Here is a 288,358-nt window from a genome sequence, read left to right as displayed (position 1 = left end):
TGAAATCCCCCTCCCTTTACTTTGGGGATTTAGAGCCGCCGCTAAAAGAGCAACTTGCCTTCACATCTTCTTTCTTCTCTCCCTCCTCCTCTGGGCATAAACGGTGAAAGCTGTCTGACCAAGGATCTCTAAGTCCTTAACAGTTGGGGTTTCTAGCTTTTGCAATTTATGTCTGGAGCACTTTGGCCTACAAAAATTATTTTTAACAATACATCGTTGGCTGGGATATTAGGATAAAGGTCAGTAAACCATGGGAATCCATCTTTCAAATGGTTTAAAAAATCAGTGGGGGATTTGTTGGGATTTTGAAGGATCTGATGAACGCAGTGAAAGTTCACTTTTTTAAATAAAATTTTTATTTTCAAACAAAAATAAACATGCAAAACATATAGCATAAAAAACCTCTTCAACTACATACAGTGTGTTACTTGGTTATAAAATCTTTCTCTGTCCTTTCCATAGTCATCACTTGAGCTTTATCAAAAATCACTTATTGTCAATCAAATATCTTTGTATACATTATTATTGTACTTCATTTGTTTAATTATCACTATTGTTTCACCATTTTAAACAAGGTATTCTAAATATGTATCCATTTATATTATGATGATTCATTAGATCATCTTCAATATATCCATTAATGAAGAATTTTTTTGTATCCTATTCTAAATCATTCTATTATTTTAGCATTAATAACATTCTCTAATAATTTTCAATTCCATGTTTCTTCCATTATTAGTATCATCAATCTAATATACATTTATACAAATTATTATAATTGTTAAACTTCCATTAAGCATAGCTATTATTAAATTCTTTTTATATGAGGCATATTAAATTTGAAGTAAATTTATATTATGGCATTTCATTACATCATCCTGAAATCATCCAATGATATTACATCTTTATATTCTCTTGTATATACAATGATTTATCTTTTATAAAAAGGCTTTTCAACATCATCTCCATCATCCTCACTTACAGTTTATATAAAATGTAATATTATCAATCTAGTATATATAAATGCTTTATTATCATTATTGATCATTTATTTGACTATAGCTATTATTACTTTATCTTATACATAATACTCAAAGTTTAACTACATTTAACTAAATTTTATTGTGACATTTCATTTCATCATCCTGTATCCTTCCAGAAATAGTGTAGTCCAATATCTCTTGCCATTTATATATCTGTATTCTAAGTGTTTTCTTGATAAGTCTTATGTGGACTTCTCTTGACAACTTATTGTTCATTGAATATCTTAAAAGAATTCGATACCCTCCATCTGTTCCTTTCATCTGCTTGATTTTTGTTATCACTGGTGCTTCTGCCAAAATTACTCTGTCTCTGCCAAATTTTCTCCCCTATCTTCATCTATGTTTTGACATCTGAGATAGAGTTCCAGTTCATTGATCTCTCCTTTCCGTATTCCACACTTATCATTTTCCTCCACACTTGTCAATGTCAACAATTTTCTTATCACTTTCATATGTCTCTGCAATTTTTTGAACTCTGTCCTCAAATTTCATCATTTGTTTATAAGTATTCTCAACTCTTCCCTCCGTACTTTCTGGATTTTGATATTTTGTATTTTGATCTATAAATTCAAGACTCTTTTCAATTCTCTCTGTAGTTACTAAGAGTTTTTGAATTTTTAACATAATTTTTTGCAATGTTAGTTCCTTTTCTTCTTCATATAATGTCATTTTTCCAAGTTATAGACACTGCCACTAAAACGTCCAAGGCTTTTGCTAGGTTTCAAACAAATTCAGTGAAGTTTTTTCCATTTACCTTTCAGTAAACCAAGCCAATAGCTTTGTAATATCAGATGTTGCCAAGCCTCTAGCCACTAGAGGGCAGTGTTACATCTTTTCCCTCTGTTTTAGGCTCTCTTTTCTAAACTCCGAACTCCAGAAAGGGTTTTTCTCCGGAAAGAGGGAAAAAAATTGTTTAAAGTTTATGATCTAGCTGAGCCTTGCGAGGAAAGTGGCTTTTAATCCACAAACACAAAAAATGGGAAGAGTATAGAGGAAGAAGGGGAAAAAAAGACCAGTCCAGTTTAAAAGTAAGAAACATTTGTAAAAAGTCCGTCCATAAAAAACAAACAAAATTAAAGTGAAAAAGATAACATGATAGTTTTAAACCAGGGTAAATTTGTCACTTGTTTCCTTCTGTCTTCAATTTTATTTTAACTCTGAGTCTTTTGGGTTTTCTCTTCTCTAATAATAAAGATTTTTCTCACCATTTTGACACACTGTCTCTCCTGTGCTGCTTTCGTTTCAGGGGCTTGTCCCAACCTTCTGTAGCCATATTGGCTGCTTCTCTTGTAGCCAGCAAAAAGAGCTTTTTCCTGGATCAATCAGGGGCTTTGCGATGCCCCTGAGATCAGCAGGACATGCCCTTCACTATCACCATTCCTTCAGAATGGTTTAGATCCAAAAGTATCGTCCAGCAACAGAGATATTGACAGCAATCCTGGAACCTCAAGATTGCATGTTGTGTCGTTGTGACGTCAAGCCCCGCCTTTTGAAAGTTCACTGTTTTTAGAACACCCAGTTTTAGTCCTTTTTTTTAAATGAAGTTTTTTATTTTTTGTTACATATTTAATTTCTTTTATAAACAGAGTGTTGCCCGAATTTTCCCCCTTAATGTCTTCTTATATGCATAATTCATTTTACATCATATTTCTATTTCCAATTTCAGCTAGTAATTTTCTTTCCATATTTTCCATCTTAGGTTTAATTTCTTCTTAATAAACAATATCATTATTTGCCCCTCTAAATTAATCAAATTAATATATCATTTCCATCCTTAATTCTATTTTACTATAGATAACATATATCCTCAGATTTAATTTTTTAATAAACATTTCACTTAGTTAATTATCTACAATTAATAGTAGTAATCTATTTTCCTCACATCATATCAACTATATGCCATTAACAATATTAACATATTTCATTTTAATCTACTGGTAAATCCTTTCCCTTCTTTCCTCCTTATCTAACCATTGTCTCTTGGTCTCTCTGAAACTTCACTTCTTTTATATTCTCTTCTTTCCACCATTCACCTAGCTTTTTCTTTTTCTTATTTTTGTAATTTCTATATTTTTTCTTCCCACTCTTTTTTCTCCCTTTTGATTTGATTGTTCTAATAACTTTCCCCAAGTTTTTCCCAATCTTTCCCCACTATTTTCACCTTAACTGCTTAATTTTTCTTTTGGGGAGGGGCATTTCTCCTTGTCTACTTTTAGTGTAGCACTATACATCCCAGTCAGTGGTGGGATATGACTGGATGTACCGATGCCTACTGGGAGCACTAGGTACCGTCCCGGTACAGTGCTCAGGAGGGCCCATCCGCTCATGCTCCCTACCTGTATTTGAGCTTTTGGGGCTTCTGCGCATGCACAGGGAGCATACGGCACCTGCGCGATGCTCCGCCAAGCAGCTGGAGCATCGCTGAGGCATCGTGGAGCTTTCAGGCGGTAACGCATGTGCATGCTGCACGCACGTGCTGCACCCAGTCATTTGGATGCCTGGCCCCGTTGCACCGTACCAGTTGCACCAGGATCCAGAACCCACCACTGATCCCAGTGTAGTCATCTATATATCTTTCTTTTTCAGTCCCTCTTTCTTCTGTAGTATCTTCTTGTTCTTCATTTGGTCTCTTTTCTATGTCCTTTTCTCCTCCACCCTGATCTAAGTGCTCCTTCTGAATTTCTATTTTTTCTTTACCCTTTAGTGTTTCACATGCATTTTTTAACATGTCATGTAATTCATCCTACATCCATAGTTCCATAATGCCTGCTTCGCTAATTTAACAAATTGTTAAAGATTTTTCTGTTATAGCACCTTTATTTAAACTTTTAAGCCCATTAACCTTTATTTCTGCCTTCCAATGTATAAAGTCCAGTCCCAACTTTAGTCCAATCCAATCCACTTTTCAGTATTTTCCGATAGTAAGTCAAATGCACAATACTGTTGCAAAAACAAGTCCACCACGTCAAAGGATCTTCCAGTTATCTGTTACTGTAGTCAAGGTCAAAATCTGCAGCTGTTCTTTTCTTTGTTATTCCTCTATTAAGTCTTGTAGTATTCTTTTCACACCACTAGATGTCTCCCTTTCCACAGTACAGTCTGATCAGCTGGCTGTCAGAAGCTGTCAAAAGTTCACTTTAATTCTCAAAAAATAGAAAAAAGGTAGAAAAAGAAAGAAAGGAATTCTTCCCCCCCCCCCTGAATTCTCTGGTTGATTTAAATTGGAATTTCCAATTCCAATTTTGGGAATGAAAATTTTCTAGAGCTTTCCGTGTTAATCTCCACTTTGTCCTTTTCCCTCCATTTAAATCCTTTTCATTTAAAGCTTACTAATTAGCCACTAGCTCCGCTATGAGTCTCTTTTGTAGTTCAAATTTAAAATTCCTTTATCTTTGGGTTGGTCACTCTCTCACCTAAGTCCAATGCCATGCTCCAACACTGCTCCTGCTCAAACAGGTTGGTCCAGTTGCCCCAACTTTGAAGCAGTCATTTAAATATGGCTGCTGCCTCCCCTGTCAGTTTGGAGAACTTTATCTCTGACCTGTCGAGGAACTGCTGGTTCCTCTTGGCTGTACAAGGTTCCTTCTTTTACCCCATTCCTTCGGAACGATTCTGAACCTAAAAGCCCCCTGGCAGCGGTTTGTCTGGCAGTTTTCGCAGAGCTTGTCAGAGCTCCACTATTTCCCAACCAGTCTCGTCACAACACTTCCAGCTTCTCCCCAGTTTTAGTCCTTGAAGGATAGAATCCCTGGCTCTCTAGAGGATGAGGGCATCCTGATCTCATAGCTGGGGCTAAAAAGAACCAGTTATTCAGGCCATAAGGCTTGGGCATCTTGATTATTTTGGATGCCATGTTGTTTAGCAGCTTTATAGTGTACTGTAGTGGCCTTGAGAACTTGTTGTTTTTCCTCTGTGGACAGGAATGCCAACAGGAGAGTAAAAATGTCAGGCATATTAGTTCTATGAGTAGCCATCACACATTGAACAAACTCCCCATAGCTTGGGTGGGGGGGAAACTCCCTGTAAGGGGGAAAGTCCTGTTTTCCAATTGAAAAGATCATTGGTGGTAAAGGGTGTATGGACAAACACCAGTCCATCTTTCATAGGAACTTGTCAAAGGGAAGCTAGGACTAAGGGACCCGGTTAAGGGTTTCCCTGTGCAGGTACGTAAGTCTGTCCAGTTCTGGTGTGAGGAGGAGTTAAAGCTGTCAGTTCAACATCCCAGGTAGCTCAAGCCGTCAGTTCTGGATACAAAGCTTGAGCTGCCTGGGATGTTGAATTTTGCGGATTAGGCTGGGACAGCTGCGATGTTGTTTGACACACTTGAGCTTGTGGATCAAGCTGAGGGGATGTTGAACATGCTTGATCCTGCAAGGCAGACTGTGCTGCTGTTAGAGGCCCCTGGGCCGTTAAAGGCACAGCATTTATATCAAGGGAAAGGGGAGTACTATAACATGGTGAGGTTAACTCCTCTGTCAGTTTGGGGAGCTTTTTCCCTTTTTTGAAAGTGGTATGGGGGCAAATTTTAGAAGAGGGTCTGGGAGTTAGCCCACACACTTTCTGAATGTCTGGGCAACAAAGGAGATTGGAGAATAAACTCATGTAGAGCTCCTCTTCAATTCACCCATTAGTGGCCAGAAAATCAGCAAATTTGTTGACAAAATCTAAATCAAAGCTGCCTTCTGGAGGCCAGGTTCCTATCTTAAGGCTAATAGAGTAGGTTGGCCAGACAGATGTGCAGAATGTCAACTCCTAAAGTTGCCATAGTAAGGAAAGGGGAGAAGCACATTCCACACATATTTTCAGCTAGAGTCAGGTCTCAGATTACCACAGCAGACCTGGGAGAGATGCACCTCATTGAGGAATGTGATTTATGACACAGATTGAGGGGAGGGGAGGAACAGGGGTAAAGTTCAGCTATAACTCAAATAAGGCTAAGATCTGACTGCAAAAAATGGTATTGCCAAAATGTTCCTAATAAATGACTGGTTTTCTTTTGAAATTTGACTTGTGAATCAATTAGGGCATTTTTTTGAAACCTGACACAGAGGGTTTTTAGCTTCCTTTTTTAAAGAACAACCTTTTTCTCTGCAATAGGCTTTACTATGTCCTAATGGGTTAGCACGCAGTCCAGAGGGGAATGGTATCAATTGTGTGGATATTGTAATTAAACTTTTAATTTAAAAGGAGCACATAAAATTGAGCAGTGGTGCTCAACTCACCCCCCTCCAAAGGAAATAAGAACCCTTGCCAAAATTGATTTGACTATTCACTTGTTTAGTTTCATAATATTGTAGGTAAAATACTGGGAACAATTAGGAGAGGATGTTAAAAACATAAATATTAGGCATTATTTCTGCTTTACTACTAAAATTGTTTCTTCACAGATTTATAGAAATTCTATTTTTATATATATTGTAAGTTCAGTATCTTAATTAATCTCCCCACTCCCTCATTAAAATATATTAACAATATTTTTGTTATATCTATTTCAAGTTTATACTGGTGCATATTTTCAGTATTATAGTTTTTAGAACTCTAATGATGTATCAATATTTTTTTCTCTTGACTAAAAAGTTTAGTGTATAGAGTATGCACCAGTAAAAACAAACTGTATACATGACTATTTGAATTCCAGGTCATGTAATGTATAATTTAATTGGCAGCCTGCATAGTAAAGATCCCATGCTGAATTACTTATTGGAATTGATAATTTATCATATATCAACTATATTCCTTTCTAACCTTGTGATTAATATGCTTTCCTGGAAGAAAGAGCAAATGAAGTTATGAAGGTATTGTTCCACAGCAATAACTTCTAGTCTGCTGTGTCATAATCATGGTTCTAATGTAGAACTAGAAGATGGCTTTTATTTTTGTATTGTTTAACAATAGTAATTCTAATATTCAGATTTAAATGGGAAAATGTATGTAGATTACATTTATTACATCATTTCGGTGTTGGGTAGTTAATAAACTTGTATATTAGCACAATGAGTTTTTTCCTTTAAAAATATTCATTAAATTTAAGTACGTTTACTGTTCATTTACTGTATATGCACAGATGCAGCTACTACCTGTATAACCTAATGTTTTCAGTCTCAAATCTCTATCTGTGTGGCTAGAATATTGATACAATTACTTGTGCATATGTCATGTAAATTTCACTGATCCTTGCATATATAAATATCTATAAACCCATATGCAAGCAAAAAAAAAAGATTCTGAAGAATGTGGTGCTTTTTATGTTTTGTACTTCAGTTTTTCTTAAGTATTTTTATCTTTTAATGTAATATAACATATTATTTAATTCCCAAAATATTCCCTACTATAAATAGATCATATCTGTATAACTTGAAATTATAAAACAAATTAAAATACAATGCTTAAAGATATTGAATGGAGTCTTTATTATTCCATGCTTATTGCTTCATTTTGTGGTGGCATAGTGGTTAATCTAAAAACAGAATTATAATGTATTTAGCAGTTTCTGATATCCTTGGAAATCTTTATATCTTGCCTGTTGCTAAAGTTTTGCTGTTTCCGGCTTTTAGCAATAACAGTAGCAGAATTTATACTATATAGCTGGTGGTGCCAAAAATTTTAATTTTTCAATTGAAATATTAAAAAATACTACTTTTTAAATCAAAATTTGAAAAAGGTTTGAAGAATTCTTATTGTTACTGTGTTTAAATTCAGAGTCTAATTATTTCAGCTACATGTGCATTTAAGCTAGACAGCTATAGCTCATGCAATTACAAGGTAAATATGTTTTCTTCCAGCATGAAAAATTCAAACTACTGCCTTCCTTCATACACTGCTTATAAAAATTATGACTACTCAGAACCAGGAAGGCACAATGAACAGCCCGGTCTTTGTGGTCTAAGTAATTTGGGAAATACGTGTTTCATGAATTCAGCAATTCAAGTAAGTGTTTCATGTCAAATAAGATTTTACTTCATTATATAAAGAGCTTTTAAAATGGAGACTGCTAGTAGAATGGGTACTTTTGGTCCTGCAGTATTATCAGAATTTCATATTTACATTGATTTATGTGCTTATTAAATCCACATAAATTATTAAGAAGCAAATAGTTATAGAATCTTGCTTGGCTATGACTTGATTCCTTGATATTTATTTATTGTTTTTCTATAATTTCTATCATACCCACTAATCAAAAACTGTTTAAAAACAGAGCCAAAGACCAGGAGCATAAGAAAATAAACAGAGTGGACAACCTTTAAAAACAAAATACTTATGAAGGAAAGTAAAGCTGATAGCTATATTGCATCTGTTATATTTCATTTGGTGCATGTAGTTGAGTCTCAATTCAAATGTTTTCACCCCAGCCTTTATCTTGGTTGGAATTGATATGAAGAGACAGATGTGCATTAGTTGTATATTTTCCCATAACTTCAAATAACCTAGGCCATCAGTTTCATGGGTAACATGAAGAATACAATAGAACTTTATACAGGTAGTCCTTGATTTACGCCCGCAATAGGACCCCCAAAATTTGTCATTAAATGATGTCATTAAGTGGGGTATCACATGATGACCAGACTCAATTTTATGACCGTTTTGCTGCGGTTAAGTTCAGGGGTGGGTTTCTACTGGCATTACTGCCAGTTCGGTGCGCAGTAACCTATAAATAGGTCTGCGCATGTCCAGAACATTTTAAAAAGTCAAAAAAAGATGTTGCCACTGTTTAATGTCTGAAACTCAGCCACGAGCTGAACTGAAAAGCAATCACTTACTCCACTACTTTAATCAGATATTGATAAGAAATCTCTAATTGCCTTCTGGGTCCATGTTTTGTGGTGGTTGTTACTGTTATTATTAGTTTCTCTGAAGAAACTGATACCACCTTTTTTCTGAAAAGAGATGAACTTTCATGTGTAATCAAACCCTTATTGGATATTATATAGCATCTTGATAAAGGTCAAATATCGTTTTAATCAACTTAGTTATCTAATAAGAATAGTCTGGGTGATTTTCTTTTATTGAGACTGCATAATTGTGGAATCCAAATTGTAATTATTGTGAACAGTTTTACAGTATATCAACATAATCTTTTTGTCACATATGGACATATAATTTTATATCATCTTTGCCTCTAATCTAAATTTGGTAGCCTTTAAAATACTTAATATTTCTATCCTGAGAAAGTGGAAAAATTCACTACTCTGCATTATTTCAATAAAATGGGTTTAATAACTAGTTCTTATCTGAATTCAGTTGAACAGCACAAGTTATTTCTCCAGCTGCATTCCAATCATCAACACAAACAGAGCAGCACCATTCCATATAGAAATATTCCACAGTCTCTGTTTTCTGTTATATTAATCAGTCTAGCATGAGGAACTTGATGACCTGCATTATATTATTGTTTTGATTGGAACTGGGGCCTAACAGTAAACCACAAATTATCCATTTCTGCATTAATTTAAAATAATCTCAAAATAGTCTTCCCATTCTTACAGGGGAGAAAAACTATGGTAGGTATCTCAATAGGCGTCATTTAGTCGTGAGAGAGGCTAGATATTAATTCCTCATTGTTTAATTAACATTCTTTTCAGTCAAGAAAACTGAATGAAGCATGTGTTTATAACTAGTAATGTTTTCAGACCCAAAATCCTAAGGACTAGGAAAAGCAAAAAGACTTGATAAGGAAATATGAAAACTGAAGATGACATTGAGAGGTTCCATTACTATGCATTATACAAAAGTGCTTACTTTTATTCACATTTATTTTTAGTGTCTCAGCAATACACCTCCACTCACAGAATATTTTCTTAATGATAAATATCAAGAGGAGCTAAACTATGACAATCCATTAGGAATGAGAGGTGAAATTGCAAAATCTTATGCAGAGCTCATCAAGCAGATGTGGTCAGGAAAATACAGCTATGTCACTCCAAGAGCTTTTAAGGTATGCGCTAACATAGTTGGATCCTAGAATGCTTAATTTGCTTTCAGTTATATGATTCTTCAAAACAATAAAAGTATTAAAAATTAAAAATGTACATATATTAATAAAATAGGCCCTTGAAAACCACACCTGCTTGTTTTTGTTGTTTGTTTTGATGGGAGATTCCTATAAATTGCAGCAATGATTCCTTTGCTTTTCCTCAATCTTATTTCACAGTATTACAATTATGCATTTAAAATCCATGAAATTAAAATACATTTTCCTTGATTTAACAAAAATGCCTTTGCAATGTCACATGACTCCACTATAAAAAATATTCCCCAGACACAGGTAGGACGATTTGCACCCCAGTTTTCAGGATATCAGCAACAAGATTGCCAAGAATTGCTGGCATTTCTTCTAGATGGTTTGCATGAGGATTTGAATCGTATTAGAAAAAAGCCTTATATTCAGCTAAAAGATGCTGATGGAAGACCAGATAAGGTAATGTACCTTTTAGATAATAAGCCTACATGATCTGGACAAATGTTATAAATGCAAAAATGTATCTAAATAATCTAGACAATTCAATTCACATCTGTTGCACTGTAATGGTATGTTGGAATGACCTTGGTGAGAGCCATAGCCAGGAAAACAGTCAGATGAAAGGCAGCTTATCCACAAAAGGAATGTGGACATGGCAAACATCTCTGAAGAGACTTTTACTAGTTTCTTAGGTTGTAAAGTCAATGTGAGAGAAATGTACTTTTATACCTGCACAATTGTTTTCAGCTTTGTGAGATAGTCCAGACAGGAAGCATGAATTAATTCTATGGTAAGGTTACATTAGGAGAATCTTGCATACCTGAAAATACCTTTGAATATAGATCATCCTGGAGAGGGTCTGTCTATATGGTTGCTAGACGTTAACACTGACTTCTAGATGATAAAACCAGAACTGCCCAATAAACTGAGCACAGGTGAAAAGCATGATGTCATGCCTGGTGTGCACGGATTTCAGCTTTCTGGTCTGAAGAGTTCCCATTCATATTTTTGAGCAAAGAAATTTCTGTTCTGTATACAGAATTTCATCATTGAAACTGTTAAAGAAAAGTTGGGGGGGGGCGACTTATGTTAATGCTAGATCTTAATTATTAAAGTGCTTGTTAGCACTTTGTTATTAACATGCTATGAGAAAACCTGGCTTGAAATATGGCATCAAATTATTTAAATAATATTTCATTTAACTTACCAGCTTGGGGAAAGACAGGAGAAGGACAATTAAAAGAAGCCAAATACCAGAAAGTGTACCACAGTCCTTTGAACATACTAGATTCTCTATTCCTGTCACCATATGCAATTCTCCCATTCTAGGTGCTTTTTTTTCACACAATCAACATAAAATAGACAGCTCCTTTCCCTACTTCTCCCTCCCCTCCCCTTTTGGCATTGCTCTATATATCTCCTTTTCAATTGCTATTTTCCTATCTCATTCCTATCATATCTACTTGCTATCTACTTTCTTGCCAGTTCTCTCTCTCTCTTCTGTCTGCTCATCATTAAACAATCCTAATTTGCCCCACTGCTACTCACAGACTGTTTTCTCACCATTCAGTGGCAAGAAGTTGCAGGTTGCTAGAAATGCTTCAGAACCAAGCACTTATTTATAATTGCTCATTATTTTTATGTTCCAAGAAATTGTCAGTGGAGTAAGATGATTGATAAATGAAAGCCACCATTTTTTCCATTTAAAAAAGAGAAAAAAATATATATGACCAATATGCTTTATGAGAACTGGGGAGATGTCCATGAATGCTTTCAGATCCTATATTTAGGGAATTAACTATCTCAAATTGGCATTGCATAGATACTGTGGTTAAAGATTCTTACTTTTGATTCTATTTCTTGGCCTTGAACAGTTGGTCCTATTACATATTTGAATAGAATTTTATGCCCAATGGAGACTTTAGAAATTGTCATCAACTTTGAGATAATCTGGCATTCATAATGAATATAATATAAAGAGGCTAATACAGTATATGAAGATACTAAATGTTTATCTTTCCCCAAAATTACCCAGTTACGTTTTCTTACTGTAATCTACTGGATAACACTGTTAGGTAGTATATGGTACTTATAGGTATGTGCAAGATGTTAATTTCATTTAAATATTTAATGCTTCATATAACTTACTTGTACTATTTTAATTTCGTCTTAATTTAGGTGGTTGCTGAAGAAGCTTGGGAGAACCATTTGAAACGAAATGACTCCATCATTGTAGATATATTTCATGGACTTTTTAAATCAACCCTAGTTTGTCCAGAATGTGCCAAGATCTCTGTAACATTCGATCCCTTTTGTTATTTAACTCTTCCTCTACCTATGAAAAAAGAACGCAGTTTGGAAGTTTATTTAGTTAGACTTGATCCACTTTGTAAACCCATGCAGGTATATATGCCATGTTTTACAGCAATAGTTTCTTTAATATGTTAATTGAAATAGAGTTTTATTTATTTTTATGAATTTTAAGTCATATTTTCAATTTGATATTGTGGTCCTTTCTCTTAACTATGCATATAATTTGTAACTTTGTATAATTTATAGTACCATCATAAAGACGGAAATTATTCACCCCTTGAATCATAATATTTGCTGTTATTATTACTACAGCAATATAACACAATAAGATAGTAATTTGTTATGAATACTAGAACTATTATAAGACAAAAATGTATAATATAAAGCATTTTGATTTTTCAACATGATTGATATTAAATAATATACTTTACAAATATAATTTTCATTTCCATTTTCTCATAATTTAATCATATTTCTAGTTAATGAATGCAAGAGCCATGTTGGTAGATCTTGTTCTGTTAAGAAAATAGCCGCCTCTCCACTCAGATTACAGAAATGATGGGAAGAAAAAAGAAGGTTGGGCTTCTATTAGTTAAAGGTCCCAATCAGCAGCTATTAGTTAAAGGTCCCAATCTTTTTATCTTTTTATCATAATTTAAGAAAATGTATCTGTTTTAACATTCTCATTATGTTATCTGTTCAAAAAATCTGTTTGACTGGACAACTGTATTATTACATTAGATTTGGTACCTGACAGAAGTTAAGGAACAGCATTATACTCAAGCTGCCATTCTCAAGAATCTTTGTATTTTTAAATGAGGTTGTATTCCTAAAAGAATTGGCAGAATATGTTACAAGGCTTCCTTTAACAGTGATGAAGTGGAAAGACCAACCATTTTGTCCCAGTTTCTATGTCACTCCAAATCATAAGCTTGCAGCTGAGTTTATGCATTCCTCAAAAGGAAATAAAATACATCATTATTTTTTCCAGTTTGTGGTACACTGGAACTCAGTGTTATATAGAGATTCTGGCAAATTTTGAAAGCATTTGTTCCTGCAAAATGCAGCTTACAATTTCTGCGAAAAAATCCTGTTGTGTATTAGGAAGGCAACCAGAATAGTGCAAATTCAATGCAATATTTTTCTTTCTTTATTCAGATCTGTTTATTTTATTAAATTGATTTGTTTGGAAAATAATATCTTAAAGGTTCAGCAAACAATAATAACATACAGTATTGGGGTGAGAAATACTAGATTAGTTAATAGATGATAATGATTCATTCTAAATTATATATATAATGGAGGAATATTATGATACGTTACTGTAGCTTGAAAAACAGTAGTATGAATTGTAGGCTGATGGCTTTGAGATTCAGATATGAACGTTTGTTTGAATGCTGCAAGAGGAATAGGCTGTATACTTTTCATGGTAGGCAATTGGATTTTATCACCAAGTTGTTCATTAATAGATTCCCTTTCCACTACCAAATATTTCCTATTAAGCCACTGTCATAGCTAGTAATTCCTTTCCTTTAAAGATGGACTAGCGACTTTTATTCATATATGTTTACAGCTCATTCAAAAATTAACTCCCTAACTATATTTCTTTTCAAAAGCTCTTTTTCATATAGAATTTTCTTATGTTACTTCAGTAGTAAATATTGGTTATTATATCCAGTTATCTTCTTTGTGTTTTAAGAATAACAATATTGTATTTTATTTTCTAGTACAAAGTAGTAGTACCAAAAATTGGAAATATACAGGATCTCTGCATCGCATTATCAACTTTGTCAGGTGTTGCTGCAGATAAGGTATGATAATTCTTAGGTGATTGTACATCTAACTAAATATTATCTATACATCTAAACAAATATAAAATAAATTGTGTTTCTTTTTTAGATGATCGTTACTGATATATATAATCATAGGTTTCATAGAATATTTACAATGGATGAAAATCTAACCAGTATTATGGAGCGTGATGACATTTATGTGTAAGTTCAAATGTATAGTCAAAATATTTTTCTCATAAACTGTATGTGATTTAGTTGAATTATATAAAATGTATCCTAATTTAAAATGAGTATTTTGTGTTTTTGTTTGATTCCATTTTTGTTTCTTTAGATTTGAAATTGCCATCAACAGAACTGAAGATACAGAGCAAGTTGTAATTCCAGTTTGTTTAAGGGAAAAGTTTCGCCATAGTGGTTATAGCCATCATAGTGGTTCAACACATTTTGGACAACCTTTTCTTATAGCAGTGCCTAGAAATAACACAGAAGATAAACTGTATAATCTTCTGCTATTAAGAATGTGGTAAGTGTAAAAGAGAAATTCTATAGTATATTTAACTTTACATTGGAAACATTTGCACATCACAAATGTAGATCTTCTAGCAAAAGGTAAAAGACTTTAAACTGCTTTTTCTGATTCCATGGTTAATCTTAAAAGGAAGGATCAGCAATGTCTGCATTTATTCACCTATTTGGATCGGGAGGCACTTCAAACGGTTACTCACACCCTTGTCACCTCAAGGCTGGATTATTGCAATGCGCTCTACATGGGGCTACCCTTGAAAAGCATTCGGAGACTGCAGTTAGTCTAGAATGCGGCTGCGCGAGCAATATTGGATGCACCGAGGTACACCCACGTTACACCTGTCCTCCGCGAGCTGCACTGGCTACCAATTGGTCTCTGGACGCAATTCAAGGTGTTGGTTATCACCTTTAAAGCCCTACATGACTTAGGGCCAGAGTACCTTCGAGACTGCCTACTGCCACATACCTCCCAGCGGCCAGTAAGATCCCACAGATTGGGCCTCCTTCAGATGCCGTCAGCTACACAGTGTCGGTTGGAGAGCCCCCGGAGGAGAGCCTTCTCTGTGGCTGCTCCGACTCTTTGGAATCAGCTACCCCCAGAGATCTGGACCATACCCACTCTCATGGCCTTCAGGAAAGCTGTAAAAACTTGGCTGTTCCGGCAGGCCTGGGGCTGTTGACCTCACTGTTGAGGTCCAGCCCCGACTAGAATGAATATATGAGGTGTTGCTATTTTAAACCGTTTTCTTTTGTTATGTGTTCGTTATGTGTCTTTTTTTCTCTCTCTTATTTTTGTAAGCTGTCCAGAGTCCTTCGGGATTGGGCGGCATATAAATGTGGTTAATTAAATAGTTTGAAGATCATACAAGGACTTCTAAATATTTAAAATAAATTATCCTTGACTATCTGTAAATATTGCAAGATAACTTATAACATAAAAATAGAGCAATTTTTATCAAGTAATGTTTTTATCGAGTAATGCTGCTGCAGCACAACAACAAAATACAATTATAGCACTACTCGATTTCCAAACTTTTTATGGTTAATTTATTGCATTATATAAATGTTTTTAAAAAGTATAGTAACAAGAAGGTTGGTATAATAATTGATTTGTGCATTTCAGTCGATATGTGAAAACCTCTGCTGAAACAGAAGACACTGAAGCATCTCTCCAGTGCTGCAAGAACAATAGCATCAATGGTAATGGTCCAAATGGAATTCATGAAGAAGGATCTCCAAGTAAGGCTTCAATTTAAAAAGCTGCTCTAATATACACTCTAATATAGTGTTGTCTTCCTTTAAAGCTTATTTTGCCTTGTCAACTGCCTTTCTTGGTTATCCTTAATCCATAATCCTTATTAACATTCTCATAAATGTAGAAAAAGGACGCTCCCTAATATTTATAAAGCTAAAAAGTACAGACATTAAGTGAGTTTTTTTGTTGTTATACCCTCAAATCTTATTTCATATACTGTTTATTATAATTCACAGTTCGTGTGTTCTGTGTCAAAAGTATGTTATTAAAAGAGGTTAATACTTACATGTCTCATGAGATTACTCTGTTCTCTTTTAAAATAAATGTATTTTATATGGAGAAATTATGAAAGAAAGTGGCTTTGTAATAACAGTCCTCTTCCATCTAATAGAATGGTGCCATTTATATTTATTTTTGTTTCATTAACATGCTATACAATTATAATTATTGGGCTTAAAATAATATGGGCAACACTTAATAAAATTTATGTAAAGTCCTAGCAGAAAGATTGAATAAAATTTTAAAGAATCAGAGTTACATTTTTAATAGTCCTTTGTAATAGCCTATATAGTCAAATAAGTTGGAAATTGCTTAAAATAGTTTAATACAGAATATACGTAGATTCTTAAATTTTCTCTTATTATTCTGAAATATTTGAGTTTTTAGACTATTTACCTCTTCTCAATAGCCAATGATAATTGATTAGAATTCATATTATTTATTATTCTTAATAACATTCCTTTGGCTTAATAAATCATCCAAATGTAAGGTAAATCAGGTAGGCTTTACCTGTCCTGATTTCTCAATGTGAATATATATACAGTTCTGTTAATCTAGTTTTATGCATGTGTTTTAACTTGTAGCACAAACAATATGTAAATTTGTGTTTCAGAATTTTACATTAGAAAGAGATAGTCATACTTTAACTCTTTAATTATGCCTTGATTTTACAATCCACATATGCTAAAGTTAAAGATATTCATTGTATCATTATGTCTTCTATCACAGGTGAAATGGAAACTGATGAACAAGATGATGAATCTAGCCAGGATCAAGAACTACCATCTGAAAATGAAAACAGTCAGTCGGAAGATTCTGTGGGAGGTGATAATGATTCTGAAAATGGATTATGTACAGAGGATTCCTGTAAGGATCAAGTTATAGGGCACAAAAAACGATTGTTCACATTCCAATTCAACAGCTTAGGCAATACAGACATCAATTATGTCAAAGATGATACCAGGCATATACGATTTGATGACAGACAACTTCGACTAGATGGTAAGTTTTATACTGGAATAAAATGTATTTTTGTAAATGTGACGATTATTATTTGGTCAATGAATAAATAATATTTGTCATCTTTTAGGGCAAATCCTCACAAGAACATATACAATGAAAATGATAAATAGAATATATATTTTTAAAAAGCATTAAATATATTGCTGGAATATAGAATCTTAACTTTCACACTACTGTATATCCCCTACCAAAAAACCACAATACACTTCCCAAGGTTTGCTTGTTGTTGGCTTTTTTACTTTTTCAATCAGAATTTCCCAATACACCTTTCCAGACACATTTACCAAACAAATCCCTTTAATTTTTGTATTTATTCTTACCATTTTCCACTTTTATAGAACAATAATTACATTCTTCCAAATGACAGATTGTTCAGATTCCCATTTAACAAGTTGAAAGTGACTCCGTAAACAAACCATATCCATGTTTTAATATTTTTTCACATACAACATATATATCTGTAGATTATTTTTCAATGTTTTCTCCCAGTTTTATAAATTCCTTCTTACCGATATTTTCTTGGACTCCAACATTTGTAGATTAGTTGTAATTCCATACGTATCACTATCATTCCCATTCAGATCTCTAAACTACTCCTCCTAGCCTGTTTTCACTTCAGATTCATCCCAATCATTTAATATTTTTAAAATGTCTTTATTCTGCTGTTATTTAAATATTTTTAACTATATCCCAAACAATTTCAACTGGCAGGGTCCAGATAGAGAACTTTCTTTTCCATTACCCCCACTCTATGGAGCGCACTCTCCCCAGAGGTGAGATGGGCCCCCACTCTCCTGACCTTCCAGAAAGGCGTGAAAACATGGCTCTGCTGCCTGCTTAAGACCCACAGAGAAGCATGCAGCCATGGAGCTGGTTAGTGCTTGAAATCCTAACCCTACCTTTTAATTAATTTTTTAACATTCCTTGCCTCTTTTAAATTTTGTATACTGTTTTTGTGCTTTTAATATTTTATTTGTATGCTGCTCAGAATCCCTCTGTGAGAAAAATGGGCAATTACTAAATATGAAAAATATTTTTTTTTCATCATTTTTTTCTGCATTTTCTGCCCCTTTAAACTTTAAATCTTCCTTATTTTAGTTTAGTGATGGCTAACTTTTTCATTGCTGCATGCTGAAAGTGCATGCGCGCGTACTCATAATGCAATGCATGTGCGATGCATCCTCCCGCGCATGCATGCTATTCCCCCTGTGCATGGGCGTGCATCTCCCACATGCCCCATGCCCCCCACGCATACATGGCAGACACCCGAAAACCAACTGGCCAGCAGGAGGCACGCACACATGCATGGTAGCTGGGGCGATGGCTCACATGCCCGCAGAGGGGGCTCTGTGTGCCACCTGTGGTTCACGTGCTATAGGTTCGCTATCATGGCTCTATTTGATGTCTTTTCTTCACCTCCATTTTTTTTCTATATACACATTGTAAAATGTCTTTCATACTTTTTTGCAGTAATTGTTACGTTCTATGCATCTTTTCCTCCCCTACAGATATATATCCATTGCTTTTCCAGTAGGTATGAAATAGACTGCTGCTTAAACCATGTAATCAAAACAAATCACTCTTTATTCACTAATTGCCATTATTAGTCATTTGTCTATATCTGAATAGCTGTCATGTTTTGTTTCTCTCTCATTTTTTTTATTTTACTCAAATTTATACTAAAATGGTCCTGAAAAACCTCAAGCAGTGTACAAAAACAAGTGGCAACAAAGATACCACAAAACAACAAAACATACAAATTATAGTAAAACCTATATTATTAATAGGTTAAAAATTATATATTAATAAAAGGTTCATCTCCTAAAGTTAGCAAACCTTCACAATCCTATCCAAAAGGCCTTCCAGAGTAGCCAAGTTTTTATAAAAAGTTCTAGAAAGCGCTAAGAGAGAGAGACATTTCCCTCAAGGACTTTTTGTGAAAATGGGAGTCCCCACAGAAAAAGTTTCCACTCAGATTCTTTCCTTTTGAAATTCTTAGTTGGTGGGGCCGTCAGGACATCTTTTCTGTTCATTTCTATAGAGAAGGAATTGAACTCAGTAGACTTTTCATCTACAACAGGTGATTATTATAGTGATAGTAAAGTAATTTAAAAAGAGAGAGCCATTTGTGCTACCTGATGTTTCTGAGTGGTGTTCAAGTTGAGCTCCCTGCAAAACTCACAGTGTCCCAGTCGAAGATGACACAGGCATGAATGACTATTTAAAGTATACAACCCACACCCCCGTATGTAATGGCTCCTCTCCTAACTTGAGAAAGTAAAGACTCTTGAAATGGATTGTTTCAAAAGAAACCTTTAATCAAGCAGGATGGAAACCATTAGAAGCAAAGCAGCATCTGAAAACCTTTAGGCCATGCAAATGGGATTAAGCTGATAATGACCCCTCCCCTTTGACCAATACACAAGTGTGAAGATGCGTCCTTAACTCTTCTGCCCTGGGAGTCAATAAAGCACACGTTCCCATGGCTATCTCTAGTTAGACATCAAAGTTATATATCCCACATGGCTACCATAAACATCCCTCCAGAGATGTTGGGACCTTCAGTCTCCCGGTGACAGGAAACCAGTTGTAAAGTTGTAAAACTCAGTTGTTTCAGATGTAGCTAATGATTTAACTCCGAGGCCTCCTCCCAATTGAATGGCAGTATCACTTTTAGGGATCTGACACCCCCATTCTTAGTATGATTACAGTTGCACCTTGTCAAAGACCTTGGTATCCACAGCCATTTCTGTGAATCCAAAAGAACCCCAAATTAAGAGGGTGCTATCCACAGAGGAACATACTGTATTAGGAGTCAAGATTCAGAAAATGCCTTAATAAATAACTCATTCCATTTTGGTTGGGTTGAGTCTGAGCTTATTTTCCCACATCTAGTCCCTTTTTAATTTATTTGTTTGTTTATATGTTGTCTTTTATTATTTTTACAAATAAAAGGCTGCAAACATAGCCAACATAACTTCCTCCTCCTATTTTTTCCCACAACAACAACCCTGTAAAGTGAGTTAGACTGAGAAAGAGTGACTAGCCCAAGGTTACCTACCTGGTTTTTATGGCAAAGGTGGGATTTGAACTCAAGGTCTTTTGCTTTCTAGGCTGGTACCATAACCACTGGACCAAACTTACAGACATTGGGTCACGATTTGTGCCTTTTGCTCCATTTGCCCCAAAGTAGATATATGCAGATAACTATAACATGTATATAGATGATACCTCACCCTGAACTACAGGATTATTTTTTTTGTAAAACGTTTTTTTTATTTTTCCTTTCAAATTCATTCTTAGATATACATGGGATGATTTTTTTTTGAATGGCTTAATATAGGTGTTAAATAGAATAGGGCAATCATAATGGAGCCCTGGTCGGCCATATTTCTTTACTGCAATAGCCATCAGCTAAACCCCCCATTCAAAAAGTAAGAAAATTATCATAATATGGTGACTCCTCAAAGAGCATCCCAAAGGATATTGTGGTTGATAGTATCAAAAGTTGCAGAGTGATCCAGAAATAAAATGGATTTTTACAGTTCCACTGTCTACCCACCACAAGTTAACCATGATATTCTGTTCCCAAGGCTTCTGCTTCTCGATTTCTCTGCAGCTGTCATCAAGCCTTTGCAACCTTCCTCACAGTAGTGCACAGAACAGCCCGTTCCAGATGATCCTATCTGGACTGAAACATATATTCCAAGCAGATTATTTGTGGTCGGGTAGGGAAAAACATAAGCACACTGGTGGGGAAGGTGGAAAAAGAAAGGTACTCAAAATATCGACAGACAGGTTAGAGAGTGGAGAACGAGGAAGAAGGCACATCAGTCTTACCTTATTCGTCCTCTAAGACCCATCTGTATTTTGTTTCAACCGAACAAGATGCTAAAACATGTTTTATATATATGTGTTCAAAAAAATATTGTCATGTTTGGGCACTTTTTAGTATAAAATTATAATAACTTTTGGTAGTTGATTTCCATGGCACTGCAAAATAAATTCATATATTTTTTATTTAAAAGTGGAAAATAAATAGATATGGTTATGATTTTCTAAAGTTCAGAGTTGTAATTTAATATTATATATTAACAATTGGAAGTGTAATCTTTCCTTAGTTGAAATTAATGCATAATTTCAAATGTTTGTATTATCTTTTTCCTTTTAGAAAGATCTTTTTTGGCTTTGGATTGGGATCCTGAATTCAAGAAGAGATACTTTGATGAAAATGCTGCTGAGGTACGTGATATTTAATAAAGAGAAAAAAAGTTGTTACACTACTTAAATATTTATCACTTTGTTTGAAAGCGGTAGACTAGAGTAATCAATTTGATCCTTCCAAATTATGTGTAGTCAGTTTACCATGGAAGAAAACATATATTTATTAGAAAAATTGGATACATTCAGGAAGGAAGGACAGTATCTACTGTCAGCTGACTGCCAATTTTGTAAAAATGACATGTTTTATCGAAGAGTTTACCAGTAGAATAGTTGCTGTTTTCAAATCAGATTCATTTTCCCTAGGCCAAGATAGGGCCAAGATGTAGAAGAGATCACCTGAGACAAATGAAAGTCTGCTTGATCAGTCTTGGGTTTAACATTAAAAAAATTCATCTGCATGCTTTGCTGTCATGATAAACTCCCTTCCTGAAAAAATTGTATAAAATGGAGTTTTCCTCCTTTCACCCTATTTCATAACTTATCCAAATTTCCCTCCACAAAATTAGATGAAACTGAAACATAACAAAATAACACTTTCACTCATGAATAATGTCTTTTTTTTCAAAGACTTCCAAATAGATTAAAACTAGCAAAGTTCTACTTTCCAATTTGGCATATTTTTCCATATTAGTAAACATATACCCCCCCCTTTTTTTTTTTACAGAAAGACAAAAATCACTAAAATGAATTTTGTTTCATTTGTTCTTTTAACTCAAGAAATACTTCTCTTTAGGATTTTGAAAAACATGAAAGTGTGGAATATAGACCTCCCAAAAAACCATTTGTGAAGTTAAAAGATTGCATTGAGTTATTTACAACTAAGGAAAAGTTGGGTGCTGAAGATCCATGGTAAGAGCAAAATTTACTGAAATTTCTATCCTGAAATGATTATGGAATTTTCTAATAGTTTACTAATAGTTTTTAAGCTTAGTAAATATTGTATAATAGTGTGTGTGATGTTTTGTTCCAAAGAGCAGAGATGTTTCAGATATGGTGTGGATGTGTTTACAGTACGTGTTAATAGCGTCCTAAAGAGTCACCTTTTTTCCAAGCTGCAAGAGCTATAGTTATTTAACCAGACCTATATTTACTGAAGAGTAATTGTTATGTAGTATTGTACATAACTCACTTCCTTTTTCTCTTTTTTCATAACTTGTGTAGAAAAAAATACTAACAAAATCCCAAATTTATAATTCTACCAAATTAGAAATTAACATATTGGCAGTAATAAATTAGGTCAAAGAAAGGACTATATATTGCAGTAACTTGTAGAGAGGTTACAACTCATTTCAACATACTTATCCTATGAATCCCAAGCCGATGTACCTGTACACTAATACAGGAAATTCTCCAACGTTGGTGGAGACAGCAGCCATGCGTAGGTTAATTTAGCCAGTAAACAATGGACTGAGTCTACCAAAGTGATGTCATAGCTTCTGGGGAGTGTCCTCCCACTTTTTTAGACTCAGCAGATTGGGACTTGCTGTGCTGATTGCTATCTGTGCTTCAAAAAATTAAGAAAAAACTTGTTAAATTGGCTATTTCAAATTAAATTTCCTAAATTCGCTTCCCCTGCTAATAATTGACTTCCACAAGGCAGGGGATTGCATTGTGGACTTCCAGCTCCCTCTTGGAGCTCTGGGCTTCGCAGCTCTTCATGGCTGAGGGAAAAAAGAACCACGAGGAGCCTAATTTTTCCCTCAGCACTTATCGGGCGTCGTTGCTGCCGGGCACTGGCCGTTGGAGGCTACCGCCCATCAGGCAGCCCTTCCAGCCTTCTGGACTGGCTTTCTGGCCATTGCTGCCGCCGCTAGATCAGCTGCAGCCTCCACCACCACTGCAGCATCGTGGACCCAGCCAAGGCTTCCAGCAGCATCCTCTGCCTCCGCGGCTTCTCTCTCGGCCATGCTGCTTTCTGGGTCATAAGCTTTCTGCCTCAGCGGCCATTTTGTATTGGCGGGAAACCTCTGATGGCCATTTTAAGGATCACAGTGAGTACTGGCCATGTCTGTCTCACCAGATCAAGACCCACAGGCTCCTCTGGACAACCAGGCCTCAATTCCCCAGGCTGATCTCCCCCCCCCCCCAACCAGGGCTTCCAAATGCAGGGCCGCTTACTTTGGGTATCCTGACAGAGGAAGGGGGCGTAGCTCAACAGCCCCCCCCCCCCCGGAAGGCCAGGGAGAAGACTAAACATTTGGAACCCCATCCCTTCCAGGTTCAAAGGCGGGTTGAGGTTAGCCCTCCTCCAGATCTTTCTTCAGACTCTGAGGAGGAACCCTCTCCTGCAGCTTCCATCATTCAAACTGAGGAAGCCATTGGTGCAGATGCCTAGGTTTACAGTGGGGAGGAATCAGACGGAGATAGGAGTCTCACTCCTGAAGGTGAGGTGTTCTCCCATCTTTCTGGTGCTAAACCCTTCAGGGCCCCGCCCTATACACCTGAGATGGCAGCCATCATTTCAGATGCCATTGAACAGGGCATTGCTGCGGGACTAAAGCACAAATCTTCATCTTCTTCTCATTCCACTCCTCGCAGGTCTTCCTCCTCCAGTTCCAGGCATAGGGAAGGTGACCCTTTTACCTCCGCTTCTTGGAGGAGTGTCCGACCAGAGATTTGGACCTGTCTAAAGATGAGGGTCTCCCTCCCGACCCCCTTTCATTTGTTGGTCTATTTAAACCAGCTGTTTTTCATTCTCTTCTATTCAAGGCAAGAAAGCTCAGGGCATCCCAGCCCCGAAGACTCCTCAGGGGGCGGAAGCGGACAAGACAGACACCACGGATCCTCTCTTCACTCAACCTTCACTAGAGAAGAAAGTGATACCCTCCCCCAGATTATTCATCAATGTGCTCCAGAACCAGAGGCTGTCTCCAGGTACAGGTCCTCTCCCTTCCACATTGGACAAGCGGCTGTACAACGTGGGTCCCGACCTCGCCAAAGCTCTCGATGTACCCTCTATTGATTTACCTGTGTTGACTTTGTCCTCTCCTAATGCGGCTTCAGCTGCTCCTGAGGAGACGCTTCGCCTGGAGGATAAAAGAATCGAACAGACTCTTGTCAAGGTCCATCAAGCTGCGGCGTGGGCTGTTTGAGCTGCAACCTCCTCCTCATTCTTTAGCCCCTCTGCCCTTCTGTGGCTCAGGCAGCTTCAGGAAAGGATTCCTCCTAGAGATTCCAGGGCTCGCAGAGACATTAATAAACTAAAGGCGACCCTGGAGTACACAGCAGATTCAAGATGCACTCACTTCGGACAATTCTGGAGAGTGTGTGCAGGAACGATCTCCTTACCTCAATGGACCTCACGGAGGCTTATCTCTACATCCCCATTCTCAAACGTCACAGGCAGTTCCTGAGATTCATTTACGCTGGCAACCACTTTCAGTATCGGGCCCTCCCTTTCGGGCTGTCCTCAGCACCAAGGGTGTTCACCAAGCTACTGTCAGTGGTCGCAGATCACCTTCGAGCCTATCCCATACGGATATTGTGCTACCTGGACGAGTTGAGTTGAGTTTGAGTTTATTGGTCTTGTATGCCGCCCACTCCCGAAGGACTCCGGGCGGCTTACAATAAACAAGGGAAGGGGATAAATAAACAAAAAAACACTTTAAAATACACAACAGTCACAGTTTCCATGGGGCTGGATATTTCGACATTCTTTTACTGTCCAGGTCGCACAATCAGGCTCTTCAGGACCTTCACACTTCCATCGGAGTACTGCAGGATCTGCATAAACCATCAAAAGAGCCACCTAGTCCCCACCTTCTGATTGGTCCATCTGGGAGCCCTAATAGATTCAGTTCAGGGGAAGGTCTCCCTATCCTTAGAGCGGCAAGCGAGTCTTAGGGAGCTAGCCAAGGAGGTACGGAGGAAACATCTGGTTCCACTGCTTCTATTATCCCAGCTACTCGGAAAGATGGTCTCATGCTTCTCCATCATTCCGTGGGCACGGCTTCACAGACGATGCCTTCAGTGGTTCCTATTGCCGTACCAGAAGACCAAACAGCAATTGTTCCCTAGTGAAAGTCAGGTTGACCCTAGAGGTGCTCCAGTCTCTGGATTGGTGGATCTCTCCAGCCATCTCTCAGGGGTCCCTCTTCAGGAAGCCCCCTCGTATCGTAATCACGATGGACGCAAGTCTATTAGGGTGGGGCACTCATCTTTGAGATCAGGTGGTCCAGTTCCAACCTCGCTCACAGTATGAACATGCTGGAGCTGAGGGCAATCCATCTGGCCCTCCTCCACTTCCAATCACTGGTAAGCAACTCCCATGTGCTGATCTGGATGCCAAGGCGCATGTCAGCCGCCAAGGAGGGACAAGAGCCGTCTCATTCATGGACTCTGCCTTTCATCTGGGGATCTGGGTGAAAGGCAACCTTCTCTCTCTCCAGGCTGAACACATGTCTGGCACCGACAACATGAGGGCAGACTGGTTGAGCCGCACTACGATCAACCTTGCAGAATGGAGTCTGAACCCTCACATTTTCAGGCAGCTGACCATGAGGTACGGGGCTCCAGTCCTGGATCTTTTCGCCACAAGAACCAACAAGCAGCTACCCATGTACTTTTCTCGATACACGACACCAGGTGCGGAGGGGCGGACACTCTGAGGTGCAGGTGACTGTGAGGTCTCCTGTACGTCTTCCATCCCTTCCCCCTGATTCAGAGGGTGATTCGCAAAGTGCTGGAAGAAGAGGCAGACGTCATCCTAATCACCCCTCATTGGCCGCGCCGACCCTAGTATGCGGACCTAGTCCATCTATCGGTGGGTCCAGCATGGCGTCTTTCCAAGATCAGATCCCTTCTACATCAGGGATCCATTCATCATCCTGACCTTCTCTGGCTCAACCAACCGCTTCGAGCCTGAGTGGGCAGATCTGAAAGCGGCTGACCTTTCCAACAATGTAATCCGGACTATTCAGGCATCTCGTTGCCCTTCCACAACTAAAATTTACAAATCCACGTGGCAGGCATTCTCAGTGTGGTGTTCTGCTAGAGGGTTTGTCGCCCTCGAGGCTTCGATAGCTCACATCTTGGAATTCTTGCAACAAGGACTTGACAAAGGGCTCTTGCCCAACACGCTTCGGCGCCAGGTGGCAGCTCTCTCTTCCGTACTCTCTCTGCACCGAGATGAGCCTCTCTCTTTGCACCCTCATGTCCGTCACTTCCTTAGGGGCGCATATAACCTTTGCCCCCCGGTCGCTCATCGGTTTCCTTCATGGTACCTAGCCAGGGTCCTGGACTTCCTCACAGAACCTCCATTTGAACCTCTCAAATCCGCCTCACTACAAAACCTCATTCTGAAATTGGTCTTTCTCATGGCCGTCACATCGGTGAGGCGGGTCTCGGAGTTGGCTGCCCTGTCCATCAGATCTGATCTATGTGTGTTCCATCTGGACCGAGTGGCCCTCTGCCTCGACCCCTCCTTTATCCCAAAGGTAAATTCGGCCTTTCACTACTCTCAGGATTTGACTCTTCCAAACTTCTGCCCTAACCCTGCGCACAGACTCGAGCGCAAGTGGCACATGCTGGATGTGCGTACTGAAGCTCTTTTTGATCATTTTTTCCCAATAACAAAGGGCTTAAGGCCTCTTCGTTCATGATAGGGCGCTGGATCAGATCTGCCGTCTGAAAGGCTTACTTGGCTCATCAACTTACATCTCCGTCCAACATCAGCGCTCATTCAACGTGGAGTGCAGCAACCTCAGCGACGTGGACCACACAAGCCTTGGTGGAAGAAATCTGCAGGGTGGCTACCTGGACAACACCTACCCCTTTTATCCGCCACTACAAGGTGGATTGATATGCTTCTGCAGATGCAGCATTCGGCAGGCGGGTGCTACAACAGGTGTTCTCTTCTCCAGACTCATAGGCCATTCGCACTCCCTCCCGGGGACACTCCAAGCTTTGGTACGTCCCACGCGTGGCTGCTGTCTCTACCAACGTTGGAGAATGGGGTGTTGGTTCTTACCTGATACGCCCCTTCTCTAGGCAGATGGAGACAGCAGCCATGCGTGGGACATACCAAAGCTTGGAGTGTCCCTGGGAGGGAGTGCGAGTGGGGCCTTTCTGATGCGGGCCTATGTCTGGACCATTTGGTGTGAAAGATTTGGAGCAGGGAACGACAGAAAGCAATCTAATGCAGCACAGCAGTCTACTTATTCTCCTTCATCAAGAAAGCGGGAGGACACTCCCCAGAGGCTATGACATCACTTTGGTAGACTCAGTCCATTGGTTACTGGCTAAGTTAACCCACACATGGCTGCTGTCTCCACCTGCCTAGAGAAGGGGCGTATCAGGTAAGAACCAACGGCCCATTTTACCTGTAAACTTTATGGCGCCAAATACTACTCTGTAATTTATGGGAATAAATGACAAATATATATTCATATGGGTGTATACATATAGCTATCTCTTGTTGTGGGATCTCCAAATGGGTTATTTTATCCTCCCACAATGACAGTAATGAAAGCATTTGTATATGAGGCTATAGGTTACCATTGTTTTTCTCACAATAAAATTCAAAACAATATGTCTCTTGGGGTGTGTTTGTGTATAAAATAAAATATGTATAAAATCTAATTATAATTATAAATGAAAGTAATCATGTGATCATAAATGGTAGTATATCATTTTGGAATAGGAATGCTCCAATTACTGCACAATTGTCCTCATCCCTCATGCTAGCAAGATTCCCCTTAAGATAATACAATATCTGGTGCCAACAATGAACAGATGTTCTGGTTGACTTCAGGAATTGTGGCACTTGCAAATATTGCAACTCTATGCTGGTTAATGGGAAAAATCTCAATATTTAAAGAACATCTATATCTGCTTTATTGACTACAAGAAAACCTTTAATTGTATCAATAATTAAAGCTGCGAAGATCCCTGGAAGATTTGGGGGTGCCAACAGACATGCTCAGGTTGGTAAGGGTGCTGTACACAAATCAGGAAGCCACTGTGCAAATACCATATGGAGACCCTGGTTGGTTCAAGATACAGAAAGGCGGGTGGCAATGTTGCATTCTTTCACCTTTTTGTTCAATCTGTATGCTGCAGTGATGATGAGGAAGCAGGAACTTTCAGAATCATAAATCAGAATAAAGATTGGAGGAAAAAACATCAACAATTTTGATATGCTGATGATGTATTTGAAATATCTGATCAAAAAAGATTAAAGAAGAAAGTGACAGATTGGCCGCTTCAGAAAGATCAAGCTCAGGACCATTCTGATGAATTGAAATATAAAATTAACAATTGATGTTAAAACGATCAAATGCAACTTCCTCAATTAACTATACCCTCATCTATGTCCTTTTTCCCACTGCCAGGTCAGGGTCCCCCCCCCCCCCCCGCTCAGTAGAACCCCAATCAGATGAGCTAATGCATGTGGGGGCAAACCCCACTCTGAAATTCGGGACTGGCAAAAGCTGGTGCAAGTGCTGCCATACTATCTATGAGAGAAGTTGCTGACAGGAGTATTTCAGTTGCCCTCACCATGCATGGGGGAAAGGTCAGATTGGAGTGGTTTTTAATGGCTGCCCCCTCCCTGAGGCCTGCCTGCTTTTTGCCTTCTCCTTTCTGCCCTGGAGTAAGGCTAGGCTGGGGCTTCCCTGGCATTTTGCCCTTCATAGGGTAAGAGGCACTGCTTCACACAATACTCTGAGAGCTTCTTGAGCATTTGGCACTTCCCCGGGCACAGCACCTTTTTGCTGCACTGCTGGGTCAGCCTACATTCCATGACCACTTTTTCCCCCTGCCTTCCTACACTCACATAAGACAGCAGCACTTTGCACACAGCCTGTGCCAGTCTCCTCACACTCTTGAGGCACTCCCACACTGGGACTTATTTGCTTAACAACCCATGAGATTGCTTAACAACTGTAATCAGGAATACAGTGTGTTGTGTTCATTGACTGAACCGGTCATGTGATATCTTGCTTAATGACCACTCAACATTTGAGATTCAGGTCCAAATTGTGAACATAAGTTGAGGACTATCTGTAGTGCACACTATTCTTTCCCCACAGCTAGCTACAGTTGTTAGAATAAGACAATGAAAAAACTAGACAAGAGGAAAATTGACTCACTTGAGCTATAGTATTGGATAAGACATTCCTTGGACAGCAAAGATGACAAAGAAGCAAGTTCTGAAACATATCATACCAGACGTATTGCATCTCTGGAAAGCAAAATCACAAAACTTTGTGAGATAAACACAAGATGTGGCACTTCTGGCTAGCATTCAGTACCTGTGTATCAGGCAATTCCTTTATTCCTCCTCACATAAGCAACCTGGCCTCTGCCCTCCTTACTCCCGCCAGCTACCCCACCCACCTCTGGGTTGCAGATGGAAAGCACCTCATGTTAAGCTTGGCAGACAGATCCCTCCCTCCTATATCTCTTGCCCGAGAGCAGTAAACTCCAGTCCCCCGAGTTGCCCTTTTTTGTAGATGAGCTTAAAGACTAGAAGGAAAAAGATCTGTATTTGAACAACAAGTTTTTTTTACTATTTGCATAATAGGATTGATAGTATATTTCCACAAGTTTCAGGGAAAACAGAAAAATTATATTTCTAAGGTTTTAATTTGTAACAAGCATTTAATAAATTAAGCATAGTAAGAAAAGTTTATCTTCATATTGTTCTTGCCACATACTTTACTTAATTGTAAAATAAGTCTAACAAGATTTTTTGGTCTCTCTAGGTATTGCCCAAACTGTAAAGAACATCAGCAAGCTACCAAGAAACTAGATTTGTGGTCACTACCGCCAGTACTGGTGGTGCATCTAAAACGTTTTTCTTATAGCAGATACATGAGAGATAAATTGGATACATTGGTTGACTTCCCAATAAAGTGAGAACCATATCAATAATGGATAGCTTTTGTGTTACTGTAGATATCGTGGTATACTTTTACAAACATTTATTCTCATATTTACAGGAATATATATTAGGTATTTATAATATTAGATAATGAATCAGATACTAGTTTTTAGGTTGGTCATGGCCTTATTTTCTTTTGTCCTGATCATGGCCATTTAGCCCGAATGCTCATCACTGCTTCATTGATGCCAGCTATGAAAGCCAACACCAGTATAATATATTCTATAATATTTATTATTCTGGCGAATATACATAGTGATGTAAATAAATTATAGAAATGTGATTGTTACATTTGGAACTTAACAATACTTTAGGTTATAGTTGCCTGAAAATGAACCTACGTATCTGATTAAAATTAAAATAAGAGGAAAGCGATAAGGCATAGGCCATTGGGTATGTTATATTGATATGCCGGAGAATAATTTTGGTTTTCTGAAACATAGTTTACAGACTATAAGTTCATTATTATATAGACAAAATTAGTACACTTTAATTTGAATAGTATAGATGTTGCCTTTTTCATCCAAAAAACTGCTTGCTCTCCAGTGTTTTAATTAAATGTTAATATATTTCCCTGCATTAAGTAATCACGCGATGTTAATTCCATATGTAGACAAAACTTTGATCATCCATATATATGTATAGAATTATTAATTTATTTCCAATTATGTTTCAGCTTTATGAGGTAGATCAGAGTAAGAAATCTTTCTTACCTGAAAGAAAAATGCTTCTGAACAAAATCTGAACATGCTTATGAATTAAGCTTGTTTGATTGAAGCAGCATAGAAATAGCTGGCAGAATGAATGAACACACACGCACGCACACAGCAAATAAAGAATCACTTTATTTAGTACATTTATATTCTGTTTCCTTCAAGAAATACAAAGCAAATGCATATGTTCTTTCCTTGTATAAGTATGTTTACGTATGGCATGAGATTGGTTGTCACTAAGTGAACTTCAACATTTTAACTTGGCCTTTTACAAGACAATTGTGACACAATAAATTATTTTAGAAACCATATCTGTTGATAAACTATTGTAGTTTTTTTTACAAAATCTTCACTCCTAGATTTTTAGTGTGATTCATTTATTGCTTTGCATTAGAATCTAAAACAAGGGCTTCACTGACTTTATTAAAGAAAATCATAATTACTAATATACAATTTTTCAAAACAAATCTCATTTGATCTTTTCTTTAAAATAGTGATTTGGATATGTCCGAATTCCTAATTAATCCAAATGCTGGACCGTGTCGCTATAATTTGATTGCAGTGTCAAATCACTATGGAGGCATGGGAGGAGGGCATTGTAAGTAATGTATTTTATATGTATGACTTTATCTTTATTATGGCTGTATTCAGCATTCTGGGTAAAATGATTTTTCTTATTCTAGATACTGCTTTTGCAAAAAATAAAGATGATGGGAAGTGGTACTACTTTGATGATAGCAGTGTGTCAACTGCATCCGAAGAACAAATTGTGGCAAGTATCAGTTTCCAGAAAACGATAGCATTATTGCACAGAAACAAGATCCGAGACTGACTTGCTTATATAAGCTATTAAAAGTAATATTTACCATGCTATAAAACTAATAATAATAATAATAATAATAATAATAATAATAATAATAATAATAATAAACTTTATGCATTGTATCTTGTCAATTTCATCCAAAAAATCCTGAAAGTTCATTCCTGGAAGTAAGGCCTCCTGTGATGGCAAACCTATGCCACACGTCAAACATGATATGCCACAATACCAGCATTAACACCCAACCACTATTCTTGTTAGCATGCCCTATTCTTGTGTAATTTTTGGAGGCTGTGAAATCCTCATGAAAATGTGGTGTGCTGTCATGCATCCTCTGGACACTAGAAATTTCATGAGTGGGTATGTTCTTGAACTGTTTCCAGGGCCTCTGAAAATCACAGAACAGGTTGTGCTATTCTGTGGTTTTCAGAGGCTGCAGAAGCTGTAGAAGAGCATTCTCCAAAGCCACTTTAAGAACAAAAGCCTTGTGCAACCTGGAGCTAGCTCAAATGAAAGAGAACACTGCCTGAAGGTAAGCAGTGTGTGGCGGTTCCTGTGGATACACAAAATTGGACTATATTTTTTTTAATGAATATGTAAAGAATTGTTCCTCTTTTGAGGGGGCTTCGGTGACATACCAGAAGAGTCAAATTAGGCATTTTCTAAATTTTTGACACACCAAGCCCAAAAGTCTTGCCATCACTGTCCTAGTAGGTTTGAGAAGTATCAATTTTTGTAACTGATGGGAAGGATCAGTAGCACTGCATGTAACATGTTCCAAAATGTTCTGCCTTTTAAATGCTTCTCGGCTAGCTCCACCATAGCTAGTTTTTTTAAAAACAAATATGTAAAAATCAATCTTTGCTAAGACTTGATGTTTCCCAAGTGTTATTTTTAATTTTTAATTTGCAGATTTAGGAAAAAAGAATTGCTTTTCAATTGCTCTTAGCTTATATATATTTAAGATTATTCATTGCCTCAAGTTAGCTTAATAACTTCATCTCCCTGCCCTGCTTAGTTCTATGTGATCAAATTTGATTGATTGGATAGCATATTGAATGTCAGATAAAAGTGAAACAGCATTGTTTTCCATAAATAAAATTCATTGACAGTCATAAAAATTTCCAATATACTTTATGAATAGAAATAAGTATAATCTTTATAAGGATTGCTATTTAACAGAAAACGTTAAACCTCAGAGTGGCTGAACAAATTTCATCTTAATCTTGTTTTCCTGATATACCACATTTTTCGGAGTATAAGACGCACCAAAGTTTTAAAGAGGCAAATTTTTTTAAAAAGTTTTTGCACCCTGCAGACCTCCCAAAAATGGAGGCTTGTAGAGTGCTCCTGGGGGGTGGGGCGCCCCAAAAATGAGCAAAAAAATGGCCCATTATTTTGCAAAAACTGGCTCTTTTTGTCAAAAAAAGGGCATGCATAGCCTTTAGGAGGCTTATAGAGTGCTCCTGGGGGGGGGGGGATTGAGCAAAGAAATGGCCCGTTTTTTGTTCTTTCTGCGTTCCCCAGCCCCCAGGAGCACTCTGCAAAGCTCCTAAAGGCTCTGCACAGTCATTTTGGTGAAGGGTGCAGGGTTTCGGGAGGCAAAAAATGCTGTATTCAGTCTATAAGACACACCCAGATTTTCAGCCATATTTTTTTTTGAGGAAAAAAGATGTGTCTTATACTCCGAAAAATACTTCCCGATAATTTTCTTTATTCATTTCTGTCATGGTCAGTTTTCATTCATGCCTTGTAATGGGCTACTTCTGCATGTATTATCCATGTGCAAACATCTGATCATTACTAAAGCCCCAGGAATTAAATACGATTATCAGTATAACTATTTGCCAAAGATAGAGCCTAGTTATTTATGTATCAAAGGAATAGAATGAATTGTATTGTCCTTAATTTGAATATATTTTACTATAATAAAATTGAAAATTAAGTAATTAAAATGGATAGTTTAACTTTGATAATTAACATTTTCCCTTTGTTTTGCAGTCCAAAGCAGCTTATGTGCTCTTCTATCAGAGACAAGACACAATCAGTGGAACTGGTTTTTTTCCTCTTGATCGGGAAACTAAACAAGGTGCTTCTGCTGCTACAGGCATTCCATTAGAGAGTGATGAAGACAGTAATGAGAATGACAATGATATAGAGAATGAAAATTGTATGCACACTAATTAATCAAAGAACTAGAAGCCATACAGAGAAGAACTTCCTGATGGGAGCTCTCGATTTAAAAAAATGAAATTATCCACCAAATTAAAAATAAAATCTGAGATGGGAAATTTCAGATGACAGAATGTAAATCCTTTTTACATTTTAACTTGTGCAGTACCTGAAGTGAAACACAATGAAAACATTAGAATTTGTCTCTAATATCTTTGCAATCTTGTATTTACAAGCTATATAGGAAATCAAAATAAATCCCTTTACAATTTCTGCTGCAATCTGGATGAATTAGTTTCTTTGTTTTGGATGCAAATTAATATTGACAATTTGTGGATTTGTTCTTTTGTCTCAATACCCCAAGAATATTACCGCAAAACCTCCGTTTTTCAATGGATATGTCCTTAAACCAGTAACAAAAACATTGACTAATATAGTCAACTCAATGCAGCAACATTCTTGGAATGTCAGATTTTCAAGTTTCTCCCTCAAATGTTTATTAAAAAGAAACTTAATCATGATAAAATGACTTGGAAAAGGTGTTTTAACCTTTTGTAATAAAAGTAATCTTCCAGAATATTATGTTCATCTTACGGCTGCTGTGGAACAGGTTCTGGATTTCATGCTGCATTAAGGAATTGAATTTTTCAATTAAATGTAAGTATCCCTCATTGCTTGTTGGATCTACTTTGTAAACATAATCCCTGTTATCTTGTTTATAAGATGTGCGTAACTTTAATCTGGTGTCAGTCCAAAAATTTTGACTGTGCTGTAAGTCCCTCTTTCTCCCAATTTTTAGTAGTTTGACAGTTTGCAAACTACATACAGTGTAATAGATTCCAATTTTTAATAGTATACTGTATTCATAGTAATGACTGTGCATCAAGCTTAGATGACTTTTCCATATAACTTGCCTTCAAATTTGTTAATGGGCAACTGGTTCAAAGGTAGGTCTGCTAATTTTTCATGTGCATTCTTGGTGGATTCACCATAGCCTTACATCTTATCTCAAAAGATAACTTTACTTAATATAGAAGAATTGGCATTTGCATGTTCAAGAGTCAGAACCTGTACAATAAGTAGATAAAGTATACATACCTTGAATTGGGTTTTAATCGTGTTGAAGGGATGCCAAAAATAAGTGTGACTGTTTGAAATGTTTTTGTTTGCCGCTTTCCCTTTGATAGTTGAAGTATTGTTAATACATACACAATACTATCTTTGATAGAAACTCTCTTAAGTGTGGAGGCACACTTCACATATCTACTACCTAAGGTCCCACCATTGTTAAAGCAAAAAGTATGATCTTCACTTGAACTAAGCAAATACAATAGGTTATAAATTGTGTATTGTAAACAAAGTTCACTCTGTGAGTGCACATTTTGGTAAATTATTTATTTATGTTAGCATTTAAAAGTTTTAAATAGCATTTCACCAGGATAAAATTAGGTTTGTGGACATGGCTTTGCTTTATACTTTGATATTAAAAGCTGGTGTTTAATCCTGGTATTTTAAAGCTGCTTTTTTCAATGTAAGCTAGCCTCCTGCATGACAGAGGTTATAAATTGTCTGCACTTGAGTTCACTTGGGTTTACATTTGAAATGCGCATGTTTTATTTATAAAAATTTCAATAAAGCTATTCAACGCCTTATTTAGTTTTCTTGATTTTTTTCCAAACCTTTGATAATGGCTGTGTGGTTATAGAAACAACACATTTCATTTAATAGTGAATATGCCATCATTGAATCAAATACAAATATTGGGCACAGCCAAATTTTCAGCCATCTTGAAGATCTGAACATCGTTGTTCTGAAAATGGGTCTTTTTTGAATTGTACAGTAGCATGAATGAGTGAAACCAGAGACAATTCTTCTCATATTTACACTGAACTGATTAAAATACTATCAGCAATATGTATAGGACTGACATTTGAATTGTACGCATCTCAGAAATGCCTTATCATTATTTTATTTGACATCTTTCACATAATGCATTGCTTTATAAAATTGGTTGGACAATTATATAATTTACACTTGTATTTTCCAAGCAGCTGATTTAGAAAATTATACATAATATATGTTCATGTGTAATAACTAAGTTCACGGCCTGCTTAGACCTGGTTTGCTTAACTATGATTGTTAAAACTATAGTTGTGTTTGCATATTAAGTGGGTTTGGCATAAGACCAAAACCAAACCTTATCATGTATTAGAGTGATTTATAAATCAAGGCAATATACAATCTTGCTATGCTAAATTAAACCCCACTTTACTTAACCTCTGTCCCTCCTGATTGGTGAAGACCACCTGGGGAATGATAGGCAGTTGGTCCAAATGGTAGTTTGCCTGCCTTGAAGGTGGTAGTGTACCCCTCCTCAAGTCAATGCTGGACCCAACTTCAGAAAAAGTTGAGGTGATCAGGCTGTGCCTTTAGTGGATTCTGGAGAAATGAGATTATATTGATAACATTTCAGGCAAGTTTCAGATTGAGGCAGACTATTGGGATACTGATCACACTTTTTGATGACTTCTAGCAGAGCCATGGGAGGAGGGATGCTCTGTTTCTCCAGGATCTCTCAAAATCTTTGCATACCATTGATTTGTGGGACCTTTGATTCCCAAGAGGGATTAGAGATTGTGAGATCTTTGAGTCCCAAAAGGGATTAGGAATGGGGATACTGTGTTTTGTGATTCTTTTATAATCCGCTTCAGTCAAAGCTGACAGGAAGAGAATGTTTGTGGCCAAACCCCCTGAAATGTAGGATACCACAGTACTTGGGAGTCCTCAATCCTTCTGAATAATATATCCATGAGACTGCTAAATTTCATCATCTCTAGCAGCATCAGTACTGCACATGCATCTTAGGCTGACCAAGTAAAGTTATCAAGTACATGTCCCAATGTCTGGATGTGATGAAAATTTGGATCGGGTAAAATCAACTCGGGTTCAACCCTAGCGAGACTGGCTAATTTCATCTTTAATCCTGAGTAGGGTCGCACCTCTCTATTTAGGACTGGTACACAATTTATGATTTTTCTGTTACCTGCAATCCTGCTTCAAAGATCAAGTGGAAATCGTGACCAGGAAAATCTTGTACATCAGTTGCGCCCACTCCTGGACCAGGAGATCCTACAGAAAGTCACTCATTCCTGGATCACTGCACCTGTGGATAACTGGAGTGAACTCTATATGGGGCTGCCCTTAAAGACCATTTAGAAGGTGCAGTGCTCAGAATACAGCACCATGGGCAGTACTGGCTACACTCATGTAATGCTTCTGATTCATGACTTGTACTGACTGCCAATTAGCTTCTGATTGAAATTCAAAGGTTGGTTGCCAGCTATAAATTCATCTATGGCAGAGTGTCATTATAAAGGGTGGGCAGGCACTATGGAGACTATCCTTTAGACAGACACTCTGTCTAGACTGTCCTTTAGACAGACACTCTGTCTAAAGGACAGTCTCCATAGTGCCTGCCCACCCTTTACAATTGGAAAGAATTGATATGCATCAAATTAATTAATCAGACATTGTCATCTGATGAGATGCCGGCTACTTGGAACAGCACTCCGATTCCCAACCCTAGATATGTGCATGGCCCCTGCCTTGTCTTTGAACAGTCCTTTAAAAAGGGAATACATATACAGTGGTACCTAAATATTACTCCTTAACTGGTTCTGAGAGGCATGAGTACTAAACACAATGAGTACCAAACAAAATTTTCCCATAAGGAATAATGTAGTGAGTCACAAGGTAGCTGACATCAACAAGTTCTAGTTTGTGGGTTGAGTACCAAGCAAATGATAAGTACTGAGACAAAATTTTCATGTCTAAATGTGTTGAATACCAAATTCAAATGAGTTTCAAAGCAGTTATCAAGGTACTACTGTATTCAATCATGCTTTACTTCTCTGCCCACTTCATTAACCTGCCTTCACTATTTTTGTACTGTTTCTACAATGTTTCCCCTAAAATAAGACAGGGTCTTGTTTTCTTTTGACCCCCCCCCTCCAAATATGGCCTTGGCCTTATTATCGGGGGAGCTTATTGTTTTGGGGATAAAGGAGGTAGCGAATGTGGTCACCTCATGGCTGTTCATCCCTGAGGCTATGCCTGCATCCTCCCATCCCCATGCCAGGTTCTTTAGGAACCCGCTTACAAGAGCAGCCCGGCAACCCCACTCTCCAGCCGGACAGTGCCACTCACCGACCCAGCAGTATCCCAAAGGCGCCAAGCTTCACGAGTGCCTGTTTCCCCCCTGGCTCCCGCAGCTTGTTTTCAGAATACCGCTGGGTCAGTGAGTGGCACTCTGCCCACCTGGAGAGGGGGGGGGGGTTGCCGGTGGCTGCTTTTTTGCAAGTGGGCTCCCGAAGAGAGCAGCGCAACACAGCAGTCATGAGGTGACCACACTCACAAGCAGCCACTCGGCAATCCAGTGAGTGGTGCTCTGCCCGGCTGGAGAGGGGGGTTGTATGAGCATCTGTTCCACCCCCTGCTCGTGTGTCTACTAGCCTCACCACGACCTGGGCCAGCTCTTCCTGCAGTGCCAGGATGCCACCGCCATCCGAGCACTGAGGATGGCTTCTTCTGCAGCTTCCAAACCCTGGAAGTCTGCTGCCCAGTCTTCTGGCAGCCGGGGCAGAGAGTCTTCCAGCAGTGACCACTCTGGGAGTGTGCTTCCCGCTCTGGTTGTGGGCCAGCTGCCGGAAGACTCTCTGCCCCAGCTGCTGGAAGACTCTGTGGTATCTCGAAGGTACCAAGCCAGAGGAGCCAGGGGGGAACAGGCGCTCTCATGGCTTGGTACCTTTGCGATACCGCTAGGTCAGTGAGTGGCACTCTGCCCGGCTTGAGAGGGGAGTTGCCGGGCAACTGCTCATGAGTGTGGTCACCTCTTGGCTACTGTGTTGCATTGCTGCTATTTCGCCCCTGTAGCTGTTCCTGTATCCTCCCGTCCCCATGCCAGGCTCTTTGGGAACCCGCTCGCAAGAGAGCAGCTACCGAGCAACCCCTCTCTCCAGCCAGCCAGAACACCACTCATCGACCCAGCGGTATCCCAAATCCGCCATGCCGCAACAGCGCCTGTTCCTTCCCGGCTCCCGTGGCTTGGCACTTTCAGGATACCGCTGGGTTACTGAATGGCACTCTGCCTGGCTGGAGCGGGGGTTGTCCAAGGAGCCTATTTTTGGGGAATGGTGTATATTTTTGCCCACCCCAAAATCTGGCATGGCCTTATTTTCAGGACATGTCATATTTTCGGGAAAATATGGTAGTGTTGTACATCAGCAGAACTATGGTTTAGTTAAATACACAGATATATATGCATGTTCAGGTAAACCTACCTACAAATGTATCTAAAGTTAACAGCCAACAGTATTATGATTATAGATGTAATAGCATTTTTCACCCCAATTTTAGTTGGCTCACTTCCCTCTGAGAAAGGTTTAAGGACCAGAAATCTTCTCTGCGTGGGCATTGTCAAATCCAGGCTAGACAGTATAGAAGGGTGGGATAGTTTGTAGTAGCAAGGCTATATCTGCAGGCTTTTCTCAGGCATCTCTCAACCTTCTTCTGGAACCACTATCTTTACTTTCTTCAGAACAGCCTTTAAGGTCAGCCTTTAAATGTATAAATGCCATTGGTAATTGGTAGACTAAAGGACATATAGAAATGTAACTAAACCAAACAGATTCCAGAGAACATTGTGCAAGTTCAAGATTTAATTAAATTAACATTCTGCCTTTTGCTCAATACAGGTAATATATAATCATCCTGGCCCAAAACCATCCACTGAGATTCTGTAACAGGGTGGAGTTAAAGATTGGTCTCTCCAGTGCCAATCATAGTGTCAGTATATCCCTTTTAGGATCTTTGGCCTGCCACACTCTCTCTTATTTCATTATGCTGTTTCATTAGTGTAGTAGTTGGGAGGGGGGAATAGAAAGGAGTAGAATTGTGGAATGTGTTGTTGTCATTCTTTTCTAGAAGCCCAAGGTCATCTTTTGTCTCCGCACCTCTGCATATGACCGGAACCAGCTGGGTGGAGATGCCAGAAGAAGATTGGACCATGTGATGGATTTGTGGGTGTGGGGACAAGATCATGAACTTTCAATTGGGTGGGAATCCAATGTAACTTCCAGAATTGGAATTTCGCAGATGTTCTAAGATGTCTGGCTTATTAAATTGGAACTTTAAGGATCATTTTGCCTTGGACTCTGATTTAATTCTGCATAATACTTGGAACGCTGACACATAGCCTTACACTGACTTGCATACTGAAATTTAAGAAATTCAAACTCTTAATTTTTAAGAGTTGTTATTTTTGTGACAATAAATAAATTTTGAGGTGCACAACTCCTTACATTTAATTTTTCTAAACTTGTTTGGTAACTCAATTTATCTTCAGTTCAATACTGTACATTAGCACAACCTTGACTGATTGGTATCAATTACTAGCTAACCCATGCTCCTGTCAGGCCTGCATTTATATTCCTTTTAGAATTTTGGCCTGCCACACTTTCTCTTATTTCATTATGCTGTTTCTTAAGTACAGTCAATGGGAGGGGGGATTAGAAGGAGTAGGATTTTGGAATGTATTGTTTTTCATTCTTTGCTAGAAGCCAAGGTCATCCTTTGTCTCCACATTTTCACACCTGACCGGAAGAAGCTGGGCATGGACGCCAGTGTGGAAGAAGGAGATTGGACCATGTGATGGACTGTGGGTGTGGGGATAAGATCATGAACTTTTAATTGGGTGGGATTCTGATGTAACTTCCAGAGTTGAAATCCCCACAGCTATGTGCCAACATGCCTGCTTTATTAAATTGGAACTTTAATCATAGTTTTGCCTTCGACTCTGATTTAATTCTACATGGTATTTGGAATGCTGACATCATTCCAACTCTCTCTTCAAAATAATCACCAGCACCCCTCCCTCGCGGGGCGGCTGGTGAGGTTTGCTGTTTCTCCAACTCTGAACTACACCGGTCAGCGTAAAACATCAGCGAACAATTAGGAGAAAGCCTTTTGAGATATACGAAGCTGAGATGAGACGTTCCTCTGCAAATCTGCAAAGGTAAAAGCAGTTTCCCTTTTAAAAATGTATTGCCATTGGCAAGAAGCCCAGCCTGTGGGGGATACAAAGAAGTGGAATGGAGGCGCTTATTTTCAACGCGGAGAATAGAAAGCATGAAGACCTGATGAATGGAGATTCCAACCACCCTCATGCAGTCAGCTCCGATAGAGATCCCAGACCACCCAGACAACTAAATGTGAGTGCAGACTCCCCCTCCTTCCCCCCCAGCCAAGGCTTGGAAAAAATCCTGGAGTGGAGATTTTGATTCCTTCCAAATGAGCCAATGCCATGCAACTGAGTTGAAGACAGAATTCCTAGCAAGGTGGGATTTTCAACCCAGCCAGCAAGAAGGGATTTGGCAAACATCCTTCACTTGCCAGCTATCACTAAATTGGATTTTCTTCCCAGAGTATGGATGGTTAAGATGCCAGTGGGCACCTCCAGGACCATCAACATGGGAAAGTCCCCCAAGCCAGCAGAGGGGCCCTTGGGCCAGAAATCCTCCAAGTCAGCAGAGGGGCCCTTGGGCCAGAAATCCTCCAAGCCAGCAGAGAGGCCATTGGCAAATAAAACCCCCTAACCAGCCATCATTGAGTGAACTGCAACCTGTGAATCAGGCACCCTCGGGATGGGTCTTAATCCCAGGTCATGGATGGAAGGGATTCCAATTTGTACCTGCCCTTCCTCAGCAGATGGCACCATGGCAGACAACTGGGTAGTGGCCAACCGAGGGATTGACCTCCCCACCGGTTCCAGTCTCCCCTGCAACGCCCCAAAAGGTTCTTGCCCAACCTTCCTACAGAGAAAGGTTCTCAACAATGGAAGAAGGGATTACCAAGGGGTTAGCTACAGAATGGATGGTGGAAAAATGTGATGAGGCGGTTCCTAAATTTAGAGATGTAACTAGGTCCCTTTCCTCGTGGTGCCCAACAAAATGCCACCTTTGCTGTCAACCTGGCCACAAAGCATCAGAGTGCTTGGCTCCAGCCCCATTGCCACAAATGTGCGCACCAACCACTATGGCGGAAAAGAGAAGGCCCCAGATGCCACCACAAAAGAGTCATCTGGCCAAACAACCTCTAGAAGAGTATCCCGAACTTAAGGTGACAGAGTCCTACCAAGGGGGAGGAAAAGGGTCAACAACCTCTAGAAGAGGACTCCCAACTTAAGGTGATGAAGAGTCCTACCAAGGGGGAGGCCTCGGAGGAGGAAAAGGCCCAACAACCTCTAGAAGAGGACCCCCAACTTAAGGTGATGAAGAGTCCTACCAAGGGGGAGGCCTCAGAGGAAGAAAAGGGTCAACAACTTCTAGAAGAGGATCCCCAACTTAAGATGACGAAGAGTCCTACCAAGGGGGAGGCCTCGGAGGAGGGAAAAAGCAAACACGCTCTGGAAGAGGATCCCCAACTTAAGGTGACAAAGAGTCCTACCAAGGGGGAGGCCTCGGAGGAGGAAATTGCTGAAGATGACCCAATGGTGAATGCACCTTCCAAGTCAACCTCCAAGTGCCTAAGACGGGGTTGGAGGGGGAAGTTGAAGCAGTTGTGAGCACCAGTTGCACTCGATGCTTAATCAGCACGTCGATTGTCAAGCAACTAGGCATAAGCACAAGACCTCTAGCCTGTCCCATTCGGGGTGAGCAGGTAGATGGAACGCTAATGGGAGGGTTAGGGTTAGGGTTAGGGTCCAACCCACACTAGTAACTGAACTGGTGAAGTTACAAGTGGGCCGCCACTGCGAGCTTCTCAGATTCATTGTTGCTTCAGAGATGCCGAAGAAAATAATCTTGGGGCTTGCATGGCTTGACAAGTGGAAACCTACGATAAAGTGGGAAGACGGTGGTAGGAAATTGATGATTGTAGATGAGCCAATACCACCTTTGGAGAAAAAGGGCCAGCCAGGGATGATTGAATCCATGAGCCCAGAACCTGCAGCAGAGACAAAAACCCCAGCTGTCCAACAAGTACCCAAAAAATTGTTGGGGGATGTTTTGTCGAGAAAACCGCAGCATGACAGTAATGGAAGCCAGGATAAGCTGATGACAGCTATGAAATTGGTGCTCCCAACAGACCAGTCTAGACTGCTACGAGTGGCCAGCCCTAACAGACCATGGGAAGAGGTCGCAATGGACTTCATCATGCAACTCCCAGACAGCAGTGGAAACAGAGTAATCTGGACAGTTATGGACTTGGTTTCTAAGCAGGCGCACTTCGTCGCTTGCTCAGAGTTGCCGTCCGCAAAGAAATTAGTGAAAATGGTTTATTGCCTGCATGGATTGCCCAAGAGGATCATTTCAGACCGCAGAGTCCAGTTAACAGCCAAGTTCTGGAGCCAGGTCCTGAGATCCATCAGGTCCACACAAGAACTGAGCTCAGAGGTTCTTCCCAGCATGAACTTCGCAGCAGAGATAGCCAGTGTGGTAGTGGAACAATGCATCTGGTGTTTTGTGGACTATCAGCAAGACAACTGGTCAGACTTACTACTTTCGCCGAAGTGGCATACAACAATGCAAGTCACAGCAGCACTGGATTTACTCCTTTCCAGATTACCAGTGGCATGGAATTTGTTCCCATGCCTGAGCTGCCTAGAGAACCTCCCTCCTCCATGTCTTTAAATGAATGGATGGACATACTAAAGAAAGGTTGGGAGAATACGAAGAAGGCTCTAGCAGATGCAGCAGAAGCCTACCAGAAGCAAGCTGAGAACCATCGCTCGCTCCAGTACCCCTTTCATGTGGGGGACAAAGTTTTTGTGTCTACCAAATACTTAAGATTAGGAATGCCTAACAAGGAATTTGGTCCAAAATTTCTAGGTCCATTCCCTATAGTGATGATAGTTAACCCATTTACAGTTCAGCTCAGTCTACCCAGAAGTCTAGGGAAATTTGGCCTGGAATTTCATTGTAGCTTGTTGAAACCAGTAAATGGTAACTTCCAGAGTTGGAATCCCCACAGCACTATGCCAACATGACTGCTTTATTAAATTGGAACTTTAATCATAGTTTTGCCTTCGACTCTGATTTAATTCTACATGCTATTTGGAATGCTGACAGCTCCACTATGAAACTTTGGGATCAGGCTTGTTAAATCGACACTTACAGCTTGAATATTAATGAGTAGTTACTATCAGCCTCTCCTCTCCCCTTCTCTCTCTCAGGCTTGCCCTACAGAAGTCTCCCTTATCCTATCCTATCCCCTTCTCTTGCTCAGGTCTGCCCCACAGAAACGTCTCCTATCCTATCCCCTTCTCTCCCTCAAGCTTGCCCCACAGAATCTTCCCCTATTCTATCCCTTTCTCTCCCTCAGCCTTGCCCTACGGGAGTCTTCCCTATCCTATCCCCTTCTCTCCCTCAAGCTTGCCCCACAGAATCCTCCCCTATTCCATCTACTTCTCTCCCTCAGACTTGCCCCACAGAATCCTCCCCTACACTATCCCCTTCTCTCCCTCAGGCTTACCACACAAAAGCCTATCCTATCCTATCCTATCCCATTCTCTCCCTCAAGCTTGCTCTACAGAATCCTCCCCTATCCTACCCCTTCTGTCCCTCAGCCTTGCCCCACAGAAGCCTATCCTATCCCCTTTCTCTCCCTCAGTCTTGCCCCAGAGAAATGTCTCCTCCTATCCCCTTCTCTCCCTCAGGTTTGCCCCACAGAAGCCAATCCTACCCTATCCCCTTCTCTTCCTCAGTCTTGCCCCACAGAAATGTTTTCTATCCTATGCCATTCTCTCCCTCAGGCTTGCCCTAAAGAAGCCTCCCCTATCCTATCCCCTTCTCTCCCTCAGCCTTGCCTTACAGAGGTTTATCCTATCCTATACCCTTCTCTCCCTCAGCCTTGCCTTACAGAGGTTTATCCTATCCTATACCCTTCTCTCCCTCAGCCTTGCCTTACAGAGGTCTATCCTATCCTATACCCTTCTCTCCCTCAGATTCCTCTCCAAACTCCCAGCCAGCAGGCTGGATGAGTCACGCGCTGGCCATGCCCATATCCAAGGGTTATTTTCAGGTTGGGAGGGGGAATAGAATGTGTAACTCCTTAGCATCAGAGCGTGTTAATAATAATATAGGAAATACTACTGATCTGATGGTCATTTTGAAAAATCCTTTCTAAGCAAGCACCTAGAAACCAAGAGGAACATATGTGCCACATTGCAAGTTTGTAAGCTTTATGGTTCTGGAGCTTTTGTGATGTGGTGTGAGTGGTTTTCGCTTTTATGTATATAGATTACAGGAAATTATAATACTAACAAAGACCCCTTCACACGTTAAATATTATGGAATAATGGATTCTTTTCATACACATATGGAAAATAAGTAATAACTCCATAGTAATTTGAATAAACATAACAGTATATAATGAAAGAAAATAGTTTCAATCAATTTTTAGAAAAATAAATCTTACAACATAGATTGACTGATTGTGTGCCATTGAATCATTTTCAACTCCTAGCAATTACATAGATATATATTGCAATATAAAAGCTATAATTAAAAAGTTACTATTTACACTTAGTAAACTAGAAATGGGGAAAAAATGAAATGCCAGTCATAAGATCTCATTAGTCCTAAATGCCATAGTTATTAAAGAAAATATACTGAAGCTATTGGTAATATTCAGCTAAGTATTATGTAACAGTAATTTAATTAATGTAACTATGTGCATTAAATACAAATAACACAGATGGAACTGCAATCTGGCTTTAGTCATATTTCAAGGAAGTATGCCTCCAGTCTGGAAGTATAAAAAGATGAATCATGTTACAAGAAAAAGATGTTATATGCAAATCATAATCTTATTTTAAACACTAAGAATCATATAAGTAAGAAGTGTGACTTCATATTGATTGGATGTTGCTTTGTCCGGCAGTCCTCAATTTATGACATTTGAGACAAGAGTTTTGGTCATAAGTCATGGTCGCATAGATGCCCATATGTCCACTTTGCTCAATGGAGTGTAGTAAATAGTATTGAGATTTTTTTTTAGCAGCTTTGTTTTCTCATGCTTTTCTTTAGCTTACTATTTCTTATTCCCTATCTTACAAAATGCTTATCCCAAAAGGGAATAACTTCAATAACTAAAGCAATTAAAGCAATATCAAAGAGCCTCACAATTCATTTCAAAACAGAACTTATATGTGGAATAAAATCAAGAGCTATTGGGTCATTCCATGTCAAGTGGTCTGATTTCAGAAAAAATGCCCTGCTCGACCATCGTGGATTTTGATGAAATTTTATGTAAACATGCACACATGTCCCCAATGAACATTGGTAAAGTGTTACGTGTGCCAATGCAATACTTGGGGAGATATAGTCATTTATGTGACCCTCATACCGCAGGTTTCTACCGTATGACTCTGAGGTTCCAGCAACTTTGAGACATAATATCTCCGGCAATACTTTGTCGAGAGAAACAAAACTTGGCCATCTTATACAACTGTTTGTGCTCTGTTAAACAAAATAATAAAAACATTCTCATGAGCGATCTCCATCTAGATAATTTGGAGCAAATTTGGCCAAAAATATTGCGGTTCGCAAAAAAAGGTTAAAGTTTGGCTTTTTATCTCTGGAAGAAATCAGACCACTTGACATGGAATGACCCTATTACTTAATCTATATAATATATTCCCATCAGCATTACCTTTAGTTTCTTGAATTTGCATTCTTACCTCAACATAATGTAAGATTCAATTACAGGCCATGTGACAGGATATGATAATTAAAATATTTTAGAAGCTAAGACTTTTAAGCATGTGAATAGCTGTACTAAACACAAAACAATTTAATCATGTGCATAAACCTAAATTTAATTATGTGACTGTTTTGCTGTTATGCTATTAAAGTCATCTATATCACATGATACCCTTGACAGTCCTCTTTTTTAATGGAGCAATACTTTGAATTGAATATGGAAGGTGAGTTACCTAATTTTTCCATTCAATGATGTACCTTAACAAGATTCAAGGCTGTATTCCAATCATACCACCCCAACAACACTGAAAATGATGGAACTTAGAAATCCACATTTGGAGAGCCACAGTTTTTTCACATCTGCTCTAAAATAAATAGCAGTAGTCTAGCAAAATCCTTTAAAGTTTTGTACTGAGTTCCAATTTACATAGAGGAATTGGCAGAATAAAATAGTTTAACTGTATTTCCCTGACTGATCATTTAGGAAGAAAGGGGATTTTAGCACATATTGCGCATTTGTCAAGAAAATACAAGTAACTCAATCTCTAATACAATAAACATTTTCATACAGGAAATACTGCTTCTCCAGGGAAGCAGATTTTACAAGTTCAAACAGAATTTAGTCTTTAAAAAAGAAATTCAGCCAAGGAAAAGCTTTTTGTATCACCAAGAAGTCATTGTTTTGCTTTTTAAATAGTTGTAGGATACAGGTTGCAGGATAATGTACAACATATGCATTTTCATATAGTGACATTTATTAATCTCCAGAAGCAATTTCCATTCTAAACAAGGAAATCATCCACAGACCACTAGATCTCTGCCCAGAGGTAATGCAAAAAAGAATAGTTTAGATTAGAACTATGATGGCATGTACATTATTATACTGCATGAAATAGCTCAGGGGTCTCCAACCTTGGCAACTTTAAGACTTGTGGACTTCAACTCCCAGAATTCCTCAGCCACCGGTTGGAGACCCCTGAAATAGGTGAAATAAATATAAGAGGAAGGATCAAAGTCCACAGTGCTAGCAGGAACAAATCTAATTAAATGAAAGTCGAGCAATAGGCAAGGAGATCTACTTCCAAAGTGCAATAAAGAGCAATTGTTTGTTGACCCTATTCGTTAGCTGGCAATCTTAGATACCCTGTACTTACCCAAAAGCAAGACGGCTGAACTACAATTATAATATACTTTTGGCGTCTTATCTTTAACAGAGCAAACTGAAAAACAGTTGCGGACGCTGTAACGGAAGAAAACACCGGATATTTCATTTGTGTCGGGACTGGGTCTTGTCACCAATGAAGCCCCCATATTGGCCATCCCCCTACCGAGGAATCAAAAGTCGCGAGACTCCCAGATCACGGAGGGAAGCCGACTCCGATGGCAGCTCGCCCAGTGCTCCCCCCACCCGCCTCCTTCTCCCCTCCCCTCCCCGAGGCTCCGCCTGCGGAAGCGGGGCTGACGTGTGCAGCGCTTGGCATTCTGGGAGCTGAGTGGACGTGGACGGGGACGCGGTAGGACCGGCCCCTGCGGGGGGGGGGGGGAGGAGGAGGAGGCGGCAACGATACTTCTTCCCTCCAGGATTGACTGACTCGGGGACGCCCTTCGAAGGACGGGGGAGACTGGCTCGGCCGGCTGATCATTGCGGGCCTTCCCTCGTTGCCCCCGCTGCTGTGCTGATCCCCCGCCAGAGCCATGGCCGGAACCAGCAGCCCCGAAGCCGTGAAGAAACTGCTGGAAAATATGCAGGGCGACCTGCGGGCCTTGAGCCTCGAGTGCCGCAAGAAATTCCCTCCCGTCAAAGAGGTGAGCGGGGGCTGTTTCTGTCCTGTACGACGCTTCCTTTGGGCGCCTGTGTGAGATGGTGTCGGCTTCTCTTTCTCTTTTGTCCCGGAGGGATTCTCTCGAAATCGTCGGGTAGTTTTTTCTCCCTGTGTAAACTGAAAACAGTTGGATTGAGAGGCGTGGATGTCTTTGCCACAGTTGTCAGATTGCATCGCTTCCTTCATACTGCCCGCGCTCTCGGTTGCCTGGCTTCTTCCGATTAATTTCTTTCCTGTCTCTCCTGTATTGAATGTAGGATACTGTTCTATCAACTCCTTCACGTTATCTTTTCCATACCTCCGCTCAAAATAGTCTCTCAACATATGATAATACATTGTACCTAATTTGGCTGTCTTTTTATAAGGTAATTTTCAGTTCAAATTCTTGTTTGAAGATGACCTGATAATAGGAGTGTTGTCATAATCAAAGGAGACTTCAGTTTTAAATATGCGGTACTTGTACTATTACTATTTTTTCCATATACAGGTAATCCTCAAATTAGAACCACAGTTGAGGCCAAAATTTATGTTGCTAAGTAACAAGAAAAGAAACAATTGTTAAGTGAGCTTTGGCCATTTTACTATCTTTCTTGCCACAGTTATTAAATGAGTCATTGCAGTTGTGACATTAGTATCACAGTTGTTAAGTGAATCTGACTTCCCCATTGACTTTGCTTGTCAGAAGGTTGTAAAAAACCCCGGGACACTGCAACTGTCAAAAATATGAATTGTTTGCCAAGCATCTGAGATTTGATTGTGATCATAGGGATGTTGCAATAGCTGTATGTGTGGAAAAAAGTCATGTCACTTTTTTTTCAGTGCTGTTGTAACTTTTAAATGAGCTGTTGTAAATTGAGGATTACCTGTATAGATAAATAGGTGTCTGTTGTACTCATCTCTATATACCATAATATTAACTCTCTCACTTGGCCAGCAGTGCTGGCATGAGAAGTAGGGTAATCTACCACAGATAGATTTTCAAACTTTGATGAGATTTCAGATTTGTAAGATGTATCCACAATAGTTACTGGTAAGTTTGTATATGTCATTTACATATCATTCTCTTCCTTGCCTGACATGTTAGGATAGAATAGTCATTGATCAATTAAGGATTGAATAATATCAGTATGTAATTAACAAATGTTTTAATACTGCCAGTATACATTGTCAGAATTTTAACTTATTTAGGATGCAGTCTTGTTGCACCATCCCAGCAGCCATATTATTCAGATTCCCTTTCTTCAAAGAGAAAATGAGTTTAAATCTAGAGAGAGAATATGAATGCTTTGTGTGAAATCATACTTAAAGAGTACAATAAAGATTGTTAGATGAATAGCAACTATATCTGAATCAGCCCCATCTGGCAATTGTTATTTATACCTTATTTGCATCATGTTCAAACTATTATGATATCCGCTGTTGATGCCTACCTACCCTTTATGAATATCTAAAAGCTTCAATTGCCAGAAGACAGCAGTTATGCTGTGAAATTGTATAGCATTGTGATTTTAACTGTCTCCATTTTTAAAGATCCCAAGCACTGAAGTTAAAACTTTATAGCCTAACATTTAGGTAATGAAAGAGCTTCTTTTTTTATTGAGTTCGGATCAACAAAGTCCCACCTTTGGCAAGTATTAACTCTCATGTGTTGTAGCAATACTAAGCAAAATAAGTGTACATTTGTTGTAAGAGTCCACTAAACATTTCAAGGCTTACTATGATAGAACCTAAAACAACCCCTTGGTTCCTCAATTTTCACCCTGGAACCACATAAATGAGTGGAGTATAGTCTATGCGGAATGATATTTTACCATTCAGGAATATTAGCCAAGGAAATTACTATGTTATCAAATAAAGAGTTCCCTACTAATTGTTTCTGCCCATCCTACCCAATCAGGCAGAAAGAGCCTGCTTTGGGTACTTTTGGCAAGGGAGTGTTGGCTGGCAGTGCCCAGAAGGAGAACCTTTTCTACCATGGCAACTGTCCTATGGAACATCATCACGCCTGAGATTAGATTGCCCTGTTACTGTAAGACTTTCATAAGACCTTGAAAACTTGCTCTTGGGCCTAAGCCTGATAGCCCTCATCTCCTGGCTGTGAGGATGATGAGTTAGATAATGTTTGGCTGCTATGTGTTTTATTTTTATTTTACAACTAGCTGTACCCGGCCACGCGTTGCTGTGGCCCAGTCTGGGCATAGTGGGGCGGCAGGTGGTTTTTGCCGTTGGTCAGGACTCGGGGCTGCTGGGCCGAGCGAGGCTGGTTGGGGGAGATGGCACCGGGGCTGTCAGCCTTGTGGAAGTTGTTGAGCATCTCGGAGGAAGAGCTGCGCTCGGGCTCCCCCAAGTCGGTGGCCCAGGAGAGTGAGACATCCAGGATCTCGGAGGAGGAGAAGTCCTCAGTGTGCCGCCTCACGGGGCACCCAGGGGCCACCCTAGCCCCGCTGCACCTCAGGCTTACGACGACGCCCCATCGGAGCCGCCTTGGTGAGGCCGTAGCTGGCTCACTGTGAGGGGGGGTGGAGAGAGCGCCCAGCTGGCTGGGCTGAGGAGACCCTCTGCCTCCTCTGAAGCTCCACTGGGCTGGCTGGGGGGAGGCCGGCTTAAGGGTGGGGGGTGGCAGCCAAGGGATGGTGCATGTGACGCCCCGCCTCATATAGCAAAGGCCCGGCGGGAGGGGAGGGGGAGGCCGAAGGGCTTCGGCTGCCCTTGGCAGAAATGGCTGAAGCTCATCAGAGGAGGGGCGGAAAGGGTGCGGCCGCAGCCCAGTCACACATATAAAGGGACCGTCGGGACGAAGCTGGAGAGGGGCCGAAGTGTTCCGAATATACTGTACTCACTAAATGAACGCTATGGTAAACGACACAGCTCAATTCTAACACAATGTCACACGAAATAATTAAATCAAAATGAAAATAAATCAAAATCTATGAAAATTCAATATAACAATGCAATCGGAAACATTGAAATGAAATCATGAAATATTTAGTATAGCGTGTGTTGCTTTTACGTCCACCAGATGATGCTGGAAACATTGAAATGGAATCATGAAATATTAAGTATAGCATGTGTTGCTTTTACGTCCACCAGATGGTGCTGGTTTTCAAAAAAGCATGTTTTTACAAAAAAACATGTTTTTACCTGTCACAGGTGTGACATCTATATAATAAATGTATATAAAAACATTCGCGTATTCGAATGCAACGTTGTATCAAAATTTCAAAGCAATCGGTAAATAGGTTTCGGAGATTAGCGATTTTGAACAAACAACCATTACATTTTTATTTATATAGATTGTGTATTCTATATTCTATTCACCTACTCACATAAAAGTGAAATGTGAGGAGATATAAATTAAATTAAATAAACAAATAAATTGTATTTTTACGCATGACTTGGCTAAGACAAATAGGCACATTTCAGCAAAGAAGCAACAGTATATTTATTTCAATAGTAGAGCCTTTGAACAATATAAGAATAGCAAAAATATATTTATCTGACTGATGAGATTTTTTGTAAAGCATGTTTGCATGCTGACACTTTTTACATTAGATAATCTGCTTGCAAATTATTATTATGCAAACAAGATATCATTTTTTTTAACTTGGTAGCCTGACAGCCCAACTTTGTAGCCACTCTATCTATAAGGAGATGTAATAGAGTACACGTTTATATTCAACAATTTGCTTAAAGCACTATGGACATATCAATGGATTTTTAATTATTAAACCTGCAGTAAAAGATTTTTCTGTCAGGCAGATTATTATTTTTTTAATTTCCTCAGATTCTGAACACTTGTTTAACTGAATATCAACTCACTCTCAGACGCCTTGCTTTAGCTGGCTCCACCCAGTGCCAACAGGAATAGAACCCATGCTTGCTATTATACTGCCTAATGAAATTCCATATTTCCATGGCTTGAGGCGTTGTTTCATTGTCACACTCAAAGCAGTATGGAATGAATCTTGTTGGTTTTGCATAAAAATTGTATATATAAAGGATTATCAAATTGTTTACTGTTTTCCCATCTAACTCTTCTCAATTCTCTGCATTTTCAAAAACATTTTTTTTACTTTGTTCACAGTCATAAATGATGTAGATATATTATTGGGAGTGTGTGTGTGTGTGTGTGTGTGTGTTCTCTGCATTTGTATGACAATCATCAAGAAAAATATTCAGGGGTGTTTTTAAAGGAATAACCATCTTCTTCAAATTGTGATTGGCATCTTTGCATACTTCCTTTTCTAATCACTTATGGAAATTGCTTGTAATTGCTTTTCAGCTATTAGGAATCTTTGGATTAATAAACTTTACAGCACTCTGTGAATTTCCTTCAATCCTTAGCAAAATAACTTTTAATTACAAGTTTAAGTTTGTTTTTAAATGGAATAAATAGCAAAATTTATAAAAGATTGAAATTTTGATTTTAGAAAGTTATAGGTGGACTAAAGGTCCAGATAAATTTGAAATAAGATTCTGGAATTAATTATAAAGAATCCTTCCTGTGGGAAAATGCTTTTGTTTTGATTTTTAAAAAAAATTAAAAAATTGGATGTCAGCTGTCCAACTAGTGAAATCCAAAACAAGGAAACACTATTGGGAAATTTTAATTCCCAAAAGTAAAATTTTATTGGACATACCATATTGGTAGTGAAGAAACAAAACCAGCTGTGGTTTTCCCTTGAAATTGCTTGTCTAATTAAACAATAGCTTCCTCTTCTCTCCACTCTTGGGTGATCACATTATCTAATTATTAGACATCCTTTTGTTATGGGAACAATCCATCTCTTTCTAAAGCACCTGCAGTGGTGACCTTAATGGTTTCCTTGCTCTCAGGATCTCCACATACATTCTCAGCATTCCATGTCCCCCTCTCTCCCCCCAGTTCAGTGGCAAGTTGAAAAGCATTAGGGTTTGAAAGAAGCATAGTGATTCAGTCTTGACATTGTATTCTACAGGGAACTAAAGTTTTTTAATTAAAGGAAAAGAACATTTAAACTCGACTTCCAATTGCAGAATGAAGCAGGATATTCTAATAGGCTTATTGAAGAATAGTATCTGGGTCTATTCCTAGACTGTCTCTAAAGAATATTATAGAAGAGCAAAAGTTCTGTCTGATTGAAAGTGAGTTGAAATGGATTTACAAATGACAGACTAGTAGAATGACATAGAAAAAGTTGTAACACTAGACATAGAAAGAAACACTGGAAGGTGTTTTAAAAGAGATTTTAAATAATAAAACGAGAATGAGTTAGATAAATTTACTATATTGGATTTACAAATTTACAAAATAAACTTATTTAAGTTTTGAAGAATCTTGTGAGAAAGAACAGAAAAATTAAATAAAGTTCTATGACATTATTTGAAGGCATGAAAGATTAAGATTGTTAAAAGGAAGAAATATAAAGTTGGTTTATTTGGTAAAAAATAAAATTTTAAAAAGTTAAAATAGATAACATGTCTACTAATGGATTTTGCTGATGAGGCCTGGAATGGCAATGCTTTATGGATTTGTTTACAAATAAAATAAGGAAAAAGATCAACTATTGTATTTTAAGTGAAAGTGATAAGTTAATGAATTTTTTACTTGTGGTGAGGAAGGTAGGCATCATTTTTATATGTTTTACTATGTTCTTATTATTTTTTCTCTTTTTTCTTTTTCTGTACCTTTTCCTTTTATTCTTCTTTTTCAGTTTGGTTTTTACTGTTATGATCTTTAATAAAATTGCTATTAAAAATATGGACAGCTCAATCAATAGTTTATTTTACAAATCATCTTTTTAAAAGAGCCTTCTTAAAATTGTCATGTGTTTTTTGAAAAGGACTAGATCTATTTTCTTTGTCTTCCTTTTCCTACAGAAACATTAATTTTCTGGAAAATGTATGTATTTAGAAGTTATTCCAATCTGATCTTTTGTTGCCTTTTAAAGATGAATGTTTAGGCGAGAGGAAAAGATGGGTCTCAAGAGATTGTTACCTTCTCATTTTCTGCAAAATAGTTCCATAACTTTGCCAAGAGTATTTTGTGAACCACCAACAGAAATTAATTTAAGGGCAACTGCTATTATTTACATAATGGTAATAGGAAATGGACTATCTCCATAGTTAGGCCACTTAGTATGATTTCACTTCATTTCAGTGTCACCCAACTCCAGATCAACTCTGTGCAGCTCACAGTTTTCTTTTATATGCAAAGAATCAGAGAATTTTTTTAAAAAAAAAATCTATTGATTTTGCCACTGGTTGATTATTCTTAACGAATTGGGATTGTTAAAATTCAAAATATCCTTTAAACAAAGTCACAAAGTGAAACAAAATTCTTCTGGCTATATTGATTCAAGTTTTCAGATATGTAATTATGCAAATTATTCTTGAACTTAATTTGAGTTTTTTAAAGTCTGTTTTTTTAGTTTTTCAACCCTGTACTCCATTATCATAAATGATTCCACTACATTTGGAACTACTTTGAATAAATATGCATAGGAATCTAGTACTATATTGCTTTGATAATCCATTTTATATATTCAATTTTTTGATAGAATGAATTGGAAGTAAAGTTAAATAACATTATGTTCTAATTTAATTTTCTATTCATTCTATCAAAAAATTGAGCAAAATGTATTTCACCATGGGTCCATCAGGCTGGTCTTATAGTCATTGTGTCATGGCTGCAAATCGGCTTGCTTTCCAATTCCCACTCACAGCCAGATATTTATCAGTGGTGGAAGGGATGTGGGAAGGCAATAGGAGGGGGTAAAGGAATGCAAGAATGCCGGCTCAAAGCCTGGGACAATGCCAGCCTCCCAAAGTCATTTGCTGGGAATGTCTGCCAGAATGAAGAGCCTGTTCTCCAAAGAAAAAGAAAGCTAGTGATTGGCCAGTGAATGATAACTGTGGGCAGGTCAAGGGAGAATGGAAAAGTTAATTATGCTTTTTGCATGTGAAAATATCAGAGTTGGCTTCACTTTTCTTCTGTAATCATTTAAGCTCATGCAAAGTATACTCTTGATTAAACAATAGCCCAGAAGTCTTTCTTTGCTAGCTAAATGAATAGAACAGTTAACACACGAAACTGCTAAAAAATGCCCATGAGCCACTAATTAGAAAAGCGAAAGCTGAAGGTTTGAGAAAAGCCCAGGCAGGGAGTGGGCAAATCCGTCCATTTCTATTGAATATTGTGATCTTGCTGAGGTGTTCAGCGAAAAGGAGTTTGACGTGCTTTGTCTCCACCGCCCCACAGACTGTGCCATCAAGATTGTCACCGGGGTCAAACTGTCAAAACCTAAGCTGTACTCGATGACACCTAGAAAAATGGAGGAACTCTGAGCATTCATTGACAAAAACTTATCCAGGGGTTTTATTCAACTTGCAAAGTCATGCATGGCAGCCCCCATGCTCTTCAGAGAGAAAAAAGAGGATATGGGTGGACTATTAGGATATGGGTGGACTATTGCAAATTAAATATCATTTGCATGGAAAACAGGTACTCCCTTACCTTGCCAAAGGGAGGATTTTTACAAAATTGGTCTTAAGGGAAGCATATTATCAAGTGAGAATCAAGAAAGGCAATGAGTGGAAAATGGCATTTATTTGTCTGTTGGATTGTTACCAGTTTAGAGTATTCCCTTCCACACTACAGAGGCCCCCAGTCATCTTTATGTAGTTGATAAATGAGATCCTGTACAAGCATTTGTACAAAGAGATTTGGGGTATTTATATGACATTTTGATTTACACCAAAAGATGGAAGAATATGTGAAGTTAATCAGAGCGATACTTGGAAAGCTCTGAAAAGCCCAGCTTTACGTAAAACTATCCAAATGTGGACAAAACTGGACTAACCAGGGTACCAAATTTCACAGGGCAGTGTAGAGATGGATCCTGGAAAGATGCACGTAGTCTTAGATTGGGAAGCACCTCAGACAAGGAAACAACTGCAGAGTTTCCTCGGCGTTGCCAACTTTTACCAGCAATTTATCCCTGAATTTGCTCAAATTACCCTGCCAATCACTAACTTTTTAAAAACTAAGGAAGCCACCAAACCCAAGCCAAGTCAGCCCTTGAAGCTGGAGGATTGTGGCGATACCTACTGTTATTTAATTATCTACTTTATGATTACTGGAGACTCAACTGTGTGAATAAGGAAAACCCTTAAGTAAAGCTGATTTTTGGAAAGCTTCCTAGACTATCTAAATGAATAATCCTGGAATATAAATAACTATGAGTATTGTACTTTCTGAGGAGCAACATTAGGCTTGAATATATTGTTTTTGGACTATTGAGTAAGAGCGGGACTTACTAAAATAAGACAAGATGCTCCCTCAGGGGGAAATAAGAGAAATTTCAAAAGAAATAATATTAATGTTCCAGAGCATTAAGGACACTGACAAAGAATTACAGGAGATAAAGAACCTATTGCATGGCATAAACGGGAAAATAGAAAATACCCTGCAACTGATAATGAATGAAGACCAAAAATTCCAGGAAAGAGAGACAACAGAAAAAATGGAGGAAAACACAGAACAGAAAAATTAGCAAATAAAGCAAGAAGATGAGAAGGAGAAGATAATAAAGATAATAATGACTGGTGAAATAAACCAAGGGGAAAGTACTTTAAGAGATTTAAAAATAGAATTGGAGAAGTAGGAAAATACTTTTCAAAGGAAGATAGGGGCCTGGGTAGATACTCTGGAGGTCGGGCAGCATAGGAGGATAGAGATGAGAGAAATGTTTAGATTGAACAGTGAAGATACAGATATAGATAGAGACAAGGATCCAAGAAAGGAGTATGGGAGTCAAGCAAAAAAGCGAATAAGAATTGAAGTATTAAAACGGGCAAGAGATGGTGGATAGAAAGGAATTTTTTAAATGTAATGATATCCTGATTAAAAGCTAGAATAGAGGTAGAAATAAGAATACACACGCTTATATAAAGTTATAAATAGCTAGATTGAAAGATTAGAAGTTGAAAGATGATATTAAGTATGTTTAAATAATATGGTGATTGACACAAGAGTGGCGCATTGAAACATTGAATAATTAAATAATAAAGGACTATATCTTAATATAAGCATGTGTATTAACACTAACATTAGCAATTTTGGCCTGACTAGAAGCCAGAATAGAGGCAGAAATAAGGGAAATATTAGCACACATATTTTTATACAATAGAATAAAAGCAATTACTAGAGGGAAAGATTAGAGGTTGAAAGGTGGCATTACTATGTAAATCAAATAATATTGTGATTGACATTAAAATGGAACATTGAAATATTGAATAACTACTTTAAAACAAACATGTACTGTATATTAATATTAGGATTTCATGTTTAATTAATGTAACAAATATTATTAATATAATTATTGCCACTTGTCCCAAAATGAATGATACTTAGATGCTGTACTATTCATGTTTTGTTGTTGAAGTATATTTTAAAAATGAAAATCCAAAAAAGTAGGCGGGGGGGAAGCTGATAAGAAAAGAATGCTCCAAAAGGAGAATAGGGCAAAAGGTGCACCTTTCCACCAAGATTTTGCAGTCAAGGCAACTCTGCAAGAAGTTGGGGCCCAAGTTTGTGGGACCTTTTCCCATCATCCAGATCATAAATCCAGTGACAGTAGAGTTAAAGTTATCAAAGAATTTTAGGTGCCTCCATCAAGTGTTCCATTGTAGTTTACTGAAGCCATTTGCATTTACAACCTGACAAAGCCATCTATCTCATTTGGGTAGAGGGAGAAAAATATTTTGAGGTGAAAGACATTCTTGACTCTCAGGTCCGTAGGAGAAAGTTACAGTATTTAATCTTATAGAAAGGGTTTACCCAGCAGAGGCAGAATGGGTGGAAGCGACACACATCCATGTCCCTAGATGCACCTGGAGGTTCTATGCCAGTATCCACGCAAGCCAAGGTGACTTTTGTACAGTAGTGGTTTTCTTGTGTAATTAATTATGTATATCTGTTTGTTATATTTCAGGACTCGTCCTTCTTTTTGGAGGGGCAGCATGTCATGTCTGGCAGATCAGCTTGCTTTGCAACTTCTACTCTGAGCCAAACATTTAGCAACAATGGGAGGGATGCAGGGGAGGAAGTTTAAAGGAATGCCAGGAATGCCGACTCAAAGCCTAGGACACTGCCAGCCTCCCAATTTTGTTTGCTGGGAATGTCTGCTAGAATGAAAAGCCTGTTCTCCAAACAAAAAATGAAAATGATTGGACAGTGAATAATAACTATGGGCAGGCCAAGGGAGAAAAGAAAAGTTAATTATGCTTTTTGCACGTAAAAATATCAGAATAGGCTTCGCTTTTCTTCTGTAACTATTTAAGCTCCAGTAAAGTGTACTCTTGATGAAACAATGACCCAGGAGTCTTTCTTTGCTAGCTAAATGAATAGGACAGCTGACACATTGCTGTACTTTAAAAAAAAAAAACTTCTTGGGTGATAGCCAAAATGTATCGTAGGAAAGAGCCTTGTTTTATATTTATTCCAGACTCCTAGGATGACATACCTAACAAAATAATTCTTAAAATCTGCATTCACTTTAGCTTTGTCATATCATAAATATGTGTCTCCTAAATCTCATGGTCCTCCATGTCTAACAGCCTCTTGTTCTTTAAAATTATCCAGTTCTTTATTCTGGGCAGTTGATACTCTTAACCTAAGTTGTGCATGCACGTATACTCTCCCACTGCTTGCCTTTATGAATTAAACTGCATGTTAAACATACGTGATTATAATTGGTTGATATGGAATTTGCTTAAAAAGAAAATATAAACAAAGGTTCTTTGCTTGGAAGATTTGTTTTTCAAACAATTCATATACTTTCCAAAAAATAAAAATAAGATGAGATATATTTTCACAATTAGTGAGAAACGGCATATAATATGTACAACACACCTTAGTTAAGTAAAATTTAATTATGCTAGGAGTATGTATACGCTTTTGGATGCAATTCATGCAACAGTAAAAATAACATTTTAAGGTGCTATTAAACAAATAATTACTTATGTAAAGTGTAAAATAAGCAATGATTTCTTAATTATTTTTCCACAGGCTGCTGAGTCAGGAATAATAAAAGTAAAAACAATAGCAGCACGACACACTGACATCCTAGCAGGTAATTATTTGCAAACAGAACAAATAAAAACATTTGTTTTATTAAAAAGTTATGAGTCAAATCCATTATGTTTGATGTGAAATTAAGTGTCATTATTTTTAGAATTTGGAAGTAACAGTTTTAATCTTTTAACTCCGTTGAAGCTAAAATGTAGTTTACTGAAGTGATTTGAATTTGAATTTGAATTTTATTTCATTTATATGCCGCCCTTTTCCCCGAAGGGGACTCAGGGCGGCTCACAATCCAAGTCAAGGGAAGGGGTACAAATAAAGAATAAAAAGACGAACAGAACAATACACAATTTAAAAGCACACAACAACCATACCATTCAAAGGGGGGGGGGGGGCAAAACTCTTTAACTCCTGTCGGAACAGCCAGGTTTTAACGGCTTTGCGGAAGGCCTGGAGGGTGGTGAGGGTTCGAATCCCCACGGGGAGCTCATTCCAGAGGGTCGGAGCAGCCACAGAGAAGGCTCTCCTCCGGGTGGTCGCCAGTCAGCATTGGCCGGCGGATGGAATTTGGAGGAGGCCTAATCTATGGGATCTAATCGGTCTATTGGAGGTAATTGGCAGCAGGCGGTCTCTCAAGTACCCAGGTCCAATACCATGAAGGGCTTTATAAGTGACGACTAGCGCCTTGAAGCATATCCGAAGACCGATAGGCAGCCAGTGCAGCTCAATACAGTAAAACTGTATTGATACCCTATTTCCTAATACAAAAGGAACTTATCTTTAGTGCTACATAATTTAGTAGTTTTTTTAAAATAGGATGAGTGTTTTATGTAAATAGATAAGGTAACTTTAATAGAATGAGTCATTAAGAGTTAAGGGGAATTCTATTGTATTATTGTTATTGATCATCAGCCAAATGTTCAGACTGGGTTTGGCATTTTTGCCTACCTATTGAGTAATCAATATAAGTAGATCTGGATGTTTGATGGGATTACAGACATCGTCGCAGGATGGAAGCTGTTCCGAGTAAATTCGCCTTTTGCAATTGACAGATGGCGAATTTGTCAATACCAGGCATGTTGAAGTGGTGCTCTAGTTGTTTTGGGATTGCACCCATGGCACCTATTACTATTGCTACTACCTTTGCTTGCCTTTGCCATAGTCATTCTATTTCTATTTGTAGAACTTTGTATTTGTTTTTGTTGTTGTTATTATTACTTGGGTCTATGTTGATCTATTACTATATCTTGAGCTAATAAGCATGAAATGTTGGAACAGTACTGTAGAATCTTGACATTACAGCTCATCAAAAGTGATATATATCCTAATCAAGTTTCAAAGAACAATTTGTTTTTTTAATATGGAAAAAATAATGTGCAAAGAGTAAATTAACCTAGAATGGCAATATTTGCTTACTGTATGAGACTTTAATCCAAATGTTCTGCATGTTTGCCTATCAACAAAAAAATGATTGGCTGTAATTTAGCACTAATGCTAAATGATTATTTGATTATTGATTATTTGATAATTGTACTGAGGATTTAATAGCTGCCAGCTGATGTAAGTTTGTAAACTGTAATCTGTGAATTGATGCAATGGGAATGATTCAGCAATACAGGGATTGTCTATTTAAGACTGATGGGGTCCACACGTCATTTACCCCTTTAAGATGTGTGTATATAGGTGGTCATTAGAGGGCATTTCTCTCTCTCTCGTATATCATTTCTCTCCTCGTATCCATAGCTCAGTGGTAAGGGATTTATCTATCATGTGCATGTCTGTTATAAATTATAAATTTATAAATTATAAATTGTCTAAAGGCTCTGTGTGCTGTGTACGGTGTTGTGCTCCTGAGTTTATCTCATAATAATAGTCACGCTGCCAAAACTCTTGATAGGATATGGCCCCAGTCCAGAGAGAGGGCCAGAGTAACTAGAGAGCTTAGAGAAAGGAATAACCCAGTGTGAGCTTGCACCAGAGTAAGTGGTTTAAATCATGGTTAGCAGGCAGCATGGCCTCTGTCGGCATAATGGGAGGAGGTTTCCTGGTGTCTCAGCTGAATGACCCAATTACCTCTTCTGGAATGTGAACATGGGGATGTGTTGTGACTCAGCGGTTCTGCCGAGAGGTTGTTCGGGATACCAAATTCAGTGTTGTGACTCAGCAATTCTGCTGACAGTTTTTTCGGGATACAAAATTCAGTATGCAGCTGGGGCTTGTGGGAGGAGGTTTGGAGATAAAAGGAGAGATGCTGCCACGCCCCAGTCGCTGGAGTCAACGTTCCTTTGTGTGTTCCATGTCTGGTACAATATTGCTTGCTTATTACTCGTGATTATGCCTGTTACATTTGGATAAATGCTTTGGTGTTTTCATGTAAATCTGATCCGTGGAGATGGTGGAAGAAGGGCAACGTTTATAAGAGCTTTTGTTTTGAATTCTTAGATTTTTAAAAGGTTTTTATTTTGCATTTTCATTTTCATACACTCACATATATACTGTGCATAGCCGGCGCCATACAACATTAAACAATAATAGCATCAATTCCTCTTGTCAACAGTACCCCCCAAAAATAGAGACCCAATATACCTCTTCCACTCTCCATACACCTCTTTCTTCCACCCCCTCCACCTTTCTATCTTCCCTCCATCATCCCCCTCTACCCTACTTCCCCTCCCCCTCTACCACTCTTCTCTTCCGATTCACTCCCTCCCTTCCTTCTCACCCCCCTCCCATCCTCTCTCCCGTCCCTCTCTACCCATCTTTCTTCTATCCCACTCCTCCTCCCCTTGGTGTATTTCCACTATATGTCATTGTACTTAACTTATCCTATTTTTACAGAGAAATTTTTAAAAAAACAGTATACATGTGAAATCGCATTACATTGAAATCTAACACATCGTATCTAACCTAGTATATATCCCTCCCTCCCCCACCCTCCCCCCAATCCCCATCTCCCTCCCCCCCCCGACTTCCCAGAGCCCGTACATATTATAGATTTTTAACAAACACAGTCTAAAATATATTGAGAAGAAAAGAATAAGAAATTAATAACATCTCTACATTGAGCTTAGCTCCTTCTTGCTAAACTAGATTTGAACAATTTAAATCATTCCTGATCTTAAGCATAGACTATCTGGAATTTCTTAGTCCCGTATTTATTTTGTATATAGTCAATCCATTTTTTCCAGTCTTGTTTATATCTCTCATTTGAATGATCCTTAAGATATGCCGTTATTTTAGCCATCTCGGCTAAATTTGTAACTTTCAATATCCATTCTTGAGTTATAGGCAAGTCTTCCTTCTTCCAGTGTTGCGCCACCAACAATCTTGCTGCCGTTATCAAGTGCAGAATCAGGTTAGTCTCTGCCACTGTAAAGTCAGTACTTACACCTAGTAAAAATAACTGAGGAGTAAACTTTATTCTTCTTTTAAAGATATTTTGCGTAATCCATATTTTTATCCAAAATGCCTTAACCTTTTGGCAGGTCCACCATATATGAAAATATGTAGCATCGAGACAACCACACCTCCAACATTTAGGCTGTACATTCGGATACGTAGAAGCCAACTTTTTAGGATCTAAATGCCATCTATAGAACATCTTGTAAAAATTTTCTCTCAGATTTTGAGCTTGTGTAAATTTCACATTTCTTACCCAGATTCTTTCCCATGTATCCAACATTATTGGTTCTTCAATATTTCGAGCCCATTTTATCATACAATCTTTAACTAATTCTGTTTCCGAATCCATCTGTATTAATACATTATATATCCTCTTTATGTGCATTAAGCTTTGATCTCTTATTTGTTTAAACAGATTATCCTCAACTTGGATAAAACCAATTTTTTGATCTATTTTCCACCTGGCCTGTAATTGCCCATACTGGAACCATGTTTGAACTACCTTCTCCTCTTTTAATACCTCTAAAGATTTTAGTTGTAGTACCCCCCCTTTCCAAAATGAGAAGCTGTCTGTAAGTAATTCTATCCTGTTTTTGTGCTATATTCATATTTTCAATTGCATGTCTAGGAATTGCCCACATGGGTATCTTGTCATTTAATTTATATTGGTATTTTTTCCAGACCTGCAGTAAAGCATTTCTTAAAATATGACTTTTAAAATTCTTGTCCAATTTTTTGTTGAATAACAGGTAAGCAGGCCAACCATATACCATATATCGTGTCCCTCAATATTCAATATTCTATCATTAGTTAAATGAGTCCAATCACTAATTGCAGATAGTGCCACTACATCATAATATAGTTTTAGGTTAGGTAATTTCAAGCCTCCTCTCTTGCGTACATCTTGCATTATTTTCAGCTTTACCCTCGGCTTCTTTCCTGCCCATACAAATTTGTTGATACCCTTCTGCCATTCTAAAAGATTCACATCTTTTTTAAGTATAGGTAACATTTGGAAAAGAAAGAAAAATTTTGGTAAGATGTTCATTTTCACTGCCGCTATTCTACCCAGCAAAGATAAGTGCAATTTCTCCCACTTTTTCATCTCTATCTGTATACTATGCCAAAGTGGTTCATAAGTATACTTATATAGTTTCCCATTTGAAGTTAAAATATTAACTCCAAGATATTTAACTTTTTTGACTACCTCACATCCTATCATTCCTCCTAATTCTTCCTTTTGTTTAGTATTCATATTTATAGCTAGTATTTTTGTTTTTCCTAAATTTATTTTAAAACCAAATACTTGACCATATTGATAAATCGTATTCATTAAAACCATACTGGATTCCTGCGGTTGTTCCAATATTATGACCAGATCATCCGCAAAAGCGCGCACTCTGTATTCTTGCTGCCTAATCTTAATCCCTTTTAGACCATCCAAGCCCCGTATTTTATTCAACAATACTTCCAAAGTTATAATAAACAATAGTGGGAACAAAGGGCAGCCCTGTCTTGTACCTTTTCCAATTTGAAAAGTGTCTGTTAAACTTCCATTGACTATGATTTGTGCTGTTTGCTGTTGGTATATTGCTTTAATTGACTGTAAAAAGCTATCTCCTACCTGCATTTTTTGCAATATCTTCAACAGAAATTGCCAATTAACTCGATCAAAGGCTTTCTCAGCGTCCAAAAATATTAATGCAGCATGAATTTGGTTGTTCTTTCCCAGATATTCTAATGCATTAATAATTAATCTAACATTACTTTTCATCTGTCTCCCCTGTATAAAACCTGTTTGGTCAGTGTGTATCAATTGTTGAATAACCATCATTAACCTATTTGCTAGTATTTTAGTAAAAATTTTATAATCTACATTAAGTAATGAGATAGGTCTATAATTTTTTGGTTGGGTAGTATCTTGATCTTCTTTGGGTATCAAAGATATAAACGCTGTCTTCCAAGATGGAGGCACCTTGCCTTCCGTTTGAATCTTATTAAATAATTCTCTAAGAGGTTCTACCATTGCTAACTGTAAATTTTTATAGTAAACTGCTGTCAAACCATCTGTACCTGGTGCCTTCCCTAACTTTAACTGCTTAATTACCTGTAAAATTTCCCCCGAGGTTATTGGTTAATTCAATTTTTGCCTGTGCTCTTCTCTAACTGAGGGTATTTTCTCTTTATCTAAATATTTGTCTATATCTAAACCATTAATTTTATCCCCTTTATACAATTCTGTAAAAAATTCCCGAAATGCCTTTTGAATCTCATCCTGTTGAAACACCTCCTTCCCTCTGTAAGTCATTTTAGATATATTTCGAGTTTTCCTTTTTTCCCCTAATCTGATAAGGTAACCATCTGCCAGGTTTGTTTATGTTACAAAAGGTATTGTGTTTTGCATATAATAAATTAGTGGCTACATGGTCAGAGATCAACATATCAAATTGAGATTTTAATATGGTTATTGCTTCCTTAACCTTTGTATCGCCTGGATTCATTGTTAACTCCAACTCTTTCCTCTTAATTTCCTCTTCCAATTCTGTTCGTTTTAGCCCTTGTTTGTATCTATGTGTTTTATTTATATTCATCAGCACTCCTCTCATATACGCTTTGCTTGCATCCCATACAAATTCCATAGGTGTACTCTTATTCATATTAAAAACAAAGTATTCAGATAACAATTTTTTACAATCATTAATATACTTTTCATATCTAAATAAGTTTTCATTCAATTTCCAAGACCTTCTTGCTTGCACTGCCGTTCCCAATTCCATCCAAACTGGGTTATGATCCGAAAGGACCCTAGCCGCAATCTTTGTCTTCTTCACCCTAGAAAGCAAGTCATTAGTGATTAATATAAAATCAATCCTTGAAAGGGATTGATGTCTGTCAGAAAAGAAAGTGAAATCATATTCCTCTGTGTTTCTTTCTCGCCAGATATCTCTCAGTTCAAAGTCGTCCATCATGTCAAAAAAAGGTTTGGGTAACTTTGCTCGGATCTTGGTATTTGGGCGAGAAGTCTTCTTATCTCTTTTAGTGTCTATCACGCCATTCCAATCACCCAATAATATACAAGACCTATAGTCCCACTGTACTAATTTAGCATGAAGATTTCTATAGAATCCGTCTTGCTGTTGATTAGGAGCATAAATTCCCGAAGGTAATGTCTTTTTCCCTTCTAAGATTAAATCTAACGCGATATATCTTCCAAAGAGATCTGCTTCAATTAATTCAGCTTTGATATCTTTTCTTAAGTATACAACTATACCATTTTTCTTTTCCATAGCAGAAGCTACAAAATGTTGACCAAGTTTTGAGTTAATCAGATATTTTTAATCAGTTGATTTAATATGAGTTTCTTGCAAATAAATTATATCATTCTTAAACTGTTTAAGATAGTGAAATATTTTCTTTCTCCTGCACACTGCTTAGAGAGTCCAAGTATGGGTATTATCACAGTCTGCTTGCCGTGGACTGAGAAGTCTTTTCCCTGGCCACGCCTCCTTGCGTGGCCACGTCTCTCCAGAAAAAATTCTCAGTCCAGCCCGATCGGATTGTTTCTTTGTGAGCTCCAGGTTTTTTTGAATTATTTTTTACCTAACTTGGACTCTCTAACTGTCTTTTCCCTTTAATTCTTCTCTTTTTTCGTCTCCTTTCATTTCTCTTATGGTAGCAGCATGGATTGCTGCTTTAAAGCCTCGTGCGAGGCTGGGAGGCAGACGGCTGGTGGGGGGGTGCTTCCAAGCCGCGCGCCTGCAGCCGGCTTCGGAGGCACGCCGCTTGTTATCTAAAGAGCGCAGCGGGCGGCAGAGGCCTTCAGGGAGCGCAGCAGGGCTGCTTTTTGGTCATTTTTATTGTTTTCTCGAGGTTTTTTCGCCCTTGGCCCTAGAAAACGTAGAGGCCTGCCGCAGAGACGATCGGGGCCTGCGGAGCAGCCGCACGTGCTCACGATCGTTCTCCTCACGCTGTTGCGGCGGCCATTGTAAGGCTGGGAGTTTCGCGCCCTTTTAAGGCTTTGGCTCCGCTTCAGCCCCGTCTCACTAGGCTACCGCTGGATGGTTGTGGGGTCAGCTCTTCCCATCCCTCAATTGCTCCCAGACCATCCTCATCGTTACTCTAGTGGCACTGGCTTCTGGGCTCCAGACCTGAGCCTCAGCACAGGTAGGCCCCTGGCCTGCAGATTGGCAATAAATTTTAAAACTGGAGAGGCTTTTTTTCCCTCCTCATTGCTGGCTTTGGGTGGCCCCTGCTCGAGCCTAGTTGAATGTTAACTTATTAAGCTACACATTCTGTATCCTCCTCACTCTCTGCTCTGCTGATGCATTATTTCTCTTATCATTGTGCAGCCAATTGCCTGATCAACCTGTGTGTTTCCTCATGGATTCTTCTGTCTCAGGTTCCCTTGCTGGTAGACAGGGTCCCCCGCAGGTTCCGAGCGTGAGTTCTCCCCAAGCTATGGAGGATGGTTCAGGCAGGGCGCGGGTGGTCAGTCAGGGTAAACCCCCTAAGACCCACTCTATGGCCGAGGCCAGGTACGCTGAGAGGCGCCAGAGGGCCCTTGACAAGCAATTTGAGAAAGCCAGGCGCCTGGCGGAGAAAGATGCTTTCTCCTCTACCCCTGGGGTTCCCTTGGCTCCTCCCCCCCCAGAGGGGATCCCGCAGCTATGTTGGCCGAGGAGGTTGAGTCGCAGGACCTATCCCCCGGCAGATCCTTGGCCCCTTCCTCACTCTCACCTTCCTAGTCCTATGACCAAGAGCAGGAATCGGTGGCTCATCCTATTGCCATCCCTCAGGATATTTCCCTTCCCATTCAGGGAGATCAAGCGGATCCGGACATGGGTTCGGATTCTGACTCTGAGGCTGAGCTTTCTCCTAGCATGCAGAGGATGATGGACAGGGCCATTGCTAGGGCTGTGGAGGCTGCCATGCGTAAGCGTGAACGCCCAGTATCAGGTCTCCCTAAGTCCACCGTTACCGAGCCGCCTCCGCCAAAGCGGGTGCGCCATCCCTCTCTTGAATCCTCCGTGACCAGACCTCGGCTCCTGAGGATCCAATCTAGGATCTCTTTCAATTGTCAGATGACGATGACGATCTCACATCTGATGCCCCATCCTTCTCGGGGCTTTTCAAGCCTTCACTTTTTAAATCTATTTTACAGAAGGTGAAAGTGGCCACTGGTGAAGGGATAAAACCCACCCCAGCTCCTCCTGCCACTGGGGCCGCCCCGGCGAACCCCAATGCGGCGATGTTTAAACTCCCTCCTTCTCACCAACAGCTTGTACCGGTCCCTGAACTATTCCTTGATTTAATTCAGCGCCAGTGGGATCAGCCGGCCACTTCTTCCTCCCCCAGTGGGGTGGACAAACAGTTGTATACCATGGAGCCGGCTCTGGAGAACCTTCTGGTACTCCCGGAAGTAGACCCCCCCCATCACTGCTCTCACTTCCAACACGCCCCTTCCCGCAGATCTCCTTGAAGGTCTCAAGGCGGAAGACAAAAAGGTGGAAAAGGCCGGTCACAAGATTCACCTAATGACGGCCTGGGCCATTAGAGCGGCTTCATCCGCCTCCTTCTTCAATAGGGCAGTCGTGATCTGGCTGAGGGAGCTCCTGCGTAAACTTCCTCTGGAAGACGGACGTCTTCATCAGGACGTGTCCAAGACCATTGCGGCCGCCCAGTACGCCGTGGACGCCTCTCTTAACGCCACCAAGTTTCCGTCCAGGGCCTTGGCTGCGAATGTAACCTCTCGTAGACTTATTTGGCTCCGCCATTGGCAGGCGGACCAAAAACATAAGTGGAAGTTGGCCGCAGCGCCCTTCAAGGGTGCCAAATTATTTGGGGAAGTGCTAAATAAATTCCTTATCGAATCCAAGGATAAGAGGAAGGTCTTATCCTCTACTGCTAAGAAGCAGGATCGCAAGCCCTTTCGCTTTCGCAGGAAGCAGTCCTTTCGTGCCTCAGAGCCCTCCACCTCCACCGCCTTCAACCCCGCCAACTCGGGTCAATCAGGGGAGAGGGCGCAGGAGAGGTCCTCCTTTCGCGACAGGGGGGGGCAGCAATTCGGGTTCCGCAAGTTTAACCGCGGTGGGGCCTCTAACAGGCCTTTTCGCAAGTCAAAGTAACTTCCCGATGTCATCTCCCATAGGGGGGCGCCTCCAGCTGTTTGCCTCTCATTGGGCCCGGACAGCGGAGGATGCCTGGGTACTTCAGACCATCAGGGAGGGACTCTCTCTGGAATTTATTCCCCCCCCCCAGGAATTTCATCAGGTGTCCTACCCCTTCCTGTCCTGTAAAGAGGGAGCGGATGGACCAGGAGGTTCTTCACCTCCTGGAGATAAACGCCATAGAGCAGGTGCCCCCCGGGCAGGAGGAGAAGGGTTATTACACCATTCTCTTTCTCGTCCCCAAGAGCTCGGGGGGGTGGAGGGCCATCTTGGACCTCAAGAACCTCAATCGGTTCATCGCCTATCGGAGGTTCAAGATGCAGTCCCTCCAATCCATCCTGGCGGGGATCCGCCAGGGGGACTTCCTGACCTCAATAGATTTGAAGGAGGCATACCTTCATATTCCCATTTGCCTGCAGCACAGGAGATTCCTGCGCTTTTTCTACGCCGGCCGACACTTCCAATACACTTCCAATACCTTCCATTTGGCCTGTCGTCGGCCCCCAGGACCTTCACGAAGGTTCTGGCAGTGGTGGCTGCGCACCTCCGGTGCAGACCCATATGGCTCCAATGCTACCTGGATGACATCCTCATTCAATCGTCGTCCAGGCAGCAGGCCGTGCGGGACCTGCGCATAACCATGAGAGCCCTTAGAAACCATGGGTTCTCCCTAAATCTGGAAAAGAGCCATCTTTCCCCCTCCACCAGAATCAACCACCTGGGGGCAGTGATAGATTCTTCCTGTTGCAGGGTCTTCCTCTCCCCAGACGGGGTAGTGGCCCTCCGTTCTCTAACACACCAGGTGATCCGTGCAAGGCAGTCTCAGGTGATTCTTCTATCTCAGCTGTTAGGGAAGATGATCTCCTGCCTGTCGATCGTTCCTTGGGCTGCACTCAAGAACTCTGCAGTGGCTGCTTCTACCCCACCAGAGGGCCAACAGGAGCAACTCGAACATGTTGATCACCGTTCCTCCGCCCGTGAAGAGGTCTCTCCAATGGTGGGCATCACGGGCAATACGCAAGGGCCACCTCTTCAAGGAACCCGACCGGGTGGTCGTCACCACCGACGCCAGTCTCTCCGGCTGGGGAGCGCACCTGGGCCATCTCGTGGTTCAGGGGAAGTGGTCCGCATCGGAATACTGCTGCAGCATCAATCTACTGGAGCTGAGAGCAGCGAGGTTAGCCCTCCATCACTTCCACCGGGAAGTTCGTCGACGGCACGTCCTGCTGATGACAGACAACGTGGCCACCAAGGCGCACATCAACCGCCAGGGTGGCACCCGGTCAAAACGCCTGATGACGAAAGCGGAAGCCCTAGGCCGCTGGGCGGAGCGCCATCTGGAGTCCATCCGCTCAGACCACATCTCGGGTGTAGACAACACCCGCGCGGACTGGCTCAGCAGGAAAACCATTGACCCTGCCGAGTGGCAACTCAATCCCGTCCTCTTCCGCCGTCTGACCGTCAAGTTCGGCCTACCCCAGATGGACCTGTTTGCCTCAAAAGAGAACGCTCAGCTGTCAAGGTTCCTCTCCCGCTTCCAGACTCAGGGGGCAGAAGGGACGGATGCTTTGCGGTGCCACTGGCCCCCGGGCCTGTTATATGCCTTTCCTCCGCTTCCACTTCTACCCCAAGTAATCTCCAAGATCATGGAGGATGAAGCGGAGGTGATTCTCGTGGCCCCTCATTGGCCCCGGAGATCGTGGTTCGCTGATCTGGTCAGCCTGTCGGTGTCTCCTCCGTGGCGCTTTCCTTCGGATCTGGTCTCCCTTCGCCAGGGGGCAGTCATACATCCTGACCCCCAGTGGTTGCAGTTGGCCGCCTGGCACTTGAAGGGGACCTGTTGAGGAGCGAAGATTTTTCGGACGAGGTAATACGTACCATTCAAGCTGCTCATCGTCCTTCCACGACGAGGATTTAAGACGCCACGTGGGTCTCCTTTGCCAGGTGGTGCGAGGAACGACTTTTGGACCCGGTCAGGGCGCCCGTGAAGCGCGTTTTGGATTTTCTGCAGGGGGGACTGGACAGAGGCTTGTCCCCCAACACTCTGCGTCGCCAGGTGGCTGCCTTGGCGACGGTTTGGGCTGGGGACTCTTCGCTAACCCTAGGCAAGGTTCCCAAGGTGCGCATCTTTTTAAAAGGCGCCTCAAATCTACACCCACCCACCGTCCACCGTTATCCTTCCTGGCAGCTGTCCGTAGTACTCCAGGCACTCACCACACCACCCTTCGAGCATCTCAGCTCTATTTCTCTTCGCCATCTGACGCTGAAGACAGCCTTTTTGATTGCTATCACCTCGGCACGTTGCATCTCCGAGCTGGTGGCCCTGTCGATGCGTCAAGACCTCTGCATCGTCCATCCCGACAGGGTCATTTTGCAGCTTGATCCTTCCTTCATCCCGAAGGTCAATTCTCTCTTTCATAGAGCACAGGAGGTCATCCTCCCTAGTTTCTGTCCCCGCCCTTCCCATCCTCGGGAGCGCTCGTAGCATACCTTGGACGTTAGGAGAGCCCTGAAGGCCTACCTTCATCGAACATCGGAGTTTCGGCAGTCCGAGGCCTTGTTCATTTCCTTTCAGCCTGGCTCTCTGGGCAAGAAGGTCTCCTCTTCCACTGTGGGGCGCTGGCTCAGGGCATACATAGCCTCCGCTTATGAAAGTCAGGCCAGGACGGTCCCTCGAAACATCACGGCCCACTCAACAAGAAGCGCCACCATCTCCGCAGCCTGGGCTGCCCAGGCCTCAATCGAAGAGATCTGTCGGGTGGCGGCATGGTCTTCACCTTCTCCGTTCGTCAGGGACTACAAGCTGGATGCCTTCGCCTCCGCTGAGGCAGCCTTCGGCAGGAGGGTGTTACAGGCGGTGGTTCAGACGGATGAGACCCGGGACAGTTCTTCTACCCGCCTTGGTGGACAGTAACTTGGGTATGTCCCATACTTGGACTCTCTAAGCAGTGTGCAGGAGAAAGACCATTGGTTCTTACCTGAAGGGTCCTTCTCTGCACACTGCGGGAGAGTCCAACCCACCCGGCTGTCCCGGGGGTGATAGTGCCATCATCTAGTGACTCAGAATTGTGACTTGTGTGTCCTCTGGACTTGATCTTGTCTCTTAGCAGGACATCTTCACGGATTTGTACTCTACCTTATTGTGACATCCTCACGGACTTGATACTTCCATTTTTTCTGGAGAGACGTGGCCACGCAAGGAGGCGTGGCCAGGAACAGACTTCTCAGTCCAGGGCAAGCAGACTGTGATAATACCCATACTTGGACTCTCCCGCAGTGTGCAGAGAAGGACCCTTCAGGTAAGAACCAATGGTCTTTCTCTTCTGTGGAGAATTCAGTCCATTGACATTCCATGTTAAAATCTTAGTTGTCATCATTGGTTGCCTGAAGCTTTTTTAGAGCCTCCTGCATGGCCTGTTTAACCTTTGGCCTAGCTCCTCCCACGGCTTCTGAACTTGTTGCTGTAACTCCTTGATCGATGGCCGGTGATTGTTGAGGTTGTTGCCTTTTAGCTTGTTTCTCCATTCGTCTGGTAGTCATACGTTTAGGTCTTTGTTCCATAACCCCTTGCCCTTCTACGGGGGAGAGATGGTCCATCTTATCCGGTAGTTGTGTGGTTTGCTGTCTGTCTTGTCCTTCTTGTGATCTTTCTCCGGATCCAGGTGGTGCAGGGTGTCCCACCTTCAAAATATTGTGATAAAAATCTCGAGCTTTCCATACAGAGTTAAGACGATATCTTTGCCTGTCAAATGTAAGTATAATACCAAATGGTGCGTCCCATCTGTACTGTATCTGACGGTTTCTGAGTTCTTTCACTAAAAAAGCATAGTCTCTCCTGGCTCTTAGCATTTGAGGTGGTATTTCTTTCAAAACAGTCAAATCCTGGCCCCCAATTTGGAGCCTAGTGTTATAAGACTCTTGTAGTATCGTGTTTCTGAGCTCTCTTGTAGTAAAATATATAACTATGTCTCGGGGGAGCTGCTTCTGTTTTGCCACCCAAGAATTAACGCGATAAGCTTTATCGATGTGCCAGTCAAAGTTAGACCCCGGTCTTCCCACCAGACAATCAAAAGCTTCTGAAAGAATCTGTTTCAAGTTCTCCTGTTTATCCTCACACAACCCCCTTACTCTTAATGCCAGCTCCATCTGCCTGTACTGTATTATAATAATTTCTTTTTCAGCGTTTTCAACTTTTTGTTGCACCACCTCAGTTTTCGATGTCAAATTGGTATTAGCTTTGTTAAGATCCTCTAGACTGTCTTCAATTCCAGAAACATGTTCTGTTAGTACAGTTACAAGTCCCAGCATCTCATCTTTAATTTTTGCAACCCTGGCGTCAATTTTACCATACAAGTCCTCCTTAAGTTCTTTTATCTTCTTTTATCTCCTCTTTAAAATCTCTAAGTCTATCTTCAACTTTGATTGTCAAACTGTTAAAAGTTTCAAAAAAAAATTCTTTCGTTAGCAAATCTCCAGTAGGAGGCATAGAGGGTGGAGGCTGCGACTTTGTACCAGGTATTGGGGAGGTACTTCTGGGGGCTGGACGGGGTTTCAGACCAGGATTTAGTTTTGAGACCATTCCAAGTTTTATCTTTAAGCAATTAATCAAACTCTACTGGCCCGCTATGCAGCTATGGAAAGAGGTATTAAATCACCCCTTTATTAGCTCCGTAGGACTTTTCAGAAGGTTTCAGAAAATAAACATTGTAACGAGGCAGCTCAGCATATTCATCGCCATTTTAGACTTCTCTATATTAGAAATATATATTAGCAAAATTGATAAAAGAGAGTCTTGTAGAATCTTGTAGAAGTGAAACTAATTAGTAAAAATCTGCTGGCCGGCTATAAGGCAGAGTGATGAGTCACTCCTTTCCTTTGAAGTTTTATAGCTGTTCTTTACAAGAAGATTAAGAAGGTGAGCGTTGTTACGGAGAATTCACCGTCGCCATTTTAAAAGCTTTTTTTTTTTAACAAGCCAAATTAACGAAGGAAGATCTTGTAAAAATGAAGCTAAGATTTAAATAAACAAATGAAGTTCTCAAGTACAGGCTCTGCTTGTATTAAAATCAGATAGTTCAGATGTTGTTCTAAGTGGGAGGATCTTACTTTGTGCTGCTGCGAAAAGCAGCTGGAGATTCCGGCACAGAGATGATTCTGCCTCGGCTGGCCCCCCTCTCTTCGCAGACATAAAAGCTGCAAAGAACAAATAGTCACTTGCCCAGCTGGATCTCTCTCCTTCCCTTCTTGCCTGAAGGATAAGGTATCTGTCAGATGTCTAAACAGATAACGCGAACAGGAACTCGGGAGCAGCTCTGTTAAGCTGCTACCATCAGCAAGGTCCCGCCCAGGAAGTCTGTTTTGAATTCTTATCAGAGATTTATGTTTATGGTATTTCTGGGCTCGAAGACAGTTTGAACTGAAAACTGATAAAGAAAAGCCTTCCTTTTAAGTTGCCTGCCTGCATTTGTTAACAAGCTGTCAAGGGGGGGTCAGAACAGATTGACTCCAGCCAAGACAAGCCTTAATCTCAGTAATTATGGAGCAACTCATGGCGGAAAGTAGATTAATGGCACAGCAAATAACAATGTTGTCGGACCAAATTCAGCAGTTGCAGAGAGCTGCAACCCACCCACCCCCCAGCCAAGGCGGAAGTGCCCAATAGCCATGCCAGATAAATATGATGGAAGTTTGGCAATGTTTACAGCATTTTTGGGACAATGCCAGCTGTTTATTAGCCTGAGAGCGGAGGACTTTCCCACTGACCGGACAAAGGTGGGATTCATGATCAGTTTGCTTTCAGGCATGGCTGCCCGGTGGGCCACGCCCTTGTTAGTGCAACAGAGCCCTCTGCTGGATGACTTCCAGGGCTTCTGCCAGCATTTCAAACGGATGTTTGAAGATCCGATCAAAGGGGAAACAGCTGCCAGAAGTTTGAAACCACTGCAGAAGGGAACTGGGTCATTGCAGGAATATGTGTCTGAATTCAGGCTAAGTAGCCAAGATTCCACATGGAATGAACCTGCTTTAATGGACACGTTCCAAGATGGATTGTCTGAGGCCTTGCAGGATGAACTGGCGAGGGTGGACAGGCCACCGACGTTGGACGCGTTGGTCCACCTGTGCCTCCGGATAGACGCCTGGCTGCAGAGGCGAAGGCCTCGCCGGGTATTCCAGGAAACCACCAGCATGCCAGTTCAGCAAGAGACTGCAGTGGACTGGGAGGAGCCAATGGAGTTGGGTGCTGTCCGACCTCGGGTGTCACGGACAGAGATGGACAGAAGACGTGGGGAGGGGTTGTGTTTTTACTGCAGGGATCTTGGACACTTGGCAGGGAGCTGCCCCAAGAAGAACAGGAGGGTTGCGCAGACTACAGCCGTCCCTCAGCAACGCGTGATCAAGTCGGACAATCAGCACGTTGGTGTGGCCAAGATACCCTGTTTGCACAAGATAGCGTGCGTTCGGGGTGTGTGGAGTCCCAGGGCGGATGCCCTGCCGAGTAAAATAAAAAACTCCGATCCCGCGAACTCGCTTCCACCTCCGACTGTTCTACCCGTTGCAACCTGCACTGCCGTTTGTCATCCTGTGAGCATGTAGTCTTTGGTATGGGATGCGCAGTGGGGTGACGAATGGATGGAGCGACAAAAGGCGGAAGTGAGGCTGGCGTTCCCATGGACTTTGGAAGGGGACCTTTTGAAGTGTCAGGGCTGGTTCTATGTTCCCGCAGGGCACATCCATCGACAGGTGCTCTCGCAGATTCATTGCGCATCTGCATCAAGACATTGGGGGTTTGTTCGGACGTTGCGCCTGGCCTCCCGTCAATTTTGGTGGCCCCATCTGAAAGGTGACGTACGGAGGTGCGTGCAGTCATGTGCCCAGTGTCATTGGGCCAGGTCTACAAAGAGAACTCCGCCGAGATTCCAGTCTTTGTCGACTACGGTTCCCGCAGCATTGGACTTTGTCTCTGAGTTCCCAGTGGGGTGCCGGGGTCTTGAACCGTGTTCTGGAGGGGCCGTCATCAACCCTTCTGGGCTGCACCCCGAACATTGAAACCGGGGAAAGGGCTCTGCGGGAGGGGATTGCGTGGTGGCTCAGCCAAAGTCGGTAGAGGTGCCAACAACCTCCAACAGAAAGGGGGCTGGTGGGTCGGCCTTGCAGAACGTGGAGGACCCTAGACAAGGAGTTAAGGTTCGGCCGAAGTCGGTAGAGCTGCCATCAACCTCTGACAGAAAGGGGGTTGGTGGGTCGGCCTTGCAGAAGGTGGAGGACCCTAGACAGGTTGTTACGGTTCGGCCAAAGTTGGTAGAGCTGCCGTCAACCTCTGACGGAAAGGGGGTTGGTGGGTCAGCCTTGCAGAGGGTGGAGGACCCTAGACAGGGAGTGAAGGCTCGGCCGCAGTCGGTAGATCTGCCATCAACCTCCAACGGTAGGAGGGGTGGTGAGTCGGGCTTGTGGAGGGTGGATGTCCCTGGATGGGGTATCGACGCCAGGAAGGGCGGAAGGAAACATGGTGGCCACTGGATACCGAAAGAGTTCCGATTCAAGGGGGCTATGCCTCCAGAGGTTTGGGATTCATGAAAAAGGCACCAAGGGAAATGGGTGCGGGTCATCTTGGGGACACGTCATCCCGACCATTGGACCCCGGGGAAAGGGCCCTGCGGTGGGGGATACTGTTGTGACTCAGCAATTCTGCTGAGAGTTTTTTCGAGATACAAGATTTAGTATGCAGCTGGAGCTTGTGGGAGGAGGTTTGGAGATAAAAGGAGAGATGCTGCCACGCCCCAGTCGCTGGAGTCAACGTTCCTTTGTGTGTTCCGTGTCTGGTACAATATTGCTTGCTTATTACTCGTGATTATGCCTGTTACATTTGGATAAATGTTTTGGTGTTTTCATGTAAATCTGATCCATGGAGACGGTGGAAGAAGGGCAGCATTTGTAAGAGCTTTTGTTTTGAATTCTTATCAGAGATTTATGTTTATGTTATTTCTGGGCTCGAAGCCAGTTTGAACTGAAAACTGATAAAGAAAAGCCTTCCTTTTAAGTTGCCTGCCTGCGTTTGTTAACGAGCTGCCAAGGGGGAGTCAGAACAGAGATGTATATCCGTAAGGAGGAGTTCTGTACAATTGTTACTAATCCACCAGCAGTCCTGGATTACGGTGACCAGAGGTGTAATGAGAAAGCATTAGCCAGCATAATCTTGCTTTAGAAGACAGTTAGCTGCTACACATGAGAAATCTCCAGTCTGCTAAAGATTTCTGGGAGGCGTTGCATAGTGTGTATGTGAGAGAGACTACTAGCAGTAAGGTGTTGCTAACTAGGAAACTGTATAAGGCACAGCTCAAGCTGGGAGAGTGTATGTCCACACATTTGCAGACTGTTAGAAGGACATTCCTTGAGTTGGAAGAAAGGGGAATGACTTTTACAAGATGTATGTGGTTCTTAGTTTCTTGGACAATTCATGGGATGTTCTTGTGACTAATCTACAGTCCATGCAAGTACAGGACTTAACCATTTCATATTTAACTGGTCGGTTTTTGGAGGAGGAGCAGAAACGGCTAGAGAGGAAAGGGAGGAGAGAGCTTTCAGCACTGACCAACATCTGCAACAGTCCAGGATGCCAGCAGAGCAAATTAGAGAATTCATTTTGTGAAGAGATGCTACACGTGTGGTTCTACTGAGCATTTTCAGAGATGCTGTCCTGAGAGGAGGAACCAGAGGAGCAGCAAGACAAGGGTGTGGATCTAAGCAGCAAATGTGGAACAGTTCTCCAGGGTCATATTCCCTGGCAGCATCAACAACTGAACACACCAGGAACACGTGGTTGTTGGACAATGGGGCGAGCCAGCATATTGTTAACGATCCACATGTGTTTTCTGGTTTGAAACCAGCAAGGCAAACGTGGATTAGTCTGGGTAATAGACAGAGAACTGCTGTAAAAGGGGAAGATAATGTGTATGTACCAGAAATATATGCTACATTGTACAACGTGTTATATGTACCTATTTTAGAGCACAATTTATTGAGTATATCCATGTTAGACAGACAGGGTTACGAAATAGTATTTGCTGGGGGACTATAGACCATTAAGAAAAACAGACTGGGTACTTGAGAGACCGCCTACTGCCAATTACCTCCACTAGGCCGATACGATCGCATAGAGTAGGCCTCCTCCAAATTCCATCAGCCGGCCAATGTCGGCTGGCAACTACCCGGAGGAGAGCCTTCTCGGTGGCTGCTCCGACCCTCTGGAACAAACTCCCCGTGGAGATTCGTACCTCACCACCCTCCAGACCTTCCGCGTAGCCCTTAAGTCCTGGCTGTCCAACAAGCCTGGGGCTAAAGATTTCAACCCACTCAAATTGTATGACTGTTGTGTTTTTAATGATGTATCGTTTTTATGTCTGTGACTTGTTTGTCCTCCCTCCCCTTGAGTTGTGAGCCGCCCTGAGTCCCCCCAGGGAAAAGAGCGGCATACAAATAAAGCATCTCCATCTCAATCTCTCAATCTCTCAGACAGGTAGGTGCACAAGGGGTTAAAAAGGATGGTCTGTATGTTCTGGGAATGCAAGAAAACAATTGTGCATGTGTACTTAAGAATACTCCTACACATGACAATTGTATACACTTATTACAAAGAAGACTGGAAGTTTTAACATATAGAAAAAGATGCCAGACCCAGCTAGGTGGCAAAAGTCAAAGCAGTGCAAGAGGTATTTAGAGTGTGCTGTTTGTGAGGAGACACATTACATACAGGGTGTATCCTGTGAGTAGGAAAAACACAAGGCAAGCAAACAATGTTATACCTAGGAGACCTGAATGGTGCAAGAAAGTTATACCTCTTGGGCTGGAAGAAGGCGGGGCTTAGCAGTGAGAAGACGGACTTTCAGGCAGTTCCTGAGAGGACCATCTATACCGGGTCATTTTGGACGATTCGTTTCGAATCTAAGCTGTCCCGGAGAGACAGTGACATGGTGGGAACTCCAGTGGTCCCAGAGATGTTCGCAAAATCTCTGGGAACCTAAGGAAAGCCCTCCTAATCCAGTGATTTCCGGATCAGCCGATGCTGACTACAACTGCAAAAGCCCAGAGAGAGAGTGGATATAAGCATGTCGTTTGGTGTGAGTTTTAAATATTTTTTTCTTGTTGGAAAGAGAACATTCTAAATTTGGAAACTTAGTTTAAAATAAGGCTGACTAGTGAGAAAAGCAGCGGGGATAAATGTTGCCATTTGAAGTTTATTTTTCTGTTCCTTTTTTTTTATCTTTGGAAGCCGGGCTGGACTTTCCTGTAATTTAAATCGGCCTCTTCTGTTCCTCCTTTTTGTTGTTGATATTTTTAACTTTGAATCTAATGGGGACACTGAATCTTAAACTTAAAGTGCCTTGAAGATCTTTTTTTTTTCTGTTTTCTTCATTCCCTTTTAGCCTTTTTGATGTATTTTAACAATTAGTAATTAACAAACGCCACGGACAGGCTAAAGCAAGCTATAACTACAAATTACAAGCTAACACTGCCATCTTGTGGACTTGAACTTTGTTATCAAAATCCCCCTGTAAGGCATTTGATTTACGTATTTACGCAGCTGGAATCTTGCTAGACAAAACAGCAGAGCTGAGAGTGACCTTGGAAAGACTTTTATCTTAGGGGGGGGGAAAAGAGTCCAAAAAAAAATCATTTGTTTTAGCTTGTTGGCATTCTTTCATCTCTCAACACCATTTTCACACCATCTGCTGTGGAGACATCGACACTGATTTTTTCTTTTTGATCATCACTATTGACTTTTTGATCTTTTACTTTTTTTTCTGTTTGATTATTCTTTTTAACCTTTGGATCTTTTTTTTTTTTGACCCCTGACTATTTACATTTTTTCTGCTTTTCTTTTTCCCACTTGTAGCTGAAGCACCTCTCCTCCTTTTTTGGAGGGGGGGGTGTCTCCTTTTGTTTTTACCATTTTACATACATACATACATACATACATACATATATATATATATTACATATATATTGACGGTAAATATCATTTGAAGATGTAGAGGTTAAAACACTTGTAACCAAACGACATGCTGCCATGTGATGATGGTTTCTTTCTTTCTTTCTTTCTTTCTTTTTTCTTTTCTTTTTCTTTTCTTTTCTTTTTTGGACTTTTTTGTCTTTTTTGGCTTCCCCTCCTTCCCCCCCCTTTTTTAAACCCTAGCTTATTGTGGTGTTTATTAAATATACAACAGAGAGATATGGGATGTATAAACTTAGTAGGGATGCACCTGTGATCAAATGACATATTGTATGTGATGATGGGTTCCCCCCCTTTTTTTTCTTCTCCTTTTCCCATTGTTTTTTTTCTATTGTCATGTGATGTTGTCTATGTAATAAAAAAAATTAAAAAAAAAAAGAAAGTTATACCTCTTGAGCGGTTCACTGCAAGTGAGGTTAGAGTAGGTGGTATCATAATGACCCTGTAATCACCAAGAGATTTGGTCATTGCCTAGGAACGAGATAAATGGGGGAAGCCGAAGTTAAAGAGAAAGACAGCTAGGCAGATAAACTAAACTGAAGAGATTGAGCTAAGTGTAAAGACTATGTCAAAGCGTTTGGATTATCAGATGTATAGCTTTAACGGGAGGAGTATCAGGTACTGAGGATTTAATAGCTGTCAGCTGATGTAAGGTTGTAAACTGTAATCTAAATAGATTGCAATGAGAATGATTCAGCAATACAGGGATTGTCTATTTAAGACTGATGGGGTCCACAAAAGTCATTTACTCCCTTTAAATGTGTCTATATATACAGCTGTGTGAAAACGTTGTGTAAGCTTTACGGTTTACAGTGTAAGCTTTACGGTTTACAGTTTATGACATTTTTTGAATAGGCCATTGATTTTATGATATTTTATACTAATGCTATGAAAGTATGTATATTTAAATAAATACTGGTGGTTTTTAAGTGAAAAGCATGAGCTTTTTGCAATTTGGTGCTGTTTTGGATGGGAATTGTGAATTTTCTTGCATGCTTACAATGCATGCTTACAATGACTATGAACACAGATTAATTGATGCATACCCAGTGGCATATGTGTTGCAATTACTAAGCCAATGCTAGTGTTTTGTTAACATTTTATTGTTTGTAGCCCTGGAAAAGAAAACCGTGTTTAGGGTAACCAACATGGTTACTAATATGAAATTGGCCAACTCTTATTGCTTATCACCAGGCGGCATCACTTTCGGCATAGACTATATAAGCCTTTGCACGTCATCTTTGGTGACAATGTGGTGCCAGGCTGCAATATGGATTCAGTCAGCTCCTGCTTGGTCGTTGGATGTTTCTTGCTTATTTCGTAACCAATTTTGGCCCGCAAGTTCTCAGTTGGGTTCAATCCGGGCTCTGAGCTGGCCAATCCAGGAGTTGAACACCATGCTTCTTCATCCACTGCTGGACGGACTTGGCTCGATGGACAAGGAGCATTGTCATCCTGGAAGTAAAAGTCCTTCCCTACAAGTTGCTGAACTGAAGGAAGCATGGTCTTTTCCAGGACTTCAACATACTGCTTGGAATTCATAATTCCCTGCACGATTTGTATCCGATCAATACCAGAAGCAGCGATACAATCCCAGATAATCATGTGCAATGGATGCTTCCTGATAGATTCAGGCAGTACGGCCTAAATTCTTCAGCTGGAAATCTTCTGACATACTTATTACACGATTCCCAGTCAAGTAGAAATTGCTCTCGTCACTGAAGATGATCTTCAGTGGTCCACTTGGCATAGTTCTTGGCCCACGCACGTCGACGAGAGTGGTGAACGTCTGTGAGTAAAGGTTTACTTTGAGCCCTGCAGCCTTTGAGCCCTCTGGCAAGCAGTCTGCGATGCACTGTGCTTGTGCACACTTTTACATCCATGTTTCACCCTAAATTCTTGTAATCTGAGGTGAGGTGAGCTTCTTGTCAGTCATCAAAATGCATTGCAGAGCCCGAACTTGCTGTTTTGTTGACTTTCTTGGTCTTCCAGAGTGGAACCTGTCATCAACTGAGCCAGTTATTTGGTATTATTCAACTACTTTGCTCACTGTGGTGCAATGGCATTTCCACTCTCTTGGCTATTTCTGTACGGAGTAACCCTCTTCATGAAGCACAATGATGCAATGCCACTGCTCAGTACTGGTGAAAGCAAAGGCCTTCATCCTTGCCCGCAGCCAGAGCTAAATTAAATTTCTCGATGCTTTTCATGCCTATTTAAGTCAGAGTATGACAAACATTGATTGGCTCATAGATTTAGCCTCTGTGCATTTTGATTGGTCAGCCAAAGCTCGCTGCTGATTGGCTACTTTTGATCCTACATTCTCAAAAATTCAAGTTGTGTTTGTTTTAGCACATAAACTCACTCAAAACCTTAAAAAGACTTTGGTTATATTAATAAAAATTATGCATCTCAATCCAACTACAATTTTTTTTATCAAAGTACTAATTTTGCGTGGTTTCTATGAGTGAAAAGTTGATTAAACATGTAAATACAGCTTAAAACTGAAAAGCGTACAGGACTTTTTCACACAGCTGTACGTGGTCATTAGAGGGTGTTTCTCTCTCTCGTCGTGTATCTCATTCCTCTCCTTGTGTCCGTAACTGAGTGGTAAGGGATGTATGTCTGTATATATTGTATATAAACCGCTATTATTATCTAAAGGTCTGTGTGCTGTGTTGTTCTTCTGGGTTTATCTCATAAGAATATCACGTTGCCAAAAACTCTGACAATAATGATTATTTTTAATGTACTATGGTATGCAAAGTTTAAATGAAAATTGAAGGTATGTTTTAATAAACATTGAAATAGCAGGTGTAAGTTATGCATTTGAAACTGCATTTTCAGCAAAGAGTTTCATCATAATTGACCATTTTTATCATGTGGACTATTATCTAATAAACCAGATCTTTTATCTTATTTATTGTTCTAAAACTAAACATAAGAACTACTTTAGAGATGATGTTTTTCAAAAATAAAATGATAATGCGTTAGCAATAAAATTATTTATTATACATTGTACTATAAGTTCATGTCAGAATATCCTTTTGTAGAAAAATCAAGATGGATGGATATAGATATAGATACACACATACACACATACACATTTGTATGTGTGTGTATGATTAGTTAACTTTTGAAGAATTGTGTAAAATCATGTATAAAAATATATTTCAGTTGTAACTTTTTTCCTACTTTCACAATGTTTAACATCCATTAATAGGTACGCTATCTCGGGGACAGCTGTATAGCAATATGATATTTCTCAAGTATGAGAAGATATATTAAAATAATTTGATATCTGGGTTATATTTGCAGCTTCATTATAGGTGTTGACTTATTACTGTTTTCTACTATTTAATTTAGTTATTTAATTGGGTGATTAATTATAGCATAAGTAAATAGAGTACTAATCTAAATGTGTTATCAGATGTCATTTTTATCATAAATATATCTTTAGTATTCTTGATTTGGGTTTTCTTATTTGCTTGCTTGCTTGTGTTTTCTCTCTCAATTTCAAAGCTTTGAAAGAGAATAGCTCAGAAGTGGTTCAGCCTTTTCTAATGGGCTGTGGAACAAAAGAACCAAAGATCACTCAGCTGTGTCTAGCTGCTATCCAGAGGCTCATGTCTCATGAAGTTGTTTCAGAGGTAAGGTTAAGGTAACCAGACTGATTTTATACAGTGGAAATTTTTCATGGTATTTAATGTATTATTTAGTTGTGAGCAACCAGCTTTATTTTCTTATCAGATAGATGAGTTTGTTTTGAAATTAAAATTGGAGAGTACAACTATATCTGCTGGTGGGAGCTGCATGATAAGAAATATAAGAAATTGTACTAGGTTGCATGTTTTATCTATATACTGATTGAAGCTATTATTGATGCTAATATAACAGAAGCCATAATTTTGAAACACAAAGAAGTAGGAAAAGATATGCAAGGCTGTTGGGAATTTTCTGTCAAGACCAGCATTGTACTAAGATTATGATTTTTTAAAATACTACTAAGGTTGAAAGCTTTAAAATCATTTATTTAAACCTATTTATAAGATCTTTGAAAAGTATTAAATAAAAGTTAATAATGATTTAAATTTAAGAAAATGTTTCTCTTTAACTTATAAATGTACATACTTGGGGAACAATCTATTATAACAATAGCAGTTAAACTATATACCACTTCATAGTGCTTTACAGCCGTCTCCAAGCAGTTTACATAGTCAGCATATTGGCCCCAACAATCTGGGTTCTCAGTTTATGAACCTCAGAAGGATGGAAGGCTGAGTCAACCTTGAGCTGGTGAGAATTAAACTGCCAAAATGCAGGCAGCCAGCAGGCAGCAGAAATAGCCTGGAGTACTGCCTTCTAACCACTGCATCACCACAGTTCATAATATTAAATAGTATTCAAGATTAAGCATACTGTATTTTATATTCTTAGAAATTAATTTAATGATTCTAATTAGATCTGGAAACTCCATCATTAAGCCATGTAGTCATAAGAAAACAAACAAACAAACCCACCACATGACTGCATTGTTTAATGATGGCAGTTTCAGCAGTCCCAGTTGCTGTCGTTGAGTAAGGACTATGTGAATCATTAAGCAAGAACCTCATGTGACTATAATTTCATGCCAGCTTCTGCATTGACTGTTTGTCAGAAGCTAGCAGGGAAGATTGCAATTCTCCAGTAGGTGGAGACATCATCCAGGCATGGGTAGACTCCGTCAGGATCCAATACAACTGGGTCTACAAGTATTAAAGCCATGCCCATGAAGCTCCTCCCCAGAAATAGACTCAGTCGATCCTTAATTAGCTGTGCCTCCCTATTTCTCCTTGCTGATTTTCCTTTAAATTCTCTACAAAATCCTCTAAACCTCTTCAAACTTCTAAATTTGGCTTCCTCCCAAATCGTTCTCTATCAGGCCTTTGGCTCTCTAAGCATTCCTGCCTTTCTGAGGCTTTTGCCTCCCTCTGGTTTGGCTGCCTCAGCAGCTTACAGCCACGTGGCTAGCCTATGAGGTTTGCCTCAGGCTCTTTGAGTGCCGCTCGTTGCTGCCCGCGCTGTCCGAAGGAGTTCCAGCCTCTTGCTGCTGGCCGTGCTGCTGAAAAAACGCCCAAGCCTTTCAAAAGGCATTCTGCCGCAGCCGGATGCCTCAGGAACGATCGCTGCAGCTGCACACGCTGGAGAAGCCTTCTCTAATCGCGAAGGCCACAGAAATCTCATTCCGAGCCCCCACAGCCTCCTCCTTCAGCCCCTGTGGCCTCTTCTCGCGCTGGCATGCTTGACAGGCAGCAAAACTGCTGGGCGACAGGCTGCTTAGTGGGCTCACCACCTTAGCCCTTTCTCAGGCCCGGTCTACTTTCTGAGGCAGTTATTTTGAGCGTGAAAAAAAGCACCGGCCATTTGTTTGGGCGGGAAGCCTGCTGCAATCGCTTTACAACATCTCTTCAGCTAAAGGAGTAATCTTGAGTATGGCAAGTAACGGACCCTTTCCAAGGGGGGTGGGATTTGCCCAGTTCTGTTGCCCCCATCAGCTCCAGTCACCTCTGAGCCTAAGGGCAAAAAGAGAGGCCATTCAAAGCCTTCTTCTACCAGTCCTACCAGGCCTCTAAGCCTGCTCTCCCTCAGGAGACCCAGGAAACCCCCTCTCCTGGTGCACCTACTGACAAGGCCCTGATCCTGCGCCACAAAAGGCCACTTCTAAGACCAATCATTGCTGTACTACTGTCCCTCTGCCCAGGGTTTCTCCTCCATTAATTTCAACCCTATGGAGGACCTCTCCACTGATACTGATGGGGATGTCTCCCCCCCAGCTTCTCCTTTGAACCCGGAGGATGGGATTGGATTTCAAGGGGACTCAGATTCTGAAAGGAATGGCAGCATCACCCCCAACATTGATGTGGGTTCCCCTGTCCCCAGGGCTGTCACCATCAATCCTGATGATATGGCTGACATCATAGCAGCTGCCATTGAGCGGGGCATCGCTGCAGGCCTTCAGCATCCTGCTGCTGCCACTCCTCATTGCTCCTCTTCCAACAGACCTAAGAAGGGTCGTTCCAACCAGGCCCAAGGGGCGGCTTCTGCAAGCATCTTTCAGCCACTCGCTGTGGATACTGAGGAACAGGTCTCCCGTGATTCTGATCTGTCAGGATGAGGCTTGACCCCTGCTCCTTCTGCCTTATTGGGTCTTTTTAAGCCTGCCTTATTTCGTTCCCTCTTATTCAAGGCCAAGAAAGTCTCTGGTATCCCGGCCTGTTTGAGGACCTGTCATAACTACTAATTCAGTGCCCTTCGAGGTTTGAATGGTAGCTATACAACTGATCATTAAGCAAGGATCATCTGTAGAAACCTCACCTAACATTATCCTTAAGTACACATGAAAATATCAAAAATAAAATAGGAAGCAAAATATCTAGAGATTTAAAAAACTAATACCAATTTAAAAAGTGAGCCTCTGTATATAGGCATTTACAGTAATTGTATGTCTCATTTCTTCCAAGGTTGCTGCTGGAAATGTTATTAATATGCTTTGGCAACTTATGGAAAATAGCCTTGAGGAACTTAAGCTGCTTCAACTGTTCTTGTATTACTAACAACCAATACCGTTGTCCCACGATGAAGTGCTTTCTAAGGTAATGATTTTGTGCTCGTCCAGAATTAATTAATGACAAAATGACATCAAATAATTTATCCGTATCAGAATGACTGGGTCCCTGAATTTCTCTGGCCATCTTTTTTTTTTTTTTTTTTATTAAATGTTTTTTTAGTTTTAGTTTAAAGCTGATACAACATCTTCTTAATATATCAATCAATTACAGATAATACAGAAAAAAAACAAAGACAACAATCAGAAAAACAAAACACAGGTATCTATTATGAAAAAAATAGGAAGTATATCAACTGGTTACAACATGTTCTGGTGCTTCTCTTCGATTGACTTCCATTAATTCAAATATCTTAACTCGAATATTTGCCATATCAACATCATTATACCTCCGGTTTATTATTATAATTATTTAACATCCTCCATCCTTAGTTATACTAAGGAATTAGTCCATAACACATGCTGGCAGTTCATTTACTTATTTGTAAAGTCCTCTATATATATATATAATATATGTCTCTGGCCATCTTTTATGTACAATCACAGCAAGGGAAATCAACAGACTAAATTTCATTCTATTATAGATTTTTATGCTACTGCTGCAATCTTATTTAAAAGGTTTCGCATCTTTCTTTTTCTACTCTCTAAAGTCTTATATGAACCTATTACTAACCAATTGCATGAATATTTTAGTCATGAGAAAAAGCAATCCATAACTGTAAATGTTTAACATACCTGCCTTAGCTACTTTCTTTCCTTAAATAAAAGATATGGTTTCTGGATTGTTGTTGTTATAACCATGGCAAAGTTTTAAAAATCTTGAAATCCATTTCAGGCATAATTTGCCTGATTCGGAGTCCCTCTCAGATGTAATTCAGAAAGTAACAGCTTTATAAGACTTTCCTAATGCAATGCCTTTGAGAGCTTTTGCACAGTAACTCCAGAACTCTATGCAGCATGCATATCTAATGTCTAATATCTGAGCAATGTTTGCTAGGCATGCTAGCTTGGGTTGCAACAATCCAATGATCACTAACACAGCCACACACAAACTTTAAGTATAAATTCCCTCTAATAGCTGCCCATATTTTTGCAGCCCAAGTATGATATACTCATGTCTGCATAGGAAAGGGGTAGGTAAACCAGGCAGCAAATGATAATTAGAGTGCATTTGGATTTATTTTGATATCTTAAAGCCATATTCAATTTATTTCTGTTTTTCCTAGGATTAGGCTCTATAGTAGAAAGCCTACTTAATTGTCTCTTCATAAGCAAATTTTTCCCCATAGTCTAGCATCCATATTTCCTTCCTTATTGTATATTTTCTAATAAAATAATTGCCAGTGTTTAGTGCCAGTTTGTGTCTTTTTTATAAAAAGCATAACTGGATGTATACATGTATTTTACCTATACCTTTTACTCCCCTTGCTGCTGGGGCACAGGACATACCGTGGTTCCCTCCCAAAATTACGACATGTCCTGAAAATAAGACCATGCCATATTTTTCCTGTAGGCAAAAATATACGCCCATCCCCATAATAAGCCCCCTGACACCCTCCCTCCAGCCAGGCAGAGCGCCACTTACCAACCTAGCGATATCCCAAGGCGCAAAGCTGTAGGAGCTGGGGGGGGAGGGGAGGGGCAAGGTGCTCACATTGCTTGACGCCTTTGGGATACCGCTAGGTTGGTGGGTGGCGCTGTGCCCAGCTGGAGCGGGAGGTTGCCAGGTGGCTGCTCTCATGAGCAGCCACCTGGCAGCGCCCTTTCCAGCCGGCAGAGTGCCACTCACCAACCCAGTAATATCCCAAAGGTGCTAAGCCACATGGCGCTCTGCCTGGCTGGAAAGACAGGTTGCGCAAGCACTTGTTCTTGCCTCCAACTTGTGCGCCTCCCTGCCTCACCATGCCCAACTCTCCCTGCAGGGGCTGGGCCAGGTTCGCCACTGCCACCCCCTGCTGCCGGCCGCCACGCCATCTCCAAGCATACCAGCTTCCAAACTCCGGAGATCCGCTGTCAAGTCTTCCGGCAGCAGCCGCTCTGGGACTACCTTCTATGGTTGTGGGCTGGCTGTTGGAAGACTCTGGTATAGAGTCTTCCAACAGTTTGCCCCTGAGCCTGTGCCCGGCTCTTCGGGCACCTGCTCGCAAGAGAGCAGCCACCCGGCAACCCCAAACCAATACCCACCCCCGATAATAGAAGGCCCAAGCAAAAATTTGGGGGGGTCAAAAGACAATAAGACCCCTGTCTTATTTTCCAAGAAACATGGTATTGATATCTGGTTCAACTTGTGAATTTTATAGGGGTGAGAAGAGGGGTGTCTTTTAAAGTTTTCACTGAGGGCATTTCTTCTTCCACAATGAGGAGAGTAGGGTAGAATGGAGACAGAAGCAGGGAGCCTTCCTAAGGTGAAGAAGATCATTATAATGCACATAATACCAATGTTATCTTTAACATAGTTTTCTGGAATTAGTTCAGAAAAACATTTCATTTTATTTTATTTATTAAACATGTTGACTCATCATCTTACAGCATTAAATTATAAGTACAAGAATTATGACATTTCTCTCTAGTAATGAGAATGTTTTTCTGTTGAATATGAGAATGTTTTAATTTTTACTGTTTAGGGCAATTGTTCTTTTTTTTCGATTACACTTTACAAAAGATAATATCACCAATAATACTGCAGCAGCCACAGTCCGCAGGTAGTTACTGTTGTTTTGAAAGAGTGGTTGCCGAAGATGAACTGGTATAAAGGTGCGTATGTCTTGTAATATAGTATATTCAATTTTGTCTTAGGCATATGCTAAACTTTTCTTTGAAAGCAATTATTAGAACTCTAGTAAAGATAGTGACAGAGAAGATGATCTAGGATCAGAGAGAAGTGCATCCAGTCTGTTTCTTAGTTTTACAAAAATAAAGATACTTTAATTTTGCATACATGCATACTGCACATACCCATGCATTTATATAGTTAACTCATTGCTTAGCAGTTGTCATACAGAAACTTCAGTTTGCAATTAGTTGGCGGATTCATGTCTTGATTACTGTATATCTCGAGTATAAGCCTAGTTTTTCAGCCCACTTTTGGGCTGAAAAAAGCCGCCTCGGCTTATACTCGAGTCAGTGAAAAAAATTGCCCGAAATGGAGGAGAAAAAGGGGCGGGGCCATGCCGCTGGGTGACACTCGTGAATGGCCCAGTGCCCCTGTGAGTTTCCCCTCCCTCTGTGTCAGTTTGCCGCGCAGCGCGCACCGCACCATCCCCCCTCCTCACGTTCTAATGTAATGCAGGCTGTCTGACGAGTCCCCTTCCTCCCCCTCCTGCCGCTCTGCAACGATGTCCCACCTCCTCCTTGTTATGGCAAGCAGCCACATAGCGATGTCCCGCCTCCTCTGGTACAGTGATCCAATGATAGGAATCACTGTGCCGTGTGTCTAGGAGGCGGGACATCGCTCCCCCGCGGCTGCATGGGACATCATCATCACAGCGGGACATCAGCATCATGATGTGAGTGAAGTATTTCATTGAATACACCGCTAGTTTACTGTTTTTCTTTGAATAAATATTCAAAAACATTATTGGTATCTATTTTTATTTTTGAAATTTACCGGTACTGCTGCATTCCACCACCCTAGGCTTATACTCGAGTCAATAACTTTTCCAGTTTTTTGTGGTAAAATTAGGTGCCTCGCTTATATTCGGTCGCCTATACTCGAGTATAGTACGGTACTGATTTTTTGCTAGATATGTATACTTTTCCTACTTAGCAGGAGAACAAGCAACCATAAGAAGAGATAGACCACAGCTTCTTGCAAAACATTTAATTTATGAATCAATGTAGGGAGAAGAATGTAGTATTGTTCAGTTTTCATAATCCAACTATTCACTTTATATTTCTGAATTGCATCTATATTTAATATAGGTTTTGTTGAGAGCCAGTAGGAAATCAAGGAAATAGTAACAGAAGATCTGTAAGCACCTTGAAACCATGTGCTAAAGATGCATATATGCTTTTTCAGGTATTGACACTTCATTTTTTTAATTTAGTTTTTTTTTCTGTTGCCTGTTTTATGTAAATTGGTCTCCACAAAAATTATATAGCTAATTGGAGATGAATTGGTTGTGATGAAATATAATCACAATAAATAAATAAATCAATGCAACAAATACAATAAATAAATCAATGCAATAAATCCCAAAGCAATATCATTTATCCCAATGCTAATTTATGTGAGAAAGTCTCAGCCTAGGGCAAATCACTTTTTAAAAAAATCTTACTAATACACTTGCAAGGACTAGTCCAAAGCAGTCAGGATTCAACACTGATATGAAGCACACATGCATACAATTTCCAGTACTTAGGTCTGGTAAAAGGTATTTTATAATTCATGAAAATATTGATAGCTATTATGTTCCTTTATTTCCGTACCAATGAAAATAAATTCACTATGGTTATCAATTTCTGGTACAAATCTTTCTTAGGTTAGTGGTTATGGAGTAGTCAAGAACATACATTATCAAACTCTCTTTTCCTCTGTCCAATATTCATATCCCAATATAATAAAATGATAATATTTATTGAAATAACTGTAGAGAATAAAACTATTTTTTCTCTCCTCTAGAAGATAGATACTGGATGGGAAAATTAAATTAACCCTTTAGCCCTAAAACATCTTCCTATATTGTAGAATTTCAGCATTAGTTAAGATAAACAGACTTATTATTTGTTTAAATTGAGAACATATTCAGAACTCATTATACTCGGGAAATGTGCCTTATTTAAAGATACTTATCAAATTGAAACTGTTTTATAAAACCAATTTAACATGCTAAAAATTGGATATATAAATAAAAAGTCTTAAATAGACAGAATGTTCTTGTCTAAGTTGGAAAAGAAACAATCAATGGTTTATATCATTAGAGCAAAAAAATACAATTTAATAAAGGCAATTTTATTGCATTTATATGGGATAATTTTAGTCATTTTGGCACTATTGACATCTTTAGGCTGATATAACTACTCTCTTTTATTTACCCGATTTCAGGGAAACTAATTTATGACATTTGAATTGGTAATGAATTATTAACCCATGGCTTCCAGTTATTTACATGGTGATTATAAGATATGGAAAGGCAGATTATATGCTTTATAATCAGCATGAATATTTTACAGAATTATCCATAGGCTCAGAATTATTATTGGCAGATGTCATAATAAGTAAATTTGTTTAGTCCTATCAGGTCCACCATCATATCCTGCCATTCTGTTTGAAGGAGATGACATGCTTTGGATGCTTCCACTTTTGCCTGGATGCTTGGGAATTAGGGAGGGGAGTTGTTTTTGGAGCAGGACTCCCTCCCAGCCAGTTTCAGCTGAGAATTGACCTGTTTAATCTGCCTAGCACGTCAGCATATCTCAAAATATCCTCTGCATTACCTGACTGCCGGTGGTCTGGTCAGGGGGGTTGGTTTTGGGGAAACGTAAGAATTGATTTATGTTTTGTGTGTGATCTTCAGATTCAACATGACTTTACTGCAACCACTTTCTCTCAGTAAAATTCTTTTGATTCAATTCAACAGATTCAGGAGTTTTACTGTCCTGAGGGACCAACTGGGGCAGGTCCTTACATAGTCATTCTTTCCTCTTTAAAAAGAGCAGAACTTTATAGTTTTTCCAGACTGATTGTAGTGACAAAGATACAGGTAATTGTTTGTTTGTTGTTGTTTGTTTTAGGATCTTTGTCAACGAGTTAATGCTGATGCCCCTTACTGGCTTGTAGGTATGACAGAAATGACTCGAACATTTGGTTTGGAGCTACTTGAATCAGTCCTCAATGATTTCCCACAAGTATTTTTACAGGTAACTTTTTATTTATTAGTTGTAGAAAGAAGCTGATAAGATTTCTGATATGCAAGTTTAACTAGCTATGTTTAGACTTAGAAATAGGAGTAGGCTGGAAAAGATATTATGCTGTTAGAAAGTATCTGTTAACATTCAAATATTGGCAGTCTTAATCATATTTAGATAATCTAGAAGGATCAAACAAAATTAAACAGTCATAACTTAATATCATTTAATTTCATTTCCCCCCATTTTACCTATAACATTTTTATCAACTCAGAATTGGTTAGATAAGATCATATGTGTTTTGATATACCTATGCTTCTGAAGGTTAAAAAATATTGAAACATATGTACTTATGGCTGTTTTAGAATGTTAATATCAACATAGCATTCCTAAGATTACTAGTGGTTTTTTCTACTAAAATGTACCATTTTAACGTTCTTTTTACTTTCAGCATCAAGAATTTAGTTTCCTGCTGAAAGAAAGAGTTTGTCCACTAGTGATTAAGCTCTTCTCACCAAATATCAAATTCAGACAAGGCTCTGGAACTTCATCTTCACCTGCACCAGTGGAAAAGCCTTATTTTCCTATTTGTATGCGCCTTTTAAGAGTTGTTTCTGTATTAATCAAACAGTTCTATACTTTGTTGGTAAGAATGCAATTTTAATATTATTGTTCAAATAATGTATTTTAAATATCTTGTGCACCAAAATGTGATACATGCTATTTCTGTTCTTTATACTTAAGTCATCCTGGGTCATTTTCAGTTCAGCTCTATGCAAATCTATTCAGAAGTACATTTCAGAGGGTTATGTTGTAGACCATTCTATGTACAAATTAGAATAAAACTTTATGAAAAATTACTCAATTATTTTTTAATTGTTTAGAAATGAGTTTTCTTAATCCTGCTTCCCATTAAAACTGAGGTTGTAGCTAAGTTAACATGTAAGTAACAGTAACCTATTGCACACATTAATCTAAATTAGAATTATTGTCTCTTAACACAGTGGGTTTTTTTGTTTAGGTAACCGAATGTGAAATCTTTCTGTCATTGCTTGTAAAGTTTCTGGATTCAGATAACCTCAGTGGTTAAGAGCTGTTGCAGCAGAATCCATACACAGACTTTGTGTGCAACCACAACTGCTAAGGTAGAGGCTTTTCTTGAACTGATGAAACAAATTAAGTGATTTTTAAAAAATAAAATACTTAAATATTTAGTGATATTCTTAGAATTCTTGCTGGGTGTGCCAGAAAATATTACGATGCCCAGATATTAAAATCTATTTTGAATTATTGAATTAAAAGCTCTGCTGTAAAACATGAGGTATTTTTCCTAATTTTAATAAACATAAGGACAATTATTCTAAAGTATAGAGTCACAAATTGTTTATTCAGTAGATGTTTGAAAATAAAAGTAATAATTGTTGTACTCATATTTTTACCAGGTCATTTTGTCAATCTTATGATATGAAGCAGCATTCTACCAAAGTATTCCGTGACATAGTGAATGCTTTGGGATCATTTTTCAATCACTGTTTCTTGTACCAAGTACAGGAAGTGCCTCAGCTACAATAGCCAAACTGGTAAATGGAATGGAATGTTTTAAATGGTTTATTCAAGGACCATCTTATTTCAGTATATATTAGTTTTATTATTATTAGATTCTGCTATAACTTTTTTACTTATATGATTGTTCATTTACATTTTTGCATAAATAATTCATATTTGATAAAAGGGTAGTCTATGATCTTAGAATATGCTTTAACCTTTTTAGAACTCTGAAGAACTGTGATAGCTTATATCAGGGGTGTAAAAACTCAATTTTATTGAGGGCTGTATCAGGGTTGTGTTGGCCTTGGGAGGATGTGGGGCACGGCCAGTGGCATGGCCAGTTCATCATCACTCATGTCAGGGCTGGGGGGGGGAATCCATTGTCTTCAGTAGAGGAAGGCAAGAGCAGGGTGGAGCGCAAACCCTTGTCTACCAGAGGAGCCTCACCATCCCTCTCAAGGCCACATGGAGGATCCCCAGTGAGGCTGCCTGGAGCCCTGGGCAGTGAGGGCAAGTGCCCAACCCAGCCCTTGAGCTCCCTAGACACCAGGACCCCACAGCCCAGCCCAGTCTTGCTTCCCCAAGGGGGTGCCTACTTGTGCTAGCTGCCTCCTCAAGGCTACTTCTGCTATGCTCACTCTCCTTGGCCAGGTTGCTCATGGCGTGTGCAGGAGGGCAAAGTGTGTGGGTCAGGAAGGCCCACTCCCTCTCTTACCAAAGCATCCTCAGCTATAGGATGGGAGACCACCAGGAGAGGAGGGGGCAAGGGGATGGCAAAAGGGTAGCAGGGCTGCTGGTGGCCAAGTGCTAAGGTAGGACTTCACTCAGACCTTCCTCCCTCTCATAATCTTCCTTCCCTCCTTCCGCTTCCTCCTTCCCCTCTTCATCCTCCTCCTCCTAGAGCCGAGGTGGCACAGTGGTTAAATGCAGCATTGCAGGCTACTTCAGCTGACTGCAGTTCTGCAGTTCGGCTGTTCAAATCTCACCGGCTCAGGGTTGACTCAGCCTTCCATCCTTCCGAGGTGGGTAAAATGAGGACCCGGATTGTTGTTGGGGGCAATATGCTGACTCTGTAAACCGCTTAGAGAGGGCTGAAAGCCCTATGAAGCAGTATATAGTCTAACTGCTATTGCTCTTGCTATTGCTCTCCCCTTCCTCCTCCTATCCCTACCCTTTTCCCTCCTTCCTTCCTCCCCCTCCTCCTCTTGTCACTCCCATCTCCTTTCTTCATCCACACTCAGGAAGGATGAGAGAAGGGGGAGAGATTGGCAGCGCTGCCGATGGCTGTGCTCCTAGCAGCTGTGGCTTTCCCACACGGGGGCTGGAGTGTGATCAACCTTAGATCTGACCCATGTGGCCAACCTGGAACCAGCGAGCCCCCCACCCACCCGCTGCGTCAGCAAAAGGGTGTCTCATGAGTGGCAAGGCCAGCCCGGCAAGCGGAGCATGGAAGCAGGTGGCAGCCATCTGGGCCAGAACACGGGCCTTGTATTTGACATGTCTGGCTTATATCAATAATTAAAGTTTTCACTGTTAAAGCTATTGTCTAATTCAGTTCTGGGTCATGTCAGTATTATCTACATATTGTAGGACTATAAGAAGTGAAGATTGAATCATTAGTATTTAAAGTTTCTCAGGCTTTTATTTGACTGCATAACACAATATATCACATTATTTTTTCTTATGTGTTTGTATAGGAGGCAATGGTCCTGGTGGTACAACCTCAGCACAATCTAATCCTGGAATATTAGGTATAGGTGGAGGTGGGACTGTGTTACCTGCTTTGAATATAGAGGTACTTGGATACCTATCCTCAACATATCTGCACAGGGTAGTGCTAAAGCTACCTAGTAAGTGAAATAATTTATTTCTCTGTTTTTATAAATTTGTTTAATTCATATTTTCAAAACTGCAGAGTAAAATCCTCCATTCCCTCAGCACAGACATATGCTATTTAGAGTAATCAAAATTGGTAGTAATGGTGTTATAATCCCATTATTTTTCTAAAAAGTCTTAATAAAAAAATCATTCACTAAGTTTGTGTAAGGTGACACCAGTTAGAATTATATGTAAATTTTATACAAGAATGGAGAATGCTGTAATCTCCTCATCTCCCAAACATCATCTCCCTGAGCTGAGATTAGCAAGTCTTTTGGAAAACCTTAAAAATGTGGTTCTTCGTGAATCCTGGGGAACCTATGGCGAGCTTTCAGAATGGTTGAATAAGGTTAAATGATTGTTGTCTTCCTGTTGTCTTTTATGGTGCTTTTATGCTCTCCATGGTATCAATGGGAGAGTCCAGGATGGGTTTATTCTAGCCTGCTAGCTCGTTGACTGAATTGAAAGTCTGAAGACACGCCTCCTTGGTAACGGTCCTCAGGCTTTCAATGTTGGAATCAGGCAACTGCGCAAAGCTGCATTTGCAGAAGCGGTACGCAGCACTTGAAATCATCCCCTCTCCCCCACTCCAGCCCCTTCCTGTCCACAGAGTCGGGAGGTTGGGGACCACTGGTCTAGAGAATTTCCCTTTCCCTAAATCATCCAGCTTAAAAAGTAATGATTTAACCAGTTTTATTTTTAGCTATCTTATTGACCCAGGTTAATATGTTTTAGTTCTCTTTTGAATATGGACTTGAATGCTGGTCTTTTGCAGTAATGTAAATCTATTCACAAATCAGCAGTTCCATATGATTGATTTTGGATGGATTTCTTCATATTTTAGTTTAGAAATGTTGGATAAAGTTGAGCCACCAACAATTCCCGAAGGCTATGCTATGTCAGTAGCATTTCATTGTTTGCTGGATCTTGTCCGTGGCATTACTAATATGATTGAAGAAGAATTGGGACATACTGAAATAGACAGTCAAATATCAACAGTCGATGCACAGACCTCACCGACAGCATCTTTGTACCGCCAGGATTTTCATTCAGCATCTGAACAAACTGACAAAGATACAGGTATATGATGATGTCCAAAATTTGGTTGATAAGAGGAAGAGGCATTAAGGAGCTGATAGGATGTGTTTCTTGAATGAGCTACGCTTTCTATTCAGATGAAACTTGTTGATTTAAAATATATTTAATAGTTTTTAAATATACAAAGCTAGTTCTTTAGAATTTGTTTATTGAATGTTTCAGTGCTATTGAAATAGTCAATTAGTTTTGCCCTATAATCTGGCGTGTATTATTTTACTAAAAAATCCAATTCTAGTACTTCCGACAGCCATATTTAAACATTTTAGATTGTTTATTACAAGTTTGAATTAAAGATGTAATGGAATATGGGACTAACCTTGGGAGACAGGAGAAGGAGACACAGTCTAGACAATGGTCAGATAATAGGCAGCTTAACCTGCAGAAGAAAGGGACCTGGCAAGCATCTCACAAAGATTTTCTCTAGTTTCTTTGACTGTAGATGTGAGCAAGGAGAAACGTACTTTCAGATTTACAGGATTTTATTATTTTCAACTTATAATAAAGTTGCAATAGTATTTTTGGGTATACTTCTTACCTGCACTACCTCATAAGATGATAATTGGTAAAATATTTCCTCTAAAGCACTTTATTGCTGATTGAAAATATGAAAATTGAAAATTATTTTGGAATTGTATGTATTATCCTTGCATCAACAAATTACTCTTCATTGTAGTTACTCTTCACTATATGAATAAAATGCAGGCAATCCCAATTTACAATGGCTATTGGAACTGGAATTGTCATTGCTAAACAACACAGTTATAAAGCATGACATCCTGTAATTATATCACTTCGTGATGGCAGTTCCAACAGTCCCATCTGAGCAAGGATCCTGTGGATCTTTAAGTAAGCACTTTGCATGACCATGATTTGTGACTTCCTGCCAGCTCCCCATTGACTTTTCTTGTTGATAATTGACAAAGGATGTTGGAAATGTGATCATATGACTGTGGGGACAATGTACATTAAGTGAAAACCAAAATGCACCAAGAAATGTATCTTCTGTAATTGATTTGCTAAGTATTATTTTATAGTATTGTAAACTTGTTTTCTTTAAGATCACAGAGTTGTTTGGGAAGAAATGGTGAATGCATGTTGGTGTGGTCTTCTTGCTGCACTGTCTTTACTTCTGGATGCTAGGTATTGAATTGTTTTTAAATAGTTTCATTTTAAAAACTATGCTTTCTTACAGGCAAGCTAAGACTTCATGTAGAAAATTGCATGTCAACTAAGTATCATATTTCTGGAGACCTAAGAGACAAAATTATAGAAAAATATTTATGGCCAAAAAACTATAAAGAATTGGATATCATTGCAATTTAACTGATTAGATAAGCAAGACTAAGCTTTTCTCTTCTATTCTTCTAGAGAAAACATATCTATTTAACATTAAAATACTGTATCATAAATATGGTCACATGAGATTTATCATTTTTGATACCAGGTACATGCTAGCAATAGCAAATAGCAATAGACTTTTATACTACTTCACAGTGCTTTATAGCCCCAACAATATGGGTCCTCATTTTATCGACTTGGAAAGATGGAAGGCTGAGTCAACCTGGTGACGCTCAGAATCGAACTCCTGGAGTGAGCAGTGAGTTAGCCTGCAGTATTGCATTCTAACTGCTGCACCACCACCTGATAATATAACAATTGCTTGAAATATATAAATTATAACATTATATAAATTATAACAAAGATCTCCACTAACTTTCATCAACTTTCACATTTTCCTAGCTAGAATTATTACTTCTGAGAATTCTGTGAGATTGAATTGAATTAATTGGAACTAATTTAAAGGTTTGTGTTACTTTAGTGTAATACAAAGCTGTATTGTACTTTATTTTTGTAACACCAATATGCAAAATGATGTTTCAGAAGATTCTGCAACATGTACATCTTCAAACATGTCCATTTGAAAGATATTATAAGCACCTATTATTATGTTATTTTTAGTTTTTAAACAAACACAAACAGACAGAACTTAAAACATAAAACATTTCCATTACAAAATTATAGAAAGTGTGTCAGTTAGTAACAAATTTCTATGAATCTCTTCCATAGTCATCACTTACAATTCATATCAAATCACATATTTTAAATCAAATATATTTATGATATATTACTATTATTGTACCCCCACCTTCATTTGACTATGATTTACATCCTTTTATATGAAATATTCTAAATTTAAAGTAAAATTCTATAATGGCATTCATTAATCCTCCTAAAATCATCCAATAACATTACATCTTTATAACATGTTCTAAATAAAAATTACGTTTAATAACAAAACTTTTAAACCTCTTCTCACAGTCTCCATTTGTAGTTTATATAAAATTTCATATTATCAAACATATATATATATATATATATATATATATATATATATATATATCTATATATGTTTTTTTTATTTGTGCTGATAAATAAATAAAGGGAGACTAGTATAAATCTATTTCAAGCTATTTAGCTCTCATCAGCTAGCCATACCCTTACTGGGATTTGAACCTGGGCTATATTGCATACTAGGCATACTAGGCAGAGATCTTAGCCATTAGGCCACAGGCTCTTATCCGTTATCAGCGAAGCCAGGGTGAAAGGTATCTATTAGATTTTTACAACCCCTGGTAAGCCCCAATTATGGGATATATATATATTATAATAACATATATATAACTATATATATAACACACACACACACACACAGGTTATTTGACTATAACTATTCACTCATTTATACATAATACTCTAAATTAACTAAGTTTAAACTTAATTTTTATTATATGCTTTCATTACATCAACCTGAATCTTTCCAGTAATGGTGCAGTCTTATGTCTCTTGCCATTTGTAGCATTAGTATTCTGATTACATTAGTATTCTGATTACTTTCTTGGTAAGTCTTGTATGATCCTCCTTTGCAACTTGTTGTTCATTTCGTCTCTTCTGAGAACTCGAAAACCTCCATCTGCTCCTTCCATCAGCTTGACTTTGGTTATCACTGGTGCTTCTGTAAAGATTTTCTCCTTGCCTCCATCAATTTTTCTCTCTTTTCTTCTTCTATACTTTGAAATCTGAGGTAGAGTTCCAGTCCATCTATCTCCCCTTTCCATATTCCGCTCTTGCCATTTCCAACCATGCTCAGTTTACTGTCAGTATCCACAATTTTCTTATCTCTTTGCTTATTTTTTTCTTCAATTTTTACAACTCTGTCCTCCACTTTCTTGATTTGATAAACATCCTCAATTTTTTCAATCAATTTTTCTGTTTTGCATTCTATATTCTCCAATCTCTTCTCAATTTTTTCTGTTACTACTAGTATTTTTTGGATTCCAAACATAATTATTTGTAATGTTAAAATTTCTTTTTCCTGTTGCGCCATTCTTTCAACATAAACACTGCCACTATAACATTCAAGGCTTTTTGGTAAATGTCAGCTAGTTCATTATAATCTTTCAAGTCAAGGCATTTATCTTCTCCAGCTGGTGATAGAACCTGTGTAAAACAACCTATGCTCTCCTGCTATCACTCTCAGTAAACAAAACTGAAAAAGCCTTGAAATACAAATGATCAAAAGAGGAAAAAGAAATAACAATGTTTCCCCACCTCCAGCCTAAGTACAGTGTTACTTTTTTTCCATCTGTTATTACAGCCTCTTTATATGCCTCTTATATCTTCTTTATGTTCCAAACTTAGGGGGGGGGGAATCTTAAATGGAGATAGAAAACAATCCAATCAAGCATTGTAAAAAGAAAAGAAAATGTGTAATCCAAAGGTATAAAAAAAGAATAAAAAGTAGTAGAAGAAAAACTAATCCATTCAGTTTAAAAAATAGGGAACATTTGTAAAATTTCCATAAAAAGAAAATTAAAAAAGATAACACACTAAGTTTAATGTAGTTTAATTTCGCCGCTTACTCTCTTCTGCCTTTTAATTTAGCTTTGATTTTTTTTGGGGGGGGGTAGTCTCTTTTCTAATAATAAAATTTCTCATCAATTTGACACACTTTCTCTTTCCGCTTTCTTTCCGTTCCAGAGCTGTCCCAACTTCAGCAGCTTCAAAGGCTGCGTTTCTGTCGTCAGAAATAAGAGCTTCTCCTGGATCAATCAGGGACTTTGCAGTGTCCCTGAGATCAGCAGGACTTACTCTTTTCTATCACTGTCTTTACGGGACGGTTTAGGTCCAAAAGGACCATCCAGCGGCAGAAATATTGACTGTCTAACACTGTGTCGTCGCGACATCAGCTCCTCCCTCTTCCAATAAACTCATATTATTAAAGGGCTCTATTTTAAATTTGTTTTTTGTCTTCAGAATTTTTCTAATAATTATCTTGCATGTCTTATACCATGTTTAATTGTTACATAAATATTTCCCTTCTATGTTGTGTGCACATTAGGCAAGTTGTATTTTAGAGGATTAATTTTATTATTGAACAACTACAGTGCTATCAGTCAATCCAAAACGTTAATAAACCTCAAAGCTGAATATTTAAGAAAGTGAAAGTCAGGTTTTGGCTTTCTTAGAAGAATACCTATATGTGCACAATTATTGGGCAACTATTAGTGTACAGAATTATGCAACCAAATGAAAAATTTTCCCATTCCCATTTTCACTTTTTTATTTGCATCTGTTAAAGTGAGAATAAACAAACAACTAAAATATACAAATAAGCATTTCTGACATAAAAAAATATCAGTAACCAATATAGCCGCTATTCTTTTCAATAATAGTCATAAGTCTTCCATTCATGGACTCTGTCAGTTTCTTGATCTGCTGACAATCAGCTTTTTGTGGAGCACAACCACAGCCTCCCAGACATTATTCAGAGAGGCGTGCCATGAATCTCCCATTTAAGAAGGGCCCACAAGTTCTCAATAGGATTTAGGTCAGGTGAGAAAGGGAGCCATTCTTTCATCTTTAAGGCCTTTACTGGTTAGGTATGCAGTGGAGTATTTCGATGCATGCGATGGAGCATTGTCCTGCATAAAAATCATGGTCTTCTTGAAAGATGCAGACTTTTTTCTGTATCTCTGCTTGATGAAAGTGTCTTCTAAACCTGGCAGTAGGTTTGGGAGTTGATTTTGAGTCCACCTTCAACCTGAAAAGGTCCAACTAGCTCATCTTTAAATAATACCAGCTCATACTGGGACCCCAACTCCACATTGCTGGCATCTGAGTCGAAGTGGAGTTCTGTGCCTGTTATTGATCCAGCTACAGGCTGTTGTGGTCCACTGGCAGCCTGCGGAGCTGGCAGCAGAGTCAGACAGCGAGGGGATTGGGGAGGAACATAGGCTAGGCTTGACTCTGCTTTGTGTGGCCTTGCCAAGCTAATTGCCAATTAAGCCTTTGGCAGCGTTTCAAGGAAGATAAACATGGGTGCTTATCAGCCTTATCCTGAAAGTCTTTGGTGCCTACTATAGGACTCTTTACAACTATTTGGAACTCATTACGGTCTGTGAATGAACATAATTCACAGCCTTTGGAATAAAAAGAGGGTTTTTAGGGACTAAGCATGTGCTTTTTACTGTATCAGGAAGCCTAGATCAGAACACAGGCCCATCTGGTCTGTCAAAAGTCACTCTCATCTCATCAGTCCATAAAATCTTCGAAAAATCTGACTTCAGGTATTTTTCGCCCAGTCTTGCTGTTTCAACTTATGTTGTTCAGTGATGCTTGAGCCATATCTCTGAGCACTGAACACCTTGTACTTCTGGGCACTCCAGGTAGGTTGCAGTTCTGGAATATGACAGCACTGGAGGATAATTGATTTTTGGTAGCTTCATGTTTGATTCTTCTCAAATCTTTGGCAGTTAATGTACATCTTTTTTTCTCAACACATTCCTGTGACCCTGTTGACAATTTGCAACAAAACGTTTGATGGTTCTGTGATCACGCCCCAATATCTTAGCAATTTCAAGTGTGCTGCGTACCCCTGAAAGACTTTTTGAGAATTTTCACTTTCAGAGTGAGTTAAACCTCTTTTTGGACCCATTTTTGTCTGAGGAAAAGAAGCTGCCTAATTATTCACCCTTGATACAGGGTGTTGATCGCCTTAGGTTACACTCTCCTTCATTACACAAAATACAATCACTGATAGGCTTATATCTACTAAGCATTCAAGTTATACAGCTTGGAGGTGGAAAATATAAATAAAAATGAATATATGGTTAAAATACTCACTTGCCTAATAATTGTGCACAGTGTGTATTATTTTTATTTCCAATGGAACAATATGGTTATTTATGCTTTGAATTGAATTGAATTGAATTTATTGCATTTATATGCCACCCTTTTCCCCGAAGGGGACTCAGGGCGGCTCACATCCAAGTCAGGGAAGGGGATACAGATAAGGGATAAAAAAGACGAACAAAACAATACACAATTTAAAAACACACAACAACCATACCATTCGAGGGGGGTGGGGCAAAAGCTCTTTAGCCCCAGGCCTGTCGGAACAGCCAGGTTTTAAGGGCTTTGCGGAAGGCCTGGAGGGTGGTGAGGGTTTCGAATCTCCACGGGGAGCTCGCTTTGTTTTTAATCAAAATTATTTTTAATATGTAGGGATTGTGTTAATAATTTTGTACTATTTCAGCACCGATGAAGCTGCCACAGAAAATATTCTAAAAGCAGAACTAATTATGGCTGCATTGTGTGGAAAACTAAGTCTTGTAACATCAAGAGATGCCTTTATTACTGCTATTTGCAAGGTTCTTTGCCTCCTCACTATGCCTGACAGTACTGAATACTACTAGTGCTGCCCTTTCCAGTAAATGTAAGGATATTATTTAGTCTTATTTTACATCATCTGAATGTAAAAATGCTCTCCAATTTTGAAAGAATGCACTTTTTTTTGTTAGCCACAGGTACTTGTCAGAATATCATGTCGATCTGTCTTCTCACTTCTGTAAGAAATGAAATATATAATATAATATAATTATAGGTATAGTATAGTGTATAGTGTATAGTACAGTACAGTACAGTATAGTATAGTTATATATGGCCAGATTCTGAAAGCCCACCAGTCTTTTTCTTCACTGGTTGAATGTTATTAATAGTCCATATAAATTACAAACTTCCATGTGCCAAATGAATATTCTCATTGCTGTTTTGGATGCATAGTATAATTTTAGATGTAAAGGCTACATTAAAATGTCTCCATTAGTAGCAAACTGATTTTTTAAGGATTTTTAAATTTTTATTACTAGTAGTTTGTTATAAACTATTAGTAATATATTTAATAAACATATTTATATGTATGTATATAGGTGTATTTGAATTAAAATATATATTTTATGAAAGTTCTTATCTAAATATTATTTTGCTTTCCAGCATATTCTATTCAAGGTCAAAATGTGCAAATGATCAGTCCCTCAAGTGAAATCTCATCAGCAAGTTGTAGCAGTGGGGCAACCACTGGCTCTGCAACCACAGGGAACAGTAATGGTAAAATATAATTCGCAAACATTTCTTTTTTGCTTCATTATTATCTATCTCTTTTTTCTCATTTCCCCCATCACTATTAGCCATGCCAAACTCAGTAACCTACATATATTAACTGGAAAGCTTCCTAATGTCTTGTTAAAGCTGAATGCTAATGATTATTTTAGGTCTTTTTTGTACAAATGTAATTGTATCCAGGGGTGTGTGTATGTGTGTGTATAGACAGAGAGTATGTAGATTTGCACATTGTTTAAACATCTGAACATTAGATTGCCCAAATTTAATTGTACCATTATTCGCAATCTTTGTTTTCCCCATGGGAGTGACATAGTTTAGTAGAATATTACACTTTTTAAAAGGATGGGTGTTCTATTATAGCATGGTGAAAAGAACAGAGCAGAAAAGTACAAACTGAGAGCCAAGAGGAAGCTAATGCTAATTACCATTATACTTAAGTGATGCTTTCACTGAGGAACAGTATAGATTGCTAACATAGATCACATTTTAATCTCTCCTGTCTAAAGTCATATAGCATATTTGATCTATATTCATGATATTAAGTCACCAAATTGTTTAATCCAATGGTACATGAAGCAGGCATTGTGATTTATTCAGTAACTGTGATTAAATATATCATGGTTTAATACATTAAACATGTTACATACATGAGCCAAATTTTCATACCATATTCTAGTTATAAAAAGTTCATTGTCAAAGTAACCTGCAATTATTTTCAGAGTCATCATTTACAGCTTTTGCTTGAATGACACCTATTCACCCTACCTATGTAAGAGAAAGCAAAATACCCAAGAAACACCTTTGCAGCTGGAGACCAAATCTTCCTGAGCTTTCTTCTGTCTTCATGGCACCATTCTAGTTGCATGGCTATTGTAGAATGTAATCTGATTTTGAAATGATTTAAAATTAAATGATGGCTTGTACATTTAGACTTCCTTTGTGTTTGTCAACTGTTCTTCCTCTCTATCATTTTTCTGCAAGCTTTATTTGTTTTATATTTCATATTTCTTAACCGCCCATCTCCCTCTGAGAGGGCTCTGGCGATGATTTCCCTCTTAGTTTTCATTTTTCACCAAACTGCTAAGAGGACAACCATCCAGCAGAAGCAAAATTTGCATCAGCTCTTCTCTCTTCCTTTCCTACCTGTTCCCACGCATGCAGAGAAGGGGGAAATCATCTACTCACCTGCATACTCAGGTATCCTGCCAGCCACCATTTTGGATGAGGATTAGGGAACCACTGTACAGGTCTTGGTGTTCCATTGTCACAGTGGGTTACTGATTTGGCTCATCTCTGCCCTGATAAAACAAGAAGTTCTTTAAACATATAAGCTATTCTTATCTATCTCATGTTTGGTGAGCTGTCTTGTACGTAATTGAAATGAAGTTCATAGTATTTTACATTCTTTTCCATGAAAAAAAAAAGCTTCTCAGTATACTTTTAAGAATTCTTCAAGGATAAGTCACTGCCCTTTTACTTTTTCTTGCCTTTAGGAAGAATCTTATCTTGACAGAAGGATTCTTTATAAAAGCTTTACAATAGCTTTCCATTAATCGGTAACTAGGTTACTGTGTCTGCTCCTTTTATATCAGCTGCTACCTATCAACTGCTCTAGATATGGGGTTCCTTTTACTTGTATCTTTCTATTATAATCCCTTTAACTAATTAAGATATTTAATATTGTACATTATTATTCTATCTTGATGGCTTCTGCTTTGTTCCTGTGATGCATGAACTACATCTTTTCATGTTTCATTTAATGTCATCTCATTCTCAATTGCAGTTGTGAATTTATGGTCTGACTATCTGATCTAATCTATATATTTAAAGTCACAACCCCTGGTATGCCCAAATATGGGAGGAAGTTCACTGCTTCCATTCTCTGTCCATCGGCTCGTCATAAGAGACCATCCGGACAGAAACCCAATATTTTTACTGTTGCCTTTGTTACATTTGTGTTGTATTTGTGCTGATAAATAAATAAAGGGAGACTAGTATAGATCTATTTCAAGCTATTTAGCTCTCATCAGCTAGCCATACCCTATCCCAGTAAGGGTATGGTTAGCTGATGAGAGCTAAATAGCTTGAAATAGACCTATACTAGTCTCCCTTTATTTATTTATCAGCACAAATACAACATTATATATATATGTGTGTATGTGTGTGTGTGTATGTATGTATGTATGTATGTGTATATATATATGTGTGTGTGTGTGTGTGTGTGTGTGTGTGTGTGTGTATATATATATATATATATATATATATATATATATATATATATATATATATATATATATATTCTGTATATGTTTCAAATACTAATTGCAGGAGAACACTACAGGTTGTCCTCGCTTTATGACTGTTCATTCAGCAACCATTCAAAATGACAGTTCTGAAAGAAGGAATTTGTGACTATGTCCAAAGCCATTGCAGAGCTCCTATGGTCACATGAGTGCGATCTGGGTTCTTGGCAACTCATTCTTACTTACAATGGTTTGCCAATGCAAATGTGATCGTCATTTGAAATCTTCCCTGCTAGCTTCTTCAGAGAGCCCAAAGGGAAGTCAGTAAAGAAGGCTACAAGCCGCTGCCGCCTGCTGACAGGACTTTCTCTGGCTTAAAAAGATCCATGGGGACCCATTCTCAAAGAGAATGGAAGAATTATGGGCCAAATTGATTTTACCCTGCGCAGGACAGAATTCCTCCACCAAGCAGCCCAGTCACTCTCAGAGATGAAAAAGTCTGTGTGGAAAAGACCTTAAATACTGTTGTATCAAAAGAAGCATGTCTATTTTGGGTTCTCTCTTTTCTGCTTCGGTTTTATGTGTACCAGCTTGTACTAATATTTGTTTGTAAAGTAAAATATTTGAATATTTGATCAAATTAAACCGCTTCCCTCTGCCATAAGGATTTAAGGATTATGTCAGATGTTGTCACTGAAATTCACTGTAAAATATCCCTTACCCATAAGCCTCAGTTATAGAGAAATCTAAGAGTAAATTGGTATATAGCGAGTATTTTTGGAATGATTATATTTTTCATTAATATTGTTAAAACAGTTTTTCACTTATAAAACACTTTTAGCTTACATCTATAAAATGCTAACTGTTTTAAAAAAAATTTTTTTTAGCTTACATCTAAGAATATACAGTGCATGAGGACGTTACTTAGCTTGGCTCATTGTCATGGAGCCGTCCTTGGTACATCATGGCAACTTGTCTTAGCTACACTCCAGGTGAATTTAAAATTTTTAATAAAAATAGATGTATCATTTTCAGTGGTTGAGCAGTGAAATTTCTACTATGCTAAAAATCAGATCTATTCAATTTCCCAGACTGCTATTGTTATATGTCAAATCACCTTGACTTTGGGTATCCAAATATGATCATCCCACCATGTAGGAAACCACATGTTCTAATCACCTATCAACAGCATGGATATACTGGTTATACAGAGCTATAATGATCTTTTGCTATTTTGTCTAAGCTTTTAAATTGTGATAAGAACTTCACACACTTTGTCACAGAAGAACATGCTTACGTTCTTAAATATTTTACAAATGTATTTCAAAGTTGAGTTTTTGTTTTGTTTTTTGACATTTTAGCATCTTGTATGGATTCTTGGTTTGAAACCAGGCATTGGAGGTGCTTTAAAGCCTGGAAGAGCTGTAGAAGGACCTAGCACAGTAAGATATATATATTACTTTATTGAATAGAACAGTGACAATGTTTTTACTATACATTTACCAATCTTGCAATTATTTCTTTTAGGTTCTAACTACAGCTGTTATGACTGATTTGCCAGTTATCTCGAACATTCTTTCGAGACTTTTTGAAAGTTCACAGTAAGAAAATGTCTTTGTAAACAATTTTTTAAATACACAGTTCTAAAACTCTGTCTCTATCTATTATATCTCTTTTTATCATTTTAACCAGTTTTATTTGTTGCAGACAGCTCCACTTTGGGGTTCTTTTTTCTTATTCATTTTGAAATAGTTTTAATACTTGATTTCTCTCCTTCATTCCTTTCCCACAGATATCTGGATGATGTTTCATTACATCATTTAATAAATGCACTTTGTTCATTGTCTCTGGAAGCCATGGATATGGCCTATGGAAATAATAAGGTACAATATGTTTAAGTTTCTTATATAAATTAACCAGCTTCATTCAGTTAAATTTACATATTATTTACATGAACATGAATTATATAAACATGATTTATATTAATTATCTCATATGGTCCTTATAGCCCCAAAATCAATTTGCTATTAATTATGTGTCATCAAATTGGTGTTGACTTTTATCAACCACATAGTTTTTCTATGTGATCATCTGTCCCTAATCTGGTCCTTCAGGTTTTCGAACAGTGCAACCATCCCCACTGAGGCCTTCCATCTTGCTGCTGGTCAGCCTCTTCTCTTTCCCAGCATTATAGCCTTCTCTAGAGAGCTAAATCTTTGTATAATGTGTCAAAGTAGGATAATTTGATCCTGGTGATTTGTGCTTTGGGATAAAACTTTTGAGGTGATTTATGTGATTATTCATTGTTTTCTTGGTTGGCCATGGTATTCTCATGAATCTTCTTCAACACCGAAGTTCAAAAGCATCAGTACTTTTTCTATTTTGCTGCTTCAAAGCCAAACTTTTGTTTCCATACAGCATCACATGGAGTACCATGGCTTGCATTATTCTGATCTTTATAAGTGTAGGTATATAACAGCATCTGAACAAGGTCTTCACGATTGCTTTACTAAGTGCTAGTCCATTATGTATATCTTGACTGTTTTTTCATGTTGATGGTGGATCCCAAAAGACTGAAACTGTTTACCACTTCAGTATCTTCATTGTCAGTTTTAAGGCTCTTGTTGTACATGTTGTCATGAGGTTGATCTTTATATTTAATTCTAGTCCCAATTTTCACTGTGTTCTTTCACTTTTTTTCACAGCATGTTGATCCTATGCATTTTTGGCTATCAGAGTAGTGCCATCTGCATAGTACAGGTTATATTTATATATTATATATTCATAAACATTATTTATATGCCTCTCATCTTACAGAATGTAACTTTGGGTGGCATACAATAAAACCATAAAATAGCAATGGTAAAATAGAATGCCATTAAAAACATTAAAAACCCTAAGGAAGAACATTAGACATGGAGATATGGAAACCACCATTCCCTTGAGTCTATAGGCTTGTTGACACTGCCAAATTTTGCAGGATTTCGGGAAGGATGGAATGAAAATGGTAGATCCCATTATAGGGAAGAAATGATGTTCTTTTCCATGGCAGAAAAGGCCCATTGCAAAGGAGATGTAACTTCTTTGTAGATAGAACCCACAACTACCGGTATAGATGTTTCTTCTCCAGTTTTTAAAGCACACTCTATTTCTTCAAATGTATCTTCCCTTAATATATATTTCAGCAAATTGTTTAAATATAAAAGTGGAAAATATACAATCTTGTCTGAGTAGTTTGCCAACCTGAAGACAATCAATTTCACCATATACATGTTCAGTCCATATTATGACTTCCTTTGTATATGGGTTTTACAAGATGACAAAGCAGTTTTCTGGGATTCCCATTTTTCTAAGCATATTCCACAGCCTGACATGATGAACAAGATCAGTGGCTTTTCTATGAAGCATATAGTGACTTTTCTTGGTATTCTTTGGCTTTCTCAATTATTCAGCATGCATTAGTAATAAAACAGATTTTATGTAACATTACATATTAATGAACTTACATACCCATTTTAGTCTTTTGCCCCTATACTCAACTCTTGGTATTCCTTAATTAAGTACAATTGTTCATAATTATACATTTAGTTCAAATATAGAAGCAATTGTAAACAGAATGGGAAAAGTTAATAAATTAAAGCTGGAAATTGATTTATAATCCTAGTTTGTTACACAATTTGTAACCACTGTCTTTGTGGCAGAAAAGGAAAAAATAAAGACCACAGGAAACCTTTTGTGCAAAACTTAATTTATTAAACTAAGTTCTGATCAGTGAATTCCAAAAATATGCATGTATGTATGTATATGTATGTAGGCTTACAACCATACAGTTCATATGGTCCAACACCAAGTCACAGAATTTAAAAATACAGCACACCATTAATGCATGCATAAGTAAATATATATAGTGCATACATATATAAAAAGAAGAAACTATAAAGTTAACATTTCATTGAAGGCACCAAGGGTATAAATAAAAAATATATATACTGCCTATGAATTGTATGGGTATTGGGCATTTAATAAGAATACTTCAATCTCCTCATCGTGAGGGGATTTATCAAACTAAAAAGCAAATGAATTGATGTGTGTATAGTAGATACTTTAAAAGTTTGTGTGAAACTGATCCAGCCTATATACTCTAAAAAATATATATTTGAACTTCATATGGATAGTTGATATACAGTATGGATTTTATCATATTGGATAAAGGATTATAATTCACAACTAAAAATTAAACTTCTATATCAACAAACCTTGAAGAGAACACTTTACATCACTGTTCTTCAGTATAGTAACTTAATGTTTGATCTGGTGAATGAAATCATTTTAAATACCATTTGCATTTAGGAACCATCATTGTTCGCTGTTGCTAAATTGTTAGAAACAGGACTGGTTAACATGCATAGGATTGAAATTATGTGGAGACCACTGACTGGTCATCTTTTAGAGGTAATGAATCATTTTACAATCTTCTATCAGTTTTTATGTTTGAAAAATCTTAGTATTTTCTCCTTTTAATTAAGACTAATTAAAGCATAGGAATAAGAAACAAGTAATGCTTAATATTAGTTTCTTTCCTGTTTCTATTCTGTTTTGTTCCCCATTAACTGTAGAGTCATGGAATTAGAAAGGCTAATTAGACTATTGAATCCTCCAATTCCCTGCTTAATGTGTACTGTGTGAATTCTGTACCTGTGTGGGTTGGGAAAGTATCAGATGAGGAGAAAGTCACGTTTTTCCCACATGACCACCATAATTGTTTCAGAGAATGCACCCTCTCTTATATAGTCATAACTTATAAATAAATAAACCATAAAGTTTTGTACTAGCAGATAAAACAATTGATGTATTCATTGTAGGTTTTTTGGCAGCACTATGGAACGATAAAATTTTCTTCTTCTTTAAAATAAGGAACAAAACAAAATGGTTTTTTTCTAACATTCTAATCTAGCTTAAAAACCTGAGATTTTTTTTTTGTCATCTCCCATCCAAATATTAACCAGGTGGGTTTTTTAAATATTGGTGTATTAAATAGCTTGTTAATATGTGCCTTTATTGATAATCCCAAATCCCTTCCAGATAAAACACTTAATATGCCAGAAATTTCACAACTATATGGTAAAAAGTAATATGATTGTCAGTTGGGCTGTTATTATTGTATATAATTTAAATCAGGATAATGCTGCCCAAAATACTATATTGCAAATTAAAATTATAATTATGCCTTCACTGAAAAGCAGAATAGATATTCTTAGATTATATACAATCTAATGTTTTAGCTACCTACAATAGGGTATTTTGTGTAAATGTGCTGATTATGCTTCTTACCTCAGAAAAATTGCTAAAGCTGAATTGTTTTGCTTTACATAAAATTATTAATTTTATATTAGAAACTATATGTTTTTAATAAATATGCTTAAGGAGTACTAATCTTTCAAAATAGATGTGCTTTTCTTTTCTGCCAAAGAGAAGTGCTTATGCATGACCATACATATCCCTGCAGATACAACTGAAACCAGATTCCAAAAACAGCTACCGTATTTTCACGACTATAAGCCGCACTGAAAATCCTAAAATTTGATCAAAAACCGGCAGTGCGGCTTATAACCCGGTGCGCTTTATATGTGAAAAAAGATCGAAACTCTCTCCCTCCCGACGCTCAAACTTGAAGCTCGCAAGCATGCACACGTCCCTCGGGTCTCTCCCTTCAACCTTGCTACTTTCTGAGTCGGAGACCGGGGGGCGAGCAGAGAGCCACCCAGCTCCCAGCCCCTATAGACTGGGCTGTTCCGTCACCCCCGCCGCCGCAAGAAGGGACGGCAGACCGGCGCAGCCCTTCAGGATTTGCCAGCGCCGAGCACCCCATCCGCCCCGGCAGTCGCCCTGCCTAACTCCGCTCCGTGCCCCAGCCGGCTCTGCTCTGCCGGTCAAGGGCGCACGGGTGGCCGGTGCGGCGCCAGTCTTCCCAGCACACCACGCCGGCCGGGCAAGAGCCGGGAGAGCAGCGGAGCCCGAAGCCTCCCGTGCCAGAAACGACCCGCTAGCCGACGCCTGCCACGTGCGCCCACCCACCCGCCTCGGGGACCGCAACCCGGGCGCCCTGCCCGCCCCCGTCCCCCCCGCCTGGCTCACTGATGCGGATGACATGGGGCATGCCGCGGCAGGCGTGCAGCCAGAGGACTCCGAGCAGGGCGGCGGCAGCGGAGGCGCAGGAGCGGGCCAGCGGCGGGCGCGGGGCATGGCAGTAGGTCAGCATCCTGGGCGGGCGGGCGGCGGGCAAGGCGCGGGAGGCGGAGAGGACAGAGCGACCGGAGCGCCGCCGCCGCCCGGTTCTGCTTCCCTGGCCGCGGCGCCCCAGGCCCCCGCGCTGGCGATCCCCCGGGGTGGCGAGGCTGCGTGGGGCCGCTCAGCGGAGGAAGGCGGCCGCCTGGCGGGAGAGGCTCGGCCGAAAGGTGCCGGGGCTGGAGCCGCAGAGCCAGGCATGTCTTCCGCCCGGGAAGTCCTGCCCCTTCATCCCCGAAGGCCGGCGCGCGGTGAGGGGGGCCGGCGTGGGGGCAAAAGTACTTTGCACATGCTCCACGGTCGCCGCGCTCTCCGTCCCAGCCTTCGCCGAAGCCGGCGGGCTGCCTCCCGAAGAAGCCGCCGGAGCGTCCCAAGCCAGAAAATGCCCCAACTTGGGCAGACGGAGTTCCAGTTGCAACCTGCGCACGTGATTCGATGAGGAACCAAGGGGAGCCGGGTCTCTGAGCGCGGCTTATAACCCGGTGCGCTTTATATGTGAAAAAAGTTTAAAAAATTAACATTAACTGATACTGCGGCTTATAATCCGGTGCGGCTTATGGTCGTGAAAATACGGTATGTTGCCTTGGAAAAATGTGCAGCTGCTTAATTGATGCAAAGAGTGCTACTTTGTAGTTCCTTCTACTTGTTGTAATACATATCGTTCAAAGGATTCACAGAACCCCAAAAGGTCTATAGCTAGAAATATTATCAAGATTTGGGGTGCTGCAAGTATGATATTCAATATTAATTCTTGAAAATTTACAAATTCATATTGATCAGAAATGCAGTGATTCTGCTTAGAAGATGTGGAAATCCAGGTAGCCCTTCAATGTTGCTAAATTTCAGTTCAAGCCAACATTGTTAGTTAGGAGACATAATAGCAGTAACGACATTGAAATATGTAGATGTTCCAAAAATCATTGTCAGATTTTTTTTAATTTTTACTATGCATTTTTCTCTTCATAAAATTAGTAGAAAAATTATATTTTTTGCATTGATATATCATTAAAATGATTTACTTCTAGGCTGGCAAGCTCAGGAAGTGGGGGAGTAGTAGAATTCAGTTTGAAAAATAGGTTAGTTCCATATTTTAAACTACAATGCTACACCAATATTTTGTATTGTTATTTAGTATTTATATGCTGATAATATTCCCCAGTTTCATTATTGAACAAATCTGGGAAATAGGTTAGACTTGGCAGCTATGACAAGTCATTGCAACACAACTGAACCAATATTTCAATTCAAATCTTTCCAGATAGGGCTGACATTTCAGCCATTATATTACTTCTGGAAATGTTATGCATCAGATCTATAATGATATAAAGCTTACAGTATTTTTCGGAGTATAAGACGCACCTTTTTCCCCAAAAAAAGAGGGTGAAAATCTGGATGCTTCTTATAGTCCGAAGGTAGGCCCTCCCATCCACCCACTGGACCCCAAGCGGCCTGGGGAAGCATGGAGATTGGGACTCGGTTGGCAAAGCGGGTGCTGCACAGGAGGTGCTAAGGTAAGGCGGCTAGTAGCTCTGCCTACCCCGTCTCCAGATGACCCAGGTGGAGGACAGTCAGCTTCTCCTGGCCGAGGAGGAAAGAGGTGAATCTGCGGAGAAGGAGAAGGAGGGTACACGGCTCTGTGATGAGCAACGGGGAACCGGGGAGGAAAACATTTTCAGGTAGCAGTGCCAGCTATACGCCCCATTGGGCAGAGGCCAAAAAAAATGGCTAACTGCCTGAAAAACACCATTCCAGGTGACGAGGATTGCCAAAAATGAGCATCGCTTTTTCGGTCTCCGCACACTGAAACCTCTGCCCCCACGTTTTCATGAGGGCAAGTGGCTCCACGAATTGCATCGGAGAATCAGGCCAATGGGCGGCGGTGACTAGAAAGGAGAGCCACTTTATCCAATGCCTCTGAGTAACTGGGAAAGAAAGCCGCGCTTGGAACCTTCCAAAAACTGCCACCCAAAAAGTGCGACTTTCTTTCCCAATTACTCAGAGGCTTTGGTTTAAGATGCCGTTGCTTTATGCCACCCTCCTCCTCCTCCTGCAAGCGAGAGGGCAGCTCAGGGGAGACAATGGCCATGCTGACTTCACTCCCCAGCAATGTGAGGAGCCGCCGCTGCCACTGCCTAACCCTTCTTGGCACCCGGGAGCCGAGTGGAGCAGAAGCCCCGAAAGCGAAATGTCTCCCTCTCCAGTCACTGCAGTCCATTGGCCCAATTCCCCGATGCAATTCACGGAGCTGCTTGCCCTCATGAAAACGTGGGAGCAATGGTTTCGGCGTGTGGAAACCGAAAAAGTGATGCTCGTTTTTGGCAATCCCCGTCGCCTGGAATGGTGTTTTTCAGGCAGTTAGCCACTTTTTTGGCCTTCGCCCAAATCGGGGAGGAAAATATTTTCAGGAGGCAGGGCTGCGATCCCCTTCCCAAATCCAAAAACAGGGCATACAGCCGGCACTGCCACTTGAAAATGTTTTCCTCCCCGGTTCCCCGTTGCACATTGTAGAGCCGCCCACCCTCCTCCTCTGCACACTCATCTCTTTCCTCCTGGGCCAGGAGAAGGTGACTGCCCTTCACCTGGGCCATCTGGAGAAGGGGCAGGCAGAGCTGCTAGCTGCCTTGCCTTACACCTCCTGCGCAGAGCCCACTTCACAACCGTCCAGACCTCCACGCTTCCTGGGATGCTTGCGGAATCAGGCTCCGACCGAGGCAGCGCATGGGGCTTGCCGGGAAGCCCGGCACCATGTTTACGACATGGCAGGAGGACTGAAGTGTTGCTTCTCTATCGGGCCTTGCTGTGAGAAAACCAGGCTTTCAACATCTACTGCTATAGGTAGGAAGAAGGGGGTGTCTCGGGGGCAGAGCCTTCAGTGCCAAGTCCCACTTCTGCCCCCATGAAAATCATCCCCCACCCTACTCACTCCAGTTAAGTGCCTGTAGGCTGATAGGGTTTGTTTTAAATGGATAAAAAGATCTGTGCTGCTCGTTATCAAAATCCGATTGAAGTGAGGATGCCACTGATCCTAATGCTGATAGACAGAGGCAGAATTATTTTTTTCTTGTTTTCCCCCCTAAATATTAAGGTGCTTCTTATACAGCAGTGTGTTTTATGCTCTGAAAAATACAGTAGTTTTGTTATTCTAATATTTATTGCTTGCCTTACATTCATATTTTTCCCTTTTCCTTTATTGCTTCCTAATTTTTTTAATTCAGAAGGTAAGCATGCCTTGCAAGTATGTCTTACTTATTTACTAGCTGATCTTTTTCTAATGTAGAATTATCACATTGTGATGTTGGAAAATAATATTTCAAACCAAACTGACATTTCTAAGATACAAATTTTAATATAAGCAGATTTCAAAGAGATGAATTTTAATATAAGAAGAATGAGCATTTTATAAGATAGGATGACACAACACATAAATCTACAACCATGCAAATCATCAGAATTGGGTAAAGAATGTAGTAAAATATGAAACATGTAAAGATATTATTACTCCACTAGTAAATATGCTCTTAATTTTCCATATTTAATATAGTTTTTTAAAATAAGAAATACGAAGCATTTTGCTTGCTAATAATGCAACAACTGCTATGCTTATGTATAAACCGAGTGGTTTATAATGATCAGGATAGACATTAGCATTCTTTCAATGATTTTATAGACTGAAAAGCAACATAGAGTGCTGAATATTTATTAATGTGCATTCTGACTGTAGGTCTGCCAACATCCAAACTCAAGGATGAGGGAATGGGGAGCAGAAGCTTTAACGTCTCTCATCAAAGCCGGATTGACATTTAACCATGACCCTTCACTCTCTCAGAACCAGGTAAATTAGCATGCTAAAAAATAATTAGTAGCTTAATTGATAATGATGTTGAGTAAGAAGTATAAATTGTTTTCTGCAATTGTATTCCAATTTAGTTATAAATAGAGTAGAACTAGAATTACAATGCCATGTTATTTGATTATAATGTTGTTCTGCTAATCAATGGGTTTCCTAGGAAATTATCTGTTTATTGGACTGAGTAATGATGCACTGATAAATAGCCCTGTACATGACTTTTCCAAAGAAAACCTAGTTTAGTTGACAGAGGATTGCAGCCCAGATGGAATAAAAATGCATAATGAGCAAGTTATGGCATATACAATATATATCATGACATCAATTCACTAGTGATTATATTGTTACCGGATATTACCAAATGTTAGAAGATGTGGCCCTATATATTAATATTATGAGAGGAGTTTAAAATGTCTTAAAGCTACAAAGGATCGTCTCCATAATTTAGAGGTACGAAGTCTGCCTATTGCTATTTATATGATAAAGTCTCCTTAAATAAAACTGATAGTTATAGAATAGTTAACAAAGTTGGGTGTAGATCAGTCTAGTCATTAGTATGGTAAGTAACTTTTCTCCACTTGTTTGTTTTCAATCCTAGAGGAAAACATATTTCCTACACTTAGAAGTGGTGTTTCCAAGCATGGCACTGATGAGAGTAACTATCTTTCCATTACTAGTTATTTTGTTACTTTCTTTGAATGAATAATATTTTCATTTCTTTTTTTTCCCCAGAGGCTTCAGCTGTTGTTACTAAACCCACTGAAAGAGTTGTCAAATATCAGTCACCCTGATATTAGACTCAAGCAATTGGAATGCGTTTTACAGATTTTGCAAAGCCAAGGGGACAGTCTGGGGCCTGGATGGCCCTTGGTACTTGGAGTTATGGGAGCAATTAGAAGTGATCAAGGGTAAGTGTATTTTATTTATTTATTCTATTTACAATACTTAACACTTCTAGTAGGGTACCACCAATAACTAAAACCAAAAATGGTAAAATTGGAGGCTGACATTTCTACCAACACAATCCAATACATTAAATAAAATCCCTAGGCTTTAACCTTACCCCTATAGGACAGGACTTAGTAATATATTACAATTGAGGGTGAACTTATTAATAATTGATGGTGAAATTATTAATGGGTAACCATGTCTGTGTAATTTTACAGACATTATAGCAAAATCTAACTACAATCAAAGAAACTATATTATACTGATCCAATAGTAGCTGTACTGTCAGCATTCCAAGTAATTCACCCAAAGAAAGCAGAATTCCGAGGGAGATAGATTCCTCAAGGAATGATTTATTGGATACATCATATTGGCATTACTAGTGAAAACCGACTCTAAAGGTTCCCATGGCTTTCACTTAATTAAAAAAGTAAAAGTTCCCCCCTTTCCCCAAGTCATCAGTCACATTGTCCAATTGAGGTGCTCGTCATGGTTATTCCAATCCTCTTCTCCTCAGCCACCTATTGGAATGTCCTTGTTTTCCACAGGAAAAATTTTTGTTTTGACTATAAAATCCCAGCTATCTATTTCCCCCTTCCCTATCCCTTCTTCTTTCTTGTGGCAACCCTGAAGCCTCCAAGATGGCCTCAGTCAGCTCACTTCAGGGTTGACATGTGCATAAAAAGGATCAGAATTATGGAGATTTTTGTATCAGTTAAGACGTTAAGATGAGTCCTTGAAGATGAGATCTTGTAGAGGGTGCAATACAGCAGGACGTGGTTTTAATGACCCCCTTGTCTACAGGGACACAGTCTCAACTCATATGGAACTTTTTTGTATTGGCCCTCCAGAACTGCTATGGACAGAGAGTCACATCTAGAGTTAGTGCCCTCCAAAATTTAGGAACAGTTCACTGGTTTATGAAGAGAGGCTTATCTGCTCAAGAAAACATTCTTGGGTAAAGCGGACAGCTCCTGTTGGATTTCCTGATCTTTAATACTATGTTTAGATGCATTAAATACACATTCACAGTCCATTATTAGGAACTCCTCCTTGAAGAGGCCAAGATTTTGGAGTTTTAATGAAATAGTCTTAGTTGTTTTATAGCTATCCACCATAAGGATATGATTCAAATCTATAGGGAAGAATAAGTTTCAGCCAGTGTATTATAATGCAAACCCATGCACTTCTTTCAACCTTTATAAGTTTAAATAAATAAATAACTAAACAAATATGATCATGTGACCATGGGGCATCAGGAGTTATAACTTTAAGGATAGGTCACAGATCACTTTCTTTAAATCCATTGTAAATTCAAATGGGCATTAAACAACTGATCATAAGTTGAGCACCACCTGTATCATAATTCTTATTTATAAATAACTATTTATTTTGTTAATAGAGAGTCTCTAATCCGGACTGCATTCCAGTGTCTCCAGTTGGTTGTGACTGACTTTTTGCCAACAATGCCATGTACTTGCCTACAGATTGTAGTAGATGTTGCTGGAAGTTTTGGGCTTCACAACCAAGAACTAAACATCAGTTTAACATCAATTGGTCTTTTGGTGAGGCTTGATTTATTGTTATTTTTACTCCCTAAATATGTAGATTTTTATGTGAAGGTTTAAATTGATATTCTTTCACTTTCCTATAAATAATTCAAATTAAATCATGTTAGAGATTGCTTCTGGAGTTATAAAAGTGTTTGGCAAATAAATGTTAACAATAAGTATTCTTATTATGGCCAGCAGGGAGCCATAGCACAAGTTTAAAAGAAAAGTTAAATATAATAGTTCAGCTACCAATTTTAAACTATCACTAGTATATTAATACAGTGAAAGTATAGAACCTAACAATAAGAGTTAGGTAGCACATTTTTAGATCTAACTAAAGAGAGATTAATTTGGAATTCACCAACATATCAATCATTAATATACTAACACATTAATGCACTAATATACACTGTAACATTCTCTTATAGTAACCACAAGCTTTACTTACTCCTCGTTGTACCTGTTAATATAATAGGGCATCCAAGTACTGTACATATACCTGTATCATTGAAATAAAACTCACTGAACTTAAAATATATTATGATATATAAAATATCGTGTTATGTATAAAATAGCAGGCACAGTTGCCATTTTAAGTGTTATTTTTTACTATACAAAGTAGGACATATTTTGTGAAATATCAACAACCTGATTAAAATTGGAGCTAGTCCATTTAAAGCATACTTATAAATACTTCAATGATTTTTTTTTAAAGAAAATAGTTCACTTCCAAACAAAAATAGGTTTGATGAAATTCCATTTCTGTGGGAATTTGGCTAAAAGACCTGCTTTGTCATCTTACTGGTTTCATTAAAAAGGGAAATGCCAGTGTTCTATAATATTTTTTAAGTATTCAAACTAATAATCATGTATTTAAGAAGGATATGTCTAACAATAGTTCCTCAAAATGCCTACATGCATTAATCCATCATAACTGGTGCCTAAAAATAATATCAAGGTACAGCATAGCTAAATGTTCAGAACAATTTGTTTATAATTTATAAAATATATATTGTGCATTTTCATTGGGTTTTTTTTTTTACATTTCCAGTGCAGGATTGCCATTCTTCTTTGTGTTCAGAAGTCATTTACAAAGAAATATTTTTTGCTTTCTAGTGGAATATTTCAGACTATTTCTTCCAAAGAAGTGAAATTATTGAAAAGGAATTAAACAAGGAAGAATCAGTGTTACAGAAGCAAGCAAAAGAAAACGGGATAACATTGAATCGTCCCTTCCATCCGGCACCACCATTCGATTGCCTCTGGCTTTGCCTATATGCCAAGCTCGGGGAACTCTGTGTAGATCCACGCCCTGCAGTTAGAAAAAGTGCCGGGCAGACTCTATTCTCTACAATTGGTGCTCATGGAACTTTACTTCAGCATTCAACATGGCATACAGTTATATGGAAGGTACTGATGTTTATATGTAATAATATTGTTCTTACAATATGCTTGATCCCAGTTGTTTTTTATATAAATATAAGACAAACATATCCTTTTTATTAGATTTTAAAATGCACATTTGGACATGTACCAATTTTTTTCTCTCACCAATCTTTCCAAGCCTGTGCATTACATTTGACTGTATTTGCAACATGTATTTTGTAATGATTTATCATATACATGCATTCAGAAAGTATTCAGACCCCCATCACTTTTGTCAATTTTGTTATGCTGCAGCCTGATTCTACAGTTGTTTCAATTCATTTTTTCTCATTAATCTACACTCAGTACTCCATAATGACAAAGTGAAAATAGAATTTTAGAAATATCTGTAAATTTATTAAAAAATAAACTAAAATATCACATTGGCATAAGTATTCAGATCCTTTGCAACAAAACTTGTAATTTAGCTCTGGTGCCTCCCATTTCTCTTGATCATTGCTAACATGTTTCTATACCTTGATTAGAGTTGACCTGTGGTAAATTAAATTGATTGGACATGATTTGAAAGGCACATACCTCTTTGTAGAAGGCTTCACAGCTGGCAATGCATACTGTAACAGAGCAAAAGCCATGAGGTCAAATGAACTGCCTGCGACCTCAGAGACAGGATTATTGCAAGGTACAGATCTAGGGAACAATACAATCAAATTTCTGCTGCACTGAAAGTTTCTAAGAGCACAGTGGCCTCTATATTTCTCAAATGGAAGAAGTTTGGCACAATCAGGACTGTTTCAAGATATGATTGCCTGGTCAAACTGAGCAATTGGAGGAGAAGGGTTTTAGTAAAGTGACCAAGAACCTGATGGTCACACTGACTGAGTTCCAGAGATTCTGTGTGGAGATGGGGCAGAGTTCCAGAAGTACAACCATCACTGCAGTCCTCCACAGCTCTGGGCTTTATGGCAGAATGGCTATACGGAAGCCTCTCCTCAGTGCAAAACACATGAAAGCCTGCTTGGAGTTTGCAAAAAAGCTCCTGAAGAACTCTCAGACTGTGAGGAACAAGATTCTCTGGTCTGATGAAACCAAGACTGTTTGGCCTCAATTGTAAAAGTTATGTCTGGAGGAAACCAGGCATCGCTTATCACCTGCCCATCATCATTCCTACAATGAAGCATGGTGGTGGCAGCATCATGCTTTGGGGGTGTTTTTCAGCAACAGGGACTGGGAGACTGGCCAGGATTGAGAGAAAGCTGAATGGAGCAAAGTACGGGGATATGTTCAATGAAAATGTATTCCCTAGCACTCAGGACCTCAGACTGGGCGAAAGGTTCACTTGCCAACATGACAGTGATCCTAAGCACACAGACAAGGTAACACAGGAGTGGCTTATGGACAACCTGTGAATGTCCTAGAGTGGCCCAGCCAGAGCCCTGATTTGAACCCTATTGAACATCTCTGGAGAGAACTGAAAATGACTATCCACTGATGGTCACCATCCAACCTGACTGAGCTGGAGAGGATTTGCAAGAAAGAATGACAGAAAATCCCCCAATCCAAGTGTGCAAAGCTTGTCACATCATCCCCAAGAAGATTGGAGGCTGTCACTGCCACCAAAAGTGCTTCAGCAAAGTTCTGAGTGAAGGGTCTGAATACTTATGATAATTTGATATTTCAGTTTTTTCTTTTTAATAAATTTACAGACATTTTTAAAATTCTTCTTTTACTTTGTCATTGTGAGGTACTGAATATAGATTAATGAGAAAAAATTAATTTCAACAACTGTAGAATCAGACTGCATAACAAAATTTACAAAAGTCAAGGGGATCTTATTACTTTCTGAATGTACTGATTATAACATATAAATAAAGATGCTGTAATACTTCACTTTTTTTCAGCTGTATTTATTATGTTCTCTTTTTGCATCCCACCTAAGTTAGAAACTGTAAATTATGAGAGGAATGCTCTGACACGCCAGAAAGTTTTTCTTACATATATGAAAAATATGGGTATAATTTGCTAAAAAGTGAGATTAGTTATTTCTATCAACAGGTAAAAAATCTAATATAGTTTATAGAATTAGAAGATTGAGTCATACTGTTGAAAAGTCAACTACTTGCTTCTTGAAAATTGAAGTTTTTGCTTGGAAAAGTCAAAGAAAACTATGTGGACTGCTTCTTGCTCATCATCAAATTACTGTATTGGATTGCAATTAAATACTGTTTATGGAAACCAATAATATATATTATTTAGGGACTGCAATTGGTTCTAGCAAAATTGTTGCTGAGAAACATAGCAATTAAGCAAACCATGTAGCTGAACTAGAGAGATGGCAAAAATCACTGATTGCTGTCCTCTCATTCAGATAATGTTCTCTCATACAATGTCCTCTTCACTTTTTTCTTTTTTTTTCCTTTCTTTCTCTTTTTTTATCTAAGTCAATTTTGAGTTTTGAGTCCCTAGTTAGTAGAATCAATATTCTCACTTGAGCATGTTTTTAGAATTCAGTGAAATTAGAAAGTGGCCTAATATAATTCTAATTCTTTATTATAGTATAAGCAACAGCTGTTTTATTATAATTAATGTTTTGAAATTCTACTCCATTTCAAAGGAAAAGTGCTTAAAGAAGCTAGCTTTGTTGAAACATTTAAATCTGTATCAAAGGTGGTAACTTAACTTGAAATTATATTGCAGTAAAATTAAAATGAGAGACAGTTTAGTGAAGTGGTTAATACATCAGGCTAGAAATTGTGACATGGTGAGCCTGTCTTAGGCATGAAGCTAACTGGGTAATCTTGGGCCAGTCCCTCTTTCTCAGCCCTAGGAAGAAAAATGGAAAATCTCTTCTGCAAATCTTGCCCAAAAAATTGCAGGGACTAGTTCAGAGAGAAGTCAAAACTGATTAGAAGTAAAATAAAATAAAATACCAATTACAAATTATTCACAGAAAAGACATTTGCTGATATTTTTATTTATTAATTAGATATTAGTTTAAAGATCTTAAATGTTTTGTAGGTTCTCTTTCATTTGCTGGATAGAGTGCGGGAATCTTCTACAACTGCTGATAAAGAGAAGATTGAATCTGGTGGTGGTAACATTCTCATTCACCATTCACGAGATACAGCAGAGAAACAGTGGGCTGAGACATGGGTACTAACATTGGCTGGAGTAGCTAGAATATTCAACACGAGGCGGTATTTGTTGCAGTCCTTAGGTACAGTGGATTCTTATTTATGTTCAAGACAGGGTTTTTATATAGACATTTTAGTTCTGCAGATGTATTTTGCATGAATAAGAAATTTAATTTTCATCTTGATTATATTTATAATTCTTATTTTTAATACAAATTTGGTTAATTTATTTACTTCATTATGTCATAAGATTTTCTTGCTGATTCTGCATTAATTGAAAAGTAATTTCCTTTTATGACAAAAAATCTCTGTTTCCTTATTGTTAATTGGATCTGAATTTAATGAATTTCAAGTGCAACCAAAAACTTTATATCAAAACAGCATCCCAAGGTACCAGAGTCCACTGTTTTTGAATTAGTTCATATGATTCCTTTACATTTTCATCGTTTATCTACAGGTAGTCTTCACTTAACAAAGGTAATTAGGACTGAATGTCTGATGCTAGGTGACATGGTTGTAAAGTGCAATTTCACGTAATCAACCACTTAATGATGGAAGTTCTTGCTCTTGTCAAACAATCCCATTGCATTAAGGGCAGTGTCATGTGATTATAATCTGCAACCTCCTACCAGTTTCCCCATTAACTTTGCTTGTAGAAAGATAGTAATAAAGGGAGTAAATGGCAATCGGGATTGCAAGATACTGCAGTGTTGTAAGGTAGTCACCAAGTATCTGGATCTTGATCATAATCATGAGAACTAATAAAGAACAATTCATTCAGCACCAGCATAAATTTGTATGGTTGCTGAACAAGTAGTCGTTAAGCAAGGGCTATCTGTAAATTTATATCACACACTGTTATGTAATGATACAAATGTGGTAAAATGACACAAATAATATAAATTAAGCTTTAATTGACAGAGGACTTCTCCTGAAATAAAATTTGAATTGTATTGTTTAATAGTGGATTGGGCAGTAGATTTGGGATGGTGTCCATGGAGGTAGAGTGGCTAGTGAAATTTCACACCTCCTTGGAGAGTAGTGTAATGTATCTTATTTTGCATACTTTATAACAACTCAATTTTTCTCTAACCAGTGAGCTATTTTTAATATATATCATAGTAATATCTTACTGAGCTTTCTTTTTCCCTAATAGGAGATTTTTCTGAAGCTTGGGATATTCTTCTTGATCACATTCAATCAGCTGCACTCAGCAAAAACAATGAGGTTTCTTTGGCTGCTTTGAAAAGCTTTCAGGAAATCTTACAAATTGTATCTCCAGTTAGAGAAACTGAAAAACCTGATACACCACCTGCTATTAATGTTCCTGTGCCTGTCCTCATAGGCTCAATGACTGCCACTGGCCTTGGAAGATCTTTTATGAGAACTGATTCTCTAGGAGAAAGAATTGGAAAATGTAGTGCAATTGAGCCCCCTGTGATAACTGATGAAATTGAAGACTTGGATCTTTGGTGGGCTGCATGGAACAGTTGGTTTAGAATTGGTTCAGAAAGTACAAAGCCCCCACTTTCTTTTGATAAAATGACTTTTATTCCCAGCCAGCCTTTTCTTACAGCTTTAATACAGATATTTCCAGCCCTTTATCAACACATTAAAACAGGTTTCAGTATGGATGATCTCCAAAAACTAGGCGTCATTCTACATGGTGCAATCTCTGTTCCAATCAGTTCTGATGCATCTCCTTTCATCTTACCATCATATACTGAGGCAGTTCTAACAAGTTTGCAAGAAGCTGTACTTACGGCTTTAGATGTCTTACAAAAGGTAACACAAATTTTAAATACTTTATGAAAAGCACTCAATTTCTGTTATGCTGTCATCCATCGCCTTATATGTTAATAACCATAATTAACTTTAATTACTTAACATAATTTTCATACATCTTGAAAGAAATACTGTTTCAAGTGTCTGCTCAGTATTTTTATTCAAAAAAATTATCACAACAAAGATTAATGTTACATTTTTAATTTATTATTTATGTATTTATTTTTTCACATTTATCCCTCAGATAGGGACTCTGGGCAGCATACAATAAAATGTTAAAATATAAAACAGTATATTTAAAAGTTAAAAATTTAAGAGGTGACATATTAAAATTAGTTAAAAGGTGTTTCAGAGACTAACCAGCCCAGAGGTGGGTTCCTACCAGTTCGCACCAGTTCAGGAGAACTGGTAATGGAAATTGGGCCTGGGTCGCAGAACCGGTATTGGCAGCAGGCTGGCCATGCCCCCCAACCGGTCCCCGGTCACTCGCCCCACCCACCCACCCCACCCAATCACTCCTCATCTCCCAGGTGGCTTGCCTGCCTAAGCTGCCTTCCCAGTTCCCACATGGTGCCTGCCATGCGCCCCAACTGAATTGCCTCCTCCTGCCAACAGGTAAGTTGTGCTAGCCTCCCCCCCTCCCCCCCCGGAGCTTGCTGCACCACACCCCGGGCTCATAACCTTACCTTCCCCTGCCCCTTACAGGAATCCCCACAAGTTCCATTATGGCTCCCAGGGGGCTTCAGGGAGGCCTGCTAGGCCCAAAACAGGGCACAGAGGTGTCTAGCAATCCTCCCAACAGCCCCCTGGAAGCAAAAAGAAAGAAAGAAGGAAGTGAGAGAGAGAGAGAGAGAGAAAGAAAGAAAGAAAGAAGAAAGGGGGAGGGAAGGGAGAAATAAAGGAGGATGGGAGAAATAAAGAGGGAGGGAGAAAGAAAGAAAGAAGGGAGGGAGGGAAGGGAGAAAGGGAAGGGAAGGGAGAAAGAAAGAAAAAGTTGGATGGAAGGGAGAAAATGAAGGGAAGGAAGAAATAAAGAAAAAGTGGGAGGGAGAGGAGAAAGAAAGGGAGGGAAGGGAGAAAGAAAGAGGGAGGGAGGGAGAAAGAAGGAAGGGAAAGTGAATGAGATATGGATGGATGAATGGATAGAGGGAGGGAGGGAAAGAAAAAGGAGAGGAAGGAAGGACTACAAACCTGGCAATAGACGCAGCTTTAGAGGATCTTTTGAAACAGCACAGCAATCCAGGGCTGGAAGGGACCTCAGATGTCAACTAGTCCAACCCCCTGCTCCAGCAGGAGACCTTATATCATCTTGGTTTTTTGGTGCGTCTAACACAGAGTGTCAGAGGAGACCCGCTACGGCCGCCAGCCCCGGTTACTGTAGATGGGGAACAGCACTATGTAGTGCAAGATGTACTAGATACCAGGTGGCACAGGGGATGGTTACAATACCTTGTTTTATGGAAAGGTTATCCCCTGTCGGAGGCATCGTGGGTTCATAGCAAGAACTGTAGGGCTCCCCACCTGGTAGCGAGATTCTACCGCAGACATCCCACAAACCAGGGGGAAGGGGTCCTTTGACTAACTGACTGTAATTTTTAGCTCCCCAAATGCTGTCTCCATGGTAGGGGGCCGCATGTTAGCTCCGGCCAGCCCAGAGGCCTGGAGCTGCCATTCAGGGGAGAAAACTGGGCCAGCTGCCAAGACTCACCAAGTTTCCCTCCAGCTGAGTAATCTACAAAGCTATTGATAACTGACGGAAAACAATCCATGATTAATTGCCGGGTGGTTTTCGTTCTGGCTCACAAGGGGATGGGTGTGCACACGCGTGGGGTGCAGTTTATCCTAATTACCAAGTAACTATAAAAGGTGGTGGGGAGCATCAGGTGGCAGCTCTTTTCTTCATTGCCATAGTGCTTTGTTGGTCAGTTCGTGCCGGAGGAAGAATACAAACTGCATTTACAAACCATTTCTGTGTTTGGCTGTTTTCATTAACCTTTCGGAACCTGACACAGGAGAAATTCCCAGCAATCCCCAGGCTTTGCCAACCTCTCCCCCTTAGAAAAAAAAAACCTAAAGCAAAAACTTAATGCAGTATTAAAAAGAATAGAAAAGGGGGCTGCTGTGTATTGTTTAATTGACTGCTAAATTGGCAAAATGGATGGCTAAATTGGTCACGTCCACCCGGTCACATGACCACCAAACCACTCCTACCTGGTCATATGACCGCCAAGCCATGCCTACAAAATAAGCCATGCCCACAGAACCAGTAGTAAAAAAAATTGAAACCCACACTGAACCAACCCCACAGCTGTGTGCTTCTCTGAGCTTCTCATGCTAGGACACCAAGCCATGTTTTAACTGCTTTTCAGAAAATTAGGATAGTGGAGGGGGGGCTGTCTGCTTCACCTCCAGGGGAAGAATATTCCAATAGCAGAGACTGCTCTCTTGCTAGATCCTACCAGTCCTTAAAGTTCTTTAACATTATATTCAGTACATATTTTCTGAATCAAGAAAATGTTTTTTAAAAATACCAATCAAATTAATTCACAGATGCTGTAATGCATTTAAAATGTAATGTACATGTAAAATATAGATTAAATTGATAGATCTTGATCAGTGTAATTCTCATCCAATAAAGTTTCAGTGAAATTAATGAAGCTTGCCAATACGCAACTGAAATCTTGCTGATTTCAGTGGGATTCATATTCATTATTTCTTTTTTTAAAAATATTTATACTACCAATTAATGTTACCAGCTGCTTATATAATTATAATTTCTTCATAATTCCTTTTTGTTTTCTAATATATATTTTTATATAAAAATTAACTTCGAGAATGGGTTCTCATTAGCTTGTGTCTATATTAAACAAGTATTCTGTCAATGTTGTTGATACAAAAAGATTGATACAAAAAAATTAATGCTCAAACTCAGAAATGTTTATTTCTGCATTTTGGGGAAAGGATTTTAGTCCTGAAACAGGTTTGTTTTTTTCAGGGAAGAAGTAGTTCGGAATAATTTTTGCAACAATGCAAATGAGTCTAGCATATTTTTATGTGTGTGCTTGTGTGTGTTTGTGTGTGATTATGATATATGAAATGCTGTGTATTCATTAAGCACAGGAACTCTGCTTCCCCTACGTTTCTGTGAGGACATTGAAAACTTATTTGGTTTAGGAGTAAAATATAAAGGCTTATGGCCCTAAGCAGAATGTACTTAACATTGGAAAACACTCTATAATTGTATACTGAATAAACCAATGAGATTTCATTCCTATGTCAAGGACACCAGAGTTTTTCAGCCTTTTCCTATTGCTATCTGCAGGCATATTAACATGTATGGGTAGCTCTGTCCAGGGTGTATTTGCTTGTCCACTAAAAACAATCAGAAAAAGAAATGCAAGTCAAGATGATGAGGCAGCAAATAGGAACAGGTCTGGCTCATTCCTGCTTCAGAACTCAGTTGGGCTCATGGTCACAATATTTTGCCCCTAATTTCTTAGAGACAGAGTTCATCCAACCTCTAAACATCCTGAGTGTCTCTCAGTATACATGTGGTAATTAATCAGCTATAAACAACAATATATTGGCTTGGAAGTCTCTAAATTAGAGGTACTAAAGTTTAGTAGGTCAAGAGAAACATAAAAATAACTTAAACGTAATAGAAATGCATTAAAATATGACAACAAGAAGAGATGGGATCAACAAAAAATTTGTGAGGTACTAGAGGTGATTAAATATAAAAATGACTGACAAATATAAAAAAGTAAGTTTAGGTAATTTACATATATAGAAAGAATGAATTAGTATAGAGCCACAAAATACATATATAACGATGGGTTAAAAGAAAAGACAAACATGAGTAAATTGGAATTACTGAAATCCTCAAAAAGACAAAGATGGAACTTTTAAAGTGTTTTGTATGAAAGGCAGTGTATGAACATAATTTGATTTAATTTGATTTAATTTATTGCATTTCTATGCCGCCCTATTCCCAGAGGGACTTGAAGTAATGATGGTTTGAAGGGCAGAAAGGTTTAAAGAGGTAGAATAAATGGCAGTAGTGTAAACTAATTGAGCTATGTTTCTCACCCTTATCTTAATTTCTGTAGTTTATTGTTTACTTTTTCTCTCATTATACGTAATAGTATTTAATCCAAAAGAAAAAGCAAGATATAGATAGATAGATAGATAGATAGATAGATAGATAGATAGATAGATAATACAGATGTAAATACTCTATGCAACGCTACATTTAATCTGTTAACTGGATTAAGCATTTTCCATTTTTTATTATTAGTGTATATAAAAGAATACATTAAGTCATATTCCAGAACTAAATTATTTAACTAGGCATTTTATTTTCACTGATGAAAAGTAACTGTACTAACCATACCAAGAAGCTATTTAACTTTATTTATTTATATTGGTCTAGGGGTTTTATTTTGGTTTACCACTTTGGTTTTTTTATTTGCTATTTATATATTCCATTTATAATTTTATACTCCAATATTTAATTTCAAAAATATCATGGATTATAGCTTTTTAATATACAGAAATGCTTTTAAGACATGGTCTCTATATGAACAATGGGTACAAGGAAATGGAGATCTACATGTAAAACAAAACAGTATAAAAATACACCAATTAACTGAAAAAAGTACAGTCTTTAGTGCAGTGGTCTCCAATATTTTGGGTACCAGGGACCGGTTTTGTGGAAGACAAGTTTTCCATCGGCTTGGGAGGGGTGGGGGTGGTTTTAGTTTCACTTGCTCACCCATCACTCACCTCCAGCTATGCGGCCCAGTTCCTAGCATGGGTGTCGGGGACCCCTGCTTTAGTAGTAAGATGTATAGTATCACTTAAGAAGTAGAAGTCTTCATTTAATAAATGAAGTTCTTATATATGCTGATTTAAATTATTTTGATTGAAAACAATCCAAGCTAAAAGAAAAATCTGACTTAAGACTCAAAGCTGCCCATTATCTAGAATATAAATATACAGAGTAAAGGCAAGAGTTACATGAAATTAGTCATCAAAAATGCAGAATGTTTATCATATTTTGATTCTGGATTCAAGATATAAAATATTAAAAACAACCTCAGTTCTAATGCTTCAATTTTTGTTGTAAAAGAAATACAGATAACTAGGGAGCGAAATCTTATGCTTCAAAATATAAATCATTAATATCCTCCACATCATCCCATAATGCCACTCTAGCTGCTGCATTCAAAAATGGAATAGCCATTGGCTCATAGAACATACCTTCTCCCTATAACTTGGCGATACTGTACTGTTCTAATAAGTTATGCACTGTCAGATAACTCATAATAACAGCCAAAATACAGGTAGATGCTCTTTCTAAGCAGATACTCAACAATCATCATGGACCACTTTTATTGATGATATTGCTGTTCCCTTGTTTTTAACTTGTTCGTGGGGATTGACTGATCGTATGTGTGTGTATGTGTGTGTGGATCGGGAGCACAGCTGGGTACCTCCTGCACTGAGTGCTTTGCAGAAGTGTTAGGGGGGCCTAGGCCCAATCCCGTCCTCAGATGTTTGTGTCAAAGGGCCTGCCGGTGAACCTGGTGGCCAGGGGGGAAGGGGGAGGGACCATAGACGCGGGAGTGGGCCAGAACATTAGGGTCATAACGGGGAGGGGCAGATATGGCGGGAACTTTAGGGCGAGCCATTACCGGGGGAAAAGGGTTCCCTACGTCATAGGGATCCCTTCTTCTGGCCCTACTAGTTCCACTCCAAGGCCAGATGGCGTGAGTAGTCAGGACCCTGGTCTCAGGTTGTTGTTGCTAAATGCCAGGTCTGTGGTTCACAAGGCTCCCCTCGTCCAGGACCTAATTTTAGACGAGAGGGCAGACCTGGCATGTATTACTGAAACCTGGCTGGGCCCGGAGGGAGGAGTCCCCCTCACTGAAATGTGCCCAGAGGGTTTTCAGGTGCTTCACCAACCGCGACCCCAGAGAAGGGGTGGGGGAGTGGCCATTGTTATCCGGAAGTCCTTAGTTCCTCGTAGGATCCCTGCTCCGGAGCTTGTCAGGTGTGAGTCCTTGCTGGTGAAGTTGGACCTTGCGGGTCAAGTGGGCTTGTTGTTAACATACCTGCCTCCCAACAGCATTGCAACAACTCTCCCCTCGCTTCTCGAGTCAGTAGCCGAGCTGGCAGTTGAGTTCCCCAGGCTTATGGTGCTGGGGACTTCAATCTGCCTTCGCTCGGCGAGCACTCTGATGGAGCAGTTCATGGCTTCCATGACAGCCATGGGCTTGACTCAAGTAATTCGAGGCCCGACTCACTCAGCAGGTCACACGCTTGACCTCATATTCCTCTCGGAGCAGTGGAGTTGTGATCTTGGTTTGAGGGGTAGTGAGACCTTGCCCCTGTCATGGTCGGACCACTTCCTACTGAGACTCGACTTTCGGAGGCCAATCCCCCACTGTAGGGAGGAGGAACCGATTAGGTGGTTCCACCCCAGACGCCTTATGGATCCTCAGGGTTTTCAGACAGCACTTGGGGTTATGCCTGATACTCTCGCCCACAGTCCGGCGGAGACCTTAGTTGCTGCTTGGAACTCAGCAGCGTCGGAGGCTCTCCACCGGATTGCGCCTTTACGGCCGATCCGAGCCAGTGGATCCAGGAGGGCTCCTTGGTTCACTGAGGACCTCCGGGAGATGAAACGCCAAAAGAGACGCCTAGAGCGCCGCTGGAGGGCCAGTAAATCCGAGTCAGACCAAGCACTATTAAAAGCTTGCATCGGAGCTTACCTTCTGGCAATTCAGACTGCTAAGAACACTTATATTGCCGCTCTGATTGCATCCGCTGAGTCGTGCCCAGCCGCCTTGTTTAGGGTAACCCGCTCCCTCCTAAATGGGAGGGATGCGGGCAACCCTTTACGAGGTAGAGCTGAGGAGTTCGTCCAATTCCTCGCGGACAAAGTTGCTCAGCTTCGGACAGACCTGGACTCCAATTGCGCAGAGCCTACCGGGGGAGGGTCTTGAGCAACATCTTTGGATTGATTTTCAACTTGTTACTCCTGAGGAAGTGGACAAAACCATGGGAGCGGTGAGTGCCTCCACGTGTGCACTGGACCCATGCCCCTCCTGGCTGGTCGCGAACAGCAAGGAGGTGACACGGGGCTGGATCCAGGCGATAGTTAACGCCTCCCTTCGAGAGGGCTTCTTTCCCCCTCTATTAAAGACAGCGGTGGTGAGACCCCTCCTGAAGAAGCCATCTCTAGATCCAGCCATTTTAAATAACTATCGTCCAGTCTCCAACCTCCCCTTTGTTGTGAAGGTTGTTGAGAAAGTGGTGGCCTTTCAGCTCCGGCGGTCCTTGGATGAAACCGATTATCTAGATCCCTTTCAGTCTGGATTCAGGCCTGGCTACAGCACGGAAAGTGCTTTGGTCGCACTGACCGATCATCTCTGGAGAGCCAGGGACGGAGGTCATCCCTCCGTCCTAGTGCTTCTTGACCTCTCAGTGGCCTTTGATACCATCAACCATGGTATCCTTCTGCGGCGGTTACGGGAGGTGGGGGTGGGAGGCACCGTTCTTTGGTAGTTCTCCTCCTACCTCTCAGACAGGTCGCAGTCGGTGTTGGTTGGGGAGCAGAGGTCGACCCCTAGGCCCCTGAAATATGGGGTGCCGCAGGGTTCAGTCCTGTCCCCCCTCCTGTTTAACATCTACATGAAGCCGTTGGGTGAGATCATTCGGCGGCACGGGATAAAATATCACCAGTATGCGGACGATACACAGTTGTATCTGTCCGCCCCGTGCCAACTCAGTGAAGCAGTTGACGTGATGTGGCAGTGCCTGGAGGCTGTTAGAGTCTGGATGGGGGTAAACAAGCTTGCACTCAATCCTGACAAGACCAAGTGGCTTGTGTGTTTCCCTCCCAATAATTGGCTAAGTATTCCATCGCTCAGGCTGGGGGGTGAAATTCTACGCCCCTCAGACAGGATTCGCAATTTGGGAGTCCTCCTGGATCCACAGCTGACTTTAGAACATCATCTGTCGGCTGTGACCAGGGGGGCATTTGCCCAGGTTCGCCTGGTGCACCAATTGCGTCCCTACCTGAACCGGGAGGCACTTGCAACAGTCACTCATGCCCTTGTGACCTCAAGACTGGACTACTGCAATGCGCTCTACATGGGGCAGCCCTTGAAGGGCATTCGGAGACTTCAGCTTGTTCAGAACGCAGCAGCGCAAGTGATTCTGGGTGCACCTCAGTACACCCACGTTACACCTATCCTCCGCGAGCTGCACTGGCTGTCTATTGGTCTCCGGATACGCTTCAAGGTGCTAGTCGTCACTTATAAAGCCCTTCATGGTATTGGACCTGGGTACTTGAGAGACCGCCTGCTGCCAATTACCTCCCAAAGACCTATTAGATCCCACAGATTAGGCCTCCTCCGGATTCCATCTACTGGCCAATGTCGCCTGGCTACTACCCGGAGGAGGGCCTTCTCTGTGGCTGCTCCGGCCCTCTGGAACGAACTCCCTGCGGAGATTCCGACCCTCACCTCCCTCCAGGCTTTCCGTAAAGCCGTGAAAACCTGGCTGTTCCAGCAGGCCTGGGGTTGACGAGTTCCCTTCCCCCCCTCGAATTGTGTGACTGTTGATTGTTTTTAATTTTTCTCTGTATCTTGTTTGTTGTGTTACCTGTTTGTACCCCCCCCCTCCTGGGTTTGTCAGCCGCCCTGAGTCCCTTCGGGGAATAGGGCGGCATATAAATGCAATAAACCTTTAAACCTTCAACCTTCAACCAATTTCTTGCATATGCCAACTAGAAGATAAATGTTTGACAAATGCTCAAATACAGGTAGTCCTCAACTTACAACAGCATTTAATGACCAAAGTTACAACAGCATGGAAAAAAGTGACTTTTGACCATTTTTCACACTACTGGCCACTGCAGCATCCCCATGGTCAGGTGATTTACGTTTGAATGTTTGACACATTTTTGATGTTTGCAATGTCCTGGGGTCGTGATCCCCTTTTGCGACTTTCTGACAAGCAAAATCAATGGGTAAACCAATATACAATAACCATGTTACTAATTTAAGAACTCTGTAATTCACTTTAAAATGTGGTCGTAAAATGAGGCAAAACTCACTTAAAAGTCATAAAATGGGGCAAAAACTTAAATTTCTCAACAGCACAAATTTTGGGCTCAATTGTGGTTGTAAGTTGAGGACTACCTGTAATATATAGATTATTTAATAATAAGCTAGTTATTACTTGTGAAATTATTCTCTTCAAAAATATTTGTTTTTGTTTCTTCGAATAGTTACAGAAATGAAGTGATAGCTATCTGAAGCTTTCCATTATGTCAGAATATTTTTTGCTGACATAATATTACATAAAATGGGACAGATCATTTGAACAAGCATACCAATCAGATTGTTTTGACCTTCCACTATTATTATCATCACTATACTCTTCCTTCGAAATATTTTCTTCTTTATCAATTATTTTGGTATTATGTGCACCACTACTATTATAGAATTTTGATTGTATTCTTTCCATAATCTGTAGATATCCCAGGGACCAATTGTCCTGAATTATAAAAAATAATGTGCAATTTGACAAAAATACTTAACTACTTCTATCTTTTTATCTGATTTGCATTTTCCAATGTTACTATTGTATGTATCTAAGTAAATCAAATGTCAGATAATCAAGAGTTTCATTGATTTCTTAATTGTTACCACACAAACGATTAATTAATATATTTAATATAAAATTTAGAGGTTAAGTAATTATCCTTTGAATTAGTTCAATAGATTGGACTGCTTTATCACTTCAACGTATTTTGTAACATTGACAGAGTTCATGAAGCTTTCTCATACTAGAAAAACCTAATGTCTACAGCATTTCACATTCCTAAAATATACATCAAAAATTATATACATATCTCATATTTTTGCAATGAATTAAATATTTTCTGGAAAATTAATTTTTAATTGGTTTTTATAGGCTATATGTATAGGTTCAGAAAACATGCAAGTAATGTATCCTGCTATCTTTGATCAGTTGTTAGCTTTTGTTGAATTTTCCTGTAAACCACCACAATACGGACAGCTAGAAACAAAACACATTGCCAATGCAAAATTCAATCAGGTGAGATGTTTTAACTGTTTTACTTTTAAAAGATTACATATACTTTTGCATGAATTTATAATTATCAATGAACTGAGTTTAGCCAATGTTTAAGTTACCAACTAATTAAATGCATATGTAAAGTTTTTCAGTTTTCTTTTTTTCCTGTCACTTTCCTACTTGATATTGACACTCTACTATGAAAAGAAATTATAAAACCGAAATAAATGTCCTAGTCAGCAAAGATGGTTAAACTAACTTTGCATTTTACTTTGAATATTAAATCACATATTTTACTTTTAATACTTTATTTTATGAAATTCAGTGTCACTGATTTGACTGCATTTGCACTAATAATAATACACAACCAGAAGAATGATATAGGTAAAATGTATAAAAATATATTAATTTTTCCTTATTCTGTTTATTATGCAACACAATGGAATCACTATAGATACAACTGTTTGCACCGGTGAGTTAAAATTCTTTAAAGATCATGCTTAACATTCTTCCTTCATATACTGCAATATTGCACGTGCTTAAAAGTGTCTTTGATTCAAAATGTAATTGCCATTCAAAATTCTAGATATATGTGTGGGACTGGAAATGTCTTTTTTTAAATTCATGGATCAGATTTCTTTTGATAATCTTCAAAAAATGTGCATGCAACCAAACTAGGCCCATTTATTTTCTTTTATACAATCTGTTGTTTGTTTGTTTTAGGCAGAATGGGTAGCACTTAATTATGTACCATTTGCAGAAAGATCTTTAGAAGTTGTGGTAGATCTGTACCAAAAGACTGCTTGTCACAAAGCTGTGGTAAATGAAAAAGTCCTTCAAAATATTATCAAGGTAAATATTTTATATAGATTTTAAGATTACGCTTTAAAATGAGCTGCATTGTTGTTTCCCAAATCTGAGGTTGGATTGTGAAACTTGCATGAAGGCCTAAGAGTGGCTTATTACTATTGTTTTTGCAGTTATTATTTCAAGAATGACACTCTCCCGTATCTTTATTCTTTGAAAATCATTTATTTCAGAGTGGATCACATTTAGTTATTTCTTTGTAACCCTTTTCTGATAACAAGTATTATTTGAGGGATATGAAGATATAGTAGTAAAAAACAATACATTATCTAGTTTTAAATTATTAATGTAATTATCTTTCATGGGGGATGAAATAAAATCTTCAGTCATGTAAGATTAAAGAGCATTGCAATTCAAAATTCATTCAAGTCTTTATTTAATCTGTGGTACCTACTATATATAAGAAAGAGAAGAGGCTGACCAAAGTGTTCAAACATCTTAAGTCTTTCTACTGTTTTGTAAAGTTCAGCTGAAATAACGTAAAAGCCTACCTACACATAATGTGCTTTTTAATGTTTATGAACATAATGAAAGAAAAGCCATAGGTGCTCTATTTTTTGGTATGTGACTGTTAGGTATTTACATACTCCCTTCAAATTTTGCACTTATTTCCCAGAGCTACAGAGTGTAGAATGAGCAATTTTTCTACCATATTTAGAGATTACCTGAAAAATAGTATTTGTAATATCCACATGTGTGAATCAGTGAATATACTGAATGGCATGTCCATTCATTTGAGTTGGTTTCCTATCAATAATTTGCAGACCAACATGAAATGCCTTTGAAAAAATTCCCAGATTTCACTCATTCTTAAATGCTATATGTTGTGACTTCTTTTCCTCTATACCTACACTATGTATTTAAGTCCAGCTAAACTTATAGGTTATTTTTTTCCTTGCTTGTAAGTGGGATTTAAATGTAAGTACAGGTAGTTCTTGACTTACGACCACAATTGAACCCAAAATTTATGTTGCTAAGTGAAACATTTAAGTGAGTTTGCCCCATTTTACAACCTTTCTTGCCACAGTTGTTAAGTGAATCACTATAATTGCTAAATTAGTCAAACTTGTTAAGTGAATCTGGCCTTGCAATTGACTTCACTTGTCAGAAGGTCACAAAAGAGGAACACCTGACCCCAGGACACTGAAATTATCATAAATATGAGTCAATTGCCAAGCATCTGAATTTTGATCACATTACCATGGGGATGCTATAACAGTCATAAGTATGGAAACTGGACATAAGTCACTTTTTCAGTCCTGTTTTAACTTTGAACAGTCACTAAACGAACTGTTGTAAATTGAGGACTACCTGTACTGCTGAGTTTCATATATATATTTCATACACATATATCTTACTGAAACCAATGTAAATATTTTATTTTGACAGACATTAAGGATGCCTCTTAGTCTGAAATATGCTTGTCCTTCAGAAAGCACATGGAAACTTGCAGTCTCTTCACTCCTTAAAGTTCTCTCAATTGGGTTACCAGTTGCTAGACAGCATGCTTCCTCTGGAAAATTTGACAGTATGTGGCCAGAGTTAGCCACCACTTTTGAAAACTTTTTGTTTACTAAAAGGTGAAGTATAATTGTATAGTTGTTGGGCAATGTAGGGAGGATGGAGTTCAGGTGTTTTGAAATAGAATAATTTGGAAATTTTCCACATCGTGCCTTTCCTTTATATTAAATAATGACAGTGATATTTGGAGAAGTTGTTTTTGGCTTGTTTTTAGTCAGTTGTAGCTGGGGTTTTTTTCATCTTATTGTATTACATTAAAATCCCTAAGAAAGGAAACATAATTTCTGCCAATCTCTAACAAACTTCTTATTGCAGTACTGTAGCTAAAACCTGTCTGATTACCTGAGGGGCTTTCCCATCTCAATGCTGTCAGAAAGCTGTAAGTGTTACTAGAAGAGTTCCCTTATTTGCAAAATATAGACATACAGTCTTTCTCTGTAAAAAGAATTAAAAAGGGAGCATATTGCTCAGTAACCTATTATGGATCTGGAACACTAAATTGATCTAGGTAGATCTCCTCAACTGCAGTGGACCAGGACATAATGTACTTTCTAAAACTGGCCTCATATCTAACAGAATTAATTTACTCAAAGCATAAAAGAGCCTTTACCATGGCAAGATGTGGTGCCATCTTTCAAGGGAGATACAAAAAATAATCACCTATCCAAAATAATTGTGGCCATATGTGGATGAAGAAGTATAAACAAATGAGTATTTGTTACTTGCTCGACACAATAACCATGTAAAAGTAAATCTGATACACAAGTAGTAGACCAGGGCCACATCGAGGTTGTGGTTGGCCTCAGGGGGGGAATGGCTGGGGTGGATGTGGCTGGGTGGGTATGGCCAGCTCAACATCGCTCATGCCAGGTGTCTGCGGTGGCCTGGGTAGTCCTGGGGGGGTTCTATTGTCTCCAGCGGAGAAAAGCAAGACCAGGGTTAGTGCCAAACCCCTGTCCACCAGAGGAGCCTCACCGTCCCTCTCAGGCCATGTGAATGACTCCCAAATGGTGGTGCGGGCTGCCCAGAGCCCTAGACAATGGAGGGCCAGCACCCAGCCTGGCCCTCAAGCTTCCAGGACCCCACAGCACAGCACAGCTGCGCTTACCTCCTTGAGGCTGCTGTTGCTGTGCTCATTCTCCTTGGCCAGGTTGCTAATGGTGTGTGCAGGAGGGCAAAGTGTGTGGGTCAGAAGGAGACCCATTCCCTCTCCTTGCAAGGAGACCCAGCTTTATTGCCAAAGCAACCTTAGCTATAGGATGCAAGACAATCAGGAGAAGAGGGGGCAAGGGGATGGCAAGAGGGCAGCAGGACTGCTGTGGCCAAGTGATAAGGCAGGACTTCCCTCAGACCCTCCCTCCGTCTCATAATTTCTCTTCTTCCTTCCTCCCTCCCTCTCATTCCCATCTTCCTTTCTCCTCCTTCTCTTCCCCATCCTCCTCCTTCCTCCTCCCCCATCCTTACTCCTCTTATCCCTACCCCTTTTCCCCTTCCTCCCTCCCCTTTCTTCCCTTCTTCTCATTCCCATCTCCTTCCTTCCTCTCTGCTCAGGAAGAGACAAGGGGAGAGGGAGATATTGGCAGCACCGTGCCACCTGTGACTGTGGTTTTCCCATGCAGGGTTAGTGGCAGTCCCAATGAAAGGGAAGCCTTGCAGACTACGAGGCCAAGCTGGCGAGCAGGACATGGAGGTGCTGGTGTGGGCACAGCATTGATCTACAACTTGGTGGCAGCCATCTGGGCCAGAATGCTATCAGCCTTAAATTTGACTTCTGTGGCTACCCTGGAGCGAGTGAAGGGTCACCTTACCACCACCCCCTAGGCCTGTACACAGGAGGCGGCCCTCCTGTGTGTGCGCCCAGGGCAGAGGTGGCCCCTCTCTTGCTCCAGGGTGACCCTGTGGCTTTAAGGCTGACCACGTTCCAGCCTGGATAGCCCTCACCAGGTTGTAGATCTGCACCTGGTTGGTTTGGGCCAGGCTGTGGTTCAGTCCTTCTACGTTTCCAGGGCTGCTCCGTAGGCCTGATCTAAACACATCATGGGCCGGATCTGTGGACCTTGAGTTTGACACACCTGTCTAGATTATCCCATACTTTTCTATGCATCTTTTCTATTATGTGATAATACCACGGTATGCAATGTTTCCTTCACACAAAATCAGTTAAAAGAGCATCATAAAGCTTTGTGCAGTGAAGTTAATAATAATAAAATATATTTGGAAGGAGCTGTGGTCCTTCCTGTAATTTACATTGTAGTTCTATCTTGCTGCTGCAAATGGTTGATACCATAACAGGTCTGAAATATCCAGAATCCTGATATGGAAGCCCAGTTTCACTGTTTTGTTTTGTATTTTGCTTTGTGAAAGTAATATGTTTTAAAACATACTTCCTTCATGTTGTAAGTAGTGAAAGAGAAATTATATCAACTCCACCATTGATTCATAAATGTGTCTTAGTTCTCCATTAGTAAAAAAAGAAAATAATGAACTAATTGTAAACCTTTGATATATTCCGAGGTCTAATAAAAATCATCTTCCCATAAAAATAATTACTATGGTGATAATCTTTCTTTGGTAATTTTTCAAAATGGTTCTCCAACCCCTTAATTAAGGCTATTTTGTTTGCCTTTCAGTCTACCTCCAGATAATCTTTCTATTCAAGAGTTTCAAAGAAATGAAAATATTGATGTTGAAGTGAGTATATATTTCCTAGGATCTGAAAATATAAAGTTGATATTTACATAACAAAATATTTCATCATAATAATGGCTAAATTTTGTATAAAATGTAGATTTTGCTGTCAGGTATGATACCTGTTTGCAGTAGATTTTTATATACATACTAAACTCAACAAAGTGGCCAGCATACTCCAATTTGCTGACATCGTTCATAATTTCTTTAATTTTGCAGTTTGTGCTTCAGTCTTGTTATGAGTGTTTGCTCAATTACTATTTCAAAAACTTTCTCTTTCATTTATTATAGGTGGTGCAGCTCATCAGTACAGAGATACTGCCGTACGCTAATTTTATTCCCAAGGAATTTGTTGGTCAGATTATGACTATGCTTAATAAAGGTTCAATACATTCTCAGTCCTCTTCATTTACAGGTTTGTTAATCAAAAGAATATAAAAAGATATATTCAGGCACTATAAAAATCCAGTGCAAAAGATTTAATATGTTCAAAGTAGTATGCACTATTCAGATCCAAAACAAAAAAGGAGTCTCCTCTGAAATGGACATGGGCTGACTTGTAGCTCAAGGATTAATTTTGCTGCTTATTTTAAGCTATTCTTCCCAGCTTTTCTTAAATGTTGTATTATTTAATTCATGTCTTTGTAGCCATTTAGATTCAGAAAAAAATGTTTGAATACCTCTGTTATACTTTGCTATGATTAATTTTCACTATGGGTATTTGGTATTTCTTTATATGTCCTACTATTCATTTCACTAACTACTTTTAAAATAAATTCTTAAAACAATAATGGTTTTTGATTTTGACAGAGGCAGAAATCGATATTCGTATGAGAGAGGAATTTTCCAAGATGTGTTTTGAAACACTGCTTCAGTTTTCATTCAGTAACAAAGTAACAACTCCTCAAGAAGGCTATATTTCACGAATGGCACTTTCTGTTCTATTAAAACGATCTCAAGATGTGCTTTATCGTTACATAGAAGATGAAAGATTAAGTGGCAAGTGTCCACTTCCACGGTATGATCATTGTTTTCCTTTTCTCAATAAGACCATTTACTTAACTGCCACCCTTTAATGATCAGCCAATTAATTTTAGATCCTAGACTTAGTGTTCATTTAGGATTCTTTTGAGCAAACACATATTACCCCATAACTCTGATTTTAAAGAAATATTTTCAGAATATACCATCATGATTATAAGAGTAGATTTTACTTCCATTGCTAAATAAATTTATTTGATAATAATAATCCCACAACGATTTCATACTTTTAAAATAAACTAACAGAAAAAGAACATTTGTAACTTTGCACATATCTTTCCAGACACTCTGGATATAAATGTTCTAAAAGCAAAGGGAAGAATGTTATAGCAAATGGCACATTGTTCCAGTTCTTTTTTGCAAGCCCTGAACTTGTAAATCCTGCCTTATTGGCCCCACTGAGCTTTGTAAACTCAATTGTTGGTGGGATTCCAATCAATGCCTACTAATCCTTAGATTTATATAAAAGCCCTGCTGGTAAAAAGAAGGCTATAACTATGGCTGAAAGTATTTGCTATTATATATTATTATATATAAATATAAAGTTAATGTGTTAGATTATCTTTTTCTATTCATTAGTTCAGCTATTTTAATTTTCTAGTCTACAATACTAAGAGCTAAGAACTTTTATTTTAACATAAACATTTCTGGGGGGAAATTATGTGTTTTGCAGTAACAATATTTTGGTTATAACAATCTCTTTCTTGCTGTTCATTACATTAAAAAAGTATTACTCCAATAACTAATCACCTAGCAAATAGTTCTGTATAATATTTAGCTGAGATTTTTACTTAATTTTTTTAGCTAAACAAAGTTTTAATTTGATTTACCTAAACTTAGAATTTAAAAGAAATTAAATCTGTGAATTATTCTAATATTCCTATGAGAAGTGTTGGCAAGTAATCATATATACAGAAACCTTAAATTGCACATTTTGAAACTAATATGGGTAACTATCCAAAGATTATCCATTTGCATTCTCCCTCTGGAGACATCTGTTGGACAACAGATTCCTGGGTTCTAACAGAAACATATTTTGAAATGCCTATACTGTAATTTTAAAAATGATGTATTACAGGAATTTCTTTATTAAGATAGAACAGCTTCAAAACTTAGCAGTCTGAAAGAAAAACAACAATTCAGCAACAACCTCTTTTTTCATCATTCTTTACATAGCCAGGGTTCAAAAATTCTAAAAATAAATAAGATCTGCAATACAATTTCAGCTTTACATACCTCAATCCACCTCTCTGCCCAAGAATAGCTTGTGTCAAGGAGGCAAGGAAGAAGGATTGCCTTTTAGGTTTTTTTTCCTTAAAATTCACTTCAGTAGTTCTGCAAAGCTTGGCTCCCCTTCTTCCACAGTATACATATATCTCACCATTATTTGTCAGCAAACTTGTTTTGACTACATCCTATTGACGGTATCTGCTCAAGTAATTGTTAGTATGCATAATGAAAACAGAACTATATATAGCTAGCCTTATTTTCCACTGCTTTATTGAAGATACTTTAATTAAATTCCCGGAAATGACCAATTTTCTGGAAATAAATCAAGTAATACTTTGAGAAATGTTTAGATAAAACACAATCTTTTGTTTTAATTAAAGTACAGTAAGGGATATAGAGAAATGACCTAAGTGTCTTTTACAAAATAAGTGTAATCAAATCTTGATTATAACTTTCTACAATTTTAACATCGTCTTTTTTTTTATTCCTACTCTAGGCAACAAGTTACAGAAATAATATTTGTTTTAAAAGCTGTCAGTACTCTCATAGACTCTCTTAAAAAAACTCAGCCAGAAAACGGTAAGTAATATTTTCTTATAGGGTATCAACTTTTCCTGTTATTGATTATAGTCTTGTAAGATAGAGACTGTTAAATTTGGCTCTGATAGTGTAGATCTGACATTGTAAAGATTTTCACAATGAGGCATAATTTGCAGTTGCTAAGACGTAAATGCTTTAAAATAAAGTTATATAAGTTAGCATTTTTTTCTTATTGCAGTATGTATCTACTATGAATTTTTGGAAGATTAAAGTATTTGTTCTAAATAATTTGAGAGAGAGTTGGGTATTATTTTAAATGTTTCTAAGATGGAATTTTGAAATATACTCTTTAAAAATTTCTTTTAAAAAGCAAATGAAGTGTTTTGGTTTAGCAAATGAAATACATTTTGATTCTTTTAAGAATACTTAAATATATAATGGGTTGGATTATATAATGGAAGGATAATCAATCATACTAATTTGCACATGAATAGATTACATGAGACTAAATGCAGATATTCTACAGGTAGTCCTCAAGTTACAATCATTCATACAGTGGCTGTTCGAAGTTACAGCATTGCATAACAAAGACACTTACGGCCAAATCTTGAAGCATCAGGCCATTTCAGCATCTCTGCAGTCATGTGATCAAAATTGGGCACTTGGTAGCCTGCCTGCACTTACTAAAGGGATGCTTCAACTCCCCCCATCCATCCCTTTCCCCACCATTTATATCCTTTTGGCCCTCTGCGCTGTGCTCCCTGCCACCCTAGCTCACCTTTGCGATCTTCTTGCTCCTGATGTTGACCAAGCATGCCTGGTCTGGCTCTTCATGCAGCAGCTGCTGGCCACACAAGACTTTCTTCCCAGAGTCACATATGGAAGTTTTTTTCATGAGACTTGGGGAAGATGGCTTCATGATCAGCAGCTGCCTCTAAAGGACCAGGACAGACATGCCTTGTCAGAGCGGGAGCAAGAAGATGATACAGTCAGCTGAGGAGACAGAGTCCAGGTTGAGACCTGTGGCTGGGATTGCGATAGGACATTTGGGGCTTCCCAAGGTGTTGCAGCTTTGCACCATGTTGATAGTGCAGCTGCAGCTTCCAGAGGCTGCTAAGGCTTCATACTACCCTGTGCTCAGGGGCTTTTTAAAGCTCCAAAGCCATGGCATGCTAAAAAGCTCTTGAGCCAAAATAGTGACATTAGATTTTATGGCTACATTGCTTAGCAATGAAAATTCTGGTACCTATTACCATTGTGCCTTGAGGAGTACCTGTACTTAATGTGCTTTGAACTGCTTGTTACATGTATGAAAGTTATAAATGTCAATTTTAGGTGTCCTGAAATAAATTTAGCATAAAATACTTTATATTTCAGTCTTGGTACCCTTTGAATCATTTTCCCATAAAACCAATTCACATTTTGAAATTGTCCCCCAATTTATTTAGTATCTATTTATAACCTCTAATTCTGTACAGTCTTATATTTTTGATACCATTAACCAATACCAAATAATTTAAAAGCTTTTTTATGTCCAAATGTCACTGGTTTAACCAAAATGCTAGAAACAGGTTGACTGTCATCTGTTCTTAAACTGTAAATATTCTATCCTAGTAATTTTTTCATACAATAAAAAATTAACGACCATTCACTTATGAATGGTCTTTGGTGAAAGGCAGGTCATAAGCAATTCACTGGAGATGTGTCTTGAACAGTTAAATTATGATCAAAGAAGAATGGACATATAAAACTGTTATTTATGCATACATGAGTCTTATTAGCATAAGTGTAGGTAAGGCTACTGAGAGCCTAGAAGACATAGTGCTAGGGACAGAAGACTATTTAGCATTGTTTGGAGATTTGTGTTGCTGAGCAAGCAATCTCATGCTAAGGAATGACTCCCCATTCCTCCTTCACTGCCTTACATAGCTTGTCCATCCATCTCATTTAGTTGAGAAAGACTTAGCTGAGAAAGACTATTTTTGCATTCTGAACTTTTTTATTCCTTGAAAGTAATTCCTCTATTAATTTCTTAATAGAGGAAAAGAAAAATCTAGACAGAATGACTCATTTCCTTCAATGGCTTAAGACACTGCCATGACTGGCATCAAAAGCAGGTTTCTGCAGAATTTAATCACAGGAGTTCTATGGTGTAAGATGCATTCACACATATATTCAGGCAAGATGCAAATGCCCAAATGTTATCTGGTTCCCATCAGGTATGGGAACATGTTTACTAGAGCAATAAAAGCTGCTTCTGTCAAGATAATCTCCAGTAGTTCTTACTTGCTTCATTAACTTGACCAATCTTACAGTTAAGAATTGCAAGAAATAAAAAGTACTAAAAAGACCTCCCAATGTTCCTCCAAATTTAAACAATATTAATAATACTTTTGTGGCAGTGAAAAAGGTTCTAAAAATCTTATAAATGTACTTATTGTTACAGTTGATGATAACACATGGGCACAGGTTATTGCTCTGTACCCAACATTAGTAGAATGTATCACCTGTTCATCTTCAGAAGTCTGCTCTGCTCTCAAAGAAGCATTAGTGCCATTTAAGGACTTCATGCATCCACCAGTATCCAAGGTACAGAATGGAGAGTCATGACCAAGTTTTAATACTGTTTAAAGAAAAATTCTAATAAAATGTTTATTATGACTTGACACATCTCTAATAAATCTCATATGACTTGTACTTGGTAAGCAGTATTGACAACCTCTAAACTTTATAACCAAAACTCAGTGATTCATATCAAGCTCACATCTGAATCTAGTGAGTGGAGGTAAAAAGTACAAGCATTTGACTGAAAAGAATCCATTTTAAAGTACAGTACTTGCTACAGTAACTTGAAGTGGTGATTGAAAAGTGGACTTATGTATAGCTTGTTGTGGATGACTTAATGATGTAATTAAAAAGAAACTGATTTGTTGAATTTAGGCAGGAGTTTTACACTCTTTTTTTCAAGTACAAACAGTACTAAACTTTTATGCAAGATGGTACCGTAACATTCCATATTATCTGTAACCAGCCTTTGTAAACAAAGGGAATGTGTATTTCTGTGAATAATAAATCGTACAGTTCTGTAAAAAACTGCATTTATTATTTAAATTATTTTTAAATATTGATAATGTTTAAGGGTTGAAAATACATTTATTATAAACATTACGTTATATGTATTTTTACTTAAGTGCATTCATCTCTGAGCATACAGGGTTTTTCTTTCTTTTTTTGGCATATTTGAATGTATATTATCTGTGGCCATTGAATTTTACTAACAAGTCATGTGAATAAAGATAGTGGCAAACAGCATACGAGCTACTGTTAAATTAATCTGCATAGCCAGAACATTGCTGTGTAACACTCAAAACTATCATATCTCATTTCATAAACTAATTGTTTTACTTTTAGCCCCTTCATATTTTAAAAAATCTTATATTTGAAATGTATGTGTTTTCTTTGTTTTGGTCCTAAACAGCGTTGAACACCATTAATTATAACTAAACCAAGATATTTTCAAGTATCAGCAATATTTTACTGTGTGTCATTGTCATTATTTCAGCTATCTTAAATGGTTTGTCTTTTCAAACTAAAAAAAAACAGGGTTTGCGGGGTATGATGTGTGTGTGATACAAGAAAGAAGTGTATTTTTGAAGATAGCTCAGAGATTCAGTAAATTATCAAAGTACAATTGTTGTTTCCCTTTACTTAGAGTGCAGCGCGGGGTGGGTGTCCATGGGGTTGCAAAGACTTAGCAACACGACTTAGCAACTGAACAACAACAATCACAGGGTTATTTTTTTAATAAAATCATTTTGTCATCAAAATTACTATGTTAATATGATATATCAATACATTTTACTAGAAATTGTTTGAGAGCCTAATCATATCACTTCAGTTTGGTCTGCGTAAAACAGTAACTATTTCAAACCAGGCAGATATTTCAATTCACTAACTTTTGTAATAGAGTACTCTGGAAATTGTCAGAAATACTGCGACATAAGTAAGTACATTTGTAAAATTGAGCTTTGTTCTTTTTTCTCTTAAGAATTTTGGTGAAGTAGGTAAAGATGTATAAATAAAAATCATTTTATAGCAATATACCTTCAAAGATAATTTAAGTGACTTCTAAATTACCTAAAATATTTTGAAGTACCTTGAATTTAGAACAAGAGAATATGATAAATAATCCTGGTAGCACTGATGACAGACATGTGGCTCCTGAGACAACTTTGCAGAAGCCTCTGAAGATGCAGAGACTGCTTCTAACTCTATGGCCTCATGACGAGTCAGCATCTCCTGACAACCAACAGGATGAGCCTGTTTTCTCCCAATTTACTTCAAATGCCAATCTCCCTAGAGGTTCATAGAGGTCTCCCTCAGCTCATTTATCCCTTTTTTATATCTGATATAGAAGAAAAAACTCCAGAAATATTGGCAATATTTCTATTCAAAAATAGGCATTTAAAGGCATCTTTAGACATAACTTATAGGGCAAGCTGGTAGTCAGCTGTACAGATACTTATTGGTTCAGATTGTCCTGATTAAGTCACAATGAAATACTAATATTTTCAAATAAATTAAGTTCTGAATATGGTAAAGCGTAAACCTATGCAAATTTTTTGATCAAATATAACAAATTTGTTCTGTTTTCTTTCTTATGTGATAGTAAACTACATTCCATGAAAATAACACATTCAGGTCTCTGAATTATTTCAAGGGGCGTGGTTTAATTGATGTTACCCTTTTTTTTTTTGGAAGAATAAACCAGCATCCTTCCCCCTCAGTCTGGTTAATTAAAAGCATCAATAAAACTGGCGCTTTGGGGGAAAGGGATTTGAAGTTACAGATTTGATAGCTCTAGTATATACTCTATTAGCATGCTAATCAGATTAGATTAAATCTTAAACTGGAACAGACCTCTCAATTGGGACAGTCTCTACAGGTATTCCGGCTTACAACCATTTGTTCAGAAACTATTTGGTTATAACAACCCTTAGACAAATGTGATTAGAATTTGGGTGCTTGGCAGCCTACTCACAGGACACAGGTATGCTCCGACTCCCCTCTCTCTCCTACACCATCTCTGCCCTTTGACCACCCTGCACCCTCTCCCTTGCAGAGTGGCAAGCAGCTCCAGAACTACAATATCTAGGGCTGCTTGCAATGCTCTAGGAAGTTACAATTGTCCTATACAGGGACCCTTGCTAGCCTGCACTCCACAACCTCAGGTCACCTTTGCTGTTTTCTTCCACTGCTGATAACATGGGCCTGCTGCCGATGGCCCCGGCTGAGCTTTTGTTACAGGGAAAAACAAGTCAAAACAGTCCATAAGCAGCATGTCAAAATTTCTTTTTCAAAAAGCTGCTGGAGTCTGGCTTGTATAAACATCCCTTTGCAAAAAAAAAGAAAAAAGTCCATGCTTTGGATTAAGATTTGTAAGTGATCTGGAGGAAGATGACAGATCGATATAACACTGCCCTTCACTAGCAAACTGGAGGCTAGATGGCTTTTGCCAGGCAAAAATTAATCTGTGGTACACTTCTTGCACCTGTTGTGACCTGCTTTCCTGACTTCTGGTTGCAAGCTCATGGTGGAGGAGGCATCAGGCTAGAAATGGGCAAAGCATGGAGAAACAAAAGTCTTTGGTATGGGGAACAAGCAAAATGAGCAATGCCAAAATTAGTTTTAAACTCAAATGATCAATGGATACCAGCTAAGATGTTCTAAAGTCATATTTTCCAATCAACCCAATGTCAAATAGAGGTGCACATAAGAACTGAAGGAATGTTTCCTTTTTTTTCTTAGTACAACCCTGGGAGGTGGGTTAGGCTCAGTGTGATTGGCCAAGGTCACACACCCATCTTTCATGCCTAAAACTGGAACTTAGTGTTCTAGTTTCTGGGCCTTATCATTACACCAAATTGGGTCTTTTCTTTTTTTTTTTGTTGGTGAAATTATATAGTCCCATACATTCAATCTTTTTGAAGGCCTACTTCCAAAATCATAGCAAGCTTTTGGTAGAAGCAGTACAGTAGTATTAAACAGTAATCAACTTCCTTGTTAACATTTTTCTTTTAGAAACATTGTATAGATTTGGGAATGTTGAAAGATGTTATGACTTCAATCAAAATTGAGCGGGAAGGGACCTTAAGTTCTTCTAGTCCAACCCTCTGCTCAATGAGAAGACACTAACAATGCCTTTTCAGACAATTGGCTGTCCAATTGGCTGTGCTTTGGAAAAATAAGTTGATCCCCTTTTCTTTGTTACTGCACCTCAAATACTGGAATACTGCTATGTCACACCTACAGTAGTACTTCTTTTCTCTAGACTGGCCATACCCAATTATTGTGTAACTGTTTATGTTTTTGTCTCCAGGCCCTTAATCATTTTAGTTGCTCTTTGCACTTTTTCCAAAGTCTCAACATCTTTTTTGTAATGTGGTAACCAAAACTGAATGCAGTATTCCAGGTGTGATCTTACTAAGTATTTATAAAGTAGTACTAATGTGATTTTGATTCTATGCCTCCGTTTGTGCAGCCACGGATTGTAGTAGCTTTTTTTGCTGCTGCTGCACACTGCTGAATCATGTTTAAGTGATCATCCACTAGAATTCCAAGGTCCCTCTCACAGTTACCGTATTTTCCGGACTATAAGATGCTCTGAAGTATAAGACGTACCTAGCTTTTGGGGAGGAAAACAAGGGGGAAAAAATCTGCCTCTGCCTCCCAGCAATTTGCCTCCTTGCAACAAACACAGACAATATACACTGTTTGTAGTGTATTTCTGTGCATGTGTGCCTGACCCATAGACGTAGCAAAGAATTTGAGAAATGTACATTATGGCAGTATATTAATGCCAGAAAGTTTTCTTAAATGTAGTCACACTAACTCCTCCCAATTATTTAAATAGATCTTCTCCAAACATGACTAAGTCAGGGTCTAACTAGACAACAGGACATTTCAGACTATAGTTGTACAGAAGCTGTTAAAACTGATGTGGCTTTCTGGAAGTATATGGTATTCTGCTATTTAAAAGAAGATACAATAGCACTGGGCCTCTTCAGATCAAGCATTTATTTTTAAAAGTTTCTTCATTTTGTTAAGTTGTCTAGAACAATAATAAAGAACTCTTTAAAAAATAAGTCTAATAATTTGAACATTTTATAGGCATCGATAGTTACTGACTTACCTCCTTGCAGCAAACAGCCTGATTAGGACAAGAAAAAAATCTGCCTCTGCCTCCCAGCAACTTGCCTCCCTGCAGCAAACAGCAAGTTTCACTTTCAATTTCAGCATGGGCTTCCCGATCATGTCTCAGGCTGCAGGGATTGCCCTAGCCTATTGCCGTTTTCACTGTTTCTTGCAAGGAGGTAAATTGCTGGGAGGCAGAGGTCAAAAAGTGGGGGGCGGTGGGGGGGTGTGGGGCTACATTTAGTGTATAAGACGCACCCAAAATTTCACCCTCTTTTAGGGGGGATAGGTGTGTCTTATAGTTTGAAAAATACGGTAGTTTTTGAGACAGGTTTTGCCTACTCAGTACTTGTGCCTTTGGTTTTTCCTGCCCAGGTGTAAAATTTCCACATTAGATTTCATGTTGTTGGATAGGGCCCATTGTTGAAGTCTGTCAAGATCTGTTGTTGTTGTTGTTGTTGAGTTTATTTATAGGCCGCCCTTTTCCCTGAGGGGACTCAGGGCGGCTAACAACTTGTATGGGAGGGGAAAACATACAATAACATAAAAACACAATGTATAATTAAAATCAAGCAACATTCATTCAACATTCGGGTGGGGGCGGATTATGCTCTTTACCCCCAGGCCTGGCGGGATAGCCAGATCTTGAGGGCTGTGCGGAAGGTCTGAAGGGTGGTGAGGGTACGAATCTCCACGGGGAGATCGTTCCAGAGGGTCGGAGCTGCTACTGAAAAGGCTCTCCTCCGCGTAGTTGCCAGCCGGCACTGGCTGGCAGATGGCACTCGGAGGAGGCCTAATCTGTGAGATCTTATGGGTCGAGAGGAGGTGATTGGCAGGAGGCGGTCTCCCAAGTACGCAGATCCACTACCATGAAGGGCTTTGTAGGTAGTAAGAAGCACCTTGAAGCGCACACGGAGATCAACAGGTAGCCAGTGCAGCTCGCGGAGGATAGGTGTTATGTGGGTGAACCGAGGTGCACCCACAATCACTCGCGCGGCCGCATTCTGGACTAGCTGAAGCCGCCGGATGCTCTTCAAGGGCAGCCCCATGTAGAGCACGTTGCAGTATTCCAGCCTAGAGGTCACGAGGGCGCGAGTGACTGTTGTGAGAGCCTCCCGATTCAGGTAGGGTCGCAACTGGCGCACCAGGCAAACCTGGGCAAATGCCCCCCTGGTCACAGCCGACAGGTGGTAATCAAAGGTCAGCTGTGGATCCAGGAGGACTCCCAAGTTGCGAACCCTGTCTGAGGGGTGTAAAATTTGGCCCCCCAGCCTGAGCAATGGAACACTAACCAAATTTTTGGGAGGGAAACACAACAGCCACTCGGTCTTTTCTGGGTTGAGTACAAGCTTGTTAGCCCTCATCCAGTCCCTGACGGCCTCAAGACCCTGGTTCATCACGTCCACCGCTTCATTGAGTTGGCACGGGGCGGACAGATACAGCTGCGTATCGTCCGCATATTGGTGGTATCTTATCCCGTGCCTCCGAATGATCTCGCCCAGCGGTTTCATGTAGATGTTAAATAGTACGGGGGACAGGACCGACCCCTGCGGCACCCCATATGTTAGGGGCCTAGGGGTCGATCTCTGTCCCCCGACCAACACTGACTGCGACCTGTCCGAGAGGTAGGAGGAGAACCACTGCAAAACAGTGCCTCCCACCCCCACCTCCCGCAGTCATCGCAGAAGGATACCATGGTCGATGGTATCGAAAGCCGCCGAGAGGTCAAGGAGAACCAAGATGGAGGCGTGGCCTCCATCCCTGGCTCTCCAGAGATCATCGGTCAATGCGACAAAAGCGGTTTCTGTGCTGTAACCAGGTCTGAAGCCGGACTGGAAGGGGTCCAGGTAATCGGCTTCCTCCAAGGACCGCTGGAGCTGGTAGGCCACCACCTTCTCAACAACCTTCCCAATAAAGGGGAGGTTGGAGACTGGACGGTAGTTGTTAAGTACGGCTGGATCCAAAGATGGTTTCTTCAGGAGGGGTCTCACCACCGCCGTTTTAAGTGTGGCGGGGAAGTGCCCCTCCCGAAGCGAGGCGGTAATAACCGCTTGGATCCAGCCCCGTGTCACCTCCCTTCTGTTAGCAACCAGCCAGGAGGGACACGGGTCCAGTACACAGGTGGAGGCACTCACAGCCCTCATGGCCTTGTCCACGTCCCCGGGGGTAACATCCTGAAACTCAACCCAGCGATGGTCTACCAAATCGTCCTCTCGTGCCTCGGCTGGCTCTGCAAAGGTGGAGTCCAAATCCGACCGAAACCGAGCAACTTTGTCTTTTTGGATCCTGACCTTGCCATCTGGGGTGTTGGCTATTCCTGCCCTCTTAGTGTCATCTGTAAATTTGATGAGTTCCCCTTCAATTCCCTCATCTAAGTCATTTATGAAGATATCGAAGAGTATTTGGTCTAGGGTGGTACTCCACTGCTTCCTTCCATGTAGATGTTAGTACCATTAAGGACTACTTGTTGACTATGTCAGCCAGTAACAAATCCATCTGGTGGTGATGCTGTCTACATTTTTATAGTTTACCAAGAAGTAGGTTGTGGTCTGTTTTATCAAATGCCTTGCTGAAGTCTAAATATACTATGTCCACAGCATTTTGCTAGTTACTAATTTAGTCACATTGTCAAATAATGAAATAAGATTGGAAATAAGATCTGTTTTAACAAACCTGTGCTAGCTGCTAGTTATGACTTTGTTTCTTTATATTCACAGATCTGTTTTCTGATTATTTTTTCCAGTCTCTTCCTATGTATTGATGTTAGGCTGATTGGTCTGTAGTTTCCTGGGTATGGTTCCCCACACCACCATCCTTTTTGAAAGATGGTAACCATATCAGCTTTTTTTCCAATCCGCTGGTAGTTTCCCGGTGTTCCAGGATTTTAAAAAACATATGGTACAGTGGTTCTGAGATAACATCTGCCAGCTCCTTCAGAACCTTGGGATGTAATCAGCCTGGTTCCGGTGATTTATATTCATCATGATCAGACAGGTGTTCTCTTACCATTTTCTTGCTTATTTTAATTTTTATTTCTAGTCTGCCTTTCACAGTTAGGTTTTTGGTAAATTGGATTATAGTTTCTTTTTGTGTGAAAACTGATTCAAAGAATGAGTTAAGCAGCTCTGCTTTCTTTCTACTTTCTACTTGCTTGCCATCTTCTCTCTTTAGTGGACTACTGTCACCTTGGCTTTTTTCTTGTTATTGTTATATATAAATGATGTGTAGTACACTTGTCTGACTAATATGTAAGTGTTAAAATGCTTAAGTTAATAAAAACAGAAGCATTTATGGGGGGTTGCAGGGCGGCTGCTCTCTTGTGAGCAGGCTCCCAAAGAGCCGGGCACAGCAGCCACCCGGCAAACCCTCTTTCCAGATGGGCACAGCGTCATTCACTGTCCTAGAGGTATCGCCAAGCCGCGTGAGCACCTGTTTGCCGGCTCCCGTGGCTTGGCGCCTTCAAAATGCCAGAGAATGGCTCCCAACCTCACGAAGCCGGGCTCTTTGGAAGCATGCTCGCAAGAGAGCAGTCGCCCGGCAACCCCAAAACAATAAACCTTCCCCTCATAATAAGGCCCAAGCCATATTTTGTGTGTAAAAAGAAAATAAGACCCTGTCTTATTTTCAGGAAAACATGGTAGTTTCAACAGGATGATTAAGGGGAGAAGAAACAAAAGTACTTGAATAGGTGAACAGAATCTTGAGTTACAGCTAGTGATAGTTTTCTCCGTGGTTCTATTAAGTGAAAGCCATTATTTCTGCATTCCATACATATAAAATAACACTCAGCTTTATGCATTTTTCAGGATAATGAATTTCCTTTCAATGCAGAGACTGCAACTTAGTTGCAATGCCACCTTTCTCTCTGTTCAAAATGCGTTTATTCTGCGAGCAAATCTTCCTCATTCCTTCATGGAAACTGTAGCCGCTGGTTTGAGTCAGGGCTTTCTGAACTACATTTCCCACTATCCCTCACTAAGAGCGCGAAAAGGGCAGCCTTTCAAGTTCCCCGTTGGTTTTTGTTTTCTACTGAATGGCCCCTAACGTGACGCAGGACAGAAAAGAGGGTTGCAGAGGAAATCCATAAAAATTCCAACTCTCTTCGGGGCGGTAAAGGTTTGCTCTTCACATTGTTTCTCGACAAAATAAGCAAGAAAAATAACTGTAATGTACCTTATTTTATTCCCCCGCCCTCACCCCTTCTGGCTCAAAATGGCGCCAGCAGCAGCCTGTACAACGCACAGATCTAGTCACGTGGTGATTTGCGAACCCTTCGCCTCCCCTCTTCTCCCCGGTTCAGCCGGTGGGCGCGCGAGAGGCAGCCGGCGGAGGCGAATTTTCTCAGCCTTTCCGAGGAAGTCGCGTGGGCGGGAGGGGGAACCGAAAGCGGCGGGACCGTCAAAGATTTATGCCGTCGAAAAGGTTTAGCTCTCGTCGGGAGGGAAAAAGGGGGGAACCACAGCTGTTCACAAAGAAAGACTTAGGGCTCTCTGGCGTCCCTCCTCCACCCGTTTGTCTCTCCTTCTCTGAGCCGCGGCAGGAAACGGTCGCCGTCATGTACCTGCAGTCGTGGACCGCTCGGAATGGCGCCTCGCTTGGCGACTCTTTGTGAACTGCTTTTTTCCTCCTAAAATAAGGCGATGCCTGCCTGCAGAGGGGACCCTCGTCGCTCGGACAAAGGCGAGTGGCCGAAAAAATGGGTGCAGCGCCGTGGGTCGCCTCGGGGACTTTGCCTCTCTGTGGCGCTGCGGGCAGCTGACTGTTATGTGGTCACGGCTGGGGCCTGTAATGTGCCTAGTGAACGAGACGTTCAGGTCAGGCGAGGAAAATGGCAACGCCGGTGGGGAGAGCAGCGATCGGGGCGGGGTTTTCGTAGCCAGGCGAGGCCGAGACACGGGCCGATGTCTGCGGCAGATAAAGGGCGAAAATCTTCCTTCGGCTTCCTGGAGATTTCTCTTCGTTTAAAGCTGAGCCTGCTTTCCCTCTCCATCTCCCTCCTCGCTCCCGCCTCCCCTTCCCCGTTCAAGATGGGTCGGGCGCACCATGACCCTGGCTGAGGTAGTAGTTTGTGCTGTTGGTCGGGTTGTGATACCACCCGCTGTGGAGATAACTGCGCAAGCTACTGCCTTGCTAGTGCTGGTGATGATCAGCTGCAGATGAAGACAATAACAACAGGAATCTCCTTTGTTTTCCCAGGGATTAACTTGGCTTTCTTTTGACTACTTAATAATCCTATGAATATGTGGGTTTGCTGGAACTTTAATAAAAATACAAATATTTATGATTTTTTTTCAGGGAATATTCCAGGAGAATCATGTTAACCTTTTAATGCAAAAATAAATAAGGGTCTGGTAGCACCTTTTCAGAGTGTTAAATATTATTAAAAAGCACAGGCATTCATAGTTACAAAGGCTTATAACCTTTTTATAAAATCTGTTAATCTGAGTAGGCGCTTCTAGTCTCCTGACTTTTAGTTTTATTATCTTTGAGATACATGGAATATATATGACATGTTGAGAAATATTGCTATTAGTAGGCCTAAATTGAAAGTAGAAATTTAAAATAGCTAGTATATTTGTACTTTGGGAATACATACAAGATAACCTCATAGTTTCTCACATCTTAAATGTGTTTAATCATATCATAAAGTAAATTAATGCAAATCATGTTGCAATTCTGACTTAAGATAGTTGAATGATAAAACCATCTGAAGTCTGAACATTGAAAGTAATTTAATAGAAAGACATTACATGATTCTGATGTTAATTATGTATCCTGTATAAATTATGTACTTTGCTTCTAATCTAGACAGATCTAGTTATTTTTTTGTTAATATATTTTAGTATCGAATGCCTTCCTAATAAGAGATATTATAAACTGGTGTTCTGGTTTTGTTTTATATTGCAATTTTTTTCAAGTATAAAGGCATCAAATTTGCGTGACATCATGCATCTGTATATTTCAAAGTTTATATTATAATAGAAAAAGTTAAAATTGCATTAAGATAATTTAAAAAAACTACTAAAACTATATTAAAACATGGAATAAATTCATTGTGCATATTATCAGAACCCATATATTTAAAGATATCTATATTTTCACCTTTGGTAAATGGAAAAGAACTATATAAACATTTTCTAAACCATTTTCTAAACTGTTACTATAGGAAAATTTGATTATCAAATTTTGATCATACTTAACCTATGAATACTAAAGAAATTCCACAACTTGCTTTTAGTAAAGGATTTGTACATTGTTATTTCTTTGTGAAGATTCACTATCCAACCATAACGGAGGTCATGGCTCATAATATTTTCTTCCATATTTTTTAGTTTTATAGTATTTTAAATGTGTAAAATATGTAAATTATAAAATAAATCTGAAAAATGTTCATTATAGTATATTTGTATTGATATAATCATGTGTTCATTAAAAATCTATCATTTTAGCCCTATTAGAAAGTTATACATTGTGAAACAACCTGATTAAAGATGTAATTGAAATATAAGGATTCTAGTAAAATTGTAGTAGAGAAAGATCTAAATAATAGCAATGTTTTTTTCAGTTTTTGAAGTGAAGTTTTAAGAAAATTGTATATATTTATATGTGCAAAATCCTGCTTTAAGGTAAACCATACCTGCTTTAAGTAGCTTTAGGAAAAACTTTAAATTCTGCTAAAACCTACTTTTAACTTCTCTAGATTGCTAAAAACAGTAATAAAATGCTTGTAAAAGGGGGGGTATACTAAATGCTCAGCTGTGCTTTTACAAAACTGATACGATTATAATTATCTTTTTGACATGTTTATTATAGCTACCTCCAATGTTTACTTGTTTTTAAAATGAATTTGGAAGACTTACATATATCTATTGGGACATAACTGGGCTTAGTAATCAGGTTTTTATGGATGAAGCCGCTACCTATGAATTGCAGACAATATGCAATGCAGTTTTGGTATCTTTATTGTTAAACATGTATTCAAAAATATTTTCAATTATCTTTACGTCTTTTAATCTTGAAGAGTATTGTTAAAGTCAAAAGGAACAAAGATTCAACTGTTTAAATGCAAAAGTCTTGTTAGGAAACATTATTCATAAATCATAAAGTAGATTATAACTTGTATTATTTATTATTATGCTACCTGACTCCTAGCAGCTCTGGATGTTGCAAGTAGTGAAAAACATTTAAAAACCAGGAACAGTACCAAAAAAAAAATAACCCAAAGGAACAAAGAGAAAAAAACCTGGATAAAACAAGGAAGAAAAGGGGCATTGATCATTCTCACCAAAAATCTGGGGGAAGAGCCACATTTTAGGGTCTTTTGATACCAAAAAAATTGGAGAAAATTTCAAATCTGGGGGGAGCCTCATTCCATAGGGTATCTTCTGTATATGTATGTACATGAATATGCATATTCATATATAATTAAGTTGGGGATTTGGTGTAACTGTCTTACGCTAATATACCATTCTGAAAAATTGAATTGTATATACCGTTTGAATAATGTTAAATGCTTGAAATGTTGGTATGTGTTTTAAAGTAGTACTTCCATCAGCTTTTTTTCCAAATTGTTATCAATAATTCCAGTTCTTCAGCTTAATATTTATCTTGTCTTGAATTTATTTGACTTCTGTAAACAATGTATTCATCATTTGATTGTACAGATCTACAGTGAGCAATAAAGACAATCCAATCTAGATTATTTAACTGCAATATGAAAAATATAGTTTCAATTAGATAGAATGTAAAGAATGTATGTTTGTGTTTTTATTTTATAATTGTACACTGAAGATGACATTTAATTTCATTGTACTATGTGTAATGACAATAAAGTAAACTAAACTAAATAGAAGACATAATTTCAATTTATAGAAATTAAGGATTCTTAAGAATTTTAGAGAAATGTCTTAATTTTTCATGCTTTTTTCATGTATTGCTCATAAGTCTTTCCAACATTAAAAAACCATACTTAAGTAAAAGTTCTAGCATCTGAACCGTTTGCTTTCATTGTTAAATACTGTATAGACTAGACAATAATTCTTGATGTTAGATGTCATATTACATTAATCTTATTCAAGCAGAAAATACGGAATGAAACCAAAGATATGTGTTAGTGGTATTTCAGGAATTTTGTACAATAGAGTTCATAAAGAAGAGTGAAAGAGAAAGGAATAAGTGTATAAAGGTTTATGAAAAAAGTAGCAGGGAAGAGCTTGTGCACATACTTTTGGTTTAGGGTCTCTTCCTCTATTCCTCTCTTAACACTTGTATTTGAAGGACTGCTAGAAACAGTCCTGCTGCTGGAAATAACCTGGCATCCAAGTTAGTGTGTGTGAATTAATGTATCTACGTTTGGATATCCATACATAATTATTCAATAAAAATCTAGGGCAGAGAAGGAACAATAAAATATAATTCTGTTATATAAAAATGTAGATGCCACCAGGTTTAGAAACATGGGAATATAGTCATTAAATTTTATTACAATCTTAAACCTTAAATTTATTCTAAACGAGTTAAATCAAAAAATGTTACTTCAAGTTCTTAAAAGAAATATCCAATTGTAGTTAAATGCTAAAGTATAACATAGTTTGGACATTTTAGTTATGAAACCAGATTTTCAGAAATGCTTCAAAGTGTTACAGATGAGTAATTGTATTTTGAATATCCCTTCCATGTTAAAACTATACCGTGTTTAGAAAGCTTGTTCTCAATTGGAAACATTCAAAATTGAGTCCTCTAGAACAGAGGTCCCCAACCCCCAGTCTGGACTGACATGGCTCCATGGCCCTTTAGAAACCAGGTCGTCCAAGCAGTGGGCCAGCAAAGCTCCATTTGTGCAAGCAGCAGGCCTGCATCCAAACCATCTCCCCCCTCCCCCCCCCATTGCAGTGGAGCTGGAAAGGTTGAGGATCCTTCTGCATATTACTTCACATACTTCCAGCTGGAGAAATGATTTACAACTATATAAACATAAACTGGGAACTCGCCACAGGCCATGTTCTTTTATCAATTCTAAATGACATTCACCATCATTTGATTATCCCTTTTTAATTTACATTTCCAGATCATTCCAATAATTTATATTTGCCTTATTTTTTAGATAATTAGAATATATCTCTTAAAAATAGCAAAATTCTGCTACATTGTGGAAACATCCACAAATGATTGTCAGCAATCACTGATCTTCGTGATTAAGTGCTTTGTTTTACTGAATCAATTTTTTATGATTGAAATAATTTTTTTCAGTGAACTCAGCTCTTGGGAGAATATAGAATTAATGTGCCTAAAAGCTGATGATAATAGCAGTACAGAAGAATCTTAACAGGATATATAGTATTGGCTCAGAAAAAATCTTCGGAAAAGCATGGTATTTCCTGTCAACGTTTAGGGAATATGTTATATTCTGGCACATCCTGATTAGCAAAATGACTAGTCTTTAAATGAGAACTACTTGTCTATGGAAAATATCCATAGACAACTGTTTGTATAGCACAGCTTGCAATTTTATGTCAAAAAATTCTGCTAATCATTTGTTTAATAGTTATATATAAATTCTAGCATAAAAGTCATGATTTTTCTTATGGAATTTATAACAATGCATAACTTAATTTGAATCTGGTTTGAACAGCTAAACTCATGGTATTTGCAAACATGTTTGTTCTATTACAAAATATCACTTTAGTTATAACTATTACCTATAGCATTGTAGATGATTTTTAAAATATATTTTGAAGACCAGTTGCCAAATATATTCAAGTCTAAATCAGACATCAAAACCAATCTTTAATTCAGAATCATAAGCTATTCAAAATAAAATTGAAGATTTTTTGCCCTTGCATTCTCCTTGCCATATCTACTGTAACTTAAATTACTTCCAAACTGTTACATCAAGACTCATTTTTTTCTTATAATTACACCCAATTATGGGGAACTCCCATCACAGTAAGCTGCTCCAATAAATGTATATGGTTTTTCAAAACATCATTCTGAAGAAAAAAATTAGAATGAAATACTTGTATTTACATAGTATAGAATTTTTCAGACAATCTCAGCTAATTCATGTTTCATTGTATCCAGATGCTTAAACTATACTAATCAGAGATTGCCTTAATTCCAGATACAGGTATTCCATCTGTGCTGCTTTGAAAGCTTACTTACCGCAGAGCCCAATGATTGCTGGGATGGAAAATTGTTTGTGAGCCTGGTTGTTATTTATTTACTTATTAAACAGTCTTTCAATCATGTTGGAATGGCAGCTAATGGTTGCAGCAAGTATTTAGCTGTGCACCAAATAGCAAAATTACCATGTTACTGAGTCCACTTCAATTTTAACCTTTCAATGTTTTCTTGCCATCTATATTTTGTATGGAAGAAGTCAGAAAAAGATAATTGAGCAAGATACAGGAACACAAGCAAGATAGAACTTGGCAACCAGATTTTTTTTAAAAAGCAAAAAGCAGTTGTGCCATAGATTTGTAAAGAGGTTGCCAATTTGGCAATGTGACTATTTTAATTACTGTTAATAAATTATTTCAATTAGGTAATTATATACTATTTGTTTTAAATTTTAGTTACCTTTATTATTGTATAAAGAATACACCATGGGTGGCACCGTTGCAATTTTGATACCATTTTGTGCTGTCAGAAAATAGGTTCTGCAGTAGGGGTGGCAGCCTCATAAGCCTCTCTGGTAATTAACTCAATAGATAAAGCAGTATATTTCAGAGATATTAATCAAATGCATATAAACCACAAAGAATAAGGAAGTGACATATAGGCATCCAACCCAGTGTCTAGGAAGGATGATCAGAATATGGGTTAGATAAGATGCAGTGCAAAGCTTTTAATTAAGTATTGTCTGAATATAGATGTCTTTTTTATGGAACTAATACATATTTTCTCTTTCATTATATTATCTCATTTATTAAGATGCCTTGCAGAATTCATCAAGGATGCCCTTTATGACTCAGTTTGATAGCTTAACTATTGCCTTAGACAATACTACAGTTCAAGAATCAGAGATCAGGATTACATATACCTCGATTTATTATATGCCAGTAGTATATTATCTGATCAGTCATGTATTTTCTATACCACAACCCGTAAATAAATTCTGCATTCAATTAATTGAAATTAACCAGCAAGGAAAAAGCTGACTTGACTGCTGACTCAATAAAACACCGAAGGCCATCTTAATGAAATGAATACAATTTTGTGAGTGATACATCCTTCCTGTTGGTTTTCTTTAGCACTTTTTCACCAAGCAGAAGACTTTTACACTGAACTTATATATATCTTAAAATATACAGGTAGAAAAGCAATACAATAAAAATAACATTTAATTTCACAATAAAGTTTGATACTGTATTTAGATTGTTCTTAGACTTTCATTATTTGATTCATATAATTTCATAGCAAATTTCTATACATTTACCGATCAGCTATAAATCCCACAGAAATACCCATCCAATATAAACAGCCAAAATGAGTTTTTCTCTTTATTTTTTTACGATTCTATTTTAAAACACTATTGTGAATACATTTTTTTCTGGTTTTTCAGCTTTCTTCTTAATTGCACTAAATATTTTTCAAAACACATAAAATATATCCCTTTGCTAAGCATTTTTGTTCTTAAATTACAAAAAGTTTGACATTTCACAGTCACAGTGTTAAGTACATTAATCTAAATCATTTTTACCATCAAAGTCTTTTCATCATTTAGAATGCTGACCCTAGAAAATAATATATTCCATAAATATAATCACTATACCACTAAAATAATGGGCAGCCGTTGAATTAAAATGTAATACAGTGGGGGGAAAATAAAGCAGAGATAGGAAGGGAAAGGGTTCTTTCAAGTAAAGTACAGATATAATTTGGCAGAATGATTGCCTACAACATCTCTAAAAGAAAACAAAATAGATTGAGAATGTGCAAATGTTTGTAAAATGCAAACTGCAATAGTGCATGTACGAAGGGCAAAGTACCAAAATAGACTTGGTAGGGTTGTAGCGCTTCATTATCAAAAGCAAGAATCAAACCTCAGAGAAAATACATACAATGACTACTTTACTTTCAGCAATTTGACAGTTCTTGACACAAAACTATTTCAATACTGCTTGGAGGCCAAGGTAATTTCTCATGTGCTACTGATTTTAGATGGTAAGATGAATCCTTTTCCATGGGCATTGTAAGTAATGAAACAATCTTAGATAATTTGAATTGGAATATTTCATTTAAAAATATCATAATTGTTAGCTATAATTGGAAATATTTGTTAGAAGAATCACCCTCAAAATATTGCTTAATTGGTTAAAGGAAATTTTGGATTACCATATTTTTCGGAGCATAAGACACTCCAAAGTATAAGACGCACCTAGCTTTTGGGGAGGAAAACAAAGAAAAAATATCTGCCTCTGCCTCCCAGCAATTTGCCTCCTTGCATAAAACAGCAAACAATGCAGACAATATATACTGTAGTGTTACATTTCAGACTATACTTGTACAGATGCTGTTAAAATTGATGTGCTTTCTGAAAGTATAGTTATTCTCTGCTGTTTAAAAGAAGATACAATAGCACTGGGCTTCTTCAGATCAAGCATTTATTTTAAAAAGCTTCATTTTGTTAAGCTGTCTAGAACAATAATAAAGCAGTCTTTAAAAAGTAAGTCTAATAATTTGAACATTCTATAGGCATTTATAGTTATTGACTTACCTCCTTGCACAAACAGCCTGATTAGCACAAGAAAAAAAAATCTACCTCCCAGCAATTTGCTGCAAGGAGCAAACAGCAAGTTTCACTTTCAATTTCTCCCAATCATCAGCTGTTTCAGGCTGCAGGGATTGCTATCCTCTTGTACCCTCCGCAAGCCCCCATTTGCTGCAAGGAGGTAAATTTCTGGGAGGCAGAGGCCAAAGGATTTGGGGCTGGTGGGTGGGTGGGGCTAGATTCAGTGTATAAGACGCACCAAAATTTTCACCTTCTTTTAGGGAGGAAAAAGGTGTGTTTTATACTCTGAAAAATACAGTGCACAGTTGTTAAACTTAAACCTAATAATGCAATTAATACATCTCTTGGAATTTTTAAAGATCCATGTTGTTGACTTAGTACCTGGTAAATAACATGGATAATTTAAATCTCTCTATTAGCAACATTTTTTCTGAATTTTACCTGAATTTATATTTTCCTAGAAATGTTTTCAGTCAGATTTTAACTGAGACTTTTTTTTTTAAAGAACAAGTTTCCTCAGTTGGGGATAGGTGAAGGAGTGAAGCTGGGTATTAAGTTTTGTTTAACAACAAAACTCAAGATCTTTAATATATAATAACAAAATTACAATCTGGTTAATTTTTAATATTTTGGTATGTGGCATAATTACTTTTAAGGTAGCCTTCCTCAGTTTACTTTGTTCCATATGTGCTGGACAATTCTTCCAATGCCCCCAATGACCAAAGCTCCAAATACTAATTTGGAAAATATAGACTAGTATATCTGGAGAAACCTGCTCTAAATAATAATAAACTATAATAGAATTAATTATTAAAGTATTATTTCACATGCATTCATGTAGAAGGGATGTTATATAAGTCTTAGCTAGGTTTTCCTAGCATAGTGGAACTTTCCTAAGAAAAAGAGAGAGAGAGAGATACCATTTGATCCCTCTCGGTTGAGATTGGCAAGATTTCATTTGCAATCTAATAACAGGGCATGAAATCTACTCCAACTCTATCATATGCAGAAATTGCAGGAATTGATATAATTCCTTCAATAATGTATTGTTCTAGAAGACTAAATTCTTTGCAAAGGTTTATAAATAGCTGCTACTTAAGTTCATCTGGATATTACTCAAAGACATATAAAATACACTTCTTTGGGGGAGGGAGGGAGAACAGTTGTTGACTCAAAGCAATCTTGAACAAGATCAAAACTTTGAAGAAGCTCTGCAGCAATAGAGATGAAAGGAAACCTAAGTGTCAACTTAATTTTCTGAATTTAGTTAAGTGAGTCAATGTTGATTGGTTTGCATTAGATTGACATGACTACCTTTTTTTAATTGTCCTGACTAGGACTTTGGGTATTTGCAGGAAATATTTGCTAGCCATTACAGTGTTAAGACAGATCTATTACAAAGATATTTATCATTGGCTTCCATGTGTTATTTTGATATAAGGATGTCACTGCTCCTAGAAAAACACAAGGCAGTCAATTCTAAGACTACTGTGGGGAGAATGTCAAGGGATAGACACAAAAGCAATATTACACTGTCATGATGCAACCCTCTCCCTTTTACACATATGGCATAAGATCACATCTATATCCAAAAGAGGTGGATTTTGTGGCACAATTGCATGATCTTGCATTCATAACTGATGAAAAACAGGAAGCTTCTACAGATACCCATGTTTTTCTTTATGCCAATTAAGTAGCAACTGCAAAGATGCAAAATCACAACATTGGAATTGAATCTGTGTTGTCAAGTATTAGATTACAGTAAAACTAGCAATTATAGAAAGAGTAACTGCACAGATAATGTATTAGTGGTGAATACATACAATTCCTGCTATTGAGTATTCTGAACAATTTTTATGCCCAGATGTCTAATAAGGCTATAATAAAATATAGTGTGTCCATGTGATAGAACAGTGGTCCCAACAGTGGTCCAGCTCCACAGACCGGCAGCAGCAGTGGCGGCAGGTGAAGAGGGGATGTTTCCCTTGCATAATCTAGTTCCTGTGCATGTGCAAATGAAATTTCACACGTTTGCCCACTGTTTGTGTGATCCTGTTCCCAATGGTACACAGATCAATTCAGGTCTACAGCCTGGGGGGGTTGGGAACCCCTGTGGTAGAACAACATAAAAATTAAACCTGTACTTTTAATTACCTAGTGAGACAATTTGTGTCTAAAGAGGGTTTAAGTGGTGGAAGTGAGGAATATGATAAAGCAAATGAAGACAAACAACACAATAGCACATTTTTGCATGCACATGCTGCATTAGAAAGTGATGATGAACCAGTGACAGTATTTTACCCAGAAAACACTGATTTCACATATGTGAATGAAATGAAACTGAACATCAATAGTGACCCACATTAAGAATTACTTGAACTGAAAAGTACATACTGTGAATGCAGAAATACATTCTGTGTAATATCTACTTCCAGATTTCTTTACACAGTTGCCAAGACTCTACACTATGAAACATTGTTTATAACAGTTTCATGAAGCCTACTATAAAATACATTATTGCATACATATTTAGAGATGCCATAGATTAATTATCTTTTTAACTGTTCAGTTATAGATTCAAACTTATTTACAATAGTACTACCCTACTGAGGAAAATGTTTGTATTGATGCAAAGACAGTATATGAAATACCTGCCTCACAAAAAATATCAACTTAATACTATGAAGATGGGAAAATGTTAAAAAAAAGACATGGAAACAGATAGAACAATTTTCTTGGTATGCTGAAAACTTGTTTTTTGGAAATTATTTGAGATCTCTCAAAAGTTGATCTCTTATTTTCCAGCCATATGATTTAATTTTTAAATGACATAGAATGTGCTACTAGATTTCTTGATTGAGAAGATAATACCTGAGGAATACAACTCAAGCATCCAATTCCAGAAGAGGGGGTTTGCATTATGTATGTATAATTATGAATACTTTGCTTGAGTAAGTTTCTTACTAGAATATTTATTCCTATCTATTTTGATATTTTATTAATATTGACAATTACAAATGAACTAATGATGCTTGTTCTTCAGAAATTCTTGCTATACTACGTGGATCTAAAATTTACATCTTACCTGCTACATCCTGGCAATGGAATACAATCGAAGCAGTAAAAGAAATTAATGCTCAAAGAATACAGTAGGCAAATGGGAGAAGCTTACTGTTCTAATACTTACTAGCATTAAATAGCTAAAGAAAACAAGACAAACATTTAACCAGAGCATCCAAATCAACAGTATTTGTAGGGAAATTCTTTCAATAGGAATACCATATCCTGTTGAAAGAGAAGACCAAAGTATCTAATGCATGAAAAATCTGATAACAAATAAATATTAACTAAAATAATATTCCAGTCTGCTACATCATAGCTACACACTTGACAAAAATTTAACACAAAAATAGATTTACCACCCAATGTTTCTCTATTCTCTTAGGCAATTTTATTGACAGTTGCTAGACTGAAACCATAAAAAGGCTAATTTCACCACCAAGCACATAGAAAAATCTATATATTTTCATTACACTGAAGAAGGGAAGAAATCTTGAATTAATATGCATAAGCAAACTCTAAAACCTCTCCACTGAAACATCACTACGTTCAGCAAACAATACCTAAGTAGATACCAGCTTTTCTAACTTTAGTCATTATAAATTAGATGTCTTCTAAATTAAAGTCAGCTAGCACAGAAACTGGGAAAATAAAGGCTGCCTATCCAGTTTCAATTATGGTCGTCCCAATTCAAATTTCATTTAGCATTCCAGGCTACATTACATTGGGAGAAATAAATTCAGTTAGATTACAACAGTGTCCTCACCAGGAGGGATATTAAAAAGAAAGCATTAAATATAGTAGCAGCGCTGAAGTTCTGGTCCTGATATCAGGGGTGAAATATAGCAGGTTCTGACAGGTTCTGGAGAACAGGTAGTGGGAATTTTGAGTAGTTCAGAGAACCGGCAAATACCACCTCTGGCTGGCCCCAGGAGTGAGGAGGGAATGGAGATTTTGCAGTATCCTTCCCTTGCCACACCCACCAAGCCGTGCCCACAGAACTGTTAGTAAAAAAAAATGAATTTCACCACTGCCTGTTATGTACCAATAATATAAGCTTAGGGAAGCTGCAACCTCTAAGAGATTATGTGAAAATCAGCCGTAGCTTTCAAGTACAAAGAGATCAGGTTACTCAAGCTTAAGAGAATGTTTGAACCACTATTTTCAATTATCAGAAAACTATATTTTCCAAAGGACGTTGTTAATCAAATGTTTCCTGTTACTAGCACTGATGCTGCTTTTACAAGAGTTTATTTCCATGTATTAAAGGGATGACGAAGACCGAAATGTCATCTCCTGAGCCCAGTCGGTCATTGGATATTCTCCAGCCTCTGTCCTTCAGCACTCCCCTAGCTCGCATTACCAAATCCTGAGCTGCTAGTGTGTACCTGTAGGCAAAGAAGGAAAAGCCAATATTGAAAACTGCTATTCAAACTGTTTGATAGATGGGCCATATTAATCACCATAAATTTGCTTTATCAACATTCAGATTTCACTACCTTATTCAGAGCCTTCAGCCAGGACCAAATATTCTGACTGTTTTGAAAAAAGTTATTTTTTCAAAAAGTTAGCAGATGAGAACATAGTTTGCACACAATTTTCGATGTGGAAGGAAAGTGTTGCAATATAAACATTGCAAAGTTATTACCCTTGGGATCTTGAGCAAGGTAGGATAAGTCTGATTAGGCACTGGGAAACTTAAATTATGATTACATGAAGCAAAGCTGCAAAACAGAAGTCCCAAGATTAAAGTAAAGCAGATATTGAGAGATCTGTTATTATGTTTCCTATTAACGGTATATTAGAGAAATCTAAACTGAAGTAGGGTTTGAATGCTACAAAAGAAGGGAATTGATTCTTTTCTCCATTTTGAAAAACATACAGACTGAAATACAGGTAATCCCCAGGTTATGAACATTCCCTTAGCGATTGTTCAAAGTTATGCAATAAGTGCCCCCTAGCGTTTACAAACAAGTATTGAAACTAAAAACCCGCAGCACCATAGCAGTTGTTGATCCTTATGAACAACCACAGAGGCTGTGCAGCATTTGTCCTGCACGTTGCAGGCCAAAATGAAGCTTCCAAGGGGCAGATCAGAACTCCATTTCGGCTTGCAATGCACTGGGAGAGGCCCACGGAGGCCCGAACAGAGCACGCAGCTGAGAGGCTAGAGAGAAGATTGCTTGCTAGATCTTTACAAGGTAAGTACCCAGAGCAGCAGGTTGGGAGGGGGAGAAATTGTGGAGAGCATGAGGTATTTCAGTGGGTTGGGGAGGCCTTGGGTGGTCTTAAGCAGATGGCCTGTTCCATCACTAGACTCCCCCAAATAGTGAATGTGTAGGCAAAAGGTGGGAGTGATCCCGTTCCAAGGTACGAGATTCGCTTCCTTGAATTCCCGGGTTATGAATGGAATAGGCAGGCTCCATTACATTCGTAACTTGATTATTTGTAAAACATGATGCCCAATCAGAAGATGTGTAAGATACAAGATTTCATATAATACATGTATTACAAATACAAGATATCTATTTTTTTGTCTAATGTCTATTAAATTTTTTCTCCCCCAAAAGTAGTAGGAAGAGAGCATTTATCCTCCATCATATAGCAGAAGACCAAAGGATAATTTATACCGGCCAAGAGGCAACTAATCTGGCATAAACAACCACAGATATATGTGCAACAACATACTGATATATAAAGCAGAGTATTCATCTATTTCATATATTCCAGGCTTTATTTCCCACTTTCTATTCTTGTCCATACTAGTTGAAACCAACAAATTCAAAGCATCTGGAACAAACTCAAGTTGCCTATTTGTGATTTAGAATATGTATAACAATACACTGGAAATACTGGTAGAAAAGGCTTGTAATCTTTCATTTTTAAATACAGTTGCTTTAAGTGTAGTGAAAATTAAGAAACGTAGTATTAGAGATTCTCAATAGTTAAAATAAAAATATACAGGTATTAAAGAAGAAACAATGCTAAAATTAAACAAGAGCAGGCAAATGGAAGTTAAAAAATGATAGAAAATAGATAAAGCATGTAAATAATGAAGACTGCTTTTATTTCTTGGCAATACATGAGCAAGATGTTCCGAGTAATCTGAAGATTAATATCAATAACATTACATCATGCCTTCTCCTCTAATGTAGTGAATCTGAGATGCAGCTTTTAAAGCAACTTTACAAAATTGCTGAAGTATCTTTCAAGCAATCAGTCATCCCTAATGAAGTGCCTAATTGGTATAGCACTTCAGAATATACATTTGCTTCTCCCTGAAACTTATTGATTGTGGAACTACTGCAAAGACAACAAAAGGCACTTTGGGCAAGCAAAGTGTCCATTTTTATTTACCTCCTTGAAAAAGAAACACCAATAATAAGTGAAGAGCAGAAAGAAAAATGAGACACAGCTCTCATTTGAATTCTCCTTAAGACCTACTCCTATAATATCACTAATAAGTAACAATATAAAAGTGGATCTTAAGGACAATTTAAGAAAAAAAATGACCAAAAGATGTACTCAAATTTCAGAATACTAAATTGATATCTTGAGCAAGGTTGCTGCTTTATTGAGACTTAGGATTTCTTCTACTAAACAAGATGTGTGTTTGTGCACACGAGCACATCTGTGTGTTTATACATGCATACATGCAATGATATTGACAAGAATGTTGTTTAAGAAGTAGTCTGTCAGAAATAACTTTTATTTCATGAAATAAAAGAAGTTTGTAAATCTAAAACAATGCATGTGAACAAGTGATCTAGTTGAAAAGTTGCAGAAATACCTCATATCTAAAAATTTATCTTGTTTTCAAATCTAATAACTGCCTGGAAGTACAGTAACTAGTCTAGGTTTTAGGTAGTGTATTAAAGCTGGATGCTTACTAGGAACTAAGTTTAATTGTGCATTGCAGTACAAAGTCTACAAAACAGAAGCTTGCGCAATTTATTTATTTTGATATACATTAGGATTACAAAAGTGCTCAACTGTCAGTATACTTTAAGATATGTAGTTATGAATTAATTCAGGTATTACTTCCTGTTTAATACCCCTTTCCTACCCAAACTGACATTTATTCACATTCAAATTCACATACTAGAACAAGATGTTTGTCCATATTCTAGGATTTCTCTGTGCTTGCATTTTTCAGAATATGACCATACAATCAGTCCATCAATCACTGCAATATGCAGGCATTCATCTTTGTCTTTACAAAGTGAGTGAATATCAGAGTTGGAAAGCAGATCAGCTTAAAACGTTTTTAAAAATGGTCTTCTTCCCTACAGGGCATAGAATAGCTTTGGTCAGTTTTTAAGCAATAGCTGAACCTCCAAAATCTATACTTCACAAAAGCGCATCTCTTAATTTTAACATATGCAGACAGTAATAAATATTTTATTTCTTTTCAGAATTCAGAAATAAGTAAAATTTGCTTTGGTGCAAACTGAACTGATTCCACCACATTTTCGTTTACAATCAATTTTTATTTGTATATATTTATATTCATCTTAAAATTTTAGAACTAAAATTAGCCTCTTGTGAAATACAGTACAAAAACCATGCTGAAAAAGCTTTTTGTTCTAAGTGGTAAGCAAATGTTATAACAAAATACCCTCAATGTTATCCTCAGGAAAAAGTAGGACAATTTCAAGATAGCTTACAGAAGAGAACGTTTAAGGTTACATGCCTGTGTGGGTCATCAGGGTCACAGTTTGGCAGGAAATTAGTGATGGCTTCTAATACTTCTTCATTTAATAGTACATCCCAGAGTCCATCAGTAGCTAAGATAAGCACATCATCCGGTCCATGCTCATACTGGAGAATATTATAAACTCTTACCTGAAAAATCACCCAAGGAAAGCAAAAAGAGAAGAGCTTTTAGGAAATTGCCATTATGTCTACCTGTTTCTAGAAATGGTGCTTTATTCCACTATCAATAAATGAAAATGTGGCCATATAATTATCTTCCAAAGTTCTAAACTCCCCAGTTTGTTCCAATTTCCTTTTCTCTGGATGTTTTGTAGTCTAATCCTTGTAATTCCAGCCTTTGATCAAGTTGACTTGAGGTGGGTGGGGACGGGGGGCGTAATCAAAATAAAAAAGGAAAACACAGTTCTTCACAGAAGAACGGAAGAAAGGCCATTCTTCCCTTTGGAAGAATTCAGGATCCAGAATCTGTAAAACAAAAACAAAAAAACTCCCACCTCAAAAATAAATTTATCAGGAGAACATTACAAAGTTTAGATTACACATACTTACTTACATGTTGAAAAAATAGAGATTTGTTTAAAATTATTCTCACATGAAGATTATATTCTATGTTATTCAATTGTCTGTTTGTAAAACACTAGTTTTTAATTGCCTACACATACCTTCATTATCAAATCATCTGGTTCCTTGATTTTTAAAAAAATCACTGAATTATCAAGGATTTTAATTACTTCATCACTGACTATTTTTAAAGAAATGAAGTAACCTTATCACAGCAGGTAATAGGAAATTACCATTTAGATCAGGATTCAGAAAAACATGCACCTGGTCTGTAATGTTACATTAACGTAGTTGACAATTGGTGGCTTGGGATATGTTTTGACAATGAAAGGAAAGAGCCATTCATCATATTTTGTGTTTTGTTCATATTTGAAATCTAGGACAGAAAAACAGAACTTCAACATTTTAAGAAGTTTGGTTTCAATACTTACTGTTTGTTTTCTTGTTAAATAACCCCAAATAGAGTTTAAAAGAACTGTCATTTTAATTTGATTTGCTGAAATGGGAAAATCAATGAAGGATTTAAATGCTGATGAACTAAAGGTAAAAGTTTCCCTGTCAGTCGTATCCGACTCTCAGGCACAGGGCTCATCTCTGTTTCTTGTCTGAGAGAGCCAGCATTGTGCGAAGAAAGTTTCTGTGGCCATGTGACCAACATGGCTACACATGGAATCTTCCACCAAAGTGATACCTATTAATCTACTCTACATGGATATAATTATTCAATCCTCATTAAAAATATCAAAATGGTAGAACTGTAATTCAGAATTTGGAAAAGTCAGTAGTAACACACATAACTTGTATCATGTTTCCTCGAAAATACAACAGGGTCTTATTTTCTTCTGACTCAGAAATAAGAGTTTGGCCTTATTTTCGGGGAGGTCTTATTATTTTTGAGGTGCAGGAGGCGTCAAACATGGTCACCTCATGATGCTGCTAATATTTTCAGGGAGGGCTTATTTTCGGGGGAGAACTTATTTTAACACATGCGCTCGAAAGCCTGATTAAGCTTATTATCCAGGGAGGTTTTATTTTGGGGAAAACAGGCTATCTTTTCTCCCCTTCAAGAATCTACTTAGTTTTCTAGAATCCCAATAGACACCATACTGAGGGCATATTTGCTTTAGCCCCTTTTTAGCAGTATAGTGCTAACATGCTGACAAATGCAAAATTGGTCAAGAACCCTCATTTCAATTCAAGGTTTTTATTTAAAGGATGTATGAAGTTTGAACATAGGAAAACAAAAACAAACATAAACCAGGAAAGTGAAGGCATGTATGATTAAGCTGCAACATCTTGGACCTTAATGTGATTAAGCTGCAACATCTTGGAGAATTGTGTTACAGCTTTTAGCTTTCTAATTAACCCTGGCATAAATAGTGTTTATGAAATATCTAAATGCTAGTCTGCAGGGGAAAAATTGGGTCATTTAATCTCTTGGATCAATATGAAGTAAATTAAGAGGTCAAAAATGAGTACCAAACATTCAACTCATTTAAATAAATTAATAAATTTGTGGCATGTGAAAACACCAACCAGTTATAATTATAGATTTATTAGAAGTGATTGGCAATATTTACTTCACTTGCTTAATTAACTAAAAGCTAAACATCATATTGTATATAACCAGAGGGTAATACACAAGGCTGCCTTAAATTGTCTTTATGTAGAGAAGAGAAAGAAGAAGCCACTTACACTTATGACCTGCTTTTGATAACCTAGTAGGCAATTGGGAGTATTGTATCTTCGAGGCAAAAAACTATAGAATGTTTCTTTAATATTTCTTGATTCTAGGTCACTTTTGGCAGAAAACAATTCATAAAAATAGAAGTTTCTCATCTTATGCCCACCCTTCAACCTTAAAACACCAGTTTCAATAACCTGAAAGAATTGCTACTCCTAGAATAAAGCTATGATGTCTATGACTAGCCTTCTATAGTATGTATATAGTATGTCATAGCCTTTCAAGGCATTTAGCTCCACTTAAAAAAAGGAAATGGGCTTTTTAAATGACTTCATGTCTATTTACCTACATATACATCTTTCTTTTCAATTGGAAAGGCTCATAAAGATTTTCAGATAAAAACAACACCAATATCATATATATATAATTTTTTAAAAGAGAGATTATGCCCACAGATTTACAATAAAAAAAAGATGTGACTCGCTCATTTGCTCTAATTATTTTAGGTTAGAAAATCTTCACTATATAAGTCCCACTAAATACTTGGTTTGATCATCTGTTTCTTAAGTAATAATATTTCTTAACTGAAGTATTTTCATGTGGATTCACTTTAAATCTTTTACATGCACAATAATAATACAAAGGAAGCTTATACATGTTTCATTGGTTTTTAAAGAAAATATTGGTTTAATTCATGTTCCCGTGTAACAGATATATAAATGTTCTACCTCTGGTGAGCAGGACAAAAACGGTTTGATGTAGATGTTCGAGTCATGCACCTTCAGGTCATGATCTCCAAGCCCTCTTGTAACCCCAATAGTTGCCATGACACGAGCCTAGGAAGAAATAAAAACCATAAAAGCATGGGAATACTGGAGAAGACTAGGGGAAAGATTCTTGAGCAAGGAAAAAAAAACCTTAAGAATACATAGTAAAAAAATGATAGAATTGGCTGTTGAACAGCTACCACTTTAAATGATTCCAAAGGAGCTATTTATCCTAAGTGTTGTGTGCTATCATTTGACACTAAAGTACCATGTTTTTCCCAAAATAAGACAGGGTCTTATTTTCTTTTGACTCCCAAAATAAGTATTTGGCCTTATTATTTTTGAGGTGCAGGAGGCGGCGAGCATGGTCATCTCATGGCTGCTGCTCTCTTGCAATTTTTTCAGGGAGGGCTTATTTTAGGGGGAGGGCTTATTTTAGCACAAAAGCCCGATTGGGTCTTATTTTCAGGGAAACAGGGTAGCATTCCTTAAATTGTTGTTGTCTTCCTATCTGACTTATAGAACATAAACATGTCTTTGACTGTGTGGCTTTCCTCATACACACCTTGCAGTAGGGTGTTTGCTACCATCAGAAGTCAAAATCAACCTTCAGAAATTCCTACTATAAACCAGTGGTTCTCTTTTTGCAATCTCTTCTCTCTTCTTTTGCAAAGAGAAAACAGAATTTATCTTCTTTCCCCAAAACTGTCTTTCTTAGAATCATTGTTGTGATACTGTAATCTCCAATCCCCCTAAATACAGTGTGGCATTCTTCAGGTTACTTTTCAGTGATATTAAATTATTCTAAAATATGCAGCAAATGGGAAGAAGGGAGAAATACATATATACAGAGGGGGAAAAGGTGCAAAAATACTGTTGAAAAAACAAAATTCTGGTCTGGCTGACCAGAACAGCCAGACCAACACAGAAGTCCATATGATTAACTGAATTAAGCAAGCAAGCCACTAGAGAAGGGCTTATAAATGTGATGAGCAATCTTGAGATCACAGAATCATCACACTCCTCATAGATCCACATCTTCAGAATTGATGGGGTCAGTGTTATAATTTATTTTCTAATTCTGTATTTGGCAATTGGTTGCTATTTTGACAAAATTATTTCTCAGTCTCTGATCCAAGAGCCGAGGTGGCGCAGTGGTTAGGGTGCAGTACTGCAGCCACTTCAGCTGACTGCTAGTTCTGCAGCTCGGCGGTTCAAATCTCACCGGCTCAGGGTTGACTCAGCCTTCCGAGGTGGGTAAAATGAGGACCCAGATTGTGGGGGCAATATGCCAACTCTGTAAACCGCTTACAGAGGGCTGAAAGCCCTATGAAGCGGTATATAAGTCTAACTGCTATTGCTATCCACATCCCTGAATGAACTGTGAATGCAGCTAAAAACAAAACAAAACAAAACTAGTAACTAGAAATTCAGCAGGCATCCTTATTGCTCTAAACCTATTTGATCTCCACAACTGTTCAAAACTGCACAAATCCCAAAAAGTTTTTTTTATTTTTTCCCAGTTTAAAAGATGATGTATAACTGTACAATCAAACTGCAGAACTGCCTATCCAAACTTTTTTTTTTCTTTTCAAAATCTCTCTGTCCTAATTGCCTTCAAATGCATACTTATATAAAGCAAACAAAAAATCAAAATAAGACAGTTCAGCAATAAAAGTAAATGAAACTGCTTTTCTCTGAAACAAGCTTCTTGTCATGGAACCTAGGAACTGAAACATTAGAAACAAAATATTATTTTATGTTGTCAGAAAAATAAAGTGAAGAAAGTAGAAAACCCCAAACAACTTAGGGCTAAATTGAGTAGTAAATATGATGCAACACTCAGATTCCTTTCACAGAAGGATTATTCCCACCTTCTTTCCTTCTCCATATATAAGGGGAAACTTCAAATCATCCTCTTCAATGGTTTTGTATGCCCTAAGGAAGGAATAAAATAACTTTATAAAACTTGGAATCAATTATCAATCCAGTCCTTTAACACAGTTTTCTCCCTGTTCTCTTTCTCAGCATATTTATTTGCTTCATCTTTGCAATATATTCCCATATTTTCTCTCCTCTTGAGCAACCCGCCCCCCCAAGCTTATATTGCTTGTACAAATTATAAGGAGCATGATGAAAATTTTACAAATAAAAATATACTTTTTGGTATAATAAAAGATGGGAAACTAAGCGAGATCCCTTCCTATTATCCCAACTGCTAGTCCAGCATCCCTCAATTAGTAATACAAACGCATAAACAGATGAAGATCAGAGAGGGTGATGAAACAAGTTAGCAAGAGACTGAAGTAACAGCAGAACCATGAGGAGGATGAAGCAAAGAAAAAGCAAGAGAGAGTTCAAGAGGTCAAAAAATATATTAGTGTTAAACTGGTTAAATGGCCACAAATATGTAGTCAGTCAGTAATCCTTCTTAATATGATTAAGAAAAAGAACAAGAAATAATCCTGGAGTTCTCATTTGGGGAGCTGTTACCCATTTTTTTATCAACTTCCTCATCCAAGTAGAGACTGTTTTTCACCCCTCCAGTCTGGCTTTCTAAATAGGTGAAATGATAGATTTATCACTGACAATTCCTTGCAGCCATTGTAGGATGTCACCAGTTAGATTTTCTTCCAAATTACAATGGTTTTAACTGGGATTGTCTGTTCTGCTCAAGAAAACAAAAGCAGTTGTGAATAAGCATCTAGATAGCATGATAGATCTCCCCTGCAATAGTACAGTAACCCAAAGGAACACGGCTCTTCCTATGTTTGATCTATGTAACTATAATATTTAGATTTTAAACCACAATAGTACAGTCTATCTATCTTTTCTACTCCTTTACAGGATGAGATTTTCTATAAAACAGAGTTCTGCTACCACCTAATTAGCAAGTCACACAAACTCAAGAAGGTTCTTTAAAAGATGACAGCAGGACCTCTTAGGAAAGATTGAATTAATCCCTCAGTGGCATTTTTTACCTATTAGCAAACCACCCCAAAGTATTCAGCTTCATGAGAAACACATCACTATTCTTCATTAGCATGAAGGTAATTCTTTTACCTATAGGCAACTCAAACCTGGTGTTATTCAAGATCTATGAAGGTCATGTTTTAATACAGGATTAGAAACTACTCTATTCTCATTATATTTTCTTAGGGAAACATTGTACAAACTAATGTAAAATATTAAATATTTTAAAATATTAAATAAAATACAACTAACAAAATATATTTTAGATTTTTAGATTTTAGATTTAAAGTTTATTTATATGCCGCCCTTTTCCCTGGGGGAACTCAGGGCGGCTTACAACTTAAAAAGGGGGGGGGGAGACAAACTTTTAACATATAAGACAAATACATAATTAAAACACAACATTCGGTTGTTCGGGCGGGTTGTAGTCTTAACCCCAACCTGGATAGCCAGGTTCTGAGGGCTGTGCGGAAGGTCTGGAGGGTGGTGAGGGTACGAATTTCCACGGGGAGATCGTTCCACAGGGTCGGAGCTGCCACCGAGAAGGCTCTCCTCCGCGTAGTTGCCAGTCGACATTGACCGGCAGATGGGACTCGGAGGAGGCCTAACCGGTGAGATCTAATAGGTCGTGTGGAGGTAGTTGGCAGTAGGCGGTCTCTCAAGTATCCAGATCTACTACCATGGAGGGCTTTATGGGTGGCAAGTAGCACCTTGAAGCGCACCCGGAGATCGACAGGTAGCCAGTGCAGCTCGCGGAGGATAGGTGTTATGTGGGTGAAACGAGGTGCACCCACAATCGCTCGCGCGGCCGCATTCTGGACTAGCTGAAGTTGCCGAATACTCTTCAAGGGCAGCCCCATGTAGAGCACATTGCAGTATTCCAGCCTAGGGGTCACAAGGGCACGAGTGACTGTTGTGAGAGCCTCCCGGTTCAGGTAGGGGCGCAACTGGTGGACCAGGCGAACCTGGGCAAATGCCCCCCTGGTCACAGCTGACAAGTGATGTTCAAAAGTCAGCTGTGGGTCCAGGAGGACTCCCAAGTTGCGGACCCTGTCTGAGGGGCGTAGTGTTTGACCCCCCAGCCTGAGAGATGGAATACTAGCCAAATTGGTGGGAGGGAAACATAACAGCCACTCGGTCTTATCTGGGTTGAGCACGAGTTTGTTAGCCCTCATCCAGTCACTAACAGCTTCAAGTCCCTGGTTCATCACTTCCACCGCTTCATTGAGTTGGCACGGGGCGGACAGATACAACTGGGTATCGTCCGCATGCTGGTGGTATTTTATCCCGTGCCGCCGAATGATCTCGCCCAGCGGTTTCATGTAGATGTTGAAAAGTAGGGGGGACAGGACCGAACCCTGCGGCACCCCATATGTTAGGGGCCTAGGGGTCGATCTCTGCCCTCCAACTAACACCGACTGCGACCTGTCCGAGAGGTAAGAGGAGAACCACCGCAAAACAGTGCCTCCCACCCCCACCTCCCGCAGTCGTCGCAGAAGGATACCATGGTCGATGGTATCGAAAACTGCTGAGAGGTCAAGGAGAACCAGGATGGAGGCGTAGCCTCCGTCCCTGGCTCTCCAGAGGTCATCGGTCAATGCGACCAAAGCGGTTTCTGTGCTGTAGCCAGGCCTGAAGCCAGACTGGAATGGATCAAGATAGCTAGCTTCCTCCAAGGACCGCTGGAGCTGAAAGGCCACCAGAATCCGCTATCCGATATTAAGAATAAGATCAGAGAGCGAGAACAGACTCCACTGCATAATTTTTCTAATTTGGGATTTTTCCTCTCTCTTTGCTCCAACAGTTTCTGCACATCCTCTCAACTTGTTCTCTGGACTCAATTTTGGAATAGGGCATGGAAGAAGGAATATTACTATTCCCCCATTCTATAAAGAAATCACCAAAATTCCTCAGTAGTTTCTGTCTCATAAATGTAGATACTGAAGTGTTGATTCCCAATTTAAACCTATAAATGAAAGATCCCCCCCCCCAAAGCGGATTCCTCCCTCCGCTTTGTAGAGCGGAGAGATTAGAGAGAAAGGAATTGCAAGGAAGTAAGTTGTTTCTTCTTCTATACATCAAAAGCAATATAATTGCAAAAGCAATCTGGGACTGGGCCCTGCAATGTGCTATGCAAACCACTAACTCTTGAAATTTCTTTTCCTAGCTTCCAGCAAAGAGATTGGAGAAAAAAGGATTTCAAGACACTGTATGCTGTTTGTCTAGCATACCTGTGGCTACCAACTCCAGGTTGCCTCAGCAATCTCATTGCTTTTGATGTGTAGAAGACAGTAAGCAGGCACTTGAGCATTCTAAAGGAAATGGCAAGAAAAGGGTGCAGGAAGCAGAGACAAGGTCACATGATTTCCCCCGTAATGATGGCGTCAATTAGCGGCAGACCCGCCAGTATTAATTATGGTTGTAAGCATAACTGTGTTTTATTACATTTTATTATTACATGTTTACCTCCGAATACAATTTGATAGCTTATTAGTAACCTTGACTATCACTAAATCTTGTATCTTTTTATTCTTGATGAATGTATTTTATTCTTCTTATGTACATTGAGAGCATATACACCAAAGACAAATTCTTTGTGTGTCCAGTCACACACTTGGCCAATAAAGAATTCTATTCTATTGTATTATATCACAAAAAGGCACATGTATAACTCCCCCCCTAAAAAAAACCTCTCATTTTCAACCCAGAATGGTGGACTTCAATTTTATTTTTCTTCTTAATTTTGAGCACCAATGTGTGCACTCTCTTTTCCCTCCCTCCCTCTCACACAGACAGACAGACACACACACACACACCATATTCACTTTTACTTACCGTATTTTTTGGTAGACACACCATTTCCCCCCAAAAAAGGGTGAAAATCTGGGTGCATCTTACACATTGAATGCAGCATTTTTGGCCTCCCGAAACCCCACCCCCTTCACAAAAATGGACACGCAGAGGATGTGGGAGGCCTGCAAAGTGCTCCTGGGGGCTGGAGAGGGCAAAAGTGAGTGAAAAACGGGCCATTTTTGCTCGTTTTTGCCCTCCAGCCCCCAGGAGCACTCTACAAGCCTATGCATATTCTCTTTTTGCAAACAACGGGCCATTTTTTGCTCCTTTTGGGGGGGGGCACTTTGGAGGAGCACTTTGCAGGCCTCTCAAACTCTCTGCATGCCCTGTTTTTCACAAAAAAATGAGGTGTGAAGAGGGTTTGAGAGGCCTGTAGAGTGCAAAAAAAAATTTTTTTTTAATTTAACTCTTAAAAATCTTGGTGCGTCTTATACTCTGATGCGTCTTATACCCCGTTGCGTCTTATACTCTGAAAAATACGGTATTTATTAGAAAGGAAATAGGTAGGAGTCTAAAACAATTTTACATTTCTAAAATAAGTAAAAATTTTAGGAGAGCAGTGTTACTAAACTTCAATTAAAAATATTCAGCAGTAAAAGAGGACAGGGAAAATAGTCTCTAAGCCATCAGGAACTGTTAAATTGTAGTAGGACATAAGTATGATACAGATAGTCCTTCACTTATAACTACAATTGAGCCCAAAATGTCTATGGCTAAACAAGACAGTGAATGAGTGAGTTAAGTGAGTTTTGCCCCATTTTATAACCTTTCTTGCCACGATTGTTGTGAATCACTGCAATAGTTAAGTTAGTAACAGTTGCTAGAGGAACCCAGCTTCCCCACAGACTTTGCTTGCAGAAGGTTGCAAAAGGTGATCATGTGACACTGCAACTGTCATAAATACAAGTCAGTTGTCAAACGTACAAATTCTGACCATGGGGGTGCTGCAACAGTCTTAAGTGTAAAAAACAGTCATAAGACACTTTTTTCAGTGCCGTTGTAACTTCAAACGGTCACTAAACAAATGGTTGTAAGTTGAGGAAGCAATTATAAAAAAAGAATAGAAAAGGAATATAGCCTACAGAGGTACCTCTTTAATGGGATTAGATAAAAGAGGGAAGGAACAAGACCGATCAGCTACTTCACTGTGAATGAGAATCTGAATCTGTTTCTCCAGCTGCTCAGCCTAGCTATGGCATTACACTGACCTCCAAAACAAATAAGCAGAGATTGACAATGCATTTCAAAGTCAAAACCGAAATATTGTCCAAAAAAATGATTCCATGCCCTAAAGTAACTTGGAAAAAAGCAAAAATCTTTCATGATGAAGTAATGCAAGGACCCAAAGAGGAAGTATTGTATAATGCCAATCTAGGCATAGCCAGAGAGCCACAGGAGTATTGTCTTGCAGTCTGGGACATGGTAAGATACATTTTGTGCTTCCTCTTGTTACTCATCCCTGTTTTGTCTCAAGACCTGCAAGTGTCCTGTCCTTACGTTTTTAAAATGTGAGACAAATTAAGGGAAGTGAATTTCCACAGCTTCATCCTCAGCTAACACCACAAAGAAATAATAGCATGTCTAGCAACTTGTGGAAACAACCAAAAAAGAGCCAAAAAATGGAGGAGTAGAAAAAAAGAGGACATCCACACCTACTCAAAGTAACAAATAGCATGGCCATGTAAAACCTTGCTGGTGACACAACCAGCAACATCTAGGTGACAGAAACCATCAATGACTCCAGGTTTAAATCAAATTTCTAAACAGGATGCTCTTTTTTAAAGAAATCACTACGGCTCTTTCAAAAGAGACTAAACTCTAATGTTAAATTGGGATACAATAAGGATGCTCCATTAAAACTGGAAAGGGCTTCAGAAGGCAGCAGGCTGCCATACCAGGGTGAGCAGGTGTTACTGCTCACGTGAGGCTCTATCCCCAGATGAAATGGTCATGGACAGCAGCAACCATGGGAAAGGCGCCTCAAACAGACATTTGGGCCTGGAAGTTGTTTGAGCTGTGGATCAGGGATGAGTGTAGATGTCACCATGAACTCATAAAAAAGTATTGTGTGTTGAGCTCAAAATTTTAAACGATTAACTCGTTCCTCATCAAACAAGTACCTGTGTTGTTTTTTTCTCCAGCTCATCCTGCCCCAATGCCATTGTTTCTGTTCCTCTCCCATATGTGCAACTACAGAAAACAAGCTCATTTGTCTTTGCCAAGAGATGTGCAGAATACACAGCAGGTCAGATCCCTCTCCTTGCTTTTCTCGGAGCCACGTCTACAAATCTTGAGCAAAATGCAGAAAGTGCATGTTTATCATCCACCCATTTATCATCACTGAAAATCCATGAAGCTCTATGCCACCTGTACACATAGTCAGAAATAAAAAAAGACCTGGAGGCCAATATAACCTAATATTTCTAGGGAGGTTATTTCTCTATTTGCTTACCAATTGGTGGAAGTTGTAGCTACATTACGTTAAAAAAATATCCTCCTCAGTTACATGTTTGTCTAGGAGGAAAGTTTAGCTATTCACCTAAATAGCTTTTTAAAAAGGGAACTACAGGTAGTCCTCGACTTACGACCACAACTGAGCTCAAAATTTCTGATGCTAAGCGAGATACTTGTTAAGTGAGTTTTACCCCATTTGATGACCTTTCTTGCCACTGTTGTTAAGTGATTCAGTGGAGTTGTTAAGTTAGTAACATGGTTGTTAGGTGAATGGCTATCCCATTGATTTTGCTTATCAGAAGGTTGCAAAAGGTGATCATGTGACCCCTGGACACTACGACTGTCATAAATATGCGTCAGTTGCCAAGTGTTTGAAATCTGATCATGTGACCATGGGGATGTTGGAGGATTATAACTGTGAAAAATTGTCATAGGTCACTTAGTGCCACTGTAACTTTGAATGTTCACTAAATTAACTGTTGTAAATTGAGGACTAGCTGTATATGGATAAAATTGTACGCAAAACTGAAGAGAAAGGTTTAGTTACACCATTAAGAGACAGTCACTGCTCTTTTGCAAACTTCTAAGAGAGTATGCTGGCTGGGAAATTCTGGGAGTTGAAGTCTATGCATCTTAGTTGCTGTTGAGAAACATTGGTCTAATACACACCCATGGACTATAGATTATCTGGGTGACTGAACCACAGTTCATAGTAGGAACTGATGTGGATTTGGAAACAAACATAGCTCAACAAGTGAAAACAACACAGACAACTGCTCAGTAGTCTTTATAGCTGACACCCTTTCCAATCTAGCAGGAAAAACCAATGCCCTTAACAAGACAAAGCAGCAACTAATAAAGTTCCTCAGTATAGAGTATAGAGTCTAGGCTGAAGATAAATCCAGGCCAGGGATGCTGCCACTTTAAATTTTATTTTGGTATTTGTGGTAAAGCTAATGGAGACTCTCAGTAGTGTCTCTTTTATTAGATGACTCTCGGAGAAGATGAAGCCTATTAGGACTTTAATGCTTGACTCTATAAAGCTATTTATATCAGAGGACTGGAAAGGACAAGATTGCCCTTGCCTTCATCTACCATTTCCCTTATCTCCTTGTGAGCCAGACACAACATTCTGTGGAACTATGAAAGCTGAAGGCCTACAGTAAGTGTTGTGACTCAGCAGCAGTCTTCTGTGAGTCTTTTCGGGATGCAAGATTAATTATGCAGCTGGTGCTTGTTAGGGGCATATTTTGGGGATAAAAGGACGGATGGTGCCACGCCCTAGTTGCAGGAGTCAAGGTTCCTTGGTTCGTTCAACATTGATTGATCAGCAGTCGTGGTTTACGTAAGATACACTTGGAGAAGTGCTTTGTTTTCTGTAACCCTAATTCAAGGATACACTTGGAGAAGTGCATTGCGTTGTAAGAGTTTTTGTTTGGTATTCTGTTATCTGGTCAGAGACTGTATTTATGTTATTTTTGGGCTCGCAGCCAGTTTGAGCCGAGAACTGATAAAGAGAGTTCCTTTTAAGTTGTTTGCCTGTCGTCTGTTTAACGAGCAGAGAAGTGGGGACAGAACAAGTAACTATATTTGCAAAACAGAGTTTCTAAATTACACAAAGGAAAAGCTCCATCAGGTGTCATATTCAGCAGGCATGTTAGGAAAACCAACTGGATTAAAATATAATGTTTCCAGAGAAAAGTAAACACCACCTCAATTAAAAAAAAATCAGAAAAAAATAAAGAGGTAGAGGTAGAGGTAGACAAACTGCTAACTTGTCACTTTTTTAAATTACCAAAAGCTACTTATGATCCAAAGTTACAGCCATTGCAGCACCCCCATGGTCCTTCACCTTTATGACTGGCCCCAGGGATGTTGCAGTGCCCCCCGCCTATCAACACCCCCATCCTCCCCCACCGGGAAAAAATTACAAGACTGAACTTTTGTTTTCACCGCTCTCCCATGTTTTGACACAACCAGTTTTCCACATTGGGTTCCAATATAATCACTTTAGTTTTGTAATTGAAATGTATATTATTATCATATCCTTATATTTCTAAATATTATATGTTATATAACATATATAACGTTATATATTCTAAATGTTTTATATATATATATATATATATATAATCACATCTGTAGGGAGGTTTTTAAAGCATATTTTCCATTTTTCAAAAGGGGTATGTACCTACCAGCCAATCATGCTGAAATCTCGATAAAGCATTCTTTTCCCAACTTCCTTTCGCTGAACTCTCCTTGGAAACTCCAAATGTGTAAATTCATTTCCCAGCAAATGGGGTTGCATATATGCCTGTATATTAAAAGAGGACACTGACTGGGCAATCATCCCAGAAATCCATAATTACAACTCACACTTTTCCCTTGCCTCATCAAACTATCCCAAAACCCCTGTTACACCTTTTCATTGTTGAGCTTGCACAATTGCTGCACTTTCTTCTAACATTTATAATCGAGAGAAGCTGCTTATACATTTCATCTACACTGAACTAGGGCAGAGCATCACAATTTAGTAATACGAATTTGTATTTTCTCAACTTACATAAGAGCTGTTGGCAGCCTGCTAGAGTAATAGATTGCCAACACCCTCAGCTTTTCTTGGAAGATGAAACTATTGGGAAAAGTGATATCTAGACTCAATCTCACTTGACTGCCCAAACAGAAAAGTCTCCTTGCCAAAACAATCTGTATCAGCCAACCCCAAATATACCAAATTTCTTTAATAAAAATGAATGAACAATTTAAAAAGCATACAAATCATTTGCTTAATTAGTGGAAAATCCATAGATTCATAAGCTTAACAGACAAGAGATTTCTGCCTAAAACAATTTTTTAAAGAAACTAATGAGACAGCTTTCATAAGCTGCTGTATCAAAGCTTTCATCTTCCTCTGCTTTCTGAATGCTGCTGTTTTTACTCTCACATATCTGGTAAGGCAGTTACACTTCTGGTCTTCAAAATTGTTTCTTTTACAAAAGAGCAAAGTAGAATATCTATTTCGTAAAAATATAAAAGCTACTGATGCTGAAATCTGACATGGTTTTCAGTTCATTACAAATTTAATGGCATGTATATAATATCCCTAAAACAAAAACAAAACTGCTCTTTGGGGGTGGGGCGTGGGGGGGGGGAACTGCATGTGTCTCATCCCAACATCTTGTGGTAACCAGCATTAAACTGGGGAACAAACAAAAAAACCCCAAAGTTTAAGTACTGTATAACATAACATTTCTTCTCATTACATACTGTACATTATAACTTCCATTGCTTTTGAAACTCTCACTAATGCAATTTCACCTTTATTATATATTTGCGACATATGGAAATGAACTATATACATAAGTTTTAGGGAAATAATAGAAGTATTTGTAAGTCCAGCCAGAAAAAAAGGAAGAGACCCTCACGGGTAATGTTCTGACTCTGGTTCCTTCAGGTAAGATCATATTCTAAAAATGCCACAGAACTTTCTTTATTTAAAGGCACACAAATTATTTAAATGACAGAGGCATGAATATTCAGTGTTGAATAGCAATATTCCAATATCTCAGGGGCTGCCACAAAGAAGAGGGAGTCAAACTATTCTCCAAGGCACCTGAGGGTAGAACAAGAAGCAATGGGTGGAAACTAATCAAGGAGAGAAGCAACTTAGAACTGAGGAGAAATTTCCTGACAGTTAGAACAATTAATCAGTGGAACAGCTTGCCTCCAGAAGTTGTGAATGCCCCAATACTGGAAGTCTTTAAGACGATGTTGGGAGAGAGGAGGAGCCAACGTCGCGACAACACAACATGCAGTCTCGACAGTCCGTGACCGCCGTTGACACTTTTGCCACTGGACGGTCCAGCAGGACCTAAACCATCCCGGAGAGATGGTGATCAGGAAGACAAAGCCTTGCTGGTCTCAGGGACACCACAAAGTCCCTGATTGACCCAAGGGAAGCGCTTTAGCTTCCCTTGGGTCAATCAGGCAGCCCCCAGGCTGACAAAGTCGGAGACGGCTCCAGAAGGAAGTGAAAGTGAGTCCATCGGGTGAGGGTTTTTTTACTCTGAGAAAGATTGCCCAAAAAAACTTTTTTTTAAAGATAAATTAGTCCTTTAAGTAAAAGAATAAAGCGGCGAATTTAATTCTTATTGGACTGCCTTGGAAAGTATTTGTTTTTTCTTGTAACAATGTTTTGTGGATTGAAGTGATTGTAACATTTCCTGTTTCTTCGCTTGGATTGATGGATTGATTTTTTTCCTCTATTTTCTACCACCTTATTTTTTGGCTTAAATTAAAACTCTCTTTTTTATTTTAACAAATTCTCCCTTCTATTTGTTATTAAATCCCACCAAAGACAATTAAAGACTTTTCTTTTCCATAAAATTGAGAAAAGTATGAAAAAGTGGAATCTGCCATTCAGAAGCCAGAGTCTGAAGTTTTTCTTTGAAACAATGTATCCTTTGTTCATTTGATCTTACTGATTTTGTAACTGAAGGGTTTGCAACTTGCTTACAAAATCTGATAAAGAGTCAAGGACACACATTGTTTTTTGCAAGTGCTTTTGGAAAATATTTTGGCAAGAGAAGGAAAAGGAAAGAAAAAGATAAGAACCCTTCTCCTTTGAAGAGTACAAAAGAACTTGTGCTTAAGTTATTTATTTATATATATATATATATATATATATATATATATATATATATATATATATATATATATCATACATACATACATATACACACACACACACACACACACACACACACACACACACCAGCCTGCTCTCCCTATGTCCTTCACTCCTGCTTTTATAGCCAGCAACTTATGTTCTAAAGTGCAAGCATTTCTAAAAAAGAAAAGCCATCTGGTCTCTCAAACCTGCCCCAATCAGCCTCAGTGGGAGGAAAGGTCACTAAAATGATGATACCCTAGAGATTGCAGGAGAAAGCAAGGGACACAAAGAAGGGAGGGAGGGAGGGAGAAACAGATCCGTATGTAGCATTTGTTTAAGGTGTTAGCTACTTCTTCAGGAAATTTATATAAAGGCCACACTTGGCAGATTTCACAACCTGACAAAGAAATGGCTGTTCTTGCTTTAAGAAATGGGTATAGGAAGGGCAGAAATCGCCAGCAATGTGATCATAACTGCAAAGGCACAGGGAGAATAATATATCAGACTCTGCCTACTCTGAATTTGACAAATAAAAATTTCCACCAAAGACAAATTCCTTGTGTGTCCAATCACACTTAGCCAATAAAGAATTCTATATAATAGTATTTAGTGTAATGCAGGGAGGGTACATGAATGTTTTATTATACTGGTTTCTTAGTGTTTAATGTCACAGATTCTCTACTGCTTTGCAGTAGGTTCTACCATAGATCTTGACTGTGAGTGGTGATGATTGCTTTGTAAGTTTTCCATGTTGGAGAAGAGTCCTGAGAATACCATGAACATCCATAAATGATTAGGCTAAAATTATCCTACTTCAGATATATTAGACAAAGAACTAGCTCTGATACTTAGGAAAGATCGAAGGAATGGGAAGAAGAACAGTCAGATGGATGGACTCCATTACAGTGGCATGAGGGGTATTGTTAGAATACCTGAAAGACCAGGTTAGGACAGATCGTCATAGAGAAAATCTATCTATATGATCACTAAGAGAGGACACCAATTTGATGGCACATAATCAAGTAGTGTTGTGCCACAGCTCTTCACTGCACTGAATGTGTGGATTGTTACATTGTTCAGGAACTGGACATATTTTTAAAGTCATACAACGTCAGCAGTTAGCATGCACAGTCTTCACGTATTTAACCATCTCCAGATATATTATAAAGCAACCACATGGCAACAATTCTGGGCTCTGGAGAGTTTGCAGTTGTTTACCTTGGTTTAAAAAATCCATTCTTACCTTCTAATATAAGGATTTAGGCCTCTTACCAGATACTGAAGCCGCTGACGCTCTGTTTCTGGTGTGAATTCTGAAGACATTGGAATGACCTCTCCACTTCTAATTATTATGGCTCTGAAAAATCCAAACACATAGTAAGAGCGTGATCCTAAAAGATCCTAAAAAAGATGGCTTTCTTTAAGAAGCCGAAGTGTTGATTTGTTCTATGTATCAAATCAAAAAATAAAAGAACCCCTTTTCCCTATGCCTCAGGAAACATATAGCACAACTCACACTGCTGAACAGCTCTCTGCAGGCTAGGATATCATATGAGCATTGAGGGATCTTCAATCTCTGGCGCCACATGTCTTATACAAATAGATTACTTATTCAAAATGCACATGTCATTTCAGGGGAAAAAACATTTTACCAGAAATTAATGCATGTTTAGCAGAAATAAAACCATGTTTAGACCAAAAAAAATCTAACAAGGTATCTGTCAACAGGAAGAATGAGTGCATGCTTAATATGTAATGTTATAGTTAAAACTGCCTTCATTTTTTTAACTACAGTAATTAAATAACATCAGTAGAGCAATTTATTAACTAATTCTTTCTGAAATAACAAAGTTTGACCATGAATAAGAATTTAGTCATTTGCTGAGCCAGAGGACAACTTTAATTCATAAAGATACAACAAAGAATCTTTGCAACTTTCAATGCATCTGGAGCTTCTAATTAATTTGACAAGAGAGGACAGAGTTTCAATAGTGGTTTTGTTTATGCAACTTTTGGCACAATTAACAATATTTCCGCGAAGCACAGTAGCATGCACACTATTCTCTTATCAACTTGTAAAACAAGGCATTGCATGATACCTATGTTACCTGTAGTAACATACTTACATATTCAGATGAGCTTTAATTTCCTTATATAATTTATTTTTTTTAATCACCAGTGTGATAGGTTAGGATAAGACCTCAAGTTAAATCAATCATATAATCATGCTTCTGCTTACTTATATTAATGTGTGTGTGTGTACACATGTTGCAGACATACATGCTTATCATTCAGTATAAACTTTTATTATTGTACAAATCTGTGTCTGATAGTGACTGATTAAAGTTCACATTTTGGGGTGAAAACAGATTTGAAGCATTTGCTTATCTGCTTTTTAGAATAACAATTACAGCCCTGGTATAAGTCACTTACCAAAGTTGTTATGTCTCTGTTCTAGAAAAGTGTTTAATGTTTTCACACCATGAAGGGGGCCTACAACTCCCTTTGTTTCCTTATCAGCCGTAATACAACTGTTGTTTGGAGTCATCTGCTAGAGAAAATTGATGCTCAAACTCAAAATGTTTTGATCAACATTTTTAATAAGATCTACGTAACCTTGTGGCTCTTGATCTTTGCTGGGATGCAAGAGACTCACTATAACCTAATAGTTTTACATTAATAAAAGAGTTATTTGCACCCTCTCTCATCTCTTCATTTTCTTCGTAGATTATTTTTGCCATAATGCCAGTAAGATGCCAGGAAGGCTGGCAGCCATACAACTATGAATCTTCTTCATCTACTTGTCTATGGAGATTCTCAGTCATCCAGGTCATGGTTGTCCCAAAGGTGCTTTTTTCAAAAGGCAACTGGATTGTTTTTCTTTGAAGACGTTTTGCTTCTCATCCAAGAAGCTCAGAGTTGAAGAACTTCTTGGATGAGAAGCTAAACATTTTAAAAGAAAAACAAAAAAGTACAGTTGCCTCTTTAAAAAGCACCTTTGGGACCTCTTCCTCTGCCTCACCACATCTGTAATAAGTGTACTTCTCATATTATGCTATCCAAATTAAATTTACAGCATCAGGGATTTGTCCCTTTAAGTATAACACCGAGTTGCTGTAATTGTTGACAACAGCTCAAAAGGCTCTCCCATTTTAAAAAAAAATAAGCACTAGGTAATCTTGTTAGCAAAACTAACATAATAAAATCATTACCAATGAATAATTCTAATTTAAAGAATTGCTAAACTACATAAAACATATAACTTACTGTGGAGACATAAATAAAATATAAAAACAGAAAATAAATTAAACAGTACCATTCTTAATCTTTTCTTGCTACTCAGCAAGATAACCAAGGTAACCTTGGGACACAGGTTATTTCTGTGTTAATTTTTTTACCTGTGAAATCCTATTTCTTGCAAATTCCACCTTAATTCTAAGACTAAGAGTAGTAATAAATCCTATTGGTTTATAAATTCTTCCAGCAATTTCAGTCTGATTTTAGAATACAAAATTCTTTCTAACTAGCAGAAAGTGAGACGTTTGCTAATTGCTTATTTCATATGTGCCAAAACCTGTTGTGGCCCAGCAGGAGCCGTTGGAGCTGCCACCAGACTCAGACAGCGAGGGGCCCTATGAGTCGGCTCTGGAGGATGTGGAGGACCCTTGGTCACCAAGAGGCACTTGAGCTTGGACCAGTGGGGAGGAGACAAGGGAGAGTGAGCCGGATGCCAGTAGTGAGTTGTTCCTGGATGTACGGCATCGAAATGCTACTAGGTGTCAGGAGCAGTTGCGCAATTACAGGAGGTAATTGCACTCAGCTGGTGGTCATTAGGCTCCTCTCCAGACTATAAAAAGACTCTTTGTGCACATGCTCCTCTTTGCAGAAGTCAACGCAGGATTGAATATCGGAGGACATTACTATGAGCTTGGCAGGCTGGATTGCTGCCAAGCCTTATCTGTGTTTATTGCTGCTCAAGCTTGTCTGTGCCAGTTTGCTGCCAAGGACCTGTCTGTCTGATAATTAAATGCCGTAACTTATCTTTGATTTGGAGTGTGTGTTGGTGTGGGACGAGGGGGGTCAGAACAAAAATCCATGCAATTCTTTTTGGAATTGAAATTTATTGTTATGTTTCACTATGACCAAGAAGAAATCATGAATCCTGTGAATACTGAATGAAGGTTTATGACCATTAAGCAACTTTACAGTCCTGTCTTAATTGAACCTGCCCAGGTCAAGCACCATACTTGCACTGCCATGTGTGATCCAGTCATCGGTTGATGTTCTAAACAGTCTCAGCAAATACTGTACTCATTCAGAACATCCAGCAATTGCTCTATTGGTGATCAAATTGAGATGACCCATAGGAAATCCTTTTTCATTCACTAATCATTCAATAAATGAATTCTTAAGTCACTTTACCTAATGCTGTATTTAATTAAAAGGAACAAATTGTGCATCTGAAATACGGACCTAAGAATACTACTACATGAACTATTTCATAAGAAAACTACCTTTGGTCTTTTAAAAGAATGTCCACTTCTCATCACGCATTTGAGGAAACAGTACAAATTGATGGCCTTACAGTATTGTTGTTCTAAAGTTAAGGGTATTGTTTTCAAGATCTGGAAAGTATTCCTTTATCTAGCACCTTGCAGTAGTGCCATGTGTCAACTATGCTGGGTGAGCATTATGGGAGCTGAAGTCCAGTGCTTCTGCAGGACTATGGAATGGGGCAGGCCAACCTAAAGAAAAATGCAACTCAAAGTATTATGCCATACATTGATCTAAAAAAACTGCTGTGGTATAAGTTTTCCTTATAAAGGAGGCCTTCAAGGAAACATCTGGATGTTATTACTAGATATTAAGATGTTTCCCTGCTCAGTCTGTCATGCTGACTATAGATATTAACTTATTTTATAAACAAACAGTTAGATCTTGGAGACTTGCTGTGATATGAGGCAAGATAATGTGTGCTGGGGAGAATGTCAATAACAGTGACAAAGCAGCCTTGTGAAATATGTTTTTTCTCAAACAATAATTCAATTTTATGCATCTTTCAGATCAATATCTTGTTAACATGGTCTAAAATGACATCATTATTCAAATGCAAGTAAAAAAACAAAAAATCCACTTTAGAATGATACTCATTTTCATTCCCTTTTGCCTAAATTAAGCTGTTTGATCCAAAACCCTTGTCCCAATTGGCACTATATCAGGGAAAATATTTCATACATGAATTATTTTTTAAAGACTATAACCTATTAGGTAAAATAGAAAATGTGGGTTAGACAGCATCACCACCAGATGGATTCGTAACTGGCTGACCATCCACACTCAACATGTACTCCTCAATGGAATTTCATCTACATGGAGGGAAATATGCAGTGGAGTACCCCAAGGCTCTGTTTTAGGCCCAGGACTCTCCAACATTTTCATCAATTATTTGGATGAGGGGATAGATAGGGAACTCATCAAATTTGCTGACGACACCAAGCTGGCAGGAATAGCCAACACACCAGAAGGTAGGCTTAAGTTACAGAAGGATCTTGATAGACTTGAACATTGGGCTATCTAACAAAATGAAATTCAATGATCAAAACAGTAAGCATCTACATTTAGGCAAAAACAAAAAAAACAAAATGCACAGATACAGTATATAATAGTAGCTGTGAGAGTGATCTTGGAGTCCTAGTGGATAATCATTTAAATATGAGCCAGCAGTATGCTGCAGCTGTCAAAAAAGACATCACAGTTCTAAGCTGCATAAACAGAGGGATAGAATCAATATCACATGAAGTGTTAATTCCATTTTATAATGCCTTGGTAAGGCCACACTTGGAATACTGCATCCAGTTTTGGTTGCCATGATATAAAAAAGATGTTGAGACTTTCGAAAGAGTGCAGAGAAGAGCAACAAAGATGATTAGAGGACTAGAGGCTATATAAAGAACGGTTTCTGGAAATGGGTTTGTCTGATTAAAAGAAAGACTAGGGGTAACATGATAGCAGTGTTCCAATATCTCAGGGCCTGCCACAAAGAAGAGGGAGACCAAAGCACCTGAGGATAGGACAAGAAGCAATGGGTGGAAATTAATGAAGGAGAGAAGCAACCTAGAACTAAGGAGAAATTTCCTGACAGTTAGAACAGATAATCAGTGGAACAACCTGCCTCCAGAAGTTGTGAATGCCGCAACACTGGAAATTTTTAAGAAGAGATTGGATAACCATTTGTCTAAAATGGTATACCGTAGGGTTTCCTGCCTAAGCAAATTAGCCCTACAAATTTTTGACTGAATACCTTCCAAGAATTTCACTGCAATAAAAAAATTGAAATATTCTCCACCAGTCTTTTAAAGGAGAGACAGAAGGAAACACAGCCACCCATATTGTCCAAAAACAAAGAATACTAGAAACCAAATAATGAACTCCAAACATATATCTGAAATATTTATCTGCTTCCTATCTTTTTTAGATTTTCACTTTCTGTATGAGTTATTAATTTGTTAGATTTATACAGGAAGGGCAAGATTAAATAAAAAAGGCAATGAAATAAATAATATTTATTACATTCTAAACTAGCTATCAAACATTTATGAAAATTCTAAATTGGTTCCCAAATAAGTGTGTTTAATAAAGAAATATATGCACTCTTGCCTTGTTGCTTAAGAATTTAGTTGGCTAAACAGGACACACACATTGCTTAGGCTGCTATGCAATACAGGTGAAACTAAAAAAATTAGAATATCGTGCAAAAGTTCATTTATTTCAGTAATGCAACCTAAAAGGTGAAACTAATATATGAGATACTCATTACATGCAAAGCAAGGTAGTTCAAGCCATGATTTGTCATAATTGTGATGATTATGGCTTACAGCTCATGAAAACCCCAAATCCACAATCTCAGAAAATTAGAATATTACATACAATCAATAAAACAAGGATTGTACATAGAACAACATCGGACCTCTGAAATGTATAAGCATGCATATGTACTCAGTACTTGGTTTGGGCCCCTTTTGCAGCAATTACTGCCTCATGCATGTGGCATGGAAGCTATCAACCTGTGGCACTGCTGAGATGTTATGGAAGACCAGGATGGTTCAATAGCGGCCTTCAGCTCTTCTGCATTATTCGGTCTCATGTCTCTCATCTTTCTCTTGGCAATGCCCCATAGATTCTATATGGGGTTCAGGTCAGGCGAGTTTGCTGGCCAATCAAGCACAGTAATCCCACAGTCATTGAACCAGGTTTTGGTGCTTTTGGCAGTGTGGGCAGGTGCCAAGCCCTGCTGGAAAATGAAGTTAGCATCCCCATAAAACTCGTCTGCGGAAGGAAGCATGAAGTGCTCCAAAAGCTCCTGGCAGATGGCTGCATTGACCCTGGACTTAATGAAGCACAGTGGACCAACACCAGCAGATGACATGGCTCCCCAAATCAACACAGACTGTGGAAACTTCACACTGGACTTCAAGCATCTTGCAGTGTGTGCCTCTCCATTCTTCCTCCATACTCTGGGTCCTTGGTTTCCAAATGAGATGGAAAAGTTGCTCTCATCAGAAAAGAGGACTTTGGACCACTGAGCAACAGACCAGGTCTGTTTTTCTTTAGCCCAGGTAAGATGCTTCTGACATTGTTTGTTGTTCAGGAGCAGCTTGACAAGAGGAATACGACATTTGAAGCCCATGTCCAGGATCCGTCTGTGTATGGTGGCTCTTGATGCACTGACTCCAGCCTCAGTTCACTCCTTGTGAAAGTCCCCAACACTTTTGAATGGCCTTTTTCTGACAATCCTCTCCAGGCTGCGGTCATCCCTGCTGCTTGTGCACCTTTTTCTTCTATACTTTTCCCTTCCACATAACCTTCTATTAATGTGCTTTGATACAGCACTTTGGGAACATCCAACTTCTTTTGCAATTACCGTTTGAGGCTTTCCCTCCTTATGGAGGGTGTCAATGATGGTTTTCTGCACAACTGTCAGGTCAGCAGTCTTTCCCATAATTGTGATTCCTACTGAACCAGACTGAGAGACCATTTAAAGGCTCAGGAACCCTTTGCAGATGTTATGGCTTGATTAGCTGATTAGAGTGGGACACTTTGAGCCTAGAATATTGCACCTTTTCACAATATTCTAATTTTCTGAGATGGTGGATTTGGGGTTTTCATGAGCTGTAAGCCATAATCATCACAATTATGACAAATCACAGCTTGAACTACCTTGCTTTGCATGTAATGAGTCTATCTTATATATTAGTTTCACCTTTTAAGTTGCATTATTGAAATAAATGAACTTTTGCACGAAATTCTAATTTTTCGAGTTTCACCTGTAGATGACACTTCTTCTGGCATACCTGTTAGCAATAGCCATGGCATTCATAATGAAAACTACATTTTATTTCTCAGCATATATTGAACTCTATTCTACAAGACCAGTGTACCTTTCTTCAGATTTGCTATATTCTTTCTTTTTTCTTAGATTCAAAGACATACATGTCTATTTTTCTTTGAGCCAAGGTGGCGCAGTGGTTAAATGCAGCACTGCAGGCTACTGCTAGATCAGCAGGTCAGCGGTTCAAATCTCACCGGCTCAGGGTTGACTCAGCCTTCCATCCTTCCGAGGTGGGTAAAATGAGGACCCAGATTGTTGGGGGCAATATGCTGACTCTCTGTAAACCGCTTAGAGAGGCCTGAAAGGCCTATGAAGCGGTATATAAGTCTACTGCTATTGCTATTGCTTTCTTTAATTTCATTTGTTAAATTAAACTCTTCATAATGTACTTCCCTAATACACTAAACCCAATCTTCCACAGACCTACAAATACTAACCTCCATCATTACTTTAATCAAGCAAGTCTATCACATAATGCTTTTTATTAAAACACAGAAGGAATAGACTCAATTTGGAGTCTTAAGTCATATCCAGGCTACATGAAGAATTCCCTGATAATAAAAGTTAACCAAATCACACTTTGACCAGTATGCCAAAACCATAATCCCATTTTTTCCCAGTGTACCTTCTTAAGGAAGGTAAGGAAAAAATGTATTCTAGCATACCTTGGTTGATAAAACCATCAAACAGGAAGGTTACATGCAGGGTACTAACACATTCAACATACTTGTGACTCTGTGATTTATCTTAGATTTCAAGCTTCTTTAAAGAGCGAAAGCTGAAATCAAATACTGTAGGAAAAAGTCATCCCGCTTAAGATGCACAGCAAATACTACCATGCTGCAAAGTTGAAAGAGTAATTTCATTTGTAAAAGGTAACCTGGCATTTGAATACTCTAAAGCAAGGCTGTCAAACTTGCGGACTGCTAGCTGGATGCATTACATGCTGGCCACGCCCAGTTTAGCGAAGGGGGGGAAAGTTGTGGTACATCACATGACGCCACCGAGTTTGACACCCCTGCTCTAAAGGAAATAAAAAAACACTCTCTTCCTGCTGTGAAAAAGTATTCATAGGATGCCCTGATACCTTTTCGACCAGAAATTATTTGAAACACAGCAATGAACTGCATATCTCTTTAACAGATTCCACAATCTGCTAAGAAGTGATGAAGATAAATCATTTACCAACTCCTTTTTGACAGTTGTTAGGAATTTGACACCACAGGAAGTATGTGCTCATTTTATCAAAAAGCTCCAGACATTAGGAATTTCGCATAGGTGAAGCAGAAACATATTCATGTTTGAAGAAGTATTCTGAATGTGATAGGCAGAGATGGGACAGATACAATGAACAAATAAGAGTTTACAAGAAGTTATTTATTATATGGACCAGAAAACAGCAACAGTAGGAAAAGAACAGAGGAAAAGAAATTAAATAAGTATGATTCTTCCCCATTGACTCCTACAATTAAATGCACTCGTTCTTGAAATGCATCTACTAATTGTTTCCATAAAGAGTTAAACATAAATGTTAGTATTTTCTAGCAATGGCTTTAAAATGATACAGTAGTAAATACGTACATTTCTAATATGACTAGTACTAGTGATAATATGTATACCTAGAGAGGTTCTGTGCTGGATTCCTTTAAAAAAATTGTTTTATTTGGATTTACTGACTGTCGCTGCTCTGCCAAGCCTCTTCCCTATTACTATCTGGATTGCTCTAGCATTGCTATTACTGAAATAATTTTTTTACACAATTTTCTTATATTCTTCTAAGAAAACTCTTATAAAAGAAACAATTGATTATGGAGTCAAAAGTAAATTTTATATTTTGATCCATAGAAATCTTTGGCTGAGAATTTTGCTGTAAATTCTGCATTATCAAAATAGTTTTAGAAATTGGCAGCCAGTGCACTTCATATGCATTATGCTTAATGTATTGTATTTATGTTGTAATGTACTGCTGAACTAATAAAAATGCTATTGCACAACAGCAATGCAAATTTGTGCAAACAACACTAAAATCTGTACTTTAAACAAAGGGGGGGGGATAAAAAGGTTTTTATTAAAATCACAACCGATAGAAAAGTATATTGATCAAGTGGGGATGGGGGAATTGGCCTGGCCTTCACACAAGGACTTGATCCCACTTTAAGGAAACTTTAACATACGAATTTTCCAAATGAATCAAAGTTTTATTTTCAAGGCAAAAAAAAATTGATCACATAAAATATAATTACAAGTTATTTCAGTACTTCAGGTTGCTGCATTCACTCTATATTGCTGGCCTATTTGCTTCGACTGACCAAAAAAAAAAGACGGACATTGAAACATGTTTAACTTGTGATGCAGGAAGAAGAAATGGCAGCGCATTAAAAGGAAGGGGAAGAAAAATTTCAGAGATTGTCCCAGAAACTTCAAGCCAGTTAAGACACTGGCAGAAGAAAAGATTTAACATCAGAAAGTTGCAAAGAACATAACTTCATTTAGAATTAGTTAATTTTTGTGAAAACTGAAATTCATGAAAGAGGACAGAAATACATTTTGTTTTAGTTGAACACACACAAATGTAAATATTAAAGAACTTTACTTACAATTTTCCAGCCAAATGACAAATTTAGCTTACCTGCTATCACCTGCATTTGCCACATAGAGTTTCCCCAGTAAATACACCACCACAAGAGCCGTACAACCACCAGATATATTGAAGACAGCTTTTTCACGTTCTATCTGCAAATCCTGAGGGGGGGGGGAAATTACATCATAATTTAGAAAATAATTTCAACATGTACAATTAAATCTGAGTGATGCTTGGATTGAAAAGTAGACCATGCTAGGTTTTTTTCTTCTCCCTTTGGCACACTAGGAAAATAAAAATTAATGAATACTTAACTCTTGAGCAGAAAAAGCAACTGATTAAGGAAGTTAACAAGAAAGCAAAGTACTTTCGCTGCTGATAAGGCAATTCTAATAGGGGAACAAATGAAAACTGGTATATATAGGCAGCGATGCCTTGTTGAACAATGAAGGAATAAGATCTCTGTTTGAAGGTATGAAATGCAAGATTAACAATGAATAGAAGTATATTCTCTGGGGGAAAACAATGCTAATGTTAACTGAATATATATGGTAGAAGGAAAATGAGACCTTTAGTTACATTAGAGGAAATATCTGAGATGGTAAACATTATTTGAAGATGTAGATGTTAAAACAACCGTAATCAAACGACATGCTGCATGTGATGATGGTTTTTTTTTTTTCCTTTTTTTTTTTTCCTTTCCTTCTTGGACCTTTTTTTGTCCTTTTTGGCCTCCCCCCCCTCCCCCTACCCTTTTTTTTTCCCCTCTCTCCCTTGTTTTATTTTGTTGTTTTTTGTTTTTTAAACCCTAGCTTATTGTGGTGCTTATTAAATATACAATAGAGAGATACGGGATGTATAAACTTAGTAGGGATGCACCTGTGATTAAACGACATATTGTATGTGAAGATGGGTTTCCCCTCCCCCCCCCTTTTTTTTCCATCCTCTCCCTTTCCCATTGTTGTCTGTGTAATAAAAAATAAAAATAATTTAAAAAAAAAAAACAAGAAAGCAAAGTACTATTAAAAAATTAATTGAAACATACACCATGTATTCAAAGTAACAGCATGGACTGTAATGTCAGTATTCCAAGTAACGCATCGCTAAAAGCACAACTCCGAGGCAGGTAAATATCTCAAAGAACATGTTTATTGGATACATCATATCGGCACAGCTAGTGAAAACCAATTCTGAAAGTTACCATGGTTTTCTCTCTAATTATAAGAGCAAATATTTCCCTCCCCATCATCAGTCACATTGTCCAATGAAAGTAGCTGGCAGGCTGCTTGGACACTCCTCTGCTCCTTCAACTGCCACCTGTAGGGATGACCTTGGTTCCCACAAGAAAAACGTTTTGTTTTGACTGTTAGCTGATTTATCTACTCCCCCCCTTCCTTCCCCTTTTCAAAGTTCATGACAACTACAGGTAACGGTAAAGGTTCCCCTCGCATGTATGTGTTAGTCGTTCCCGAATCTAGGAGGCAGTGCTCATCTCCGTTTCTAAGCTGAAGAGGCAACACTGTCTGATGATGATTCCATGGTCATGTGGCTGGCATGACTAAATGCTAAAGGCGCACAGAGTGCTGTTACCTTCTCACCAAAGTGGTCCCTATTTTTCTACTTGCATTTTTACATGCTTTCGAACTGCTAGGTTGACAGAAGCTGGGGCAAGTAACGGGAGCTCACTCCATTACACAGTGCTAGGGATTCAAATTGCCAACTTTTCTGATCGACAAGCTCAGCATCTTAGCCACTGAGCCATCACATCCCCTTTGTGGCAACTATGAGGTAGCAAAAGATGGCTTCAGCCAGGTTTGCTTCAGAGTTGAGAAATAATTTAAGTTGCATGGTTCTTGCATGTCCAAACCTAGGAGGTCAAATACTAAGATTTTAATCTCAGTTCACATCTTGATTCAACAATTTTTCACTGTCAGGAGTAAAGAAAACTTGTTAACTTTTGCCCCTCAACATAACACTATACAAACTAAACACATAGCACTATTTAGCATGGTGGTAAAATGGATTATACTGTTTGACTGGCTGATTTGGAAGAGTAATACAAATCCTCAACTTTCAGGATCACATTTGCAGGTGGTGTAAGCAATAAAACTAGAAGAAAACCCAAATTACAATTAAAACAACAAATATACCATTATGATCTTGGTATAATGTCCATGGGGGAAAAGAGATCAGTTTTAAAGCCTTTCTACAGAGTTAGGGCCAACCACATTTTAGGAGGAGACTGTTCCAAAAATAAGCACCACAATAAAAAAGAATGGTAGATGCAGTAATATATTATCTTCGAACAAAAACCTGACAGCCAGAAAGCAGAATACAACAGTCCTGAACATAGGATCACAATTGAGCCCCAAATTTCTGTTGCTAAATGAGACAGTTGCTCAATGAGATTTGCCCCATTTTATGAACTTTCTTGCCACAGTTGTTAAGTCACAAAAGGTGATGCCACATGATCCCTGGACTCCTCACCCATCATAAATCTGAACCAGTTACCCTAAAACACCTGCATTTGCCTCCGGACCCAAAGCAGGAAAGGCAGCCAATGCGAGTTACCGCAGCTGAAATGCAAGACAAAGCACGGGAATCAGCGTGGTGATCTTCTGGATGAGATAATAAGAGTGCTTGAAAGTGCAACATTCCTGTAAATAAACTTTTTAACCTCCAGTTAAAGCTTTTTAAAGAGAGTGGCAGAAGAAAGCAGGGAGCGGGTGTTACAAAGCTTTCCCACACTCAGGCCAGCAGCGAATGGACTGAGCCGTTAGCTAGAAGAAAGGAAGTGATAGATCTTGAGAACTGCTTAAGGAAAGCAAATTGGAATCTCTCGGTGTTTGACTTTCACTCTATGCATTTGATTTTCTTGGTAACTTTTGAGAATCCAAATACTTTCTGTGTTGCTTTCTAATGTGTACTTCCTGTAAGCATAAAATATCCAATTTCAATTTCTCTAATTTGTTAAATGTTCTTCTTTTTATTGTCGAATTTAATCCATTTTTTATTAATGGAGATTACTTTTATTTCTTCCTCCATGTCATTGGTTTATAGGTTTAGTTGATCTAGTCATTCTTAGCTCCCTCTGCTCCTTTGTTTTTTTGGCTATTGCTCCTTCTCTTAGCACTTTCTCTTCCTGTTCTTTCTCCATCTCCCTTTTCCCTTACCTTCCTGGCATTTAGCTCCTCCCTCTTCTCTTACCAGCATTCTCTCTTGTGCTGCTATTTGTTGTTCATAGACTAGTGTATCTAGTCTGTACCTTTGTTCTTTCCAGTTTACCAAAATCCCTTCTGGAACAAGCCATCTAAAACTCACCCCTTTTTTGATCAGACTCTTAGTCAGAAATTGGTATTACTTTCTTATTTCTCTAACCTTCCATGGGACTTGCTTCAATACCATTATCTCTCTAGACTTGTATTTTATTGTGGTACTTCTTTCTGCTTGCAATATTTCATTTTTAGAGGTTTTGTTGACAAATCTTAAATGTACCCCTCTGAGCAAGTTGTTTCTAATTGCATATCTTGTATATACTCTAAGTAACTCGTCTATTCTGCCTAGAATATATTCCTTACTCATTTCTGTAGCCGCTGAGAGAATTTCTGCGATCTTTTCTGCTAAATTCTCTCCTTTCTCTTCTTCTATGTTCTGGAGTCTTAGATAGAATTTGGATTTTTCCATCTCCCAAAATACACTGGCTCCATCTTGCTTTTTATCAATTGTTGTCAGCCTATAATCCATCTCTTCCACTTTTTTCTCTGCTATTTCTGCCTTTTCTTCTACCTTCTGCAGTCTCTGCTCATTTTTCCCATCATTTCCTTGACTTCTTTCAATTCGTCTTTCCACCTTGCCCACTTTCTCTTCTACTTTATTTATATGCTCCTTGAGATCTGCATGTATGTCTTGCAACATACTTTTTAGCTCCAAAACAGCTTTGTCTTGTTGCGTTACTAAGCCTGTTGCTTTCTGTGTCGCTGAACCGGGCAGAGTGGCTGTTGCTGATGCATATGATGTTATTTTCTTCATCTTGGTATTTGGTTCTGACATTGTTGTACTTAAGCTGTAATCAAATTTTGTAATCCAAAGAGTGTCAGCATTCCAAATACCATGCAGAATTAAATCAGAGTCGAAGGCAAAACTATGCTTAAAGTTCCAATTTAATAAGACAGGCATGTTGGCATCGTGCTGTGGGATTCCAACTCTGGAAGTTACATCAGAATCCCACCCAGTTAAAAGTTCATGATCTTGTCCCCACACCCACAGTCCATCACATGGTCCAATCTTCTTCCATGCTGGTGTCTCCACCCAGCTGCTTCTGGTCAGGTGTGAAAGTGCGGAGACAAAGGATGACCTTGGCTTCTAGTAAAGAATGAAAAACAATATATTCCACAATCTCACTCCTGTCTATTCCCCCCTCCCATCGACTAAACTAAAGAAACAGCATAATGAAACTAAAGAATGTGTGGCAGGCCAAAATTCTAAAAGGAATATAAATGCAGGCCTGACATTAGTAGATTAGTAGATTGTTATCCTGGAGTTGCCCACACCAGCCCAAGCACCAGCTTCCAATAAACCAACCCCTGTTCTTGGACCCCATCTTCAGGTTCTTGTTACCATAATCCATTCGCTTTAAAATGCCCAAGTGAAGGAAAAAAGGAAAAAAAGAAAAAAGATAGGAAATGAGAAAAAAAATATTGGTGAAAAGGCACTCACACACCCCTCCCAAAAAGGGGAAAGAAAAAAAAACCCACAAAATTAATTCCACAATAGTAATCCACATCTCATTGCAAGAGGTTAAAAAAAAAGAAAGAAGGAAAAAGATAAAAATTGGGTAGGTAAAAAATAACCCCAAAATAGCCAAATTAACAGAAAAAAAAGGAAACTTTAGTATAAATTGTCTGGGTTATCCAAATTTCTTCTCCCCATAGGAAAAAACCCCACACTATCAGGAAGACATTCTCAGCAGCCCATTATAATGTAGCAAAGGAGGGCAAGGCAATGTTTACACAGCTGGTCTTATTTCTTTTCTCTAGAGGACTTTCATCAATTCGTGGTTATCAACAATGGTTCAAGGTCAATCCTTCTTAGGCAGCTTTTAATGGACACCATTTACTATTAGATAGCAATGCAGACAATTAATTCAACATATTTGTAAATAGTGGAATAAACTATAAATCTACAAAGATGAACAAGAAGCTGAGAAAAACCCTACCCAAAACATTTTTCACGATGGTAGAAGAATTAAATTTGCAAGAGGTTTGGAGAATAAGACACCTGAAAGAAAGGCAATAAAGATTCTACTCCAACAGACATTTGCCATGGTCAAGAATTGATATGATGTGGATGTCAACAGAACTAACACTCAAAACAATTACGATAGACATAGATATAAGCACATGGGAAGATCTTAATCCAATAACAATGACTTGGAAGGGACAGAGAAAAAAGGAGAAATGGACTTTAAATTCAAAAATATTTGAAAGAAAAGTTTCCAGCAATATATGGAAAAAGAATTGACATATTTCTTCCAGGAAAATAGAAAGGAAGACACATCGTTACAGAACTTGCAGAGACACTTGCAAAGCATATATCAGAGCCACTGCAATTACATACTTAGGGAAAAAGAATAGACAGAACAGACAAACTCAAAAGAAGTTGGAATCAGAGTACAAACGTTTGGATACGAGGCTGCAGAAAAACCCACTAAATAAAAAAAAAATATGATGGAACTGCAAAAACATAGATTTAATATGATAGAAAATGAGGACTTTGCAAATAAAATAAAATTGGCAAAACAAAACCTTTTTGAAAATGCAGCTAAACCAGGACGTTGGCTGGCTTACAAGATGAAAAAGGAAAGAGGAAAAAAAGCTGATAAGTCAACTGGTGGATGAAGAAGGGAATATACAACATTTAAATGAAAAAAAGGAAAAAATAATTGAGAACTTCTATAATAAGTTGTATCAGCATGAGAGGGTTCCAGAAGGGAAAATCAGACAATTTTTAGAGAAAACTAGAATAATCAAAATCCCATAAAAATGTAAGAAGGCACTAGAAGAAAGAATTACAATGTTGGAGGTAAAAGAAGATATCAAAAGGCAAATGAAGGGGAAAACACCAGGACCAGATGGATTACCGGCACAAGAGCCGAGGTGGCGCAGTGGTTAGGGTGCAGTACTGCAGGCCACTTCCGCTGACTGTTATCTGCAGTTCAGCAGTTCTAATCTCACCGGCTCAAGGTTGACTCAGCCTTCCATCCTTCCGAGGTGGGTGAAATGAGGACCCAGACGGTGGGGGCAATATGCTGACTCTGTAAACCGCTTAGAGAGGGCTGAAAGCCCTATGAAGCGGTATATAAGTCTAACTGCTATTGCTATTGCTAACTGTACAAAACATTACAAGAAGTATTAAGCAATGTAATGTTGGAACTATTAAACGACTTATTAAGGGAGGGAAAGACGCTAAAAACATGGACGGAGGTATATATGTTTATACTAAAAGAAGAGTCAGATCCACAACAAGTAAAGAATGATAAGAATTATTTCACTATTAAATGCGGATTATAAATTTTTTGCATCAATAATGGCAGAAAGAATGAAGAAACTTTTAAATGAATTTATACACATAGACCAAAGTAGATTTCTCCCCAAGAGACAGATCAGAGACAATATGTGAATTGTATTGAATACGCTAGAGTACTATGAAGCCCACCCAGAAAAGCAAGTGGCATTATTGTTTCTGGACACTCAAAGGGCCTCTGATAAGTGAACTGGCAATTTGTGATAATGCAATTTCAAATGATGGGATTTGGTGAGGAATTTATAAATATGGTTAAAACGATATATAATACCAATCGGCAAAGGTAATGGTAAATGGTGATATGACAGGAAAGATAGTGATTGCAAAGGGAACTAGACAAGGATGCCCACTATTGCCATTATTATTTATACTGACACTAGAGATTTTGAATAGAGAAATACGACAAAATAAAAAGGTGAAAGGTATGAGTGTCAAGAAGGAAGAATATAAATTACAAGTGTTTGTGGATGATTTGGTGTTTATTATGGAAGATCCAATAGAAATAGGGCCAAAACTAGTTAAAATAATAGAAGAATGGGGAGAAGTAGCGGGCTTGAAGATTAATACAGATAAAACAAAAATTATGGTGAAAAATATGACAGAAAAACAGAAAAAAGAGTTGATGGGGAAACTGGACATACAGGTGGTGAAAAAAGTGAAATATTTGGGTATTCAATTGACATCAAGGTGTGTAACACTAAAGGAGGATAACTATTTTTTTTCCCCCAAGGTTCAAAAGTTTTATTTCTTTTAAAACAAAACATTTCATCATTCCTCAATCAGTAAGACATCGGAGTACAATTTTTTGTGTGTCAAAATAGTTCTAGTTTACCACCAAATTCTTGTCTAGAATAATGTATACCCCTCCCTCCCTCCCCCCTCCCCCCAACCCCCCTCCTCCTTCCCCCCCCCGACTTCCCAGAACCCGTACACGGTATGGATTTTTAACAAACACAGTCTAAAATCTATTGAGAAAAAAGAAATAAAGAAATTAATGACATCTCTACATTGATCTTAGCTTCTTCTTGCTGAATTAACTTTAAACAATTTAAATCATTTCTGATCTTAAGCATAGGCTAACTGGAATTTCTTGGTCCTGTATTTATTTTGTATATAGTCAATCCATTTTTTCCAGTCTCGTTTATATCTCTCATTTGAGTGATCTTTAAGATATGCCGATATTTTAGCCACCTCGGCTAAGTTCGTAACTTTCAATGTCCATTCTTGAGTTGTAGGCAGGTCTTCCTTCTTCCAGTATTGCGCCAATAACAGTCTTGCTGCCGTTATTAGGTGCAGAATCAAGTTAGTCTCTACCACTGTAAAGTCAGTACATAAACCTAGTAAGAATAACTGAGGAGTGAACTTTATCCTTCTTTTAAAGATATTTTGCATAATCCACCATATTTTTATCCAGAATGCCTTAACCTTTTGGCAGGTCCACCATATATGATAATATGTAGCATCGAGAGAACCACACCTCCAACAGTTAGTCTGTACATTCAGATACATAGAAGCCAGCTTTTTAGGATCTAAATGCCATCTATAGAACATCTTATAAAATTTTTCTCTCAAGTTTTGAGCTTGTGTGAATTTCACATTTGTTACCCATATTCTTTCCCATATATCCAGCATTATTGGTTCTTCAATATTTTGAGCCCACTTTATCATACAATCTTTAACTAATTCTGTTTCCGAATCCATCTGTATTAATACATTATATATCCTCTTTATATGCATTAAACTTTGATCTCTTATTTGTTTAAACAAATTATCTTCAGCTTGGATAAAACCAATTTTTTGATCTATTTTCCACCTGGCCTGTAATTGCCCATACTGGAACCATGTTTGAACTACCTTCTCCTCTTTTAATACCTCTAAAGATTTTAGTTGTAGTACCCCCCTTTCCAAAATGAGAAGCTGTCTATAGGTAGTTCTACCCTGTTTTTGTGCTATGTTCATATTTTCAATTACATGTCTAGGAATTGCCCACATGGGTATCTGGTCATTTAATTTATATTGGTATTTTTTCCAGACCCGCAGTAAAGCATTTCTTAAAATATGACTTTTAAACTTCTTATCCAATTTTTTGTTGAATAACAGGTAAGCATGCCAACCATATACCAGATCGTGTCCCGCGATATTTAATATTCTATCATTAGTTAAATGAGTCCAATCACTAATTACAGATAGCGCCACTGCATCGTAATATAATTTTAGGTTAGGTAATTTCAAGCCTCCTCTCTCACATACATCTTGCATTATTTTCATCTTTACCCTCGGCTTCTTTCCTGCCCATACAAATTTGTTGATACCCTTCTGCCATTCTAGAAGATTTACCTAAGTATAGGTAACATTTGGAAGAGAAATAAAAATTTTGGTAAAATGTTCATTTTCACTGCCGCTATCCTACCCAGCAAAGATAAGTGAAATTTCTCCCATTTTTTCATCTCTATCTGTATACTATGCCAAAGTGGTTCATAATTATGCTTGCATAATTTCCCGTTTGAGGTTAAAATATTGACTCCAAGTTATTTGACTTTTTTTACTACCTCACATCCTAGCATCCCACCTAGTTCTTCCTTTTGTTTAGTATTCATATTTATAGCTAATATTTTTGTTTTTCCTAAATTTATTTTAAAACCAGATACTTGACCATACTGATTAATCGTATTCATTAAAACCATACTGGATTCCTGCGGTTGTTCCAATATTATGACCAAATCATCCGCAAAAGCGCGCACTCTGTATTCTTGCTGCCTAATCTTGATCCCTTTTAGACCATCCATGCCCCGTATTTTATTCAACAATACTTCCAAAGTTATAATAAACAATAGCGGGGACAAAGGACAGCCCTGTCTTGTACCTTTTCCAATTTGAAAAGAGTCTATTAAACTTCCATTGACTATAATTTGTGCTGTTTGCTGTTGGTATATTGCTTTAATTGACTGTAAAAAATTATCTCCTATCTGCATTTTTTGCAATATCTTCAACAGAAATTGCCAATTAACTCGATCAAAGGCCTTCTCAGCATCCAAGAATATAAACGCAGCAGGGATCTGGTTGTTCTTTCCCAAATATGCTAATGCATTAATAATTAATCTGACATTACTTTTCATCTGTCTCCCCTGTATAAAACCTGTTTGGTCAGTGTGTATCAATTGTTGAATAACCAGCATTAACCTATTTGCTAGTATTTTAGTAAAAAATTTATAATCTACATTAAGTAATGAGATAGGTCTATAATTTTTTGGTTGGGTAGTATCTTCATCTTCTTTGGGTATCAAAGATATAAACGCTGTCTTCCAAGATGGAGGCACTTTACCTTCCGTTTGAATCTTATTAAATAATTCTCTAAGAGGTTCTACCATTTCTAACTGTAAATTTTTATAGTAAACCGCTGTCAAACCGTCTGTACCTGGTGCTTTCCCTAACTTTAATTGCTTAATTACCTGTAAAATTTCCCCCGAGGTTATTGGTTGATTCAATTTTTGCCTGTGTTCTTCTCTAACTGAAGGTATTTTCTCTTTATCTAAATATTTGTCTATATCTAGACCATTAATTTTATCCCCTTTATACAATTCTGTAAAAAATTCCCGAAATGCCTTTTGAATCTCTTCCTGTTGAAACACCTCCTTCCCTCTGTAAATCAGTTTAGATATATTTCGAGTTTTCCTTTTTTTCCTAATCTGATAAGCTAACCATCTGCCAGGTTTGTTTGCGTTACAAAAGGTATTGTGTTTCGCATATAATAAGTTAGTGGCTACCTGGTCAGAGATCAACATGTCAAATTGAGATTTTAATATGGCGATAGCTTCCTTAACCTTTGTATTGCCTGGATTCATTGTTAACTCCAACTCTTTTCTCTTAATTTCCTCTTCCAATTCTGTTCGTTTTAGCCCTTGTTTATATCTATGTGTTTTATTTATATTCATCAGTACTCCTCTCATATACGCTTTGCTTGCATCACATACGAATTCCATAGATGTACCCTTATTCATATTCAAAATGAAATATTCAGATAACAATTTTTTACAATCATTAATATACTTTTCATATCTAAATAAGTTTTCATTCAATCTCCAAGACCTTCTTGCCTGCACTACCCTTCCCAACTCCATCCAAACTGGGTTATGATCCGAAAGGACCCTAGCCGCAATCTTTGTCTTCTTGACCCTAGAAAGCAAATCATTAGTGATTAGTATAAAATCAATCCTTGAAAGGGATTGATGTCTATCAGAGAAGAAAGTGAAATCATATTCCTCTGCATTTCTTTCTCGCCAAATATCTCTCAATTCAAAGTCGTCCATCATGTCAAAAAAAGGTTTGGGTAGCTTTGCTCGCATCTTAGTATTTGGGCGAGAAGTCTTCTTATCTCTCTTAGTGTCTATCACACCATTCCAATCACCCAATAGTATACAGGACCTATAGTCCCACTGTACTAATTTGGCATGAAGATTTCTATAGAATCCATCTTGCTGTTGATTAGGAGCATAAATTCCCAAAAGTAATGTCTTTATCCCTTCTAGGATTAGGTCTAACGCGATATATCTTCCGAAGGGATCTGCTTCAATTAATTCAGCTTTCATGTCTTTTCTTAAGTATACAACTATACCATTCTTCTTTTCCATAGCAGAAGCTACAAAATGTTGACCAAGTTTTGAGTTAATCAGATATTTTTGATCATTTGATTTGATATGAGTTTCTTGCAAACAAATTATGTCATTCTTAAACTGTTTGAGATAGTGAAGTATTTTCTTTCTCTTCTGTGGGGAATTCAATCCATTGACATTCCATGTTAAGATCTTAGTTGTCATCTTTGGTTGGCTGAAGCATTTTTAGAGCTTCCTGCATGGTCTGTTTAACCTTAGGCCTAGCTCCTCCCACTGCTTCCAGACTTGTTATTGTAGCTCCTTGATCGATGGCCGGTGATTGTTGAGGTTGTTCCCTTTTAGCTTGCTTCTCCATTCGTCTAGTAATCATACGGCTAGGTCTTTGTTCCGTAACACCTTGCCCTTTGTTGTCTTTGTTCCGTAACACCTTGCCCTTCTAGAAGAGAGAGATGCTCCATCTTATCTGATAGTTGTGTAGTTTGCTGTCTGTCCTGTCCTTCTTGTGGTCTTTCTCCAGATCAAGATGAAGCAGGATATCCAGCCTTCAAAATATTATGGTAAAAATCTCGGGCTTTCCATACAGAGTTGAGGCGATATCTTTGCCTATCAAATGTAAGTATAATGCCAAATGGCACATCCCATCTATACTGTATCTGACGGTTTCTGAGTTCTTCGACTAAAAAAGCGTAGTCTCTCCTGGCTCTTAACATTTGAGGTGGTATCTCTTTCAAAACAATCAGGTCTTGACCGCCAATTTGAAGCTTAGTGTTATAAGACTCTTGTAGTACCATGTTTCTGAGCTCTCTTGTAGTGAAGTATATAACGATGTCTCGAGGAAGCTGTTTCTGCTTTGCCACCCAGGAGTTAACGCGATAAACTTTGTCGATCTGCCAGTCGAGCTTAGTACCTGGTCTTCCCACCAGGCGGTCAAAGGCTTCTGATAGGATCTGTTTCAGGTTCTCCTGTTTCTCCTCACGCAGCCCCCTTACTCTTACTGCCAGTTCCATTTGTCTATACTATCATAATAATTTCTTTTTCAGCATTTTCAACTTTTTGTTCCACCACCTCTGTTTTCAATGTCAAGTTGGTATTAGCCTCATTAAGATCCTCTAGACTATCTTCAATTCCGGAAACATGTTCTGTCAATACAGTTACAAGTCCCAGCATTTCATCTTTAATTTTAACAACCCTGGCATCGATTTTTTCATACAACTCCTGTTTAAGTCCTTTTATTTCCCCCTTTATTTCTTTTATTTCTTCTTTTCCCTCCTGTTTTATCTCCTCTTTAAGATCTCTAAGTTTATCTTCCATTTTAATTGTCTGAGCATTGAGAGCCACACTTAATTCACTCAAGAAGAATTCTTTCTTAACAAATCTCCAGCAGGGGGCGTAGGGAGCGGAGGCTGCAACCTTGTGCCAGGCACTGGGGATGTGCCCCTGGGAATAGAGGGCGACGGTTTCAGATTAATATTTGGTTTTGAGGCCATTCCAAATTTTATCTTCCAGCAGTTAATAAAACTCTGCTGGCTAACTGTGCAGCTATAAGGAAAGATGCTGAATTTCTCCCTTTATTTTGAAATTTGAGGCTTGGCAAAACTTTACCAAGGATTTCAGAAAATAAGCATTGTAACAAGACAGTTCAGCAGATTCATCACCATTTAAATTCCAGATAAGCAAGATTAATGAGAGAAAGGAAGTCTTGTAAAAATGAAACTAATTAAAAAGTTTCTGCTGGCCGATTGTGAAGCAGGGTGATAAGACCCTCCTTTGAAGTTTTAGAATTCTGTAGTGTTTAACAAGGAGATTAAGAAAATAATCATTGTACAGGAGAATCCAGCCGGCTCAGCGCCATTTTAAAAGCCTCTAAGTAAATAGATTTTCAGAGGAAGATCTTGTAAAAAAAAGAGAAGCTAGGATCTTGGTAAACAATTAATGTCCACGTAAACGGATTCAGCTCGTATTAAAATCAAATAAATCAAAGCTGTGAACTGAGTGGGAGAGATCTTACTTTGTACTGCACAAGGCAGTTTGAAGTTCCCAGCACGGACGCCGTTCTGCTTTGGGCTGGCCCCCCTCTCTCTGCAGACACAGAAGCTGCAAAAATCGAAGAGCATTTGCCAGCAAAACTATATCTTCTTCCCTTCTTGCCTGAAGGATAAGAAACCTGTTAAGACGTCAGATAGATGATCATCTAAACAGATACGTGACCAGGAATTCGGGGGCAGCTAATTTTAAGCTGCCACCATCAGCAAGCTGCTCCCAGGAAGTCCTAAAGGAGGATAACTATTATAAGGTGAGAAAACAAATAGAAATAGATCTGGAAAGATGGAAAAACTTACAATTATCACTGATGGGAAGAATAGCAATAGTAAAGATGAATATATTACCAAAATTGCTATACCTATTCCAAACAATACCGATAAAATTAGAGAAAAAAATTCTTTGAAAGTATGAATAAAATAGTGGGGAAATACATATGGCAGGGGAAAAAAGCAAGAATTAATATAAAAATGTTTCAAGATGCAAGAATTTGAGGTTGATTTGGATTACCAAACTGGGAATTGTACTATCAAGCAGCGGGACTAGCTTGGATGAAAGAATGGATTTTATTGAGAAACACAAGATTATTGACATTGGAAGGTCATGATGTGCAACTGGATTGGCATGCTTTTTTGTAGTATGATAAAAAGTAGGGTACATAGCTATTCTCAAAGACATTATGTAAGGAATGTATTAGTAACAATATGGGAAAGAGTGAAAGGGAAACATTATTTAGAAATACCAATGTAGCTTTCAACAATGGAAGTATTGAGACCAATGTTCCCTCTAATTTTTTTTCAGTGTGTGCGGAAAAGTATAGTGTTTGAGCGACAAATTTTCATGCCTGAGCACTTGAATTTTTTTCACAGATGTTTCACAGAGCAATTGATTTATAGTATCCAAATTGGAATGGAGAAAAATGGTTTTGTGTGTGTGTGTGTGTGTGTGTGTGTGTGTTTGAGAGAGTGAGGGATCCGGTAAGGGAACTGCACCTATTTAGAAAAGAAGGTAAATTATTGCAAACATGATCAGTCGAAGATAAGTATGGGGACAGGTTGGGCGATAGAGAGGAAGTGATAAAAGAGTGGGAGAGAGGAAGAAAAAAGAGGGAAGAGAGACAGAAAGAGACAGAGAAGGAGAGAGGAAGTAACAGAAGAGTGGGAAAGAAGGAGAAAGAGAGACAAAGAGAAAGAGGGTGAGAGAGACAGAAAGAGACAAAGAAGAGAGAGAAGGGAGGAGAGAGAAAGTGACGGTAGAAAGGAAAAGGAGAGACAAAAAGAAGAGAGACAAAGAGAAAGAGGATGAGAGAGACAGAGAGAAGAGAGGAAGAGGAAAGAGTAAGAGAGAACATCTCATTTCAACCCTGAGGTGCAAATATTCTCTTTGATTGGTAATTTTATTTGTCCATTTACTATCCAATACTCTAATTTCTCCTTAAGTTCATCAAGAATTCTTCTTTGTATTGAATTTATCACAATATCTTGAGAACAACTTTTTCAGCATAGCTTTACAGTTATTTAAAAAACAACTTCCTGACTGCTGGAAAGCAGAGAGACGTACCTGAGAAGTACCCAGACAACACACTATTAAATGGAAAAGGGGGGGGGGGGGAGAAGGGGAAAACAGAAAGAAAATGTTAAATATATATATATTCAAGAGTGAGATATAAAGGGAGGGGGGGACATAACTAGGGTAGGCTAGTGAAGGTAAGGGGATAAGAAATGATACTAAATTATATTTGGGTTGGTGGAAATAGCATCCCAAGGAAACATAAATTGAGTTTTGAAATATACATCAACAACAATAGAAAAAGGGAGAAAGGAGGAGAGAATGAAATTGTAATTGTAAAACATTGCAATATTTATTCATTTTCATATCTCTGTTTTTCCACTGTTGTGCAAACACAATTCCAGCAGCTGCTAACATGTGTAAAATTAAATATATATTGTGCTCCCTTTCAAATAGCCAACAAAATATTTCTGGTTTTAATTCCATATCTTGCTTTACCATTGCTTCTAACCACTAACTTCTGAATAGCTACTTGGACCGACCTAAGTACTGAACCTAATTAATATATTCCTGTTTTTTGGAACTGAGAACTAAATTTCAGAAAAAGGAAATCTGTATTGCTCTGGGAATATGACATTCATTCTTGAACTATCTTCTTGGATGAAAAACTATATCTTTCCTGTTTGTTTGTATCTTTCCTGTTTCTCATCCTTTCTGAAAAGACTGTACATTGTTGATTGAAAGCAGAGGTCACTTCTGTTGCCTGTAGTCCTCAGCTTACAACCACAATTGAGTCCAATATTGTTTCATTTCTTTGGCAGGCAGTTAGTATTACTTAGCATAATGAAGAGGCAACAGAGTATGACCGCTTTCTTCTCCAAAAAACCAAGAGTTGAGGAATCACCTGATCCAAAATAGTCACCAGCACAAGCACTGCCAGCAGCGCCAGCAGCGCCAGTACCACCAGCAGCACCAGCAGAAGCACCACCAGCACCACCAGCACCACCACTACCACTAGTTGAGGTCGGAGAAGCAGCAAGTCCATCGACTCCACTGAAGTTCCACATCTTCCTGACTGCTGGAATTTGCAGCAATATAGACACTTCAAGGATAAGTATGATGGACTGGCATCCACAAGAAGGTGGGTTGTGAGTACTGTGCAAAACCCATGTTCTCATTAGAGAAAGGTATTCATGTTTCTAGAGAATGGAAACATTTCCAGGTGGCACCAGCAGGGAAAACCAAGGATATACAACAAGCACCGCTCAGAAAAAAATTAAGGGAACATTTTCAATCAAAAGCACACCTTATTTGCATGGAGAGCAGTAAGCAACGGGAGCAGGAAGCTTTAACCAAACCCCTGGATAAGTCAACTGAGAAATATTTACCCAGTACTTGCACAATATTTTCTACTGTTTATGATCTGGCGCAAAGATATAATCCATTCTCAGACATCGAAGCGCAGGTAAATTTTCTAAATACGGTTGGAGTGGATGTGGGAGTTGACTTGCATTCACGGAGATCTGCAGTGAAAATAGTTGAATTCATTGCGAACCAAATCAAGACCACCGTGTTTTTAAGGATTATTGCAAATAATCAAAAGGTGTGCCTAATAATCGATGAAGCCCCAACACTTTCAATGAAAACAGTGCTGATAGTTTTTGTTAGAGTTAAGGATCCAGAATGCCCAGCAACCGTCTTCGTTGAGCTTCTGGAATTACAGAAACAAGATGCGGAGACCATGTATTCCACATTGATGGGAAGCTTGCATAAAGTTGGATTTACCACCGAATATCTACAGAAGAATTTAATCGCTTTCTGCTCTGATGGTGCCAATGTTATGCTTGGAAGAAAATCTGGAGTCAGCGTCAGAATAGCTCAAGACTTCCCAAACATCATCATCTGGCACTGCTTGAACCACCGCCTGCAATTTGTGCTGGACGATGCAATAAGAGAAGTGAAGGGACTTCCGGGGTGGGACCTTGCTGTTGGCGGCGGCTTAATTGAGCTGCCCCCAGGTTTCTAGTTGCGTTATCTGCCTAAATACCTGGTAGATATCTCATCCTTCAGGCAAAGAAGAGTGAGAGAGAGATCCAGCTGGTAAGAGCTTTCTTTGAAGTTTGCAGCTTTTTTTTCTGCTGCGAACAGAAAGGGGGGGCCAACCAAAGCTGAATCATATCTCCGGCCAGAAACCTCGGCTGTTTTCATTACGGCGCAAAGTAAGGAACCCCCTCTTAGGACAATTTTTGAGATATTTATCTGAAACTAATACAAGCAGAGTCCGTACCTGAGAACCTTATCTGCTTTTCCTTAAAAAAAAATCCTAGCTTCAGTTTTACAAGAGTTTCCTTCGTGCAATTGGCTTCTTAAAAAAAATAAGCTCTTAAAATGGCGATTCTGCAGCTTCCGCAATTGCAATAATGGTACATTCCTAACTCCTCGACAAGACAGTGATAAAAAAGATCAAAGGAATAGCCTCTCACTAATTAGTTCCACTTCTCTGAAGAGCTTACAAGAATTTTTGCTTATCAACCTTTAAAAGTATTAAAAGACTCTTTGCTAATATAGAGACATTCCAAACAGAGGTGAATTTGCTGAACTGTTTTGGTTTAATGCTAATCTTTTGAAATCTTCCGCAAACTCTCTGCAAAAAGGGAGGAATAGTTTGCAAGCAGCATCTCATTAATTAGCCTTACTTCCCTGAAGAGTTTACAAGACTTTCCTCTTATTAACTTTGCAAATATATATTTTCGATATAGAGAAGTCTAAAATGGCGCTGAATATGCCGAGCTGCTTTGTTACAATGCCCTTTTCCGAAAACTTTTGAAAAATCCCTAAGAACAAATAAAGAGGTGACCAATTTTTTTTAAATTTTTTTTTGTAAGCTGCACAGCGGGCCAGCAGAGTTTGATTAATTGCTTGAAGAAAAGACATAATGGCATCAAAATTAAATCCTGGGAAATTACCTCCTAGGGCTACGTCCCCCATACCTGGCACAAAGTTGCAGCCTCCACCCTCTATGCCCCCTAGTGGAGATTTGCTAACGAAAGAATTCTTTTTGGAAACGTTTAGAGAATTTAGAGAGCAGAATTTAGACACTTTCAGAGAATTCAGAGAGGAAATAAAGAATGAGATGAAAGTCTTATATGATAAGTTTGATACTAGGATCGCCAAAATAAATGATGATATGATGGGACTTGTAAATGTACTGACAGAATATGTTTCTGGAATGGAAGATAACTTAGAGGTTCTTAATGAAGCCAACACTGATTTGACATCTAAAACTGAAGTGGTGCAACAAAAAGTTGAAAATGCTGAAAAACAAATTATTATGATACAGTACAGACAGATGGAGCTTGCATTAAGAGTCAGGGGGCTGCGTGAAGATAAACAGGAGAACTTGAAGCAGATTTTTTCAGAGGCTTTTGACCGTCTGGTGGGAAGACCGGGGTCCAACTTTGACTGGCAGATCGACAAAATTTATCGCGTTAACTCTTGGGCGGCAAAACAGAAGCACTCCCCCGAGATGTAGTTATATACTTTGCTACAAGAGAGTTCAGAAACATGATACTACAAGAGTCCTATAACACCAGGCTTCAAATTGGCGGACAGGACTTGATTGTCTTGAAAGAAATACCACCTCAAATGCTAAGAGCCAGGAGAGATTATGCTTTTCTAGTGGAAGAGCTCAGAAACCGTCAGATACAGTATAGATGAGATGTGCCATTTGGTATTATAATTACATTTGACAAGCAAAGATATCGTCTCAACTCTGTATGGAAAGCTCGAGATTTCTATCACAAGATTCTGAAGGTGGGACACCCTGAATCATCTGGATCTGGAGAAAGACCACGAGAAGGACAAGATAAACAGCAAACCACACAACTACCAGACAAAATGTACCATGTCCTCCTCCCGGAAGGGCAAGGGGTCAGGGAACAAAGACCTAGCCGTATGACTACCAGACAAATGGAAAAACAAGCAACAATGCAACAATCTCAACAATCACCAGCCATTGACCAAGGAGTTACAGCAACAAGCTCAGATGCCGTGGGAGGAGCCAGGCCAAAGGTTAGACAGGCCATGCAGGAGGCTCTAAAAAAGCTTCAGGCAACCAAAAATGACAACTAAGATTTTGACATGGAATGTCAATGGACTGAACTCTCCACAGAAGAGAAAGAAAATATTTCACTATCTCAAACAGTTCAAGAATGATATAATTTGTCTGCAAGAAACTCATATCAAACCAACTGATCAAAAATATTTGTTCAACCCCAAACTTGGTCAACAGTTTGTGACCTCTGCTACGGAAAAGAAAAATGGTATAGTTGTATACTTAAGAAAAGACATTAAGGCTGAACTAATTGAAGCAGATCCCTTTGGAAGATATATCGCATTAGACCTAATCGTAGAAGGGAAAAAGACATTACTTTTGGGAATTTATGCTCCTAATCAACAGTAAGACGGATTTTATAGAAATCTTCATGCTAAATTAGTACAGTGGGACTTTAAGTCTTGTATACTATTGGGTGACTGGAACGGCGTGATTGACACTAAAAGAGATAAGAAGACCTCTCGCCCAAATACTAAAATCCGAGCTAAGTTACCCAAATCTTTTTTTGACATGATGGATGACTTCGAATTGAAAGATGTTTGGCGAGAAAGAAATGCAGAAGAATATGACTTCACCTTTTTTTCTGATAGACATCAATCCCTTTCAAGGATTGATTTTATACTAATCACTAATGATTTACTTTCTAGGGTGAAGAAGACAAAGATTGCGGCGAGGGTTCTTTCGGATCATAACCCAGTTTGGATGGAATTGGGAAGGGTAGTGCAGGCAAGAAGGTCTTGGAGGTTGAATGAAAACCTATTTAGATATGAAAAGTACATTAATGATTGAAAAAAAATGTTATCTGAATATTTTGTTCTGAACATGAATAAGGGTACATCTATGGAATTTGTATGGGATGCAAGCAAAGCGTATATGAGAGGAGTACTGATGAATATAAACAAAATACATAGACATAAACAAGGGCAAAAACGAAAAGAATTGGAAGAGGAAATTAAAGGGAAAGAGTTGGAACTAACATTAAATCCAGGCGATACAAAGGCTAAGGAAGCAATCTCCATATTAAAATCCCAATTTAATATGTTGATCTCTGACCAGGTAGCCACTAGTTTATTATATGCAAAACACAACACGTTTTGTAACGCAAACAAACCCGGCAGGTGGTTGGCTTATCAGATTAGGAAAAAAAGAAAAATTCGAAATGTATCCAAATTGTGTTATAGAGGGAAGGAGGTGTTTCAACAGGAGGAGATTCAAAAGGCATTTCGGGAATTTTTTACAGAATTGTACAAAGGGGACAAAATTAGGGGTTTAGACATAGACAAATATTTAGATAAAGAGAAAATACCCCTAGTTAGAGAAGAGTACAGGCAAAAGTTGAACCAACCAATAACCTCTGGGGAAATCCTGCAGGTAATCAAACAACTAAAGTTAGGGAAAGCGCCAGGCACAGATGGTCTGACAGCGGTTTACTATAAAAACTTACAGTTAGAAATGGTAGAACCTCTTAGAGAACTATTTAATAAAATTCAAACGGAAGGTAAAGTGCCCCCATCATGGAAGACAGCGTTTATATCGTTGATACCCAAAGAATATCAAGATATTACTCAACCAAAAAATTATAGACCTATTTCATTACTTAATGTAGATTATAAAATTTTTACTAAAATACTAGCAAATAGGTTAATGGTGGTTATTCAACAATTGATACATACCGACCAAACAGGTTTTATACAGGGGAGACAGATGAAGAGTAATGTTAGACTAATCATTAATGCTTTAGAATATTTGGGAAAGAACAATCAAATCCCTGCTGCGTTCATATTTTTGGATGCTGAGAAGGCTTTTGATCGAGTTAATTGGCAATTTCTGTTGAAGATATTGCAAAAAATGCAGATAGGAGATAGCTTTTTACGGTCAATTAAAGCAATATACCAACAGCAAACAGCTCAAATCATAGTCAACGGAAGTTTAACAGACTCCTTTCAAATCGAAAAAGGTACAAGACAGGGCTGTCCTTTGTCCCCACTATTGTTCATTATAACTTTGGAAGTATTATTGAATAAAATATGGGGCTTGGATGGTCTAAAAGGGATTAAGATTAGGCAGCAAGAATACAGACTCCGCGCTTTTGCGGATGATTTGGTCATAATATTGGAACAACCGCAGGAATCCAGTATGGTTTTAATGAACACGATTAAACAATATGGGCAAGTGTCTGGTTTTAAAATAAATTTAGGAAAAACCAAAATATTAGCTATAAATATGAATACTAAACAAAAGGAAGAAGTAGGAGGGATGCTAGGATGTGAGGTAGTTAAAAAAGTCAAATATCTTGGGGTTAATATCTTAGCCTCAAATGGGAAACTATATAAGCATAATTATGAACCATTTTGGCAAAGTATACAGATAGAGATGGAAAAATGGGAGAAATTGCACTTATCTCTGCTGGGGAGGATAGCGGCAGTGAAAATGAACATCTTACCAAAATTTTTATTTCTTTTTCAAATGTTACCTATACTTAAAAAAGATGCAAATCTTTTAGAATGGCAGAAGGGTATCAACAAATTTGTATGGGCAGGAAAGAAGCCGAGGGTAAAGATGAAAATAATGCAAGATGTACGCGAGAGAGGAGGCTTGAAATTACCTAATTTAAAATTATATTATGAGGCAGTGGCCCTATCCGCAATTAGTGATTGGACCCATTCAACTAATGATAGAATATTGAATATCGAGGGACATGATCTGGTATATGGTTGGCATGCTTACTTGTTATTCAACAAAAAATTGGATGAGAACTTTAAAACTCATATTTTAAGAAATGCTTTATTGCGGGTCTGGAAATAATATCAACATAAACTAAATGACAAGTTACCCATGTGGGCAATTCCTAGACATGCAATTGAAAATATGAATATAGAACAAAAACACGATAGAACCACTTACAGACAACTTCTCACTTTAGAAAGGGGGGTTCTACAATTAAAATCCTTAGAGGTACTAAAAGAGGAGAAGGTAGTTCAAACATGGTTCCAGTATGGCCAATTACAGGCCAGGTGGAAAATAGACCAAAAAACTGGTTTTGTCAAAGTTGAGGATAATTTGTTTAAACAAATAAGAGATCAAAGCTTAATGCATATAAAGAGGATATATAATGTACTAATACAGATGGATTCGGAAACGGAATTGGTTAAAGACTGTATGATAAAGTGGGCTCAGAATATTGAAGAACCAATAATGCTGGACACGTGGGAAAGAATATGGGTAAGAAATGTGAAATTTTCACAAGCACAAAATTTGAGAGAAAACTTTTATAAGATGTTTTATAGATGGCATTTAGATCCTAAAAAGCTGGCTTCTATGTATCCGAATGTACAGCCTAAATGTTGAGATGTGGTTCTCTCGATGCTACATATTTTCATATATGGTGGACTTGTCAAAAGGTTAAGGCATTTTGGATAAAAATGTGGTGGATCATGCAAAATATCTTCAAAAGAAGGATAAAATTCACTCCTCAGCTATTTTTACTAGGTATATGTACTGACTTTACAGCGGTAAAGACCAATTTGGTTCTGCACCTAATAACGGCAGCAAGACTGTTGGTGGCACAATACTGGAAGAAGGAAGACGTGCCTACAACTCAAGAATGGACATTGAAAGTTACAAACTTAGCCGAGATGGCTAAAATATCAGCATATCTTAAAGACCACTCAAATGAGAGATATAAACGAGACTGGAAAAAATGGATTGACTATACACAAAACAAATATGGGACTAAGAAATTCCAGATAGCCTATGCTTAAGATTAGGAATAAGTTAAACTGCTTAAAGTTTGGGTAACAGCAAGAAGCTGAGTTCAACGTAGAGATCTTATTGACTTTCTTTTTTTTTTCTTTAATCTCCTTTGTTTTAATATATTTTAGACTGTATTTGTTAAAAAGCTATACCGTGTACGGGCTCTGGGAAGTCGGGGGGGAAGGGAGGTGGGGTCTTAGGGGGGAGGGGGGAAATATAGTATGTGTTAGATTTTAAAGTAACATGATTGCACTGGTATACTGTTGCTCTTTAATTTTAGTGTAAAAATAGGACAAGCTGAATATATTGATAGATAGTAGAAATACACCGAAGGGAGGAGTAGAGGGAAAGAAGAAAGAGGGGTAGAGAGGGTGGGAGAGAGGATTGGAGGGAGAATGAGAAGGAAGGGAGGGAGTGTATTGGGAGAGAGGTGTGATAGAGGGGGAGGGGAAGTAGGGTAGAGGGGAATGTTGGAGGGAAGAACGAAAGTTGGAGGGGGGCGAAAGAAAGGGTGTATGGTGGGTCAAAGTGGTATATTGGGTTTGTATTTTGGGGGGGTATTGTTGACAAGAGGGAGGGCTGTGTTTATTGTTCAATGTTATATGCCCCGGTTATGCACAGTATATATATGACTGTACGAAATGAAATGGAAATAAAACATATTTAAGAGGAAGAGAAGTGAAGCAGATCAACTACCTCAAGATCTTCCTTGATAAAGTACACACCACCTTCCACAAATCCTGCAAGAGCCAGAATGACCTCTTCCAAATGTCCGAACAATTGGGCATAGAAATTGTGAAGATTGGCAGAGTTTTGGGACCAAGATGGGCTGCCTGTAGTTTAAGGGCAACCATAGCTGTGTGGCATGCTTATCCAGCACTACATCAGTTTTTTCAGGGCAATGAAAGATTCCCAGGCATGGCTTCCCGTTTTGAAATTTTAAATTTTTTGCAGGATTTGGCCCTGATGATCGACATCCTAAATGAGATTTCTCTTCTGTCAAATGCCCTACAGGGGAGAGAGAAAAATATCATTGTGGCCAAAAAGTTAGTATTGCGAACAATCAATGCTTTTGAAGTGCTTAGGCAGAGAAAGGGCAGATATGAAACAGAACTTGTGGAAGTGCTAAAAATACAAGCCTTCAAAAACATCAATTTAGCTCCAAATCAACGATTTGTTGCCCTTCCTTGTGAAAATTTTTAGAAAGCATCATCACCAATTTGAAGAAAAGGCTGATGGATTGTGACCATCTAAGAACAGGTAGCCAGCAGCAAACAAGTTACACTTTATCACATATTTGGAGCCAGATTACTGGAACATTGAAGATGTAGTCATTCCATGGTCTGAGGCAGAGGAATCATTGGTTGCATTTGGCAGTATTTTTAATTTTGAAATTAATTTGAATGACTACAGATATTTTTTGGAAAATGTGCTGAAAAATCCAGACAAGTACAAAATTCCTAACAGTATCAGAAAAGCTACAGATATTGTCAGGACAATTGCTGTTAGTTCAGCAGAGGCGGAAAAGGGGTTCTCAAAAATGAACCTCATAAGTTCAGAGTAAAGAACACGCCTAATTATTCCAAACATAAGTAATCTGATAGTGATAAGTGTTGTTGGCATACCTGTTGAGAGATGGGACCCAATTCCTGCAGTGAAAGTTTGGCTCAGAGCGCACCACCACACGGTTGATGATCCATGAATAAAGACCAGGAAAGCTGCAACAGAGGAATCTAGAAACTTAAGAACAGTATGGAGATATCAACAACCAGGAAAGCAATAACACAAGTAAGTACTTGAGTGTATCTCTTTCATTGTGTTATTCTTATGTAAGGTGTAAGTGCAAGCAATTAAAGTCTTGCTTTCTGTGTCTGTCCTTTGTGCAGGTTGTTTGAGCAAAGTGATAAGGTGGTATGCAGAAGACGGGCAAGCCAGTGATCTTTCCTCTATAAGCTGTCTTTATTGCTGAGTGTGGTCTGTGCTGTGTTCATCCTTGAGATAGTGAAGTGCAAGCAATTAAAGTCTTGCTTTCTGTGTCTGTCCTTTGTGCAGGTTGTTTGAGCAAAGTGGTAAGGTGGTGTGCAGAAGACGCAAAAAAGGACAGTAATTTTCCTTTTCTATTATTTTGTGTGCTGGTTTCATCCCAATGCAGTGTATGCAATGAAAGAGTTCATTTCTGTGTCTCTTCTTTGTGCTGCCCATTCATTGGAATCAGTGATACTGAAGACTGGCAAGAACAGTCATCTTCCTTCTCTTTTATTGTTTTTGTACTTATTTTAATCTTATTGCAGTTCATCCATTGGGGCAAAGAATTCAGTGACATCGTCTTGGCCACTCCCACCCGGTCACATGGCCGGCAAGCCACTTCCACCCAGTCACATGGCCAGCAAGCCACTCCCACCTGGTCACATGGGTAGCAGGCCACTCCCACCTGGTCACATGGCTGGCAAGACATTCCCACCCGGTCACATGGTCGGCAAACCACTCCCACAAAGGAGGCCACATCCACGGAGTAGGTTGCGAAAATTTTTGAAACCCACCACTGATTTAGGGATATACTTAACTGCAAGATGTAGCACTCTTAAAGAGAACAATTATCATAAACTTAAGCAACAGATTGCATCTGATCTAATGAAATGGGAAAATTTACAATTATCAATGATAGGGAGAATTTCTACAATCAAAATGAACATTTTACCTAGAATTTTATATCTGTTCCAGACAATTCCAATTAGATTAGGGAAAAATTATGTTGATGAATTAAATAAAATAGTATTGAAGTTCATTTGGCAGGGGGGGAAAAGCAAGAATAAAATTAAAGTCGTTACAAGATGCTAGAACAAGAGGAGGCATGTGCCTACCCAATTGGTAGGCCCATGCCTCATATCCCCAGGGAACTAGCTTGATGTGGGTTAAGGAGTGGATAACACTAAGGAATTCCAGACTATTGCCTTGTTGTTGGGATGGCATGCTATTTTTATGGTATAAAGGTACTAAAACACAGGGTTATTTTAGAAGACATTACTTAAGGGAGGCTTTGTTATTGAATTGGGAGAAGATTAAAAAGCAACATTACTTAAAAATACGTCTGGCTATCAACTATTGAAGCTTTTTCATATCAAATAACATACAAAAAGGAACAATCAGTTAGATATGATGAAATTTTGAATGCAGAGGGTAAACTCAAATCTATGCAAGAGCTGAAACAGGAAGGAATTAAAATGAATTGGTTTTCATATATGCAAATACAATCTAGATATGACAAAGACTGTAAAATGGAAGGTTTTTATGATAAAAAAACTGAGTTAGATAAAATCTTGACAGGTACTGATGAAAAAGTAACTAAAAAACTATATGGACATTTACTAGAGGTTAAACTAAAAGAACAAGAAGTTAAAGAACCTATGATAGCTTGGGGGGGAAATTTTGGACATGGGATTGAATTAGAGAAATGGGAGAAATTGTGGTCCCAAAATTATAAAATGACAATGTCAACAGCTTATAAGGAAAATTTGTATAAGATGTTTTACAAGTGGCATCTATCCCCAACGAGAATAGCAAGAATGTCCAAGAACAAATCCGAAAAGTGTTGGAAATGTCATCAGACTCCGGGATCATACTACCACATGTGGTGGACTTGTACAGAAGCTAAAAGGTATTGGACTAAAATCCACATGTGGTTGGAGAAAATGACACAGAAACGCATAGACTTTAAACCAGAGACTTTTTAAATGGGTATTATACCATATACATATAATAAAGACTTGAAATATTTGATCGTAAATATTTTAACGGCAGCCAGAATTGTATTTGCAAAAAAATTGGAAAAATGAGAAAATAGCGACGCAGGAGGAAGTTATTTGAAAAACAATGGAATGTGCTGAAATGAGTAAATTGACATTTGAAATTAGAGAACAAGAAGATGAACAATTCCATAAGATTTGGGACTTGTTTTATCAATGGATACAATTATTATAATTTTAAATTGTAATAATAGAATGTGATAGGAGACACTATAAAGACATATTACTTTTATATGGATTTTACAGATTTATAATAATGTAAGGTATATATATGAATTGAATATATATTCTATAGATTCATAACAAAGTAATGGAATATTGGTATATATATGAATTGAATATTTAGAATATTTTGTTTAAAATGAAGAAACAAAAATTGTAGTTGAATATATGAGATACAATGATAAAGATGTACTTATATACATTTGATAGATATTTGATGATTTTACATATAATTGAAAGTAATGATGCACAAATAAAAAATGTTGGTGAATCTTTTCTTTATATACTGAAAGAAATACCAGAATAAGATAGATGATACCATAATGATATGTTATTATTGAATAGACTTACAATGATGTAACAGATAGTTAGCATACATATGAACTTAATCTTTAGAATACATGTTTAAAAGGAAGAAATTATAAGAGTAAACTGAATATATGATTTACAATGATAATCAATGTATTACTGTATATTGGGTTGATAACTATTTATTTTATTTGCAACTGTAAGCGGTGACGCACGAATGTTTGTGACCAAACGACATGTTACATAGATATGTAACTGATTATATTTTTTATGTTATATGTATGTTTTTGTTTGTTTTAAAAAAAAAATTTTAAAAAAAAATAGGGGAGCTCTGGTTGGGCCACTCTGGGACATTCACAAAGTTGTACCTAGGCCATTGCCTTGGCTGCATGCTTAGGATCGTTGTCATGTTGGAAAGTGAACCTTCAGCCCAATATGAGGTCCTGACCACTGTGGAACAGGCTTTCATTGAGCATATGCCTGTACTTTGCTCCATTCAGTTTTCTCTCAATCCTGACCAGGCTTCCAATCCGTGCTGCTGAAAAACACCCCACAGCATGATGCTGTCACCACCATTCTTCACTGTTGGGATGATGATGGGCAGGTAATGAGTGGTGCCCAGTACCCTCTAGACATAACATTTAGAATTGAAGCCAAACAGTTCAATCTTGGTTTCATGAGACCAGAGAATCTTGTTCCTCACAGTCTCAGAGTCCTTCAGATGCTTTTTTGCAAACTCCAAGCAAGCTTTCATGTGTTTTGCACTGAGAAGAGGCTTCCATCAAACCACTCTGTAATAAAGCCCAGATCCATGGAGGGTTGCAGTGATTGTTGTCCTTCTAGAATTCTGTCCCATCTCCACAGGATCTCTGGAACTCAGTCAGAGTGACCATCAGATTCTTGGTACTTTTCTTACTTTTTGCTCAGTTTGACTGGGTAACCAGCTCTTGGAAAAGTCCTGGCTGTGCCAAACCTCCTCCATTTGAGAATTATGGAGGCCATTGTGCTTTTAGGAACCTTCAGTGCAGCAAGAAATTTTATTGTAGCCTTCTCCAGATCTATGCCTTGCAATAATCCTGTCTCTGAGCTCTGCTGAAAGATCATTTGACCTCATGGCTTTTGCTCTGTTACAATATGCATTGTCAATGGTGAGGCCTTCTATAGAGAGATGTATGCCTTTCCAACTCATGTCCAATCAATTTAATTTACCACAGGTGGGCTCCAATCAAGGTGTAGGAATATGTCAGCAACTATTAAGAGAAATGGAGGGCACCAGAGCTAAATTTCAAGAATTGTTGTAAAGGATCTGAATGTTTATGCCAGTGTGATTGTCAGGGATCCAAAAAAACACCCCCAACGAAATAAAACTCCGAGGCTTGTGTTTCCTTAAAATCCCACTTTATTAGAGCTGTCATGTTGGCACATCTGGGAAAATCTGAAGGTGAGAACTTCCAAGTTTTCCCACCCAGTTGAAAGTTCAAGATCCTGCCCCAACACTCACAAGTTCATCACATGGTCCAATCTTTCACTGCCATGAAGACAGACTCCTCCCATCCACATCTAGCCAGGTGCAAAGAAAAAAACCGACCTTGATTTTCTAAGAAGAATGTTATTATGGCTACACATCACCCAGCTCCCTATATCCCCCCTCCCATTTTCCCACAGTAGAAAGTGTGGCAGACCTGAAATCCAAACCAAAAGAAAAGATGGCTTGCAGGTCTGACAGTGATATATCAGTTTTTTAAAAATAAATTTATAGACATTTCTAAAATTCTGTTTTTACTTTGTCATTATGGGGTTCTAATGAGAAAAAATGATTATGATTCAACTAAGCAAAATACAGATGCTCCAATTTTATAAAACTGAACCTGTTCTACCTTGTCAGTCTATTAATCAGGTCAGAATCTACAGATTCGATCTAAAAGCTTTGGGCCTTCCAAAATGAAAAAGAACTAATACTGGGAGTTCTACCAGCACATGAAGGGCAGTGAGGACAACGATTTTACATTAGTGGAAACATTTTTCTACTAACACATGTTAATCTAGGACCAAAATTAAAATGTAGTCTTTGGTAGTTATTATTCAATAACATCACCTTTGGATCCATATGCAAATCTGCAGATTTCTAGATATACCCATTGTCTAAAAACCTGATACAAAGAAAATCCATCATATAGTGACATCAAATATTATCAAATTTCTTTCTGCAAAATTTTGTATTAAATTAAATTCCTCATATAACATGTTTTTTATGTACAGTTCAGTATTATTCTAGAACTATCAAGTAGTGTTAAATAACTTTAAGTGTGTGTGTGTGTGTGTGTGTGTAAAATATTTTGCAGCAATATGAAGGGGGAATAATCTAATCTATGTTGATGTTAACACTTCTAACTTTAAAATAATTTCAGGTCCTAATTATTGGATGTCATTCAATGATTAAAAGCCAAAAGGACAAAAGAGGAAGAGTTTTACAAAATCTATAAAGGGTTGGCCTCCTTTTTCTATGGAACATATATATCCCATTTCATATATCTCTTCATTGGAACTCCGCTCAAAATTCTATTATGAACTTTTCCCTAACTTTGAAGGGTAGGAGGGAAAGAAACTGGCAACAGATATATCAAATTTAAGGAAAAGATACATTTTTAACCTTAAAATTATTGAAATGTTCTAACTATAGCAGTGTTAATCCGCAGAGACTTCAGAATGAGTGTACATAATGGATGAAGATGATGTTGATAAAGATTAGTGATAATAATGGAATAGATAGGAAGGTGAAAAGAGTTTTGAAACTTTTTCAATTTGAAATACTCCATTTTGAATGCAAAATGATTGCCTGAAGTACCAAAGTATACTTACCATTTCCCTGAATGCAGTTTCAATGGCTCCCATGACAAGGCATTCCTGCAAGATCTTCTTTTCTGTAAAGAAGCGAGTAGGTGGAGTGCCAGGTGAACCGGGAGCTCCAACACTTCCTCTCAATGAGGCTGCCCGGGTTAGAGTTCTGATGTTGGCATTCATGCTTTCTGGCTCTTCCCCCAAGCAGGTTGGCGGTGGAACAGCAGAGTTTTTCAGGATGTCCACAATCTCCTGCAACTGCTCTACAATGTGATGCTGCAGCAACTTGGAGGCTACCACAGCTGCTCCAGATCCAGCATGGCCATCAAATAATGACCAATAATGAAAAGAGATGCTATCCGATTCCTGTTTAAGGAAAGAAGTATTTTTAGGAAATATTTCATTGTGGCTCTCCCATTAGTAGAATAAAAGCAGGTTTATACATTGAAATAGTTTTGAGGGAGGAGAATATATGGGGAGAATCTAAGCATAACATAAATCTTGATCTTAGCTCTACAATCTACTTTGTTTTCTGTTTGTACAAAAACAGTTTGTGAACAAACTTTGAAAAATATTCAAAGTTTTTCTTATCGACAATAGCAGTTTATTTTGCATAGATATGAATATTTCTACATATAATTTGGAAATTTAATTTTAAACTCTCAAATCAGCTCAGCACATTTGTTCAAGTTGAATGATCAATTGCATTTGGCTCACATCCAATTCATACAGGTTTATCAAGAATCCAGGACAATCTTTTCCTTAAAAACTCATTAAGCTTTTAAGGAACTTTCACTAATAAGTCTAAACGCCCCATCTAGAATGTCTCACTTGTATTGCTACCTATTAATACAGCACACAGGAAGATCTTTACCACACAGATAAAACAAATGCTTTAGGGTGGAGGAATTCTCACCTCCAGCAGCATATAATTGTGCATTATTACACTTTTAGTATAACAATATTTATGGTATGATTACTTTATTCAGTTTCATCATTTCAGACTTGTAGTATGGACTAACAAACAAAATGCTTTGACTTGCAAAGTAACAGTGCCCTCTAGTAGTATGTTTCACAGCAGTATTGCTCACATTTTAGGAAAGAAGATAAACTTGTTAAGAAAACACTGTGTTGTGTGTGTGTGTGTGTGTGTGTGTGTGTGTGTGTGTGTGTGTGTGTATGTGTATGTGTGTGTGTGTGTTCTTATACCAAAATGTTTATAGGTGAACCAATTGGCTGAATCACTGAAAAGATACAGAGACTTACTGAATTCTCTTTCAACTGCAATCCTTCCCCATTGGGCAATGACGATCTCCGCTTACTAGAGGAATTTCTGTTTGGTGTTGAATTAGTTGTTCCAATTTTCTTCTTCACCGTAAGCACTTCGCAACTTGCTTGGTCCTCATTATGTGTACTTTTCCCTGCATTGATCACTCTGTGAAGAAAAAGGAACAATCAAAAGAATATTTTTTTAAAAAACTAATTTGTTCTTTGTATGTATTTAACTCCTTGGAATTTAAATGCCTCATTTAACAAAACTTCAATTTACAAAATTTATAACACATGAAAGAAATAACATTTTAGGATTTACAGTAATTCCTGGGCAAAGGGAACTCAGATTTGAGAGAGACCCACTTAGTTGCAGTTACTACTAAGGGACTTTTCAGTGAAAAATCCTCTGATAAATTACCACCTCACCACGCAACAGACTGCAGCATTGATATCCTCCCCAGGGTGAAACTTCCAAAACCCCAGATTTACTCAATGACCCCACGCGAAATGGAGGAATTACAGAGGTTTATTGAACCTGCTAGGCCACGGGTGGCTGCCCCAGTGTTGTTCAGAGAAAAGAAAGATGGCTCCTTTCGTCTCTGCATTAATTACAAGAATCTTAATACTGTATGCATGGAAAATGTTTACCCCTTCCCTCTGATGAAAGATATGTTGGCCCAATTGGGTAAAGGAAAGATTTTCACGAAATTGGACCTAAGAGAGGCCTACTACAGAGTCAGAATCAAAGAGGCAGATGAGGACTTCCTATGGTGACGTCACTGTGCTTAGAGTGGAGGGAAGGAAGCTCTCCTAACCTCTAACTCTAATTTCTTCATTTAGGCTCATTTTTGAGCATTGTTGATCCTGAAGGGGCCAACAGATTAAGGGGGATACTCTGTAGACGCTGGGGTGATAAGGCAAATCCTCCTGCGGATAGGAGAAACCCCCTAAATGGACGAGGAACTATCCTGCCATTTGGTTAGGACCAGAACGATAGCAACCGCATAAGAAGGAAGCGAATAGACAGAGAAGCAGTGAAAATCGGATACTTGTTACTATTGCTGACAACCCAAAGAAGAAGGCAACGCGAAACTGGCAGAGAGGGTGAGCTGGAAAGAAGGCGCCGGGAGAGAGGCTGTTTTTGCAACTCAATTTTGCCTAAAAGAACTGGAGCAGAGACGCTGAGACGCTGGGACGGAAGGGACAGCCGGAAGAGGCTAAAGGAAAGCCACAGTGAGAACGAAAATCTGACATGGACAACAGGAGTAGAGTGGAAAATAATATTTGCTGAAAAGATTTGGAAAGCTCAAAGAAGAGATTGTTTAACAGTCGGGTTGGTACACTGAGTTCCTTTTCTTTTTCTGCTCACCCTTCCTTCTGCTGCTTGTTGAATTTATAAGTATTTGACATTTATTTGCCTTGGAGCTTGGAACAGTGCCAGAGACAATAGATAGAGAACTGTATTGGAAAGAGAATTTTGCGTCGTGGATATTAACAGTGAGACTGAGGAAAGGGTGACACCTAGTGGACTGTAAATCCGAACCCTGAAATCTGATATAAGAAAATTTCTGATGACATAAGCTGATATATATACATACATACATACATACATACATACATACATATATATATATATATATGAGAGAGAGAGAGAGAGAGACACTAATTACTAGGATTGAATGCTTGTATAATTGATAAAATTGAGAGACATTTATTGGTATAAGATAATAGTGTAATATATAAATCTATGATATATATTAAGTAAAGACCAAAAACCAAATAATCAAATAGGATAGAATACTACATAGGAATGTTTAGGGATTGAAATATGATATTAAGGACAGTTAATTATTGTTGAATATTGAAATATACAATTATTTATATCATAGATATTACTGACAAAGTAGAAGTAAAAGTAAAACTTATATGAAATTGTGGGCAAGAATAAATAGGGGGATAAAAATGGCAATTTCAGTAAAATTAGTGAAAAAAACTACACCCAATGTGATCTCAGCAACACCCCCCCTCCTCAAATCAAATCAAAGATCAGTTGAGAGTGTGTTGGGGTTGGAGAAAGGTGAAAAGATGGCAGAAACAGCAGGACCAGCTTCAATGATGCAGAGTATGCAATCAATCCTCCAGATGATACAAGAGACACTGGCGAAAAGCCAAGAAGTGACAACTACTAATCATGAAGAAACAAGGAGGAATCATGAAGAAATGAAAAATGAAATGGGAGAATTGAAAGAAACTATTAAGATTGTAGATGATAAAATTGAAAAGATACAGAAGGCCTTAACAATCAATGAACAGAAAATCCAGTGTATGGAAGAAAAAATAGAACAATCAGACCAGAAGATGGGAAAAATGGAATTGGAATATAAACAACTTAATAAAGAATTAGAACTATCAATAATCCGACTGGAAAATGAAAGAGCTGCATTCTACCTAAGATTCCAAAACATACCGAAAGAGAAGGAGGAAGACGTGAAAGAAAAAGTAATTAAAATTCTCACTGAATCTCTTAAAAAAAAAAAACAAGAATTGAGAGGAGACATTGATGAAGCTTATAGGGTGCATACTAACTATGCCAGAAGACATGGACTCCCGAGAGAAGTGCATGTAAGATTTGCTAAAAAAACAACGAGAGATGAAGTGTACAAAAAAACCAGAGAAGAGACAATTACTCTACAGGGAAAAGAGTTGATCACACTCAAACAGATTCCATGAAGAATTCGGGAACAAGGCAGGCAGTACCAATTCTTAACAAACCAGTTAAATAAAAACAGAATAATGTACAGATGGTTGGTACCAGAAGGGGTTCTAGTATCTTGGCAAGGAAAAAGATACAAGATTGAGAATATAGAGGATGCACAGAAATTCTATTAAGAATACCGCAAGAGGGAAATAGAACAAGGAAGCAAGGAGGAATTGGAAAGTGGAGGTCAAGAGGAAGAAACATCAGAACATAACGAAAGAAACAGGAGAGAAGAACAGAGGCAAGAAAGAGAGAGCAGAGAAGGAACAGGTGAGAGGGAAAAGTCAGCTACAAACCAGAAGTAAAAAAAACAACCCCAGTTAAAGATGGATCAAGAAACAACAATTATCTCGATAAATTTGAATGGACTGAATGCACCCAAAAAAAAAGAGCCCAGATGTTTAATAAAATAAGAAGGTTAAGAATGGTGAAATCAATTCAGGACAATAGCTGGCATATAGACTGTAGAACGAAAGAGAAAAAAGGAAATGATATGAAATTATATGGGTTTGTGGAAATACCATCCCCAAGAAAACATAAATTGAGATTTGAAAGAGACACCTATAACAATAGAAAAAGAAAAGGAGGGAAGAAGGAAGGAGAGGAGAGGAGGAAGGAAGTAGAGAAAGGAGGGAAGAAGGAAGGGAAAGGAGAGGAGGATGGAAGGGAGAGAAAGAGAAGGAGAGATAGTAGGAAAGGAAGAGGAAAATTGGAGGAGAGGTAAGGGAAGAAGAAAGAGATAAGGAAAAGTGGGTGGAAGGGAAGAAAGAGAAGAAGAGAGGATAGGAAGGGGAAGAGAGAGGGTAAGAGTAGGGGAGAGGTAAGGGAAGAAAGAAGGGGAAGGAGAGGAAGAAGGAAGGAAGAAGAGAAGGAAGGGAGAGAGAAAAGAAAAGAAAGAGAAAATTAGGTGGTGTCTTAACAGACGCTAGGGATGGTAAACAATACAATCCAAACTGTACCCTATAGTCTCTTAAATGGAATAGCAATAGTATAAGATTGGCAAAGAAAAAGAATAACCATGTGAATGTATACCTAGAATTGTATGTAAGAGAATAAATGATAGTAAGAATATATAGCACATTATAGATAAACAATATTTGGTTATAAATAGCTAAGTATAAATAAATATAGAATTGTACATAAAAATGGATAACGAATAAAGAGACCATGAATGTAAGATAGAAAGGTATAGAAAGGGAAAACACTAATTGCAAAGAAACTGATACGGAACTGCTGTATGATATATGATGGAACTTCTTGTTCCTATGTTGTCTTAAGTCATGTGTTTGTTTTTGTTGATGTGTTTATGTGTGTAAAATAAAAACTTTTTTTAAAAAAAAAGAGGCAGATGAATGGAAAACTGCTTTCAACTGCCCACTTGGGTGTTTTCAATTCAGAGTACTCCTATTCAGCCTACAGGGGGCACCAGCTGTTTTCATGCAATTAATAAATGAAGTTTTACATGAACACCTGTACAAGGGTGTGATGGTCTACCTTGACAACATCCTTATTTACCCAGAAACACGTGAAGAACATGTGACATTAGTACGATCAGTACTCAAGAAACTCCGGGCCACGGAACTGTATGACAAATTGTCTAAATGTGAATTTCATCAGGAAAAAATTGATCACCTGGGCTACCGCATCTCCCACAATGGCATCGAGATGGACCCAGCAAAAGTCCAGGCTGTCACTGAGTGGGGGGCCCCCTCCCGCACCCACAAACAATTATAAAGCTTTTGGGGATTTGCAGGTTTTTATCGTCAATTTATCCCCTCATTCGCCAGCATTGCTCTGCCCATTACAAATCTGCTAAAGTCAAAAGGGGAGGCCAAGCCCAGACCAGGCAAGCCTTTGAATTGGACTATGGAGTGTCAAGCCACTTTCAAGAAATTGAAGTGACTCTTTGCAGCTGAACCCGTTTTGAAACACCCGGATATGGATACACCATTTAAATGTCAGGGCTGCTTCACTAGTAACCAAGAAAAAAACCACTCAACTCCATTTTGCAGAATTAAGAGTACTTTTACTGGTTATAAGTAAATAGTAGCTAAGCAAAGCAGGATCTGAGACAAAAGCGCACGCAATTATAGATATCAATATGTGACCCTTTCCCCTCCCCTTGGTAACCCCAGCTCATAATCCAATCCAATTACTCCACAGGTGTCATGTGGGAGACATCTTCAAAAATCATCATCAGGTTGGTCTGCCGGACAGTTGGCCTTGGCGGGAAATTCCCTCCCTGCCACATGCACAGTAGATGGTGAGAACAACTCCTTTCTTTTATATATATATATATATATATATATATATATATATATATATATATATATATATATATATATATATATATATATATATATATAATTATTTTTATTACATAGACAACACATACACACAACAATAAAAAACACACACAAAAAAAACCCATCATCACATAGAGCATGTCACTTGGTTACAGGTGTTTTAACATTTATCATTTTTATACATTCATTATTTCATTTCATAGGTTATAATATACAACTCCTTTCTTACAGTCACTCCTGCACAGAATATTTCCCACACCGAAATACCATGCCCCCCCTCCCTGTTTCAATGGCAGCCGAAAAGCAAGCAGCAAAACAGAGGCTGACATCATCGTTCAAGCTGATGCCAGTGATGCGGCAGTGGGGGCAGTATTACTTCAAACAAACGCTGATGGAAAACTGCAGCCATGCGCTTACACCTCTCGCAAATTGACAGAGATGGAGAGATGATGGGCTATATGGGAAAAAGAAGCTTTTGCAGTCAGTTGGGCTTTGATGACCTGGCGATATTTCCTAGAAGGGGCTAAACACCCTTTTGAAGTATGGACTGATCATAAAAATTTGGAAGCGTTGAAGACCCCTCATAAGCTATCTCCTAAACAAATGTGTTGGGCGCAACATTTCAACCGGTTCAACTTCACCCTCAAGTACATCCCAGAGGGGAAGAACTTCATGGCTGATGCTTTATCCAGACTTCCACAATACAACAGCTCGAAACTGAGCGTAGCCCACCCAGTCATCCCAGCGAAAAATCTTGCTGCCCCGGTAATTACCAGAAGCGAAAGCAGTTCAAATTTAGAGATCACGACAGACCTCATATGCAAACTCAAGGAAGGACTTGAGTCCGATGACTGGTTCAAAGAACATTCAAATGAATGTATTATGAATGATGGACTGGTTTGGGTAGGGGCTAAATTATATGTTCCTGCTACCCTGAAAGCTATTGTTCTTCAACGGGCCCATGATTCGCGAATGGCAGGCCATTTTGGTTGTGTACAGACTCTACATCTAGTTAAGAGGCAATTTTGGTGGCCTTCATTGAAAAAAGACATTGAGTCCTACATAGCCAGTTGTCCAGTTTGTGCTGCCACAAAGCGCCCACCAGGAAAGCCTCAAGGCCTTCTCCAAGGTGTGGCCCGTCCTGAGGCCCCGTGGAAGGAGATATCGATGGATTTCATTGTCGAATTACCAGAGAGTCTAGGAAATACCGTGATTTGGGTTATCACCAACTTCTTTTCCAAACAAGTTCATTTTGTACCCTGTTCCAAAATCCCATCAGCTAAGATGTTAGCTAAGTTGTTTATATCACATGTATACCGATTGCATGGAATACCTGGACGCATAATTTCGGATAGGGGGGTCCAGTTCACCTCCCTTTTCTGGAAGGAGTTTCTGAAGTTAATTGGCTCCGCCCAGGGACTAAGCTCCACCCACCATCCTCAGACTAACAGAGCTTGTGAACGGACTAATTCTGTTTTGGAACAGTACCTCCAGTGTTTCATCAATTATCAGCAAGATAACTGGGCTGAACTGTTACCACATGCTGAGGTGGCATACAACAACTCTGTGCACAGCAGTACCGGCTTGACCCCTTTTAGGGTTGTGTTTGAACAGGACTTTGTACCGATTCCTGAATTACCTCAAAAAAAAAGTTTTGTTCCTCTTCGAGTGGAGTGACCAGCTTTGCCAAATTTGGCCCATGACCCGCAAAGCGTTGGAGGCTGCTCACCGGGTGCACAAGAAACAGGCTGACAAAAAGAGGGTGAAGCAAAGTGAGTACAAAGTAGGAGATCGGGTGTTTTTGTCCACCAAGTTGATCCAAACCACCCAGGAATCAAAGAAACTGGGGCCAAAGTATGTCGGTCCATTCCCTATAGTGAAAATCATTAATCCTGTTTCTGTACGATTAGAATTACCAAAGCATCTTAACCAGATTTATCCTGTTTCATGTGAACCTCTTGAAACCAGAACACACTTCTTCTTTTCGTGCACCCCTACCTGCACCCCCTGCCCCTCTTCTAATTGAAGGAGAGCAACATTTTGAGGTTAAAGAAATCTTGGACTCCAGGAAACATAGGAATCGAATTCAGTATCTAGTCTCCTGGAAACATTTTTCCCCCTCCCAAGCTGAGTGGGTTGATAAATCCCATGTTAGGGCTCCTAGACTCTTGCGGAAATTCTACTCTAAGTACCCTGATAAACCTTGATCCTATTTGACATGTACATTTCTTATGTTATCTTGTTTCTATTGTTTTATTTTCTTGCAGGGATGACTTCTTTTCCTGAAGGACAGCCGGATGTCAGCCTGTTTTGCTACTTGATTTTGGCTGCCATTGAAATGGGGAGGGGGAGGCATGGTATTTTGGAAGAGATGTTTTAAGTACAGGAGTGATTGTAAAAAGGGAGTTTTGTTCTCACCATCTACTGCGCATGCCGGAGATAGTGGATGGGCCTGCCAAGGCCAACTGTCCTGCATACCAACCTGATGATGCTTTTTGAAGATGGAACTCACATGACACCTGAGGGATTTGCGGATTGGACTATGGGATGGGATTACCAGGGGGAGAGGGTTAGGTTACATATTGATATCTATGATTACGCGTACTTTTGCCTCAGATCTTGCTTTGCTTAGCTGCTATCTTTTCATAACCAGTAAAAATACTCTTAATTCTGCCAAATGGAGTTAAGTGGTTTCTTTCTTGGTTGCTGAGGGAGGCTGGTTTGAAAGTCCCGTAGGGTCAAGTTGCAGTTTTGCAAGCGTTTCTTGGAGAGTCGAGGCATCAGCCATTTAATAGTATTCCAGGATACGATGGACATTGCGGACCCAGTGTCTACCTCCATTTGGCAGGGAGCACATTCCAGTTGGACTGTGAGGTGGATTTTTTTCTTGAGAGTTATTGGTTTGACAAATGATCGTTTCTGGGGCCGGGTGGTTGTGAAAAATGGCGTGGCAGTCGACTTCCGGGGGAGGAGCCTGTCGTCATCGGGGGCTCAACGGAGCTCCCCCCAGAGTTCTGGTCTGTATATCTAAAAGATCTATAGATATCTCCCCTTTTAGGCAGAAAGGGGCAGGGAGGAGCTCAGTCGTTAGAATCTCTTTGAAATTCACAGCCTTTTGTTTTTCGCTGTGAACGGAGAAGAGGTTCAACACAAAGCTGAGCTTTTTTTTTTTTTTTACTCCAGCCAGATCTTCTCAGCTGTTTTTTTCAGCCCAAGGCAGGTCATCCTCCCCCCTCAGAACAAATTTAAGCTATTTAAAATCGGTCCGGGCAGTGACCATTCCTGAAATCCTTTTTTGTTTATCACTATTTAAAATACCAGCTTCAATTTAACCAAAAACTCATTTGTTTAACTGTTTTTCAAGATGGCGATTTTATAACCTTCGCATTTGATATATTTAATCAGCCCTGTTTTTCTGAAGACTTCTCTATACTAATTGCCAAAGTTTACTCAAAGTATTTTATTGCAAATCAAGGTGTGCAGAGACTTTGTTTGTTTGCTTTTGTTTTTTTTTATAATGGCTCCTAAGTCAAAAAATTCCAAGCGTTTTCTTAACAATACATCCCAAGTAATCGCAATAAAGCCACAGTCTTTGCCTTCTACGCCACCTACTGGAGATTTGTTAACGAAAGAATTTCTTTTTGAAACTCTCAGAGAATTTAGAGAGGAAATAATGCAATTTATTTTGGAACTATGTGATAAATTTGATGCTAAGATTGCCCAAACAAGGAAGGATACCATCGGAGCGATAACCATGATGACAGATTACATTGCAGGAATGGAGGATAAATTGGAACTTTTGGAACAAGACAATTTTAATCTGACATCTAAAATCGAAAAATTGCAACAGGAAATTGAAAAGGCAGAGAGACAACTTGTTATGACAAATTATAAAAAGACTGCGTTTGCAATAAGTGTTAGGGGATTGCGTGAAAACGAACAGGAGAATTTGAAGCAGACCTTTTTTGAGGCTTTCAGTCGTGTGGTGGGCGTTCCGGGATTCAACTTTGATTGGCAGATCCAAAAAATTTACTGCCATAATTCGTGGACAGCAAAACAGAGACAGCTTCCGAGAGATGTGGTTATATATTTTGCTACAAGAGTCCAGAAACGCGATGCTGCAAGAGTTCTACAACAACAGGCTGCGAATTGATGGACAGGATTTGATCGTTTTTAAAGAGGTGCCTCCCCAGATGTTAAAAGCCAGGAGAGACTATGCTTTCTTAACTAAAGAACTTAGAGATAATCAGATACGGTACAGATGGGAAGCGCCATTTGGTATTACAGTCACACTTAACGATCAGAAACATCGCCTCAACTCAGCTTGTGAAGCCCGAGATTTTTATCATAAGATTTTAAAGGCGGGACTTCCTGAATTACCCGGACTTGGGCAAATACAAGGAGAAGTACAACAGCAATAACCAATCACACAACTACAAGGCGGGAGCTATCGTTTTTCCCCTTCGGAAGGGCAGTAGAGCGGAGAACAAGGACTTAGTTATGCTTTCAAAATATTTGCTTAATCTTAACTTGAATAACACTCTGTGACTATGTTTTGTAGAAAATGGCATAGCGCTATACCGATCAAGAGACATTAAGGCTGTAAGAAATGATGCTGATCACCTCGGAAATTATATTGTATGGGACTTTAAATTTTATTTTATTTTTATTTTATTGACATTTATAGGCCGCCCTTTTCCCTGAGGGGACTCAGGGCGGCTTACAATCAATGGGAAGGGAGTGTAAGACAAAACATAAGAAAGAAAAAAAATGTGAATTAAAAAAACAAAATAAACCGATAAAACACAACATTCATTCAGCATTCGGGTGGGGCAAGGTTCGGATCTTATCCCCAGGCCTGACGGGATAGCCAGATCTTGAGGGCTGTGCGGAAGGTCTGGACGGTGGTGAGGGTACGAATCTCCACGGGGAGATCGTTCCAAAGCGTCGGAGCTGCAACTGAGAAGGCTCTCCTCCGCATAGTCGCCAGTCGGCACTGACTGGCGGATGGAATTCGGAGGAGGCCTACTCTATGCGATCTGATGGGACGGAGGGAGGCAATTGGCAGAAGGCGGTCTCTCAGATAGTCAAATCCACTACCATGGAGGGCTTTGTGAATGGTAAGTAGCACCTTGAAGCGCACCCGGAGATCAACAGGTAGCCAGCGCAGCTCATGGAGGATCGGTGTTATGTGGGTGAACCGTGGTGCGCCCACGATCACTCGCGCGGCCGCATTCTGGACTAGCTGAAGTCGCCGGATGCTCTTCAAGGGCAGCCCCATGTAGAGCACATTGCAGTATTCCAGCCTAGAAATCACAAGGGCTCGAGTGACTGTTGTGAGGGCCTCCCGATTCAGGTAGGGCCGCAACTGGCGTACCAGGCGAACCTGGGCAAATGCCCCCCTGGTCACAGCTGACAAATGGTGGTCAAAAGTCAGCTGTGGGTCCAGGAGGACTCCCAAGTTGCGGACCCAGTCTGAGGGGTATAAATTTTGACCCCCCAGCCTGAGTGATGGAATATTGGCCAAATTGTTGGGAGGGAAGCACAACAGCCACTCGGTCTTCTCCGGGTTGAGTACCAGTTTGTTAGCTCTCATCCAGTCCTTAACGGCCTCAAGACCCCGGCTCATCACGTCCACCGCTTCATTGAGTTGGCACGGGGCGGACAGATACAACTGTGTATCGTCCGCATATTGATGGTATTTTATCCCGTGCCTCCGAATGATCTCACCCAGCGGTTTCATGTATATGTTGAATAGTAGGGGGGATAAGACCGAACCCTGCAGCACCCCATAAGTTAGGGGCCTCGGGGACGATCTCTGCCCCCCCACCACCGACTGCGACCTGTCCGAGAGGTAGGAGGAGAACCACTGCAAGACAGTGCCTCCCACTCCCACCTCCCGCAGTCGTCGCAGAAGGATACCATGGTCGATGGTATCGAAAGCCGCTGAGAGGTCGAGGAGAACTAGGATGGATGCATGGCCTCCATCTCTGGCTCTCCAGAGATCATCGGTCAATGCGACCAAAGCGGTTTCTGTGCTGTAACCAGGCCTGAAGCCGGACTGGAAGGGGTCAAGATAGCTAGCTTCCTCCAAGGTACGCTGAAGCTGGAAGGCCACCACCTTCTCAACAACCTTCCCAACAAAGGGAAGGTTGGAGACTGGACGATAGTTATTAAGAACGGCTGGATCCAAGGATGGTTTCTTCAGGAGGGGTCTCACCACCGCCGTTTTAAGTGCGGCGGGGAAGTGCCCCTCCCGAAGGGAGGCGGTAACAACCACCTGGATCCAGCCTCGTGTCACCTCACTGCTGTTGGCAACCAGCCAGGAGGGACACGGGTCCAGTATACAGGTGGAGGCGCTCACAGCTCGCATAGCCTTGTCCACATCCCCGGAGGCAACATCCTGAAACTCAACCCAGAGATGGTCTGCCAAGTTATTCCCCTGTGTCTCGGCTGGATCTGCGGGGGTGGAGTCCAAGTCCGACCGAAACCGAGCAACTTTGTCCGCCAAGAACTGGACATAATCCTCAGCCTTACCCTGTAAGGGGTCCCCTGCCTCCCTCCTATTTAGGAGGGAGCGGGTTATCCTAAACAGGGCGGCTGGGCGGGACTCGGCGGACGCAACCAAGGTGGCAATGTGTGTTCTTTTAGTTGTCCTTAGTGCCCGGATGTATTCCTTGGTGCATGCTGTCAAAAGTGCTCGGTTCGATTCAGACCTATCGGACCTCCACACGTGCTCTAGGCGTCTCCTCCGGCGCTTCATCTCCCGGAGCTCCTCGGTGAACCAAGGAGGCCTCCGGGATCCGCCGACCCGGAGGGGCCGTAGTGGCGCAATCCGGTCAAGAGACTCCGATGCTGCCGAGTGCCAGGCAGCAACAAGAGTCTCCGCCGAACTGTGGGCGAGAGTATCAGGAATATCCCCAAGCTCCGTCTGGAACCTTAGAGGGTCCATAAGTCGCCTGGGGCGGAACCACCTGGTCGGTTCCTCCTCCCTACGGTGGGGGTTTGGCCTCCGGAAGTCTAGCCTCAGTAGGCAGTGGTCTGACCACGACAGGGTTATGGTCTCATTACCCCTCAGACCAAGATCACAAATCCACTGCTCCGAGAGGAATACGAGGTCGAGTGTGTGACCCGCTGAGTGGGTTGGGCCTAGAATTACCTGGGTCAAGCCCATGGCTGTCATGGAGGCCATGAACTCCTGCGCTCCATCAGAGTGCTCACCGAGCGAAGGCAAATTGAAGTCCCCCAGAACCATAAGCCTAGGGAACTCAATTGCTAGCTCGGCTACCGACTCGAGGAGCGAGGGGAGGGCTGCTGCAACGCAGTTGGGAGGCAGGTACGTTAGCAGCAGACCCACTTGACCCTTGAGGTCCAACTTCACCAGTAGGGACTCACACCCGACAAGCTCCGGAGGAGGGATCCTACGAGGTACCAAAGACTCCCGGACAACAAAAGCCACACCGCCACCCCTTCCCTGGGCTCTCGGCTGATGAAGCACCTGAAATCCGTCTGGGCACATCTCTACGAGGGGGACTCCTCCCTCCGTGCCCAGCCATGTCTCAGTAATACATGCCAGGTCTGCCCTCTCGTCTAAAATTAAGTCCCGGACGAGAGGAGCCTTGTGAACAACAGACCTGGCATTTAGCGACAGCAGCCTGAGACCAGGGTCCTGATTACTCGCGCCATCTGACCTTGGAGTGGGACTCATAGGGCCGGAAGGAGGGATCTCTGTGATGTAGCGAGCCCTCCTTCCCCGGTAATGGCCAGCCCTAAAGTCCCCGCCGTATCTGCCTCTCCCTGTTATGACCGCAATGCTCCGACCCTCTCCCGTGGGCGTAGTCCCCCCAACCACCCCAATGGCCCCCACTTTCCCTGGCAGGTCCTCCGAATCAGACATACTCATTCACTCACCCAAGCAGTCCCCACATAGAAGTTAAAACATATAAAATACAATGGTAATAAAATGGTAAAAGTGGGACCATTCACTCAATCACATACAATCCCATGCACTCATCATACCAATTTAAAAAATTGCGCAAGAGAGGAGAAACTTAATGTTTTTGAACTTCTCCTCTGTAGAGTCCAGCAAAAGGGGCAAAGCCCAAGAGTTTAAAAAGTTTAAAATAGTTGGAGGGTTAGTGTCAGTTGAGAGAAGGTGCCAAGCAGGCCCCCTGCCCATGTCCTATTCGTCCCCTGCCTTCTTCTTTCTGCAAAATTAAAGTGCAAGATGGTATACAGGAAACTGGCTGGGAGTCTCAGCAAGGCCGGAGGTGGATTCAAATATCCCAGCTTATTCCAAAATGTTGGTCTTGAGGGTAAAGGTGGGGGTAAAGCCGGTCGAAAGGCAAGGACAGTCAAGCGTCTAAAATGGGGGCTCCTAAAGCAGCCACGGATAGCAGCGGCAACAGCAACATGAGCCAAAAGGCAGGCCATGATAGTCAGAAGTTCAAAGGGTGAGATGGAAGGGGGGGTGCGTTTGGGTCGGCAGCAATAACAGCAACGAGCCTAACCTTTCAGCCCACGGCGTCTCAGGAACAAACTCACCAACCCCCCTGAGGACAGCACACCCAGCGTCTCAGCAGCATGAACAAAATAGGACCATGACAATCTGGGTCCAAAGCTGAGCGCTGCATCCACGATGGAGGGTGGAAAGGGGGGGGCGTCCAGTTCAAAGGCCCAACGGCGCCACGCAGAACAAAGGCAGGACCGCCAACACAGCGCTGGAACTGCCATCCGCTAGAAACCACCGTCCACAAGAGGAGGGAGGGGAGGCTTCACGTTCCAGCGGCTCCGCGGCTTCTCACAAGGAAGGCAAGCTGCGGCGGTCCGTCAGCTGGAAGCCGCCGTCCATGCCGTCTGTAGGGGGAGGAGTCCGCCTGCAGGCTTCTCAGCACCGCCCGATACCGCGTCGCCCAAAGCTGTCCGAACAGCGTTTTTCCAGGTGCTCGTTTTTCCAGCACCCTCTCAGGATCCTCTTACCCAGGCTTCGCCCTTCAGCAGTCTGGCTACAGAAGAGGGTCGATTTTTTCGAGGTTTCCTTTCTCCTCAAACCCCGAGCGAAAAGCTCAGGCAGCCATCTTCCTCGCACATGCGGTGCCTAATTGGAGCAAGGTTTCCCTTGACGGACAACTTGGAACTTTTACATAAACTGCTTATGTTTTATTCTCTAGGGTGAGGAAGGCGGAGATTGTGACGCTTTTGGATTGTGGTTTAGGTTGAATCGAGTTGGGAAGGGTGGCGCAGATGGGAGGGTAGTGAAGGATTAATTAGAGATTATTTTGAGCCAGAAAGTAAGCTGACTTTTATAGTAATTTTTATTTGAACATAAGTTTGGAAGAATATATTCAGGGAGCTTGAAGGAAGGTGGAGCAAATAGGGGAGGTGTACGGATGATAATAAAATATATATATGGACACGGGTAGAGGCAGGATGAGTGGAGTTGGAACAGAAACCGAGAGAAATATTTGAGGTGTTTAAGTTGCTCTATAGAGAAAGAGGTAAAAGGGATATATTAAAGGTTTGGAAATGGAAAAATGGCGTGGCAGTCATCCCCCCATTCTAGGAGTCTTCGAAGATGGCCATCTGCTGAAAGGAGGTTTTGCAGGTTGGGCCAACATCGGCTGGACAGACCAACATACTCTGGCAAAGTGGCCTTTTCACCTGAAACACTGGCAAAACGCATTTTTGAAGTTACAAACAGCTCATGTATGGTTGCCACCGCAACCCATACACATCACTTTTGGAGGGCTCTTGTTGCTGGGCCAGCTCTTTTTTCTCACCTCTTTGAGGCAGTTAAGTTCTTCGTCGTCCTCCAGCTCCAGTTCTGCGATAGCGTCGCCTTGGTGGATGGTGGCTTGGGCTGGTCATACGGGTTTGTTTTCGGCAATCTGGATCATGGCCAATGACTGTGTGGACATCTCAGCCATGTGGGCTTTGTCCAACGCAATCTGGAAAGTGACCTCTGGTTTGGTGTAATCGGCGCAGAAGGCGCAAGTCCCTCACTCTGCACACCAAATGGTCTAGCAGAGCATCATCCAGGTCTTTGAATTTGCAGTGAAGCGCCGCAGATCTGAGGGAGGCCAGGTAATGATTTATAGACTCGCCTTCAGCTTCGTTGCTATGGTAAAACACGTGCTGGTGGGCGATCTTGGACAGAGATGGCACGTAGTGGTTCTTTAACTTCGCCATCAGCGTGTCCCAGGGTGCAGTGTGGATAGAGAGAGGGACAGTGAGAGCCCTCACCACGTCAAACATCTCCATCCTACAGACTGTCATGAAATAGGCACATTTTCTGCTGCTGGACAGCTCCGTGAAATTATTCACGATCAGAAAGCATTCAAACAATTCCACGTAGGACTCCTAGGTCTCTGGGGTCTGGCTAAAAGGCACAAATGTGAGGGTGGCCATTCCTGTCAACAACTGGCTACGAAGTCTAGTCATTAGTGACTGAGTTCTGGATTTGGACGTTCAGTTCTTGTTAGTGACCAGCTTACTTTGTCACCTCAGTTTGACAATCCCATCCTTGTCACCAGTGTTCTGTACTGAGAACAGTGAGGGGTGCACAAGAACTGAGGCAAGACAGAGTGTAAAAGCTAACAGATTTACTCAGTGCTAACAGCGCTAACAAACAAATGGCTCAGTGACAGGCAACAGCTGAGTTTCCATCTAACAACTCCCTTTTATACTCGACTGTCAGATGGCCAACCAATCAACTGCAAGCTTGGCTCCCACCAAAAAGGTGGACCGGAGTGAGGACTTAGAACATGACAAGTACTTTACCAATTAATAGTTGTAATTTACAAAGAAACTATTCAGCTTGTTGAGATTTCCTGAGATTATCGGTCTGAAAGTTTTTGATTCTCACTCAGGGTTACTCTTGAATTTCTGCTTTCCCAACACAGCCATTAGAGATATGACCCACAATATCCTGGCATGTTGAAATAATTTGAAAAATGGGAGATAATAAATACCGATAACTAGTGAGATTAAACATATTTGTCTTCTGTAGACAATGAATGTGAAAGTAACAAACCAATATTGTCTGAACATGACAGTGGAAAGCAGCTCAAAGAAAATATACAGAAATCTTTGGGCTTACAACAAAGTTTTATCAAATATTTTTGCAAATTAAATATTTCAAAGTACTTAATTTTAAGAAGTACATAAACATGAGGTATTTTAAACCAAGGCTTTCTGTTTTGTCTGTGATTTTTAATGAAGTGCTTCCTGGACTTAAAATGATATCAAACTACCTACAGAGTTCAAGGTTGCTTCCTCATTAACTCTGTCAAAAAACAGTGATTGTGAGAAATTCAACAAAATTTATAACATACTACAGAACAAAATTTAATTAAAATGCAAGGGAGGAATGAAAGGGGGGGGAGAGAATCTGTTAAATTCCCAAAAATTCAACATTAAATTCTTGTTGAACAAAGACAAAATATATTTCCAAAAACAGAAGTGAATATGAACAAGAATTGTTTACAGACAAATCTCATGTTTTAAATTTAATCAATGGATCCAATCCAAAGTGATGTTTCTTTCTTAATTCAGAAAAACTCTAATTTGCAAGATGTAGTAATAATGATGGATAGATCTGAAGCACAATTGTCTATTTTAGGGTAGCAAGTAGGAGAGAGAAGTAAAAAGTGTCACAATGAATCAATTAATGTATTGTAATAACTGAAAATATATTTCAATGAATATACTGAGTTTAATTCAAGTGAACTGAATTATGATCTATTACTGTTGCCAACTGCCATCAACTTCAGGCTCTGAGTGGATAATTTCATGTCAAATTAAGACATAGCTGGGACGCATCTAAATAGCACTACTATTACTCTTTAGAGCCCTTCTTTGATCTTGACGCAGTGATTAATCACTTTGCAGAACTGCAAAAGGATCAGCACACTCAACTTCTGTAGACTGGATAAACAACAGCAACTCTTAGCTCTCTTATCTGGACAGAAATCATCTTCTTTTAATTTTGTTCTGCTTCCTCTTACTGACAGCCAGTGTATTCATGGATATGTCTGAACTAGCTCAAAAATAATCAAATGTTAATTTAAAGAAATCTATTCCTGCCTAACTTGGACATAAAATATCTGAATAACATTTTTATCTGGAAACAAGTTTGGGGAGGTTTTTTTTTTATTATAGTCTGAATTCTATTACTTGTATGAAAAGTAAACTGCCATGCTGCCCCATATCATTCTGAACAGCAGTATTTATTTCAAAGAATGTACATTTAGGATGGGCTTTTGCTTTCTCTGAAATTCACTGTAGCCCATGACCCCCATCAGATATAATTAAAGTAGGGAATTCATTCTCACAAGTTATAGTAGCAGCAAAATTGTCTTCAAGGGGATTCAATGAACACACAGAGATAAAGTTATCCGTGGTAACTTCAAGAAAGACTACCGTATGTGATACTCCAGGATTAGATGCAATGATAAAGGGCTACTGTTTTCATCACCCGCACTCTCTATAAACATCTCATTTACCATCACGGAAACAGATTAATGACTTAGTGAGGTCCCGAGTTTAATTAGGAGGGTTCCTTTTATCAGAGTTCTCTCTTTTCTGTCAACTATCAACAACCCTGATTTCTAATAGTACACCTGCATAACAAGCATCCCTGTTAAAAATGTTAACTAGAATCATGCTTTAGTGTGAAGAGAATCAGATAAGACCTTCATCTTAAATAGGGCTTTTGACCCAACAGGTGCTGCTTTGTAAACTCCAGTGGGTAGATTTTAAAAGCAGACTTAGTTTCCAGATCTCTAGCTTGGTAAAATAGAGGCTGTTACTCTTTCCTTGTGAAAAATTCAAAGGTGTCAACTCTCAGTGTTGTCATGGGAACAGAATGAGGGGGAGTGCATTCCATGCATACTGTGGGCTGGAGTCGGATTTCAGATTACTGCAGCTGGTTTGGGAGGGGTACACCTATAGGGTAATGTGATTTATGACACAGACTAAGGGGAGGGAAGGAACAGGGATAAATTCAGAAGTAAATCAAACAAAGCACAGGCTTGACTGCGAACAGATCTTATCTAATGGCGCTCCTAATAAATCACTGGTTTTGTATAGAAATTTTGACTCGAAACTTATGAATCAATTAGGGCATCTTTAGGAAATCTGACAAAGGTCTTGCCTAATGGACAGGGACGCAATTTCAGAAATGTGACGCACTGAGGTGATTGCTACCAAAAAGGTGACCTTTAGGGACAGGTGTCTTATGCAGATAGTGCAAAGAGGTTCAAATGGAGGTGTGGTGAGAGCGTACAGGACTTTGCTCAGGTCTCACGTTGGGAATCTGTGTATGGTGAGTGAACTGATGTTGGCCACACCCCGGAGAAAGCGAGCCACCAATGGGTGATGGGAGAGAGACTTAAATGATGGTGAGATTAGGACCGATGCTAGCACTGCCACTTGCCTTTTTAGGGTGTTAACGGAAAGGGCGTTGGTACTTACCTGATACGCCTCTTCTCATAGTGGGGGGAGGAGTATCCAGAGTGGGTTGACCTTGTCCTCTCATGATTGGATGAGTCAGATAAGCTCTTTGGGCAACACCCCCTGGCCAGCAGGACTTCCCCATTATTTGACGAAGAGCTCCATCCGACTCGTTGCACCATTCACTCCAGACTCTTAATTCAGTTCTTAGCTTTATCGTCTTCAACATCAATATTTATATAACTTCATAAAACAATGAACATAACACTTAGTCGTACAAACATAGTCAGGGAGGGACTGGATACTCCTCCCCCCACTATGAGAAGAGGTGTATCAGGTAAGTACCAACGCCCTTTCTCCATAGTGAGGGGGGAGGAGTATCCAGAGTAGGACGTACCAAAGCCTGCACGTCCCTAGGGAGGGAGACCCCTGAGGCCCCATGTCCCCCCTCATGCCAGTTGAGGCGTGGGCCACGCCCTGTGAACTGCCTGCAACGCCCTGCGGCCAAAGAGGCTTCTGCCGAGGCAAAGAGTCCAGTTTATAGTTCCTAGCAAAGGGAGAGGGGAAGGCCCATGTGGCTGCCCTACAGATTTCAACCAGGGATGTCTGCGTGACCCAGGCCATGGATGTGGCTGCACTCTGCCTGGAGTGGGCCGTGATATGATTGGTGTCTGTAAGCCCTGCGATTGGTATGCAGTGGCAATGCAGGTTCGCAACCACCTGCCTATTGTGGTGATAGTCACCTCATTACCCAGGACCTGGTTGGAAGGAGACAAACAAAGCTTCGGATTTCCTGTTTGGCCTGGTTCTCCTGCGGTAATCCACAGAGCCCTCCTTACGCCCAGAGTGTGCCACTTCTCCAACGGGTGAGAAGGGTCTGGACAGAAGTTGGGCAAATCAGTTCCTGGGCTCGATGGAAGCAGGGGCCCATCCTGGGAATAAAGGACAGATCCAGTCGTAACCCCACCCTGTCTTGGTGGACGATGCAGAGATCCCCCCTGGTGGACAGGGTTTGCAGTTCGTATATCCGCCTGGCGGAGGAGATGGCCCCCAGAAAGGCCACCATAAGAGTCAGGAACTTAAGGGAAACTGTTCGTAAAGGCTCAAAGGGAGCGCCTGTTGGAGCGTCCCCTACCCTGTGTAAGTCCCAGGAAGTGTACCTGAACACCGTGTGCGGTTTGGGGTTGGAAGCCCCCCTTGAGGAATTGCCTGACCATAGGATGGTGAGTCAAGCTCTGGCTCCTGCCACACGGGAGAACTGATGAGATGGCTGAAACCTGTCTCCTAATCATTTTAGGAGCTAACCCTCTGTCCCGGCCTGCCTGGAGGAAGTACAGAATCTGAGGCACTGAGGCCTGGATAGGGTTGTATCCCAGGAAGTTACACCATGAGGCAAAGGCCCGCCACATGGAGCCATAGATACGCTCTGTGGAGGGTGCACGGGCAGTCTGGATAGTCTGCATCACCCTGGGGGGGGAAAGGGGTCTTTCCCCAGGATGCTCCGCTCAAGAGCTGAGCAGTCAGCTGGAGCCATTGAGGGTTTGGTTGCTCCAGTGACCCCTGGTTGAGGGATATCCTCTCCTGGGGGATTCCCCAGGGCCTCTCCACTGAAAGCGACTGGAGATCTGCAAACCACGGCCTCCCGGGCCAGGGTGGCGCCAACAGGACCCCTTCCGCCCCCTCCCGAAGGATTTTCCATATGACCCTGGGGATCAGGGATAAGGGCGGAAAGGCATACCGACGACCCTTGGGCCAGGGGCTTCGCAGAACATCCACCCCTTCTGCCCCCCATGTCTGGTACCTGGAGAACCACCTCGGGAGCTGAGCATTGAGGGGCATGGCAAATCAGTCGACCTCCGGGCGTTCGAAGCACTCCGCCAGCTCCTCGAAGATTGCTGGCTGCAGCTTCCACTCCAAATTGTCCACCTCGGTCCGGCTGAGCCAGTCGGCTCTGATGTTCTCCACCCCTGCTATATGTTCTGCCCTCAGCGAATGCTGTCTAAGATCGTGGGCTATCTGAGGTGCTTCTGTGACTTCTCATAGTCAGACATCCCATTCTGAGTTTGTGGTGGGTTCTGGCCTGGGGACCGGCCTATCTGACCCCTTCTCCCCCGGCCATAAGGGTGTTATGATTCTATGGCTAGGATTAGCGCAGAGATATTCTGAATATAAGCACAGATGGAGTTCAATGGTCAGCCACTAGAGTGTGTGTGAAGATGAAGTGAGGGAAGCTAAGGCTCACAATAAAGAAAGACCTGCTGCCAAGGTAAAATAATAATAATAATAATAATGATGATGATGATGATAATAATAATAATAATAATAATAACAACAACTCCGCTGTTGCCGGTCCCAAGCCCGGATGAGAAAGGAGGAGGGTTGGGGTCAGGTTGGCATCTGGTCCTGTAAAAAAAACCCGCCAACCCATACAATATGGTGAAAAAAACAAATAAGAATTCCATACTGCATCGGTCATCGCACGGGTTAACAAGGGCCACGGCGGATGTTGGGGTCCCTGGACATCCGTCGACAAGTGGGCTACAAGTGGACCAGCCAACAAAACGACAAAAATATAGTGCAGATGAAAACCGTGCCATAATGGCCTGTTACTACAACTCAGAGCCAGAAAAAAGAGGTTATTTAAAACGAATGTATGAATTATGGAAACAACAATATCCAGATTCAAATGTTAATGAACAACGACTAGCAGATCAAAAGCGATTTATTATATGGAATAAAGTGTTTAGTGAAGTTGAACATGAGGAAATTCAGGCAAATTGCAAAACCCAAAAAACAATATCACAAGCGGAAATAACTGATATTCAAGACACAACTAAAGACATTATAGTAGAACTCCCAGAAGAAGCTCTCGGGGAGGAAATAACATCACCACCACTAGAATCAGTTATCACTGAACCAACTGATGAACTAACTCAAAAACAAAAAGAATTGAAGGATAAGATCATGGAGCATTTTCTGCTTAATGAGGAAAGGCAACGTTTACCATCACTAAAAACTGTGCCTAAGAAAATTTTGGCCCCTATCATGAAAATGGTTAATGCAGTGTTTTCAACAATTGAACCGGGATCCATCTTGGAAACGAACCAGTTAATGTACAGCGCAGCTGTAATAGTCACTAATGAACTAGGCATTAAAATTAAAGTACGTAGTCACACAACAGAAAAATCATCAAAGCCAATGTGGAAAATCTGTTTAGAACATCCAAAAATTAAGGGCAGATGCTAGTAACTTAAAGAACATGCATGAGCAACGGCTTAAAAACAACAAAATCATAGATCGGCTAATCAGACGATATAGATTGGATACAAGAAACATCAATGAAGCTGTAGAGATTGTAAAACAGCAGATAACAGCAACAGCTAGAAAAATTGAAAGATATGAGGCACGAATCATCCAATATAAACAAAATCAGCAATTTCGATCAGACCAACGGCGTTTTTATCAAAGTCTTAATGTAAATGGTGACACCAAAAGTGAAAAACCAGAAAAACAGGCCACAGTTGAATTCTGGAAAGAATTGTGGGAAAATGCAAAGGACTACAACAAGGAAGCAAAGTGGATACATGACTTTGAGAAAAGCATTGGCAACAAACAAATGCAAGTATTAGAAATAACAACTGAGATGGTCAAAAATCGAGTTAAAAAGGTAAAGAATTGGACATCACCTGGAAAGGACCAATTACATGGTTTCTGGCTCAAATATCTGACCAGTTTACATGCAATATTGGCCAGGCAACTGAATGAAATTTTACAAAAGGGCCAAATTGATGAATGGTTGACAACTGGAAAAACATACTTGATTCAGAAAGATGCAACTAAAGGAACAACACCTGAAAACTACAGACCAATAACATGCTTGCCAACAACCTTCAAATTACTCACAGGCATTATTGCAGATAACATGATGGATTATTTGGAAACAATAGCAATAGCAATATATAGCAGTAGACTTATATACCGCTTCATAGGCCTTTCAGGCCTCTCTAAGCGGTTTACAGAGAGTCAGCATATTGCCCCCAACAATCTGGGTCCTCATTTTACCCACCTCGGAAGGATGGAAGGCTGAGTCAACCCTGAGCCGGTGAGATTTGAACCGCTGACCTGCTGATCTAGCAGTAGCCTGCAGTGCTGCATTTAACCACTGCGCCACAACATCTTGCCAGTAGAGCAAAAAGGCAACAAAAGAAGGAGCAGGGGCACAAAAGATCAGCTCCTAATTGATAAAATGATATTAGAAAATTGTAAGAACAGAAAAACGAACTTGAATATGGTCTGGATTGATTACAAAAAGGCATTCGACTCACTGCCACATAGTTGGATCATAAAATGCTTAGAAACAACTGGCATTAGCAAAAATATTACATCCTTTACTGAAAAGGCGATGAAACAATGGAGAACTGAGTTGGCAGTAGGGAATGAGATCTACGGAATGGTTAATATCAAGCAAGGAATTTTCCAGGGTGATTCACTTTCACCTCTTCTCTTCATCATCGCAATGATCCCACTATCAGTAATCTTAAAAAAAATGAAATTAGGCTACCAAACAGCCAAAGAAGCTGAAAAAATTTCGCATTTACTATATATGGATGATTTGAAACTCTATGGAAAGTCAGAAATAGAAATCCAATCATTGACAAAAACAGTCTGAGTATTCAGCACCGATATTTCAATGCAGTTTGGCATGAAAAATGCGCCACTGTATCCATAAAAAGAGGCAAAATCACTGCATGTGAGGGAATTGAAATGCCCAATGGCCAACTAATTAAATGCAACGAAAATGAAGCCTACAAATACTTAGGCATTCTGCAGTTGGATAACATCAAGCATGGAGAAGTAAAAGCTATTGTCAGGCGAGAGTAAACCAACAGAGTTAGGAAAATTTTGAAATCTAAATTGAATGGTGGAAATACAATCAAGGCCATAAATACCTGGGCAATGCCAGTTATAAGATACACAGCTGGTATAGTTAACTGGACACAAGCTGATTTGGACCTTTTGGACCGAAAAACCAGGAAACTAATGACAATGCACTACAGTTTACATCCACGTGGTGATACTGATAGTCTATATCTGCCCCGAAAATCAGGTGGCAGAGGATTATTACAAGTGAAGCAAACAGTTGAAGAAGAAAAACATGCACTGGCTGATTATTTAAAAGAAAGTCAAGAACATCTATTAATTGAAGTAAAGAACAAAAATCTACTGAAGGCCCAACAGACGAAACAAGAATACAGAAAAGATGTGATAAAATCAAGAATGGAGAGTTGGCAGAACAAAGCACTGCATGGCCAATTTCTGAAAAAAATAAAAATAAAAGATAAAGTGGACAGTGAACAAACTTGGTTATGGTTAACAACAGGTACATTAAAGAAAGAAACAGAGTCACTAATCCTGGCTGCGCAAGAACAAGCTATCCGCACAAATGCCATTAAGGCCAAAATCGAAAAATCCTCTGATGATGCCAAATGCAGACTTTGCAAAGAAGCTGATGAAACTGTTGATCACATACTCAGCTGCTGTAAAAAAAACGCGCAGACTGATTATAAATTGCGGCACAATTCAGTAGCACAAATGATCCATTGGAATTTGTGCAAAAATTATAATATTAAAACAGCAACAAACTGGTGGGAACATCAGCCTGAAAAAGTCACCGAAAATCAGATGGTCAAGATCTTGTGGGATTTCCGTATACAAACGGACAAAATACTGGCGCATAATACACCAGACATCACACTGGTTGAGAAAAATAAGGTCACAATCATAGACATCGCAATACCAGGTGATAGCAGGGTCGCCGAGAAGGAACATGAAAAAATCGCAAGATACCAGGACTTAAAAATTGAAATTCAACGACTATGGCACAAACCAGCAGTGATAATTCCAGTGGTAATTGGCACACTGGGTGCTATTCCAAAAGCACTGGAATTACATTTAAAACAGTTAAAAATTGACAAAATCACCATCAGTCAAATGCAAAAAGCCACACTGCTTGGATCTGCACGCATATTACGAAAATACGTTACGACGTCCTAGGCCTCTGGGTGGGGCCCGACTAGTAACCAATGCCAAATCCAGTGAAACAACTGGCCGCTGTGATACAATTGTATAATAATAATAACAACAACAACAACAAAATAAAATACAAAAGGGGGCATCTTCCCGCACGTTAAAGACAAGAAAGATTAAGGAAAGAGTTGGTTCCTTGCTGGGAGAAAGTGGCCAGAAGATGACAAGCAGCAGGGGTAAGGCAGAACTATTTAACTAATGTATGGCATCTGTCTCTACCCAAAAGGGTAAAACAGTCCTATCCTAAACAACCTATCAAGAACAGCACCCCAAAAATCGGATTAGGAACCCAAGATGAGATAGGGAAGAAATGGTAAGTGAGCACCTGTCTACCTTAGCCAAAGTCCAATTCCCAGGACTGGATGGGTTACACCCCAGGGATCTGAAGGAACTGGCAGACGAGATCTCCAAACAAGTGAACTATATCTATCAGAGATCCTGGAGTACCGGAGAACTCCTATAGGGTTGGTTATGTGATTCCCCTCTTCAGAAAGGGAGAAAAACAGATCAAGGGCCCAAAGCCAACCTGGATTTGTCAAAGCAGATCATGACAGACTAGCCATATTGCCTTCTTAGATACAGTGACAACCCTAGTGGGGCTATAGGAATGCCATTGATATAGTTAACTTGGACTTCAGCAAGTCCTGATAGGGTAGACCATAACCTACTACTAGATACAGTAGAAGAATGTGGGTTAGACATAGTCACCCCAGATGGCTTTGTAACTGGTTGACCAACCGCACACACCTGTACTCCTCGATGGAACTGCCTCTTCATGGAGGGAAGAATGCAGTGGAGTCCCCCAAGGCTCTGTGTTGAGCTCAGTACTCTTCAACATCTTCATCAGTGATTTGAATGAGGGTGTTAGGTGTGTAAGCTAACACTTGGGTTAGCAATATATATGCCATGATAGTAGTACTGCTTCTTTAAGTACTGCTGTTATCTCAAGCTGTCATAAGAAGGAGCCAGAATGACTGTTAGCTCTCTGTTTGATAAATGCTGATCGGTGGGGGGACTCATCAGATTTGCAGATGACCCCCAGCTGGCAGGAATAGCCCACACACCAGAATACAGGCTAAAGATACAGAAGGATCCTGATACGCTTGAACATTGGGCACTGCCTAAGAAAATGAGATTCAATGAAGTAAGGTTCTACGAACATGAAGTGCACAGGTACAGAATACCTTGCTCCACAGTAGTAACTGTGAAGGGGATCTTGGAGTCCTAGTGGACAACCCCTTAATATGAGCTAGCAGTGTGCAACAGCTGCCAGAAAACCCAACACAGTTTTTGGCTGCATAAACAGAATAATAGAATCAAGCTCCCGTGAAGTGTTCATCCCACTTTATAAGGCCTTGGGAAGGCCACACTTGGAATTCTGCATTCAGTTTGGTCACCATGATGTAGAAAGGATGTGGAGACTCTAGGGAGAGTGCAGAGAAGAGCAACAGAGGGGATCAGGGGACTGGAGGCTAAAGCCTATGAAGAACAGTTGCAGGAATTGGGTAGGTCTAGTTTACTGAAAGGAAGGACTAGGGGAGACGTGATAGCAGTGTTCCAATATCTCAGGGGTTGCCACAGAGAAGAGGCAGCCCGATTATCCTCCAAGGCACCTGAGTGCAGAACAAGAAGCAATGGGTGGAAACTAATCAAGGAGAGAAGCAACTTAGAACTGAGGAGAAATTTCCTGACAGTTAGAACAATTAATCAGTGGAACAACCTGCCTCCAGACGTTGTGAATGCCCCAACAGTGGAAGTTTTTAAGCAGCTGTTGGATAGCTATTTGTCTGAAAAGTTATAGGATCTCCTGCCTAGGCAGGGGGGTTGGGCTAGAAGACCTGCAAGGTCCCTTCCCATTCTGCTATTGTATTGCATAGTATTGTATTGCATTGCATTTGCTCTTTGCCTAGTCACCCCCACCCTTGGAAGGCCTTGGGGGAGGGGGGTAATCTCTAACCTGATTGGAGGTTCTTCTATCCCTCCCTGGGGGCTGCAGCCTTTAGCAGCCGGGCTGATTACTCCTCCCCCCTCTGTGTTTTCCAGGCTGCCGGGGGCTTCCGGCTTGGGCTACGTGGGGCCCCTCCTCCCCCTTCTTTCCAAATGGCTCTGCGGGGCAAATACCATAGCCCCGCCCTCAGGAATTAGCCCCAAAAAACACAGCTTTTGCTAAGAGGCCAGCCTCCTTCTCAGGGACTTCTCGCCCCTCCCCCTCCTTCTCCTACTCAAAGGAGAATGCCTTAAGGGGGAAGCAAGAATTAGCGACAAAAAACACAGCTCTTGCTGGACAGCCTCTTTTTGAGGGCCTTCTCGCCCCCAACTCTTTTTCTCCTACTTAAAGGAGAGTGTCCTTAAGGGGGAAGCCTTCTCCTGTTACTTGGCAGTTAGAAAGGGACAGAACGGGCTTTTAGGCAAGATTTCTGAAACACCGAAGCCGAAGGGGATCCTCCCCTGGGGGGGGAGGAGTTCTCAGGTTGGGGGGGAGGGTTCTTCCTGCGGTCTTGTGGCAGCTGCCTCTGTGATTCATCTAGGAGGTAGGCTTGGGGGGGGGATTGATCCACCACCTGCCTCTAACCTCCTTAATAAGCCTCTTTTTGGCTCTTTGTTGCGTCCCCCGCCCTTGGCTAATGCCTCTGCAATGGTTTCTCACCTTTCAAGGGCTCCACAGAGCCTCCGGTTGTGGTTGTTGCTGGAGGGCTGAGAGCTGGGCTCCTGCCTGCCTCCTCTGAGCTGCTGGGGGCCGCCATATTGGACCACGTGGTTTCAAGATGGCCCCCGGCTCCAAATTCAAAAGGCTCCTCTTTGCTGGAGCACATGGAAATGGCTTTTGCCTTTGCAGGCTTGCCATGCGGCTGCAGCTCGCCTCCCCCTGCCTCCTGCAGCTCTTTCTGAGCCTTTCCGGCTCTCACCTTGTCCACTGGTGATAGCTGCCAGCGCAGGCTTTCCAGGGCATTTTAACAACCCTCGTGGCTCAGGAGTGCTTATGCTCCTGAGAAGCCTCTGCATCAAGGGCTTCCTCTAGGAAGCATATATGCCCTCTCCTCCTGCCTGCCCGGCAAGGGTCCTCCCTGAGTGACTCCATCTCACTCAGTGGCCAGGGCAGCGTGCCGCCCCAGGGGGCTTGCGGCAGTCCAGTCCTTGCAGCAGGAGGCTGTGTGCGATGTAGGGAGGCAGGATTCGCCGGGTCCAAGTTTATTTTCCTTAGTCCTTTGTAAATTACTGGAGGTCCAGTGTGGTGCAACCTTTCCTTGAGGATGAGTCGAATAATGGGGAAGTCCTGCTGGCCAGGGGGTGTTGCCCAAAGAGCTTATCTGACTCATCCAATCATGAGAGGACAAGGTCAACCCACTCTGGATACTCCTCCCCACTCACTATGGAGAAAGACCTGTATCCAATCCTTGTTGGAGGAAGTCCAAAATTGAAGGGACTGATGCCGTGGCTGGAACTATATCGTGGCTGGCACACCAGATATTGAAGGCTTTCCAGGTAGTGTCATATATACGGTTGGTGGAAGTGCGCTTGGAAACCTGGAGAGTTTGTATGAACCTTGGAAAGAAGTTGGCTGCTGCTAAGGCCGTCTGCTCAATCTCCAAGACTTCAACTGCAACCAGTATGGGTCCAAGTAGATGAGAGAGCTCTGTGTCAAGATGGCCCTGGGGATGGGTATCCACCATGGAGAGATTGACCAAGTCTGCGAACCATGGCCTGCGTGGCCAGTGGGGGGCCAGGAGAAGGAGCTCTGCCTGCTCCTCGATCATCTTGCAGATCACCCTCTGGACCAACGGAAGAGGGGGAATGTGAAGAGGAGACCCTCTGGCCACCTGCAACGGAGAGCATCCATCCACGCCGACCCTAGGCCCACATACCTGGTGAAGAATGTGGACAGCCTATTGTTGAAGTGAGTCAAGAACAAGTCTATCACTGGAACGCCAAACTTACTGGTCAGTTTGAGGAAGTTCCAGAGGAAGCTCCAGAATTATTCCTCTCTGGAAGCTCTAGAGTTATGCTCCATTCTGCAAGATCAACCTGGGAGCGAATTAGCCAATCCACTTGGACATTGTCCACTCTGCTGATGTGCTCCACGTGGAGGGACAACAGGTGTCACTCCACCTAGGTGCCCAGGCGATTCACCTCGTCCATCAGAGCGCGGGACCACGTGCCCCCTTGACTGCTGATGTGTGCCTTTGTTGTTATGCTGTTCATGAGGACCAGCACATGGAAGTCTGTCACTATGCTTGGAACTGCTTGAGTGCGAGGTGGACCACTTGCAGTTCAAACCAGTTGATGTTATCTTTTATCTCCCGAGGAGACCATGTGTCCTGTGCTATCTGCATGTGGATGTGGGGGCCCCAATCCACAAGGCTGGCGCTCGTCATGATCATGACACAGTCTGGTTCCCTGAAGGAGGATTCCCTGGCCACCGCTGGTGAGAGCCACCACCCCAGGGACCGGATTATCTCGTTTGTATGGTGACCAGTCTTGTAGAGCAACTCCTGTTGGCTCTGTAGGGGTGGTAGGAGGAACCACTGCAGGTTTCGATTGTGCACCCGGGACAACGGGATGATGATGAAGCAGGAGACTATTTTGCCCAGGAGTTGGGAGAGTCAGAGAAGGGATGTTCTGCGGCTCCATTTCACTTGTGGGTCATTTCCTGCAGGCTAGAGAGACAGTCTGAGGAGAGAAAGACTGTGCCCTGCACCGTGTCTATTACTGCACCTAGGTGTAACAGCCATGTCGTCGGAAAAGGTGGCTTTTCTCCATGTTGATGGAGAAGCCATGATCCCTGAGGGCCAAGAGGGTGGCCTCAAGATTCTTGTGTGCCGGATTCGCTGCCCTGGACTGTATTAAGATGTCATCTAGGTAGCACTGGAGTATGATAGGCAGGATGCAGAGCTGGGCTGCCAATGCCACAAGGATCTTTGTAAATACCCTTGGGGCAGATGATAGTCAAAATGGGAGAGTCCTGTACTGTTAATGCTGTGTTGCATAGCAAAACCATAGGAATTGTCTATAGGCAGGTAAAATGGGGATGTGGAGGTATGCCTCCGTCAAGTCCACCGAAGTCAGGTGGTCACCCTGATCCCCTCTAAGATAATCTGAAGGGAATGCATATTGAACCTGCAATATTTTATATACTGGTTCAAGGTGTTTAGGTCGAGAATTGCTCTCCAGCCCCCCTATGCCTTTGGGACGACAAACAATCATGAGTAAAACCACTGACCTACCTGATCTGGAGGGACCGTTTGGATAGCCCGGATCTCTAGCAGGTGTTGGATCACCTGTTCCATTAGGAGTCTGCGAGGCGGCTCTTGAGAGATGGGGCAAAGAAGAAAGAGCATCGGAGGAGTGGAGAGAAATTCTAACAACAGGCCAAATTTGATTGTGTTCAAGACCCACAGGCCCAAAGTCATGTCCCCCCCCTCCCCAGTGATGGGCAAAGGCCGAGAGGCGACCCCCGATCGGAAGATCATCCAGACAGTCACTTCTGATGTTTGAATGGGCGGTTCCCTGCACCCTTGAAGTGTTTCTTGGGGGAAAATATTGGCTTCCCCTCCCAAATCTGTCCTGTGGCTGATAGGATTGTCTAGCGGCTGATTGATGTTGAGGACGGGAAGCATAGAACCTCCTATCCGATCCCCGAAAGGGAGACCTACGGTAAAAGGGGGAAGGTCTGGTTCTGGTTTACGAAAAGAGAGGGTAGAACCTTGCGCTTGTCGTGTGATTCCACCAGTAGGGGTTCCAGTGGAGCCCCAAAAAGTTTTTCCCCCAAATGGAGCTGACCCCAGTTTCTATTTGGCTCTGGTGTCCACTTGCCATTGTTTCAGCCAGAGCAATCGCCTGATAGAAACTGAGGAAGCCATGGCTTTGGAAGCAAACCTAACAGAATTGAGAGAAGCGTCCGCAGCAAATTCCATGGTGGCCTTTATTTTATTGAGGTCCTTGTGAGTCCTAGAGTCTGAAGGGCGAAGCCGTTCCTGGATCTGTTTGATCCACAGAATAACTGCTCTGCTGAAGAAAGGAGCAGAGGTAGAGGACCTAACTGCTGAGGCAGCAGCCTGGTGACCCTTGACAAGCGTCTGTTCAAAACGCTTGTCCTTGGGTTTCAAAACCTCCTCCAGGGACCTGAAGGAGAGGACAAGGCAGCCACTGGAGGATTTACAGCTGGAGTCTCTAGAACTTTAGTCAGTTCAGGTCCTACTTTGTAACGCCTCTTGTCCAGAGTAATGGGGAGAGGCCCTTATCCCGGGGATCCCAATTGCCTTTGGACCAAATCTAGGAAAAGTTTAGTAGAAGGAATGACTTCCTTCTCTTCTGTGGGTTCCAGAAAGAGAAGATCCATCAGATCCCCTTTTCCTAGATCTGAAGCCTGAGGGGGAGTTAATCCTAGTTTGGCAATCTTTTTAGCCTTAAGGGGGGACTTGGAGACTTCTGGCTTGAAAAGGCCCACAAAGGTAGATTGATCTGGTGTTAAGTCTTCATCTTCCGACAAATCAGAGTCTCTGACCACCTCCTCTTCCCCCAATGCCACTGAGGCCTGGTCAGAGTGGGTGGCAGCAGATTGTGTGAACGGGTTCTTGCTGGTCTGTGATCTTGGTGATGGAATAGTTGGAGTAGAGGGAGCAGCAAGTTGTTCTTGGAGGCGAGCTGCAATCCCGTTTGATGGCCTCAGATATTATGGAGGCCATGTCTAGCCCTACTGCTGGCAAAAGACCCTCTACTACTGCAAGAGGGGGGCCAGTCTCGGGAGAAGGCTGAATGGCCAGCAGTTCAGAAGATGGTTGCATAGGCCCTGAACTGGGCTGGTTTGGTGAATCCTGAGACTCCTCTTCACTATCTAAGAAGAGATCAGTAGGCCTCGGATTGTCAATGGGCAGTGGCCCAGGCAGAAAAGGATGAGGGCTGCCAGAGCGCTCTCCATTGGTCTGGGCCTGCTGTTTGGCTGCCAGGCATTGCACTTTGGCAAATTCATTGTCCAGCTGGTGCTGGCGGCGATCCTCCACCTTTTGGGCCACCTTGGATGACTTTAGGTGGCCAGCCTTTGGGATGTGGTTCTGGTGCTGCCCATTTTCTGGCAGCTGGCATACCAGAGGGCCCTGTAACGGGACTGTCAGGAGGGGATGGTTGTGGGCTAGCAGGGTCTTGATCCCCCCTTACCAGTAATGCCATCACAATTGGTGGTTCAGGGACTCATGCCACTTGAAGTGCTGGCAGGCCTCCGCAGAACTTGGCGGCAAAAGAAACCTCTTCAGCTCTTCCAAAATTGCTGCCAGAACTTTTGGTGCCAAAAGAAAATGGCTGCCAGAGCTCCAGTTGCTTCAAAATGGCCACTGGAGCTGTTTTCGCACTGAATCATACGGTGGTACTGGCGCAAGCGGGGAATTCGGCCCAGTAGTCAGACATGGAGAGGACAGAGGCCTTTGTCCATTGATCTGATGCCGCAGACTGCTCCAGAGCGTACTCATGGCACCCATAGTCCCAGGAGAGGCAGGGATGCAGCAAAATCAATTTTAGAAGAATTTGGAGTTCCGATGGAAAGGGAACAGAAGCCAAACTGATTTTTACATAATTTCTGAATAAACCTAATAACTAACTAAATTGGAGGAGAGTCAATAAAATGCGTCCAGTCCTGATCGGACTGAGTCTAAAGGTGGGAGGAGTCACCAGAGGTACCGTGATGTCACAGCTGTAGACTCAGTCCTATTGGTCCCTGGATAGAGACAAGCCATTGTGGCTGCTGTCTCCACCAACTTGGAACAAGAGAAAGGTTAAAGCATGCTGACAGGGGAACAAGGTGGCGCAGTGGTTAAATGCAGCACTGCAGGCTACTGCTAGATCAGCAGGTCAGCGGTTCAAATCTCACCGGCTCAGGGTTGACTCAGCCTTCCATCCTTCCGAGGTGGGTAAAATGAGGACCCAGATTGTTGGGGGCAACATGCTGACTCTCTGTAAACCGCTTAGAGAGGCCTGAAAGGCCTATGAAGCGGTATATAAGTCTACTGCTATTGCTATTGCTATTGCTATAACAGAAATAAAAATATTACAAGAAGGTAAGGTAGAAATGAATTTCCTTTCTTGTACTGCACATCATGATAAAGCAGCCTTCATAATTCTAAAAAAGCTTAATAAACAGAACTTAAAAGATCCTGTGCAAGAGGCAATGCCCAGTCTCGTTCCAACTGTGGAATTGCCAAGAATCATCATCCTAACAAAAACAATTCTGCAACACAAAGCACATATAAATGTTGTCTATTCTTTTTATGTAACGTTTATAATGTTTATAAAACTTATTGATTCAGGAGATTTTTCTGGCAATTTAAATGTATTAAATATGCGTATAAAGATTATTCTGAAGAAATTATTCATTGCATTGTAAGTTTCTGAGGTTTTTTTAATCCAGAGATTTAAAAACAAAAATAAAAATGCCATTATGGGAAAAAAGGTATAAAATGGTTTGGGCTGCAAGATATCTGACAACTTATAAATGACCAAACTTCTCCAGTATGGTCAACTCACAGATCATGAGAATTAATTTTCAACCCACATGGAAAATAACACATTGAGGAAAACTCTTAAAGATAGATTATTCATGATATAAGACACTTTAGACAGCATACAACACCAACAATACAGCCAATTTAACAATGCAGTATTTGTAACAAAACCAAAGGATAATCTTATATAATTATAATTATTATTTTTTATATAAAGTTTTTTATTTTTTATTTTCATAACAACCACATGTATACTATTACATAACCAACATATTATTATTAAATGTTTACATCAATTCATCTTGCAATCAACTCCCAAAAACAATTATTGGCTCTTCTGCTCTCCATACACCATATTTGTATCTTATCCATCATTTTCTTCTCCCTTTCTCCTCCTCATCCCTACCTCCTTTCTTCCCTCTGTCATCCTTCTCTATTTCCTATTCCTCTCTTCTTCTCCTCTCTCCCCTTTCCACTCCTTCTTTCTCTCCTCCTCTTCCCCCCCGCCCTCTCTCCTATCCCTCTCTTCTTCCCTTCCCTCTCCCCTCTACTTCACACTCTTCATCTCATTTACTTGGTGTATTTAAGCCTCTGTGCAAGCTCCATTTTATGTTGATGGCATTTATAATTCCTTTTCAATATACATATTTAATTTTAACATATATCTTCCTCCTTCATTTTTAAAAGAGAAAAAAAAGTATACATATATAGGAATTGTATTTTTAAATCAACACATCCCCCCAGCCTATTTTTGGCCGGGATATAGACCTGGTTACAATTCCCAGCTATTCTCAACATTATATTTATATAGTTATGCATCTTACATGCCCCAAATTTGTAGTTCTGTCTTTGTAATCTCAATAATTTCCCATTGTAAGTATATTTGATGTTCCCTCTCTATTTTTCCATACCTTGACTTAGGTTATCCTTAATTGTCTTTAAATAACAATTATTACTGTTCAATGTTCATTTCAATTCCATTAATCTACTATATAGAATAACAGGCGGTACACATCTCACTTTGTTCATCATCTTAGGTGTTCTACATGTGTCCATATTTCATATATTTTAACCCATTGTCAGGCCTGCAGCGGTTCCTTTAAGAATCTCTGGCCTGCCACACTCTCTCTCTATTTCTTTATTATGCTGTTTCATTAGTGGGGAATTGGGAGGGGGAATAGTAAGGAGTAGAATTGTAGAATGTGTTGTTGTCAAAAAAGAACATTCCTTTCTAGAAGGCCAAGGTCATCTTTTGTCTTCACATCTCTGCACCTGACCAGAACTAGATGGGTGGAGATGCCAGCGTGGCAGAGGAAGATTGGACCATGTGATAGACTTGTGGGTGTGGGAACAAGATCATGAACTTTCAACTGGGTGGAAACCCCAGGAAGTTTAGATTCGGTTTTGCAACAGATGTACCAACGTATCTATTAATAAATTTGAACTTTTTGAAGAGATTTGCCTTGAACTCTGATTTAGTTTTGGATGATATTTGGAATGCTGACACCCATACTTAATTGTGCTTCCATTGTCAAATTCAATCAATTAGCAACTCAATTTAATTATCATGTATAAAAGTGAATCACATACCTTTGCTTTACATTCTCCACATAACAGTTTCATATTTATCCATATTCCATATATTTTAACCTTTATTTAATTATCTTTCCATTATCATATTCAATCAATTAGCAACTTAGTTTTATTATCATGTATAGGAGTAAACCACATATCTCAGCTTTATATTTCCCAGCAAGTCTTTTGTCCCACTTCTCTATTCCTGTCTTCTCCCTTTTCTTTGTTTGTTTCTTTGACATGTCCACCCTCTTCAATTTTCCCCAAGCCACTGTCAAACCCAGTGAAATCTTTTGTATTTCCCTTTGTTGGGGTGTAACCCCCCTCTTCAGTTTTTTTTATGCCACTGCCAAACTCAGTGAGATCTTTTGTCTGCTTTATATTTCCTTTTGTTGGGACACGCACACTCCTTTTCAATTTTCCCTATACCACTGTCAAACCCATTGAAGTTTTTTGTCTGATTATTTTCCACCGTTTCTACCCCTTCATTATCCCCTCTCTTTTTCCTTCACTTCTTCCTTCACCTCTTGCTTCTCCTCAATATCTGACTTCAAAATTCTATTTAGATTTGATTTTAATGATTTATGCATATTTTTAATAATTTCACATAGTTCTTCAATTTCCCACCTTTTCATAATGTCTAGTTCCAAAGTTACAGTTAGTTATACAGTTCTTATTTCAGAGTTCTGGTCCACCTTAAATTTAGCTAGTTCAGCTGATGTGGAGAGGAAGAGAGGTGGGAGCCATCTTGATCCTTCGTTCTTCCTTTGGCAACAAAACAAAAACAAAATACTTTCCCAGCTCTTAATTTTATCCGCCCCCCCCCCCCTTGTTACCTTAATGTCCAGTTCCAAAATTACAGTTAATTATACAGTTCTTATTTCAAAGTTCTGGTCCACCTTAAATTTAGCTAATCCAACTAATGTGACGAGGAAGAGAAGCGGGGACCATCTTGATCTTTTGTTCTCCCTTTGGCAGAAAAAAAACCTTCGTATTTTCCTGGTTCTTGATTTTATTTTTTTTATTTTTTTTTATTTTTTTTTATTAGTAAAAGAAAAATACAACAATCAATAACTTGTAAAAGACAATACAACATCCACCACTGTTTTGCTTTACATTTGACTACGTTTCGAGATATTCCCATAATATCAAAATCATTATAGACATCAAAGGTTAGGTATCTTCTTCCCTCCCTCCCTCTTTCCTTCCCTCGTTTCTTCTTTTCCACTCCCCTCTCTTCCCTCCCCCCTTGCCTCCTTCCCTCCTTCCTTCCCTCCCTTCTTTTCTCCTTTTCTCCTTTCCTTCCCCCTCCCCTTCCTCTCTCCATCCCCCCCTCCTTCTCACATACCTTCCCTCCTTCCTTTCCTTCTTCCCTCCTTCCTTTCTTTTCTCTTAACTTCCCTCCTTTCTTCCCTCCTTCCTTCCTTCCTTTCTACTCTCCTTCTCTCCTTCCTTCCCTCCCTCTTTCCCTCCTTGCTACCCTCTCCTCTTCCCTCCCTCCTTCCTCCCCCACTTTCTTCTCTTTCTTCTCTCCTTCTTTCTTCCCACCTCTCCTTTCCCTTCTCTCCTTTCTCTTCCTCTTTTTTATCCTTCCCCTCTTCTTCTGCCTTTCCTGTTCCTCTCCTTTCTCCTCTCCATCCTGACTTTCCTACTACCCCCACTCCCTCCACTCTAACCTTTGTTGCATTTACATATTTTCCTCTACTTAGGACGACCTGGTTCTCTTTTTCTTTCCTTGTTTGAAAAAGGCAAGGTTTACAAAATGCGAGATGGAGAGTTATTTTTATCTTCCATTACTCATCTCGCCTTACCTAAAATGAAACTTGATTGCTAATTCCATGCAGGTAGTTGTAACGGATTTCCTATCAGCTTTTTAAGTTTTTCCAACATTATGGTCTAGCAGAGTTGCTCAACAGTGAGTTCTCACCCCTAATACATTTCTCCTCTCAGTTATCTCTCAATTTTTGTATGTTATTCGTTTGGGTTATTACTTGAATCGTATTGAGTTAGTCAGCTATCTCTTTTTATGTCTAAGTCTTCACTGACTCATCAAGCCATTTGTACAGCTTCTCCCAGACTTTATAAAAGTCTGTATCTTCTTTATCGTTAACCCGCATCATCAGTTTGTTCATTTCTGCTAATTCTAAGATTTTATTCATCACCATAGTGCTAGTGGGGGCATTTTCACTCTTCCAGCACTGTGCGTAAGCAATCCTTGCTGCTGTCAAAATATGGACGAGGAGGTATTGATTGGTTTTACATATTTTTTGATCTGTTATCCCTAATAGGAAGGTTTCCAGCTTGAGACATAATTTAATTGACAGGATTCCGTTCAGCCATCTTAGTGTTTGCTTCCAATACGTTTTGGCAACCGGACACGTCCACCACATATGGTAGTACGTGCCCAGCATTGTTTTACATTTCCAGCATTTGGCCGACACTTTTGAAGAAATTTTTGCCAGTCTTGTCGGAGGAAGATGCCAGCGGTAGAACATTTTGTATATATTTTCTTTATAGGCCGTCGATTTTGTCAATTTCAGGTTCCATTCCCAGACCCTTTCCCAGTCATCTAGGTCTATTGTGTGGCCGATGTTTTGGGCCCTGGTTACCATGACTTCTTTTACTCTTTCTGCTTCCATTTTTCGAATCAGTAAGCAGTTGTATATTTTCGAAATTAATTTCTCATCTGGTCCAATTAAAATTTTATCTAATTCCTGGTTCTTGTTCTGGAAGCCAAATTGTGCTAGATCTAATTTATGTTTATTTTGAATTTGAAGATATGGCCACCAATCAATGTTTATTCCCTTTTCAGCCAAATTTTCCCTAGGGTATAGTTTATTTTGATCGTCTAGCAGCTGTTGGTAGATAACAATTTTATCAAAATTTATCAAATTCCGGTATATCAGGGCTTCCGTCGGAGATATCCATTTGGGTAGTTGAGTGTAAAATTTCCTTCTGATTTCTAGCCAGTCCTTAATTAATACCCCCCTTAAATGGTGTCTACTAAAATAATTGTGGATTTTATTTCCCTCGCACCATAAGTAATTGTGCCACCCATATTGCAGATCATGGCCCTCTATTGTTAAGATTCTTTTGTTAGCTAACATTACCCATTCTTTTATTCACATAGTTGTTGCTGCTTGATGATATGCTTTCCATTCCGGTAAGCCCATTCCCCCTTGCGCTCTTTTATCCTGAAGATACTTATATTTTATTCTGGGCTTTTTGCCATTCCATACAAAATTTCGTATCATTTTGTCTAACTCATTATAGAATTTTTCCCCTAATTTGACCGGTGCCGTTTGAAATAGGTAGAGGATTTTTGGCAAGACATTCATTTTAATTACTGCGACTCTTCCCATCAATGATATTTGTAGTTTCAACCAGTTTTTTAAGTCCTTTTGAATGTTTCGTAGTAGTTTATCATAGTTATCTTCTTTTATGGAAGAGCATTTCGCAGACGGCCAGATCCCTAAGTACTTAATTTTTTTGGTTACCTTTAATTCCATTATTTTCTCTAGTTCTCAAATCTGATTTTTGGGAAAGTTCTTTATAATCATTTTTGTTTTTTCCTTATTTATTTTTAAACCGGCCACACGCCCAAAGTTCTCAATGTCCTTCATCAAATTCGGTCCTGAAATTAGAGGGTCTTCCACGATAAAGACCATGTCATCCGCGAAGGCCTGTGCTTTATATTGTTCTTTTTTTATAGTCAAACCCCTGATTTCCTGGTTTAATCTTATCCGATTTAGGAGAACCTCTAAGGACATAATAAATAGTAGTGGGGAGAGCGGGCACCCTTGTCTAACACCTTTTCCAATTTGTACCCTCTTTGTTAGTTCTCCATTAATTATGATGCTTGCAGATTGCTGTGAATATATAGATTCTATGATCTTAATGAATTTGTCGCCAAATTTCATCATTTTTAATTGTGTGATTAAAAAGTTCCAATCTAAGTTATCAAAAGCTTTCTGGGCGTCGACAAAAATTAATGCTAGTTGTTTCTCGGATCTTGTTTCGTAGAATTCCAGAGTATCAATTATTATTCTTGTATTGTTCCTAATGTGCCTTTTTGGGAGAAAGCCGTTTTGATCCGGATGGATACTCTGGTTTAATATTATTTTTAGTCTTTCCGCCAATATTGATACAAAAATTTTGTAATCTGCATTATCAACAATATAGGTCTATAGTTTTGGATCTTGCTACTGTCCGCCTCTTCCTTTGGTATTAGGGTAATGTAAGCTTCCCCCCATGATTTTGGAACCTTACCATTTTGTAGTGCCTCATTGCATAGTTCTAATAATTTGTCTTCGATGGTGTTTTGAAGTTTTTTGTATATTTCCGACGGAAGCCCATCCGGCCCAGGTGTTTTGTTGTTTTTTTGTTTTTGAATGGCCTTTTTCAGTTCCTCTTGTGTAATTTCTTTATCAAGCATCTCTCTCATCTCCTCCGACAAGACTGGAAGTTTCTGCTTTATAAGGTATTTTCTAATGTCCTGTTTGCTAATTTCGTCCTGTTTGTATAATTTCTTATAATAGTTCTGTACAATCTTTTTCTTTTCCCCTATTTCTTGTTTCAAATTCCCCTCCTCGTCACACAATTGTTTAATAATTCTTTTGACCTCCTCTTTTCTTATTTTGTGGGCCAGCCATCTCCCAGTTTTATTTGCATGTTCAAAATAATTCTGCTTCATTCTCTTAATGTTTTGTGCTATTTCCTCTTGAGAGATCAAATTTATTTGGTGTTTAATTAACTCTCCTTTTTCCCTGTGTCTGCTATTTTCTGGCTCTTTCTGGATCAGCAGTTCTGTCTCTCTTAATTCTTTGTTCAATGTATTAAGTTTTCCCCTATACATTTTGTTTCTTCTTATTATGTAGGCTATTGATGTTCCCCTCACAACTGCCTTCATCGTATCCCAAACGTTTTGTATTGAGGTCTGCTCTTTACCATTTTCCTTGAAGAAATAGTCCAGTTCCTTTTCTATTTGTTGTACAAATTGTTTCTCTTGTAATATGTTCTGGTTTAATGTCCACCTAGCTTTTATCCTTGACTTCCCTTTCTATTGCCATAAGACTGGGTGATGGTCGGCCCACTTGTTCGTTGTTATTTCAATGTTTACAGTATCCATGAGTAGTTCCGGGTTTGACCAGACCATATCGATACGGGACCATGAATTATGTGGATGAGAGTAAAACGTGTACTGTTGTATCTTGTCATTCATTGTTCGCCAGACATCATAAAGGTCTAATTCCTTCACCATATTTACATAGGCAGTCGGTAGCTTCCTTCTTGTACTTTTCTTGTGTGTACCCTTATAATCCATTTTACCGTCTGCTATTGTGTTGAAATCCCCTAGAATACATATATTTTGCCACTTTATTTCATTTATCCTCTTGTATAGATTAACATAAAATCTCTCTTGTTTTTGGTTTGGAGCATAAATTCCAACTAGTAAAAAATTTTTCCCACCATTCATTATCTCCACCATTAATACCCTACCCTCTTTGTCTGCGTGTATTAATTTGGGGTTCAACCATTCTTTTATATACATCACAATTCCTCTTTTTCTAGTTTGTGCTGACGAGCAAAATGTTTTACCTAGTTTTGGACAGTTCAACAGGTTATTATATTTCTCTTTAATGTGGGTTTCCTGAAGACAGATTACATCTAGCTTTTGTTTCACTAGATCCAACAGTACACGTTTTCTTTTGGAAGTTATGTTAAGACCATTTATATTTGCTGATAGTACATTCGTTTCCCATTCCTCAGTTCCTTTACAAGTTATTCGCTTTGAGGGCACCTTTAGATCTTGTCTCAATTGGTGACCTTGCTCTTGAATCTTCTCTGCCATATCTCTCTCGCTCTCTGACCTCTCCCGTCTCTCGCCCCTCCAGTTGGGTTTCAATTATAGTGTCCTCCTGTCTTAAAGGTCCTTCTTTATTAAACCTCTCTTCATCTGCTAGTAATAGTTCCTGGAATTCTTGAGCTTTCTCCAAAGTATCTATCCGGTACTTCTTTTCCCTCCATGTTATTAACATTCCTTCTGGAAGAAGCCATCTGAACTGGATTCTGTCTCTGTTTAAATGTGAAGAGAGGAAGTTGTATTTCCTTCTCTTCTCTCTGACTCTCCGTGGAATCTGCTTTAAGATGAGAATTTCTTTACCTTTATATGTTAGTGAGTCCCCTCTTATTGTGCTTAGAATGTCCTCTCTCAGTTGTCTTCTCAACACCCTCACATGAATCTCCCTCGGAAGCCGATGGCGTCTTGCAAAGCTTGTATTGATTCTATAGACTTCGTCCAGTTCGTTAATGACCTCTTTTTTCAGCCTGTCAAGGACTAGTCCCAGAATTTCTCCAATCAGCTCCCGGAGGTTTTCATCTCTTGCTTCCTCCACGTTTTGTAGTCTCAGATAGTATGCTGATCGCTCTAATTCTAGATGGAGGATGGCCTCCTCCAGGTTTGAGTTTATAGATTCCAGTTTGTCCTCTACTTTGTCTATCCTTTTTTCCGCTATTTCCGTTCTCTCCTTAACATTTTGAATTTCCTGTTCATTTTTCGACAGCGCTGTTTGTATTGCCCCTATACGCTCCTCAATCTTTCCCATATTATTTCTAACTTCATGCATTTCATTCTTTACTCCCTCCAGGCCTTGGGTGACACTTTCGCCCATCTTCAATATTGCCTCCTGTAAGGAGTCCATTGTTACCACCTGGCCTTGTGGAGTTGGGGCTGTCTTGTCTCCCATTTGCCTGCCCTCAGGGGACTTTTCCCTCACCGGGGTAGATAAAGGGGTTTGCTTTTTACTCCCTTTGGTTAAAGTTACTGTTCTTGTTGCCATTTACGTTGATTCAGTTCTCCCCCTTTAAGCTGTAAATCTAGTACCTTCTGGATGCTGCTTGAATAATTATACAGTACCCGGAATACATGCAAGGTAGTTAAGCTAGAGCAGAGCTATATAATATAGACTCAGTTAGTTCTATAGTATCTGGGAGGCGTCTACTAGTCAGGGAGAAGGCGTTTCAGCGTGAAGAGACAGGAGACGGGAGAGGCCAGAGTTTCTGAAAGTATTTTAGAGCTCACCCATCAATCACTTCCTGTTGTCAGTATAATGTTGTCCTTCTGTTGTCTCTGGCTGTAATATGACACCGCGCTCTCAGTGTTTTAAAGCTGGTTCAAACCCTCGCGACTCATAGGCTTTTTCCCCTTTTTCCCATGAAGGGGGCAGATCCAACTGACTGTCTTTCTCTCCTCCGTCTCGTCCTCCGTTAATCCTCCAGATTTAAATAATCCAAAGTCTCGGTCTTTCTCTATCACTCTGTCACTCGGCTCTCTCAAATCTTTCCTGTCCGTCTTTACTAGCCGCTTCAACCAGATGCACCCACACACGTATCTGTACTTATTACAGTTAAGTAGTTTATCCCTTCAGATTTAGGCTTTTAAGTCAAGATCTTACGTTTGCCGTCATTCAATCCGCAACGTTCCCTGCAGCTGTCTCTCCCTTCCTTGTTGAAGGCTGGCAGTCACGTCTTCTGGTCGGCCATTAATCAGCCGACCTCTTTTGCACACGCTCTGAGGGAGCCTCTCACTTCGTGGGGGGAGATCGCCTTTCTCCCTCCACTGCTCCGATGCTTCCCCTCTCCACAGGTCCTCGCACCCCGAAGGGACCTTGCCTACTGCGGCCACGCTCGTGCAAAGACCGGGCGAACCGAGCAGAGGATCTGTCGGCAGCTCGCTCTGGCACGACGCCAAACCGGAAGCTCTCTCTCGGTTCTTGATTTTATTATTATTTTTCCCTTGTTACCTTCCACCATAATAATAAATATTATTTTAGCAGCAGCATTTGTACCTGAAACCAATAGAAAGTCACATTCCAAAGACTTTTTAGAAGAGTAAAGTTTTTATAAAATACCTGGTGATCATGAAAATGGAGGGCATCTTTGCTGTTTCACAGAAGAGAAGCCACCACAGAAAATGTCCATTTTCAAGTGCCCTCCCTTCTTATCTTTTAGTAGCTGGAGATCATTAACATACATTTTCTGTTCACTCAGAGTCAACAAGCAAAGCTTATCTTGGCTAGATGTTCTCATAGATACCCAGGCATTGACTGAGATAGAGCTTTATAGGTAATAAACAACACTTTGAATTGTACAATACATGGAAACAGTACCAACAGTCAATGCAGCTCCTACAACAAAATTAAGACAGTAAGGAATCTGTCCAGTAGATACACATAAGGACAGCTCCAAGTATAGAGAGGTCTTGTGTATAAAACAAACATGATATCTAGGAAAGAATCAGATTCTGGTAAAATACAAATTATATATGGTGAAGCTTTTCCCAAAGAGATCCATTTATAATCAATGAGAGTAAAATGATGGAAACTATAAATTATCCTGAAAATACATAGTTTCCTTTGAAAGGGCTCATGGTGGTGTAGTGGTTGAGATGATTAATTAGGATTATAGAGACAGGATAAGTCCACATTCAGCCATGGAAACTTACACATGAGGTTGGTTGCTATAATGAAAAAATAAATATTTCCATAAAAGTCATGGTGAGCTTTTGGAGGAAATGCAAGAAATAAAGATAATAAAAATGAAATTCCTTTGACAAACAAAAAATATGCACCAAAGATTCTGTGTTTTTTAACAAACTTGATTAAATTACTGTATTTATAACAAGGTGTTTAACAATGGTGTACAAGAAATCGTATCCAAGTAGATTATAGTGGAAAAAAATGTGTTTTTGCTGTTAAAGATATAGATTTACATTAATACATGTCCAAATTCTTCAAAATTATTTAAGTACTAAAATGGGTTGTGTAACTCCTATAAGAATCTTAATTAATAACGCCAGAAAAAATTCTAAGACCCAGTTAATTAAATCAGCCATATATTTGTGTCGAAAATCTGTCTCCAATTAAATAAATTATTGCACTGGTTATTACCCCTAAACTGACACTTGAACAATTATACTGCATCTATTCACAAACTGCATATTCTTTAGAAGATATGACGCCAAACCAAAATAGTCAAGTACATGAAGAGAATACAAGTCTCAGATCAACCATGCTTTAACAGTTTACTCATCATTATTTGCTAACTCCCTAAGCAACTTAGTGTACATGAATTCTATACTTTCCCCAGATCTGTGCATAAAATGGATTAACTTCACAACAGAAAATAAAGGCTATTCTGAATTGTCTGTTGCTTTATTATTGTAAACATTCTCTAAAGCTAAATGTTTGCTAGCAAATCCAGGAAGAACCCTTACTAAGCAAGCTGTTCTGTCAAACAGGTTCTTAGAAAACAATCACCCATTTGGAAGCATCAGTTTTATATAAACGTTACATTATATGGCTGAATCTCTTACTGGCCATTCTTAAAATGCAATACTTTCAAGGAAGCTGTATCCCTCTTCCTATGATTTACATTGTCCTATTCTTAGTGATATGGCATTAAATTGGTTTTCTTAGCATTTCGGAAAATAGTCAATTAAAAGCTGTTCTGAGTGCACAAAATTCACCAACTGCACTTACATAAACTCCTCCACTCTCAACAGATGGAAGATCTAGCCATATGTGAACAACTTATAGTTCAGTTTAGCTTAATGCAAAGCATACCTCATGCCCCTCAGTGGACTACTAAACAAACCTTTAAAAACACACAAACACAAACAATTTGGGCAGATTTTAATATCTCGTTATGGTAAACAAAAATCATATCCTGAATCAATCAGAGCATAAATCATAGTATTTTTTATCAATAGGATCACTTATAAAAATGTGTATATTTCAAATCTTTATAGTTAAAGCCAGTTTAAATATCAGTATTAAAAACAAAAATAAACCACAGGGAGCAGGCATTAGCTCTCCTGCTTAATGCAACAAGGTTTTTTGAAAGTGAAGCAAAGTAGCCCTATCTTAATAGTCCTAATCAAAACATCACCCTCCCAGAAACAGAATGCACTTGCCCATTAATTCCCCTGGAAAGAAGTCACCCCTAATTTCACCAACCTCCCAGATCCCGAAAGTGTCAAGCCGTGGGAGCCCGGGGGGGGGGGGGGGGGAGAGGCACTCATGTTGCTTGTCGCCTTCAGGATACCACTAGGTTGGTGAGTGACGCTGTGCCCAGCCAGAGAGGGGGGTTGTCAGGTGGCTGCTCTCTTGCGAGAGGGTCCCCGAACAGCCGGGCACAGCTTCAAGGGCAAACCGCATGACCATGCTCACAAGCAGCCACCCAGCAACCTCCCTTTCCAGCTGGGCACAGTGCTATTCACTGACCTAGGGGGTATCCTGAAGGTGCCAAGCCATGTGGTGCTCTGCCCACCCCCCAGCTCCTGCCGCTTGGCACCTTCGGAATATCCCTAGATTGGTGAATGGCGTTCTGCCCGGCTGGAGAGGGGGGCTGCGCGAGCGCCTGTTCTGCCCCCAGATCACGTGTCTCCCAGCCTCACTATGCCCTGGGCCAGCTCTCCCTGCAGGACCAGGGCACCACCGCTCCCCCAGCATGGCTCCTCTGGCTTCCAAAGTCCGAAGATCGGCTGCCAAGTCTTCCGGAAGTGGCCGCTCTGGTAGTACACTCTATGGTTGTGGGCCAGCTGCTCATGAGCATGGTCACCTCATGGCTGCTGTGTTGCGCTGCTGCGACACAGCCATTCGCCCTGAGGCTGTGCCCGGCTCTTTGGGAGCCCACCTGCAAGAAAGCAGCCACCCGGAAACCCCAAAACAATAAGCCTCCCCACCAATAATAAAGCCCAAGCCATATTTTGGGGGTCAAAAGAAAATAAGACCCTGTCTTATTTTCAGGGAAAGACTGTATATTTTTTTCATTACTACAAAGAAAGGGTCAGGCAGATTGTCAAAACTTGACAGAGCTCAATTCATCTGTCTGCCAAAACAACTGCAATAGAGGTTCATCTCCAAGACAAAAATTTCATTATAATGAGAGAACATGGTAAAGGTCTGGGGTTCCTTGGCATCTCTCAGACTGCTGTTGAATGAGAAATGTAAATGAGTAATAAGAGAATTAAACATTGTCTTCTGTGGACAATAAATGTGAATAGACTGAAAATGCCAGAAAATTACAATGGAACGAACAAAATAAAAAGAACAAGAAATCTTTGGGTAATTTTATCAAGTAGCTGTGCAATCAAAATAAATATTGCCAATTTTTAAAGAATTCACTAAGATGAAGATAGAACAGAACATCCATTTGCTATAATTGCTGAGGAGACTACATAAACTAGATATAGAGAACTATTAATAGCCCTCAAATTATAAGGGTTATTAAAAATGGAAGTTTGACAGTAATACAGAGGATACAATACAGTAGAAAATCATCTTTCTTAAAAGCTGCAACTATGTGCTGTGAGTCACAAGGGAGTTTGCTTAACAGTCCCTGTGAGGAGCAAAAATAAAGCAATAGACAAAATGGATGCATTTGCAGACACAATAATGAATGTGGCTTTTCACCCATAGAAACTTGGTGATTATGTGCATTAGGTTTTATGGACATAGAGTTAGCCTATTACATATGTATTTATTTGTTCAGAATTCTGTGCTTACTCTTGAATAAATATAGAGGAAATGTTTTCATTTTCCACATTTCTATTGCAGTGTCTGTTATAATATGCAAAGAAATAAGTTCAAAAGGAACACTTACTGAACATAAACGGGCACAATAATAAATAAGAATAAGAATTCTTATTATAAGAATTATAAGGAGTTCTGTCCTGAAGCAGTCAACAAGTACAGAACCCTTTCAGATGCCCAAATATGCAAATAAGAAAGAGTAAAGGTGCAAAATTAGTATACCTATTCCTTGGCTCTAATTGTTTAGGCAAATACCTGAAGAAATCACTCAGAAGACCAATATCCATATTAATACAATTTCAAGAGCTATTATTCATTGGGTCAAATAAAGCCATTGCTTGCATATATGTCAGGATATGGGTGAATGAATTTTTCCACTGAATGGACATTTAGACCCCCTCATAAAAATGTCCTCACATCTGCCTGTACTTTTTTTCTCTGTCAAACATCTTGAACAGCTTTGTGTTAAGAGGAAGCCCTCTGCCTCAAGTTAGTCAATCATTGGTAATCTTTGAAGTTAAGCCTCTAAAACTATATCAACACTCCAATGTAAGAAATCATGTTTAAAAGAATGTGCTTGAAAAGTTCCTGAACTTTTCATTCTGCACTATTATAGTCAGAGAAAATTTGGTTACTATATGTTATTACAAATTATGTTACTCTTATATTAGCCATAGAGGAAGTATGATCTTTTCTACTAATTTAGAAAATTAGTAGAATTTTCTACATTTTTCAACAAAAAAACACCATGTACATATAGCACATCAAATGGATCAGATTTGGTAACCATGAAATTCAAAACACTCTGCCTCTTCCTCGTCCTCTTTCCTTAACTGAACTTTGAGAAATCTCTAAAGCCCCAGAAATGTAACCAATAGACTTTCAAGGCATTTGCTACCAGTTGAAAAGCTGCATCTCATTCTCATCAAATTAAAACAATTACATTTGCAATAACTCAGAACTTTAATTTTAAGAAAAGGTTATACTCAGTTGAAGTAATAATTTTAAAACACATGTAGTAGAAAGGTGAAGAATGGGAAAAAGGAAAAACAGCAAAGGACTGTAGTCTCCTTCATCCCACCTTTGGAGGACACCTTCCACAGTGACAAGGTATTGTGTGCAGGGAAGATGGAAAATTTTGAGAATGAAAGGGATCAAAGGCAAACACTCTGGACATCATCATTGCAGCACAGGCCCAAAAAGGGGGTTGGAGGCTTGTTTTAGCTAAATACCATTTTGCCATTATCAAAACAGAAGGAAAACAAATCTATGTTAAATCATCCTACAAACACAGGACATCTTATCCACCCATAACAATTCAGGAGCTTGCACACACACCAACTGCTGGACTAAATGCTATTCTACAGAAGCAAAGGCAAAACAGTGGAGTGGCCACTGCTCTATGATGGAGTTTTATAAAAATGAACCAGCTAATGGCATTTTTTTATTACTTTTGTCCCTTTATTATACTTTCCCTCTTTAAGGGTTCCATATAATAAGTTGTACTGGAACATATGTGCAAAAACCCACCACATGCCAAAAGCAAGCACTTTAATGTATTACATATGCTTCTTAGGAATTTAAGAATGAGGCTTGCTTCCATGCAAGTATAGATACAGAAATGGATATCAATCAAGGTTGCAAAATTACACACAGGTAAAGGGGGGCTTGCTTCAAGCTAAGGATGAATCAAAGCCAGGAAAACACTGCCAGTGATTGATGTACCAGCTATGCTTCACACTCACTGAAGGAGAAATGAAAGAAAACCGGTACAAGATACAATAGTTATTCCATGACTTGGGGGAGGAAAATTCAACTGAACCTGATATTTAGTAAATGGGCTTGGTACCGTATATACTCGAGTATAGGCCGACCCGAATATAAGCCGAGGCACCTAATTTTACCACAAAAAAACTGGAAAAGTTATTGACTCGAGTATAAGCCTAGGGTGGGAAATGCAGCAGCTACCGGTAAATTTCAAAAATAAAAATAGATACCAATAATGTTTTTGAATATTTATTTCAAAGAAAAACAGTAAACTAGCGGTGTATTCAATGAAATACTTCACTCACCTCATGATGCTGATGTCCCGCTGTGATGATGATGTCCCGTGCAGCCGCGGGAGCGATGTCCCGCCTCCTATGACACACGGCACAGTGATTCCTATCATTGGATCACTGTACCAGAGGAGGTGGGACATCGCTATGTGGCTGCTTGCCATAACAAGGAGGAGGTGGGACATCGTTGCAGAGCGGCAGGAGGGGGAGGAAGGGGAATCGTAAGACAGCCCTGCATTACATTAGAACGTGAGGAGGGGGGATGGTGCGGTGCGCGCTGCGCGGCAAACTAACACAGAGGGAGGGGAAACTCACAGGGGCACTGGGCCATTCACGAGTGTAACCCAGCGGCATGGCCCCGCCCCTTTTTCTCCTCCATTTCGGGCAAATTTTTCACTGACTCGAGTATAAGCCGAGGCGGCTTTTTTCAGCCCAAAAAGTGGGCTGAAAAACTAGGCTTATACTCGAGTATATACAGTATGTTAAGCAGGTTTTCCTAGATCTTTTGCAAGAGTCTTTTTCCAAACCGGCCTGTGCGCTTCTCATATGAAAAGTTAAAGCGTTGCCTTTAGTTCAGAAAAGTAGCGCCCCGCCCCACTTTTCTTCCAGCCTCTTCCCACCGAGCCGGTGCCCGGGCCGTCGCCTTTTTCCCCTTCTGCGGCTGCTGCGGAGTCCTCGCTGCCCGGAAGACTACACGCACGGGGGCCTCCCTTTCAAGCCCTCCCGTGGCCAACCGAGGGCCCAAGACACCCCCAACCGGCTCGGCCCACTCCCAGCGGCTACTTACTCTGCGTATCCCGTGGTCCAGGGCAGCCGCTGGGTCTCCTTGTTGAGGATGAGGATGGGGCGGGCGATGTGATCGGCGGAGCACTCGACCTCGTCCTGAGAGAGCCCCAGGAAGTCGGGTCTGCCATAGGGAAAGCGACCAGGCAAATCCAAGCCCCCGCCGGGCTCCGAGCCCGAACTGCCGGACATGATGCCTCCCACCAGATTGGCCACGGCAGACCTCATCCGCGTCAGCATATTAGTCCCGCCGCCCGCGGCACCCACGGGGCCAAGGGAAGCACCATCCAAAGCGGGCGGGCGCGCAAGGCGACAGCAAGGCAGGTTTCACGCTGGAGCAAAAACGCTTCCGCCGCGGAGGGGCTGCATGGAACGGACGGCGAGGAAGTCACCCGCGGGAGCCGCCGAGCCGAGGAGGAGGAGGAGAGAGCACCCACCGTGGCGTGGGCATAGCAGCAGGAGCAGCGGCCACCCCGCTTGGCTCTTCCGCGGCGGGCGCCGATACCCGAAGTTGACCCGAGCGGAGCGGCTTGCGCGGCTCCACGCGCTGCGTCACGTGATGACAGCCTGCCTGGGCTCGGTGGGCCACGCGAGCTTCCTGGTTTTCGGGCTGCGGCAGCGCGCTCGCTACCAGCGCAGCCCCGGAGATCTTGCGGCGGTGGTTGGCCTGGTTCTGGGGGCTGCCGGCGGAATAGGAAAGGCCGAGGGGGCTGGGAGACAGAAGGCAAAACCAAAGAGAATTGGCTTAAGAGCAAAGGGCGACTCCGTTAGTCTTCCCCGAGTAGAAAGTTGCCACGCATTTCTACCTTAGCCTGGAAGTAGGGCCGCTTCAATTGAATCGCTCCCTGGAGGTGAGTGAGGGTTGCAGCCTCAGGCTTCAATATTGTAAGGAGCAGGGCAATTTTCAAGTTGGAAGTATTTAAAAAAAAACTTTTGTAACCAGTCCTCTTTTTACTTTGTCGCCTGTCCCTTGGTGAATTCCGTATGAGTTTTTCGTTAATCGGGCTTTATTAATAAAGAGTTCAATGTTGCATTTTTTGCAGGTGACTGCTTCTTCCGGGTTACACCTACTGGGATCTGATCCATTCAATACAAAGTGGTTCAAGGTGGGGGAGGGGATGCATACAGAACATCTAATCTGCTCCTCTCTCTTATATTGTGCTATGCTTTTTATTGTATTTATTGACCTGTTGGCCTCTCAGGCAGCACATATGAATTCCAAGTTAGTTTGCATATAAAAGACAATACTGAGAGTCAGAATGAAGTGCTGCAGATGCATAAAGCATCCATCTTACTCATAAATGTCCCATCCCCAAGTTTGGGCCCACTCCTAGGGTGCCGTCTTTGACAGTCACACAGAACCAAGCACTTGTTAGTCTAATAAAAGATGTACCTGCCCAACAAATCAGTAAATCTTGAGAAGTCTGCAAAAAGAACCCCCACCAAGTCTTGATTTTAGGATTGTACAGGGAAAGGGGAAAATCATGCTTTGGATCTGGGGAAATACAAAGTATGCTTTTTATTATAAAAATTTAAGCAGCAAATTATTTTGACATGGCTTACCAGCATCTTTAATAGCTGATTACAAGGACTAAGTCTAGGTCTGTGATGGTGAACCTATGGCACGCATACCAGAGGTGGCACGTAGAGCCCTCTCTCTGGGCATGCACACCTTTGCCCCCAGCCCAGCTCTGTTGCATTTCTCGCTGTCATTTGTGGGACTAAAATGCCATGCAAAAAAGCCTTCATGCCGGTACATTTGCTGTTGCTGTCTTGAGCAGCAGCACAGTGAAATTTAGCCCACTTCCCAATGGTGGAGACGGGAGACGCCAGAGCTGTTTCCGCCACTACTTCTTTGCTGCTTCCCTCCTCCAACCCAGCTTGCCTGTCTCTTTAACTCAGGCCTCTTTGTCACTAGGCATGCTCCCCCTGAAATGAGTCCTCGGTAGAAAGTGCGCGTGGCAGGCTTCTCTCAATGGCCTAAGCAGGACAAAACAACTGGGAAAGGATTGGGGTGGGGTGGGGAGAAATAAGGTAAGGAGGAAGAACAGAGGCTTCTCAGCTAGTTGTCGCCTCTCAGATAGCTTTTCTGGCAAAGCTGCCCCACCTTTCCCTCCCTCTCTCTCTCCCATGGGGGGAAGGAACCCAGTTCAAGCCAAGATGTCTCCATTTCTCCATTACCTTACCTATACCTCCATTACCTACCCCCTCCCCATTCTTTCCAATTGCTTTGTCCTGCTCGGGCCCTTGAGACAAAGGCATGATTTAAAGAGACAAGCGAGCCGGTTTGGGAGAGGGAAGCAGCAAAGAAGAGGTGGCTGCAACAGCCCCAGCATACACCCCTCCTCGCCCACCACAGCTGCCAGGGCTGCTGCTGCTTCATGGAAGGGGGGTGGGAGGGAGGGAAAGAGAAAGTAGGGGAAAGAAAGGGGGGGATGAGAAAAGAGGAAGGGAAGAGAAAGGGGAGGGAGGGAAGAGAGGGGAAAAGAAAAGGGAGGGAAGGGAAGAGGGAGGAATGGAAAGAAAGATGGAGGGGGAAAGAAAGGAAGAGAAAAGGGAGGGAGGGGAAGGAAGAGAAGGGAAGAGAGGAAAGAAGGGAAAGAGAAAGGGAGGAAGGGGGAAAGAAAGGGGGAAGCGAAAGAATGGAGGGAGAAAGAGGGAAGAAGGAGGAAGAGAGAAAGGGGGAAGTTGTACCATAAGGTACAAGCAAGGTGTTTTCAATCCTGTCATGAATTTTCCATTTCTATCTCCAGTCATACTTAATGGCTCTGCTTTGGTATAATTGAACTGAATAAAAGTTTAGTGTTTTTGGCAGTGCTGCAGGTCTGCCCAGATCTTAGATAACTTGTTTTTTTTAAAGATAACCTTTTCTATCTTCATTGTCAAATATCTCTTCTCCCCATTTTGTGCCTTATTGTAGAGGTATTGGAAAAACCTCTGGTTGCAAAGATGTTGACAAGCTAGGCTTTTATCACTTTTTATCACTTTTATCCAGTTTCTAGAACTGTTAAATGCAGTATAGGAAAGATGGTTTACAGATCCCACTCTTAAAAACTATTCATAATGCTTCAAGATGAGTACCAAACCTTGAATTGCACCTGGAAACATACTTGTAGAACTATAGTATCAAATGTGCTAAATAACAGGTGCCAATAACTCCCTGTGTCACCATATTCTGCATCAGCTGAATTTTCTAAATTCTCTTCAAAAGAAATCCCATGTAGAGAAGTGGTCCCCAACCCCTGGGCTGCAGCTCACTACTGAGATGTGACCTGTTCAGAACTGGGCCCATTTTCCTATGATTGTCTCAAAGCTGGGGCAACCGAACCTAAGAACTGAGCTGGAGCAGCAGCTGGAACTGGGTGAGATAATTGCAGGTCTCACTTAATGAAACTCTTTGGAACTTTGAAAATTAGAGTTTTAAAAGAAATCCCAGAGCTTAGAAAAGCGACTATTTGGCACTTGGAAAGAAAAGGAGAATTTGAGACTATAAAATAAAAAGCCCAAGAAGAATTCTTGCATTTGGAAAGCTGGGGAAAGCTAAAACATTCTAGAAAAATGATTTTCAGGAGAAAATAGCATTATTCATGTGTATTTTAAATTCCCTGAATATTTTGACAATCAGCTGCATTTCTTATCTTATATGGAACAGAAATTCAGTGCCATCTACTGCTGGAAAAAGGTACTATAATATTCAAAGTGCAGAAGGCTTGATGAGCACAATATATACTAAGACTTTAATAGGCATAACAAGAGAAGAAGCAGTTGGAAGATCTATACAGAAGACGACAATTTGGACATTGTGAGAAAATTTAAGGAGTGCTTGTGTGTCACTTTTTTGTGTTGCTTTTGTGTGTGTGTGTGTTTTCTTGTCTGTTCTCTTTGAAGAAAGCTAACTTATAACTGGATTCATCTACTTTTGCAATTGGATTACTATTGGACTATACTAACTCAGAAGAACACCCTACCTTTGAAAAGAAGAGGAATAATTGAAGAAAACAAGAAAAACAATGAAACTAAAGTCAGGTCAGTTGTGAAAAGAGATAATTGGGGAGATTGCAAAAGCATTTTACATTGTTATAAAATGGAGTTCCAGATATATGGAGAAATATTTTTGATGCTAAAAAAGTGTGTGAATCCTGTTCTATCACAACAAAGTGATAGAAAGTTTGTTTACACACAGAGAGAAGAAAATAGAATTTGAAGGGGGGAATTTAAATGAAACACAAGACGTAAAAAGTATAGAAGAGGAAGAAGTAAAAAACCAGAATCAATTGGACAATATTGTGGAAATTCAGAGAAAGGTAGAAAGAGTAGAGAGGAAAGAGGGAAAACCCTCCCCAAAAAAGAAGCAGTTAAAAGATAAAAAGGGAAACATTTTGCAGAGACAAGTGGAAGTTTTGGCAAGGGGAAAGCAAATAATACAACTAAAAGATAAAAGGGATACAGGAGCGAAAGCATAATACATACAAAAATGGGGGGAAAAAAGAGAAATAAGACTTCAAGAGAGCGGGATAAAAAGCAGATTAAAAAGTCACCTAAAATGGAATCCTTAAAAGAGTAAGAGATGATGGTTAATCAGGAAAAGGTCAATAGAAAAGTGGTATAATAATAGGGTAAATATTAGTAAATATATATAATAAGGTAGATCAGTAGATGGGAATGTGAAAGTAGACAATTTTATATTAATTTTGAATGTAATCTAATGTTGGGAATTTAAAATGTTAATGATTGGGGAAGGGGAATTTGTGAGATATTTTGGGGGGAAGAAGAAATAGGGTAAACAATTAGAAAAACTAAAGAAAAAGAAATACAGTGATGTTAACTACTGCATGTGTAAAAATTGAATAAGAAATGATAAAGAATTATATAAGGAGAATAATATAGTTGAAGTGGGAATAGCAAAGATTGTGATAAATGATTAATTTGTTAAGATGAATTAATAGTAATTAGTTGAAGATAAAAAAAGGTGTTAAGCAATGATATGTATGACTAACTGAATTGATGGAAAAAGACAAAGGATTATATAAAAGAGATGAATATTGATAAAAGTAGGAAGATTAGAATACAATGAAACCATGATTATAAATGTGATTTATAAGATGTGACCCGGTAAACTGTCCATAAAGTATGTATGTTGAAAAAAAGAAAAAAATGCAATAAAACTTGTAAAAGAAAAAGAAAAGAAATATCACAGTCCATCCATAGTATCATACTGAAGAGAGAGCATCACTTCCCATTACCTTGCTGATGCATAGTTTTTTTCACCACCACTGTACCCCCATGAATTTACAGATAGTCCTTGACTTATGACCATTCGTTTAACAACCATTCAAAGTTATGACAGGGCTGAAGAAAATGATTTACATCCAGATATTGCATGTTCAACTCACAATTATGTGATTAAAATTGTGGCATTTAGGAATCTGCATGTTTTTTCAATGGTTGCAGCATTCCAGTGTCACATATTCACCATTTGCAACCTTCCAGAAAGTTTCTGACAAGCAAAGTCAATAGGAAAAGCCAGAATCACTTAAAAATCATATATTTGCTTAACAACCTCAGTGATTTACTTAACTGTGGCAAAAGGCCATAAAATTGAGTGTTACACACTTAACAATGGAACTTCCAGTCCCAATTGTAGTAATAAGTTGAGGACTACCTGTTTTTGATTTACTGTAATTTCTGTTCAATGTATATATATACTGGAAAGTTCCGCTGTGCTCATGGGCCATATAGCTTCAATTATTGGTTCCTTGCATAAAACTCAACCTTGGAAAGCAACATGGACTTTTTCATAACTAAGCTAAGGATGTATCCTTTTGCACAATTAGCTAGTTGTGAGCTCTGATGAACATATTCCACTAACTCATGGAGACTATAAAATGCATAATTAGAAGAAGCAAATTTATCAAGTTATGGTAAGATTTGTTTTTAAAAAATACTTCTATTGTCCTTTTAAGAAAACCATACTTTCTTATTGGAGGAAACCTTCACTAGTCATATTAGTTTTGCGTAAAATTGAAAATATGTGAGAAAACAGATTGCCTACAAAATAGCCAGCACGTGTGCTGCTGTTGTCCTATCCTTTTAAGTTCTTGCCCTAGTCAGCACAGCAGTTGTTGGTTATAAAAACTGAGCAGAGAGACAGCCTGGTTCTGGTGGTGGTTATGTGTATTTGTAAAGGAGCCAGCAGTAGGATTCAGAAGAAGTAGTTCGAGGAACAGTAGGAGGTGGTGTAGAAGTGGGAAAGACTGGAGTAGTGAGCTATGAGTACTAGCCTTTGAGTATTTATATGTGTGTGATGCCTAGGGACCTGTGTACCGTATTTTCATGCATATATCCCGCCCACGCAAATAACCCGCCCACGCAAATAACCCGCAGGTTTTCAAGATTTATGTAAAAAAGTTTTTATACACCCCGCCTTCTTATATAACCCGCGACGATTAAGCCATCGGACCTCCCCATTATAACCAATCGACGTTATATGTAAACTTTATTGCTAATTACAATGGTATTACCTTTACCGATATTTATCTTCAATAAACGTGAAGTAAAATATAGGCCGTACTGGGAACAATCACGCTGTAGTGTGACACTAAGCCATCCAAATAAACAAAAGATCGAGACCGAGACCGGAACATTGTCGATCGAGTTTAGTTTGTTGTTTTTCAAAACCATTCGCGAATTTGTCTCTTATTGCCGATTGCGTTCAAGAAGTTCTTCGCAGAGCCACTGACTTCTAACAGGTATGTTTAGCATTCAGATTACTGTAAGTTCTAAGTTCACATTTTTTAGATCCGTTGCACTTGAATAAATAAAAATTCTAATGACAAATAATTTTGTCTTTATAGAACCATGCCTAAGCGAAAGTCATACACGGCCGATTTCAAACTTAACGTAGTAACACGTGCTGAAGCAACCAGCAACAGATCATCTGCCCGAGAATTTGAAGTTGACGAAAAGTCAATAAGAGAATGGAGAAAAGATAAGGCTGCATTAGCGAAAATGAATCCTAGGAAACGCGCCAGACGAGGTCCTGGAGCGAAATGGCCGCATTTAGAGGTAGACCTTAAGAACTGGGTTTTAGACAGGCGGGCGAATAACCAAGGAGTTTCTACATTGGCCATCCAAATGAAAGCTAGGCTTATTGCCGTTGAACGAAAAATATCCGATTTCAAATGTGGCTTAACCTGGGTGGGCAAATTTATGAAACGGAACAATTTATCCGTGCGTATGCGCACAACAGTTGGACAACGTTTACCGAATGATTGGGAGCAACTAGTCGCTAATTTTAGAGATTTCACCATTGAGAACATTAGAGAACGCGGAATTTTGCATTCTGAAATAATTAATATGGATGAAGTTCCGATGGCCTTTGACATTCCTGCTACGAGGTCAGTCGCTGAAAAAGGAATTAAAATGGTGGCCATATCGACTACCGGTCATGAGCGGACCTGCTTTACTGTGGTTCTGGCATGTACAGCAAATGGAATAAAACTTAAACCAATGGTTATATTTAAACGAATCACGATGCCCCGCGAAAAATTTCCACCCGGTGTCTTCGTACACTGCAACAAAAAAGGTTGGATGGACAATGAAGTTATGCTGTTATGGATAGATAAATGTTTCCGAACCCGACCAGGCGGATTTTTCTCGAAGAAATCGTTGGTAATATTTGACAGCATGGCTGCACATAAGTGCGAAAACGTTAAAAAGAAACTGAACGGCCTTGGGGCCCATGTTTCTGTTATCCCTGGTGGTTTAACTTCCAAACTTCAGCCACTTGATATTGCAGTAAATCATCTGTTTAAAACTTATGTTCGTGCTGAATGGGACGAATGGATGTAGTCTGGGACTCATACTTTTACACCGTCTGGTCGTTTGCGTCGTGCAACCCATGGAGAAGCCTGCAATTGGGTGCTTAATGCGTGGAACAAAATCTCTCCTGATACTATCCTGAATGGATTTAAAAAGGTGGGCATCATTGCTGATGAAAAAGAAGGCACTTCAGACCTAAGCGACAACTCGGCAGACGAAGATGACGATCTGCGACAAGATGCTGTCACCTCCGAACGCCTAGAGGCCATTTTAGCGGCATTTAATGATGATTCGGGCGACAATGCCTTTGAGGGTTTTTCTTCATCTAGTGAAGAAGAGGACAATTAAAGTCTTTTAATTAATTTATAGTAATAGGACAAATATGTTTTAAAGTTTAATTTGGGTTGTATAGGGCTCTTTTATATTGATGTGAAAATATGGTAACTTTGTTTTAAATAAAACAAATAAAAAATTCAAATAACGCAACAGGTTAGTTTATTCAAGTTTGTTTACTGCTATACTGGTACGTCTCCCTTTAGTTAATCTGTTAGTCGCTGTTGTGTACAATATTTTCCGTATACCCCGCCCACTTTTATACCCCGCAGGGGGCATGCAGGGTAGGTAAAAAACGCACATTGCCCGCGGGTTATATGCGTGAAAATACGGTAGTTGTGTTGGCTCTCTTGGGTTTTGGAGCCCACTGAGTTGGGTATATATGAAAGAACCCGTGATAGAAAATCCATTTCATTTCAAAATGGAGCAAGATAGAAAAATATGCAAGCTAAATATAACTATCTTGTGTGCAACAACAAAGCATTAAAGTGATGGGTTCACTATAGCCTCCCATATATATTCCATTGTAGTTATTATATGAGTTTGAAAACTTAAACAGGAGATCTTCAAGTCGTAGAACTACATTTAAAAAGCTATATTTTATATTATAATTAAATTTTGTTTCAAATATCTTTTTCAAAAAATTATGCCCCAAAATAAATCCTTTATTCCATAGTGTATACTATATTCAGAAGAGTGTAGAAAGTTACCACACACATCCTCCTAGAAGAATGAAATATTTTGAAGAATATTTTTAAAAAGGCAGAATATTATATTTTCCTAAATGAGAAGCGGAGAAACATGTTTTTCTTAAAAGACAGAAAGCAGACTCAATCTCCCTCCCCCAGCAGATTTTTGAGCCCATTGAGAAAGACTAGGCCATCCTATCTACAAAACAAAAGATCTTCAGCTCCAGGATGATGGGATTAAGACATGATCCTCAGGACATAGTACGATTAACCCACTAGCAGTAGAGCTCACTACATTGCACAATCTCCTAAAGGGCATTGCATCAGCCAAATTTCAGTCAAGCTTGGCTCAGACAAACTCCTAGGATTTGTACAGCCAACAGAATATATGTTCATGCACAGGAACAGTAAGCTCAAGTTCAAAGACCAAGAGAAGGTATAAAAGCCAGCCACTTTCAACTCCATGTGGTCAGCTGCCCAGAACCATGTGCTTGGTGGTTCTTCTTCAGCGTTAAACCATCTTTCCAATCAACCTCTATGTTTCCAGTGTCTTTCTCCCGGCTTGGAACTGAACCAGATGGATATTTCTTCCGACAAGAGAAAAAGATATTTTAAAACTGATCGCAATATAACAAATTGCAATACATTCTGGAAATTTGTCCTTTCTTCACCTACGTTAACAAAAGTTTTTAGAACATTGTATACAGATTATCTTTAACAAGTATCATGCAAATAAGCAAATATGAAGAAGCTGATGAACTTATACTTTCTAATTACCTGCAATATAAGAAAAAGCACTCTTGTTCAAAATGCTTATTCTAAACCCTTAAGATGTACACATTTCTGTTCGTTCATTACAACAATGCCTTCCTAGAAAAAAAAATGGAA

The 288,358-nt window shown here is 39.5% G+C and overlaps 3 protein-coding genes across 9 annotated transcripts in view; 2 read left to right on the top strand and 1 right to left on the bottom strand.

The window, feature by feature from the left end:
• USP15 (ubiquitin specific peptidase 15) overlaps positions 1-37,359 on the top strand; it is an 80,713-nt gene extending 43,354 nt beyond the window's left edge. Inside the window, exons 3-17 of one of the 6 annotated variants that reach the window (XM_032222181.1) lie at positions 7,826-7,970; positions 9,802-9,975; positions 10,300-10,458; positions 12,178-12,402; positions 14,040-14,123; positions 14,212-14,306; positions 14,437-14,628; positions 15,754-15,869; positions 16,894-17,166; positions 21,359-21,429; positions 22,145-22,260; positions 30,117-30,266; positions 31,503-31,606; positions 31,692-31,780; positions 33,830-37,359. In XM_032222181.1, coding sequence (XP_032078072.1) covers positions 7,827-7,970; positions 9,802-9,975; positions 10,300-10,458; positions 12,178-12,402; positions 14,040-14,123; positions 14,212-14,306; positions 14,437-14,628; positions 15,754-15,869; positions 16,894-17,166; positions 21,359-21,429; positions 22,145-22,260; positions 30,117-30,266; positions 31,503-31,606; positions 31,692-31,780; positions 33,830-34,015 — 2,178 coding nt within the window. In that variant the 5' untranslated portion in view covers position 7,826 and the 3' untranslated portion in view covers positions 34,016-37,359. Of the gene's footprint in view, positions 1-7,825; positions 7,971-9,801; positions 9,976-10,299; positions 10,459-12,177; positions 12,403-14,039; positions 14,124-14,211; positions 14,307-14,436; positions 14,629-15,753; positions 15,870-16,893; positions 17,167-21,358; positions 21,430-22,128; positions 22,261-24,120; positions 24,985-30,116; positions 30,267-31,502; positions 31,607-31,691; positions 31,781-33,829 lie in introns of those variants that run through there. The other 5 variants (XM_032222176.1, XM_032222177.1, XM_032222178.1 and 2 more) reach the window with 5 other exon arrangements.
• Positions 37,360-48,266: 10,907 nt separating this feature from the next.
• Positions 48,267-147,372, top strand: MON2 (MON2 homolog, regulator of endosome-to-Golgi trafficking). The gene is given in 43 exon segments (XM_032222129.1): positions 48,267-48,564; positions 59,632-59,695; positions 83,746-83,873; positions 86,724-86,872; positions 89,452-89,541; positions 89,543-89,581; positions 90,749-90,845; positions 92,561-92,686; positions 93,126-93,320; positions 93,696-93,747; positions 93,750-93,819; positions 94,117-94,193; positions 94,196-94,254; positions 94,407-94,410; positions 95,923-96,000; positions 96,003-96,072; positions 96,945-97,180; positions 98,257-98,338; positions 103,794-103,903; positions 103,906-103,926; positions 103,929-103,973; positions 104,531-104,580; positions 104,582-104,644; positions 107,790-107,894; positions 108,264-108,344; positions 108,430-108,503; positions 108,695-108,785; positions 111,253-111,354; positions 116,909-117,019; positions 117,767-117,942; positions 119,385-119,547; positions 120,652-120,945; positions 123,937-124,135; positions 125,209-125,837; positions 135,828-135,971; positions 136,405-136,422; positions 136,674-136,802; positions 138,207-138,397; positions 140,969-141,029; positions 141,318-141,441; positions 141,837-142,044; positions 143,794-143,876; positions 146,284-147,372. Coding segments are annotated over 43 exon segments (5,163 nt in total). The 5' UTR covers positions 48,267-48,453; the 3' UTR covers positions 146,448-147,372.
• A 20,414-nt stretch (positions 147,373-167,786) lies between these two features.
• On the bottom strand, positions 167,787-280,776 carry PPM1H (protein phosphatase, Mg2+/Mn2+ dependent 1H). Of its 2 annotated transcripts, none has more exons than XM_032221412.1 (10): positions 278,632-280,774; positions 229,521-229,689; positions 228,276-228,620; positions 198,523-198,635; positions 188,777-188,861; positions 185,028-185,146; positions 176,427-176,490; positions 174,514-174,621; positions 171,518-171,669; positions 167,787-168,212 (listed from the first exon to the last, which is right to left on the bottom strand). In XM_032221412.1, exons 1-10 carry the CDS (start codon positions 278,865-278,867, stop codon positions 168,065-168,067), a joined length of 1,539 nt encoding a protein of 512 aa, XP_032077303.1. In that variant the 5' UTR covers positions 278,868-280,774; the 3' UTR covers positions 167,787-168,064. The 2 variants fall into 2 exon arrangements, with proteins under 2 accessions (XP_032077303.1, XP_032077304.1); XM_032221413.1 differs by lacking the exon at positions 167,787-168,212 and adding an exon at positions 169,376-171,110 and having other exon boundaries at positions 278,632-280,776.
• Between the last annotated feature and the right edge of the window lie 7,582 nt (positions 280,777-288,358).

The sequence above is a fragment of the Thamnophis elegans genome, chromosome 7 (genome assembly GCF_009769535.1).
Source record: "Thamnophis elegans isolate rThaEle1 chromosome 7, rThaEle1.pri, whole genome shotgun sequence".
Taxonomy (NCBI): Eukaryota; Metazoa; Chordata; class Lepidosauria; order Squamata; family Colubridae; genus Thamnophis; species Thamnophis elegans.
Note: the sequence above shows the minus strand (reverse complement) of the source record. Positions and strands in the feature narration are given on the sequence as shown.

Bases quoted from the DNA above. Each gene is read 5' to 3' on its own strand.
- PPM1H (XM_032221412.1), bottom strand. From the start codon at position 278,867: ATGCTGACGCGGATGAGGTCTGCCGTGGCCAATCTGGTGGGAGGCATC. The intron at 228,621-229,520 runs GTAAGTCTCTGT...TTCCTTAAACAG, and splicing joins TGCAGTTGAAAGAGAATTCA to GAATCGGATAGCATCTCTTT. The intron at 176,491-185,027 runs GTAGGTACATAC...TTCCTTCCTTAG, and splicing joins GATTTCAGCATGATTGGCTG to GGCATACAAAACCATTGAAG.